At 38.6% G+C, this 288,358-nt stretch overlaps 1 protein-coding gene across 2 annotated transcripts; it reads left to right on the top strand.

Moving 5' to 3' along the window:
• The first annotated feature begins 4,236 nt into the window (after nt 1-4,236).
• Nucleotides 4,237-149,515, top strand: RPS6KA6 (ribosomal protein S6 kinase A6). Of its 2 annotated transcripts, none has more exons than XM_070066736.2 (22): nt 4,237-4,467; nt 34,093-34,152; nt 48,647-48,760; nt 56,411-56,492; nt 57,677-57,757; nt 59,263-59,342; nt 75,934-76,040; nt 76,297-76,334; nt 84,888-85,030; nt 87,511-87,581; nt 87,824-87,912; nt 90,122-90,180; nt 92,995-93,097; nt 93,707-93,837; nt 94,216-94,338; nt 94,846-94,935; nt 95,626-95,784; nt 100,865-101,026; nt 107,703-107,779; nt 109,798-109,915; nt 142,839-142,979; nt 143,907-149,515. In XM_070066736.2, exons 2-22 carry the CDS (start codon nt 34,108-34,110, stop codon nt 144,030-144,032), a joined length of 2,139 nt encoding a protein of 712 aa, XP_069922837.1. In that variant the 5' UTR covers nt 4,237-4,467; nt 34,093-34,107; the 3' UTR covers nt 144,033-149,515. The 2 variants fall into 2 exon arrangements, with proteins under 2 accessions (XP_069922837.1, XP_069922836.1); XM_070066735.2 differs by lacking the exon at nt 4,237-4,467 and adding an exon at nt 4,624-4,932.
• Nucleotides 149,516-288,358: the final 138,843 nt, after the last annotated feature.

Genomic DNA, 288,358 nt, shown 5'->3' on the forward strand with positions numbered 1-288,358 from the left:
AAGTTTCAAGATTTGCAAAGGACCCAAATGGAAAATTATGAGTTAGGAAGGCATCAAATAACTAGTCAAATTGGCTGACTTAAATTTGCTGAACAATGCTGTGAAGGATGTTGCAGCTAGATTACCTTCATATCTGATGTTATTTCTTTGACTTACACAGTTGTATCTATGTTTTTCAACTATGGCTGGTTATTACATTTTATACATCCTTGGAATTCACTTCCTGTTTGGCAGATTGATCTTTCTAACATTTTGGCAAACCCACCAGTAAAATCTACTGTTTTTCACACAGAAAATAGCATTATAACAAATATTTTGACCTGCTTTTGAAAGATTTAGAAATAGAAAAAAATTTTACTACTGATATTTTGCTTAAATATAATGCACCAGACCTCATTTGTAACAGGTGCCATTATTAGAATGAAATGAGGTCAACGTTTTAGCTAAATCATGAAATATAAGTCTTTCATAAAAGTGTTAGCAGTTATATACTACAAACAATGGTTACTGCTCCTTCCTCTTTTGACACTGTGTATTAGAGAATTTACTGTCCAAGGAGGAATCACTATTAGATTATGATCATATTTATCATTTATTTGTTTCTTAATCTCATTCTTTTCAACATACAGGCAACCTTGATCTTACATTTCAACAAGTCTGTTTTAATCCCTTGCCCTTTTGCAGTTGATTTGTAGGGGCCCAATGTTATTCAGTATTTTGAGGAAATGAAATTTTTTCCCGAAACTCCTAAGGTATTAAAGATAACGACTATTAATGAACACTTAAAAGTGCCACATTTCTGTAGATGAACCCCTTTTTGTATTTTTAATGAGAACATCTCTACAATGACATAGGTTAAATATTTTAGGAGTGTTTTATTCTTTGCCTTGGTTCACCATTTGTCATTTATTTGAATTATAACATTTAGAGAAATAGGGAAAGAATACAGAGAGATTATGTGGCTCTTTCTATAATTATACCCTCAATGTGCATTAGTTTGTATATGTCACAGTTTAAAAATCAGAGCCACTGTGTAAGAACTGTGGGTGGTCTGTGATCTGTTGATCAAAGGCCTTTGGTTCATATTTCACAACCCCTTAGTGGGGCCAGGATGGGTCAGTTAACTTTTTTCAGTTAAATTACATGACCAGTCATTCTCACCCCTGACCCTGGTCATCCAATGAGTACCATTTGTCATAGGGTAAAAAAATCAGGGTGATTGTTTAAGTGTGTCCTTTGCACAGCCTTGGAAATACTCAGAATACATGTTACTTTTTAATTTTAAAATTAAAAATACTTATTTTGATTTTTTTAGAAAGGCGGACAGATATACACCCACACACAGAGCTGGGGGAGGGGGAGAGAAAGAGAGAGAGAGAGAGAGAGAGAGAGAGAGAGAGAAATCTTCCATTAGCTGGTTCATGATTCACTCCTCAAATGTCCAAAATATTCAGAGATGGGCCAGGCCAAAGACAGGAGTCAGGAACTCAATCAGGGCCTCTCATGTGGGAGGTAGGGACCCAAGTACTTGAGCCATCACCTACTGCTTCCCAGAGTGAGCATTAGCAGGAAGCTAGGTTGGAAGTAGAGCCAGAACTCAAACTCTGGAACTCTTGGTACAGGACATGGTTGTCCTAAGCAATGTCTTAACTGCTATGTCCAACACCCACCACTAAATTCATCTTTTAATGATTTTTCATCAACTTTTTGAAGTACCCTTGTTGTACATTCCAGCTCCAGAACCACCAAAGTATTGCCGACCATTGTGTAATTTTTTTTTTTTTTGGATAGGCAGAGTGGACAGTGAAAGAGAGAGAGAAAGGTCTTCCTTTTTCCGTTGATTCACCCCCCAACGGCTGGCTCACTGTGGCCAGCGCATCACGCTGATCCGTAGCCAGGAGCCAGGTGCTTCTCCTGGTCTCCCATGCGGGTGCAGGGCCCAAGGACGTGGGCCATCCTCCACTGCACTCCCGGGCCAGAGCAGAAAGCTGGACTGGAAGAGGAGCAATCGGGACAGAATCCGGCGCCCCGACTGGACTATAACCCCGGGGAGCCGGCACCACAGGCGGAGGATTAGCCTATCGAGCCACGGCGCTGGCCACATTGTGTAATTTTTAACACTATGTTACAGTAATGAAAGATCCAGAGAAATATAGGCACACAGACAATTTTGTGCAAAAGTGTCCTAAAGACTGAAGAGAAAGTAACAACCTCTGCTATGTATAATTTGAAGAAGCCTAATAAACTCAGATCTTCACTAGTACTTGCTTTTGTGCTTACATAAAAAAAAAAAGTCTTCATGTTTTTCACCAACAGTCTTAAGGCCTTGTGAGCTAGAGTAGAAATTAGGTCTAAGACCCTTACTACTAACTTAAAATCTGACAACATGTTTCTGACACAGTCAGCACAGAAGAAGTATTACACTCCACAAAGTACCATCTTATTCAATCTTGTATCACTCCACAGCTTTAGCACAATGTCTAGCCAGAACGCTGAAGTGTTGTTTGTCCATCCAACACATTTATTGAACACTAAACATACGCTATACATACAGAGCTTAATAAGAAATTAATTTACTAATATGAGAAAGTTCAAAGTGTGCTAGTAAGAGAATATCAAGTGCTGAAATAGCACACAGAAATACATAGGAATGGCTAACTAATTTTCTGCAGGAAACAAGTGAGGGTAGAGTCCAGACATGGGAATGTCAAATCAGAGAGACTTCATAGAACATCACAGTGAAGTAGAAGATTTGAAATAATGAAGACCTGGTTTTAATTCTATATTTTTCCATTTAATAGCTGTGAGATATTGGAAAAAAATCACTGAGCCTTTTCCATGTTCCTTGACTGTGAAATACAGTAATATACATTTTTGCATTTTTTTATGAGAGCCAAATGAATTGATGAAGAGCATACACCTGTAGCACAGTGGGATCTCAATAAAGAGTAGTTGTTAGCAACTGCTTGCTAAGAAGAATAAATTGTGTAAGGAGGCCTGGGATAGAGAAGAGGCCATGTGCATAGATTTGACTAGCATATGAGGTGCCAGATAGCGAATATGAAGCTGGAAAGATATCCAAAGGCTAGATGGTGAAAACATTTGCATTCAGACCTAAGGAATATGGATCTTTTACTGGAGATGATGGAGAACCACCGAGGAATTTTGATCACTGGGTTGACAGTGGAGTGGATGGATTGGTGTGTGAGGAAGTATAAATTTGAAGTCAGACTGAGTGGGAGGGCACTATTAGTGATCCCTGCTTTTAATTCAGTGCCAGCCTCTGTGGCCTGCTTTGCTTCGTTAACTCTCCATGCCAGATGGTGAAATAAATGGAGGACATAGTTCAGTGTTCTCCGGAGCATACCACCACAGCCCTAGGTATGGAAGCTGGGACGGAAGCTGTGTGCATTTTATGAAGAACGTCAGAAACCTCTCCAAGGTACTGAGCCGCCAGCTTCGTCACTGTTCCAGCTAAGTTAAGTGTCAAAGATTGAGTAACTTTTAAATTTTGAGTTCTGAAGTGCTTTGATGAGACGGATCTTGATCATCCCTGTATCTGAGATTGGACTTGATCTCTGCTATGTCGCTACTGCCCAGTACTGTGCATAGGGTGGCAAGGCAGTAAAGCTTGCTTTGGAGAAGCTAGAAAAATCGTAACCATTGCCACTGCAGATTCAATATTCCCAGAGTAATGTGCAGGAGGGGTTAGCGCTTCAGATATTCTTTCTTCGTTTCCATAAGTTGAGTTCAGTAAGTGATGTGTGTGTGTGTGTGTGTACACTAGAAACATTGTGTGCCATTGGCAGCGTGAGGACAACCAGAGGCAGCATCATGAGGGGGGCAGGAGGGGTGGGTGGGTTGGGTAGGGAGCAAAAGATACTCATTTCTTTTTAAATGGATTTTTTCCCTGACTCTAGCCTCCAGGAGGCTAATGTAGTTGTATAAAGGACTGAAATCCCCGCCTGGGTATTTGTCGCTAAATACTGACTGGGCGTGGTTCGGCCTATAGGACACCTGCTTTTCTCGAGCGTTGTAATGTAAGCAGATACTCCAGTCGTCCTCTCCCAACACTGATTCCTCAAGCCCTCAGGAGGGTTCCCCGTTCCCGCATAGGTTTTTTTTTTTTCTTTCTTTCTTTCTTTCTTTTTTTTGGGAATCCTCCCGCCGGCGAAGCTGCTCCGTAGACTTGAGAGGGCCTGCTGAGCATGTGTAAAGAGCGCCGCGCATGCTCCGTGGAGTGGGCAGGTTTGCCGAGGCGCTAGCAGTGGCTTTTACTACTCTTCACCCGCCTCCCCCGCCCAGCACGCCCCCTCCCCTCCTTCCCACCCCCCACCACGCGGTCCCCCGCATCCACCCCGCCCCTCTTTCCCACCCTCCCTTCACCCCCAGCTGGGGAATCTCTGTTGACGTTCGGGTGACGCCGCTGTGCCGCCGCCGCCGTGGGGGGTTCCAGGCTCCGCACAGGTAAAGCCGCCGCTGCCGCCATATTGACAGAGTGGGGAGCGGGGAGCGGGGAGCGGGGAGGGGGCCCGAGGAAGCGGGGTTGGGGGGCGGGGGGAGTCGCCGCCGAGCTGCCGTCTCGGCGGCGGCTGTGGTGAGCAGGAGCCAAGCGGCAGCTCTGGGAGAGGCAGCACTGAGTTGTCTTCTCTATGGGAGCAGCAGTCTGCGGCGGAGGCGACCCTCCCCTGCTCCCAGCCTCTGAGGGACCCCGCGGCGAGGGCAGCGGCCGCTGAAGGCGGGGCTGGGGGTCACAGCGGCGGCGGCAGCAGCAGCGGGCCAGCTCCGTAGACGGGATGCGCGGCCGCCCCGGCGGTCAGCAGCTCCTGTTCGAGTGCTCCTGAAGGAGCGATGCTGCCGTTCGCTCCTCAGGACGAGCCCTGGGACCAAGAAATGGAGGTGTTCGGCGGCGGCAGCGCGTGCAGCGGCGAGGTTAGTGTGGTGGTCGAGACGGGGCTGGAACCAAACCCTCCTTTTCCTTCGGGACCCGGTCCGGGGACCGACAGCCCAAGAGAGCGGGGCCGGGGAGCAGGGCGCCAGGACAAGCCCCTTTGAGGCTGCTGGGCGGTAGAGCACGCGCTGTCCCAACTGTTTTCACTGGGGAGCGGGCGGGGAAGAGACGGCGGGCTCGGGCATGCGGAGCGAGGGCAGCCCGGGCCCGGGCTTGGCCTCGGGCGGAGACTCTGCCGTTCGTCCACACTGGAGTTGTTGGGACTAAGTTTCTTCACTTTGCGACCCGAAGTGGGACTGGGAGACGCGCGGGTTGCGCGTCCTTTTTTCTCCATTGCGCCAGGTTTGCTGGCTGGGAACACTTAGGGGGGACAAGCTCCGGACTCTGGGGCGTTTGTACGAACCCAGCGCAACAAACACGCACCAAGGTGATCCAGTAACTCTGGGGACATTTGCACATAGAGGCCAGTGTTCCCTGAGAACTTAGCTTTCTTTCTTTCTTTCTTTTTTTTTTTTTTTTTTTTTTTTTTTTTTTTTTTGTGTGTGGCTTGTTGTGGTTCTTTGTAACGAACCACGTTGAGATGAACTGGCGGCCAGGTTTCTTTTTCTACATTCCGGTGATGTTCTGCTGCCTCCTCTCCCGGTCCCCTTGATTCTCCTGTCCTTTTCCTCTGCCCCTCCTTCTTTCCCCAATCGCCGTCCCCGCCCCCGTTGGTCGGTAAAAGAAGGCGCAAAGTAAAGCCCAGCCCTTATAAGACGAATCTTTGGTAAGACGTCGTGGGGTTTGATCAGAGTATTTTGGTTTGCCTCTTCGCGCTCTTCTTACTTTTGAAATTGTTCTGTTTGGGCTTCGGTCAGCTGTGCACTGTGATCTCAGATGTGCACAGATTTTGTTTTTATGAGTGTTGCTATGAAAGCAGGCAGTGTTTAAACACAAAAACGTGTCTTTTATGATAGAAAGTCGGATCCTTTTCTGATAACTTAATCGCCAACATACTACTCCAGTAGAGGCCACCATACACCTCCTAAAAATAGTTGGTGAACACCAAATTGATTCACAGTAGGATATTTTGAGGTAAGACCGGCAATCCTCAACATCTCAAGGGTGCAACTTTGTCTTCGAGTACTTGCTCCATCTTAAAAAATACACTTTGGACTGTTGTATGATTACCGTATTCTTTTTTCTTCCTTTAAAAAAATTCAGCTAAACTGGGGTTAAGATTACATGCTAGATAGTATGTAACAAGACATGTTTGGACATAAATTCAGAGGTACCCTAAAATTGAACCCTCTATACTTAAATATCTTATCAGCTAAACAATTCCAAAGGAACAGGATAAATGAAGAGGAATTCATTTCTTCTCACAATGTGGGCATGGTGTTTTCTTGCATGAATTTCCTAGGCAGGCTGTTCAAGGGGAGAGGATTTTGTTTTATTCATGTATGTAATCTTTTGGCTTATAGTCAAAGGCATTTAGCTTATACAAATAGTTAAATGCTTTGATATAAAGATGGGATGGGAGGTGGGGAACCTTTCGCATGCCTACTATTTTATTATTTTTGTTAACTTTGAATGTAGTATGTTTTAAATTGTAATTACCACATATGGTTTTTTTTATTGTTTGCAGTATGTTTTAGGTATTGTAGAGATTTAACAATGGGTCTCTCTACTTCAGCAATTTGGAAAAATACTCGAATGGAAATTGTTAATCCCTATGAAGTAAAACGAAAGGTGAAGGTAATGTGGTGAAGATAGTATTTATGCCTTCTTTCTCTAAAACAATTATGATTGGTTACATTTAACCCTGCAAGTAACTTAATTAAAAATATTCTAAAAATAATCTAGGTGAAAATTAAATACTACATTTGAACAGACCCACCTAGTACTTGGAAGAGTTTTTTTAAATGTGTTTTTAATGATTTTTTTATAAGAAGGAAACAATTTTACTTCTTAGAATTTATTTTAATTACATGTTTGCTGATGTTGGCTTAGAAATGTTAACTTTAAGTATGAACTTTACAATCCTCAGTCCCACAATCATGATAGTTTTTAGGGCTAAGGTGTTTTCATTGTAGAGTATATTTATTATTCTAATTGTTCTGGCATTCTTAAAATGTAGCTAAGAATCTATTAACTTTGATGTCAAGAAAATGCCATCGATTTCTGTCCCTCCCTCCCTCCCTCCCTCCCTCTCTTCCTCTCTCTTTCTCTCTCTCTCTCTCTCTCTGTGTGTGTGTGTGCGTGTGTTTAATCCTGGTAAGAGTAAAGATTTAAGACACGACCATATATTTTTATATTGCACTCATTTTTGGTATCTTTTACCTGTGTTGTTTGCAGGGGCAGTTACTAACTTTTGATTGATTAGAAAGTGTGTACATCGGTTGTTTGAGACACTTCATGTGTTTTCCCACAGGAAAAACTTACTAAGAGTTAGTTATATTTTTAGACCAGTGCAAGGTATAATGATGAAGAGCCTAACCACTGTAAAATTATCCTTTGGTAAAATGTTTCAAGGTCTTAACCAAGAACTTGCTTGGTTCCAGTGAGAAGTAGAAAATAACCCTGTAAAAGGGAAATAAGAATTTTGTTAGTTCTTGGGAAGAGAATTCTTGGGAGAAGGGAAATAGGGTAAGCAAGAAGCTCTGGTTGTGAGGGATCTTAAATGGGACTGTCTCAATTAGGTCTACTGGGAATAGGCACTTCAAAGGGCATCACCCCTCAGGCAGCCACAATTAGCTCTCGCCTGGATTCTGTCAGGGTCAGGGAAGAGGTGTTGCTTGAAATGGGATGAGTATTGGTCATTCCTGGGCAAGGGTCATAAAGAACAGCCTGTTTGGGGAACGTGGACTTTTCATGAGTTAGTGCCTTGCACATTCAGTTTGTGTACTTAGTTGTGTATCTTTTGGTGAGGGAGTGCTTGCTTCATTGTGGAGGATTTGATTATGGAGTTTTCAATTTGCATATCATAATATATTAAAACTCTGGTACTTTTATATTATTTCTTTATACTACTTTTGTTTAAGGAAGGTAGTTTTGAGCATTGTACTGTTCACTGTGGTATAAAACAGTTGGGATTAAAGCCACAGACTTTAAAAATTTAACCAGGGTAACATATCACAGATTAGAAAAAATGGTAGTTTTGATTAATTTTCGTGAGACTCCGTAGTAGTAGAGGAATGAACGTGAACTTTGGAAGCAGAAAAATCGAAGTTCTAATCCCACCTCTACCTCATACTAGCTCTGTGACCCAGTGCATATTATCTAAGCTCTCTGAGCCTCAGTTTCTTCATCTGTAAATGGGAGAAAACATCTTCAAGAGTTACATAAAAAATGCTGTGCTGGGTTTAATATGCTTAGAAAGATGTTTTGTACACAGTGGATTGCCATACCCCATAGTTTTTTCTCTTCTCTCATAATCATCATTGTGCCCCTTTCCTTGCCCCTAAATTCTGAATTATTGTCATGTATGTGGAAACCCTGAGATTCAAACAGCCAAGAACATAGTCCTAGCATTCCCTATTAGCAGGTTTTCTGAAGACCTCTTTCCTGAATCTGATAATTTCATCTAGTTAGTGAAGTTCTCACTTTGCACATTTGTGATCACAGATAAGAGTTTTTCAGGAATGAAATATGAGGTTATATTTAGGAACACTTTGAGGGTTAAGAAGAAACAAGTAATTTCATTTACTATGACTGGCTAATGAGTTATTCCTTTGACTTTTTCCCCCCCTATTCTGAACTCTTGTCATGGAAGGAACTGGTTTAATTTATCAAGTATTTATTGAGTACAGGTAGTATAGTACATAGTGCTATTATGTGAAATGCTGAAAGATTTAACATTGAGTCCTGTCCTCTCTCCTCTTCCCTGCCATTTTACATTCAGGTGGGCAAGAGAAACAAGTATGGAAATTGATATTATAAAAAGTAAAAATCATAAACAGTGGAGTGGTAGTGGTGGTGGTGGTTTAGGGCTGGATCTGATAAAAACCTTGTGAAGGAGGTAGAATTTGAACAGGTTACTACAGACTGGTACTGTCTTCACAGAGGATGACTGGAACATATTTCAAGTGGATGGGGACAATATAAACGAAGTCATGAAAATGTTCTAGGAAGAACAAGGAATCTGATATTGCTAGGATATAAGTCTGTGGTATATGAGTATAAATGTGAGATAACGTAGGGAATATTAAAGTAGGCTAGGCCAAGATTGTAGGGGCTTCTAAAGCCAGTTTAAGGATTCAATTTTTTTTAAAGATTTATTTATTCGACAGGCAGAGTTATGGGGGGGGCATACACACAGACACACACACACATATATATATATGTGTGTGTGTGTATATGTATATATATATATATATATAGAGAGAGAGAGAGAGAGAGAGAGAAAGAGTGAGAGCAAGAGCGAGCGAGCGAGAGAGAGATATCTTCCATCTGCTGGTTGACTGCACAAATGGCCTCATGGTTAGGGCTGGGTCAGGCTAAAGCTAGGAGGCAGGAGCTTCTTCTGGGTCTCCTACATGGATGCAGGGGCCCAAAACTTGGGCCATCCTCTGCTACTTTCGCAGGCATATTAGCAGGGAGCTGGATCCAAGGTGGAGTAGCCAGGACTCTTAACTGGTGCCCCTATGGGATGCTAGCACTGCAGGTGGTAGCTTAACCTGCTATGCCACAACACTAGCCCCAAGGGTTCAATTTAAAAAAAAAAGATTTATTTATTTATCTATTTAAAAGGAAAAGTGACAGGGGGAAAGAGAGATTGATTCCCTCTGTTCACTTCTCTAATGGCTACAATAGCCAGATCTGATCCAGGGTGATGCTAGGCTCCAGAAACTCCATCCTGATCTCCTATTTGGGTGGCAGGGGCCCAAGTACTTGGATATGTTCCATCGCTTTCCGAGTCATATTAGCAGGAAGTTGGAGTGCAAGTGGAGCAGCTAGGACTTGAATTGGCACTCTGATATGGGATGCCTGCATCACAAGCTATAGCTTAACATACTGTGCCAGAATGCCAGCCCTATATTTTGTAAATGGTAGCCATTGATGATTTTTGAGGACATGGATGATGTTTTATTTTTTCAAAGATTTATTTATTTATTTGAAAGTCAGAGTCACACACACAGAGAGGAGAGGCAGAGGCAGAGGCAGAGGCAGAGGCAGAGGCAGAGAGAGGTCTTCCATCTGCTGGTTCACTCCCCAGTGGCCGCAATGGCGGGAGCTGCGCTGATCCAAAGCCAGGAGCCAGGAGCTTCTTCCGGGTCTCCCACGTGGGTTCAGCTTGAGCCATCTTCCACTGCTTTCCCATGCCATAGCAGGGAGCTGGATGGGAAGTGGAGCAACCAGGACTGGAACCGGCACCCATATGGGATGCTGGCACTGCAGGCAACAGCTTTAACCACTATGCCACAGTGCCGGCCCCATGGATGGTGTTTTAATTTCTGTACTTTGATAAATAACTGATGGATTGGAGTTGGGGAGATACCAGAGTTGGAGAATACAAGCTGAGGCTGTTGTGCTAGTGCAAATAGTAGTGAGATTTTTGAACTAGGAAAGATGGGGTAGAAGATGACTGATGGGAGAGGCCTGAAAGAGTTAGAATTTGGTAACTGGCTAGATGTTGGGGAATAAGAAGGAAGAATGAACAACTGAGATTAGGAATGTCATGGTAGAAATTAACTCAGCTTAATGTATATTTAACGCATGCTGCCAAGATAAGTCTTAGTGCTAGCCACAAAATTGATACAAAGATAAGTAGATTTTTACAGCATAAGAAGGTAGCTAAAATGAACCTATTCCTGGATAATATTGTCTTTTTTTTTTTTGATAGGCAGAGTTAAACAGTGAGAGAGAGAGAGAGAGAAAGGTCTTCCTTTTCCATTGATTCACCCCCAAAATGGCCGCTACGGCTGGCGCACTGTGCTGATCCAAAGCCAGGAACCAGGTGCTTCCTCCTGGTCTCCCATGTGGGTGCAGGGCCCAAGCACTTGGGCCATCCTCCACTGGCTTCTCAGGCCTCAGCAGAGAGCTGGACTGGAAGAGGAGCAGCCAGGACAGAATCCGGCGCCCCGACTGGGACTAGAACCCAGGGTGCTGGCGCCACAAGTGGAGAATTAGCCTAGTGAGCCACGGTGCCGGCCGATAATATTGTCTTTAACAGTAGCAGAACTCTAAAGATTTATGGTCATATGTGACATACTTAAAACTGAAGTTGAATACATTCATTGCTAGCTAAACTTTTTTCCATGTTTTTTAAATGGACCTTAGATCTATCCTTATTATTTCACCAGCATTCATTCTGCATGTCAATGAACCCTGGGTACAGAGCGCTGTTTTGAAAATAGTGATGGGTGCTCTTTACTGAATTGTAGAAAAGAGAACAGGGGCATCAGTATTATTTCTATGCTTTAACTAGGTTTAGTTGTAATAGATGAGGGGATGGATCAGAAGGGCACTGGCCTCTCCCTGGTACAGGTGTCTTCCTAACTCAGTTTGGAAATATTCAGGTCAGTTCCTTCAGGGCAGTGCCTCTTTATTTCCCTGCCTTGATTAGTTCATCAGGAAAGCTAATCATTAGGTTGCTGTCCATAATAAGGCCTACCAATGGTGCAGTTGCTTTCTTGGGCCATATTGTTTCAATACCATCCCCTCATTACTTTTGAGGAGGAAATACAGTAATTTTTCCCTTTCCTGTAATTTCCCTTGGTTAGTGCTATCATTGTACTTAGCAACAGTTCTGATGATTTGATAAGCACATGGTAATTTTCAGAATTTACTATATAATACTCCCATTACATTATCTTGAAGAGTTGTTTACTATTGCTACTAGCTTTTTTGTGTGTATTTTCTTTTTATTTTTAGGAGACAAAAGAGTTGGATAGGGGAAAGATTTAATTTTAATCTTTAATATAATAGAGGTATTTTCTGAATTTCCCTAAAGACATTCTGTATTATTGATTTTACTTTTATATTTTAACTTTTATCCATATATTTGACATAGCTTCTGTCTCCCGCCCCCCCCGTGTGTGTATGTGTATATGTGTATGTGTGTGTGAGAGAGAGAATGTATGTTACTTACGTCTTGCTTATTTCACGGAGCATTTGAGATGTTTACAGGAAATACAGTCTAAAAACAAGCTGTTTTGATGTTCAGGATAAGGGAAAACCTATAATAGATGTGGAAAAGGTAGAGGATGGGGGTTGTGTGAGGGTCTACTACACATTTAAAATAGTTGAATTGTAAATTTGACTTTGAGTTTTTTTGGACTTGTTGCATATTAGATTTTCCTGGGAATTAACAAACATTCACACTAGTGCCCCACTTTCAAAGATTCACAGCTAACTGATCTAGAGGGGGCCTGAGCATCATTCCCCAGATAATTATGATATACAGCCACTATAAAAAACCACAAATCTAGGGAAAAGTAAAAAAAAAAAGAAATAGTCACATTTTTTCACTATTGAGCAAGAAAAAAGCCTATCAGTTCCTAAACTAGAAATTAGGAAAATAAACTTTCTGTGAATTGTGATGTTTTACTATGTATTATATTTTGCTTTAGTTTTACAATATGACCAGGGGCAGAAGGGATTTCTGCATTGTCTTGTATGCTCTTGCTGTTCAGTTTTGAGGAATTTGCTGTTTTCATAACAGTAAAACAAGAGGTTACTGTCCTTATTTAGATACACTTTAACCGTGTAAGCAGGGGGTTAAATAACCTGTGCAGCTTATTACTAGCTAAGTAAGGGGATAGTGACTGTTTTGAGTAACAAATATTCCATTACAGCTCTAACAAAAATTTTGAAGGTCATGGATAATTATCATTATTATAGACCCTTCTGCCTCTCCTGTAAAATGACTGGGGACCATCTTTAAGAGGAACTACAGTGATTTTAACTTTCAGTGTAAACTTTTACCTGAAAAGACATGGGAATCCATTCTATCTTAAATGTATGTAAACTTAAGGGAGAAAAGGATATGATGCTCATTGAGTGTGCAGTATGAACCAGGCACTATTAGATGCTTCACATAGATTATCACATTGTTTTATTCATGCTTTAAAACAGCTTGTAAGACAGGTGTGCCTTGTTAACAGATGACAGAGAAACATGCAAATTACTGGGAGGTGCATCTAGAATTTGAACTTAGTTTTTTTTTTTTGGACAGGCAGAGTTAGACAGTGAGAGAGAGAGAGAGAGAGAGCTCTTCCTTCTGTTGGTTCACCCCCCAAATGGTCGCTACGGTTGGCGCGCTGCGCCGATCCGAAGCCGGGAGCCAGGTGCTTCCTCCTGGTATCCCATGCGGGTACAGGGCCCAAGCACTTGGGCCATCCTCCACTGCCTTCCCGGGCCACAGCAGAGAGCTAGACTGGAAGAGGAGCAACCAGGACAGAATCCGGTGCCCTGACTGGGACTAGAACCCGGGGTGCCGGCGCCACAGGTGGAGGATTAGCCTAGTGAGCCACGGTGCTGGCGAACTTAGGTTGTTTTAAATTCATGCTTTTTTTCTCTTTACATTACTGTTTTCCCCCATAAGGACAATATTAAAGATTTAAAAGTAGGATACAGACAAGTTGTTGGCAGCCACACCAGATCAGCAACTGAATTTTCTAATTCAATAGCCACACATGTCTACTCAGTGAACATGATCCCAATCCTGGACGTAGAAACTCTAAAAACAATTTTGAAAAAGAGGAATAAAATGTGAGGAATTGCTGTACTGGATGTTAAGGTTTATCATGTAACTGCAATAATTAAGATAGTGTGATATTGGTGGACAGAAAGACATATATATCACTGGAACAGAATAAAAAATCCAGAAATAGACCCACATAAATATGCTCAACTGAGTCTTGAGAAAAATGAAAAAATAAAATAAAGGTCAAGATCAGTTTTTTTTTTAAGATTTATTTATTTGAGAGGTAGAGTTATAGAGAGTGGGAAAGATAGAAAAAGGGTCTTGTGACTAGTGTGCTAATACTAGCTGATAGAATAAAAAAGGGAGAGAATGATCCAACATGGGAAGCGGGATACACAGCAGACTCATAGAATGGCAGATGTCCTAAACAGCACTCTGGCCTCAGAATCAGCCCTAAGGCATCTGGCTGAAGAGCCCATGAGAGTATTTTAGGCATGGAAAAACAAGACAATCTGGCAAAAAAAAAAAAAAAAAAAAAAAAAAAAAAAAAAAAAAAAAAGGACCTAAATGAAAGATCTATGCAAGTGAGATCCCAATAGAAAGAACAGGGCCATCAAAGAAGGAGGTACCTTTCTCTGAAGGGAGGAGAGAACTTCTACTTTGACTATGAAATTGTCTAAGTAAGATCGGAGTTGGCAAACTCAAGAGGCTTCCATAGCCATGGCAACTCATGACTAGAGCCTAGGGAGATTACTGACGCCATAAACAAGAGTGTCAAATTGTTAAGTCAACAGGAGTCACTGTGTACCTACTCCTTTTTTTTTTAAATTTTTTGACAGGCAGAGTGGACAGTGAGAGAGAGAGAGACAGAGAGAAAGGTCCTCCTTTGCCATTGATTGGTTCACCCTCCAATGGCTGCCGCTGCCGGCGCGCTGCGGCCAGCGCACTGCACTGATCCGATGGCAGGAGCCAGGTACTTATCCTGGTCTTCCATGGGGTGCAGGGCCCAAGTACGGGCTGTCCTCCACTGCACTCCCTGGCCACAGCAGAGAGCTGGCCTGGAAGAGGGGCAACCGGGACAGAATCCGGTGCCCCGACTGGGACTAGAACCTGGTGTGCCGGCGCCGCAAGGCGGAGGATTAGCCTAGTGAGCCGCGGCGCCGGCCGTACCTACTCCTCATGTGGGATCTCTGTCCTTAATGTGTTGTTCAATATGAATTAATGCTATAACTAGTACTGAAACAGTATTTTACACTTTGTGTTCTGTGTGGGTGCAAACTGATGAAATCTTTACTTAATATTATACTAAGTCGATCTTCTGTATATAAAGATATACAGAATCTTGATGTGAATGGAATGGGAGAGGGAGCAGGAGATGGGAGGGTTGTGGGTCAGGTTAATGACTGTTCTTAGCCCCCACCCCCTTTTTTCTCTTTTATTTGAAAGGAAGAGAAACAGAGAGACAGAGAAATATCTCTGTCTGTTGATTCACTCCCCAAATGCCTGCAACACCAAGGGCTGGGCCAGGCTGAAGCTAGGAGCCCAGAACTCCTCCTGATCTCTCTTGTGTGTTGCAGAGACCCAAATATTTGAGCCATCATTGGTTGCCTGCTAGGGTGAGCATTAGCAGGAAGCTGAATCAGAAGTGGAAGAGCCAGGACTAGGCATTCTGATGTGGGATGCCAGCATCCCAAGTGGTGACTTAACAGCTACATTAAGTACCTGCCCCATCTTAGCTCTTTTTAAAGATGAGGTAACCTACTGGTGCCATAGACTTTTATGTGAATCTTCTCACTCTGTAGTGACACTTTTCTTATTTCATTCCTCATATCTATTCATTATTCCTAACAATTCATTTTTTAATGTAGTGGTTGCTGGCATGTTGGTTTGTTAGTACTACATATGAAAGCCACAAAACTGAATAAGCTGTAGCTCATATTTTATAAATTATTTATTTTCCAAGAAAATGGGAGCCTGGAACACTTAAGTTCTGTTAATCACCATTAGCATAGATTTGTTTTTGCTGTTTTCTAAAAAATGCGCTTTATATTGACACAAAATTATATGTATTTTTTGTTCTTAAGAAGAAAATGGTATTAGTTATGTGAGAAAGATTTTATTACCTTCTTTAAGTCTGGTTAATGATAAGTGCCTCATGCCTTCCTATGGGAAAGAGGAAATATGAAAATGATGTAGGTTGGAATTATATTGAGAATTACTATACTAAGCTGATTGTTATTCTAAACCTTAAGGAAAAAACAAACAGTTGGTTAGCTACCTCAGATTCTTTAGAAACTCAAAACAGCATAGAGGATAAGGGCAAGTACTCTGGAGCTAGAATGCTTGAGTTCAAATCCTGGCTTCTCTGTTTATTTACAGTGTGATCTTGGGCAAGTTATCTAACTTCTCTGCCTTGCTTATTAGTTGCTCTTATCTATATAGCAGGGATAACAGTAGAACACAATACATGTAAAGCATTTAGTAGAGTGTCTAGTCCATTGTAAGCACTCAATAAACATGATTAGTTTTAAATGTATCATGTCTGTATCCAAATTATTAAAGATTAACAAGTTTCCATATTAAAAAAATCAGCTATTGAAGGATGTTTTTTAAACATCATGTATTATAATTATGCAGTGATTTGCATTTCTTCTTTAATGGTGTTTTGTTCACAAATATATAAAAACTTTTTCTTTTTGATCACTTGATTCTCCTTGTTGGTTGATATTTGAAATCTTTTTCTTTTTGATTAGTTACAGTAAGTCTGGTTATTTTTCCTTATTAATTTCTCAAGAGGATGGTGCTGCTTTTACTCAGGTGCTTCTGTTTTCTTTATTTACTGAGTTTCTGCTTTCTAAAATCAATTCATTTATGATTTCCTCAAGTGAGTCTGTTGACAATTATTAATAGAAAAGAAAACCCACATATCAGGTAGGATTTGACCTCAAGCTAATAGTTGTGTAGTTGCTGTCTATTTTTGATCTGTTTCCCTGTAGAAGCATAATTTATTTTTCAAAATTATTTTCTCTTTTGTTCTATGTTATTCCTGAAGTGACAAAGAAATAAAATAATATGGTGTTGGGTGTTTAGGAACTGAGACAGACAGGGACAAAGAAGTTGCTTTAACCCATCACTAGCTTCCTGTGTATTCCTAGGTAAATTTTATTTAATTCCTCTTTCTTCTTATATGAAATGGACATAAATGCGCTTATGATTATTTTGAAAAATAAATAAGCAAATGTAGTTTGTATGTAATATTTGACAATAGCAATGTTCTTGTTTTCAACAAAATAAAGATTTGGATGTCTTAGATAAAGTAGTTTTGTACAGTTAAATAATTCAATGGAAAATTTAAATTTATTTAACATTCCCAAGGTACTGTTTTAATAAAAATTCTGCGAACCTTTTATCTTTAAGAGGTCACTACAGTGACATGAATTACTACTGAAGAATGGCATCTGCTTATACATGTTGTGTACGTGTATGCATGCATCTGCAGTACACCTAATACATAAGATGGAACTTCAAAAAAACTTAGGGAAATGTAATTAAAAGATAATGTGAAATTTCCACGAACTTTCTGAAGTTTCCTTGTATATCCTTTGAATCTAAGTTTTCCAAATGCTCGTGTTATAGCCCTAATGAAACTTTTCTAATGGCCAGTGCCTTGGCATTGGGAATACTATGGAGCCATTCACAGCCATTAAAGTCATTAGCTCTCATTTCAACTAAGCTGAGTATACTAACTCCTGACTGAGTAGAAACTAGGGGAGCTGCTTTTCTGTCATTGAATTAAAGTTTTAAAAACTCAAATGTTCCACAAATGCTTAATAATGTATATTGTGTTGATAAGCTTAGTTCAAATAGTAATAATCTTGTACTATAAAAGTAATCTTTTTTTTTCAAAAAAAGCATGATGATACTTGGAATTGTTTTTTTTTTTTTTTTTTTTTTTTTTTTTTTTTTTTTTTGACAGGCAGAGTGGACAGTGAGAGAGAGAGAGAGAGAGAGAGAGAAAGGTCTTCCTTTGCCATTGGTTCACCCTCCAATGGCCGCCGCGGCCGGCGCGCTGCGGCCGGCGCACCGCGCTGATCCGATGGCAGGAGCCAGGAGCCAGGTGCTTTTCCTGGTCTCCCATGGGGTGCAGGGCCCAAGCACCTGGGCCATCCTCCACTGCACTCCCTGGCCACAGCAGAGAGCTGGCCTGGAAGAGGGGCAACCGGGACAGAATCCGGCGCCCCGACCGGGACTAGAACCCAGTGTGCCGGCGCCGCAAGGCGGAGGATTAGCCTAGTGAGCCGCGGCGCCGGCCTGGAATTGTTTTAATTGCTTATAAATATTATTTGTATCCATCCACTTAGCAAATAATTATTAAGTATCTATCATATGTAAGGTGTGTTATTTAGATATGGGTCATTTGATTATTGCTGTAGGTTACTTCCTTGGCAACTGAAAACAAATTATCAGTGCATCTACTCATTCTTCCAAAATAAGAAGGAAACATCTAAACAGCAGGGTAATATATCAGAAAATCGATGTATTTAGGCTTATAGGAAGCTTTTCTTTAAAAAAATCTTTTTCTGGTTGTGTTGATTTTTTTTTAAAGATTTTATTTATTTGAAAGTGAGAGTTGCACAGTGAGAGCAGAGGCAGAGAGAGAGAGAGAGAGAGAGAGAGAGAGAGAGAGATCTTTCATCTGATGGTTCACTCCCCAATTGACCGCAATAGCCAGAGCTGGGCCGATCTGAAACCAGGAGCCAGGAGCTTCTTCCAGGTCTCCCATGCGGGTGCAGGGGCCCAAGCACTTGGGCCGTTTTCTACTGCTTTCCCAGGCCATAGCAGAGAGCTGGATCGGAAGAGGAGCAGCTGGGACTAGAACCAGCGCCCATATGGGATGCTGGCGCTTCAGGCCAGGTTGTTAACCTGCTGCGCCACAGCTCTAGCCCTGGTGTTGGTATTTTAATTCCATACTCCTGTGGTGTTATAGATTTACTGATGGATCTTTCCCTTTCTTGCTTTTTAAAAATATTAATAGCTGATTTTTTCTATTAAGATAAGCTGTCAAGAAAGTAGAATCTTTTTTTTTTTTGACAGGCAGAGTTAGCCAGTGAGAGAGAGAGAGAGAGAGAGAGAGAAAGAAAGGTCTTCCTTTTCCATTGGTTCACCCCCAAATGGCTGCTACAGCTGGCACGCTGCGCCAATCTGAAGCCAGGAGCCAGGTGCTTCCTCCTGGTCTCCCATGCGGGTGCAGGGCCCAAGCACTTGGGCCATCCTCTACTGCCTTCCTGGGCCACAGCAGAGAGCTGGACTGGAAGAGGAGCAAGCAGGACAGAATCCAGTGCCCCAACCGGGACTAGAACCTGGGGTGCTGGCGCCATAGGCTGAGGATTAGTCAAGTGAGCCGCGGCACTGGCCAAGAAAGTAGAATCTTAAATATATGTATGGCAATTCAATTTTTGCCTTACTTTACATAGCTCCTCTTGTCATTAAATTGTAGAAGATTACTGTGTTTAGAATATGTCTGTATTGATTTTATTTAGTATTCTTTTTTAAAGATTTATTTATTTATTTGAAAGGCAGAGTTACAGAGATACAGAGAGGCCGAGGGAGACAGAGAAGGGTCTTCTATCCGCTGTTTTACTCTCCAAATGGCTGCAATGGTTGGAGCTGGGCTGATCCGAAGCCAGGAGCCAAGAGTTTCTTCTGTGTCTCCTATGCGGGTGCAAGGTCCCAAATGCTTGGGCCATCTTCTATTGCTTTCCCAGGCAACAGCAGAGAGCTGGATTGGAAGAGGTGCAGCTGGGACTAGAACTGGGACTAGAACTAGCCCATATGGGATGTTGGCACGCAGGCGGGAGATTAACCTACTCACCACAGTGCTAGCCCCTTATTTAGTATTATTCTATAATAGTTTTTGCCCCATGGGGAAAAAAAAACATTTACTTTTACTAATGAATTGCTTTCAAATTTGGGTTTCTTAGTGCTTTGGACTTGCTAGAGGTTTCTGGAGACTGCTTTTCTAGGTTATAAAGGCATCTTCAGGTTGCTGATGATAGTTCTTAATTCAGTGATGTTTGATTTTGGAAATTTCCACTTGAAATTTGCTGAAGTATATGAATATGCTGAAATTATGACAGAGAACATAAATGGCTATTATAATAATAGCAGTAGAAGTTTGAAATTATGCTTATTCTCATTTTCATAATGAAGTTCTTCAGAACCTGGATAACAAGCTGAACAAAGGCTTATGTGACTCATTTTAGCAGATACATATGAGAAGTTTCTGGGAAACATGGGCTTGATTAGACAACAATAAGGCTGACTTCAGCCCTTTTAATTTAAGCTATTAGACTCTATGTTGCAGAAATATTGTTAGGAGTACCAGGGCAGAAGGCTGACACTGTAGTATAGTGGGTAAAGCCACTGCCTGTGACACTGGCATCCCATGTGGGTGATGGTTCGAGTCCTGGCTATTCCAGTTCTGATCCACTGCATGCTAATGGCCTTGGAAAAGCAGTGAAAGATGGCCCAAGTGTTTGGGCCCCTGCCTCCTCTGTGGGAGACCTGGATAAAGCTCCTTGCTCCTGGCTTCAGCTTGGCTCCACCCTAACTGTTGTGGCCATCTGAGACATCTCTCTGTCTTTCTCTCCTTCTCTCTCTATCTCTCCCTCTCTATTTAACTCTGCCTTTCAAATAAATTAGAAATAAATAAGTAAATCTAAAAAAATCTCGACTACCAGGGAATGGTTATTTTTCTAGGAATAATAGCAAGATAGTGATGTTTAAATTAGGGTGGTGTTTTGAAAACTTGTAAAAATTAGATAAATCTTATGGATTGAGAGTCATTGTTTAATTAGTTTGAGAGAAATATAAGTATCATCATTACTTCAGTTTTACATCCTTAGATTCTACATTCTTTGAAAGTAGTATACTTTAAGTTATTTAAAATCCTTTTAACAATGAGTAAAAGTGATGTGAATATTATTACCCATTAATCTCTTATTAGAATTAACGGTTTCTAAAGTAATGTACTCACCCTTCTGCCTTCAGGGATGTGTATTTGCAAGTTTCTGCCAATAACATTCTGGTATCTTATAAGTATTCAAAATGCATGAAGAAAAGGGATCAATTTTGGTGACCTTTTTAAAAAGGTTACAAAGATACAAGGGAGAAATTTTTTTTAAAAGATTTTATTTATTTATTTGAGAGGTAGAGTTATAGACAGTGAGAGGGAGAGACAGAGAGAAAGATCTTCTGTCCGCTGGTTCACTCCCCAAATGGCCTCAACGGCTGGAGCTATGCCGATCCGAAGCCAGGAGCCAGGAGCCAGGAGCCAGGAGCCAGGAGCCAGGAGCTTCTTCCAGGTCTCCCACGCAGGTTCAGGGGCCCAAGCACTTGGGCCATCCTCCACTGTTTTCCCAGGCCATAGCAGAGAGCCAGATGGGAAGTGGAGCAGCCGGGACTAGAACCAGCGCCCATATGGGATGCCAGCGCTGCAGGCAGAGGCAGGCGTAAGATTAACCTACTGCGCCACAGCGCTGGCCCCAGGAGAAATTGTTAATTTTAAATTTATTTATTTACTTGAGAGGTAAAGTTACAGACACAGAGGTAGAGGTCTTCCATCAGCTGGTTCACTCCCCAAATTGCCGCAGTGGCTGGAGCTGGGCTGATCTGAAGCCAGTAGCCAGGAGCTTCCCCCGAGTGCTCCACGTGGGTACAGGGTCTCCCAAGTGGGTGCAGAGTCTCCCATGTGGGTGCAGGGGCCCAGGACTTGGGCCATCTTCTACTGCTTTCCCAGGCCATAGCAGAGAGCTGGATCAGAAGTGGAGCAGCTGGGACTTGAACTGGTGCCCATATGGGATGCTCGAGCTGCAGGTGGAGGCTTAGCTGACTATGCCACAGCGCCGGCTCCCTCCACAGCCTTTTAAATCCCCTTTAGAATGACATCGTCACTAATCTGAAATCTGAAATACTCCAAAGTCTGAACCTTTTTAAGTACCAACATGATTCCACCAAGTAGAAAATGCCACATCTAATCTCTTATGACAGGTCACAGTCAGAACACAGACACTCTAAAATTATTATACAAAATTACTTTCAGACCATGTGTATAAGGTGAATTTTGTTTTTAGACATGAGTCTGAAAGCCAAGGTAGCCTATTATGTATATGCAGATATTCAAAAATTCAAACATATCCATAATCTGGAATACTTTTGGGTATGGCATATACTTTAGGGTATGGGGTATTCAGCCTGTATTTATCTTTCTGTGTTTGGGTTATTTTATTTAACATAATGTTCTCCAGGCTTATTCATGACAAAATTTCATTCTTTTTATGGCTGAATAGTACTACATTGTATATATATGGTCACATTTTCTTTATTCACTCATCTTTTGATGGATGCTCAGATTGATTCCATATATTGGCTATTGTGAAAAGTGCTGCAATGAACACAGGAGTGCAGGTACTCTGACATACTGATTTTGTTTTCTTTGGATTTATAGTAATGGGCTGTGTAAGGATTTGGTTATGATGGACTGTATGGATGATGGAGGTCCCATAAGATTATATTGACTGGTGACGCTATAACCATTTAGTTTTTAAGTGCACTTTGTGATGTTCATACAATAATAAAATTTTATAACAACACACTTCTTGGACTGTATCCTATTGTTAATTGATTTTTGATTGTATACCTAGTAGTGGGAATGCTGGATCTTATGGTTGTGCTGTTTTTAAATTTGGGGGGAACTTCCTTATTGTTTGTTTTTTAAGATTTATTTATTTATTTGAAAGGCAGAGTTAGAGGAAGAGATAGGGAAATATTCGATTTGCTGGTTAACTCCCCAAATGGTGCCCTGGTCAAAGCCAGAAACCAGAGCTTCCTCTGGGTCTCCCACATGGGTCCGGGGGGCCCAAGTACTTGGGCCATCCTCTGCTGCTTTCCCAGGTGTATTAGCAGGAAATGGACTGGGAGTAGGGCAGCTGTGATTCAAACAGGCACCCATATGGGATGCTGGCATCACAGGCGATGGCTTAGCCTGCTTCACCAAAACACCAGTCCCTCTTTACTGTTTTTTTTTTTAATATTTATTTGTTTATTTGAAAGGCAGAATTACAGAATGAGAGAGGGAGAGAGAGAGAGAGAGAGGTAGGTCTTCCAACCATTGGTTCACTCCCCAGATGGCCACAGAGGCCGAAGCTACTCCGATTTGAAGCCAGGAGCTTCCTCCAGGTGTCCCACGAGGGCGCAGGGCCCAAGCACTTGGTCTATCTTCCACTGCTTTCCCAGGCCATAGCAGAGAGCTGTATTGGAAGTGGAGCAGCTGGGACTCAAACTGGTGCCCATATGGGATGCCGGCACTGCAGGTGGTGGCTTTACCTGCTATGCTACAGTGCCAGCCTCTCTTTACTGTTTTTAGTAATGGGTATACTCACCTTTGGTGAAGCATTAACAAAAATGTTTGATATACTTCAATGTGTATTCTGTGTTTTGACAGAGAAACATTCCTATATTAGGTTGGGCATTTATTAAGCTCATGCTGGACAGGTGCTTTGGGAACCCTATGTTAACCCTGACAACCCTAGGTTTCTTATTATTACAGTTGAAGAAACTGACACTAAGAAAGTTTAGGGAACTTTCCCAAAACAGTAGAAGTGGAGCTTTAGAATTGGATCAAGGTCTACTTGACACCAAAGCATTGCTCTTTTCATGATACTACTTACTACTTGTACCTCAAGAAAAAAAGCACAGTAACTGGCCTCAAGAATATTTAAATCTAGATGTACATGACAAGATATTTATATGATACAGTGAAATTATTATTTTAACATTAAAATTTTTATTGTTTTAAATGAACACAAATCTACCATCTTGTTTTCTCAAATTTACAGCTCAATAATGTTAAGTAGTTTCATATTGTTGTACCATTAATCTGCATATCTCTTCTTGAAAAACTGAAACTTTTTTTAAGATTTATTTTATTTATTTGAAAGGCACCATTACAGAGAGAGAGGGAGGGAGATCTCTTCCTTCCAGTGGTTCACTCTCCAGGTGGGCCAGACAAAAGCCAGGAGCCAGGAGCTTCTTCCACGTCTCCCACATGGATTCAGGGGTCCAAGCACTTGAACCATCTTCTGCTGCTTTCCCAGGCACAATAGCAGGGAGCTGGATGGGAAATGAGCAGCTGGGACTCAAACTGGAGCAGACTTTACCTGCTACGCCACAACACCGGCCCCCAAAACTCCTAATTTTTGCTTTTCCCCAGTCCTTAGCAATCACCATTCTACTTTTTATCTCTATAAATTTGATTACTCTAGCTGCATCATGTGAATAGAATCCTAAAATCTCTTTTGACTGAATTATTTCACTTAGCATAATGCCTTCAAGGCTCATCCATGTTGTGACACATGTCAGAATTTCTTTCTCTTTTAAGGCTGAATATTCCATTATGTGTACTATGTATGTACAATGTTTTATTTATTTATTTATTTATCTGTTGATAGACATTTGGGTTGCTTAAAATATTTTGACCACTGTGAATATGCTGCTGTGAACAGTATGTACAAAAGTTTTCAAATATCTCTTTGAGACCATGCTTTCAATTCATGTGGGTCTGCATACAGAAGTTAATTGCTGGATCATATGATAATTCTATTAAACATTTTTTGAGGAACAGCCATATTGTTTGTCATAGTGCAGTTGCCAACAACAATGTACAAAGGTTCCAGTTTCCCTACATCCTCACCTATGGTGGAATTATTTTGAAAAGTGAATTCCAGGGGCTGGCACTATGGTGTAATGGGTCTTTGCCTATGGCACCGGCATCCCATATGGGTGCTGGTTCAAGTCTCAGCTGTTCCTCTTCCAATCAAGCTCTCTGCTATGGCCTGGGAAAGCAGTAGAAGATGGCCCAAGTGCTTGGGCCCCTGCACCCACATGGGAGACCCAGAAGAACCCACATGGCTCCTGGCTTTGGATCGGTCCAGTTCTGGCCATTACAGCCATTTGGGGAGTGAACCAGTGGATGGAAGACCTTTCTCTCTATCTCACCTTCTCTCTGTCTGTAACTCTGCCTTTCAAATAAATAAGTAAAATCTTTTAAAAAAGAAAAGTAAATTCCAAGATATGTTATGGGTTTAATATACATTGCACTTTTATCTTCTGCATTTTTCATAGCAACAGAGCTGTGCCATTGATAATTCATATACAGAGGGTAACTCTTAAGACATTGAAATACCCCTGACTATTTAGAGGGTATGAAATTATATTCTCTAGGGTCTGGCATTGTGGCCCAACAGATAAAGCTACCACCTGTGATGCTGGCATCCCATATAGTCATTTGTTTCTTGCCCTGGTTGCTCCACCTGCAGTCCTGTTTCCTGCTAATGTGCCTGAGAAAGCAGTGGAAAATGGTCTGAGTGCTTGGGCCTCTGCCACCCATGTAGGAGACCTGGATTGAAACTCCTGGTTTTGGCCTTTCCCACCCCTGGCCGTTTCAGATATTTGGGGAGTGAACCAGGGAATGAAATCAGTCAATCTCTCTGTCTCTCTGTCTCTGTCTCTGTCTCTCTCTCTCCCCAACTCTGCCTTTCAAATAAATATGTAAGTCTTAAAAAAGAAGTTAGATTCTCTATAAAGTACTTATTAAGTTAGTAATAGATTTTTTCAGGAAGCAGGATGAAAGAAGAAAAACACAACTGCTCCATCTTATATTAATTAAAACAGAAATTAGGGGTTGGCATTGTGGTGTATTAAGTAAAGCCACTGACTGCAAAGCTGGCATGTCACATGGCTCTGGTTTGTGTCCTACTTGCTCCATTTCTCATCAACTCCCTGTTAATGCACCTGGAAAAGTAGTGGAAGATGATCCAAGTGCTTGGGCTCCTGCCACCTGTTTTGGAGATCCTGATGAAGCTCCTGGCTCCTGGCTTCATCCTGGTCCAGTCCTGGCTGTTGTGGCCATTTGGGGAGTGAAAAAGTAGATGGAAGATATCTCTTTCTCTGCCTCTCCATATCTCTCTCTGTCTCTGCCTTTCAAATAAATATTTTTTAAGATTTATTTATTTATTTGAAAGGCAGAGTTACAGAGAGGCAGAGGCAGAGAAAGAGAGAGAGAAAGAGGTCTTCCATCCACTGGTTCACTCCCCAGGTGGCCACAAAGGCTGGAGCTGTGCTAATTTGAAGCCAGGAGCCAGGAGCTTCTTCTGGGTCTCCCACGCGGGTGCAGGGGCCCAAGTACTTGGGCCATCTTCTACTGCTTTCACAGGCCATAGCAGAAAGCTGGATCGGAAGTGGAGCAGCCGGGACTCGAACTGGTGCCCATGTGGGATGCTGGCGCTGCAGGCTGGGTATAACCTGCTGTGCCACAGTGCCCACCCCAAATAAATAAACTTTTAAATATACTACCAAAATTAATTAGGTAGCCCTATTGGTCAAACATTTTGTTTAATAGAAATTTGGTTCTACTTGGCATTTTCCTAGCTCATTTACTAGCGTATGATTTACCATGTCCTGTGTACCAAATAAGAGCAAAGACATGAGTTTAATAAATAAATTTTAAAGGTATTAACTGTAAAATTTATTGCTAGAAAGTCTGTTTTAGGGTGGAATTTTATTTTGTTTACATTTTAATTATTATCATTGTGTTACATCAGTTTACAGTTTATTACAGAGAGTGTGTATGTGCTCCTTTCTGTTGTTTCACTACTCAAATGCCTGCAATGGCCCTGGGCTGGGAGCTGAAGCTAAAAGCTGGAAAACAGTCCAGGTTTCTCAGGTGGGTGGCAGCAACCCAGTCACTTGAGCCATCATCAGGTGCCTTCCAGGGTGTGCATTGGCAGGAAGCTGCAGTCAGGAGCCAGAGCTTGGAATGGAATCCATGCAGTATGGAAAGTGAGTGTCTTAACTGACATTTCAGGCACTAGGCTGAATAATTAATTGCCCCTATGGAGAACTTTAAACTACAGACACTACCAGTCATGTTGATTGTATTGTCTCTTGCTGTATAAAAAATTATCACAAATTCAACAGCCTAAACAATGGCACATTTATTATTTCACATTTTCTATGGTCAGGAATCTGGGCATGGCTAAACCAGGTCCTCTGGGGCCCACGAAAGCTATAATCAGGGCAAAGCTCAGTCTCAGAGCTTTGCCAAGGTTGGCTCTCCTTCGTTCTTATTTGGAGGCTGGACTGGAGAAGAATCAGCTTCATAATTCTCTCTGATTCTTGTCTGAATTCCATTCCTTGTGGTTATGGTACTGAAATCCCTAACTCCTTTTTGGGTGTTGACTGAAGACCACTTTTGTAGCTCCTCAGGGTTGCCTGTAGCTTCTAGAGACTTACAAGAGAATTTTGATAGACTTACAAGAGAATTTTGATATGTGGGTATCTTCTACATGACCACCTAATTCAATGAAGCCAATTCAGTCAGTGCTCAAGTTTCTAGTGTATTACATGCCATAATGTAGTCACAGAAGTGAAATCCCATCACCTTTACTATATTCTGTGTGGAATCCAGCCACAGGTAGTGTTCATACTGAAGGGGGCAGGGGATTTTCCAACAACAAGAAATGAGAATCAGAGAAGCCCATTTTATTTTCTGTCCACCACACTGAACAACTGGGAAGCTTCATTCTGTTTTATTTTGTCATGGGCTTCATTCATTCTACAAATATAGACCTTTATTCTAGGTAGACGTGGACTCACCTCTAAATTTAATTTGTTCTAGTTATTAAAATAAAGTAAAAAAATTGAACTCTTTACCAAAAGCTGTCAATGACTAACTTATAACATGAACCTTGAAAGATGAAGTTTTCTTTAAGAATGTCAACTTGTTAAATTTATTTTTGACATTAGGTATTGTACAAATATAGTGATTTAGTTTATTAAGTGGATTTTCCAGCGAGTCCTGGAAACTACTTGAAAACTTATAATACTGTCAAATTTGTTGTGAAAATTGGTGCCTTATGTATTTTTTAAAAAGATTTTACTTATTTATTTGAGAGGTAGAGTTACAGACAGTGAGAGGGAGAGACAGAGAGAAAGGTCTTCCTTCTGCTGGTTCATTCCCCAAATGGCTGCAATGGCCGGAGCTATGTCAATCTGAAGCCAGGAGCCAGGAGCTTCTTCTGGGTCTCCCACGTGGGTACAGGGGCCAAAGGACTTGGACCATCTTCTGCTGCTTTCTCAGGCCATAGCAGAGAGCTGGATTGGAAAAGGAGCAGCCGTGACTAGAACTGGTGGCCGGATGGGATGCCAGCACCCCAGGCAGAGGATTAACCTACTGCACCCCGGTGCTAGACCCTGCCTTGTGTATGTTTTGTTAATGATTTAAATAACTCATATTTCTTCTCACTTTCTCTCTAGTTCTTTCTTATTTGTGCAAACTCTACTCCCTTCTTCAGTATATTTTTCAGTGTCAAGCCATGTGCTCTATTAAATCACTCCTGTTTATAACACTGAGGAACAGGTGTATGTATCATAGAAGCATGACCAAATAACAGTAAGCCCTTTTATAAAACTGTATGTATTTATGTATTCACTTTCCCACATCACATCCAATTCTAAGCATCTGAAGGGGTAAAATATTTTCTTCTTTCTCATTTCAATTTTCCTTGATGAGCTGTTTTTGTCAGTAGTAAGAAAAGTGATAGATTTGAAGTGAACTATATGATTTTTCTGAGATCAAGTGAGTATAGCAATTCAATTTAGTATATCTCTCTAGAATATTTGGAAGTGACTTATTTAATTATTTTTAATATAGTCAAAATAATTTAAAAGCTTTCTTTACTAGGCTGTTGGTCAGAATCTATTCACTTGGGTTTTGGAGTATCTGAATAAGTTACCCCTACCTTTATACTTGTTGATAAGCTTTCCAGAATCTTCTACAGAAAATGATTTCAACCTTATTTGATACTTAATTTGGAAAAATAACATATTTGCTTATCTTTTCATACTATAAATTTTGTTTTTGAAATAAAATGTATTGAGAATTCTGAAAATAATTGTTTTCATATGGGTGAAAATGACTTAAAATTTTAGTATCATTGAATACCATGCTCATCCATAGGAATTAATATTTTATATTGAAAACTTGGTACCTTGAAAGTACTTGAGGTAGGAGTTAGTGGAGTGTTCTGTTTTTAAAGGCCGTTTCTGGTGACTGAAATGATTTCCAGGATAGTGTGATCTTTTTGACTCATTCAGATTCATTTTATTTCTAGTTCCTTCAGCCCCACAGCTTCATGATAAATTAGTCATAAGTGATATGAGTAGGACGTAACCAGTAACTAGGTAACAGAGGAAAGCAGTATTTTCTTTTTATATGGATAATTCTTTTTCTGTTCTTTTTATGCATAATCTTTTTTTCTGTGGATAATCCTGAGAGTCATTTTATAGTAAAATTTTAATTACAGAATTCTGTCTTCATGTTGGTTTCTGGACTGTTTTGGTGAATATTCTTTGTACATGTTAATGGTCAACCTGTTTTTTTTTTATCCCTTATAGTTTACCTGTTCTTTTGGGGTAAGATGGTATATGGTGGTGCCATTTATTGAAATTAATAACCATGGAGGAAGAGTAGACTTGGACAGAGGGTTACTAAATCCTTTCTGTGTTGGTTATTTTTGAGAGATTTTTGAGACATCTGAGATAAACAAGTGGAAATGTCAAGTGCGGAGTTGAATATATGGATCGGGAGCTTGAAAGAGTAGTCTCTGAGTAAATGGAATCATTTCAGTAAATTAACTGTCTGAGGAGACAACATGGGGTGAGATGAGAAGGTGACCCTAGTCCATTTTCTGATGAGTTACTGCTTTTCATGGATATCGAAAAAGAACTTCCAAAGAAATTGGAATAAAAGAAAATAAATGTCACAGAAGCCAAATACTCAAATAGAAAATAATGGATAATGGATAATGATTGATGGATTTGTTAGCAAAGTTGACATAATTGGTGACTTTATTTGGTGTTCGTTAGGCCTTTTTTTAGAAGAATAATTTTAGTTAAATAATGGTAATTTACTTTTTAATAAGTTGATTGAAAAATTTTCATACAGTTAAATTCAGTCTTTATCATGTACAGTTCTGAGATTATACAAAGAATTGTGTAAACATCATCTCAATCAAGAAGAATAGTTTCATCACCTTCAACACACACAGTTCCTATGAAGTGCCTTTTTGTAGTCAAGCTATTCCATGAGTCCTATCCCCCAACAACCACTAGTCTCTTCTTCATCCTTTAGAGTTTTACCTTTTCCATAATTCATATATATGGAATCATATAGTATGTAGCCTTGTGAATCTAGCTTATTTACAATTATATATTTGAAATCATCCGTGTTGTGTGTGTCAATAATTGTTTTTATTGCTGTGTAGTAATCCCCTTCTTCTACCCTACCCCAACCCTTCCCACTCTCCACCTTCACCCCCTGAAAACCAATGACTTGAATTTTTTTCATGTGGTTCTTCCTTTTTCAGAATGTCATGTAGATGGAGTCATGCAAAATTTAACCTCTTGTATTTGGCTTTCAGTTACTAAAATGCTTTTAAGATTCATCCATGTTGTTAGAAAAAGCAATAATTCTGTCATTTTTACTGATGAGTAGCCACTCACTAGGTGAATGAAATGGATCATTTCCACTTTATGACATTTATGAATAAAGCTGCTGTTAGCATTCATGTGCACAGTTATGTGTTAATATGTTTCCATTTATCCCAGAGAGGTGTTTTCCGCTGTTTTCTGGCCTCCATGATTTTTCAAGAGAAATCTGCAGTCATTCAATTTGATGTTCCCCTTTATGTAATGTGCTGTTTTTCTCTCATTCTCTTTAGGAATGTTCCCATTTTTCATTTGGTTAAAAATAGTTTAAGATATATTTTGAGGTGGCTTTCCTTAATTTTATCCTGCTTGGGGTTCACCGAGCTGCTTCGAGCTTCTTGAAACTGTAAATTTAAATCTCTCACTAAATTTGGCAGAAATTCAGCCATTTTTTTTAAAAAAAGATTTATTTTATTTATTTGAAAGACAGTTACAGAGAGAGGTAGAGCCAGAGAGAGAGAGAAAGATCTTCCATCTGCTGATTCACTCCCCAAATGACTGCAATGGCCAGAGCTGTGTTGATCCAAAGTCAAGAGACAGGAGGTTCTTCCAGGTCTCCCACATGGGTACAGGGGCCCAAGCACTTGGACCATCTTCTACTGTTTTCCCAGGCCATAACAAAGAAGGGGAGCAGCTGGGACTCGAACCAGCGCCTGCATGGGATGCCAGCCCTGCAGGCTGGGGCTTTAACCCACTGTGCCACAGTGCCAGCCCATTGTTTCTTTTCTAAAAACAGCTTTATTGAGATATAATTCACTTGACATATAAATATACCCATTCAAAATGTATGTTTTAGTGTTTTATCATATTTACAAGTATGTACAACCATTACCACAATTTTAGAAGTTTTTCAACACAGTAAAAAGGAGCCTGTACCCTTTATCAGTCAACCTCATCTCCCTATACTTTAGCCCTAAGAAACCACTAATGTTTATGTCTTTATAGATTTACCAGTTCTTGACCTTTCATCTGAGTGGAATTGCTTTATTTTTTTTTTAATTCTTGTTTCTAGGATTTCTTTTTCTTTTTCTTTCTTTATTTTTTTTAAAAATTTATTTGACAGAGTTATAGACAGTGAGAGAGAGACAGAAAGGTCTTCCTTCCGTTGGTTTACTCCCCAAATGGCTGCTACAACCGGTGCTGCGCCGATCCGAAGCCAGGAGCCAGGTGCCTCCTCCTGGTCTCCCGTGCGGGTGCAGGGGCCCAAGTACTTGGGCCATCCTCCACTGCCCTCCCAGGCCACAGCAGAGAGCTGGACTGGAAGAGGAGCAATCGGGACTAGAACCCGGCGCCCATATGGGATGCTGGTGCTGCAGGCGGAGGATTAACCAAGTGAGCCATGGCGCCAGCCTCTAGGATGTTAATGATAAGAATTTTAACTATCTGATATTTGCCCATGTCTCTGAGACTCTGTTTTTACTCATTTACACTATCTTCATATTAGGTGATTTCTATTTATCTGTGTTCTGTTTATTTCCCCTGCCATCTTCATTTTTTCATTGAATCTATCTAGTATTAAAATTTTCACATAATTTTTAGTTCTAGAATCTTTTACATTTTATTGTTTTTAGAGTTTCTGTTTCTTTGCTGATAATTTTTTTATTCTGTTCTAGTGTGTTTATTTTTTTTCTGAAGAGTGTATTTATAATAGCTGCTTTAAAGTGTTTGTCAGATCTTTCAACATTGGAGTCAGCCTGGAATTGATACTTGTTTTTGTTTGTTTGGTTCAATAGGCAATCTACTTGGTTAAGTTCAAACTTCCCTGTTCTGCCTTACCCTTTCTGCGTAATGTTTCCAATGTTAATTTAGTTTTCAGAGCATTTGGGTAAGCACTCTGGATGTGCCACTCAGAGCATGTGCTAATTTAGTAATTTAGTCTGAGACTTGAGTAGTGGTTGATACTGCATTCATGTCTCAAAGCCTTTGTTATGCTTCTTTAGTTCCCTACATGTGCAGTTTGTTGTTGAGACTAAGACTTTTGTGGATTCATTGATAAACTTAACAGATCCCCTTCTTTCATTTTATTCTGTTATTTCTTCCATATTCTCCAGTTCTCAGGGGCCACTTAGCTGTTCCTGTGATCAGAAATTAGTTTATTTCAGCGTCTTGGTCTTTCTTGATGTCATAGAGCTTTGCACTATTAGGGTTGCCCTCAGGATGAAGTGATGAAGTGAAGAAGAATTAAAAAAAAAAAAAACAGGGATTACCCTTGTACTTTTCTTATCATTGGAGACTGTTTTCCTGCTTCCACTGGCCAGAGATGGATTTTCCTCTGCATCGAGCTTTGCCTTAGAGTAGGACTGAGAGTTGAAAAGGAGAAAGTGAGATAGGAAGAGAAAATTTGGGTTCTCCTTAAGTACATCTTTTCTTGGTCCTCTGTAGAAACTGGGATTTCTTTCTTTTTTTTCCATAAAGATTTATTTATTTATTTGAGAGGCAGGGTTACAGACAGAGAAAGGGAGAGAGAGATAGGAAGGTCTTCCATTCGCTGGTTCAGTCCTCATATGGCAGCTACCCCTGGGGCTGGGTCAGGCTGAAGCCAGGAGCCAGGAGCTTCATGAGGGTCTTCCACATGGGTGCAGGGGCCCAAGCTCTTAGGCTTGTCCTCCACTGCTTTCCCAGGTACATCAGCGGGGAGCAGTATCAGAAGAGGAGTGGCCGGGACACAAACAGGAACCCATATGGGATGCTGGCGCCTCAGGCAGAGCCTTAAACTACTATGCCTCAGTACCAGCCCCGAAACTGGGATTTCTTGTGGAATTTTTATTCATGCCTACAGTGCAGTTCTGTGTTTCATTCTCTCCTCAGGTCAGATACAGGAGATAAAGGTCAGAAAAAAGCCCAGGAAACTCATCTGAGTTATTTTTCAATTTTTTTTTCTCTCTTTATTTAGTCCAGTTGGTACTGTTAAGTTTCTAGAATTCTCAGGTGGTGTTTTTAGTTTGATTGATTGTGTTCTACCTGGAATTTTTAGTTTGTAATCAGGGGAGAGATAGGCTTAGTGAGCTTATTCCATTTAGGCTGTTACTAGAAGCTCTTTATACTTTTCTGTGGATTCTTAAAAATGACCAATGACCATTTTGGTATTGATTTATTTTCAAACACCTTTAATCAGTGGTTGAAAAATTTTTCTGTAGAGGAACAAATAGTAAATATTTTAGGTTTTGAAAGCATAGGATCTCTGTCACACTGCCTAACTCTGCTGTTTTAGTGTGAAAGCAGCCATCAATAATATGAAAACAAGTGAGTATGGCTACATTCCAGAAACTTTTTATACAGAAATAGAGAGGCCAGATCTGTCCCATAGGCTGTGGTTTGTGGATCTTTGACTAAAGATACATTTTGTTTTTCTTGAAATAGTGATTGAAGTGTATTATGCTGTGTATGTTGAAATAATTTTATGTTCATGGCCATTTTAATCTCTTTCATGTGGTTTATTCTTTTTTCTGTATATTATCTCATGAAATTTAATTGAAATGAATGAGGGGAGAAATATTCACAACAGTGTAAAGTTCTTTCCATCCTAATTTGCTTTGACCATATTCCCATGGAAGATGTCTTCTGTGGCATTTTTTGTGTATGTGTCATAAATATTTGGTTGGAGACAAATTTAATGAAAGTACATAGATCATATACTCAGTATGTGGTTGTCTGCCATAGCAATGCTCTAAATAATATGCAATGAAAAATAAACTCTGAAAATCAAGGATTCTTAAGGAAGTCTGGGAACCATATTAATAGTGTTCTTTTTCTAAGTGCATTCTATATGTCCTTTGTTTTTTTTTTGTTTTTCAGTAAGTGTGGATCTTGTTAGATTGTGGAGATAAATGTCTGGAGTCATGTTTTTCTTAGCTATTACTGTTGTTTTAATATTCCTGTATTTCAACTGTTGAACAATGTTTTTCAGGTAAATGGTGTTAAAATGGTTGATGAGCCAATGGAAGAGGGAGAAGCAGATTCTTGCCAGGTAAGTATTCATGTTAATTTATTAAGCAACAGTTTTGTCATATAAGGAAAGTGAATAATAGGAAAAGAAGAAAATTCTTGTCATTTGAAGACACTCAGATAAGTTGGTAATAGGAAACAAATTTTTCAATTAAAATTTTTATTTATTTGAAAGGCAGAGTGACAGAGAGAGGGGGAGAGATAAAGAGAGAAAATTTTCCATCCACTGGTTCACTCTCCTAAATGGCTGCAACAGCTGGGGCTGGGTCAGGCTGAAGCCAGTAGCTAGGAACTCTATCCTAGTCCCTCACGTGTTTGACACAGGCACAAGTGTTTGGGACATTCTCCAGTGCCTTCCCAGGCTCATTAGCACTGAGCTGTATCAGAAGCAGAGCAGCTGGGACTCAAACTGGCACTTTATTATGGGATTTGGGCAATGTAAGTAGAAGCTTACCACAGTGCTGAGCCTCATACCCAGTTATTAATAAATCAACTACAATCCAAAATATAGGACAGGTTTTCCTATAAGAAATTGTTATGCATGAAGTTTTTTAAATAGCTTTATTGAGATAAAAATTACAAAATTTACCCATTTAAGTGTAATAAATAAAATATTTCATTTAGTTATTAGATTACTTAAATACAGAATCCACTGGATGTATGTAAATAAGATTTTCTTCAACTTCCGGGTAGAAATGGGATCAAATTTGGAAATACTGAGCTACATAAACTTATATACATAGGGTGATTGTCAAATGTTTACATTTTAGTGGTTTTTTTTTTTTTTTTGGACAGGCAGAGTGGACAGTGAGAGAGAGAGAGAGAGAGAGAGAAAGGTCTTCCTTTTCCGTTGGTTAACCCCCAATGGCCGCTACGGTGATCCGAAGCCAGGAGCCAGGTGCTTTTCCTGGTCTCCCATGCGAGTGCAGGGCCCAAAGACTTGGGCCATCCTCCACTGCCTTCCCGGGCCACAGCAGAGAGCTGGACTGGAAGAGGAGCAGCCGGGACAGAATCTGGCGCCCTGACCGGGACTAGAACCCAAGGTGCTGGCACTGCAGGCGGAGGATTAGCCTATTGAGCCGCAGTGCCGGCCTACATTTTAGTTTTAATAGAAAGTAAAGTACAGTTTCTAGTGGGAAGATAGTAGAAATATATCGTGATATATGCTGATGTGATTTACTTTAAGTATCAATTTCAGTGCTTAGAAGTGGAGTCTGAAGTTTTGGAGAATAAAGGACCTAGGGTAACTTTCAGGGATTTGATTTGGTTTGTGGCCTAGGTTATGTGGATTTAACACCATGCACTTTTAGTGTATGATAGGTAAGATATTTACTATGTATCAGTACACTATATGGATGATAAGAAACAAACCATTTGTGTGTGTGTGTGTATATATATACATTTAAATATATTGGGGTAGGCGTTGTGGTACAGTGGGTTATGCTTTCATTTAGGACACCTGCATGCCATATTGAGTGCCTGGGATTGAGTATTAGCTCTGCTTTGGATCTAGTTTTCTGCGAATCAATGTCCTGGGAGTTGGTGGATAATGGCTCAAGTGCTTGGTCTTTGCTACCCATGTGGGAGACTTGGGTGGAGTTCAAGACTCCTGGCTTCAGCCTGGCTGTTGGTGGGCATTTAGGGAGTAAACCAGTAGATGGAAGATCTTTGTGTGTTTCTCTGTCACTCTGCCGTTCAAATAAAAAAAGTAATTACATTTGAAAATATTTTTATATGAGAGGTCTTCAGAAACTTAATGGAAAATACATATTATGAAAAAAAACTATGCAAGGATTTCAATTTTTTTTCACCAAAATAAACCATTAATTCTATTTTCCACAAAATTCTGAAGTATTATTGTATGTAAGAATTTTTCTTATTGTGATTGTCTTTTTCATTGTTATGTTGGCACCTGTGTATTTTTTTGTGATTGGCTTTTTAGTTTTTTTAAAGTATGGTAGGATTGTAGAGACTGCTCTTTATGCAGAGATCTTTTAGTGTTGTTTAAATTTGATCTTTAGATATGCCTATGTGACATGGTGCTATTTTGTGATTGATTTAGTCTGCCAATATATCCTTCGTTATTCTTACTTTGGATTTTCATGGTCATTTGATCTCTTTTCTTTAGTTAAAGCAAGAAAGGTGAAACAAAAAGGTTTTAGACTCCATATACTTGTATATCCAGCATGACCAGCAAAGCTGGATTATAGGCAGTCTAATCTTAAAGATTTATTGATTTATTTATTTGAAAGGTAGAGTGACAGAGAGAGGGGCGCGTGCACACACACACACACACACACTGATCTATCATATGCTTTCTTGTCCACTCCTCAAATGACTGCAGCAGCTAGATCTGGAGCAGGCTGGAACAGGGATCCAGGGACTCTCCATCCTGGTCTACCACATGGGTGACAGGGGCCTAAGCACTTGAGACAATTTCTGTCGCCTTCCAAGGTGCAATAGCAGGTAGCTGGATTTGAAGCAGAGCAGCCAGGACTGCAGCTGGCACCCCAATATGGCATGACACAATGCCCACCCTTATAGTTGTTAGACTTTTTACTATGTCTAGATTTGTTTTGAAACATTGTTCCATTTCTCAAGATAACCTTCACATTTGGTATTTATTAAGTAATAGTTCCCTGATAAAAGATATCCGATACCCCATTTCACCATCTAATCCTCTACTTTTGGTAACAATATCAAAACTAAAAGAAGTATGATATTCTTCTTTAGTAGATGGCTGACATGAGTTTCTTTCTTATATGTTGTCAAAATAAGCATAGCTGTCTTATATTCGATAGTTGATTATTTCACTTATGTTTACTTTTGAAGTGTGTATAGAGTGAATTGTAGCACAGTGGATTAAGTTCCAGCTTATGATATTGGCATTCCAAATGAGTGCTGGTTGGAGTCCTGGCTGCTCCACTTCTGATCCATCTCCCTGCTAATGGACTTGGAAAAGCAGAAGAATATGGTCCAAGTACTTGGGCCCATGTCACCTACATGGGAGACCTGGATGAAGTTCCTGACTCCTGGTTTCATCCTGGCCCAACCCTGGTTGTTGCCATCAACTTGGAGAGTGAATCTGTGGATCTTCTCTATCTCTGGGTCTCCCTCTCTCTTTGATGCTCTGATTTTCAAATAACTAAAGAAATAAGTAAATAAATTAATTAATTTAAAATATCTCATATAGAGTATTATTTACTGAAATCAAATACCTCCTAGGGTGCACATTAGCATGAACTTGGAATCAGACACAGAGCTGGGACTTCAATCCAGGCACTCCAATATGGGATGCTGGTGGCCCCTTTGGCATCTTAGCCTCTGTGCCAAATGCCTGGCCCGAAAATACATATTTTTAATGCTTATAATATATTAGGAATTTCAAAGATGATTTAGTTTACAATTCTATTCTTCGTTGATTTCATAACACAAGGTTAGCAATATGTTTAGTCACTAAATTGATTTATATTTTTATTACCCAGAAACACAAATGTTGTATTCACCTGAAAATATATATTCAATAAAGCACTATTGATTTCTTGATATTTTAAGCCCTTAAATGTTTAATTAGAAATATCATTCTTGACATAGGTCTCTGTTTTTAAAGATTGATTTATTTATTTGAAAGGCAGAGTTACAGAGAGGCAGAGGCAGAGAAAGATAGAGAGAGAGAGATCTTCCATCTGCTGGTTCACTCCTCAAATGGCTGCAATGGCCGGAGCTGAGCCGATCCGAAGCCAGGACCCAGGAGCTTCTTCCAGGTCTCCATGCGGGTGGAGGGGCCCAAGGACTTGGGCCATCTTCTACTGCTTTCCCAGACCATAGCAGAGAGGTGGATCAGAGGTGGAGCAGCTGATACTTGAACCGGCACCCATATGGGATGCCAACACTGCAGGCAGTGGCTTTACCCACTACGCCACAGCGCTGGCCCCAAGAATTCTTTTTTGTTTGTTTGTTTTTGGTTTTTTTTTTTTTTTTTTTTTTTGACAGGCAAAATTAGTGCGAGAGACAGAGAGAAAGGTCTTCCTTCTGTTGGTTCACTCCTCAAATGGCTGCTGCAGCTGGTGCGCTGCGCCGATCCAAAGCCAGGAGCCAGGTGCTTCCTCCTGGTCTCCCATGCAGGTGCAGGGCCCAAAGACTTGGGCCATCCTCCACTGCCTTCCCAGGCCACAGCAGAGAGCTGGACTGGAAAAGGAGCAGCCGGGACAGAATCTGGCGCTCCAACCGGGACTAGAACCTGGGGTGCCAGCGCCGCAGGTGGAGGATTAGCCTAGTGAGCTGTGGCGCCGACCAAGAATTCTTTTCAAACTGCTTTTTCACAAGTGCGTTTTACTTTGTTAAACTCATGGAAACTTACATAGGGAGTATTTTAAGCTGGAGATCCCTTCTGGTATGTCAGATTTTTACTTCCTGTATTAGTCTTTTTACTGTGATGAATAGTTAACCTTGTTTTGCTTCAGTATTTTTCTTTCCTTAAAATGCTGTTGTTTACTTCTGCTTTTTATTCATTTTCCTTTTTAAAAAATTTGAAGCCATTGTACTATAGATATGTAAAACTCTCAGATGAATAATTTTTTGTCTAAACACTATTGTATGGCCACTATATGGTACATTTATGCTGCACTATGAAATATGCAAAGATAAATATTGTAAATTCAGTAACATCAATTTTTATGGATATTCTGTGGTTTTCAGAGTTTTCCATTATAACAGATCTGAGATAGAAAAAGAAGATATTATTACCATTTTTTGGTGGGAGAACTAAGGAGCTGATCCTAATAAATAGAATAAAACAACCCAAGTGGGAACTGCTTTGCCACCCTTCTGCAGTTTTTAGTCATCAATAAAAAACTTTGCAAACCTAAATATTCTGCAATTCCCTTTCAGTGTATACATTATTTTGATGTGTTTAATTCACTATGGTGACTTTATTTTATTTTGACATATTATTACTGTTAGCCCTCTCTCAAATTATACTGATAATTGACTTGGTTTTTAGTAATCTTGGATTACTACATGAGAAGTGCACATCAAGATGCTCTCCCAGGTCTCTGCATATTTATTTTAACAAATCCATAACCAAATGATTCTTGGAATTTCAGAGTGATCTTTCCACCAAACTGGCCTGGCTATTCTCAAATAAGACAAATGTTGAACAGATGGATGTTGCATTATTACATAAAACCCAAGAAATTTAGGCTTTAAAAATCCCTCTTCTGTTGTTTTGACTTGTTTTCTGGAAGATGGTCCCAACAGTCCTGTGAAACTTGTAATTATAGTATATTGCTAATAAATTGTCATCAGCTCTTTCTCTTTCCGGTTAATAGGTAATGTTTTCCTTCTGACCAAATCAGTTGTCAAATGAATACAGCTCTAGTGTATTTGCCAGTTCATTAGAATGTTTTTCCAATGTTACAGCATTGTTGGCCTCTTGAATTAAGAAGAAAATAATCAGAGTCAGACATTTAGCTTTGTGGTTAAGATTTTTGCATCACACATCATATATTTGGGTTTTATACATCTTTTTAGCTCCTGAATCTGGCTTCCTGCTAATGCAGACCCTGGGAGGCAGTGATAGTGGCTTAAGTGATTTGACTTCCTGGCTTCCACCCAGCCCAGTCCCAGCCAGTGCAGGCATTTGGGAAATGAACTGGCTGGCTCTCTCTCTGTTTCTGTTTTTCTGGCTCTCAGTTTGTTTGTTTATAAATAGGTGATCACAAATTACAGAGATCAGAACATAATATTTTGGGTGTGATTGAGCCTTCATAGTTTTCATGTTGATCATTGATTACTTTGAGGTTGTAAACAAAGTATAAAACAAAACAAAACAAAAACTTATAGCCATCCTTGCCTCACATTTATCATTTGATGTAGAAAGAATAGTTGTCCCTTTTAAATCTTCTCTTGATAGTAGCAACTTTCTTTTCATAAATCAACTAATGTTGGTTACTATGGCTACCCTGACCAGTTAGTACTGATTGGGTGGCTTAGACAACAGAAATTTATTTTCTCATGATTTTGGAGTCTGTTAAGTCTGGCATCAAGGTGCCAGCAGAGTTGTTTTTCTGAGATCTCCCTCTGTAGCTTGTAGATATCTCTCTCCTCCCGGTGCCTTCTCATGATATTTCCTGTGTGTGTATGTGTCATAGCTTCCTTATAAGGACACCTTATAAGGATACCTATCATTTTTGATTAGGACCCACCCATGTGACATCATTTTATGTTAATTACCACTTTAAAGGACCTATCCCCAAATACAGTCATATTCTGAGGTACTGTTAGGATTTTGTCATATCAGTTGTGAGGCGATGTGATTTAGTTCAAAGTGTATTTTTCTAAAAAAAAGTTTATTTTGAAAGGGGGGAATTGAGAGCAAGGGAGAAGGAGAGAGAACCTATCCTCTGTTTTGCTCTCCATTTGCCTGCATTTGCTGGCCAGGCTGGGCTAGGCTGGTCTGGGCACAAATTAGAAGTCTGAAATTCAGTACAGATCTCCCACATGGGTGGTAGAGACCTAACCTCTTGAGTCATCACTGTTTTCCAGGGTGTGCATTGGCAGAAAGCTGGACTTGGGGTCAGAGCCAAGTATTGAACCTAGGCACTCTGATATGGAATGGTGTCCCAAGCAGCAGCCGAACAGCTGCCCTACTTATATTTTTTTGTTTCTTTAATGATAAAATTATTTTGACAAAGTTCTCTATGTTCACATTTTATCTCTGTATTGCCAACGTATAGCACAGTATCTGATATGGAGGATGTGCTTAATGAATGTGATTGTTTTGTTGCGGAAGTGAACAATTAAAGAGTGAATATAGGGGAAAATAAGGTGATATATCACAACTTTATTGAATCATCATAAGGAAGTTTTTTTGAGTTACTCTTAGGAAAATACAAATGGATCTCTAATAAGTACATTAACACCTGTTTCAATCTAGATGGTTGCTACTCTCAGGTTTTTGGAATGGCACAGCACCTGATGAAAGTGAGGTAGAGGGAGGTGGCAAGGCTTGAGATGACTGAAACACATCTTAATAGTAGACATCACTGAACATAGTCCTGGTAAGTCTGAGAAATGTTAGGCAATAGACAAGAATGGGGTAGGGAGCAGAGGAAATACAAAAGCCCAGTTTTGGAAATGATGACACAGTAGAGTATCAAATACCTTGACAATAAAAAACAGCAAGTGACATACAAATGATAAGCAGCTCTGTAGCAAGCTGTGCAAACACACATATCTCTCTCTCACCCCCAAATCTTAGAAGCACCTAAATAGTGTTTTTCAATCTTGGCCATGTATCAGAATCATCTGAGGAGGTTTAAAAAACACACATGCCTGAGCCCCACCCTGAACCATAATGTCTGGGGGTGGAACCAAAACAAGTATATTAAATAAATATTTCTTCTACAAGTGATTGCTTTATTTAGTGAGAGCATTATAAACTGCTCTCTACTCAAAAGGAAGCTATCTGTAATTTTTAGTGATAAAATGTGTAGTAGTTGTTTGCTAAAACATGTCTTTATTAAACAGGCAGATGTGCAAACATTAATATCAGCATTTAAAAAAATACAAATTTTGAGACCATTATGCCCTTCATTTGTTTCAAGAACAATATGGCGTAATAAAAATACTGATGATGAATATTCTGCAAAAAAAATTTGTATTCCTCACATTCTAAGGGAAAATGCTTATTTTATTATAAGTATTATTATCACAAGGTTATATTCAAAATAGTTGATGCAATTCCATTAGGCAGAATGCATCTCCTGTTTTACTGTTTCCTTTGTAAATATGAAAAATAAATTCTGGAAATATATTTTTATGCTTTTTAAAATGTTTTGATCTACTTATTTTTAAAATATTTATTTTTATTTCTTTGAAGGGTAGAATAAGAGAGAGAGAGAATATATATATATATACATACATACATACACACACACACACACACACACTCTAACATCTCTCTCCCCAAATGTCTGCAACAGCTGGAGTTGGGTCAGGCTGAGCCGATAACTCCATTTGGGTCTCCCACATGGGTAGCAGGGATCCAAGTACTTGAGCCATCATCTGCTGCTTTCCAGGATGCATTAGCAGGAAACTAGATTGGAAACAGAGGCGCTAGAACATGAAGCTATACTCAGATGTGGCATGAGATGTGGCATGTGAGTGACTCAAGCAGTGACTTAACTGGCTGTGCTATAGCACCTTCCCCATTTTTTAAAAAGATTTATTTATTTGAAAGAGTTACACAGAGAGAGGAGAGGCAGGGAGAGTGAGAGAGAGGTCTTCCATCCGATGGTTCACTCCCCAGATGGCTGCAACGGCTAGAGCTGCGCTGATCCGAAGCCAGGAGCTAGGAGCTTCTTCCCGGTCTCCCACGTGGGTGCAAGGGCTCAAGGATTTTGGGCCATCTTCTACTGCTTTCTGAGGCCATAGCAGAGAGCTGGATCAGAAGTGGAGCAGCCTTGTCTTGAACCGGCGCCCATATGGGATGCAGGCCAGGGCGTTAACCCCCTGCGCCACAGCGCCGCCCCCCCCCCCCATTTTTTTTAAATGGATATTTTTTTTCATCTTTTTTTTTTTTTTGACAGGCAGGGTGGACAGTGAGAGAGAGAGACAGAGAGAAAGGTCTTCCTTTTGCCGTTGGTTCACCCTCCGGCCAACACACTGCGGCCGGCACACTGCGCTGATCCGATGGCAGGAGCCAGGTACTTATTCTGGTCTCCCATGGGGTGCAGGGCCCAAGTACTTGGGCCATCCTCCACTGCACTCCCTGGCCACAGCAGAGAGCTGGCCTGGAAGAGGGGCAACCGGGACAGAATCCGGCGCCCTGACTGGGAATAGAACCCAGTGTGCTGACGCCACAAGGCGGAGGATTAGCCTAGTGAGCCACGGCGCCGGCCCATTAAATGGATATTTAAAAATAAATTTGAAGGTACTTATAAAATTTACCTTTAAAATACTTAATTTTATTATATGTATTGGAGGTATATAATGTTTTGATATACATAGTGAAATTATTAGTATAGTCAAGCAGATTAACATATCCACCTCCTCACCTTTTTGTGGGTTCTTTAAGAGCTCTCTTTCCTTTAAGAAGTTTGTTTTTCTTCCTTCATGTTTTTAAAAATTGGCTTTCTGATCTCATAAGATCAAATATATATTTTCCTATGCATTAGGAGTACAGACATTAATGTGGTAATAATATCTGCATTCAAATGTTCACAGTTGGGGCAGGTATTGTGGTGCTGCCAGCTAAGTTGCTTTTGGGGATGCTCACATCCCATTATCAGAGTGCCAGTTGGATTCCCAGCTACCCTGCTTCTGATCCTGAAAGGCAGCAGATGATGACCTAAGTTCTTGGGCCCCTGCCAGCCACGTGGAGTCTTGGATGTGGTTTCAGGCTCCTGGCTTCTCTTTGGCCTAACCATGGCTATTACAGGCATTTCAGGAGTAAAGCAGCATGTGGAAACTCCCTCCCCCTCCTCCTGCCCCCCCTTCCTCTACTTCTCCCTTTCCCTCCCTCCCTCCCTCCCAAGTAGATGAAAATAGTAAATGTTTTTAAATAAAAGTTTGCAGTCCAGTGGGAAGGAAAGACAAATTGTTAAGATTCAGTGTAACAATATCATATGGTTGCAGTCTACTTGGAAAAAGTAGTCTTTCTCATCTAGTAGCATTTGTACATTGGCAGCTTTTTAGAAATTGCTGAAAATTGAGAGACATTGTCATTTTTTATTGGGGGGGGGGGGAGGAGCGAGGTTACATGGTTGAGTGCAGAGATTACACCTGGCCAGACCAGGTGGGCGACTCAGCAGAGAGGCAGAGAGCTGAGCGCCAAGACATTGTCATTTTAAGGGATGGATAGGAATGTATTTTAATAAAGGGAAGAAAGGATATTGGAAAGACATTTTCATTTGGAAGAATTAAGTTTGTAAAACTAATTGGAGTACAGCTGTTTCCTGGCTTTGGATATTTTGTTAAAAACTGATGGGGGTGGTTGTATTTGGTATAGCAGTTAAGATGCTACTTGGAGTGCCTACATCAAATATCAGAACACCTGGGTTTGAGTTCCCAATTCCAGCTACCTGCTATTGTGCTCCCTAGGTGGCAGTGGTAATGGCTCAAATACTAGGGTCCCTGCCACCCATGTGGAAGACTGAGATTGAGTTCCTGGCTGGTGGTTTTGTCCTGGCCCAACTCTGGCTTTTGTAGCCATCAGGTGGAAAATCTCACTCTGTCTCTCTGCCTTTCAATAAAATAATAAATAATTAAAAAGTGATGTCACACTCTGTGCTTATAATGGTCTTAAACATGTCAGAGACCTGAAGTGGCTTCTTTTTTCTTTTTCTTTTTTTTTTTTTTTTTTTGACAGGCAGAGTTAGACAGAGAGAGAGAGAGAGAGAGAAAGGTCTTCCTTCTGTTGGTTCACCTCCCAAATGGCCGCTACGGCCGGCGCGCTGCACCAATCCAAAGCCAGGAGCCAGGTGCTTCTTCCTGGTCTCCCATGCGGGTACAGGGCCCAAGCACTTGGGCCATCCTCCACTGCCTTCCCGGGCCACAGCAGAGAGCTAGACTGGAAGAGGAGCAACTGGGACAGAATCCAGCACCCCAACCGAGACTAGAACCTGGGGTGCCGGCGCCACAGGTGGAGGATTAGCCAAGTGAGCCGCGGCACCGGTCCTGAAGTGGCTTCTTAACCATAAAAATAGTGTACTATGTTTTTTTCTTCTTCAAACTATTTGTTGAACGCTTTTAGTGTAGGATTAATTTTTGATCATTAAGTAACTTGAAAATAGATCTTTGAAAAAATTAAGAGTAGGAATGGGAGAAGGAGGAGGAAGAAGGGTTGAAGCATGGTTGGGAGAGAGGATAGGGTGGAAAGTATCACTATTTTTTTAAATCTGTATATATGACATAGGTGAAACTTGTATAAAAATAATGTACTGTATTCAGTGTAGAATTTCAGGCCTGGAGGGACCCTTAGAGGCCTATCTCACAAACCCAGTTGTCATGTGAGAAAACTGAGGTAGAGAGTAGTTTGTAATTTGACTGAAGCTGCTTACCTTCTGCATGCTAGATCCAGGAGCAAAACTTAGTCTATTGACTTTTCCTCTAGTGTTCTTTATATTTGAGAAAATGTCAAAATGTTTTTTCTAAAAACATTTCATGCCTTGAAAAGCAGTGATATATTCAACTATGTGGTGAAAACTTAGTTAACCATAATATTAGTACCAGTATGCCATCTGTTGTTGTGATATATATATACACATATATATGTATATATATATGAAAGGTATGTACCAATATGGCATACTTTAATATAATCTCCAAATGTTAACTACAAAGCGTAGATGTGTGTATGTGTGTACGTGTATGTGTGATTTACAGTAAAATAGGTTCTTGACTTTAAGATAAGGCCACTTCCAAATTTGGAAACAGCCTCACAGCAGATTAATTTATTTTTATTTTATTTTATTATATATATTACTTTTTAAAATGTTTATATTTTATTTCTTTTTTTAAGATTTTCATTTATTTGAAAGGCAGAGTTATGGTGGGGAGGAGAGGTCTTCCATCTGCTAGTTCACTCCCCGAATGGCTGCAATGATGGGGCTGGGCCAAACCAAAGTCAGGCGTTTCATCCGGGTCTCCCACATGGGTGGAAGAGGCCCAGCTACTTGGGCCATCTTCCCTTACTTTCCCAAGTGCATAAGCAAGGAGGTGGATTGAAAATAGAGCAGCTAGGACTCAAACTGGTGCTTATATGGGATGCTGGTGTTGCAAGCAGTGGGTTAACTCACTGTACCAAAATGCTGACCTCTATTTTATATATTACTTTAAAATATATTTGCAAATCATTGACTACTTAAAACTGTCTGGTAACATAGTATTTTGAAATATGAGAACCACCCATGGATATCTCTTTAGAGCTGATTATTCTTTGTTTCTGTTTGATTTAGTAATATTTCCCAATACGTAAACTTAAAATACCTCTGCCTGGATACCTCTTTTGAGAGAGTAAATGTCTGACTACCTATGTGACATGGAAACTATTTTAGTTCCATACTTTTTGAACCATACTTTGTCTACTTTGGCCACAGTTACCCATTGACTAATCAGTTAATTGAAGGGTGAAAGGATTGAGAACATTTTTAGCATACAGACCTGAATAAATATGGTATAATAGAAAACTGTCAAGACTTCTAGACACCGTGATTAACTAATCATGGGAACTTAAATTCTGTAGATCTCTTTTGTCTTTTATATAGTCAGAGTATTTGATAAGATCTCCCTTTTAGCTCTGTTATTTTGTGATATGTAATATAGCTAAGGTTTTTCTTTTCATCTCACTGCTGTGCTTCTCTAAGGACTTGAATCACACCTCATTTGAGTTTAGTTTTCACAGTTGAGAGAAGTCTGGTATCAAGGGACAGAAATGCTCCTTGGGTAGCTTCTTTTCTGCTTGACCCAGGTGGTAGGAAATTGTATAATTTCTTTTTTTTAAAGATTTATTTATTTATTTGAAAGTCAGAGTTACAGAGAGGTGTAGAGAAAGAGCGGGTGTGCGTCCATCCACTAGTTCACTCCCCCAGATGGCCACAGTGGTCAGTGCTGGGCCAGGCTGAAGCCAGGAGCTTCATCCAGGTCGCCCACGTGGGTGATGGAGACCCAAATACTTGGGCCATCTTCCCCAGGCCATCAGCAGGGAGCTGGATCGGAAGTGAGCAGCTGGGTCTCGAACCCCGGTGATATGGGATGCCAGCTCTGCAGGCGGCAGCTTTACCCGCTACGCCACAGTGCTGGCCCCGGAAATTGTATAATTTCTATACAAAATTTCAACTAAAGTAGAGCTATAAATTATTTTTTTTGACAAGCAGAGTTAGAGAGAGAGAGAGAGAGAGAGAGAGAGAGAAATGTCTTCCTTTTCTGTTGGTTCACCCCCCAAATGGCTGCTACGGCTGGTGTGCTGCAGCTGGCGCGCTGTGCTGATCTGTAGCCAGGAGCCAGGTGCTGCTTCTTCCTGGTCTCCCATGCGGGTACAGGGCCCAAGCACTTGGGCCATCCTCCACTGCCTTCCCGGGCCACAGCAGAGAACTGGACTGGAAGAGGGGCAACCAGGACTAGAACCTGGGGTGTCGGCGCCACAGGCGGAGGATTAGCCTAGTGAGCCACGATTCTGGCCGTAGCTGTAAATTATTTTTAATCTATGCCAGTTTTTCTATAAATTATTTTAAATCTATGCTAGTTTCTCCCTCTCTGGTTAGTCGCACATTTAAATATTTAAAAGATATAGTGAAATACTATTTAAAAGAGCTCTTGAAATTTTTTACCAAGATGGTGCCAAATGTGAAGAAGGAAGCTACTGCTCCTCCCAAAGCCAAAACCAAAGCCAAAGCAGTCTTTGAAGGTTATGAAGACAGTGCTGGAGCTGGTGCTGTGGCGCAGCGGGTTAAAGCCCTGGCCTAAAGTGCCGGCATCCCATATGGGTGCCAGTTCTAGTCCTGGCTGCTTCTCTTCCAATCCAGCTCTCTGCTATGGCCTGGGAAAGCAGTAGAAGGTGGCCCAAGTCTTTGGGCCCCTGCACCCACGTGGGAGACCTGGGGGAAGCTCCTGGCTTCGGATTGGCTCAGCTCCGGCTGCTGTGGCCATCTGGGGAGTGAGCCAGCGGATGGAAGACCTCTCTCTCTGTCTCTATCTCTCTCAATAACTCTGTCTTTCAAATAAATAAAATAAATCTTTTTTTTTTTTTTTTTAAAGTGCTGAAAGGTATCCACAGCCACACACACACGAAGATCTTCATGGTCACCCTCATTCTGGTGGCCCAAGACATTGTGTCTCTTCTGGCAGCCCAATTATCCTCAGAAGAGCACCCCCAGGAGAAGCAAGCTTGACTGCTATGCCATTGTCAAATTCCCCCTGACCACTGAGCAGGCGATGGAGAAGATAGAACACAACAACACATTGGTGTTCATTGTGAATGTCAGGGCCAGCAAGCACCACATCAAACAGGCTGTGAAGAAACACTGTGACATTGATGTGGCCAATGTCAACATCCTGATCAGACCGATGGAATGAAGAAGGCCTATGTTTGGCTGGCTCCTGATTATGATGCTTTGGATGTTGCTAACAAAATTGAGATCATCTGAACGGCTATATATATGCTTTACCATCATAAAAAAGAGCTCTTGAGGGTTACACTTTTTGCCATTACCCACATTAATTCACAAGTTTTTATCTTAGCATTCTGTGCCTCTACTTCAATGGTGAGGGTCTTCAGCTCTTAGTTGTTAACAATTTTATATGGTTACCTAGTTGAGATAGCTGAAGCATAGATTTTATTTTACATGCTTCTAGGAAAAGTTGGTGGTAGTATCTCTGCATATGTTAGAAAACAGGCATGGGAGTACTAGGAGGAGGCCATAAAACTGTGTGCTAGATTGAGGGAGTTGGATATTTCAGGATTTCTGGTTTTGAGTGGAAAAAGATTTGAGTATTGTTTGGATTTCTTTTTACAGGATGAAGATGTTAAAGAAATCCCTATTACTCATCACGTTAAAGAAGGATATGAGAAAGCAGATCCTGCACAGTTTGAGCTGCTCAAGGTGCTTGGTCAGGGATCATTTGGAAAGGTAATGGATAATTTCCTCCACATTTGCATCTCTTCTGAACATTTAACAAAAAAGAATACCTGTACATAGAAATCTGATAAATGTGCCATCTCTAAACTTCTCAAAGGATGCACACAAAGGTAACTCTTTAATTTTATTCATTTTTGCTGTACTTTTATTCTCATTTCTTTATACTTCCCTATAACAGCCAAGGTTTTTTTCAATCCCCTGGGCTTACCAGTTTCTCTAGGAAAAATATAGCATGCTCTTCATAAGCTACCTAAATCTAAGTATGATTTTTGTAAAAAGTACTCTCCCTGTTCACATGCTGCTATGAATATAACTTGTTCTGGTGATTTCATCTACATTTCTTAGCTCTAGCCAAGAAGTCAAAATTTGTGTCTTAATTCATGAACTAATCTATTATCTGTGAAAGCTAAGTAGGAAAAGGGTGTATAAAGTAGCACAAGTGTAGGTACTAGGTACGCTGTGGATTATGTGAAACTGCTGCCTTCAAGGAGAGAAAATTTCAAGGGAAAAAGCAAAATTGAAAAAGGTTAACTCATACTCTTTATCAGAGTAGTTTATTAATTGCTTAATAGTTCTTGGAAAAGAAGTATGTAAGTTTGATTGCTGACCTTTTATAACTTACATCTAAGATATGAAAATTATTGAATATACATGTTAAGTAATGATCTTTAGGAAAACAGCAATTTAAGGGGAGAACGTTAAGGAAAAGCTGCTTATTTCAGTATAGCCAAGGTCTAGTTTCAAAAGAGAAAAATAAGGCAACTGAGCAGTGATTATTTATGGTGCTATGGAACATTTTTAAATAAAGACGTATATGGAGGACTCAGGGTGTGCACAACAGGTTGTGTAAGCAGTATTGCTGAATATAAAATAGAAATTGTCTTAAGGTAATATGATATTTGTGTGATTTAGAACACACATAAACTATAAAAACATTTTAAGGACACAAAAAGACAAACTCAGATGAGCTATGACTTGGCAATGAATTGGTACAAGATGTAGGACTAAAACAGTATGCTGGGACAGAAAAACTAGAATAACTTAATAAATTGGTAGTGGTGGTGGTGGTAGGTATTTATAAATGTTAACAGGAAAGTGGCATACGGATGCTTTTCACCTTTATTTTATATAGTTTCTAAAGGTACAATATTCTAATTATTTTATACTATATAGCTGTTTTATAGTATTAGGTTTAGAAGGACAGAGATGAAGGTCTTTTATACCCCAAATGTATACATGCTTAAATATTTTACCTAAGTAATGTCTCACCAGGAGAACATTTCAGCCTTTAAAATTAATTTTTGTCACTTGATGTATATATTCATATATATACTTATTTATTTATATCTTTGTTTCAGAAAGGATTTAAGGCTTTCATAGATGAATACTAAATAAAATAAAATCAAGTGGCAAAGATCAGAATATTACAGCAAGAAAGATTAGATAAAGCCAGGCTTACACCTGTTTTTCACAAATGCATGACATAAAGACCTAAAAGTCTTCCAGAAATGGGCCAAAAATGAATACTTAAGTTTTCTGGCAGCTGTTATAAAGAAGCAGATATATTTAGGTGTATGATTGTTGGCAGTATCTGTAAGGTGGAAACAGATCAAGCAGATCAGAGAAATTTCTGTCATTGGTCTTTTTTTTTTTTTTTAAGATTTCTTTATTTTAAAAGGCATAGTTACAAGGTAGGAGGGAGATCTTTCATCTACTGGTTCACTCTCCAAATGGTCACAATGGCTGGGACTGGGCCAGGCCAAAGCCAGGAGCCACAAATTGCTTCCAGGTCTCCCACATGGATGCAGGGAGGCCCATGCACTTGGGTTGTCCTCTGCTGCTTTCCCAGGCACATTAGTAGAGAGCTGGATAGGAAGTGGAGCAGATGGGACCTGAACCAGCACTCATATGTGATGCTGGCATTGCAGGCAATGGCTTAACCCACTATGCCACAATGCCAGATTGTCATTGGTCTTTATAAAGGGACTATTTGTATTATATATAGCATAATGAAAAATTGTTTTCTGTAGGATCTTTACATTAAAGGTAGCAACATGCTGACCAGTTGTCACTTTAGTGCTTAAATTCAGGAAACACACAGCTTTGTTTATGCATGGACTTTGGATTAGCAAGGATATCCCTGAAATCTTTTTTGAGAATTTTTAATAATAAAATGCAGAATATAATAATATGCATATCTTTATGCAGCTCATCAACCAAATATTAAGGAGGTGTCTTTGTTTCTTTTTTGGGGGGGATTTTTTTTTTTTTGCTCCCTAGGATGTGAATATACTTGCTTGTCAGTATTACATCATTTGTGTAGGCATTGTGTAGGTGTGACTTGTTATATGCTGAACCTATTCAGGAATTTGGCCAAGGCTATGAATCAGATAAGTGTAGGAGCCATTCCAAGAAACTTGGGCTGCAGAGTCTTTAAGTTTTTCTGCAAAGGTTCCATTGTTAAAATTCAAAAAATGGGATTTTAGCTCATAAAACCTTGTTACATTAAGTACCTTTGTAGTCTTTATTAGATGGGGAGAGAGACTCTACTAAAGTATATTAAAATTATATTTTAAAGAGCATACATTATCATCATGAAAGATGTATATAAAATTCTCTACTAAACACACCAAGAATAATGCTATTAGTGATCACTAATGTATGGGTTGAAAAGTGGTATAGCAAACAACTTATGTTAATTGTTTTAAGACATAGTCAAGTAAAATACATGAAAACGTGTTTTAAATTGTCAGAGTAGCCTTCCTTATATATCATATGCCAAATCATTTTTATATAAGGCATGTACTTCAACATTCATGGATTATTACAAAAGACTATGTTTTACTTTTGTGATAGTAAAGTTATAGGACTTAAAAATGAGTTTTTGAAAATATTGAACCTTTGTGCAGATAATTGATCAACTACCAAGTAATAGTTTTAAAAATATGTGCTTGTATTTTAAAATTTCAAATTGATCCTTTCTTTTCAATCAGCAGTTTAAGGTATGTGATCTTCCAGTTCACTTCAACACATGCTTATTGCATACTTTTAATAAGAAAATATAAAGATCCATCTGATTGAGAGAAAAGTGTATTGTTATAACCCATTCACTTCTCTTCTAGACAGTTTCCCTTATGGGAAACTATCAGGATAGAAAAGAAGCCTCTTCTATTAGGATAGATATGATTTTAGGTGTAGTAGTTTGAAGCTATGCAGCTACTTGTTTAGTTGATTTAGGGAAGAGGGTAGAGAGAGGTGATGTTTTCTTGTGCTAGAAAAGTTAGACCTGGGGAAAAATCATAATCACATGATGAGCAAATAAATGATTATTTCTGTAGACTATGAGTGATGGCTTCATTTAGATGCCTTATTGGGAACTGGTGAGTGTTAGGACTTGGAAAAAATGGCTGCTTTTGCAAGAGTGTCTTCCTGAAAGCCTGTCCCTTTCTTCCTTGATTGCCTCCTTTTGTCCTTTTTTTTTTTCCTCATACCCACTAAGGATTGTGTTTTTCAAGTGGTTTTTCATGTGTGATCTGAATATATTATGATATACCCCCTTTTAAGGAGTCATCAGGTCATATATGTTTCATAGTAATCCTAAGACATTGTTTGTTCAACTGCTGGCTGCTTAGCACAGTGAAAAGGCAATGACTCCAAATAGTACCAGTAATCATTGTATTCTTCCTTGCCTCACACTTACAATGTCTTTGATAAGGTATTAACAGTTACTGAGTTTACTAAATCTCAGCTCTCAGATATACTTATTTTTAATATTCAAGTACACATAAAGCAATTTAGCTTTAAAACAAAATAAAATGATTTTTTCAAGTCAGAAAACTTGTGTGCTTTAAGTGTTGAGCTGAAATAGTCACTTTTATCATGTATCACCATTTTTACTTAAATTACTAAAACTACAGTTACTTAGACTTGGGTACTTTATATATGTTTTATGAAAAATGAATAAAGTGAACCTGTTACTTCATAAAAAAATGAAAGATTTAAAGCAAAAAAATAAATTTTGGAAAATTTTAATTTGGTACCTTGAATATGACATCTTCTTAATAAAGACTTTTCTGATGATATGGTTGTTTTATCATTTGGAATATCTGCATAACTAAGTGAATCAGTTTTTTTAAGTTGACCAATGCATGATATGTATCTGATCCTCCCTGGGAATAAAAGCCATTCAAAGTACAGGGTAGATCAACAGATTTTTGAATTACAGCAGATGGACAAGTTAATTGGTAAGTTTCAGATTCTCTATTGTGATGAACTTTTGTCCAGTTGTGATGTTATATAAAAGAGTATCCACAGTTGTATGAAAAACTCTTAAAATACTCCTTCTGTTTTTCAAATCATACCCTATCAGGCCTGATTTTCTACTTATACTTCAGAAGCAAAACAACTTAATTGCAACTTAATTGCAACAGATTGAATGTAGAGGCAGAGATGAGAATCCAGTTGTATTCCGTTAAACCAGATACTTGAAATTTGCAAGAATGTACATCAGTGTCATTCGTTTCATTAATTTTTTTAAACTTTAGAAAATAAAATTATCTTCATAAAAACATTAGATTATTTTTAATTCTTAAATTAGATTTATTTTTACTTCTTAATTTTTCTGTTTTAGTTCTAATATGGTAAATATCCATAGATGTAAGTCTTCAGTAATTTTTAAGATTATGAAAGATTTCTGAGACAAGAAAGGTTTAGAATTGCTTTCCTGAGAGAAACAAGGTAGATCTCTTACTTGTTTATTATCATTGTGATTATGAGAAAAACTGTAAGGTAGGTTAGTAGGTTATCTGCATTAATTTGACCTTATCAGTAAAATTGAGGAAAAACTGAGCTGGTACTTAGTGTTAATGCCATTTGCTTAGCTTTTTTTTTTTTTTTTTTTTTTTTTTTTTTTTTTTTTTTTTTGACAGGCAGAGTGGATAGTGAGAAAGAGAGACAGAGAGAAAGGTCTTCCTTTTGCCATTGGTTCACCCTCCAATGGTCGCCACGGCTGGCGCGCTGCGGCCGGCGCAACGCGCTGATCCAAAGGCAGGAGCCAGGTGCTTCTCCTGGTCTCCCATGGGGTGCAAGGCCCAAGCACTTGGGCCATCCTCCACTGCCTTCCCGGGCCACAGCAGAGAGCTGGCCTGGAAGAGGGGCAACCAGGAAAAATCCGGAGCCCCAACTGGGACTAGAACCCGGTGTGCCGGCGCCGCAGGCAGAGGATTAGCCTATTGAGCCGCGGCGCCGGCCCCATTTGCTTAGTTTTGAAGATTTTTTTTGTGGTGAGGCAGCTCGTTTAATCTACTGCTAATCTACTGCCTCTTAAATAATCTATACAAACATGTACCAGTCTGCCAATAAATGAAAACTTGTAAAAATAGATGAATAAATATGTATCTCGGGTTGTAGCTTCTGTAGCTTAATCAATATGTATTATATGATATTTAGTGTCCCATGGTAATCTGGTTTGTATATATATTCTATCTAATTCAGTTCATATGGTATACTTCTGTGATTAAAAAGCCAGATTTAGCACTGTTAATTTATAAGACCTTTATTTTCTAATGCCTCCATTCTAAAGGACACTGAGGGTAGGCTATGGGTATGTTAAATTTGAACCTTTGATTAGTGAAAAACTTTGTGCTTTTAGGAATATCCTTTCCAAATTTAAGTGTAGTAAAAATAACACCATGGATTAAAGCCATTGAAATCTTCTATGGTAAAGACCCACATTATTTCAGGGTTCTAAATTATTTAGGGACATTTGCTTGGAGTTCAGACTAGATCTATGACAAGTAAGGGACAAAAGATGGTAGTTTTAATCTGTTAATCCTTTTAGTACAGAATTATTTGTGTTGAATGCAAAATGTATGATTTGGTTCAAACCTTGAACTCATCTTTTCTTCAAAGATAGCTTTATATTGCAAAAAGCAACTACTTGTTAATGTGTGAACTCTTGATTAGTCTACTCCAAGTATAGTATGAACTGTTACTGGTTCACTGGGAGAAATGTTCAAAACTAAGAGTAAGCCTTTAGAAAATTTTGTAGCAGTTTGACGGAGTAATTTTATGTTTGTGGAATCTCTTAGTTTAAAAATACTGTATTTTATGTGACTTTAATTTTGTTTTTTTAATTATGTTTTATGAAAGTATGACCTACAGTACATTGAGAGAAAGAAAAAAAGTACTCATTTTTCCTCACAGAACATGTGAGAAGTACTGCCCACTGGGGAAAACTCTAAGTTAGTTTAGGTCTGATCTAAAGATTCACTTTCAGGAAAGAAGAAAGCAGAGGTTGCATGAAGTATAGGATATAGATAGGTGAGTCATTGATCATTTAATAGGTGAATATGTTAAATGATGCAAAAATTATGTTAGAGATTTTGGATCAACTCCTCTGTTCCCCAGTTTGCTGATGCATAATTATCACATGGAAGATGTGGAATAAAAGATTTTGAGCTATACCTTGAAAAAGCAGCAGCAATTACTTAACAGTCCCCCCATTTGCAGTTTTATGTGAATAACTTAGTTACTTAGTTCCTTTTTTTTTTTTTTTTTGACAGGCAGAGTAGACAGTGAGAGAGAGAGCCAGAGGGAGAGGTCTTCCTTTTCCATTGGTTCACCCCTCAATGGCCTCTGCGGCTGGCGTGCTGTGGCTGGCATACCACGCTGATCCGAAGCCAGGTGCCAGGTGCTTTTCCTGCTCTCCCATGCGGGTACAGGGCCCAAAGACTTGGGCCATCCTCCACTGCCTTCCCAGGCCGCAGCAGAGAGCTGGACTGGAAGAGGAGCAACTGGGACAGAATCTGGTGCCCTGACCAGGACTAGAACCCGGTGTGCCTGCACCGCAGGCGAAGGATTAGCCTATTGAGCCACGGCGCCAGCCACTTAGTTCCTTTTTGAATTGAAGCAACATTTCATTAGAACTTGTTAGGATCGGGGGTAACAGATTGAGGCAGAGAACAGTATTACTAATTAAAGAATGAAATGGCTCTTTCCTAATGAATAGATCTTGTAAAACTATATTCATAGATTCTTCATAACTGAGGCCTTGTAAAGACTTTTTAGCTTTTCATAAGCCACTATCGCAGGTTGAAAAATGACATATTACTTAATGCTCACTTAGTAACTTTAGATAGAATTCAACCTTTTAAAATTAAAATAATTTGCCACTTGTTTTACATGGTAGAGAACTGAAGTATCTTATTGGGAAATCAAAATGCCTGATAACTTCCTAAATGAACTAGTAAGATAGAAATGAACACGTCAAATTCATAGTTATAACATTTGTTTCCTATTCATTAAGATAACAAAAATGGATTTGGGTCTTAAAAGGAGATCTTTAGCTCAAATTAATCTTTCATTAAGTTATTTACCTCTCATACCACAAGCTTTGTAGAGTTCAGGACTTTGTCATCTATTTTTACACATTTTCTTCTCTAAAATGCTATGTATATGTAGAGTGATTTACTGAACGAATGAGAAAGTGAGAAAATATTAACTACAGCTATGAATTATAGTATAATTTATGGAGGAAGATATATCTTTATAGCATGCGAGGGCATAGGTGTCTGCTAGTGTGCTTGGCTTGAGCAAGAATGACTTGAAATGTGATTTTTATTATTTTCATTTCCCTATTAGGTTTTTCTTGTTAGAAAGAAGACTGGTCCTGATGCTGGGCAGCTCTATGCAATGAAGGTGTTAAAAAAGGCTTCTTTAAAAGGTAGAAAATTAGAAGAGTTTATTAAAATAGAATTTGGGAAAGCTTATTATATAAAAAAATGCTGTGGGGCCAGTATTGTGGCTGCGTGAGTTAAGCTGCCACCAGCAACACTGGCATCCCATACAGGCGCTGGTTTGAGTCCTAGCTGCTCCACTTCTGATCCAGTTCCCTGCTAATGTGCCTGGGAAAGCATCAGAAGATGGCCCAAGTCCATGGGTCCCTGTATCCATCTGGGAGACCTGAAAAAAGCTCCTGGCTCCTGGCTTTGGCCTGGCCCAGCCCCGGCTGTTGTGGCCATTTGGGGAGTGAACTAATGCATGTAAGATCTCTTTCTCTGTATCTTTTTTCTCTCTCTCTGTAACTCTGCTTTTCAAATAAAATAAAAATAAATCTTTAAAAAATATGCTGTGTATTGCTTATATAAAGTAAATAGAGATTTTGTTAGCATCAACAGTTGTTAGAGTTTTCTAGCCAGTAAGTGATATATCTAGGTCTGATATTGGCATACGCCTTAATTTTTTTTAAAGATTTATTTATTTGAAAGGCAGAGGTAGAGAGAGGGAGACACACACACACACACACACACACACACAGAGTGGGGGTGGTCTTCCATCTGCTAGTTTACTTCCCAAATTATCAGGGAGCTTCTTGCAGGTCTTGCACATGGATGGTAGGGACTCAAGCACTTGGGCCATCTGTGTCTGCTTTCCCAGGTGCATTAGCAGGGAGATGGAACAGAAGTGGAGCAGCCAGGACAGACACTAGTGCCCAAATGGGATGCTGGCATTGCAGACAGTTTCTTAACCCGCTACACCACAACACTGATTCTTCCATATGCCTAATTTAATGAGAATGTACCCTGGTAAAAATTTAATGCTAGAAAAAAATGACATATTTCATTTATTTTAAACTGAACTTAAAATTGTAATAAACTATACTCATTTGTGCATTTGAACTATTAAAAACTAGAATTGTTATTAACCAAATACCTGTTTATGTCACTTTAACCCATCTCTAGATCTAAACTGAATTTGCTGACTTTTTGAGAATGTAATTATTGTCCAAGAATATGTAGACTATAAGTTTAGGCGCTTTTGAGGTTGCGTTTTATATTTTATTGGTATATTATTAATGAGATCTTTACTGCAATTAGGTACTACAGTAATATATTATGTAATTTTTAGTTCGAGACAGAGTTCGGACAAAGATGGAAAGAGATATACTTGTGGAAGTAAATCATCCATTTATTGTCAAATTGCACTATGGTATGTAATCTTTTATTTATGGGATTAGAGAATTAACGTTTCTTTTCAAAGAAAATTCTTGCAATAAATAAGTAAAGCTCTCTTAATATATTAAGCTGTATAAAATGTCTTTGAAGTAAGTATCAATACCTAGCTTTTAGTTTTATTTCCTTCATTTGTCTAAATTAATTAACTTCTCTAAGGAAACAAGATAGTATCTTAGTTATCTGGTAGTATTTCTTTACTCCGCTAGGCTGTACTTCAGTGATCTTAGGCTAAAAACAACTGTTATACACAATTGGGTGTTTTTTCATAATGACCATATTGATCTTATTTCCTGATTCTGTTTAAGAGGACCATGTAGTTATATTAGTCTGTTTGAATTTTTTTTTTAGAATTAAGTGGAGAGGAATAGCAGTTAAGCAGTAGGTATAATAGAAAGAGCGTGAACTTTGGCCTCAGACATTTTGAATTTGAATCATGCTTGTGTTGTTAATTTAATATATGGATGAAATTATGCAGTAATCCTTCCCTGGGAACTAAAATCACACACTCAACATTTACTTTTCTCTCTCCGTATACGTGTGTTTGGGATGTGTGTGTGTGTGTGTGTGTGTGTGTATGGAGAGACTATACAGAATAATGATATATTATCTATCTAGATATATACAGTCTTCTATATCACTTTAAATTTTCTAGATTTAAAAAAGCAACTATTGATTTTATTTAGTGTAATTTTGACCAATAGTATGCAAAAATATGTACCCAGTTATATCTTTAACACCTGTAAAGAAATTCCCACCCATTTTTTAACTCCTTGTTACCCTAATGGAGTAAAAGTAGTAGTCTGTAAAGACATATTTGAATCTCCAGTATGTCATCAATTGGTAAACACCTGTCATGTACAAAATACTGTATTAAATGCAGTGGGCTATAGAAGTAGAATAATTTCTGACCTCAAGAAATTTATAATCAGTAAGAACAATTAATTCATTTGTAAATGAATTAATTATATGAATCAATATGGCATAGCAATAAGAAAGGCATAAGTAAAGTACAACAAAATCAAAATAGTAGCATGTAATTTAGATGGGGAAAGAGGTAATGATGCTGTAAGGAAATGTGCAAAGAAAGAAATCCTGAAAAACTTAATAGAGGAGGTGGCATTATTATTGAGCTGTATAAAATTACAAGACTTTCAATAGGTGGTTGTGAAGTAAAGTTCAGACAACTGTGGTAGGACAAGCTACTTCATAAATCAGAAACTTTGTGGTGGCTGAGGTTTCTGTGTACAGCCACATGCAAGGTTGATTATGTTCTGGGACGGGGTTTACATTTATTCCAACACTGGATTAGACAATTTAATTTTGAGATAATGTTAACCAATAATGAATCAAGTGAGTAAATGCTTAATTGCTTTATAGTATTTAGTGATAAAATCCTAAACAGATACAGTAATTAAAATGTATACTAAGCTTTTTAAGCCTTTAATATTGTTCTGTTACTACATTCTAATTTCTAATTAGCCTTTCAGACTGAAGGGAAGCTGTATTTAATACTGGATTTTCTCAGGGGAGGAGATGTCTTCACAAGATTATCCAAAGAAGTGAGTATTTGTAAATTTTTACTTTGTTTTACTGAAGCAAAGCTAAGAAAAAATCATTTTTTGGCTAATTACATTTTTCCTATAGAAATTTTAAATAATTATTCTGCTTATTTCATTGCATGGAATTTAATGATGTACCAAATTAATGGCATTTTCTGTCTACTTGTTATTGAGATTAACTCAGTGTGCTTCTCATTATTCTCTTAGACACAATAATAATATGAATAACTGGATGAAGTAGATATGGACAAGCCTAGGACTTTGGCTACTCAAGCTACTTAAATGCCTCTGAGAAGAGTATTTAATTTAGTCATTTAAAATATAGCTTTATAGAGTTAAAATTGACATACAGTAAACACATATTTTAAAATACACAATTTGATATATTTTGGCATTTTTATATAACTGAAACCATCATTACAATAAAAATAATTAGTGTAAAAGTTTTCTTGTGTCCCTTTGTAATGCTGCCTTCTGCTCTAACCCCACTGAATCTGCTTTTTGTTACTGTTTGGTTTGCATTTTGTAGAAGTTTATATAGAAAAGTATATATTCATTTTTTTGCTTGGCTTATTTAACTCAGCATAATTATTTTGAGATTCATCCATGTTGTTGTATTTATCAGTGTAGTTCATTCATTTTTATTACTTTGTAGTATTATCAGTTGTATGGTTTTACCATAATTTGTTATGGATTCACCTGTTGATAGATGTTTGAATGGTTGCAGTTTTTAGATATTACCAGTAAAGCTGCTGTACACATTTATGTTCAAGTGATTGTATGGACAAATGTTTTCATTTTTCATGGGAAAATACCTAGGAGAATAGTAACTGTGTATGTCATATGGTAGGTGTACGTTTTAACGTTTAAAGACACTGCTAAGCTCTTTTCCAAAGTGGTTTTGTAAGTTTTACATTCCCACTAGCAGCGATGAGAGTTTGAGTTGCTCCACACCCTTACCAACACTTGGTATGGTCATCCTATTTAAAATTTTGGACATCTGATTAAGTGTGTAGTTGTATCTTAATGTGGTTTTGGATTGCATCACACCAGTGATTAATGATATTGAGCATCTCTTCATGCATTTATTTGTCATCCATCTTCTTTTGTAAACTGTTTCAATCTTTTGCTCATTTTTATTGGATTGTTTATTTTCTTATTGAGTTTTGAGATTGCTTATATATATTGACTGTGAGTCCTTGATCATATATGATGTCTACAAATATTTTCTTCTGGTATATGGTTTGTCTTTTCATTTGCTTAACAGTATCTTCTGAAAAGTTGCAGTTCTTTATTTTGATGTAATATGATTCTTAGGTTTTTCTTCTATTTATTAATTGTGATTTTAGTATCCTATTTAAGGAATATTTGCCAAATCCTAGGTAAATAGTTGCTCCCATGTATTCTAGAGGTTTTGTGATTTAGGTTTTACATTGAGGTTTCTGATTCATTTTGAGTTCATTTCAGTACATGGTTATAGATGTATATTGACACTCATTTTTTTACATATAAATATCCAGTTGCTCTAGTATCATCATGGGAAAAAACTATCCTTTCTACTCTGAATAACCTTGCATTTTTGTTGAAAGTCAATTGCCTGTATATGTGAAGGTCTATTTCTGGATATTTGTTCATTGATCCATTTGTCTGTCTTTATGACAATACCACACTTTCTTGATCACCATACCCTTATAATGTGTCTTGTAGTCACGTAGTAAAACTCCTTGAGTTTTGTTTCTCTGAAAGTTATTTTTCTTTTAGGTCATATGCATTTGTATATTAATTTTAAAATCAAATATTCATTTTCTATAGAAAGACCTGCTGAGATTTTGATTGAGATTACATCAAATATATAGGTTAGTTTACTGATATCTGACATTTTAGCAACATTGAGTCTTTAAATCCATTTATATCTTCTTTAATTTCACTCATTTTTTTTGTTTCCAGTGTATATATCTTGCACATCTTTTGTCAGAGTTAGCTTTAACTAGTTTTTAATGCTATTGTAAATAGAATTGATTTCATAATATCAATTTCAAATTGGGGAGAAAAATAGTCATTCATGTGTAGAGCTTGTGTCATATTCTAGCTAAATTTACTTTTTATTTCTAGCATCTTTTGTTCAGATTTCAAAGGCTTTTCTACTTATCTGTGAATAAGGAGTTTTACTTCTTTCTGGTTATGGATATCTTTTATTTCTTTTATTTTTTCACACTAGCTGGAACTTCCAGTCCAATGTTGACTAGAATTGGTGGGAGCATTCTTGCCTTGTTTCTGATCTTAGGGGGAAGCATAATTTCACCATAAATTATAAAGGTAATATAGGCATTTTTAAATGTCCTTTCTTGAGTTGACAATGTTCCTTTCTGTTACATTTTAAAAGTCAAATATGGGTGTTAGATTTTGTCAAATGCTTTTTCTGTGTTTACTAAGATAGTCATATAAGGGGGCTTCAAAAAATTCTTGGAAAGTAGAATTAAAAGGTTACTTTAGGGACAGGTGTTTGGCCTAGTGGTTAAGATGCCAGTTGGGATGCCTGCTGTGTCTAGATCTAGTCCTGATGCATACATATCCTGGGAGGTAGCAGGTTGGTCCCTGCCATCCACATGAGAGACCTGAATTGAGTTCCCACATCCCAACTTTGGTCTGGCAAAGCTCTGGCCCTTGCAAGAATTTGAGAAGTGAGCCAGCAGATGGAGGTGAGTGTGCTCTCTGCTCACATCTTGTCTCTTTATCTCTCAAATAAATAAAATTGAAAAAAAAAACCCATATTTATTTATTTACTTGAGACAGGCAGAAAGAGATCTCTTCCATAAAATAATTGACTCCCTAAATGCCCACAACAGCTAGAGCTGGGCCAGTCTGAAGCCACAAGCCTAGTACTCAATTTGGGTCTCTTACACGGGTGACAGGGGCCCAAGTACTTGAGGCAGACCCTACTGCTTCCCAAGGGTGTGCATTAGCCCAAAGCTGGAAGTTAAGCCAGAACTTGAAACCAGGCACTCCAGAATGGCATGCAGGCATTCCAGAGTCCTCTTAAACACTGCCAAATGCCTGCCTCTAAATTTTTTTAAAGTTTATTTTGGTGGAAAAATTTTTTGAAAATCATGTGTAAGAGAGTCTTTACAAAGTTCATGAAAAATGCATATTGTGAGAAAAACCTGGATTTCATAATTTTTGTGCCACAGTCAACTTATGTTTTAATCCTGTTTTCCATGAACTTTTTGAAGTACTCAATTTGTATTTTCTTCTTAATTCTTTTAATAAGGTGAATGGCATCAATTGATCATCAGTGTTAAATTAACCTCACACTTGTGGATAAACTCCATTAATCATGATATGCTATTTCATATACTGTTGGATGAAGTTTACACAAAGTTTGTTAGGAAATTTTGCATCAATTGAAATAAGGAGTATTTGACTATAGCTTTCTTGTATTTTTATCTATTTTGGTATTAATTCTGGCATCACAAAATGAATTGGGTAGAGCTTTTTCCTCTTCAGTTTTCTGGAAGTTTGTATAGAGTCAGTGTAAATTATCCTAAATGATTCGTAGAATTCACCAGTGAAGCCATCTGAGTCTGAAATTTTCTTTTTGGTAGCATATTTAAATACAAATTTAATTTATGTAATGCTTATAAAACTAAGGCTTTTGTAATATCTTTTTTTTTAAAGATTTATTTATTTACTTGAAAGAGTTAACACAGATAGAGGAGAGGCAGAGAGAGAGAGAGAGAGAGGTCTTCATCTGCTTGTTCACTCCCCAATTGGCTGCAATGGCTGGAACTGTGCCGATCTGAAGGCAGAAGCCAGGAGCCTACTCCAGGTCTCCCATGCAGGGGCAGGGGCCCAAGCACTTGGGCCATCTTCTACTGTTTTCCCAGGCCATAGCAGAGAGCTGGATTGGAAGTGGAGCAGCTGGGACTCAAACTGGCGCCCATATGGGATGCCGGCACTACAGTCAGCGGCTTTACCCGCTGCACCACAGTGCCCCAGTATCTTTGTTTTTGAATGAGCTTTGTCAGCTTGTGTCTTTTAATGGTTATTGAATGTATAGGCATAAAATTATTCATATTTGCTTGTTATCTTCTTTATAGCTGTGGAATCATTAGTGATGTTGTAACTCTCATTCCTATTTTGGTTATTTACGTCTTCTCTTTTTAGCCTACTTATTGTCCCTAGAGATTTATCAGTTTTGCTGTTCTCAAAGAAACAACATTTGGTTTCATTCATTTTTCTCTATTACATTTTTTTCCTTATTCACTGTTCTCTACTTTAATATTTCATACTGCTTATTTTGTGTTTTATTGGCTTTTTTCCTTCTGGTTTTGAAGAAAGAAGATGCGGTTATTGGTTTGAGGCCTTTCTCTTTTTAATGTGGGTGTATAGTGTTATAAATTCTTCCCTAACTTTAGTGTCATCCTACAAGTTTTGGTATGTGGTATTTTTTTTCTGTCAGTTACATATACTTTTTAATTTCTTTTATTTCTTTGACTCCATTGGGTGTTTAGAGGTATGTTGTTTAATTTACAGATATTTGAGTATTTTCTGGATATTTTTATATTATTTATTTCTACTTGATGTCATTGCGGTCATATAGCATACTTTGTGTATCTTGAATAATCTTAAAGTTACTTATACTTTGTGATTCAGAATATGATGAATCTTGGTAAATGTTATAGGCACACTTGTATATTATGTTGTTGGATGGTAGAAGGTTTTGTCAAGATCGATTAGATACGATTGATTGGTAATGGTATTCAGGCTGCTATTTTCTTTCTAATTTTCTCCCTACTTGTTCTATCAAGTTTTTAGACAGAAATCAAAACATTTGGCTTTAATTAAGGTTTTCTAAATTTCTTTTAGAATTTCAGTCATTCCATTTTTGCTTCATGTATTTCAGAACTTCTGTTATTAGATTATATATATACTTTTAAGGATTATTATTATCGCTTGTTGAATTGACTCTTATCATTCTGAGATGACTATCTCTTCATTGTTTTGAAATCTACTTTGATTTTAATATGTTAATTCCAGTTTTTTAATTTAAAAATTAGTATTTGAAATATCCTTTTTCTGGATTTTAACTTTAATATATTTGTGTCGTTATTTTTAATGTGTGTTAATTGTGTCAATATGCAGTTTCCTTACCTTTTAAATTTTTGAAAAAATACTTATTTATTTGAAATGGAGAATTACAGAGCAAGAGGGAGATACAGAGAGGGAGAGGGAGAGATCTTTCATCCACTGGTTCACTCTCCAAATGGCCCTGACTGCCAGGCCCAAGCCAGGAGCCTGGAACTCTGTTCAGAACTTCTGTGTGGGAACAGGGGGCCAAGTACTTGGGGCCATCTTCTGCTGCTTTCCCAAGCACATTAGCAGGAAGCCAGATTGGAAGTAGAACACCAGGACTAGAATTGGTGCTCATATGGAATGTTGGTGTTGCAGGCAGTGGCTTAAACCACTGCCTCGACATCAACCCCTAATTTCCTTACCTTTTATTCAATCTGAAAATTTGTATCTTTTTGGTTGGCATAGATTTTATATAATTCAATTGTTATTTTGATTTTGTTTAAATTTACCATCTTGCTTTTTTTTGGTCTCTCCGTGTTTTGTTCTTTTTTTACCTTCTTTTTAATTATTTTTTCACAATTTCATTTTCATGTTTGCTGTTGTTAGTATTATTTGTAATACTTTTTTGTGTGATTTTAGTTGTTTCTTTAGGGTTTATGGTACCAGTCTTTTAACTTGAGATCATGAAAGTATGATCTTTATGCCAAATTTGATCAGTGGCTTTTCTTTATAACTAAATTTTTATTTTATTTTTTAAAATTTTATTTAAGGTATACAAATGTCATACATTTCTTTTTTTATTGGAAGGTTCCTTTTTTGTTTATTTGTTTTTTTTTTTAACCCAGAAAGCTTTTATTCAAGGTATACAAACTCAAGTATTTCATAAATACAATTTTAGGAACATACTCTATTAGTTACCACAGATCAGTGGAAACATATTGCATTTGTATTTTTGGGACTGGCTTATTTCACTAGCTATAATGGTTTCCAGTTGCATCCATTTTGTTGCAGAAGACAGGATTTCATTTTTTTATCCACTTAGTAGCATTCCATAGTTTATACATGCCATAATTTATTTATCCAGTCATCAGCTGACAGGCATTTGGGTTGATTCCATATCTTAGCTATTGTGAATTGAACTGTAATAAACATGGGGGTGCAGATAACCCTTTCATATGATGATTTCATTTCCTTTGGGTAGATTCCAAGGAGTGGAATGGCTGGGTCATATGGTACATCCATACTGTGTTCCACAGTGACTACACCAGTTTACATTCCCTCCAACAGTGGATTAGGGTACTTGTTCCCCTATGTCCTCACCAGCATTTATTGTTTGTTGATTTCTGTATGAGAGCCATTCTAATTGGGGTGATGTTAAACTTCATTCTGGTTTTGTTTTGCATTTCCCTGATGGCTAGTCATCTGGAGCATTTTTTCATATATCTGTTGGTCATTTGAATTTCCTCTCTTGAAAAATGCCTGTCCAAGTCATTTGCCCATTTCTTAACTGGATTGTTTTCTTTGTTGTTGTGTTCCTTGAGCTTTTTATAGATTTTGGATATTAATCCTTTATCAGTTGCATAGTTTGTAAATATTTTCTTTCATCCTATCGGTTGCCTCTTCACGTTGCTGAGTGTTTCTTTTGTAGTGCAGAGACTTCTCAGCTTGCTGTAATCCAATTTGTCAATTTTGACTTTGATTGAGTGTGCTTCTGGGATCTCTTCCAAGAAGTCTTTGCTATGCCAATGTCTTGTAGAATTTCTCCAATGTTTTCTAGTAATTTTTTGGTATCTGGTCATAGATTTAGGTCTTTGATCCATTTTGAGTGGATTTTTGTTTAAGGTGTAAGGTAGTGGTCTTGTTTCATACTTCTGTACATGGAGATCCAGTTTTCCTAGCACCATTTGTTGAAGAGACTGTCCTTGCTCCAGAGGTTGATTTTAGCTCCTTTGTCACAGATAAGTTGGTGGTAGATATATTTATTTCTGGAGTTTATATTCTGTTACATTGGGTCTATGTGTCTGTTATTATATCAGTATCAGGCTGTTTTGATTATAACTACCCCTTAGTAGTATGTCTTGGAATTAGGTATTGTGATACCTCTGGCTTTGTTTTTGCTGTAGAAGATTGCTTTAGCTATTCAGACTCTCTTGTGTTTCCATAATTTTTAGCATTATTTTCTCTAAATTGGTGAATAATGTCATTGGTATTTTGATTGGGATCACATAGAATCTATAAATTGCTTTTGGTAGTATGGATATTTTGATGATATTAAATCTTCCAATCCACAAACCTAAAAGATTTTTCTATTTTTTTGTGCCCTCTTCTATTTCCTTCTTTAATGTTTTATAATTTTCATCCTCAAGATCATTCACATGCTTGGTTAAATTTATTCTGAGGTATTTAATTTTTTTTAGCTATTGTGAATGGGATTGATCTTAGAAGTTCTTTCTCAGCCATGGCATTGTCTGTGTAAACAAAGGTTATTGATTTTTGTGTGTTAATTTTATAAGTAAATCTGTATTAAAACCCAGTCATACCTATTTGCTTAAGTGTTGTCCATGAATGTCTTCTTTTGTGCTTCACTGGAAGCATATTTGCATGCTCATTTGTTGGATGATAAATCTTAAGTATTTATTTTTCTTGCACTCTAGATACTTTTGTTTTCTTATAGTTTTTGACATTTTTCTGGAATGCAGTTAATTTTATTGTAACTACTCTGATCACTTTGAGTCTTTTTTATTATTTTAGTTATTTGAAAGGCAGAATTATAGACAGGCAGAGAGAGAGAGAGAGACAGAGAGAATTGACAACTTCCATCCTTTGGTTCACTCTGCAAATGGCTGCAAAGGGCGGAGCTGGGCCAATCCAAAGCCAGGTTCCAGGAGATTCCTCTGGTCTCCCATGTGGGTGAAGGGACCAAGGACATGAACCATCTTCCACTGCTTTCCCAGGTGCATTAGCAGGGGTCTGGATCAGAAGTGGAGCAGCCAGGATTTGTTTTTTTTTTTTAACTTTTATTTAATGAATATAAATTTCCAAAGTACAGAATATTGATTACAATTGCTTCCCCCCATAACGTCCCTCCAACCCGCAACCCTCCCCTTATCCACTCCCTCTCCCCTTCCATTCACATCAAGATTCATTTTCGATTCTCTTTATATACAGAAGATCAGTTTAGCATACATTAAGTAAAGATTTCAACAGTTTGCTCCCACACAGAAACATAAAGTGAAAAATATTGTTTGAGTACTAGTTATAGCATTAAATCTCAATGTACAGCACACTAAGGACAAAGATCCTACATGAGGAGTAAGTGCACAGTGACTCCTGTTATTGACTTAACAAATTGCCACTCTTGTTTATGGCCTCAGTAATCACCCTAGGCTCTTGTCATGAGCTGCCAAGGCTATGGAAGCCCCCTGAGTTCACTGACTCTGATCATATTTAGACAAGGCCGTGGTCAAAGTGGAAGTTCTCTCGTCTCTTCAGAGAAAGGTACCTCCTTCTTTGATGACCCATTCTTTCCACTGGGATCTCACTCGTGGAGATCTTTCATTTAGTTTTTTTTTTTTCCCCCAGAGTGTCTTGGCAGCCAGGATTTGAACTCATGCCCATATGGGATGCTAGTCCTGCAGGTGGTGGCTTTACCTGCTACAGCACATTGTTGGCCTCCGAGTCTTATTTTTAAAATTTTGTCATATGGGTCCAACGAAGCCTTAATTTAGGGTTAACTTTGCCCAAGTTTTGAAGGGTGACCCCTATTTAATACTTAACATGATTTGAATTATGAGATTTTTCGCTATTACTGACCATTATGAACAGGAATTATCATAGTCTTTTGTGAGCTCAGTGGATTCTTTCTTTTAATCCTTTACGGTTCTTCTTTTCCTGGGTACAAGTAGTTTTCTCAGATCTGTGACTGCAGATTTTTTATAGGAAGATAGACATTGTGAAATTTACCTTATTAGGTGGTAACTATTTTAATATTTTTGTAAATATGAGCTTTGTTCTTAGATGTGGAATAAGGTTGATCTTTTCTGGTCTTACTTTCAAGGTACGCTAGACTAGACCAGAAAAGCATTTAGTTAGTGGTCAGTTTTGCTCTGCTATGAACTAAAACCCTTCTGATTACTCTATTTAATGCCTTGTGTCTTAGCTTTTGTGCTCACACTAGATGTAACAACAGCTATTCCAGTTGTGAGTTCCATGGATTAGTCCCTACTGTCCTTGTTTTTTCTTTTGTGCTTCAGGGCAGTGTCCTCATTCACGTGTGTTAAGCATTTGTCTGCTGAATACTTAAGGCAGTTTATCTCTAGAATTCACTCTGGGTAATTCCCTCTTTTCCAGAACTCTATCCTGTGAATGCTGTTTTCCTTCTTCTCACAGACTCTTGGCTGCCACTTATGAACTCAGGCAGTTTTCCAGCCTTCCCTGTATTACCACTTGGAAATTCTTTCCAGGTAGTAATCTAAGGCAATATTAGGACATACCTCATTTGTTCCTCATTTCCCAATATTCACTGTTGTTTGTTGCCTGATGTCTAAACATTTCATATATTTTGTCCTATGTTTCAGATATTTCAGGCAGAAGAATAAATTCTGTCCTTGTCAACTTCATTTTGTCTTGAAGTGGGAGTATGGGAGTAGCATTTTAATTGGGTGATAGTAGTTCAAAATTTTGCTTCCAGAATTGACTTTATTTAGTGTGGAAGAATTCCTGTTGATCCCCAGAGCTCTGGAAGTTGCTCTGGAAAGGGAACAGTATGCTTTGTGCTGTTAGCCAGTGCTTAAGTGGCTAAGGTCTCTGGCTTATATCTGTCTACGTCCAGTGCAGAACATGCCATGCATGAGCATAATGTATTGTTCATTACAGAACAGAATTAAGTATATGTTAGGATCTGTCTAAGGACCCCCTTGCAAGGAGGGTCTTCAAAGGACCTTGTTAAAAGCTGGTCCCAAGACATAGAGGGACAACAGTATAATCAGGCGTCAGTATTCATGACATCTTGTGTTAGATTTTAGAAGTGTCACAAATATGTTTGAAAAATTATTACTTGTAGTCATTTCTAATTTTCTTTTAAACTCTTCAGACCTCCATTCTCGATGTGGGACTATCTAAACTCATACTAGCACAGAGATGCAGTCAGTAAGTTTTGATTCCTAAGTCTGGAATATTAGGTAAGAGCAAGCATTTTAAATGCATTTCCCAAAAGAAAATAATTCAATATATTCATTGAACAGAAACATTTTAGAAAATGACTCGATATCTCTCTAGGTAGCTGATTAATAAGTAGTGTTTTTTGGTTATAATTCACTTGTATGTGCAAAAATTTGTTAAATAATTCAGAAAACTTTAGTTTTTAGAAAAAAACTTTTTAAAAAAGTACATGTTTGTATGTGTTAAAGAATTTTAAAATGTATGTCATTTATATTTTTAAAAGGTACTTCCCCAAATTTTTCTCTACTAAAATGTATGTACACATGTACACACACAGACACACACAAATACATAAACGTGCAAAACTGTTATTCCATGCTCTACTTTACTAATATCAAGGAAATAGTGGGAGGTTGGATAACTGGTACCCAAACACAATGAGATACAAGTAACAAATTTTAGTGTTCCATAGGCCAGTGGGGTGACTGTAGTTTACAACAATAGATTATAAACTGGAAAGAAGAGCTGATAGGTTCCAAACACAGGAAAAGATAAGGAAATAAAAGGCTCATTGCCTGACTTGATTGGTTTATGCTGTGTCTATGTTAAAATATTACACTGTACCCTATACAGATATACAAGTTTTACATACAAATTTTTTAAAAGAACATATAGTACAATGAGTAGCTGATTATTTTATTTGATTTATTATTTTTTTAAAGATGTATTTATTTATTTGAAAGAGTTACACAGAGAGAAGGAGAGTCAGAGAGAGAGAGAGGTCTTCCATCTGCTGGTTCACTCCCCAATTGGCTGCAAGGGTCGGATCTGTGCTGATCCAAAGCCAGGAGCCAGGAGCTTCTTCCAGGTCTCCCAAGGGGGTACAGGGGCCCAAGGACTTGAGTCGCCTTTTACTGCTTTCCCAGGCCCTAACAGAGAGCTGGATCAGAAGTGAGCAGCGGGGACTCAAAGTGGCGCCCATATGGGATGCCGGCACTGCAGGCAATGGTTTTACCTGCTATATCACAGCGCAGGCCCCTGATTATTTTAACGCTGTCTGTTCTTCCAAGGTGAATTCATTGGCTTAAGCAAAACTTAGAATGAGGCTTTTAAAGGAATTGATTTGTTTGAAATGGACAGTTATTTTACAGTTTATCTAGAAAAACAAACAAATGAGAGATAAAATTTTTTTAAAAAATTCTTCCCTTTCTTTAGTTCCTTCTTAAAACTTTGTAGAGATTCTCTGAAACAGAATAGTATCAATGCAAGATTTGAGACATACTATATAGCCCAAGAATGTCCTGTTATATGACTTACTGTGTACTATTATGATAAAGAAAGAATCACAAAATAGTAGCAAAAAGATTGGTGGTCCATTACATAGTATTTGAGAAATTGCTTAGGTATTTGAAAATGCCATCTCTATCATATAAAAATAAATTTGAATTATGTTATAGAACTCAGTCTAGATCATTTCTTGGCCTTTTGGCTAAGATTAAGTGTAGAATTCAGTGTGGAAAAACAATTACTGTAACCCCAAAAATGCAGCTGAATATTTATTTGATCATTTAATGAAGAAGTTCTCATTAAGCATTAAAGTAATGAGGAAAATCATACAGAAATGATATATGAATTTATCTACATAAAATCAAGAATTACTGAACAGCAAAACCAGCACAAAGTTGGAAAATATTTGCAACTAACATGTTGGAGAACTGATGTTTTTAATATTGAAAGGGCTTGTACCAATAGAGAAAACATAAGTTAATAATGGAATATAGGCAAAAATATTATTGTTAATTCATGAAAAAACAGGCCACTCACTAAACTTTAAAAAATATCCAGCCTAAGAATCAAAATTTAAATTAAAATAAAAATAATGCTGGTTTTGTATATCCAATTTGAAAAGATTTTTAAAAGGATGTATTCAGCACTGTTTTGGATGTGCTAAGACAAATGCTTTCGTAAACTGCTTATGGCAGTGAAAATTATTATAACCATTCTGAAAAGTAATTTTGTTGTATATGTCAGGAATCTTGGACTACTTGTGTTCCTTGACCCAAAATTTCCTGTTTGATTTCTTAAGAATCCATTTTGCAGAAATATAAATATTAATCAAGACATGTTCATATTATAGAGTTTTTTTTTAAATAGTGAAGATCTAGTAATAACCTGAATGTCCAAAAAGGGGAATGTTTAGGTAAATCATAATAAATTGAAATGATTGATACTGTGCATATTAGAAACTGTTTGTAAGTAAAGTTTAAAAATATGGGAGAGTGCTTATTATATAGCATTATGTGGTGACAGAAGAGGCCACTAACTAGTATGTATAATGATTTCAACTATGTTAAAACATACATTCACACAAATATTCATGTTGTACATGCACAAATGATTTGAAGAGAAGGTAACAAAATTTGTAGATGCTTTTCTCAGGGTGCTGGAGTTTTGGATGATTTTCATTATTTTTAAAGCTTAATAGCAATTTTTAGTAACAATTCATTGTTATTGTTAAGCTATTGTTATTTGTATATATGTATGTTTATTTGAGAGGTAGAGAGAGACACAAACACAAAGAAAGATACAAAGAGCCAGACAGAGAGAGAATTCCCATCCACTGGTTCACTCCCCAAATGCCCACAGTGGCTGGGCTGGGCTGAACTCAATCCAGGTATACCACCACAGGTGGCAGGGACTCAGTTACTTGAGCCATCACTACTTCCCCAGTTTTGCATTAGCAGGAAACTGGAATCAGTAACTGGAGCTGGATTTCAAACTCAGGCATTCTGATAAGGGATGTGGGCATCTTAACTGTTTTCTTACCTGCTGGACTAAACAAATGCCTGCCCCTAAAAGGTTATTCTTAGGGAAAAATATCCCTGAGTTCAAATCTTGGATCTCCTTCTTACTAGTTGTGTTTTTTGGGCAGGTTACTTAATCATTCCAAGTTTTTCTCCATGCGTAAGATGTTGATAAACCTACTTCATAAAGTTGTTTGAAGATTGTAACATTGTAGGTCCAGTGCTTCGTACACAGTTAATTGATCCTGGCACATAATTGCTACATAGCAAGTTTATTTTTTTAAGATTTATTTTATTTTATTTATTTTTTTCATGTTTACGAAACTTTTTTTTTTTTTTTTTTTTTTTTTGACAGGCAGAGCGGACAGTGAGAGAGAGAGACAGAGAGAAAGGTCTTCCTTTGCCGTTGGTTCACCCTCCAATGGCCGCCGCGGCCGGTGCGCTGCGGCCGGTGCACCGCGCTGATCCAATGGCAGGAGCCAGGAGCCAGGAGCCAGGTGCTTTTCCTGGTCTCCCATGGGGTGCAGGGCCCAAGCACCTGGGCCATCCTCCACTGCACTCCCTGGCCACAGCAGAGAGCTGGCCTGGAAGAGGGGCAACCGGGACAGAATCTGGCGCCCCGACCGGGACTAGAACCCGGTGTGCTGGCGCCGCTAGGCGGAGGATTAGCCTAGTGAGCCACGGTGCCGGCCCTATTTTATTTTATTTTAAAGACTGAGTTACAGAGAGAGTGTGAGACAAAAAGAGAGATAACTTCCATCCACTGGTTTACTCCCAAAATGATTGCCATGGCTGGGGCTGAGCTAGTCCAAAGCCAAGAGTCAGGAGTTTCTTTTGGGTTGCCCACATGGGAGGCAGGGGCCCAAGTATTTGGGTATTTGGGCCATCCTCTGCTGCTTTCAGAGGCACAGTAGCAGAGAACTGGATCAGAAATGGAACAGCTGGGACTTGAACCGGCACATATATAGATGTTGGCATTGCAGGCGATGGCTTAACTTGCTGTACCACATTGCCAACCCTGTTAGTAAGTTTCTTCTCATCCATCATGACAGTTTCATCAAGACAACTTTATAACAAGATGATAGATTTGCCATAAGCTCTAACCTAGGCAACAGTTTTTTTCTTTTCTTTTTTTTAAAGTTGTATTTATTTTACTTGAAAGAGTTACACAGAGAGAGAAGGAGAGGCAGAGAGAGAGAGAGAGAGAGAGAGAGAGAGAGAAGGAGAGGGAGAGGAAGGGGGAGGGGTAGAGGTCTTCCATCTGATGGTTCACTCCCCAGTTGGCCGCAATGGTCGGCACTGCACTGATCCAATGCCAGGAACCAGGAGCTTCTTCCGGGTCTCCCGTGCCGGTGCAGGGGCCCAAGGGCTTGGGGTATCTTCTGCTGCTTTCCCAGGCCATAGCAGAGTGCTGGATCAGAAGTGAGCAGCCGGATCTTGAACTGGCACCCATATGGGATGCTGGCACTGCAGGCAGTGGCTTTACCCGCCAAGCCACAGCACCGGCCCCTCTTTTTTTTTTTTTTAAGATTTTTATTTATTATTTATTTATTTGAGAGGTAGAGTTACACACTGTGAGAGGGAGAGACAGAGAAAGGTTTTCCATCTGCTGGTTCACTCCCCAAATGGCCACAACGGCTGGAGCTGAGCTGAGCTGAGCTGAGCCAGGAGCTTCTTCTTGGTCTCCCACACAGGTGCAAGGGTCTAAGCACTTGGGCCATCTTCTGCTGCTTTCCCTGGCTGTACCAGAGAGCCAGATGGGAAAAGAAGTAGCCAGGACTCAAACTGGTGCCCATATGGGATGCCGGCACCACAGGCGGAGGCTTTGCATACTACGCCACAGTGCTGGCCCCAACTTTTTAAAAATTTTTTTCAATTTAGAGTTTTGGAAGATTTTTATTTAGTGTTTTAAAAAGGTTATTTATTTGGAAGGTACACACGCATACACACACACAGCCCTTATATCTGCTGGTTCACTCCCCAGATACCTGCAACTGCTTGAACTGGACCAGGCCTAAGCCAGGACCTGAACTCTTGCTGGGTCTGTGATATGGGTAGCAGGGATACAAGTACTTGAGCAATGACCTGTTGCTTCCCAGAGTATGCATTAGCAGAAAGCTGGAAGCAGAAATGGAGCTGGGACTCAAACCCACACACTTCCCTATAGGATGTGGACATCTCAAGTGGGATCTTAACCAGTACATGAAATGTCTGCCCCTATGTAAGGTTTTCTCATGTGTTAGGTTTCAGTAAAGTTTTTGATTATCCTTGCCTGGAAGTTAAATAAGTAAAGTGTACTTCTATTCCTAAGAAAGAGTAAAGTGAAAATTATGTTCTTAGACTTTACCACTATAACATTCAAATTAATGCCCCTAAAAGTTAGTTAATAATCTTTGTTTTTCTGTTAATCATTTGTAAAGTAGATGGGGACTCAAAAGTTATCTTTAACTGCTCATTCTCTGCAATTTTACTAGTGGCCCAAATCTGCCATAATTCTAAATGGGGAGGCTGTTGATAAGATTTTATGAGATTTTATTCAAATTTTGAGCCTTCCTAGTAATCCAGAGTTTGCTTTCATGAAAATAACTCATTTCTAGAAAAATATGTGATTTGGCAAATATGAGACCCTTGATAAACCATAAATATTACATTGAATGGTTGACTAATGTTCATTTTGTGTAAATTAACATTTACTTGTTGATTTGTATAGGCATAAACCTGTAATAATACCTAGGATTGCACACCCAGCATTTTACAATTAACACAACTTCTTTTCCCCACAGAACCTAATTTAATTCTTACAACAACCTTGTTAAGTAGATAGAGCAATTATCATCCTTATTTTACAGATTTAGAAACTGAGGCTCGAGAGCTAAGTGGCATGTGTGATATTACAGTGCTGATTTGGATTTCAAGTCCATTACAGCTGTATACCCCAGCAGAAAAAGATTGAGGAATACTATGCCAGTGTGCTCATTTACTTTATTAATGGAAGAGGCTTATACTTTAAGCTAGAGATGAGTTTAGAATTAATATGTAATAAAAGGGTTACTAATTAAAAACTTGATATTCTATTAGAGGTTTTGGATTAGCAGAGCTGCTAAAAATTATATTCCTGATACTTGAAAGGGTAGAAATAGTGATATGAACATTGTTAAAACAAGATATCCTGTATATTTCAAATACCACAAGGATATCACTGTTAAATCAGAATACTGAAATTAATAATTGGTATTTTGACATCAAGTCATTTAAAAAAGGTAAATCTGGTGCTATTCATTCTGTGTAAGAACTTACACAAACAACATAATATGTTCAGGAAAATTTACATAAAAATGGTCAATACCGAAGAGAAAGATTCCTAAAGAGATTAGTTTCATCTGTCTAAAAATCTTAAATCTGTGGCATTCCTGATAATTATGCCAACTATATGATAATTGAGTATGCTTATTTTCTTATTACTTGTCTATATTTTTCTGTCTACTGGCTTTTAAAGAAACTTTAAAAATCAATATTGGAACAAAAGTCAAATGGAAATTATTATTTTATTCTAGGTTCTGTTTACAGAGGAAGATGTGAAATTCTACCTTGCTGAATTGGCCCTTGCTTTGGATCATCTGCATCGATTAGGGATTGTATATAGAGACCTGAAGCCAGAAAAGTAAAGCTTTATTCTTATGTATCCCTGTTAATTTCTAGAACTATGTTTTGACATACTCCATAATTCTACATTTTATGTAATTATATGAAACTTATTTGTAAAAAGTAATCTTCATAAAGAAGGCATTTATTTATTTTAAACTAATATTTTAAAATTATTTAATATATAAAAAGAAATGCTAATTTTACATTTGTGATTTTATGTAAATATTTTATATTAGATATTTCATCTTGTTGAATATGAATTTTATTTACAGCATTTTGCTTGATGAAATAGGACATATCAAGTTAACAGGTATGCACATTTTCTTATACACTAATATTTTATACTTTTTATTTTAATGTGTATTTGTCTAAGTGTATTTTCTTTTATCCTCTTTCTTGATTTGCTTTGAATTTTATTCATTCTTTCATGAACTACTGTTTAAGAATTAGTTTTCAATATGTTCTAATTAAAATATTAAAATTATATAATGGAAGCAGTATGCTAATTAAGAAATGACTTGATTTTCTATGTAAAAATATTTCATTTTAGTTTCAGTGTAGACTGACTTATTGTAAATAGTTATCACATTTGAAATATAGTAGGGGCCGGCATTCTGGCATTGTGGGTAAAGCTGCCGCCTGTAGTGCTGGCATCCTATATAGGTGCTGGTTCGAATCCCTGCTGCACCACTTCCAAAAAGTCTCTCTGCTATGGCCTGGGAAAGCAGTAGAAGATGTCCCAAGTCCTTGGGCCCCTGTACCCGCTTGAGAGACCCAGAAGAAGCTCCTGGCACCTGGCTTCGGATTGGCACAGCACCAGCTGTTGGCGGCCAATTGAGGAGTGATCCAGTGGATGGAAGACCTCTTTTCTCTTCTCTACCTTTCCTCTCTCTGTGTAACTCTGACGTTCAAGTAAATAAATAAAATCTTAAAAAAAAAAGAAATATAGTGATACTCTTCCACCCCCTTCAGTAGCTTTTGGCAACCACCTGTCTGTTCTATAGCTCTATAATTTAATTATTTTGAAAGCGTTATATAAGCCAGTGTTATACAACCATACAGTAGTCACACTCTTGAATATATATCCTGGAGAAATAAAAGCTTAATATCACATGAAATTACATACATGAATGTTTATAGCAACTCTGTTGTAATAGTCCAGGACTGGAAATGACCCAAATGTCTTTGAAAAGGTGAGTGAATAAATAAACTATAAGACATCCATAAAATGGAACACTATTCAGCAATAAAAAAGAAAGAATGTTCTACTCATGTAACAACTTGGATGGATCCCAGGAGCATTATACTTAGGCACCATCAAAAGGTTACATGTGTTTTCAATAGGCAGTAAATTCTGTATTTATCAGAATGTTAGAACAGAAATAATATGAAGACGTGATCTTTACAGATAATTTTGAACTGGTACAGTTTAAAGATAAGTTGTTCTGAATTCCTGAAAGTATACTACATTATTATGAACATAAAGTAAAATTTAAAGATAAATTACCTTGCAAGCCAAAGTAAATGTGACAAATAAAATTTAATGAATCTTCCTGATTCGTAGTCTGATTCTCTATCAGTTAAAATTTAATTAAAAAGCTAATTAGCATTTAATTCCTTCTTTTGTTTTTTTTTTCTTTTTTAAAAGAAATTATTTATTTATTTTGAAAGGTAGAGTTATATATAGAGAGAGGGAGAGACAGAGATATCTTCCATCCTCTGGTTCACTCCCCAAATGGCCAAGGTAGCCAGGAGCTCCTCAAATGGTCAGGTATCCAGGAGCTTCTTCCAGGTCTCCCACGTCAGTGAAGAGGCCCAATTACTTGAGCCATCCTCTGCTGCTTTCCCAGGCACATTAGCAGAGGGCTGGATCAGAAGTGGAGCAGCCTGGACTTGAACTGGTGTTCATATGGGATGCCGACACTGAAGGTGGTGGTTTTACCCACCATGCCACAGCATCAGCCCCTCATTTTTTTCTTAATAAATTATATTTATATTATCAGAGGTGAGAAAGGTGAGAAAAGAATAGAATAAATTCCACTTAAATGTCTACTACAATAGGGATATTTGGGCAAATAATGATGCCTAAGATATTTTATATGTAGGCTTTTAATTTGAATTCTATTTTTTGATAATTTTTAGAGTCTTAAACTGGCTGAACAGAGAATAATAGGATTAGTATTAATTTATAAACAAAGGATACAAGATGTTTAATGGGAAGAAAGTGTGTTTCATAATTTGTAAAACAATTCAATTACAATGACACTGACATTTCTTCTAAATAATATATACAATAATAAGTATTATCCAGTTTATGGTTTTATGATTATAACCTAAATTCAGTGTTTTGTGATGAGTAGGATACTTCATAGTATTCCAGTGAGGTATGTTAAGTGTAAACATTGACAGCAGGTTTTTTAAAGGCTATTTTCCTTTTCATACGTTTAATTTCTTTTCTTTGTATGTTCCTTTTTTATTTATCTTTTTCTTGTCTTTCCTCTGTGTGTCTTTCTCCCTTCTTATCCTTCTCTTCCCATTGCCTTCCGTCTTTCCTTTTTGAACACTATAGTCAAAAGAAACATACTGATTGTTATTTGACATTGATACTAGTGGGGTGTTTGTGGGCTGTGGTGAAGTAGAAATGTCTCATCCAGGCTGGGTCTTCACCCACAATCTAAGTTTCCACAGAGTAATCTTAGGATATCTGCCAAACATTTTTTTAACTTGTTGACTTTAAAATTTTGGCAGATTTAAGTAGTGGACCTAATGTTTAGCAGTCTACTCTGTAGTGGCAATAGACCATAGAAAAGTTAACTGTGTTTTCTTATTGGCCTCATACTAGGATGGTTATAAAGCAGAAGATTAATAGAATGAGAGAAATATTCCCAAATATCTGTATACTTGTTAATACATTATTTATATTTTCATTGTAACTGAATTTTTTCCTGAAATCTTCCCTTTCTCCCATGGTCTGTATAAAAACTAACTATATGACATGACTTGCCTATTTAGAAAATCATGCTTAATCATAATATCCCACTAAAAATGATAATAATTGAAACATAGAATTGATTTGAATTGTTACTGCTATATTTTCTGAGGGATACAATTCAGGGATCATTTCCATAAAGGAAGAAAAAATGTACAGCATCAGAAATTCAAAATCATATGTACTTGAAATGAATATTTTCTGACAAAAATGTATATCTGAGAAAATAATTTTAAATGGTTTTCATAATTACTTGCAAATAAATCTGAATTTACGTACAGTAAATACCCACTAAATTATCGTGTTCTGAATTTGCTTTTTTATATAATAAAGTTACCTTATAAAGGAGTCATGTAAGGTTACAAGGATGTGGAATACTGCCCCACACTCCCCAAAATACTTTCTTGATATAGATGATTTCTATGTTTTATTTTCAAATTGGTGGTTTGGAAACATATATCTGGGTAACATATATCTTACTTGATCATGTAGCTATTTTTATAATTGTAAAATTTTTGTCAATTGCTGAGAAAATTCTAGTATTACATATCAGTTTTGTCACAAACACAGCATAACAGAAAGTATATGGATTGTTATAACTTTCTGAAACATAAAAGAAGGATAAAAAATGCTCCTCGTTCCCCACTTCTCTCTGAAATGGCCAACGAAGCCAGTGTTCTCTATAAAATGGGTAGTATAAGAACCATGAGATCATTTGGACTGGCCCTGGCAGTGCAACCACAGGTGGGACTCAAAATTCAGTAGATGTATAGCAGCCTAACTTTTAAAAGTTGATCATTTTGCATGGCCCAAATTTCCAAATGGCCCTTGGCAGAAAAAAGGTTCCCTGTCCCTGCTTAAAGGTATGTTATATTTGCCTGAACTAAATTTGAATCTTAGCTTGCACTACATTTAATTTTCCAAATGGAATTTTCAAAGTTTAAAAGTCCTGAAATATAGAGAAACAACATAACAGTTTGTTAAAAATATTTTAGAAACTATACTTAAAATTATAATGCATGAAGTTATTGTACAAGGATAAGTGTATTTTTAAATGAGAATATTTGAGCATGGTTAGAAGTCCGTTTGCAGAAACCTTAATATTGTTAATACTGGAATTTTATTGAAAAAGAGCAACATAGGTCTGATAGCTGTTAAGTGTTTTTTTTTTTTTTTCATTTTTAAAATTAGAGTGTAATTTCCTACAGTTAAACTCATCCTTCTGATCTTTGTGAGATGGAAGGAGCTGTTCTGTATCTTGAATGCATCAGTGTTAACGTCCTGGCTGTTATTGTATCATAGTTACACAAGATGTTTCACTAGGGGAAACTGAGTAAAGGGCATATAGGATTTCTCTGGTATTTTATGTAGCTACATATATATCTGCAGTTATCTCAAAATACAAAGTTTACTTTAAAAATCACTTCCTTAGGTAGTTCTATAAGTTTTGATAGATGTAAAAGGTCTTTTAACCACCAAAATAAAAACATAAAACAGTTCTATAAGCACCAGATTCCCTTGTTGTAAGTCACTCCTCCCTTATTTCAAACCAACTACCAACTTGTTCTCTGTCCCTATAGTTTTTCCCTTTCCACAATATAATATAAACATAGGCACGCAATATGCCTTTTGAGTTTGGCTACATTTACTTAGCATAGTGCATTTGAGACTCATCCACATTTTTGCATATATCGGTGGTCTAAATTGCTGAGTAGTGTTTGCATTTTATGGTTACTACCATGGTTTGTTTATTCATTCCCTCATAAGGGTTATTTGGGTTATTTCTTTATATTGGCAAAGACAAGTAAAACCACTCTATGAAGGTTTTTTTTTTATTTAGTAAATATAAATTTCCAAAGTACAGTTTATGGATTACAATGGCTCCCCCCGCCCATAATTTCCCTCCCACTCACACCCCTCCCATCTCCCATTCCCTCTCCCATTCCATTCACATCAAGATTCATTTTCAATTATCTTTATGTACAGAAGATTGATTTAGTATATATTAAGTAAAGATTTCATCAGTTTGCACCCACACAGAAACACAAAGTGTAAAATACTGTTTCAGTACTAGTTATAGCAATTACTTCGCATTGGAAAACACACTAAGGACAGATCCCACATGAGAAGTAAGTACACAGGGACTCCTGTTGTTGACTTAACAATTTGACACTCTTGTTTATGGCATCAGTAATCTCCCCAGGCTCTAGTCATGAGTTGCCAAGGCTATGGAAGCTTTTGAGTTTGCCGACTTCAATCTTATTCCGACAGGGTCATAGTCAAAGTGGAAGTTCTCTCCTCCCTTCAGAGAAAGGTACCTCCTTCTTTGATGGCCCCATTCTTTCCACTGGGATCTCACTCGCAGAGATCTTTCATTTAGGTCCTTTTTTTTCCCCCAGAGTGTCTGAAGGTTCTTTTTTTTAATGTGAATATAAATTTTTATTTCATTTGAGTATATTTCTAAGAAGTGAGATGACTTGGTCATATAGTAAGTGTTCATTTAATTTATTGAGAAACTTCCAGACTCTTTGCCAAAGCGGTTACACTGTTTTACATACCCATCAACAATGTGCAAGAGCTCCTATTGTTCTCAATCCTTATCAATACTTGGTATTGTTAGTATTTTTATATTTCCCTATTCTAGTGGGGATGAAGCTGTATCTCATAATAGTTTAAATTTGTGTTTCCATCATAATTAATGGCACTGAGCATCCTTCCATGTATTTATTTATTTGGAGAAGTGTCCATTAACATCTTTTGCCCATTTTAGAAATTGAATTGTTTATTTTCTTTGAATTTTGAATTTTTGATAGACTGACTACAAGTCCTTTATATTTGCAAATATTTTCTCCAAGTCTATAGTTTCTTTTTCATTTTCTTAATTGATGAACAGTTTTTAACTTTGATTAAATCCTGTGTATCAACTTTTTTTCTTTCATAGATTATCCTTTTGTTGTTGTATCTAAGCAGCTTATGTCTAATCCAGGATCACAAATATTTCTCCTATGTTTTCTTTTGGAAAATTTTAGTTTTGTGTGTTGTGTTTAGATCCATGATCTGTTTTGAGTTAATGTTTGTTTATGGTTTGTGGATGGATTTTCCTGTATTGATGTCTGACTTGTTCTGGCACCAGTTGTTGATAAGTTGCCCCTTATCCATGGAATTGTGTTTGCACTTTTGTCAGAAATCAAATGGTAATATAAAGCCAGTTCTTTTATACTACAACATATATTATCTTAAAGTACTATACTATGAAAAGTTGCCTAGTAAAAATACAGGACTTAGGGGAAAATCAGGTTTAATGTAGCACTAAAAATATTTGGTCAGTGACACACTAAAAAAAGAAAGTAAGCACTGTTTAACATCTTCTAAGTGATTGATACATAAGAAATATAATAATTATGGTAAAATTACTTTATGGAAATAAATATCAGAAAGTTTATATTTTGTCAATTATAATGGGGTGGTAGAAGGTAGACTATCTGCAATTGGAAGGAAATTTGTAACACTGGAGGTAGACAAGAGTGGCTTTATGGTAGATGTTTGAGGTGTGCACCTTTGTGCATTTTATGTATTTCCACTTGACTAAACTCAACTAGGTGTAGTTTTTTTATGTTCATCTAGTGTTTCTTGCAGACAAAATCACACATAAACCAATGCAGAATTTGAGTTATACTCAAATTGTTTCCTGATATATCAAATGCATTGCAACAAATTATAGTTCAAAACAGAGGTTGTAGTCTATTAGGTAAGTATGTTATTAGACACCCTTCTGTTCCATTGATATGTATGTCTAGTCTTTCTCCATTGCCTATCTTGATTAACTTTATTATAAATCTTGAAGTTAGATAGTATAGACCCTTTTTTGTCTCCTTTTTTCAAAATTATTTTGGCTATTTCCTTTGCCTTTTTAGATATATTTTATTTTTTTAGCTTTTTGTTCTTTTTTATCTAATAAATGTGAATTTACAAAGTGCAACTTTTGTATTGTTGTGGCTTCCCCCCCCCCAACCTCCCTGCCTCCCGCGGCCCTCCCCTCTTCCATTCTCTCTCCCATCCCGCCCTTCATCGAGTTTCATTTTCAATTACCTTCATATACTGAAGATCAACACAGTATATACTAAGCAAGGATTTCAACAGGCTGCCCTCACACAACCGCACAAGGTATAGGGTATTGTTCGACTAGGAGTGTTGTTTTTAAGTTTCATAGTAAAACACGTTAAGGACAGAGATCCTAGGTGGGGAGCATGTACCCAGTGACTCCCGTTGTTGTTTTAACAATTGGCACTCTTATGCATGACGTCAGCAATCATCCGAGGCTCTTGCCATGAGCTGTCTAGGCTATGGAAGCCCCTTGAGTTCACCAACTCTGAACTTGTTTAGTCAAGGCCGTATCACAGTGGAGGTTCCTTCCTCCCTTTGGAGAAAGGCGCCTCCCTCCTTGATGGCCTGTTCCTTCTGCTGGGGTCTTGTTTACGAGGATCTTTCATTTAGATTGTTTTTGCCACCGTGTCGTGGCTTTCCATTTCTGTGAGACTCTCATGGGCCTTTTAGCCAGATCCAAATGCCCCAAGGGTTGATTCTGAGGCCGGAGTGCTGTTTTGGGCATTTGCCATTCTATGAGTCTGCTGTATGTCCTGCCTACCCCGCAGGATCATTCTTTCCCTTTTAATTCAATCCTTCATTATTTGCCTACACTGGTCTTGTTTAGAGTCAGCTTATTAATTTCACCAAAAGAGGTCTTGCTGGAATTTTTGTTGAAGTTATTTTTTTTTTACTCTCCATATAAATTTTAGGAGAGTTGATGTCTTAACATTGAATCTTCCAATCCACAGACATAGTCTTGCTCTCTACATAGGTCTACTTCTGTTTCCTTCTTCAGTGTTTCCAGTTTTTAGCATAAAAGTATTTCATTTATTTTAGATATTTCTACATATGTATTGTGTGATCTTTCTGAAGGTGTTATAAATGAAGTTTTTTATATTTCAACTTCCAGCTGTTCCTTAGTAGTACATAAAAGACTGATATATTTATTTATTTATTTGCTAAAGATTTATTTATTTATTTGAAAGTGTTACAGAGAGGTAGAGGCAGAGGCAAAGAGAGAGGTCTTCCATCTGCTGGTTTACTCCCCAAATGGTTGCAACAGCCATGGCTAGGCCAGACCAAAGCCAGGAGCCAGGAACTTCATCCTGGTCTCCCACGTGGGTATAGAGGCCCAAACACTTGGGCCATCTTCACTGCTTTCCCAGGTGTATTAGAAGGGAGTTGGTCAGAAATAGAGCTGCCGGAACTTGAACTGGTGCCCATTTGGGATGCCAGTGCTGCAGGCTACACCACATTTGTATACTTGCTATACCACAGTGCTGGCCCTAAGATTGATTTTTATATATTTCTATCTTTAGCTATTTGAGATCTTTAAAGAAAAAGCAGACTCACCAAAGCCAAAGCAAAATTTACTATTTTATTTTAAAATGTAAAAGTTACTCCGTTTTGTCTTACTTTAAATTTTAAAATTCAGAATATGCATCTTTAATTTACTTGCTGTTTTGTCTTACTCTAAATTTTAAAATTTAGAACAATATGCATCTTTAATTTAGTTCCTATTCCCTTAGAACTGTTGCATAATATTCTGTTACCATTCTGAAAGCATGAATTTTGAGGATGAGATTTAACTGAATAGTTTTTCAATGCTTATAGAATATCATATCGTTATGAAATGCAGGCCCTTGTCTTTTATTGGTGTTACAGGAACTTTCTTAGGCTATCCATAAGTCATTTTAATGTTTAATGCATTATTTTGTCTGTTTTGGTGTTTTCTATTTTCTGAAGTTTTTCAGATTTTTTTTTTTTTTTTTTGCAAAACCATTACAGATTTTGGACTCAGCAAAGAGTCAGTAGATCAAGAAAAGAAGGCTTACTCATTTTGTGGTACAGTAGAGTATATGGCTCCTGAAGTAGTAAATAGGAGAGGCCATTCCCAGAGTGCTGATTGGTGGTCATATGGTGTACTTATGGTAAGCAGCATTGTAGCAATACGTGCTTAATATTATTTAGAATTTTATTTTAATTAATTTTGGGGATATGTCAGATAGAAGGATTTCTGATAATTCATGATTAAAATTGAAAAATTAAGGTTTTGGTGTTCAAATTTTATTCAAAGTTGTTAGTAAAAGGGTAAATGATAGAAGTTCTATAAAAAGAACTATTCATATAAGAAATAAGTCTGCCAGAATCTAGATTTCAGAATACTGTTTGGTAGTTATATGATATTGTAGGTGTCTCAGAATTTAGCACCTAAGCATATACTGTCTTATTGACAAATTGTTTCAAGCATGTCCTAGAAAGATTGTAAACCTCTTGAGGAAAGGGATCATGTCTTCTACTGTATTTTTAATCTCAACAGTACCTAGCATAGTGAACAGTTAGTAGATTCTTAATAAGTATAGACTAATTTGGTGTGAGATTAAGCATAGAATTTTCTGTATTAAGTAGGATGATAGATGAAAAATACTGAATCCGATATAATTTGTTTATCAAGTCTTATAATCCATTTTGCCCATTTGTTACTGAATGACACATTGTATGACACATAAGTGCTTATTATAAACCAGGCATTTGGGGAAGGTGCTTGTGTGAGGACCATTTCAAATACAGGATTTGGCATTTTCTGTGACCCAAGAAGGTATACAATCTGGTTGGGAAAACAATTGGAATTGCTAAAAACAAAACAAAACAAAAAACTGACTAGAGGTACCATTAGAAGTAAAGGGGAGACTAGATAAGTTGATGTAGGAAAAATGGAGGAGGTAGAATTTAAAGTAAGGCATGAAAGATAGATAAAATTTAAATAGTTGTATGACAAGAAGGAGAGTATTGCAGTCATATTAACAAAGGCTTGGAGAACCAGTTTAACCAGAGTAGTGGAGAGAGAAAGAGAATGTGGAGGAAGTGAAGCTGTAAAACTATGAGTTTATGCTTGTGATTTTTTTTTGGTAGTAGTATATTATAGATTCTTAAATACAATGGTACTTAGAGAAAAATTGTATTTTGGGAAGATTAGCATTGATAGCATAACAAAAATGGATTGAAAATGGAAGAAACCAGAAACCAGGATATCAAAAAGGTCTTGCAAACATTGACATTATAGAATATAAAAGAGGCAGTGTTAAAGATATTGAAAAGGAAGTAGTGACCAACCTTAGTAGATTAAATGATACAGATGAAACAGAGGGTAACGGTCAAAGGTAATGCCTCTAAAGTTTATGAACTTCAGGGGATTAAAAGAATGAGCGATGAATAGAAAAGAGATAAATAACTAGGACAACTGGTTTTGGAAGTAAGGAGAGAATTTAGTTTTAACCTGAGCTATAAGTTACTTTAGGTTATTAACTCGTGTATGATGATAAATTAGGAGGGACAGTGGAGAGGAAAATCAGAATAATTTGGACTTATTTAATATACATGCTTAGATATATACATGTTCTTTGTTATGTGTGTACATGTGTACACACACACACATTCACTCAGCTATACCACCTATACCTAGGGGGAAGATATGATTTCCATATTCTGTCCTTCTGCTCTTCTTTCTCTCCCTTCTTACACTACTAGCCATCTAGTTCCCAAGGGTGAACCGTTACTGTAGATTTGGGAGGAAACAGTGGAGTTTGAGAGAGATTGAGGCTGGATTGGAATATTTGAGATTCATGAGGGTATGGAAGAATTGGAAGGATAAGGTATCTGAGATTGGGATTTCATGTAAATGAGCAGAAAACTAAAGCAAAAACTACTTTTTTGAGGCTTTCTGAGATTTAAATATTAGAGATGTAAAAACTTTTCAGTGAACTATAATGATCTTTATTTTTAAACCTAGTCTTTTTATATCATCGCTTAATGTTCTAGTTAGATGCATTACAATTAAGTCTCTTTGGGAAAATCTTTTCCTTATGCTATGTACACCTGTCTTAATGTGTGTATGTGTGCGTGTATGTATGTGTGCTGCCTCTTGTCCTACCTGTCTTATTGGTTCCTGTTTTGGCAGGGGGGAGTGGGAAGAGTGAGAGGAATGAGATGGATTAAATCTTTCTTGGGCATGTATGAATTGAAATGGTTTGGCACGTATTTTTCTTTTCTCTTTATTGTTTAATGCTTGCTTTTGAAACATATCTTTGTTTTCAAAGAAAATTCCTTGTGTGTATTTTCAAATTGCTTTGACTTTGGGAACGTAGCCAAATCAGAAAAGAAAAAGGTAATGGTTGGTTTTTGTCTGTTACATTTCCCCTATCAGTGCAGCTGGTGTGTGTGTGTGTGTGTGTGTGTGTGTCTTTCTTTGTGTAAGTCACCTAGTTTTTTGGTTCTGTTTTGATCCCCTATCATTTGAATCCTTCATGTTTGATGATCATGTAGTACAAGTCTCAGTTTTTTTCTGAACAATTTCATTATATTCTAACTTGTGCTAAATTGACTGTAGGCTTTTTTTTTTTTTTTTTTTTAGTTTGAAATGCTTACTGGTACTCTGCCATTTCAAGGTAAAGACAGAAACGAGACCATGAATATGATATTAAAGTAAGTGTAAATACTATCTTTTACTTTTTGGAGAAAATCCCTTGCTTTCAGTTTTGAGAAACATAATGTGGTTTTAAATTTACACAAATGAACATAGTTTTTAACACTGTATTTTTCCTTCTCCTGCCATATAGGGGACATTATTTGCTGTTATAAAAGCACTTTATTTTTTTTTTTTTAGATTTGTCAACTTTGAAATGCACCTAGATTTAAGAGAAATTTTTCTAAAATCTCTTTTCCAGAGCAAAACTTGGAATGCCTCAGTTTCTTAGTGCTGAAGCACAGAGTCTTCTAAGGATGCTATTCAAAAGGAATCCAGCAAATAGATTGGGTATTTTTATTTTCTTAGCCTTTGTAAAAATATACAGTGTATTTTTGGAGGATAATTACATTTTTATATTTTCTGTTTCATTTAAATTCATTTACTACTATGTATAGTTATACTTAAAATTTTACATTTTGTATGTACACTCCTGAAACAGTGAATTCTATTATATCTGTGATTGAAAAATTGAATGGTCTACTTAATCAAAAATTTTCCTTAATATATATCATTATGTATATAATCTGGAGTACATGTTTTGAAATGATTCATGGAATTCTACTTTGTAGAGATTATTCTTTCAGATATTTGAAGATAATTATTTTGTTCTTTCAAATATTCTTAAAAGTAAATACTCATATTATATTTATTAACTGCTTATTGTTTGACCACTTTCTTGTAGTCTTACCCTGGTTTTAGATGTGATTCTACTATCCTATTTATCCACTTGTATTAAAATTTCAGTCAGTTTATTCCTTTGTACTTTTTGATATGGCATATAAATACAAGGTCATAAGTTGAATTATTAAGAAAATTCACTTACATTTTAATATCGGGGCTGCTGAGGCATAGTGGTTTAAGCTGCTGCTTTGTAATGCTGGTATCCCACACTGGAGTGCCATTTTGAGTCCTGGCTATTCTGCTTCTGATCCAGCTTCCTGCTATTGTGCCTGGGAAGGAAGGCAGCACAAGATAGCCCAAGTACTTGGGCCCCTGCTACTCATATGGGAGATCCAATGGAGTCCCTGGCTCCTGGCTTTGGCCCAAACTAAACCTGGCTGTTGTGGCCACTTGAGGAATGAACCAACAAATGGAAGATTTCTCTCTCTCCCCCACTGTCTTTTTGTGTGTGTGTGTGTGTGTGTGTGTATGTGTGTTGCTCTGCTTTTCAAATAAAGAACTAAATGAATCTTTAAAAAGATTTGACATGGGAGACACTATAGTATTTTATGATATCCTGAGTAGTTCAATATGAACATCAGCTTTTCATGTTTCCATAGGAATTTTAGGGTCATTTTTTCTAGATCTGAGAAGAATGTCCTTGGTATTTTGATTCGGATCACATTGAATATGTAAATTGCTTTCCAAAGTATGGACATTTTGATAATATTAATTCTTCCAATCCAAGAACATGGAAGTTTTTTTCTATTTTTAGTGTCTTCTTATACTTCTTTCTTTAATGTTTTATAATTTTCATCATAGTAATCATTGACTTCTTTGGTTAAATTTATTCCGAGGTATTTAATTTTTTTGTAGCTATTGTGAATGGGATTGATCTTAGAAGTTCTTTCTCAGCCATGGAATTGTCTGTGTATACAGAGGCTATTGATTTTTGTGTATAAATTTTATGTCCTGCCTCTTTACCAAACTCTTTTATGAGTTCAAATAATCTCTTAGTGGAGTCTTTAGGATCTCCTATATATGGAATTATGTCATCTGTGAATAGGGATAGTTTGACTTCTTCCTTTCCAATTTTATGCCTTTGATTTATTTTCTTGCCTAATGGCTCTGGCTAAACTTCTAGGATTATATTAAATAGTAAGAGAGAGTGGGCATCCTTGTCTGTTTCCGGATCTTAGAAGGGGATGCTTCCAACTTTCCCGCATTGAGAAAGATGCTGGCTCTGGGTTTGTCATAAATTGCCTTGATTGTGTTGAGGAATGCTCCTGGTATACTCAATTTGCTTAAGGTTTTCATCATGAAAGGATGTTGTATTTTATCAAATGTTTTCTCTATATCTGTTAAAATAATCATATGATTTTTATTCTTCAGTTTGTTAATGTAATGTATCACATTTATTGATGTGAATGTTGAACCATCCCTGCATACCAGGGATAAAACCCACTGGGTCCAAATGAATGATCTTTCTGTGTGTTGTTGGATTCGATTGCCTATTATTTTGTTGAGGATTTTTGTGTCTATGTTCATCAGGGGTATTGGTCTATAGTTCTCTTTCTCTATTTTATCTTTTTCTGGTTTAGGAAGTAAGATGATGCTGGCTTTATAGAAGGAATTTGAGAGAATTCCTTCTCTTTAATTCTTTTTCAAATTCTAAAGCTAAAGGACCAATTAACAAAGTGCCAAACAAGAAATCATAGACTTTTCACTTGGAGGAACCTATAGGATGTGTGCATTCCTGTTTATAGATGGCAGCCTGGAAGCCAGGTAGCAAGATGAAACAAAATTATACCAATAAAATATTATTTCCATTTTTTAGGTTCAGAAGGAGTTGAAGAAATAAAAAGACACCTTTTTTTTGCAAATATTGACTGGAATGTAAGTTGAGTAGAAAATTTGTTATTGAATATATTAAAATGAGCAGAAACCTGAAGAGTAAATGGTAATATATGGATTTTTCTGCTAAATTTAATCCATTTGTTTTATATTAAGTGCGAAATTTTTATTTATAAGTGCAGCATATCATGTCAGTTACCTTGTACCACAAAATATGTAGAAAACTAATAATTATTATTCTCGTTTTTTACCTGTTAAGTATGGTTAATATTATGACCCATTCTAGGTTGAGCAGTGAAGAGCAAGAAGAGAATGAGGAAAGCATATGAGTGATAAGCATATTCTTATAGGAAATTAATTGTAAAGAGTCTAAGATGTTATTTAATTTCAATGTTGTTATGTGTTAGAATAAACTAAATTTATTAAGAAGTGGGTATCTTTCTGTGTAGTTCAGTAAATGTTGAGAGTACATGAAAACTGAAACATTGCAAAATTCTACCAAGTCTTGTATAGGATTTTCTTAGTTGCTATTCTCAGACTAATGGGCTTTTCTTAATAGAGCTTATCTTTTTGTTGTTTGTTTTATATTACAGCTTTATATATTTTGTGTGTTCATCATCATAGTTAAACATTTTCAGTTACCTAGTTCTGATTGGTATTGAAATTTTTTTCAACAGTATAAAATTCTATTTTGATTTTGAGGGCACAGCAGAGAACTGCTATTTACTGATCAAATTTTTTTACCTGGCTTGTGTACTTATCAAATTATTTTATCTGGCTTGTATAACGAGTTTTAGTAGACAGTATTTTATTTTTTATGATTATAAAACTGTAATATGGCTTAAACCATTACTCAATACCCTAAAAAGGTGGGCATGACACATAGGAGCCTCCCCTTTGTCAAATCTGTGTACAACTCTCTTTGTGTCCTTGTATCCTTTTTTCATTTTTTCCAAATGCTTTGCTTTTCTTCCTTTCCCCTTATCTAGATAAATGAGAAATAATTTTTCCATCATTGCTATATCTAAACCACTTATGGTCATTGTTTTATTTAAAATAACAAATTATATACTTATTTAACTTATTAATTTATTGCACTTATTTAAATAAATTAAAATTTTTAAATTAATTCCCTCTTAATTTTTCCCTGCTATGGGGAGATTTAAAAATGTAGGTTTCTACAAAAAGCATGTTTTTGTATATTTTCTGTGTCTTTCAAAAATGCAGATATTAGTGAGTTAGATTTTTAAACAAACTAAATTTTTGATGCCATGATAGGAGCCCAAAGCAATATATTTATGTTTTTATTCAAAAATATTTTAAAATGAAATATGAGATACTTTAAAAAGTTCATGGTTTAGCATGGTTGTTAAGATGCCCACATCCTATATTGGGGTACCTGAGGTCTACTGTTCCCTACTTCTATTCCTTTCTCTGACTTCCTGATAATGCATACGTTGGGAGGGAGTAGTGATGCTCAAGCAATGTAACTCCTGCCACCCAAGTGGGAAGCCTGAATTATCTTCCCATCTTTAGGCTTTAACCCAGCCCTGGACATTGTGGGCATTTGGAGAGTAAAGCAGCATATAGGACCTTTCTCTCTCTCTGCCTTTCAAATAAATAAGAAAATAAGTAAATCAAGTATATCAAAATTTCTCCCTTTTTCTCTCTGCTTTCAAATAAAATTTAATTTAAAAATCTTGAAAATTGGAATTTAAAGACAGGTTTATTTTGGTGCAAAAATATTTTGAAATCCATTCACATTTTTTTTTGACAGGCAGAGTGGACAGTGAGAGAGAGAGAGACAGAGAGAAAGGTCTTCCTTTTTGCCGTTGGTTCACCCTCCAATAGCCACCGCGGCTGGCACGCTACGGCCAGCGCATCGCGCTGATCCAAAGCCAGGATCCAGGTGTTTCTCCTGGTCTCCCATGGGGTGCAGGGCCCAAGGACTTGGGCCATCCTCCACTGCCTTCCCGTGCCACAGCAGAGAGCTGGCCTGGAAGAGGGGCAACCGGGACAGAATCTGGCGCCCTGACCGGGACTAGAACCCAAGGTGCTGGCACTGCAGGCGGAGGATTAGCCTATTGAGCCGCGGCGCCGGCCCCACAATTTTTTTTTATAATGCATTATTGTCTTTGAAAAATCTTCTTTGAAGATTCCTTTGTATACTCCTTAAGATCAGTCTATTGGTTTTTAAACTCTTGAACATCATTTTTGCATGGGAACATTGTGATATAATTTATATGGTTATAATACCAGTTAGAATTCAGATCAGTTTTTGGTAGCCAAAATTGAACATCATTATTTCTTATGAATGCAGTTTGTATCATTGCTGTGTTTCCTGGCCTCATTAGAATTTGGACATTGTCTCAGATTTTTAGAATTTGGATAACAGATATCTGAAGCATATTGAAATTTCTTTTATGAGATTGTGAGTCTTCTTAAAGATTGCATGTTATATTCTGCTTTCCCTTAAAAATTACTCATTGAATATTTTATCTGAAAAGCTTAGGACCCACAAGTGCTTTGGCTTTTGGATATTGGAATATTTGTATATATCAAATGAGATATGTTGGGAAGGCACCCAGGTCAAAACAAAATTAATTGGTTTCATATATACCTTGCATATATAGCCTGAAGTTAATTTTATACCATATTTATAGTGTACCTGTGTTTTGACTGCAGCCCATCACATGCCATCAGGTGTGGAATTTTCCACTTTGGATATCTTGTCAATGTTCAAAAAGTTTCATATTTTGGAGCACTTTGAATTTTGAATTTTTGGATTATGGATGCTCAGTATGTTTAATAGTTTTTCAGTCATTAATATCTTTTGGTGTTCCCTGTTGCTTCTAGAAATTATATAAAAGAGAAGTTCAACCTCCTTTCAAACCTGCTTCTGGAAAACCAGATGATACTTTTTGTTTTGATCCTGAATTTACTGCAAAAACACCTAAAGGTAATGTGTGTTTATGTTTAAAATCAGGGCTCTTATTCCAGTAGGTGGTTAAAACAAGTAACTTTTTTCCTAAGAGAAAACTAAAAGAATGGCAGGTTTGCAGAGGATTGGTTTGCTTTTTCTGGAATTGTGGATCCTATGTATAGTATTGCCTGAGCATCTGTCAAGTGGAGGCTTTAAATGTGAACTGTTTATCAGAGAAGCAGGAACTAGGATAAAGAGTAGTTAGATTATTTTTTTCCTGTTTTATATGTTCGTTGACATTCTAATGATTTTCAGGGCAGGGGACAAAATATGAAAGTTATTACTCTGACACTTATGGTTTCGAATTTAATGTGGTTTTACTTCTAGTGGCATCAGTTTTATACAGTCATTCAGCAGATGGTGAATGACTGCTATGTACTGAATAATAAGGATGCAGTAGTGGACAGAACAGAAAGAAATTACTTAGCATATGGATCATGGATACTAGTGGTGGGAGACAGTGTATAATAAATCAAATATATATTATATGGTGACATTTAATGATTTATTCTATATTTGAATTCTGACATTGTATATCATAGATTTTTGTGTAGTTCTAATTAAATATAATTATTTTGAAATTAGATTCTCCTGGTTTACCAGCCAGTGCAAATGCTCATCAACTCTTCAAAGGATTCAGCTTTGTTGCAACGTCTATTGCAGAAGAATATAAAATAACTCCTATCACAAGTGCAAATGTATTACCAATTGTTCAGGTAAATTCCACTTAAGCACGTTTGGGGATAATTATTTCTTCCAGTTATTTCTAATAAATTTTCAGTAGCTTTTTAAAAAGTGATTGTTACTTTATATGTTTTGGAAAAAAGGAGTAGTAACTTTAATTATATTTATGTGGTCTGTTTTGGCAAGAAAATATTTGGCCAGTTTATACGCTATCAATTTATTATACTGACTTTGGAGATCCAGAAAGCCTACAGTTTAGGATTGGCTCATAATTGCCATAAACCATTTATAAATATTAACAAAAATTTAGAATGGTTTTTTTAAGATTCAAGAGAAATATATATTTAGGATAAAATAGAAAATGTGAAATGTCATTATCTTTAGTATTTTATTTTTATAAAAAATACCAGATAAATGGAAATGCTGCACAATTTGGTGAAGTGTATGAATTGAAAGAGGATATCGGTGTTGGCTCCTATTCCGTTTGCAAGCGATGTGTACATAAAACTACCAACATGGAATTTGCAGTGAAGGTATTGTCTCTAAGACTAATTTTAATTTGCTTTTTATGTATTTAATTTAAAGTGCAGGTAAATATATTTACAGTGGAGATGGGAAAGATATGATGGGGAAGAACTCTAAGACTTAATATTTTCATTTTAAGACTTAATATTTTCATTTCGAGTTTCTTTTCAAGGCTTTGTTTTAGAGGATCAGTGTATTAAATGAATTTTTTGCTTTTGAATGGTTTCTCTTTAATGTAATATGTTAAGATTGACCAATTGTGAGAATTATAATCACATTTGGATCACATTATCATGTAGTACAATTTTAGTGATATGGAACATAATGTTAAAGTACTCTTGTTTATTTTTTCTATTAAGTTTCAGTTATAAGAAATTGTTAAACATTAAAATAATGAGGTAAGCATTGTTTTTTGGGTTTTTAAGTATTTGTTTAATGTATAACCATATTTAAATCCTTTATAGATAAAGAAAATAATTTTTTGTTGTCTGAGACTTTTCTCTTCTTGGTCTTAGATCATTGACAAAAGTAAACGAGACCCATCAGAAGAAATTGAGATTCTGATGCGCTATGGACAGCATCCAAACATTATTACTTTAAAGGATGTAGGTATTTTTAAATCTGGGTGTCAGTTAACCTGCTGAAGTTATGACTTGGAACTTTATCTTATTTGTTGCATTTGATTCTGTGGTATTTTTAATTTCATGCCACAAAATCTCAACATCCTAAAATTTGCCAATGCAGCTTTTTCTTGCAATTCTGTGTGTATATATGTGTGAGTGTATGTGTATATGTGATAAATATATAATCTCATATATCCTGACCCTGCATGAAAAGGGTGTAAATATTTCTCTTATTTAATCTCCTTCCTATACATATTAATTAACAAACATTTCAGATACTATATCAGATAATGGACTTAGAGGAGGTATTAATTAACAAATAATATATTTATTTCAGAAAGAAGGTAACTGTTAGAGAAATAAAGTAACTATAATACAGTAAAAATGATACTGATGTCATTTGAGAGGCACAGCATTCTATTCTTTTATTCATGTCTTTTGATAGACTATAACCTATATCTTTGAAATTTAATAAAAATGTATGTTGAGCATGATCTTCGAGGACATGTAGGAGATTAACTGATTCAACCTTCAGTATAGCCTTACTACATTAGTAGGAAAGGAGCAGTGTCTTCTTTTAAATATGAGATGTTGACTGGAAAGGCAAAGTATTTTGAACATTTTAGAATTGTAAATTTTTAAATAATTATGTTTTGAAAATATCTTTTTTAGGTCTTTGATGATGGTAGATACATATACCTTGTTACAGATTTGATGAAAGGAGGAGAACTCCTGGATCGTATTCTCAAACAAAAAAGTTTCTCAGAACAGGAAGCTAGTGATGTACTGTATGTAATAACTAAGACAGTTGACTATCTTCATTGTCAAGGAGTAAGTTGTAATTGTATTATTTCTTTTGCTTCTGGGACTTACATCTTAATAAAATTATATATAGGAGATGATGCCATCTGCAATGAATTGCTTTTTCTTTCATTTATGTATTTTCTTAGGGAATATCCTAATAAAGCTATTAATATAGTAAAAGCTATGGATTCAGGAAATTGGCTAATGCTTTATTAATTCCCTCTGCCTGGTGGCCCTGGCCTAGTGGCGTATTAGTTTTACTACACTTGATCTTAGATAAAAGCCAAGAAGCGATTGTGGCATATTAGTTTTAAAAGTGGTTTGAATTATTTTAATGTATCTAACCTTGAGTTGGAAGCTACTAAACCTAATCAAACTTGAGAATGAAGCATAAAAGTATTATCTAAGGACATATTGTGGGTATTATTCAAACTATATATAAAGACTGTAAATCTTTTTAAAACATTCTTCATTTAAAAAATTTAACACAGGTTTTATTCCTGTGTAGCAATAGCCTAGATCCTGTCAATCAGCCTTTCCCAGTCCCTCCTGCACTGCTTCCCTCCTCAGTCTCTGGTAACTACAATTGTATTTTTAGCTTCCATGAGATCACCCATAGTTTTGGTCAGATTCCTCATAGGAGTGAGATCATGTAATATTTGTATTTTTGAGCTTAACATATTTCACTTAACATAATAACCTCCAGTTCCATTGTGTTGTTGCAAATGACAAGATTTCATCCCTTTTTATGGCTGAGGAATATTTCATTACTTATATGTACTACATTTTTTTTATCCATTCATTGGTTGATAATGCACTTAGATCGTTTCTGCTTCCTGGCTATTGTGGATAGTGCTAATAATAATGGGAGTACAGATGTCTCTTTGACAGCTGGATTTCATTTCTCTTGGGTATATACACAGAAGTGAGATGGCTATATCATATGGTAGTTATGTTCATGGTTTCTTGAGAAACCTCTATATCATTGCATTTTTCACAATGAGTATACTATTTTACATTCCCACCAAGAGTATGCAAGGTTTCCTTTTTCTCCACATCCTTTTCAACACTTGTTGTTTTTTGTCTTTTTACAAAATATTTATTTGAAAGGTAGAGATTCAGAGAGAGAGAGAGGCATCTTCCATCTGCTGGTTGGCTCTCTTGATGGTTGCAACAGCTAGCTGTGGGCCAGGCTGAAGCCAGGAACCAGGAACTCTATCCAGGTCTCTCACACATGTGCCAGCAGCCCAAGTGCTGGGGCCATCATACACTGCCTTCCCAGGTGCATTAGCAGGAAGCTGGGTCAGTAGTAGAGCAGCCAGAACTTGAGCTGGTTACTCATATGGGATGTTGGCATTACCAGCTCAGTGCGTGTCTTTTTTTTTTTTTTTTGTCTTTTCAATAATGGCCAGTCTTACTAGAGTGTGGTGGTATCACAGTGTAGTTTTAATTTGCGTTTCCCTGATGATTATTGATACTGAACATTTTTTCATGTACCTGTTAACCATTCATATGTCTTGCTTTTGTTTTGATAATTGTCTGTTTAGACCTATTGTCCATTTTCTAATGAGCTTGTTTGAGGACTATAAATCTTGACTCTTGGCAACCCCCCTCCCTCAATTATAGTAAGAAAATTTTTTTTGTTTTTTATTTAGTAAATATAAATTTCCAAAGTACAGTTTATGGATTACAATGGCTCCCCCCGCCCATAATTTCCCTCCCACTCACACCCCTCCCATCTCCCATTCCCTCTCCCATTCCATTCACATCAAGATTCATTTTCAATTATCTTTATGTACAGAAGATTGATTTAGTATATATTAAGTAAAGATTTCATCAGTTTGCACCCACACAGAAACACAAAGTGTAAAATACTGTTTCAGTACTAGTTATAGCAATTACTTCGCATTGGAAAACACACTAAGGACAGATCCCACATGAGAAGTAAGTACACAGGGACTCCTGTTGTTGACTTAACAATTTGACACTCTTGTTTATGGCATCAGTAATCTCCCCAGGCTCTAGTCATGAGTTGCCAAGGCTATGGAAGCTTTTGAGTTTGCCGACTTCAATCTTATTCCGACAGGGTCATAGTCAAAGTGGAAGTTCTCTCCTCCCTTCAGAGAAAGGTACCTCCTTCTTTGATGGCCCCATTCTTTCCACTGGGATCTCACTCACAGAGATCTTCCATTTAGATCTTCCAATTTTTTTTTTCCAGGGTGTCTTGGCTTTCCATGCCTAAAATACTCTCATGGGCTCTTCAGCCATATCCGAATGCCTTAAGGGCTGATTCTGAGGCCAGAGTGCTATTTAGGACATCTGCCATTCTATGAGTCTGCTGTGTATCCCGCTTCCCATGAGGGATTGTTCTCTCCTTTTTTGATTCTATCAGCTAGTATTAGCAGACACTAGACTTGTTTGTGTGATCCCTTTGACTCTTAGACCTATCAATGTGATGAATTGTGAACTGAAATTGATCACTTGGACTAGTGAGATGGCATTGGTACATGCCACCTTGATGGGATTGTATTGGGATCCCCTGGCATGATTCTAACTCCACCATTTGGGCAAGTCCGATTGAGCATGTCCCAAATTGTACATCTCCTCCCTCTCTTATTCCCACTCTTATATTTAACAGGGATCATTTTTCAGTTAAAATTTAAACACCTAAGAATAATTGTGTGTTAATCACAGAGTTCAACCAATAGTACTAGAACAAAACAAAGAGAAAATACTAAAAGGGATAAAGTATTACATTGTACATCAACAGTCAGGACAAGAGTTTAATTCTAAAAATATAAATTATTGGCAGGTGCCACAGCTCACTTGGCTAATCCTCGGCCTGCGGCACCAGCACCCCGGGTTCTAGTCCCGGTCGGGGCACCGGATTCTGTCCTGGTTGCTCCTCTTCCAGTCCAGCTCTCTGCTGTGGCCCGGGAAGGCAGTGGAGGATGGCCCAAGTGCTTGGCCCCTGCACCTGCATGGGAGACCAGGAGGAAGCACCTGGCTCCTGGCTTCGGATCAGTGTGGCACGCCGGCCGTAGCGGCCACTTTGGGGGGTGAACCAACGGAAAAGGAAGACCTTTCTCTCTTTCTCTCTCTCTCTCTGTCTCACTGTCTAACTCTGCCTGTCCAAAAAAAAATGTGAATTATTAATATAATATATTTTGTGGTAGAGGGGCAGGCTTGTTATTTCACTTACTTCAAAATGAAGGCAAATTAAATGAGTTTCAAAAGTCAGTTTTATGTATAGTTTTAGAAGGAAACAGAGTAGCAATTTTAAAAATTTAAGTTTGAATCAGTTGTAGTAGTGCAGACATACCCTCTTAACTACAAATATTTAAAAAAAACAACAGTTCAGATTTGACACAATGAAAATTCTGTGGTCCCTTCTTAAAATTAATAGAAATTAACTTAATTTTTGTTGTGATATAATAGAATACATTCTCAGTTTTTTCAAATAAATTTTACAGTAACAAAATAATAGTTTTATGATGATTTAGTTCCTTAATTATCTTTGTCAGTTTTTTTAAAGTAAAGGATAACTAGATTTTTTGAGCAAAGAATAAGCATTCTTCCTTTTTTAAAATAATTATTTATTTTATTTCAAAGAGTTAGAGAGAGAGAGAGAATCTTCCATCCACTGATTCACTCCCCAATTGGCTGCAACAGCCGGAGCTATGCCGATTTGAAGCCAGGAGCCAGGAGCTTCTTCCAGGTCTCCCATGCGGGTGCAGGGCCCAAGGACTTGCACCACCTTCTACTGCTTTCTCAAGCCAGAGCAGAGAGCTATGGAAGTGGAGCAGCCAGGACTCAAATCAGCACCCATATAGGATGCTGGCATTGCAGGCAATGGCTTTACCGGCTACGCCACAGCGGCGGCCCCAGCATTTCTTCTTGATTTACTTTATAAAGCTTCAGGTTTTATCAGTTAAATAAATTGATAACAGAGGCATAATGACCGTTTCTACATGCCAGGCATTGTAAAAGGTGTTGGAGATTCATACATGAGTTAAAACGTGATCCTTGTCCTTAAAAAAACTTTCAGTGTAATAAACTGCTTATAATGGTAAAGCTAGATGAAATAAAGTGGACAGTAGTAACAGGAAAATCATCATAGAAGAAATTTCAGAATTCTGTTGGTTCTTCTTCATTCTTTCTGTTTTTCTGCTGAGAGTTCTGATTTTTCTGCTAAGAGGTTCATGTATTGAAAGCATGTTTTTTTTTACTTCATTGATGATAGTTCCAATAGCCACTTTAAAATCCTTGTTAGTTCCAGTGTGATTCATCTCAGTCAGAATTAATTGGTTTTCTTTTTCCTTGAGACTGTTTCTTTTTTTAGGTTCTTTTTATAAAAATCAGATAATTTTGGATTATATCATAGTCTGGCATTAAGTTATGGTAATTTTTATTCTGGTACTTTTCTCCAGTGGTGATTATTATTTCCTTTGAAACTGAAAGCTGTTGTTCAGACAGCTGTCTGGTCTCTGTTAATGTTTTTGTCTATATCAACTGTTTTGACTCCTTCAACACACTTCTGATTCAGGGGTCAGTTTTTGCTCTTTATGTTTAGTATGCCCCCTCTTAGCATTCACAGTTTCCCAAAATCTCTTTTCTGGTAATCCAAGGCCAGGAAAATACAGATTGTTCCACATGTGTTTTCACTATCACTATGCACCATAGTGACTATACAACTGGAACTAAAAGCCACAGATGTGGGAACCTACTTGTATAGATCACTGTGTTCCTTCAGCTCAATGTCGTGTTCCTCACCAGTTTATCTGTTTCTGTTCATTCTCCTGTACCTTCAGGTTTTTAAATTATGTCCATGTTTTACAGTTGTTTACCTTGGGATGAATTGTTTAGTAGAGTCTTAGTGTACAAAAGTGGAACTGAGAGTTGGGTTTGGATATTTAAAACAGGAGCATCTATCTGATAGAAATATAATTTCTGGTGTATACTTCAGACTGTTAAGGTTGGAGAAAAAAACATTTTTAGGTTTTTGTAATTGAAGAAGTTTCTTTTGCTGGAAATAGTATTAAGATGTTTTACTCCACAGATATTTAGTTAACTGTAGAAATGTGATACTTTTTATTTTGTGTTCAAGGTTGTTCATCGTGATCTTAAACCTAGTAATATTTTATACATGGATGAATCAGCCAATGCAGATTCAATTAGGATCTGTGATTTTGGGTTTGCAAAACAGCTTCGAGGAGAAAATGGACTTCTCTTAACTCCATGCTACACTGCAAACTTTGTAGCACCTGAGGTATTTTTTTAACTTCAGTATTTGTCTTTAATTCTTCTTCTTCAGTTGGGTGTATATGATGTCGTGTATATACTATGGTAGACAGGTAAAAGCTGATTTATCTTGTCTTCTCGCAACTATAAATCAATGAATTCTGATAAACCCTAATATTAATTTTGAATTAGTAACTATCATCTAAAACTAACCTGAATGTAATAATCAGACTATTATGTTACATTAAGCCATATTATAATTTCAGCATCATACCAGTTTAGAACTAGAAGGTATGGTAAAGCTAACCACAAAGCTTGAACATATTATTGCATATTCTAAATGAGGAAACTGAAGTGCAAAGTACTTACGTGACTTATTCAAAAGCCAGTATTCACTTAGTAAAAAAGTAAGATACATTTTCAGATAAATTAGTTTGTACTGAATACGAGATAATTTATATCATTATGCATAGCATGCATATATGGCTGTGGCATCCTTCTTTTTAGGATATTTTGGCTCTTCGGAAAATAGCCTTACAGGTGTTTTTGTAAACAGAGAGGGTTTTTTTAATGGCAAATAACATTGTACATAGATCTTAGGGGGAAGAGTCAGGAAATGTGAGGCCAGAGAGGCTCTGGAGTGAAGATGACACATTTGGGAAATTCCAATAATCAGTTCTGGCTATGGGAAAGAAGGTTTGACAGTACCTACTTTCATAGCTATGAAAGTTAACTTGTTGAAAAATCAATCAGGGATGTCATTGACCATTGTAAATTCTTTATAAGTTTTGTTTTCAAGTTAGGAACTGTGCTTATATGAGAGTACTTCAAAAAAGTGCATGGAAAATGCATATTATGAAAAAAATCTATGCATGGATTTAAAATTTTGTGCATCAAAATAAACTTAGCTTTTTTATTTGAGAAGTAGAAAGAGAGAGTAGAGAAACAATCTCCCATTTGCCATATATTATCCAAATGCCTGCAATGGCCAGCATTGGGCCAAGTCAATGCTGGGAACCAGGAACCCATTCAAGGTCTCTTGGCTGGTGGCAGGAAAAACTGCTTGAGCCATCACCACTGCCTCCAGTGAAGAGGCAGGGTAAAATAATTTGAAGGTTTTTATCACATATGCATATTTTAAATTTTATGTTTATATGAAATACTGGCCCTTTCATGGTAATATTAAACATTAGATGTAACACAAGCTGTTTGTATGTTATGATCAATAAAACTTTATTTATTTGAAAGGTCAAGGGGTTGGGACAGACAGAAGTCTGTCTGTTCCCTAAAAGACCACAATATTTGGGGCTGGGCCAAGCCAAAGTCAGGAACCAGGAACTCAATCCACATCTCCCATGTGGGTGGCAGGGGCCCAGCCCCTTGAACCATCATCCATTGCCTCCCAGTGCATGAATCAGTAGGAAGCTAGAATTGGGAGCAGAGCCAGGACTTTTACCCAGGCACTCTGACATGGGATGTGGGTATCTCAAGTGGTGGCCCAACTGCTGTGCCAAATGCCTGTTTCCTGAATCTATGTTTTAAAGTAAGTTGTAGAAAATTTTTCTAAAGAAAATAAACATAGAAAGTGACTTTCTAATAATAATAAATTCTTACTTTAAAATTTACTAAATTTTGCTCTAAGAGAGTGATCCTGAGGAAAAAATGACAACTGATTTTTCAAAAAGATTTATTTATTTATTTGAAAGTCAGAGTTATACAGACAGAGGAGGAGAGACAGAGAGGGGCGGGGTCTTCCATCTGCTGGTTCACTCCCCAGTTGGCCGCAGTGGCCGGAGCTGTGCCAATCCGAAGCCAGGAGCCAGGAGCTTCTTCTGGGTCTCCCACACGGGTGCAGGGGCGCAAGGACTTGAGCCATCTTCTATTGCTTTCCCAGGCTATAGCAGAGAGCTGGATTGGAAGTGGAGCAGCCGGGATTTGAACTGGCACCCATATGGGATGGCGGCACTGCAGGTGGCAGCTTTACGTGCTACGTCACTGTGCCGGCCCCTGGCATATGCTTTATACCTGTCTTATGGGCCTTTTATATATATATATATATATATATATATATATATATAAATATTTTCCCTTTCAAAAAGTATGCACTGGGGCCTGCACTGTGGCTTAGTAAGCTAAGTCTCTGCCTGCAGTGGCGGCATCCCATGTGGGCGCTGGTTCGAGTCCCAGCTGCTTGTCTTCCAATCAAACTCTCTGCTCATGGCCTGGGAAAGCAGTGGAAGATGGCCCAAGTGATTGGGCCCCTGCACTCACATGGGGGACCTGGAAGAAACTACTGACTCCTGGCTTCGGATTGGCCCAGATCCGGCTGTTAGGGCCATTTGGGGAGTGAACCAGTGGATGGAAAACCTTTCTCACTGTCCCTCTCTCTCTATGTAACGTTGCCTCTCAAATAAATATTTTTAAAAGAAATTATGCATTTATCTAGTCTGTATTTTAATGAAATTCACAGAGTAGTGAATCTACATGTTTTTGTGTTGTAACATGCAGTACTGTATTTCCCATAATAAAAATTGAGACATATCATCCAATAAGAAGTTATTGTACTGCTTCCCAAGAGTGTGATAACAGTTTGGACATAAAAATATTAGCCTTTCTAGGAGACTTCAGTGGTTTTATAGGATAGGAGGACAGAATAGTTGAGATTAGGGCTCTTCTGTTAAGCATACAATATGTGCTCATCTTAAATATTCTAACAGGTTTATGCAGTATACATCACAACAGAGCATAGAATAACTATTTTTATGGGCAATTTCTTACTACTGACTTACTCTTCTGGACCAAGACCCATTGGTATTATGGAATCTTCTCACTGTAAACAAGTTAGGGGTGAATGCGTCCCAAATGAACAACTCAAAACACACATTAAAATGAAAAATATACAGTGTGTCAGTACTTAGATTAATGGCTAGGTAAATATTTTTAGGTTAATCATTATGTAAACATCTTTGAATGAATGCAGATACAGAGAGTAGAATACAAGCCATTAATTTTTTTTGTCCTAACAGACTTCCATTGTAGTCAGACACTTTGACCATTGTAATAGTGAAGGTTTTCAGGTGGGAATGTGGAGACCACTTCTTCATAATTAGAACCTAGACTAACGTTAGCTAGTACTTGTATTTTCAAATGCTTAGAAAATTTTTATTATCAAATTCTTAAGCCCCTGCTAATAATCAGTGTGTGTGTGTGTGTGTGTGTGTGTGTATATATATATATATATATATAAATTGTTGTGAATGAAACACAGAAGACATTTTTGGTAAAGGTTCTAAAATTTCAGATCCTGTCAAAAGATATTAATGAAGTATATAAAATGTATTCTGTTTAAAACTAGGATCAGAAAGATTCTAGAATCCATGTAGACACTTCAGTAGATAATAGCATTTGTGGGACTATCCATTCATTATTTCATCACAGTGCATAAAGAATCCTTGTTGGCTAAAAGATCTGCTGAGGCCGGCTCAATAGGCTAATCCTCTGCCTACGGCGCCGGCACACAGGGCACCGGATTCTGTCCTGGTTGCTCCTCTTCCATTCCAGCTCTCTGCTATGGCCCAGGAGTGCAGTGGAGGATGGCCCAAGTGCTTGGGCCCTGCACCTGCATGGGAGACCAGAATAAGTACCTGGCTCCTGCCATCGGATCAGCGCAACCTTCCCGTTGGTTCACCTCCCAAATGGCCGCTACGGCCGGCACGTTGCACCAATCCAAAGCCAGGAGCCAGGTGCTTCCTCCTGGTCTCCCACACGGATGCAGGGGCCCAAGCACTTGGGCCATCCTCCACTGCCCTCCCGGGCCACAGCAGAGAGCTGGACTGGAAGAGGAGCAGATGGGACCAGAACCCGGTACCCATATGGGATGCTGGCGCCGCAGACAGAGGATTAACCAAGTGAGCCACGGCACCAGCCCCCAGAGATCTGCTGATTATTTATAATTTTAGCTAAACAAAAAGAGGGAATATTCACTGACATTTTAGGATATGCATCATTTTGATCAACCTGTTAAGATTTACTCAGTAGATATGCTTTTCTACTAATGTTGCAAAAGTTAATATATCTCTAAATCTATCTTATACTTTTATAAAGGCAAATACATTGTTATATTATTCAACTAATACTTAATGTCTATTGAGGTATAAGAATGTTCCTGAATTAATGGCATTTACAATAAAGTTGAAAGATCTTTTGCCTGCAGCTCTTGATGAAGTAATTTTCAAGTTATCCTGCTTTGTCTGGGTTTGAGCTGTCATATGTTTTGCCCTAAATATGAATTAATTTGAACTTCAGATCAAAGATAATGGGAATCTCTGTGTATTTTACTTTTTGCTGATTTGGGATGCCAAATTAGAAGGTTAGGTCATTGACTAATTTAATTGTGACTTCTGTCTTATTTGTAAATAACCTGATGCAAGTAAAAAAATTTGTAAGATGGCCTCTGTTCTATACTCTTTCATTTATCCCATCGCTCTGCCTTTTTTGTGTGTGTTTGTATGTGGCTTTATGTTCTCACTGTTATAGGGGAGTGAGAACTAGCTCTAGAACAAAAGTGGACAACCTCCTCTTTATCCATGTAAAATATGTTTAAGTGTAAGGTAAATCTAAAACAAGTTTTTCATGATTGCCGCTAATTAAGCAATGTGATACCTCCTGTGCAACTCTGTTATCATAACTAATAAGGTTATGGAAATGTGAAATACTCATATCTGACTCACTCACTAACTCTTACCTGTCCAACTATTTCGTAAGCAGTGGCCCTAAATGTGCATGTGTCAGGGAACCAGGGAAAACATGGCTATACCCAGAAATGAAAGAGGTAATGAGAAAAGGAAAGAAGAGGGGAATAAAACAGTAAGGTTTATATTTTACTAGAGTATACCAGCTTAGGTTTACTGTACTATGCATAGAACAGCTGTACCTCATTTATTAGGGCCATTGTATTCTCTGCTTGTGTTGATTGTATAAGCCAGTTATATGTATTTTTCAACATTTATTTTAGTTTATTTGTAAGTCAGAATTACAGAGAGAGGGAGAAAAAGAGAGAGATCTTCCATCTGCTGGTTCACTTCCCAGATAGGAGTGAGGAACTTCTTTCAGTTATCCCAGGTGGGTTGCAGGTACCCAAACACTTGGACCATCTTCTGCTGCTTTTCCGCATTAGTGCGGAGCTGGATTGGAAATGGAACAACAGGGACATGAATTGGTGCTGATGTAAGATGCTGGCATTGCAGACAATGGCTTTACATGCTATGCCACAATCTTGGACCCTACATGTGGTTTTTGATATCCTCTTTAGCGTCTCAATTCTACACATGTGTGTCTTAATAAATATACTTTGACTAGGAAGAAAATTGTACCTTGAATTTTAAGTTAGTATATAGTCATTATTCATTTGTGGCAGTTGTGAAAGTCAAATATTAATATTTTTAGCCTTCTATAAATGAAATGGCCATGCCGGTGGTTATGCAATACCCAATGTTAATGCATTAATAATGTTTCTACTTTGTTCCTATGCCTAGAGGTTTTAAGTGGGTTTGTTTTTCCAAATGAAAAAAATGGCCTCATTTCATCTCTTTATTTTTTCAAGCAAACTCTATTAACTCATAGAGAAATCTCACATGAATATATAATAAAGATATTTGATTGTTATTAACATTGGCTCTAAGAGCAAAAAACAAGCTACCTGCATTGTTATATGAAAAATTCATGAGGCTATTCAGAATTTATTAAATGTGCCTTTGTGATCCGGAAATATACTGCTGTTTTCAAGATATCAGCCTTGTATGTAAAATATAAATTTGTTTTGCTTTCTTGAGATCATACATTATCCTACCGTTGCGTGTATAGTAAGCAAGCAGTTATAGATATTAAAAGTACAGGGTTCGCGGCTCACTAGGCTAATCCTCCGCCTTGCGGCGCCGGCACACCGGGTTCTAGTCCCGGTCAGGGCGCCGGATTCTGTCCCGGTTGCCCCTCTTCCAGGCCAGCTCTCTGCTGTGGCCAGGGAGTGCAGTGGAGGATGGCCCAAGTGCTTGGGCCCTGCAGCCCATGGGAGACCAGGAGAAGCACCTGGCTCCTGGCTTCGGATCAGCGCAATGCGCCGGCCATAGCGCGCTGGTCGTGGAGGCCATTGGAGGGTGAACCAACGGCAAAAAGGAAGACCTTTCTCTCTGTCTCTCTCTCTCACTGTCCACTCTCCCTGTAAAAAAGAAAAAAGAAAAAAGAAAAAAAAAGTACAGGGTTCAGTGTAATGCTTGCTGTACTACTTAACTAGTGTTGTGATGTTGGGCAAGTTACTTAATATTCACCTCAATTTCCTCTTATTTAAAATTGAAATATAATAATATAAACTTTATAGAGTCAGTATCAGAATTAAAAGCCTTAGTATTTTTTATAGTATATATTAAATACTCTGTACATGTTAATCTGGTTTCCTCAGAGGGCTAGTGAAAGTTGATTGAGGTAAAGAATCATGTTAACAAAATTTTTTTGCATTGTCCATGTTACTTAATCATCATATAATAATACCTGTTTATTCAGTGCATGCTAATTGCAGAAGACATAATCTTTAAATGACAAAAATGAGGTAAGTTTTTTTATTGTGAACATTTGAAAGAATATTAGAATCAAAACAGTTTTATTTTAGATGAGAAAATTGAGTTTAGACTGACATTGTATTTCTTTCTTAGGTTCTTATGCAACAGGGATATGATGCTGCTTGTGATATTTGGAGTTTAGGAGTCCTTTTTTACACGATGTTGGCTGGGTAAGAAACATATATTCTCAAAAGTACTCACATCATTTTTTTTTAATTTCACTAACATTTCTTCATCTAGAAAGAGGACAGAGGAAAATAAACTTAAGGAAGATGCTATTAACATTTCCAAATATTATATATTTTTGCTTATCAAATGAAAAAATAAAGTAAGGTATGAAATGAGATAGTATTAAGTTATAGTAGTTAAAAGATAGTTTTCAACTGATACTACTTTAAAATATACATTTTTATTTTTTTTTACATTGAGTGAAGTACTTTTTGAAAATGTTTACTTGATCATACCTTAATTTTATGTTTCAGCAGGAATTTGCCCACTGACCTTGTTGGTATTAACTTTTTTAACTTGAATTTTGGCTGTCTTAGCAATGGAAATTTAGTAACATTGTACTTTAGAACAAATTTAAGTGGTAACAATACTAAACTACAGTAACATAATTTCCTTCCTCTAGAAAGATAAAGATACATTCAAAACAAATGTATAACAATTGGACTATGTTAATATCAGTAATTTACAAATAATGCAAGTGCTATTTTACTTTTAATAATTAGTAGCACTTCTAGTTAGAAATGAAAATTTATGGTAGAAATTATTCTAACAGACTTATGACAGAGAAAAAGGCCAGATTTAGCAAGTAATTATAATATACCTGGGTGTGATTTTTGTGTGTGTGTGTGTGTGTGATTATTTATTTGCAAGGCAGAGTTAGAGAGAGAGGGAGAGAAAGAGGTCTTGCATCAGCTGGTTCATTCCCCAAAATGGCCATAATAGCCAGGTCTGGGCCAGGTTGAAACCAGGAGCCAGGAACTTCATGCGGGTCTCCCACATGGGTGGCAAGGGCCCAAGCACTTGGGCCATTTCCCACTTCTTTCCCAGGCACATTAGCAGGGAGCTGGATTGGAAGTGGAGCAGCTGGGACTCAAACCGGCACTTATATGGGATGCCAGCATTGCAAGTGGCAACTTAACCCACTTTGCCACAACGCCAGCCCCAGGTGTGATGTTTTAAGAGTATATTTAGTATAATTCAAATATATTTGACATATCAACTTGTTATAAAAATGGTGACACATTGTTTACTGACTTCATGGTAATTATATATGTTAGTATATTTTCCTGTGCATTACAAGACAATTACAAACTATTGCAGACTAGTTATAAACTGCAATTACTACTGAACTTAAAGGTAAAATTCACATATTAAATGCAGTTCGTGTAATACAATTTCTAGCTTGTTACTTTCAAGTATTTTTGACAAAAAAAGTAATTGTGAGTGTATTTGTGTTTTAGTGTTATCTTAATTTACTTGTTACATGAGGGAATTAAGACATTAACACAATAATGTATCTTCATACTTTGAACCATAAGTTGCTCTTCCCATTCCAAAATTTAAATAGCAATTTCAGTTCCATCTATAAAAATGGTACAAAATTGATCCCCTTTTGTCATTCCATAACTAATTTTGAAAAACTTTGAACTCTATATATTTGTCTTTCTATGAGTATTGATCTACATAATAATTTCAGTGACTATGGAGTTTCTTATTGCATTAATATAACTATTTAACCAATCAATTTTTGTGAATATTAATTAAAGTATTAACTTTATTTGGATGATAATACTGATAAAGTATTAATAAAATGAACCAATACACTAAAATATATTATAATTTTGTAAGGTCAACATTTTCTTCATAGTAGATATATTTGTTTGCTAACTTAAGGCTGAAAGAAAATGTATTTTATTGTGCTCTGGTTTTAAGACCATAGATTTACTTCATTGATTAACTGGTTAAGATAAAAGAAAAGGGTATCCATTTTATTAAATAATATACTAGGATTAAGTCTGTTGTTTGTAATATGAAATTTGATGTTAATGGTGAAGGGAAATATTGGATATTCTTAAGTAGTATGGTAAATATTGGCATGTAATCTGCTATTCTTTGGTTTCAGTTGTATTTAATATGTATGTTAGCCTCTGATGTATATTAAAATCTATTTTATTAATAGCTACACTCCATTTGCTAATGGCCCCAATGATACTCCTGAAGAGATACTACTGCGTATAGGCAATGGAAAGTTCTCCTTGAGTGGTGGAAACTGGGATGGTATTTCAGATGGAGCAAAGGTATAAATTATAAATATATTTTGTTTTGTTGTATGCATGTTAAATTCCTAAAAATCTTTGAGTTTTAATCTGGTGTATATTTGTAGAGATCTCATGGTGTCATATGCCAACATTTGTTTTTAATTAAGTAAGCTTACATTGATGTGTTGTTTTTTTTAAAGAATTTTTAAAATTTATTTATTTGAAAGGCAGAAACAGAGACAGATAGAGATCTTCCATCTGCTGCTTCACTTCCCAAATGTCCTTAACAAGTAGGAAGATGGGCCAGGCTGAAGCCAGGAGGTGGTCTCCTGTGTAGATGGCAGGAACAAAACTACTGGAGCCATCATCTGCTGCCTCACAGGGTGCACATTAACAGGAAGCTAGAATCAGGAGCAAAACCGAGACTTGAACCCAGATACTCCAATATAGGAGGCAAGCATCCCAACCTGCATTTGAACTGCTACACCAAATGCCTGCCTCTCTCATTAACCAAGGTGCAAAAGTGACGTTTTTTTCCTGACGTGCTTCTCAACCTCCTTCCTTTCTTGTAAGTTTATGTGTGTGCAACAGATATAAAACCAGTTACTATTTTAAAACAAAACCAAAAGTTCAAATCCGGGGAAAAATACATAATTAAAGTTTATTTCTAGATTTAGTATAATTGTTTGCATGTTTTTAAGCCCAGAAATTGAGTATTAATTATGTAGACAATTTTTACAATGTAACTTGCTTTTAGTGTATTGGCTTCTGATTACTACAAGATACCTATGACAAGCTACTTACAAGGAAGTAAGTTTATTTTGACTCATTGTTTTAGAACATCATAGTTCTAGATCAGGTGTGCACCATTTGTTCAAATATATGTGGCCAGAGGATGGCCGTGTCAGAAAAAGTGTGGAAGAATGATTGTATGGTGAGCCAGAAAGCAGAGGAGGAGAGTGTTAGCTTGGCTCAGGGTTTTATAATCAGACCTCTCACAAGAAGTGCCCTCTAAGGGCACATCCCTAATGACCTGCCTGTAAGCCCACATGCTAAATACCATAACCAGATTGTGTTTCCACTCTTTTAGTACCATTAACATAAGACTCTGGTCTTTAAACCTTAAATGCCTCCATGAGTTTGAAGGCCAAATCTTGTTCAAACCATAACACTTAAGAGAATATGTAGCCCAGTATTAGCACCTTAGATTTTTTTTTAATTTGAAAGGCAGTGATACAGGGACAGAGGGAGTGATCTTCCATCTGTTTGTTCATTCTCCAAATGTCCCAACAGTTGGGGTGGACTAGGCTGAAATCAAGAGCCTAGAATTCAATCCAGGTCTCCCAAGCAGTTGATGGGGACCCAGGTCCTTGAGCCATCACTTGCTGCTTCCCAGTGTGTGGATTAGCAGGAAGAAGAATCAGAAGCAGAGCCTGGCCTGAAACACTGGCACTGTGATAGAGGATACAGGCATCCCAAGTAATATCTTAAGCTATGTGGCAAATGATTGCCCCTAGATATTTATTATTGGTTTCTTAGAGCTATCCAAGATAAATATAATACAAGCTAGACAATGTATTTAAAAATTTTCTGGGACTGGCTCTGTGGAGTAATGGGTGAAGCCACTGCCTGCAGTGCCAGTATCCCACGTGGGCACTGGTTTGAGTCCCGGCTGTTCCACTTCCTATCCAGCTCTCTGCTGTAGCCTGGGAAAGCAGAGGAAGATGGCCCAAGTCCTTGGGCCTGTGCACCCACATGGGAGACCCAGAGGAAGTTCCTGTCTGCTGGCTTTGGATCAGTACAGCTCCGGCCATTGTGGCCATCTGGAGAGTGAATCAGTGGATGGAAGACCTCTCTCTCTCTCTCTCTGCCTCTGCTTCTCTGTAACTCTGCCTTTCAAATAAATAAATCTTTAAAAATGTTTTTTTCAGTAGCCAAATTTAAAAAAGAAAAGTAAAATTATTTTAATATATTTTGTTTGCCCCAGTATATGCAAAATATTATCACATCAACATTTAATAAAAATAAAAATGTTAATGAGACACATTCTTTTTTAATACTTTTAAAAATTCTTTTAATTTTGGCTCCCCAAATTTTAAGTTTTAAACTGAAAAAAAGTTGTCAGTTTTAAGCTACAATTTGATGTACAACAAATTTTAAATCAAAAAGGAGTTCCTTATAATTAATGTCTGCTATTGTTAAAACCTAATTATCTCAAGAATACTAGCCAGTTCTAGAGAAGTATATTGCGTAGTAAGTCTAATATGATTATAATAGAATACAAATAAGGAATTTATCATTACCTTTTAAACATTATTAAAATGAAGAAATGCTTATATTGGATTTTAGCCCCAACACAGGTAGGCTATGTGCTGTGGTAGAAGGAACACTTATTTGGAAGCCAGGAGAACTGAGTGCTGATGCTTGATCTTCTACTAACTAGCTTCCTCAGTTTTTTCATCTATAAAATATAAGGACTGAATTCTGCCTTTTGTTCCCTCTAACTCCAAAATTCTGCTTCTTTGCAATTTGGTTTGTATATAATTTGGCAAACATCTCCATGTAAAGTGGTTGAAACTACTTTTATTAATTAAACACATTTTTTTAATTCATCCTGTTTGTGCTTCAGAAAATACATTGTGCCAAGTATTAGTTACAGTGTTTGAAGCCATGCAGATGAGCCTCTTGAATTTCTTTACAAAAAATAACTGTTGATACTGTTTTAATCTCTACTTTTATGATATCAGTGTATTTAGATTCCACATGATTACAAACATGTAGTGTCCTCTCAAAAGTCAACAAGCAAAATACCTTGAGTATCCCAAAAAGCTGTTGCCATGATTTTTGGTTTTGACTGGTCCATTTCTGCTTTAATTGGAACACTTCTGCTTTTTGGTAGCCATTGTTTTGATTGTACTTTGTTTTCAGGATCATATTGGTAAAGTCATATTCCATCTCCTGTTGGAATTCTTTGAAGAAATGCTTCAGGATCATGATTCTATTAAAATTTCCATTTAGAGTTCTGCTGTTGTTTTCAGCTGCTCTGGACACAGTAGTTTTGGCACCCATCAAACAGAAAGCTCCACTTAAAATTTTTAGTCAGAATTTTTCAAACGGATTGAAGCTGACACCAATTGAGATGTCTGTGGTGTTGGCTGTTTTTTCTGCTATTAATTGTCAGTCCGCTTCAATTTGGGCACAAACAAGATTTCTTCTCTCTTCACAAATTCGTGTGATGGTCCCTTCTTTTATTTTTATTTATTTGAAAGGCAGAGAGAGAGAGTGAGATCATTCATCCACTTGTTCACTTCCCACATGCCTGCAATAGCTGGTACTGGGCCAGGCTGAAGTCAGGAACCTAGAACTCAGTCTCAGTCTCCCACATGGGTGGCATAGCACCAACTATTTAAGCTGTCATCTGCTGCTTCCCAGGGTGTGAATTAGCAGGAAACTGAAATTGAAAGCAAATCCAGGATTCAAACCCAGGCATTCCAATATGAGATGTAGTGTCCCAAGTGGTATCTTAATTACTGTGACCAACACCTACCCCTAGATGATCCGTTCTTAAAATTAGTTATCCATTTAACTACTGATTTACTTGAGGCATTGTCCCCATGAACTTCTGTAAAACATCAGTGATTTCAAAATTATTCAATCCAAGGTTCACCATCTATTTAACATTTGCTCTTGCTTCACTTTTAGCAGAATTTTTCTTGCTCTGATAAAGACTGTTTTCAAATTGATGTCTTAACCTTATTACCTCAGATTAGATACTGTTCAGAAATGTTGTAACAAGTTAACATGAGCTTATTTTGGTGCAAGAAAATTTTGAAATCTATGTGTAGTTTTTCTGTCAACCTTTTGATGATTCTTCATATATCACATTTTCTTTATCCATTCATCTGTTATTGGGCACCTGGGTTGACTCTGCATCTTGACTATTGTGAATAGTGCTGAAATAAACATAGAAATACAGATATTTCCTTAACATATTGATTTTATTTCTTTTGGATCTATACTCAATAGTGGGGTTGCTGGATTATATTGAGGGTAGGAATAGGGATGGGGAGAGGTTCGTCAAGGAATACAGTTACAGTTAGCTAGGAGGAATAAATAATGGTAAACAATCACAATAGAGTGAGTATAGTTTTTTTTAAAAGATTTTATTTATTTATTTGAGAGGTAGAGTTGCAACAGTGAGAGGGAGAGACAGAAAGAAAGGTCTTCCTTCCATTGGTTCACTCCCCAGATGGCCGCAATGTCTGGAGCTGCATGATCCAAAGCCAGGAGCCAGGAGCTTCTTCCCATCTCCTAGGGGGTGCAGGGTGCTGCTTTCCCAGGCCACAGCAGAGAGCTGGATTGGAAGAGGGGAGGCCGGGACTAGAACTGGTGCCCATATGGGATGCCAGCACTGCAGGTGGAGGATTAACCTACTGCGCCATGGCGCCGGCTCCATAGAATGATTATAGTTAACAATAATGTTTTGTGTATTTTATTTTATTTATTTGAAAGTCAGAGTTACAGAGAGGTAAAGAGAGGCAGAGAGAGAGAGAGAGCGAGAGAGAGGTCTTCAATCCATTGGTTCGCTCCTCAATTGGTCACAACAGCCGGAGTTGTTCCAATCTGAAGCCAGAAGCCAGGAGCTTCTTCCAGGTCTCCCACGTGGGTGCAGGGGCCCAAGGACTTGGGCCATCTTCCACTGCTTTCCCAGGCCGTAGCAGAGAGCTGGATCAGAAGTGGAGCAGCCGGGACTTGAACCGGTGCCCATGTGGAATGCTGGTACTGCAGGTGGTGGCTTTTACCTGCTATGCCACAGCTGTTTTAAAACAGCTAGCAGAGTAAATGTTTAATGTTCTTGCCACAAAGAAGTGATTAATGTTTGAGGGTGTAGATATATTAATTATCCTGATTTGATCACCACACATTATATACATGCATCAAAAACCACATTGAATCTCATAGTGTGTACCATTATTGTATATCAATTAAAATTTTTTTAATGAAGAGTTAAGCATTACAGTTTTTTAAAGATTGATTTATTTATTTGGAAGGCAGAGTTATGGAGTGGCAGAGGCAGAGAGAAAATTTTCCCATCTGCTGTGTTACTCCTCAAATCACTGCAACAGCTGGAGCTGGGCTGATCCAAAGCCAAGAGCCTGGAGCTTCTTCTGGGTCTCCCATGTGGGTGCAGGGGCCCAAGGACCTGAGCCATCTTCTGCTGCTTTCCCAGGCACTTTAGCAGGGAGCTGGATCAGAAGTGGAGCAGCTGGGACTCGAACCGGTGCTCGTATGAGATGCTGGCTTTACCTGCTACAGCACTGCGCTGGCTCCCAATTAAAATTATTTTTTAAATAAGTGAATAAAATGCTAAAACAGGCTGGGGTTTTTGCCGATTGTGGCTAAATTTTCAATTGTTCATGTATTATATGTTTTATATCCAAGTCTGTCTAGTGCTCAAGGAATAGTACATACTAAAGTTCAATTTTATGTATTTATTTATTTTAAAGATTTATTTATTTATTTATTTCAAAGAGTTACACAGAGGAGAAGCAGAGAGAGGTTTTCCACCCGCTGGTTCACTCCCCAATTGGCCACAACTGCCAGGGCTGTGCCTATCCGAAGCCAGGAGCCAGGAACTTCTTCTGGGTCTCCCACACGGGTACAGGGGCCCAAGGACTTGCACCATCTGCTGTTTCCCAGGCCATAGCAGAGAGCTGGATAGGAAGAGGAGCAGCCTGGACTAGAATTGGCACCCATAAGGGATGACGACGCTTCAGGCCAGGGCGTTAACCTGCTGTGCCACAGTGCTGGCCCCTCATTTTATTTTTATATCCTCTTTAGTCTCATTAATTTGGAGAAACTCACATTGGAAAAGCTATTGGGTATTGTTCAAATACTCCCTCCTATAGATTAAGTGACAATGATTCTGTCTTTGAAACTTTTGAGGAGCAATTACTACCTTTTAAGAAACCATCTATTGTACATTTTAACAGTTTTATTTTTGGTCTGTTTTAAATAAGCCATGAAAATAATCTGCTGTTCATTTGTCCATAGTCCCTTACACTTACTGCCCTTTAGGTATGTGAACTGTAGCATTGGTTGTCACTTTAGGATAATTGCTTTACTTAATTATTAACAACATATGAGCTACTTTTCACTTTTGATTACTTCTTTTCTATTGGTGAATTACACCAGCAGAAGCATATAGAATATGATTCTATTTGCCTTATATCCATGCAGAGCTCTTAGACGTTGTTCATTTCAGTTGTGGGGTGGGGATAGTAATGGAAATCACATTAGTTTTTTATGTCTTTTTTTTAAAGATTTTATTTATTTATCTTAGAGGCAGAGTTACAGAGAAAGGGAGAGACAGAGAGAAAGGTTTTCTCTCCGCTGGTTCACTCCCCAGTGATCACACCCATTCTGGGCAGATCCAAAGCCAGGAACCAGGAGCTTTCTCCAGGTCTCCCATGTGGATGCAGGGGCCCAAGGACTTGGGCCATCCTCCACTGCCTTCCTAGGCCATAGCAAGGAACTGGATTGGAAGAGGAGCAGCAGGGACTCGAACCGGCACTTATATGGGATGCTGGCAATGTAGGTGGAGGCTTAGCTCACTATGCCACATTGCCAGCCCCAGTGTTTTATGTCATACTGCTACAATAGTTCTGCTAAATCCTCATTTCCAAACTCTAGGCTTTAAGAATATTGCCATTCCTGTGTCTCAGGAGAAAAGGAAAAGAATCATAAACAAAGCAAAAATTAAAGAAACCAGAAAGTTATGAAAATTCCATGGTTCCACTCTGTATTTGAAAAAAATAAAGCCCAACTATCTATTTAAATATGTTACCCTTGGCCAGCAAATTATTGTCCAGTAGATGTTCTTATTGGAAAACTATGACCTTTCCCCTTGTTTCCTTCAAAAAGAACAACTTTATTTTCTTGGCTGCATTTGTTTCTGTTACTATTTTGTATATACTTTATAAGAGCACTTATCACTTTCTGTCTTGTCATATATTCATTTATGTACATTTTCGTTTTTCCCACTCACATTCATTTTTTTTTTGCATTTCCTATCATACCTAGCATAATGGACATTGAATTGAATATCGTTTCATGAACTAATCTTTGCTTCAGGTTTACCTTGCATACTTAACTTTCACAAGTCTTTCTCATTTATTATATTAAAACAAATATAGTCTTGTTGTGAATGACTAAATTTTAAATATGCAGTGAGATTTTATATATTTCCTTCCCATTTTGGATTGAAGTTGCTTTTAATAGAATATGCTTTTGTTCACGTATTTATAAGTTATAGATTTCTAAAACTAGAAAAGATCTCGTCCATTACTGTTCATTTTGCAGATAAACTTATCCATGGCCATATATTGAGTGACAGAGAGAGGAGAGAGATCTTCCATTTTCTGGTTTACTCTCCAAATGGCCACAATGTCAGGGCTGGGTCAGACTGGAGCCAGGAGCCAGGAATCAGGAGGTTTTTCTGGATCTCCTGTACGGGTGCAGGGGCCCAAGCACATGAGTCATCTTCCGCTGCTTTCCCAGGCATGTTATCAGGGACCCGGAATGGAAGTGGAGCAGCTGGAACTTGAACTGGCACCCGCATGAGATGCTGGAGTCATAGGTGGCAGCTTTACCTGCTACGCCCCAACACCGGCCCCAATTCCAATACTTTCTTCAATCCACCACACATGTTAGGGAAAATTTTGCAGAAGAATAAAGTTTATTAGCCTGTTTCATAGATGGAATGGAGGAGAAAGATCCATAAACCCTTGCTAAAAGAAGACTCAAAAGAAAGTTATTGGCCGGCGCCGCGGCTCAATAGGCTAACCCTCCACCTGTGGCACCGGCACACCGGGTTCTAGTCCTGGTCGGGGCGCCGGATTCTGTCCCGGTTGCTCCTCTTTCTGTCCAGCTCTCTGCTGTGGCCCGGGAAGGCAGTGGAGGATGGCCCAACTGCTTGGGCCCTGCACCCCATGGGAGACCAGGGTAAGTACCTGGCTCCTGGCTTCGGATCAGTGTGGTGCGCCGGCTGCAGCACACCGGCCACAGTGGCCATTGGAGGGTGAACCAACGGTAAAGGAAGACCTTTCTCTCTGTCTCTCTCTCTCTCACTGTCCACTCTGCCTGTCAAAAAAAAAAAAAGAAAGTTATTATTGACCCAGTTTGTTCCTATAGTAATAAAAATTAAAAATTCTGAATTTTGTTACCCCTTTCATGACCTATACTGTAGAGCAGTTTTACAGTTAAAACATTATATTGAAATTCATCTAGAACTGCTAATACTATAGCATTCAGGTACCTTTTGCCAAGTTGTACTAGATAAAGAGTACACTGTATAAACAATGCTAGGAAGATACAGTATCATATTCAATGAGAATTCTACTCTTGGTTTTACTGTGAAAGAATATTTGTTGTTATCTGTAATCAAGGCAAAAGGTATTGTTTAAGCATTTTGGAATGTCATCTTATATAATGAGGAAATATGAATTTTAACACATTTTATCAAAGTGCTTATAATGAATAATGAGTAATAACTGATGAAAATGTTTAATCTGAGTCTTATGATCAGAGTGATGAATTACTAATCAGTAAGATTCCAAACTTTAATGAATTTGCTATCTGATTACTGTAAGAATAGGAACATTTTTGTTCCCATCTTTGTTTCAAAATATTCTGAATTTTGGTAGCTTTTCCTTAAAATGGATATAAAAAGATCAGAAATCTTTGAGGAACAGTATAGATTAGGTTAGTCATTTTTCATTAGTAATGGTTTTCTTCCAATTAGATTATCTAACTACTCATCTGATTATACATAAGTGATCATTCTTGTTATATCTCAATATCTTTCTTTAAAAAATTGGCCATCACTACCAGTACCCACTTCAAAAAATGAAAAAAATTATTCATATGGAAGTGACAGATTTCTGTGAACTGTGGTGAGCTCATTTTCCTCTTATCCTAGCTATCAAGAAAATTCAGTGAATATTACTTAAAATAATTACACCTGTGCTCTTTCATGTGTCATCCATCCTCTGCTTGTCATTCTGTCAAAAAGAGCTTGCTACTTATTTCTAAGGGAGGTTAAATGAAGTAAGATAAATTAAGTCCCATTAAAACTACTTCAGTTTCCTTGAAAGAAAGTAGCAAAATGTTGATACATCTGCTATGAAGCCATTTGATAGTATAAACTATTTTTGAAAGATTTGTTTATTTATTTGAAAGAGTTACAGAAAGAGGGAGGAGAAATAGAGAAATCTTCCATTCACTGGTTCACTTCCCAAATGGCCCCGATGTCTGGGCCTGGGCCAGACAGAAGCCAGAATCCAGGAGGCTCTTCCAGGTCTCCCATGTTGGTGCAGGGACCCAAGCACTTGGGCCATTTCCCATTGCTTTCCCAGGCACATTAACAGGGAGGTGGATCAGAAATGGAGCAGCTGGGACTCGAACTGATGTCCACATGGAATGCATGCCTGCACTGTAGACGGCAGCTTAATCCACTGCACCAAAGTGCTGGTCCCATATTTTTCATTTTTATAGTTATAATAAAAATCATATTTTTGGGTTACTGTGTAATGTTTCAATCCCTGTATATATTATGTAATATTCAAGTCAGGGTAGACATATCTGTTGCCTCAAACATTTGACATTGTAGTGAAAACATTCAAAATATTTCAAGCTTATTTTGAAAAAGCATACCTAGTACATTATCATCTGTAGTCAGCCTCCTGTACAGAAGAGCACCAGAACTTTTTTTTTTTTTGCCAAGCAGAGTTAGACAGTGTGAGAGAGAGACAGAGAGAGTTATAGACAATGAGAGAGAGACAGAGAGAAAGGTCTTCCTTTCCGTTGGTTCACTCCCCTAATAGCCACTACGGCCAGTGCTGCACCGATCCGAAGCCAGGAGCCGGGTACTTCCTCCTGGTCTCCCATGCGGGTGCAGGGACCCAAGCACTTGGGCCATCCTCCACTGCCCTCCCGGGCCACAGCAGAGAGCTGGACTGGAAAAGGAGCAACTGGGACTAGTACCCGGCACCCCAACTGGGACTACAACCCAGGGTGTTGGCGCTGCAGGCAGAGGATTAGCCATGTGAGCCACAGCACTGGCCGCACCAGAACTTTTTTGTCCTAACTGTAACTTAGTACTCATGGATGAACCTTTCCCATGCTTCCCATGCCACTACACTCCCCAGCCTCTGGTAACCATCGTTCTACTCTTCTAAGAGATTAGCTTTTTGGATTTTGCTTATGAGATCATGTGGCATTGGTGTTTCTGTGCTTGGCTTAGCTCAGTTAACATAGATACTCTGGTTCTATTTATATTATTGCAAATGAAAGGTCTTTGTCCTTTTTTAACCAGATACTATTCCATTGTGTATACCATATTTTTTTAATCCATAATCAATATTCTGTTAATATTTTCCCCAGGAAGTCATGAGTATAATACTTTTAATACATTTTTTATGGCTGCATTTGCTGTGTTTTCATTTTGAGTGGTACATCAAGAGAATACTCTGCTTTTGGAAATCAGTTTTTATCTCAAAAAATAAATTGACCAATTTGTATGTTAAGGCACGAGTAGGGCATTTATGAAAGTACCTTAATTTTATATATCCTAGCTGATTTTTATATCAAAAGTAATTATAGCCCTTTTGCTTTGACTAGATCAACCATATATCACAGTTTCCCTGGCATAGTTCTAGCTCACGTTTTCCCGGTTTCATGACAAAGTAAATGGCCATATAATTTAGTTTTAACTGTACTTAATTTCAGTTACATATGTTCAGTGAATATGCAACAAAACTTTATGTTATGTTTCATGACGAAGATGGATTTTTTTGAACAGTGTTTTCTTTGATACTTATATTTTCTATGAACTTGTTGACTTTATGCTGTAAACATTGAGAACTAATTGTGTCTGCGTAATAGTTATTACCTTAAAAATGAAAGCAATATGGCCTGGGAAATAAGCTGAAGATGGCCCAAGTCCTTGGTCCCCTGCACCTTTGTGGGAGACACGGAAGAAGCTCCTGGCTCTTGGCTTCAGATCGGCAAAGCTACGGCTATTGCAGCCATTTAGGGAGTGAACCAGCAGATGGAAGACCTCCCTCCCTCTCTCTGCCTCTGCCTCTCTGTAACTCTGTCTTTCAAATAAATGATAAATCTTTTAAAAATAATAAACAAAACTTAAAAAAAATAAAAAAGAAAGCAATAATATTTATATAAAGTTCAGGCATTAATATTGAGTTTAATAAGGAAAAAATGAAAGGTAATATAGTTTAGTACTGAAGCACATGACTCTAGATTACCTTGATGTATAACGTCGCTGTGTTACTTAATTATGTGACCTTAAGAATGTTGCTTAACCACTTTGGCCTCAGTTTCTACTGTAAAGTAAAGTATATTAATACCTCAGGTTTATTATAAAGATTAAACACCTTGTGTGTGTGTGTGTATGTGTATGTGTGTTGGTGTGTATAAAAACAGGTTATATATGTGGTACCTAGTAACTGTTCAATAAGTATTAGATGACATTAAGAATTTATAAATCACTCTGAAAGATAATCAAATGTTAATTTTTTGAACTTCCTATTAGCAATAAAGACCGCCCCCCCACGAGTAAAATTTAAGGAATTGCAGTATTTTTCAAACTTGCAGAGGCTCATGTCCTAAAATTTTTTATTCTCTAACTTTTATCACTACCTGTACCTTTCAGTAATACCTATGAATTCTTGGGCAAGTAGAAAAGGTCATGTAAGGTTTAATGATGAGTAGAGTAGGATTTTTTTCTCATTATTTAGTTTAATCTATTTAGGTGACATATGTTGAAATATACTTTTTTGTTTATGTTTTAAGGAATACAAATTTCATAAGTACAGTTTTAGGATATAGTTTTTCTTCCCATCCTGCCCACCCTCCCACCCACACTCTCACCCCTCCTCCTCCTCTATTTCTGCTTCTCAGTACCATTCTCCATTAAGATTCGTTTTCAGTTAACTTTGTACACAGAAGACCAACTCTATACTAAGTCAAGATTTCAACAATTTGCACACTCATGCACACACACAAAAATAACTGAGAACTAGTTTTACAGTTAGCTTTCGTAATACAACTCATTTAGAATAGAAGTCCTGCATGGGGAGTTAGTATACAGTGACTCCTGTTATTAATTTAACAAGTAACACTCTTTTTTTTTTAATCTTTTATTTAATGAATATAAATTTCCAAAGTACGACTCATGTGTTACAATGGCTTCCCCCCCATACCGTCCCTCCCACCCACAACCCTCCCCTTTCCCACTCCCTCTCCCCTTTCATTCACATCAAGATTCATTTTCGATTATCTTAATGTACAGAAGATCAGCTTAGTATACCTTAAGTAAGGATTTCAACAGTTTGCTCCCACACAGAAACATAAAGTGAAAAATAATAGATGATTTTTTTTAAATGATGATGAAATCAGATCAGACCTATTGTCATGTTTAATCCCAGTGAGAGTCAAGTTGGGAATTGATAATTTCTTTTTTTTTTTTTTTTACAGAAGATCAGTTTAGTGTACATTAAGTAAAGATTTCAATCGTTTGCACCCCCATAGAAACACAAAGTGAAATATACTGTTTGAGTACTCGTTATAGCATTAAGCCTCAGTGTACAGCACGTTAAGGACAGAGATCCTACATGATGAGTAAGTGCACAGTGACTCCTGTTGTTGACTTTACCAATTGACACTCCTGTTTATGGCATCAGTAATCTCCCTATGCACCAGTTATGAGTTTCCAAGGCTATGGAAGCCCCTTGAGTTCTCCGACTCTTATCTTGTTTAGACACGGTCATAGTCAAAGTGGAGGTTCTCTCCTCCCTTCAGAGAAAGGCACCTCCCTCTTTGAAGACCTGTTCTTTCCACTGGGATCTCACTCACAGAGATCTTTTTGCCAGAGTGTCTTGGCTTTCCATGCCTGAAATACTCTCATGGGCTTTTCAGCCAGATCCGAGTGCCTTTAGGGCTGATTCTGAGGCCAGAGTGCTATTTAGGACATCCGCCATTCTATGAGTCTGCTGAGTGTCTCACTTCCCATGTTGGATCACTCTCCCCTTTATTTAATTCTATCGGTTAGTGTTAGCAGATACTAGACTTGTTTATGTGCTCCCTTTGACTCTTAGTCCTTTCATTATGATCAATTGTGAACTGAAATTGATCACTTGGAATAGTGAGATGGCATTGGTACATGCCACCTTGATGGGATTGAATTGGAATCCCCTGGTATGTTTCCAACTCTACCATTTGGGGCAAGTCAGCCCGAGCATGCCCCAAATTATACATCTCTTCCCTCTCTTATTCCCACTCTTATGTTTAACAGGGATCACATTTCAGTTAATTTTCAACACTTAAGAATAACTGTGTGATAATTACAGAATTAAACCAGTCATATTAAGTAGAACAGACAAAAAAAACTACTAAGAGGGATAATGTATTAAGTTGTCCATTAGCAGTCAGGGCTATGCTGATCAAGTCACCATTTCTCATAGTGTCCATTTCACTTCAGGAGGTTTCCTTTTTGGTGTTCAGTCAGTTGTCACCGATCAGGGAGAACATATGGTATTTGTCCCTTTGGGACTGGCTTACTTCACTCAGCATGGTGTGTTCCAGATTCCTCCATTTTGTTGCAAATGACTGGATTTCGTTGTTTCTTACTGCGGTATAGTACTCTAAAGAATACATATCCCATAATTTCTTTATCCAGTCTACCATTGATGGGCATTTAGGTTGGTTCCAGGTCTTGGCTATTGTGAATTGTGCTGCAATAAACATTAGGGTGCAGACCGCTTTTTTGTTTATCAATTTAAACTCCTTTGGGTAAATTCCAAGGAGTGGGATGGCTGGGTCGAACGGTAGGGTTATATTCAGGTTTCTGAGGAATCTCCAGACTGATTTCCATAGTGGCTTGACCAGTTTGCATTCCCACCAACAGTGGGTTAGTGTCCCTTTTTCCCCACATCCTCGCCAGCATCTGTTGTTGGTAGATTTCTGTATGTGAGCCATTCTAACCGGGGTGAGGTGAAACCTCATTGTGCTTTTGATTTGCATTTCCCTGATTGCTAGTGACCTTGAACATTTTTTCATGTGCCTGTTGGCCATTTGGATTTCCTCTTTTGAAAAATGTCTATTGAGGTCCTTGGCCCATCTCTTAAGTGGGTTGTTGGTTTTGTTTTTGTGGAGTTTCTTGATCTCTTTGTAGATTCTGGTTATTAACCCTTTATCTGTTGCATAGTTTGCAAATATTTTTTCCCATTCTGTCGGTTGTCTCTTCACTCTCCTGACTGTTTCTTTTGCAGTACAAAAACTTCTCAATTTGATGCAATCCCAATAGTTGATTTTGGCTTTGACTGTCTGTGCCTCCCGGGTCTTTTCCAGAAATTCTTTGCCTGTGCCAATATCTTGAAGGGTTTCTCCAATGTTCTCTAATAACTTAATGGTGTCAGGACGTAGATTTAGGTCTTTAATCCACGTTGAGTGGATTTTTGTGTAAGGTGTAAGGTAGGGGTACAAGTAACACTCTTATATATGACACCAGTGATCAACCTAGGCTCTTGACATGAGCTGCCTAGGCTATGGAAGCCTTTTGAATCCATAACATCAGTATTTAGACAAGGCCATGAGCAAAGTGGAAGTTCTCTCCTCCCTTCAGAGAAAAGTACATCCTCCTTTGATGGCCTCTTCTTTCTGCTGGGGTCCTTCATGTAGAACATGAGATCCTTCATGTAGAACATTTTTTGCCATGGTGTCTTGGATTTCCATGCCTGAAATGCTCTTGTGGGCCTTTCAGCTAGACCAGGAAGGCTTAAAGGCTGATTCTGAGGTCAGAGGGTTACCTGAAGCAGTTGTCATTCTATGAGTCTGCTGTGTGGACTGCTTCCCATGTTGGAACATTCTCTCCTTTTTCATTCTATTATTATTACCAGACACTTGTTCCTATTTATATGATCTCTTTAACAATCTTATCTATATGTTCATTTTAATACTTAATATGATCATGTTAACATTTCCATCTTAGTGGGATTTGGTGTTCCACAAGTTTTTAAACTGTACTCTTAGAAGTAAGTCCATAGGAATGTGTGCGGAACTGTACAGCTTTACAGTTACAAACTTCCTCCTCCCTGTCTTATTCCCATTCTTATTTTTTACTGTGGTCCATCCTCAATAGACTTCATACACATATGATTAGCTATGTTAAGTAAAGTGTTAAACAAATAGTATGAAGAAAAAAAATGAAAAAAAAAACAAAACTGTTACAACTATTCCTTGACAGTCAAGACAAGGGCAACTCAAGTCATCCCTTCTCAAAGTATCAATTTCACTTCTACAGATTTTAAGTGTTCTATTAGCTCTCACATATCAGGGAGAACATATAGTATTTGTCCTTTTGGGACTAGCTTACTTCACTAAGTTTGATGTTCTCTAGATTCATTGATTTTGTTCCAAATGACCATATTTCGTTTTTTACCTCCGTGTAGTATTCCATACTGTACATACCCCATAATTCCTTTATCCAGTCTTTAGTTGATGGGCATTTAGGTTGATTCCATGTCTTAGCTGTTGTGAATTGAGCTGTGATAAACATGAGGGTGCATATATCTTTTATTTACTGATATCATTTCCCTTTGGTAAATTCCATATGGTAGGTTTATATTCAGATTTCTGAGGTATCTGTATACTGTCTTCCATAGTAGCTTTACCAGTTTACATTCTCATCAACAGTGGATTAGGGTACCTTTTTCCCACATCCTCACTAGCATTTATTGTTTGTTGATTTCTGAATGAAAGCCATTCTGACTTGGATGAGGTGAAACCTCATTGTGGTTTTGATTTGTATTTCCCTGATGGCTAGTTATCCTGAACATTTTTTCATGTGTCTGTCGGCCATTTGAATTTCTTCTTTTGAAAAATGTCTACATCCTTTGTCCATCTCTTAACTGGATTGTTTGTTTTGTTGTTGTAGAGTTTCTTGACCTCTTTGTATTTTTGTTATTAATCCTTTATCAGTTGCATAGTTTGCAGATAATTTCTCCCATTCTATTGGTTGCCCCTTCACTTTTCTAAGTATTTCTTTTGCAGTACAGAAACTTCTCAATTTGATACAATCCCATTTGTTAATTTTGGCTTTGACTGCCTGTGCCTCTGCGGTCTTTTCCAAGAATTCTTTGTGCCGATTTCTTGTAGTGTTTCCCCAATGTTCCCTAATAAAATTTGATGGTATCTGGACATAGATTTAGGTCTTCAGTCCATTTTGAGTGGATTTTAGTGAAAGGTGTCCGGTAAGAGTCCTGCTTCATGCTTCTACATGAAATCCAGTTTTCCCAGTACCATTTGTTGAAGATACTGTCCTTGCTCCAGGGATTGGTTTTAGCTCCTTGGATGAATATACGTTGGTTGTAGATGCTTGGATTGATTTCTGGCATTTCTATTCTGTTCCATTGATCTATACCATCAGTTTTTGTACCAGTACCAGGCTGTTTTGGTTATTACTACCTTGTAGTATGTCTTGAAATCTGGTAGTGTGATGCCTCCAGCTTTGTTTTTGTTATATAAGATTGCTTTAGCTATTCATGGTCTCCTGTGTTTCCATATGAATTTCAACATCATTTTTTCTATATCTGAGAAGAATATCTTTGGTATTTTGATTGGTATTGCAAAGAATCTGTAAATTGCTTGTAGAAGAATGGACATTTGATAATATTGATTATTCCAATCCATGAACATGGAAAATTTTTTCTATTTTTTTGTATCTTCTATTTTTTTCTTTAATGTTTCATATTTCTCACCATAGAGATCTTTGCCATCCTTGGTTAAATATATTCCAAGATATTTTTTGTAGCTGTTATGAATGGGGTTGATCTTAGAAGTTCTTTCTCAGCTGTGGCATTGTCTGGGTATACAAAGGCTGTATGTTTTTGTGTATTGATTTTATATCATGCTTATTTACCAAACTCTTCTATGAGTTCCAATAGTCTCTTAGTGAAGTCTTTTGGATCCCCTATGTATAGAATCATGTCATCTGCAAATAGGGATAGTTTGACTTCCTCCTTCCCAATTTGTATCCCTAAGGTTTCTTTTTCTTGCCCAATGGCTCTGGCTAAAACTTCCAGGATATATTGAATATCAATGGTGAGAGTGGTTATCCTTGTCTTGTACCAGATCTCAGTGGGAATGCTTCCAAATTTTCCCCATTCAATGGGATGCTGGCCTTGTGTTTGTCACAAATTGCCTTGAATATGTTGAGAAATGTTCTTTTTATACCGAATTTGCTTAGGGTTTTCATCATGAAAGGGTGTTGTATTTTATCAAATGCTTTCTCTGTGTCTATTGAGATAATCACACGGTTTTTCTTCAGCAGTTTGTTAATGTCATGTATCACATTGATTGATTTGCAAATGTTGAACCATCCCTGCATATCAGGGATAAATCCCACTTGATCTGGGTGGATGATCTTTCTGATGTGTTGCTGAATTCAATTGACCAGAATTTTGTTGAGGGGTTTTGCATCTATGTTCATCAGGGATATTGGTCTGTAATTCTCTTTCTCTGTTGTATCTTTTTCAGGTTTAGGAATTAAGGAGATGCTGGCTTCATAGAAAGATTTGGGGAGGATTCCCTCCCTTTTAATTGTTTTGAAGAACTTGAGAAGAATTGGAATTAGTTCTTTAAATGTCTGGTAGAATTCAGCAGTGAAGCTATCCAGTCCTGGGCTTTTCTTTGTTGGGAGAGTCTTTACTACTGATTCAATTTCTGTCTTGGTTATGGGTTTGTTTAGCTTTTCTGTGTCTTTACTGCTCAATTTAGGTAGGTTGTATATTTCCAGAAATCTGTCCATTTCATCTAGGTTTCCCAGTTTGTTGGCATATAGCTCTTTGTAGAAATTTCTGATGATTCTTTTATTTCTGTGGTGTTTGTTGTTACATTTCCTTTTTCATCTCTAATTATATTGATTTCATCTCTAATTTTATTGATCTCTCCTTTTTTTGGTTAGTTGGGCCAATAGTGTGTCAATTTTGTTTAATTTTTTTTTAAAAAAACAGCTCTTTCTTTTGCTGATATATTGTATTTTTTATTCAGTTTTTTTAAATTCTTCTCTAATTATTTCTTTTCTCCTACTAGTTTTGGGTTTGATTTGCTGTTGTTTTTCTAGATCCTTGAGATGCATGATAGCTCATTTATTTGGTGCCTTTCCAATTTCTTGATGTAGGCACCAGTTGCTATAAACTTTCCTCTTAACACTGCTTTTGCAGTATCCCATAAGTTTTGATATATTGTGTTGTCTTCATTTGTTTCCAGAACTTTTTTTGATTTCTATTTTGATTTTTTTCCATGACCCACTGTTCATTCAAGAGCATGTTGTTCAGTCTCCATGTGTTTGCCTATACTCTAGAGATTCTCTAGTTGCTGATTTCCACCTTCATTGCATTGTGGTCCAAGATGATGCATGGTATAATTTTGAATTTTTTGAATTTGCTGAGACTTGATTTATGGCATAGAATGTGGTCTGTCCTGGAGAGAGTTCCATATACTGCTGAGAAGAATGTATATTCTGTAACTGTATGATGAAAAGTTTTTAGATATCTGTTAGGTCCATTTGGTTTATAGTGTCAATTAACGCTGCTTGCTAATTTCTATTTGGTTGATCTCTCCATTGCTCAAAGTGAGGTATCGAAGTCTCTCATTACTTTTGTATTGTAGTCTGTGTCTCTCTTTAGATCCCATAAAATTTCTTTTAAATAGCCAGTTGCCCTGTAATTAGGTGCATATATGCTTACATCTTCATGTTGAATTTACCCCTTAATCATTACTTAGTGCCCTTCTTTGTCTCTTTTAACAGTTTTTGTGTTAAAGTCTATTTTTTCTGATATTAGGATGGCCACACCAGCTCCTTTTTGTTTTCTGCTCACATGGAATATCTTTTTCCATCCTTTCACTTTTAGTCTGCGTGCATCTATGGTGGTGAGATGTGTTTCTTGTAGGCAGCAAAGAGATGGGTTTTGTTTTTTAATCCATTCAGCCAGTCTTTGTCTTTTAACTGGAGAGTTGAGGCCATTTACATTCATGGTGACTTGATAAGTAATGACTTTGCACTGCCATTTTTCCAAAAAATATTCCTATTTTTTACTTTGAATTTCCTTTGTACTTTTATTGGGAGATTTTCAGACTTCACCTTGTTTTGTAGTGATGACCATGTTTCTATGTGCAACACATCTTTAAGCATCTTTTGTAGGGCTGGACAGGTGGTGACAAGTTATTTCAATTTCTATTTGTTATGAAAGGTCTTTATTTCACTTTTATTCATAAATGAGAGCTTTGAAGGGTATAGTATTCTGGGTTGACAGATGTTTTCTCTTGAGACTTGGAATATATCTTGCCATTCTCTCCTAGTGTGTAGGGTTTCTGATGAGAAGTATGCCATGAGTCTTAATTGGAGATCCTCTGAAAGTAGTCTGGCATTTCTCTCATGCATATTTTAGAATCTTTTTCTTTATGTTTTACTGTGGAGAGTTTGATTACAATGTGTCATGGTGATGATATTTTCTGGTCATGTCTATTAAAGAGTTCTGTGTGCTCCCTGTACTTGGATGTCCCTTTCTTCCTCCAAATTGGGAAAAAATTTCTGTTATTATTTCACCAAAAAGGCCTGCTAATCCTTTCTCTTTCTACACCTTCAGGAACTCCTGTAACCCGTATGTTGGGTCATGTGATAGTATTCTATAGATTCCCAACAGTGTTTTCTAGTTTTCTAATTTCCTCTTCTTGTTTTTGGTCTGACTGTGCTTTGTCTTCTACATCAGATATTCTTTCTTCTGTTTCACCAATTCTGTTTTTAAGGCTTTCCACTGCATTTTTATATTTGTTCTATTGAATTTTTCATTTCATTTTGATTTCTTTTTAAGATCTCAGTTTCATGGTAGAAAGTTTCTTTCATGTCATGTACAGATTTCATTATTTCATGCATTTCCTTCTGATTACTTCTGTGTAATCTTATGATCCATTTTTTGAGTTCCATTTCTGGCATTTCTTCAGTCTCATCATCTTTACAATCTAGTATTGAAGTGTTCTTTTTGGGGGCATCATGTTGTCTTCCTTATTATTGTTTCTTGAATTGGTGCGTTTGTCATTTGGCATTTGTGGAGATACTCAATGGTTTCTTTTTTTTTTTTCCACTGTGGCAGCTTTTTTCTTTGTACTATGCCACTGTAGATAAGTGGAGTGTCCTCTTTCAGTGAATATCTACAGGTGAGTGGCAGGTGTGGCTAGTGAGCTCTGTTCAGTTCTCCAGGGTGAAGGGCATGTCTTAGGTGACATACCCAGGTTTGGTGTGGTAGATCTCCTTTTTTTTCAGAAGGGAGGTTTATTCTGCTCAGCTGAGCTCCTCTCCTCAAAGGTGACCAGTGCCTGAGTGCTAGCCCCAATGGGCATAATTTTTGTCTGTACTGCCCCAAGGACCACACAAAGGATCTGTGCAGTCCTCAGTGTAAGCTCAGATTCCCCAGCAATGTCCCCCTCACCAGGTAACCAGGGAGCCCTGAGCGTGTAGAGTCTTCCACAGTGACTGCCCAAAGTCCCAGCTACACTGTGAGTCCTCCCTCACAGCCTTAGTTTTTTTCTGCAGTACCAGCACAGAAGCCTCCCACAGTCATGAGCACCCAGCCGTCTGTTAGTTCTCTCCACCAGAGTCAGGAGTCTCCACTTGGCTGGTTTCTGGGTCCAGACACAAGCTGGCACAGCTGTTACATATGTCCAAAATGTTTCCCGCTCTATTGGCTCGTTACAGGATGCTACTGTAAGGTAATAGGGGAGAGAGAAACATGTCCCTTATATTTTTTATTCTCTAGTTTTTCAGCCCACGGGGCTCCAAACTGGGTTCCTTCTAGGCTTTTCCTGCAGCTTTGTCACCAGTGGCTTGGGCTGCTGCAGTCTGGTCTCGCCTTACTCTCCAACGCTGGTGCATAGGCTCTTAGCTAATGAGGTCCAGAGTTGTAAAGTGTCCATGCCCTCCATGTAGGTCTACTGTGTCCCTCTAATTTGTGTAGAGTTTCCTCTGCCATTTTCTCCCTAACTCTTCCCTGAGACTGCACTCTCCACATTTTGTTAAAGATTTATTTATTTTTATTTGAAAGAATTATGAAGAGAGAGAGAGAGAGAAGTCTTCCATCCGATGGTTCACTCCCCAACTGTCTACAGCAGCCGGAACTGCGCCGATCAGGAGTCAGGAGCCAGGAGCTTCTTCCAGGTCTCCCTTGCGGGTGCAGGGGCCCAAGGACTTGGGTCATCCTCTACTGTTTTCCCAGGCCATAGCAGAGAGCTGGATTGGAAGTGGAGCAGCCATGTCTCAAACCAGCACCCATATGGGATGCCGGCGCTTCAGGCCAGGGTGTTAACCCACTGTGCCACAGCGCCGGCCCCATCCACATTTTTAAAACTATATTCTAGACTATAGCAATAAGCTCCCTCCCTATTCCACCATCTTGGAAGCTCTCCTGAAATATACTTTGATGAGTCAGTATAGAGGGATTTGTTCTTTTGGCTGGGTCATTATATTTTTTAAAAAAGCAACTGTAGTATGGTATAATTGATACATAATCAAATGCATATATTTAAAATATAAAATTTAAAGTCTGACATGCATACACACAGGAAATCATCACAAAAATCAAAATAATGGGTATATCCATCATCCTTAAATATTTCCTCATGCTCATTTGTATTCCTTCCTTTCTTCCATCTTTGATTCTTAAAATTCCATCCCTCTTATTCCCTAGCAACAATAGTATAGCCCCACTGCAAGTTTATATTTTCTAGAAATATTTATAAATGGAATAATAAATCTATACTCTTGTTTTTGTTTCTTTCATATATCATAATTATTTTGAGATTCACCATGTTACTGGAGTATATCAATAGTCTATTCCTTTTTTTTTTCCTGACAGGCAGAGTGGACAGTGAGAGAGAGAGACAGAGAGAAAGGTCTTCCTTTGCCGTTGTTTCACCCTCCAATGGCCGCCGTGGCTAGTGCACTGCGGCTGGCGCACCGCGCTGATCCGATGGCAGGAGCCAGGTACTTATCCTGGTCTCCCATGGGGTGCGGGGCCCAAGCACTTGGGCCATCCTCCACTGCACTCCCTGGCCACAGCAGAGAGCTGGCCTGGAAGAGGGGCAACCGGGACAGAATCCGGCGCCCTGACCGGGACTAGAACCCGGTGTGCCAGCGCCACAAGGCGGAGGATTAGCCTAGTGAGCCGCGGCGCCGTCCCAATAGTCTATTCCTTTTTTTAAAAAGTTCTTTCTTTATCATTCACATGTTACTTGTTTTGAATAGGACAAGTCTGTATTTTTTTACTTAAGATTTATTTGCTTGAAAGACAGAATTAGAGAGTGAGCAAGATCTTCCATCTACTGGTTCATTCCTCAAATGACTGCAATAGCTAAAACTTGGCTGATCTAAAGCCAGGAGCTTCATCTGGGTCTCCTATGTGGGTGTGGGGTCCCCAAGCACTTGGGGCATCTGCTGCTGCTTTTCCAGGCACATGAGCCAGGAGCTGGATCTGAAGTGGAGCAGCTAGGTCTCCAGCTAGCACCCATATGGGATGCCAGCACCACAGAAGGGGGCATCTTTACTTGCTATGCTAACAGCACCAGCCCCAGTCTGTTCCTTTTTATGAAATTAGTCCTTTTTATGGATACTCCACAGTTCATTCATTTATATGCAGATGGACATTTTGAGATTGCATATTGTTTTATGATATTGCCAGTAAAGCTATTATGAATGTCTGTGTATAAGTGTTTGTGTCAGTACTTAGAAGCAGAATGATTGGATCATATGAGTATTTTCAATTGTGTAAGAAACAATCACATTCATATCAATAGTGTTTGAGAGTTTGGGTTCTTCCGTATCTGCCAACAGTAGATATGGTCATTCTATTTTAATTTTTTAAAGGTTATTTATTTTTATTTATCTGAAAGGTAGAGAGAGAGAGAGATCTTCCACCTGCTGGTTCACTCCGTGAATGCTGTGACAACAAGGGCTGAGCCTGGCTGAAGTCAAGAGTCTGGAATTTCTCTCCCATGTGGGTGCCAGGGACCCAAGCACTTGAGGCATCACCTGCTGCCTGCCAGGATGTACATTAGCAGGAAACTAGATTTGAAAACAGATCCAGGACTCAAACCCTGGCACTCCAATGTGGGGAATGCAGGCATCCTAATAGACATTTTAACTGCCGCACCAAATGCCCACTCTTGCTTTAATTTTAGCTTTTTAAAAATGTCTGTAATTATGGCCGGCGCCACGGCTCAATAGGCTAATCCTCCACCTAGCAGCGCCAGCACACCGGGTTCTAGTCCCGGTCGGGGCACCGGATTCTGTCCCGGTTGCCCCTCTTCCAGGCCAGCTCTCTGCTGTGGCCCGGGAAGGCAGTGGAGGATGGCCCAAGTGCTTGGGCCCTGCACCTCACGGGAGACCAGGAGAAGCACCTGGCTCCTGGCTTCAGATCAGTGCGGTGCGCTGGCCGTAGCGCGCCAGCCGTGGTGGCCATTAGAGGGTGAACCAATGGCAAAAGGAAGACCTTTCTCTGTCTCTCTCTCTCACCATCCACTCTGCCTGTCAAAAAAAAAAAATGTCTGTAATTTGGGCCCACGCTGTGGGGTAATGGGCTATGCCTCTGCCTGCAGTATTGGCATCCCATATGGGCACTGGTTCGTGTCCCCACTGCTTCTCTTCTGATCAAGCTCTCTGCTATGGCCTGGGAAAACAGTAGAGGATGGCCTGAGTGCTTGTGCCCCTGCACCCACGTGGGACACCCTGGCTCTCGGCTGCGGATTGGCCCAACACCAGCCGACTGTTGCAGCTATTTGGGGAGTGAACCAGCTGATGGAAGACCTTTCTCTCTGTAACTCTGCTTCTCAAATAAGTAAATAAAATCTTAAAAAAGTATAATGATATTTCATAGTGGTTTTAATTTGTATTTCCCTAGTTATTAATGTTCATCATTTTCCACATGCCTATTTGCCATCATTTCTCTTTTATATTCCTCATTTTTATGTTTTTGTTATTATTTGCTTATTATTGAGTTTTGAGAGTTTCTAAAATATTTTGGATTTAGGCCTTATGACAGGCAGATCTATGCTTTGCAAATGTTTTCTGTCAGTCTGTGGATAGCCCTTTAAAAGGGCAGAGGTTTCTAATTCGATGAAGAACAACATTTCATAATTTTTCCTCTATTGTGGTTTTGATGTTATAGTAAGAAATTTTTTCTTACCCAAGATTTCAAACATTTTCTTGTATATTTTCTTTTAGAAGTTTTATAGTTTGGAGTTTTACCTTTAGGTCTGTGATACATTTTGATTTAATATTTGCATATGTTACAAAGTATAGGCAAAGCTCATTTTTCCATGTGGATATCCAGTTGTTCCAGTACCACTTGTTGAAAATACTGTTTTTTCCACTGAATTGCATCTGTACCTTTATGAAAAATCAGCCATCCAAATTATGCATGGTTCTTTTTCTGTTCTCTCTTTCTGTTTCATTGACCTTTTTTGTCTATCTTTACATCATTACCACATTGTCCTCATTAGTGGTGATTTATAATTAAGTTTTGAAATTAGGTACAGTAGTCTCCTCCTATCTGTAGTCTGAAAATATTAAATGGAAAATTTCACAAATAAATAATTCATAAGTTTTAAATTGTACATTGTTCAGAGTATTATGATATCTCATCATCTTATATTGTAGGCTTTGATTGTATATCACATCATCATCACAAGAAAAAGAAAGATTAGTGTTTCGCCATAAGATATTTTGAGCCAACATTGTGGCCCAGCAGGTTAAGCCACTATTTGCAACACTGGCATCCCATAGCAGAGAGCTGGTTCTAGTCCTAGCTACTCTGCTACTGCTCAGCTCCCTGCTAATATGCTTGCAAAAACAGTGGAAGATGGAGCAAGTATTTGGGCCCCTCCCACCCACATGAGAGACCTGAATGGAGTTTTAGGCTCCTAGTTTCTGCCTGATTCAGCCCTGGCTGTTGTGACCAAATGGGGAGTGAACCAGTGGATGGAAGATATCTATGTCTCTCCCTCCTTCATTCTGCCTTTCCAATAAATCATAAATAAATCTTTAAAATTATTTTGGAGAGAGACTACATTCACATAATTGTATTGTACTCTACTGTTATAATTTTTCTGTTTTATTATTAGTTGCTAGTCTTTCCAAAATTATTTTTTAAATATTTATTTATTTATTTGAATGAGTGACAGAGAGAGAGGGAGAGGCAGACAGATCTTGCATCCACTGGCTCACTCCCCAAATGGCCACAATGGCCACAATGGCCAGGGCTGGGCCAAGTTGAAGCCAGGAGCCAGGGATCTCCATCTTTGTCTGCACATGGGAGGCAGGGCCCCAAGTACTTGGGCCACCTTCTGCTTTCCCATGCATGTTAGCAGGGAGCTGGATCAGAAGTGGAGCAGCCAGGACTCAAACCAGAACTCTGAAAGGGGAAGCCCTTGCTATGCCATCATATTCCCTGTTGTGCATAATTTATAAATTAAGCTTTATCATAGGTATGTATGTATAAGAAAAAATATAGTGTAACTATGTATTGTTTAGCATTGTCTACAGTTTTCAGCCATCCACTGGGGGTCTTGAAATATATCCCTTGTGGATAATGGGGATTATTATACTGTTAGTCTTCCAGCTGTTTACTTTTTTCCCAGAAATGTTTTACTTATACTTCAAACTTATATTCAAACTTCATGCATTTCATAAATACAAATTTAGGAACATTATGCTTCTTCCCACCCTCCCTCTCCTATTCCCATTCTTTCTTTTTCCTAAGACCTATTTTCAGTTAACTTTATATACATAAGATTAACCGTATAGTAAGTACAGAGTTCAGAAAATCATGTTAAAAAAATGTTCCTCAACAGCCAAGATAAAGGCTGTTTAAAAAGTCTTTTTTTCAGTTCCTTTTTTTTAGCATAAAATATTTAATTCATATTATTTGTTTAAAAGGCAGAGTGACAGGGAGAGAGGGTGATCATCCATCAGCTGGTTCACTCCTTTAAAGGCCATAGCTAAGCTGGGCTAGGTTGAAACCAGGAGCCAGCAACTCTATTTGGTTTTCCACTTGGGTGGCAAGAACTCAAGTACATGAGCTAGCACCTACTGCTTCCCAGGTGCATTAGCAGGAAGCTAGATTGCAAGAGAAGTAGCTGGAAGTAGAACTGGCACTACAGTATAGGATTTTGGGCATTGCAAGTAGCCACTTAACCCACTGTACCACAATGCCAGCCCCAGAGGATTTTTGCTTGTTTGTTTGGCTTTTATTTTTTTCTATAGTAGTTCCTTTGTATTTCCATATGAATTTCAGAATCAACTTCTCAATTTCCACTGAAGAAAAGAAAGCCTACTAGGATTTTTGAATGAAATGCTGTTGGAACTATTGTCACATTTTAACAGGACTGAGATTACTGTCCAATTGTTTAGATATTTAATTTTTTCAATAATGTTTTGTAGTTTTCAGTATACAAGTCTTGAATATCTTTTGTATATTTTCTCCAAGTATTCTCTATTTTAATATTAACAATAGATAGCATTGTCACTATATTTTCTTTTCTATTCTTTGTTTCCAGTATGTAAAAATATAATTATTTTGTTTTTTAAAAAAATATTTATTTATTTATTTATTTGAAAGTCAGAGTTACACAGAGAGAGAAGGAGAGGCAGAGAGGCAGAGAGAGAGAGGTCTTCCATCCACTGGTTCACTCTCCAATGGGCCGCAATGGCCAGAGCTGCACCTATCTGAAGCCAGGAGCCAGGAGCTGCCTCCGGGTCTCCCATGCAGGTGCAGGGGCCCAAGCACTTGGGCTCTCTTGTTCTGCTTTCCCAGGCCACAGCAGACAGCTGGGTCGGAAGTAGAGCAGCCAGGTTTCGAACCAGCGCCCATATGGGATGCCGGCACCGCAAGCGGCAGCTTTACCTGATAAGCCACAGCGCTGGCCCCAAAATATAATTATTTTGGATATTGGTTTTGTGTAGTACAATTTTGTTAAACTCATTAATTAATTCTAGTAAGTTTTTATAGATTCTATTAGTTTTTCAACATAGATATCATTAGTGATAGTTATAATTCATTCTTTCTTATATGGATGTCTTTTCTTTTTATTAAGATTTATTTTTATTTATTTTGAAGGCAGAATGACAGGGAGAGACACAGAAAGACATCTATCCATGGTTTACTCCCTCAAATAGTTGCAGTGGCTAAAGCTGGGCCAGGCCAAAGCCAGGAGCCTGAAACTCCATCCCAGTCTCCCACATGGGTGACCAGTGCCCAAGCACTTTGACCTTCCTCCATTGCTTTCCCAGGTGCATTAGCTGGAGGTTGGATGGGCAATGGAACAGCCAGGACTCGAACTATTACTCTGATATGGGATGCTTGTGTCCCAGGCAGTGACTGAGTGTGCTACACCACAACGCCTGGCTTATATTTCTTTATTTGAGTGTCTAGAACTTCCACTATTGTGTTATAGAAGTGAACAAGCAGATTTTATTGTTTTGTTGCTAATCTTGAGTAAGAATCATTATTCTGCTTTAAGGATAATATTAGCTGTAGGTTTTACGTAGATACTTTTAAGTAGATGAAGATTCATTCTGTTGCTAGTTTGATGAAAATTTTTAAGACAAATTGATACTGAATTTTGTCAAAGGCTTTATCTTTGTATTGAAGTAATCACATGGATTTTTTTTCTTTGGATTATATTGATACATACTGGAATCAGATTAGTTTTCAAATGTTAAAGCAATTTTATGTGTTCAGGATAAATGCAACTTGATCATGATAGATTATATGTTATTAAAATTTTCCATCTATGTACAAAGGGGATATTGATCTGTTGTTTCTATTCTTATAATGTCTTTGTTTGGTTTTGGAACCATAGTAATACTGACTTCATTAAATGAATTGGGAAATATTCCTTCCTCTTTAAATTTCTGGAAGAGTTATTTATAATTAGTTACTCATTTTACATGTTTATTAAAATTTAGCAATAAAGCCATTTATAACTGGATTTTTATTTGTTAGAGATTTTTAACCATAAATTAAATTTGTTGAATAGGTATGTGGCTGTTTAGGTTATCTGTTTCTTAAATGAGCATTGACATTGTATATAAGTTTGTCCTCTTGATTTATTATTCCATTTACCATTATAAAATTACCTTCTTTGTATCTGGTAACATTGACTTTTGTTTTTGAAAGATATGTTTATTCAACATAAAATTCTAGGTTGACATTTTTTCTTTCAATACTTTAAAGTCTTGAAAGCTCGAAAGTCTTTTCACTTTTTTTCCCCCTACAAGGAGTCTGCTGTTATTTTTCTCTTTGTTTCACTATGTGTAACATATCTCTTTACTCCTGTGGCTGCTTTTATCAATTTCTCTGCATCTTGGATTTTGATAATTTGGTTTTGATGTGAGTTTATATAATTTCCTCTTTTTTTCTACTTGGGCATCATTGAACTTCTTGAATTGGTTGGCTTCTGATTTTCATCAAATATGGAAATTTGGAAGGGCATTATTTCTTCAGTCTTTTTTCTCCCCCTCTTTCCTTTGAAATTCCAATTGTATTTATAGTTTAGGTGATTTGAAGTTGTCCGAGAGCTCACTGTTACTGTGCTCTTCTGCTTGTTTGTTTTATACTTTGTGTTATTTTGTGTAGTGTCTATTGCTGGATTTTCACCAGTATTTTTTTTCTGACAAATTTACACATTTATCTCACATTATAGTTTTTAATCTCTAAAAGTTTGATTTGAATCTTTTTATAACGTCTCTGTCTTACTTTTAAAATTTGGAATAGAATTTTAAAACAGTTTTAATGCCTTGGTCTGCTAATTCTTTTTGTTTAAGACTATTTATTTGAAAAGCAGAATTACAGAGAGAGAAGGAGAGACACACAGAAAAAGAGAGATCTTCCATCTGCTGGTTCACTCCCCAAATTGCCGCAATGACTAGGGCTGGGCCAAGCCAAAGCAAGGAGCCAGGGACTTCATCCTGGTTTCCCACATGGGTGACAGAAGCCCAGATATTTGGGCCATCTTTCACTGCTTTCCCAGGTGCATTTTAGATCAGAAGTGGAGCAGCCAGGACTCGAACCTGTACTCATTTGGGATGCTGGAATTGCAGATGGCAGCTTAACATGCTGCCCCAAAATGCTGTGCCCCCCCTTTTCTGTTAATTCTAACATTTGTCAGTTCTGGATCAGTTTTGATTATGTTTTTCTCCTCATTATATTTTCCTGTCTTTTGTATGCCTGCTATTTTATATAATTTTATTTTTAACATCCTATAAATATTTTATTGATATGTAATAATTGTACAAATTTATAGTGTCCAGTGTGATATTTTAAGACATTTATACAATGTGTGCTGATCAAGTCTTGATAATTAGTATTCCCACCTTCATGTGGAGTGTTTGAGTGTCTTTTAGTTCTTCATAAAATGTGTAATAGGTTATTATGAACTGTATTCACACCACTATGCTGTGAAATGCTAAGACTTATTCCTTCCATCTAAATGTGTTTTGTGTTTTGGTACCCGTTGTCTAGCCTCCCTGTATCCTGCATCCCCTTTCCAACCTCTAGTAGTCACTATTTTACATTCAGATCCACTTGTTTTTTTCTTTTCTTTTCTTTTTTTTTTTTTTTGCTTCCACATGTGAGAGAAAACATGCGTTGTCTTACTGTTCTGTAAATTTGCTGCAAAAAAAAAAAAAATAGGCAGTATTCTCAACCTTGCATAAGTACTTTTTTTCCTGGTAGCATCTTGATTCATTGTTTTTGTAAAGCATGCAAATAAATTATGTCTAAACAAGAGGCAAAGGCATTTTTTAAGACTCTTATCTAAAAGAGCATAAAAATGAATTTTCTCTAAATATGAACCTCTAATCATGAGAAAAATAAAGAAAAATTTTAAATGACATATAATTATATAGATTTATGGGTCCCACTTGTATAAGTTATGATTTCCCTCCAATCTTTTCAGGTAGTTTTCAAGGCCTTCAATTGTTTCCTCAAACATGCTTATGAGTAATCCAATGAACGCTTGAAAAAGACCCTCTTCATCTCTAATTCGGTTTTTCTCTGATCCTGTTATTTCTCTTGTACTCAGTCCTCTTACTTTCTCAGGCTTATTCTCCTCTGATTCTGAGTTGTTTCTTAACTTAAATCTGCAGGCTGTTCCTGGATTTTCTTTATTTGCATAGCAGTGTATAAACTCTCTCAAGGTGGAAAGCTCACCTGATTTGTTTACCATTGCTGATCTGAAAGCTTTTGTGTCATATGTTTTATATTTTTTTGAGGGATGTTTCAAGTGGTTGGGTAAATCCTGACCCTGCTATTTCATCTTGGCCAGAAGTCCAAGGGGACTGTGGAAATTTTATCATTTTTGTGATTACTTGCTTAAGTCTGTTTTATTGAAATAATTCATTGTTAGCTTATTTCTGGTATCAGTTTTCCACTTATTTCTGCATGTGTTCTTTTCCCAGTATACTTTATGAAAAAACAATTTTATTTATTAAAGCAATAGTTTTTCAATTTATTTCAGCTTTAAGCAAATGCATTAGAAAATTTATTTTAATAATATGTGGGAAATACTGGTTTCCCAGTTTCCACTTAGATGACTATATTTTCATATTAAGATTGGTAAATGGTGTAAACTTTAATTCAATGCAAGATTGTGTTGTATGGGATTTACCACATAAATTTACTACCTAATTTTTAAAAAAAATTTTCAGTTTTATTTTCATATGAGTTTAACTTAAACTTTGAGGTACAGTGTAACAGAGGCTTAACTTACTTATTATCAATAAGTATTTATTAAATGTCTACTGTTTACCAGGAATGCTCTTAGGTGCTGGAAACACAGTAATTGAAGATTAGGCTCTTCATTTAAAGATCTTAGTGGGGTAAGACTGCGGATTTAAAAGGGCATTTTAAGAATGTGGTCAGTGCAGTCACAGAGGTAGGAAGAGTGAGAGGTGCCATACCTAGGCATAGGTATCAAGGAAGGCTTATTGAAGGCAGTTACATCTAAGCAGGGGCCTCCCAACTGTGCTTTACCATTGGCTACCAAGAAGGACACTTAGAACAGATATTTTTATCTATTTTGAATAGGTCATACTTCCTGTTGATCCTTGGCAGGGACCATAATAGGAATATCTATTTGATTTCTTTTAGAAGTAAAAGGTGACTTTGATGGAAGGAATTCCATTACTGGAGGCCAGAAATTTACCACTAGTTTTGGGGGGCAGGTATTTATCTCTCATCTGTAGAAAGGAAATTTTTGGAGTATGGGAAGTAGGTTACTTGGCTAGGTCATCATATTCATGCTAAGGATTGTGTAAAGACTGAAGGGATAGGTTAGTGAAGAGTCGAGAAGGGTACTGAAAGCAAGAGGAGGAACTTAAACTTCGTTAGTTCTAATATTTATTGAGAATACATTGTAGGCTAGCAAGGGGGAGACAAAAGCTTACAACTAACTTAACAGTAGTGCCTTAAGGTACTGCTACAGTAAAACTATTTTCAGAATATCTTAACACAGAAAAAGAACACCCAGGTGTACCTGTGGAAATCAGAGAAGATTGGTCCAGCCATGTGCCTGGGATTAGGATTGTAGCTCAGGCAGAGTGAGTGGCTGGTGGACCTTTAGTGCTTTCTTGGCTGGAGTAACCCATAGGGCTGGTACCAGGGCCCAGACCACCACTAGGAGAGTAGGTTGGCTTTTTCTACTGGGGCAGCTACCACAAATGCAGAGCTTACCCTTAACCTTGATCTTCCAAGTGTAAGGTCAGAAACAAACCCATCTGTTTGCCATTCTCAGGACTTACTTGGAGAACACTTTCTCCTTAGTTTTGGAAGTAGCCCCCTCATTATTTACGAGGTTAGTCTGAATCCTAACTACTGCTGCCTTCGAGTTTCTGAATTTTCTCAAACAAAAGGGGAAAAAAAAGCTCTTGTTCCTTTGCCAAGCAAAGGCTAACTTACAGGGATTGGCAGCCTGATCTGGGAAGCACTTGGAAGCAATTCAGAATTTTCCCAGTGTTTTTTGATTGGCTGCCCTATTTATTTAAATAGTTTCAAGCTATCACCTTAATCTTCAGAATCTGGTATTACTACTTAAGAGTACTTAGTTTTCACTGCTTCTGCTATTGATGAGAAGTTCACTAATGTTAATTTTGTTTCTATATTAGAAAATGTTTTTACAGAGTGCTTACTTTCCTTTCTCTAAATGATGTTTGGTAGAAATAGTTTATTTAAAAGTATTACATAATTTAACATGTTTAAAACTGTTTCACTATAACAACTTTATTTTTACTGAATTAGATGTAAAATAAACATTCAGAGATTAAAAGCTTATGATGTTCTGATCACTACTATGCAAGCAGCCAGTTGCTGATTTAGACTTTATGTTACTGCTTTCTATAATATGTTGCACAGTAAGTTCACAGTTTTTGAGTGGATTTATAACACGAGGCTCTCTGCTATTTATGTTTGAATACACATACCCTTATACCTTGGGACCCAGGTTACCAGCAGTTCAATAGCTCCTTTTTTTCATGACCATTTAGCACATTCCAGGATAACTCCTGCCACTTTGCATTTTCCCCCTTCCTCACTAACCACATTCCAGGTCCACAGATTTGGCATCCTCTGAATTCAAAATAATAAATAAGGATTTACTGTATATTCAACAATCTATTTCAGAATGCTTTTAAAAGTTAACTCTGCAGAGTATAAGTTGTTTTTCCCAAGTATAGGTCAAATATTACAGATTTAAAAGCTAGTAATCCGTTGATAGTTTTGAAAAATGTATATGGAATGACATATATATATATTATATATATATGCTTTTTTAAATTTAGGATTTGCTTTCCCATATGCTTCATGTGGACCCTCATCAACGGTACACTACTGAGCAAATATTAAAGCACTCATGGATAACTCACAGTGATCAGTTGCGGAATGATCAGCCAAAGAGAAGTGATGCATCACATGCTGTTAAGGTAAAACAAATATACTTTTTTAAAAAAGATTTTGAGAGTTAGAGTTACAGACAGTGAGAGGCAGAGACAGAGAGAGAGGTCTTCCATCCGTTGGTTTGTTACCCAGATGGCCACAATGGCTGGAGCTATGCCAATCCGAAGCCAGGACCAGGAGCTTCTTCCAGGTCTCCCATGTGGGTACAGGGGCCCAAGGAATTGGGTCATTTTCTACTGCTTTCCCAGGCCGTAGCAGAGAGCTGGACTGGAAGAGGGGCATCCGGGACTAGAACTGGCGTCCATATGGGATGCTGGTGCCACAGGTGGAGGATTAACCTACTGCGCCATGGCGCCAGCCCCAACAAACATACTTTAATGTGCCTTCTAAATACTTGATAAATAATAAAGCCATTGGATGCCATTCACTGATGACACAGGTAATTCCTTAAAGTATCTTCATTTTTTTAAAGCTAGATTGTTTGATTTTGGTTTATTTAAATAACAACCATGTACTATCCTTCTTAACTTTTCTTTACTACTGCCTATCTGATGATAAAATGTAAATTTCTTAATTGTAATTGCCTTGATTTTGAAAGAGGCTAGGAGTGGACTAAATACAAATTTTATATGAAAACAAAAGAATATCTGTTAGTTCCTAAATTACAACCATTTGTAACAGTCACTGTATTCCTAAACATTGAGCCTAGAGTTTATATATTAGTGTTTTAAGAGTTTTTTTCTGTGAAGCATAGCTGTTGAAATGAAAAGTGCAGAAGTAATCAGGTACTAATTCATCAAGGGAACACTGATGCATATATCAAGTATACTCAATTATATTTCTGAGGATAAATTTTGTTCTACTTAAATGTCTCATGATGTAATGTGGAAATTTTTTCTTTTTTTACTTCTAAAGATTATTACTCAATTTGTAATGACTTGTCATTATTTTAGGGAGCAGTGGTTGCCACATTTTCTGCCCTGACTCACAAGACCTTTCAACCAGTTCTTGAGCCTGTTGCTGCTTCAAGCTTAGCTCAGAGACGGAGCATGAAAAAGCGAACATCAACTGGCCTGTAAGATTGGTAGTGTTCCTCGGCCAAAACTGATTGAAGAGAAAATTAATTGTGTGGCTTTTTGCCTAATCTTATATCAAAGGCATTGTTTTCTGCTACATTACTTGAATATTTTAAAAATCCCCTGTTAGGAGGAGTGAGATTTTAAAAAATATATATACAGGTCCACAATATTCATACTGTGTTATTTTACAGTAGTGTTCAAATATTTATTTAAATCTACAGTTGGTGTCCAAAAAGTCCTAACAACTTCTCTACTAAACTACTAAAATTAGTAGTTAGCACACTAACTACTAAAATTCCTTTCAAATAAAGTTACTGTAATAATTTTTCTGTTTTCATAAAATCATGGTTTGGGGAATCATTACCAACCATCACGATACATATATAATAGTATAATGCCAAGCAATGTCAGTATTTTTTAATATCAGATTCTGAAGGATAGCCTTTTTTAAAAAAAGAAAAACAAATTTAAAATTATTATCGAAGCTTGTTATTGTGTACAACCAAAGGATTCCATTCATTTGATTTTGTGAAGTTACTAAATGTAGACATAGTAGTTTGGTGGTAGAACAGAATACAGTTGTGATAATATATGAATTTCTGATATGGTTGGTGCCAACATTTTTACAGAAGAATCAAATCATGGATAATATGTGCAGAAAGACCTGTATATTATCCATAAATGGCCTCATCTAGAAATAAAGATTTCCATAATGCTTTTGTACATTTTACATCTAATGGAATTGTAGTACAAGTAAAGAATTTTTTAGCCAATATTATATTGGTGTTGTAATCTTCTAAATAGGTCATAGCTAAGCCTTTGAAAATGAATTACATGGTGTTGACACTGTCTTGGTGTTACGTAAACTGACTTTCAAGTTAACCAATTGGATTTAATCATCATTTGTCCCCCTTTATAAATGAGCTACACTGTTGTTTTTCTGACTTCCATGTGTTTTGAACTACAGTGTAGTATATTAATCTACCTTGAATCCTATGGTAATATAGTTGGAATTTTACTGTAGTGGACTTGTGTGCTTAGCACACATGATATAATGTAATGTATTTCATTAAACTTTAGACAATGCTACATAATAGTTATACTTCAAGAAGATAAAATGCCGTTTTAAATAGGAAGTAATATTACTGATCTACATAAAATTTGAACACATTTAAAAATCATATTTATTTTAAAAGATCTGGCCAAACTGGTCTTATTATTAAATTTATGATTCAGAACCACTATGTAGTATGTATTGATTTTCTAAATGATGAAAGAATTGTTTTGTGTTGTTGAACAAAATGCCATTACTACTACTACTACTACTGACAGAAAGAATTCATGAATGTAAACTGGAGGATATCACAGTTTTGTTTAGTGAATATAAATGAACTACTTGTGAGTGCTAGGTGTACTGTTTGCTGTGTATTTTATTTTGTTTAGTTCAGAGAGAGAGTTGATTACTGAGTATACAATTTAGGCTAGGAGACTTGTAACTTTGGTATTTAATAAAAGAAGCTATACATATTCTCTTTTTAATGTAAGTGATCTATATACATGCACAGAAGATCTGTTTCCTGGGTGCGATGTATAAAAGTATGTATTCTTATTTTGAGGTGTCATTTTGAAATAATTGAAATACATTAAAGAACATCTAATTCCACATGGAAGCATTACTAAAAATATATTGGTATCATATTTTATAACGTTTAGTTCTGATTTGCCGTTTCTTTCCTCATTTTGCTTTATTACTGTAAGCACTTGCATGTAACAATTTATGTGCATATATTCTGAATTATTTTCTTCTTGTCACCTAGTTTATGCTATTAGGCTTTCTTTCTGTCAGATTTGAAACATCATATTCAGAGGTGTGATTTTTTGGTGTTGAATTTTTCAGGACAGAGATACTATTTCAGGACAGAGATACTATCTCTATGTTTGCTTTTCTATTGATAAAATTCGGGGAAGTGAAAATAGAAAATGAAAAAAAAATCATAAAGAAATAAACCTTCAGGCTTTCCATAATCAATGGTTTTAAAAAGCAGGTGATCTTAGTTAATTTTCAATTAGCTTGCTCAGAAGGGTCATGTCATCTATCCCTACTTGAAGGGGATACTATAAGAATGAAACAATGAAAAGCATGATTCTTCATCACTTACTGAGGGTTAACATTATGTAAAAGACACAAGTATGCTAGTGGATGTGCCCAATAGTTGTGAGTTTTCTGCTGAAAAATTCAAGCTTGCTAACTTAACAACAGTAGTAGGAGGAAACCTTTTTGTAAGGGAAAGCTTTAAACTATACCCTCATTTTGTAGAAGGAGCCCAGATAAGGATGCCTAGTCATTTCCATTTTGGCTGAAACTCTGCAGCCACAAATGCAGATTTGAATGGGGCATTTTTTGATGGAATTTCTATAGCTTAATCAGTAAAAGCCAACCCTTTTCTATAGGACTTCAGGATACTGTGGTTTCTCATGGATTTGCAAACAATTATTTTGCATTGTTTTTCTTTCTAGCTCATAGTTACTGGTAGTATTTAAAGATAGCACAATTTGAGGGTTTTTATTGTTGTTCTAGACGGGAGAGTATGTCAAACTAATTTTTTATCAAAGGGAAAACACCATGTTTGTTCAGATAGACTAACAATCTATTCTCCTAAAGCACATAGTACCATGAATAAATTCAGGAAACAATTTGTAAAAAAATGAGAATGCAGTGCTGGTGACAGTAATTTTGTGGGGAAAAAATTACTTCAGCCCTTTCATGAAGATTAAGCTTAAGCCTATTTTGCTAGATCCAGTAATGCCTAAATATTGCTTTTTTTGTAATTTATTGCCATTGATAATTAAGCATAGTAAAACATTTTTGAATGCACCTCTGGTTAGCTTGAAAGGATTCCATATGTTCAGGTATTCCACAAACTGAAGAACAGATGCTTGATGTTTGTAAGTTCTCTCCATTGAATAAATGTTAAAATAGTAGTATCAACAGAACTTATTCATACACGTTGAATAGTATTTTCTTGACAGTAAGAGGCCCTTCATATATGAAGAAGGAAAATAACTACTTACCTTGGCCCCAAGACCCTCTGCAAAACTTAAGCTTTAAAGTAAGCAAAGTTTGCCTTTGGCATTCTCCACATTCGCTTTCTCCTGATCTTCAAGCCCCCGAATGCTCTCCTACTTGAGCACTCCTTCATTATGGGTTGCCATGTACTATAGAAGAACTCTGTGCTCCAAAAGGACCACTCTCTCTTCCATTTGCCCAAACCAGGAAAGCTATCTCATTAAATTAATTCACATTTTCTGTTAGTGGCTGGTGGCTAATTAGTACTTTTCAAGAAAGATACCCATTAATCAAACAAGTTTCTGGTTGCTGGAGTTGCAGGCAATCTAACCAGATGAGAATAATTTTAATTTCAGTTATTATCAGGGAAGATTTTGGGGGCAAAGAACTTACATAGTATGTCCCAGGGTCAGATTATCTAATGGCTTCTTCCTTTTTTTGCATATTTCCTTCCTTTCTACCTATTATTTTACATTTTCTCTTAAAAATATCTAAGCTTTTTAATCACAATGACCTCTTGTGGCACCATGATGTGGAAGAAGGCAGGGATGGCAGTCATTTCTGTGTATGTTGTTTAGCCCATATTTGTCTATATTCTTATTTCTCTGAGTACATGACCTATTGCGAGTTTTGTCCCTCCCCCATTCCTATTATATTGATAAACAAAAGCACAGAACGGTTGAATGAAAACTATCCCTAGTCTTAAGTTTCTGGATTCTTTGTTTAGATTTGAGGACCTAGAGATTATATTTATCACAATGTTATTCATCAGCAAGAATGCAAGCAGGCCATTTTAAGAGTATCTTGACCAAGGGCAGTTAAAATTTGCAATAATATTTTATATTTCAAAGCCTATTCAGGTGTTTTTTGTGTGTATCACAAGATCAGTGATTGCTGGAATTAGCAGAATAAATCAGTAATGTGCTGCCTTCCTATACAGGAGCGTAGTGGCATTGCTAGTGACTTTTCAAAACATACATTATACTCATGAATGCATGGTTTCTGGCTTTTAGTCTTACAGTATAGTGAAGTTCATCATATAATTTGAATGAAATGATAATGCTTAATCACTTAAAATTCAATTTGGTTGCTAATTCATGGGGGAATTATATTTGAAGTGTTAGTACTAAATTATAGACCTACATTTCTTTGAAATCTGAAAAAAAAACATAGAGGAAAAGTGCTTTTGGAATATAGAAATTCAATCCAGTCATATTAACCAATTATATGCCTTTCAATTATTAACTAGCAAGAAATTTTTAGCTTAGTGCTTGCAAATAAATACATATGTAATTGGCAACTTAGGTTTTTTTTCTGTATTCATATTTCTGAGCCCCAAAAAATAGAGCTTCTTTGGATGACCGTTTTGCTTTCCTTCTAGTTGTCTTCTTATGGAATCTAATTTATTCTTCAAAAGGTCGTTTTTTAAGCATCTAACTTTGGCAGGTTTGTAACATATACAGTAGTTTCTTAATTTTCATAATATGAGTGATTACATTATTTGCTTTTTTCTTTTAACTGAAATTACTCAGGTCACATTTGATTTATTTTTTAAAATTTATCTCTCTGACATTGATACCACTTACAGCAAAGAAACTGTTTTTTAGTATAGTAAAATTACTTTAAAAACAAAAAAGCAGTGTAGTAAGAAACAGCCATTTTTAGGGTTATACATAAAATCTTAACTAAATGTCCAAATGCCAGCATGATTTGGAAATGAAAATTTATTTTGCATTAAATTCCTTAAACAAAAAAAGGTCGAATGTGGTTTTTCTGTGTTTTTGTTGTTGTTGCTGTTAAACGGGAAATAATGTTGGTTGTAAGTTACATAGGCTTTATTCAGAGAAAGCATAGTTTGCTATAGCTACATTAAAAGTTTGCCACCACTTCTCAAGCATTTTTGAATTTCTAAGCTTGTTTTCCAATATAGAAATACCATAGTTACTGGGATTTCATTGCACTTCTCAAGACAGAAAAGGCATTAATTAGAAGGCATGTGTACGTTTTATTTATATATACTTAAAACCTTAAAAAATACGATTGAAGAAATGGTCCCCAGTGTTCAGATAACTGTCTTTTATTTTTCAGACTATGTTATGGAATTTATACCATCATTTATTTATAAATATTTTCTCTAAAGCACTGTTCTTTTGACATTAAAGTTTTCATTCTTTGTACTGCACTTTTCATCATGTAAGACCAAATCTAGTAGTGCATTTTACAATGTTTTTTTCCCTCACAGTGCTGCTAAAGACATGGCTATCATTTTGAATTTAAAACATGCCAAAGATGACATAGAAATTATATTTATTTTTGTTCTTGTTAAAAACTCTGTGAGCAACAATTATCAAGATACCATGTTAAATTACTGGCATTCTCTGAGTACTAAATAAAAAGGCTGCAACTTTCTAACATTTTACATTTGACCATGCTTGATCATTTATGGATATAAGACTCTGTCTGCTTTCGTTAAACATGTAGAGCTAATTGCAGAATTCACTGGAAGTCATACACATTTTTTAAAAAAGTTTTATTTATTTGAAAGGCAGAATGATAGAAAAGGAGAAACAGAAAGAGATCTTCCATCCCATCCACTGGTTCACTCCCCAAATGACCCCAAGTCCAGGGGTGCACCAGGCAAGAAGCCTGGAACTCCATCTGAGTCTCCCATGTGGATGGCAGGGGCCAAGTGCTTGGGCCAGTATCTTCTGCTTTCTCATGTGCCTTAGCAGATCTGAAGCTGAGCCGGTGGGATGGTAAACTGCCAGCAGCACTCCAATATGGGATGCCAGGCTGCAGGCAGAGCTTAACCTGCTGTGCCACAATGCTGGCCCTGTAATACACATTATTCAGGAGCCAATTGTAGCAAGTGTTTAAGAATATCACTTGTTTATGAATATGCCTTGATATATCCTGAACTGTAATATTTTCTCCACTTTCAGGTTACTTTTCTAAGGTTCTTATAAGGTAAGAGAGTTCAAGATAATGAGCATGAAGACTTGGAATATTCTAGGACTTATCAGGAAAATGCATTTGTCTGCAGTGAGGACAAATTAAAATTTTATTTTCTGAGTACTGGCAAAATTCTTTTAACTTTGGAAACAAGTTGAATAACAGAAATTTAGCTAAAACTGTCACACATATGTAGACCGTGCTAATTTTTAACACGTTTACATACAGACATGGAATCTTGATTTCAGTGCCAGCTTTGTGGCATAGCAGGTAAAGCTGCTGCCTATGAAGCTAGCATCCCATATAGGTGCTGTTTTGAGTCCCAGCTGCTCCACTTCTCATCCAGCTCTCTGCTAATGTCCCTGGGAAAGCTGTGAAAGATGGCCCAAGTTCTTGGACCCCTGTACTCACATAAGAGACCTGGAAGAAGCTCTTGGCTCCTCGCTTCAGCCTGGTCCAGCCCAGGCTGTTGTGGCCGTTTGGGGAGTGAACCAACAGATGGAAGATCTATCTCCTGTGTCTGTGAACTCTGCCTTCCAAATAAATAAATAAATATTTAAAAAATGAAACTTGGTTTCATATGTGGTTCAGAAATGCATTTGGAGCCTGGTGACCAAAATCTCCACGTAACCTTTTATGTTTTCCTCAACTTTCTAAAGGTGAACAGGACAGACCCCAGGCCAACTTTGGGAAGTCTACAAAAGTTGCTTCCCACCTGACCACCTCTTTTGCTTCTTTCATGCCGCCTCTCTCCCAACCCCTTACTAAAATATCTAATTATCATTTATACTTCTTCAATGAGGACAAATTATACTTGAATATATAAATATAAATTTTACATAGAATTTATACTCGAAGACATGCATTCCCATGAAAGTATTACTCCATTCTGTCATTTTCTGTTAAGCATTACCTATCAAGATCTGGGATGTACTTTCTGGTCTGTTGGGCCCTGGAATGATTTAGCTCTATGAAGCTACACATGATTTACTCTTCTTGTGTTGACAAGGAACATAGGGTGAAGAATAGAAGAAGCAGACCATCATTTGTTTATTCCGTGATTCCTCCAGTGTCCTCTTTACTTGAAGAAATAAACTGAATGGGAATGGAGCTGACTTATTTTTGATATTATGTTCTTTTATTATTGGTTGTTTCTAGCTCTCCAAGGTAGAACCTGTTCTACCCAAGCACAGGGTAACCTCCCATTCTCTGTCTTTCCCTCATCTCTCTGCCCCAAGTCCATGCTTAAGCATAGATTAGGACCCAGGTCTTCCCTTTTTCCTGCTTCAAGACTCTTGGGTACATTCGATATATTTTCTGAATGTGGGTATTTTAGGTTTTTTTGTTTGTCTTTAAAAGTATTTTAAAGTAAGTCACCTTATTTAATATCCTGTAATCACTTAGTTTCTGACAAAAACACGATCTCTTTATTAATAGATGCCTTTTTTTTTCTCAACAAATGTGTCAATTATGTTTCTGTGACCGAAACTTATTATTTATCCTTGCTAAAGAGATTCAAGGTTGTTTATGGTAGCACACATGTATACAGTAATGCTGTTAAAATTGTAACACACACACACACACACACACACTCACAGTCACACACTCACACAACCCAGGAAAATATATCCCAATAGCCAGGGCTAACAGGTAATTTATTTCCACATTGAAATTAGCTATAGGCTTCCTTACAGGAAAGGCCAACAAGAGAAGTGGGTTGCATAAAAATTAGCTGACAAGAAACAAGCAAATTCTTCAAAAGATGCTTTTTGCTAGTATTAGAGTTTTTAAAGTATTTAACATGGGGGAGCCTTATACCAGGACCATTGAACTGGATAATGTCTTTAACTATAGTAATCCAGCAAATTCATTAGGCCATTTTTGGTTGCAAGTGCTAATACTTAACCTGGCTGAAATAAGCAAAGGGGACTTACTGGCTGGGACACTGATGGAGACATTTTCTTCTCCATCACTTAAATGGCAACAGGACAAACAATAGGTCTGTACCTTACCTCCTCTCTTATGTTTGGTTCCTGGGGTAAAGTCAACTCTATAAAAAATAATTGAAAATGGGAAGAGGAGTGTTAACTTCTAATAGAAAGCGCTACATTGTAGCCGGAGTAAGGACAAATAAATGGTGGGTAGCAAACCATGTTTGCTATTTTCCTTCTGGGTACCCAAAATCCTTCCCATATTTACACTTTTAAAAATCTCTATCTATATAAAATGGGTATAATGTACTACTCTTTCCCCAACAAAGAATACCCAATGTCGCCTGTACTTCTCAAGTGTATCTTCAGAGCCAAGGCTTCTAGGTAATGTATAGTTCTGTCAGGTAGGGTGATGAATGACTTATAACTAAGTTTTTATTGTTTCAGTGTCCATTTTAAATCAGTTGGATTTATTTGTTTCAGTTTTAGTCCACCCTCCTATTCTTAACGGATTTATTTTTGAATATATAGCACAATAATATGTTTCTAAATCAAAAGTATATAGAACAATGTATTTGAGAGCCTTCACTCCTTCAGTATTCCCTCTACCCACTTTTCTAACATCCCTTGAAGGTAACCAGCTTCACAAGTTTCTGGTTTACTCTTTCTGCGTTTTTTAATGAAAAGATAAATGGATATGTATGCTTTCTTATTTTCCCTTTGTTCTTTTCCAAAGATGGCACAATCTATGTGTTCTCTTGGACTTTACTTTTTTACCTAATATATTTTCAAAATCCATATTAGCACATAGCTATTCTTTTTACAGCTGCATAATACTTCATTGTGTATAAGTGTTATAAGTTACTGTTGTGCTTTCACAGACAGTTTCCAATATTTTAACAATTACAGGTAATGCTGCAATAACCTTATGTGTATACATTTTATATTGTTGGTGTATCTTAAGGATAAATTTCAGAAAGTGGGATTGCTCAGTTGAAGGATAAATACATATGTAATTTTGTTAGTGCCAAAATCCCCTCCATAGGCATTATGCCGTTTTGCATTCTTCCCAACAGTGCATGAGAGCACCTGTTTTTCTCTAGCTTCAACAAATAGAATGCACTGAGAGGTTTTGGTATGCTTGCCAAGTTTTAGTTTCTATTTAGCCTTAATATGAGTACAGTTGAATTTATTTTCATATATTTGATCTGTAAGATTTCCGTCTCTGTTCTTGAACTTTAAAAATTCTTTTATATATACATTAGGGCTGCTAACTCTTTATCTGTGCTATATGTTGCACATATTTTCTCTCAGTTTGTCATTTGATTTTTGGTCATGATGTTTTGTATATGCAAATGTAAAAATTTGTTCAGTCAAAATTACCATATTTTCCTTTTATTGTTTCAGGAGTTTACTGAGTACCCAATACTCAGGTTATAAAGTAATATATATTTTCTTATAGGATTTGCATAGTTTTATATTTTACATTTAGCTATCTGATCCATTTAGATTATATTTTTGTGTATAGTATTAAAAATGTGTCTAATGTTATCCTTTTTCCAAATGGCTATCAAGTTTTCTCAGCACCAGTTGTAAAACCACTAACTTTGTGAAAGTAACTTAAGAAATACCACCTTTGTCATATGCTGTCCATTTATGTATAGTTGGGTGTGTTTCTGGACTATGTCGTACAGATTTATGTATTCAATACTCCAGTGCCACATTGTTTGAGCTTATGGAAGCTTTCTAATAAGAATGTTTAAATATTTGTTGGGTCTGCTCTTTGGGTCTGGTTCTCCACTTCTCAATATCTTCCTTTTCATTGTTTTCCTAACTTTCCTATATGTTTATTTTTCTGTAAGAACTTCAGGGTCACCTTGAATAAACCTGCTAAAAATGTAGCTAAATTATAACAACATGTACATACAGTAGTAAAGAACAAGATTATTACAGTAAAAATTCTCATTTGAATTATGGAATGGTAGGAAATAACATGCTGTGTTCCTTAGTCCATAGAATATAAGAGACTTCTAGAATGGAATAAGGTTTCCTGTGCTAGCAATGGGGTGAGGCCCTTTTAGTCACCTGACCCATGAGCTCCTGGCTTGGCTTCCTTGATGTACGTTCATTGTTCTCAGTGAACACATCTGAGCTAGGCATTTAAATGACTTTAATGAAGTTGCTCTCCTTAGCGGCGTGCTTTCTCTCAGTGTTCCTAGGTACCAGAGATTGATTCAGACCAGTGCTTCTCAAAACGTGGCCCTTGGAGCAGCAGCATCAATATCATCTGAGAACTTAGGAGTAATGCAGATTCCTGGGCCTACCTCAGATCTATTGAATCAGAAACTCTTGGGCTGAGAACCAGAAATCTGTGATTCAACAAGATGACTCTTCAGGTGGTATTGATGTGTGCTCAAGTTTGATTACTACTGGTTTAGGGATTGAATAAGCACAAGTTATTTACCAGATTTAAGTATTCTCTAATATGGCACCTTTAAAAGTATAACATACTGAGGGCTGACGTTGATGCACAACGAGTTGGGCCACCACTTGTGATGCCAGCATCCCAAATTCAAGTGCCCCCATTTTGAGTCTCAGCTGCTTTGCTTTGAATCCAGCTCCTTGCAGACATGCCTGGGAGGGCAGGCTCCAGTACTTGAGTCCCTGCCTCGTACTTGGGATACCCAAATGGAATTCCTGGCTCCTGGCTTCAGCCTGGCCCAGACTCACTCACTCTCTCTTTCTCTCTCTCTCTCTCTTTCTCTCGCTCTGCCTTTCAAATAAATAAACCTTTAAAAAATAAAGGTATAACATGCTTTTCATTATTTTCATTTGTCCAACACTATGAGTTACTAACCAAATCCAGAAGAATTTGCTAAATCACAGGTTTTAATGTAGAATATAGCCTGAGTATTACTATATTTTACTTTTATTTTCCTATGCCCTTAACTAAATTAAGTTCAGTTTTCCAATATGAAGCTTATTCTTTTTGGTGGATAAGATGTAAGCAAGGTGTGATTTAAACAATTCCATTTTCTCATCTTCATTTCTTAAAATCACATAAACTTTCTTAAGTAATATCTCTCCTCCCTGTTTTTCTTTTAATTTGTACTGAAAATCCAAAATAAAGGAAGACCTCCTTTCTTGTCATTAATATTTTTGTGAATTTTGGTTTATTCCAACCCGGCTAGACACTGTCTCTACAAATTTGTACCACTCAAAAATTCATCATTGATTATTTTCTGTAATTTTTGACCATGTTATTTTGTTTATATTTAAGCTCATCAGCAAGATCCCTCTCAGCAAAGCAATCAAACCCCTTTTTATTTTGGATTATTTTAGATGGCTCGCCCCCTGTATTATTTATTGCATTGTCTGTTTCACATTTTTTTCCTTTCATAGTCTGAATTTCAGCTATCCTATTTGTGAATGTTCCTAAGTTGACTCTTTTTTAAGTTTTTAAGCCTTTATTTAGTGAGAGAAATGCCTAGGAAAGTGAGGACTCTATTTAAAAAAGAAAGGGAAATCTGGGTTCATACTGAGTACTAGGAGCCAGCCATGTGGAGGAGCATGTAGGCCAGGAAGCATGGGGCAGGTGGCCCAAAGGCCATGCGCCCCAAAGGTGCAGGGGCAGCAAGCGCCTGCAGTGGCAAAAGGCCAACAAAAAGCCTTTAATCTACTTCCAAAGGGGAGTGGTTAATTAACCTGATTGGCCAGCAGGCACACAGGTGTGGTCAGGTAGGGGCATGAAGTCACACAGGGGTGTGGTGAAGGTGTGGACTTCCAGCTCACAAACCTAATCAATTTTATCCTATATGCCTGCCTACAGCATTCCCCTCTCAGAGATTCCATTCCATTCATCCTAAGGGATGTCTAATGTGACTCTTATGTCTGGGATATGTGCATTAGTATCCCCACTATTATTTGCATTCACTATCACAAATGTCAACATGATATGATACATTCTTCTCAAGGCTCCTGTTACTAGGTAGTTTTTTTCATGTTGATCATATTTTTCTGTCTTCTGAAAGAGAATTTTCAACAGGGTAAATAAAGAATTTTAGAAGCACTGTTCTTATCAAAATGAGGAGTGGGCATTTGGCCCAGTGGTTAAGATGCAGAATCAGGACACCACATCCTATATTAGAGTACCTCAGTCCCAGTGCTGGCTTTGTTCCTGGTCCCATCTTCCTTCTAATGCATATCCTGGGAGGCAACAAATGATGACTGAGGTACTTGGGACCCTGCTATCCATGTGGGAGACCAAGGTTGACTTCTCTGGTTTTGGCCCCTCGAATAAGTAAATAATTTTTTGCAAAAAAAAAAATTGAGCCTTCATATTTGAAGTATTCATGAAAGGTGACATTCTATCAAGATTATGTCTTTCCTTTTTGTCTATTGTGTAATGTTAGGAAAGCAAAACTAATGCCTATCTGTAGTTTGGCTATTCTCTAGTATATTTCTTTTTTTTTTTTTAAAGAAATTACTTTTTTGAAGACAGAGTGCAGGAGATAGAGCAAGAGAGTAAGCTTCCATCTGCTGGTTCATTCCCCAAATGGTCTCAACAACCAGGGTTGGGCCAGGCTGAAGCCAGGAGCCTGGAACTCCATTCAGGGCTCCCATATGAGCATCAGAGGTCCAAGCACTTGGGTCATCTTTTGCTGCCTTCCCAGGTATGTTATGCTCTGATATGGGATGCTGACTTTACAGACAGCGGCTTAACCTCTATGCCACAAAGCTGGTCCCTCTAGTGTATTTCTGAAACTTCCTTTAGGATTATCCTTTGAAATCACCCACATATTTAATCACATAACTCTCCTCAACTTTTTTTTTCCTTTTTAAATAACTTATATCTGCCAAAATATGTAACAGAAATTCCTCCTGAAATGAATTTTCCGTTATATTAGAGGTACTCAAGACAAAGCTGATTACCATTTATGTTTCAGATTTTAAAGAATTCAGATTTTTTTTGACAGGCAGAGTGGACAGTGAGAGAGAGAGAGAAAGGTAAGAATTCAGATTTTAAAGAGAAGGTCAAGCATTGGATAGGAATTTAGAGGAATTCTTAAGGTGTTTTCCAAAACTAAGCATATAATGCTGAGAATAAATATAGTACTGGTACCATTATGTCTTCTAATTAGAGCTATTTTAGTAGGATATAATGTTATAATTCTGAGGTCATTTGTTATATAACTTATCAATATAATTTATAATATATATAAAATATATAGAATTACTTCATTATAAAAACTCTCAAGTTTACATGATTCATTTCCTATATTATAGTGGATTATAAACATATCTAAGACTAGTTCCAAATCCTGTAATCTTCAACGTAAACTAAAGGAAAAAGTCAGAAAAAAATGAATGCATTTCCCTAACAGCTATTGAAAATACAAATTTCAAAAAAAACTATGTGTTAATTTATTTTTATTAACATCAGAGTTTTGATAGATTAAAATATTCCACTATAGGTTTTAGAGGAGTTAAAAGATTTTCTGGGAATAATGCTACAAAATAGAAATCTGAAAAGTAAATCAACATTTTCCCTGACCAAGTTTTTTTAAGGAAGACATAATGATACTCCCCCCGCCCCACCTCATAAAAGAGACAAACTAAATATGAAAAGTGTATTGAGGAGTTAAGTACAACTAAAAATACTGGACATCACATGTAAAGCAAATACAAGAGGACTCCGAAAGATTGGAGAGAAGACAGATCAGGTAGGGATCGTGAAACCTGAAGGAAAAGACAGTGGTGAGTTCTCTAGATTTTCTTTTTGCCTTATTTATCCCAGGCTGAGTGCTAGGGAAACAACCCCAAAATGCCCAAGTTTGTAGCCCCTTCCCCCACATAAAAGATATGCTACAAAAGTCTGCTTTCTATCACCAAAGTGCTGTGAAAGGGGCAGTTTACAGTGTAGAAAAATTTTAGATGACAACTACTTTATTAAAGCCAAACATTATATGTGTAACTGCAGACCCTCCCTCATCCCTGCCAACAAAAGCCAGGTGGAGATTCTAAACTTCCTACTTCACCAGGTTAGAGACTCCCAAGACCCCACCAGGATAGTTTCAGAGCAGAGAGAATGGAGAGATACCACTTCTTCTGCCCTACCAGTGTCAGTGGAAACCACACAGGGAAGTGGAGAGATTCAACTTCTACCCACATTGGGAATAATGAGTCATCCCTCGCTTTGCACACTCAACTAATGCCCAGCAGTAATGGGGCAATTCCACCTTCTTTTTGGTGTCAGTGAAGGCCACATGGGGAGCAGTAACAAGGCACTCCTGTAACCAGCAAAATAGGTATGTGTGGAGGCCTAGTGAGGGAGCTGTAATTCTTACTCTCACTTTTAGTAATAAGGATTGCCCTCCCTTGTGTGTCAACAGAAGATGAGTGGGAAAGCTGGATTTGCAACTCCACCTGGTAATAATGAGGTGGCACTTCTCTGAACCCACTATAGTGATGTCAGAAAGGCAGCTGAAATAAAAGATTTAAATAAAATTCAAAGTTTCATAACACACTAGCCGAAATGCTCTCCAGCTTCACTTAAAAAAACATACCACGAACCAGAAAGGTCACTAACTACATGAAAAAAGACAATAGATGCTAACACCAAGGTGACAGAGCTATTACAATTACAATTGTCTGACAAAAATTGTAAGGCAGTCATGGTGAAAAAAATAATGTTTCAACCAGCAAGCATGAACATACTTGAAACAAAAGGGAAATAAGTCTCAGCAAAGAAGTAGAAGACCAGAGGAACTAAGTCGAAATTTTAGAATTGGAAAACAGAGTATTTAAAATAAACCCTCAATGGATGCATTCAGCAGCAGAATGGAGGGAACAAAGGAAAAAAAAAGTCTATAAACGTGAAAATAGAAAAAAAGAAATCTCCCAATTTCAACAACAAAGAGAAAGTATACTGAAAAAAATGAGCAGAACCCCAGGCATTTGTGAGACTATAGTAATGCATGTTCCATTTGTATTGGAGTCAGGGGAGGAAAAGAGTGGAGTGGAAAAAGTACTCAAGTACTGGCTGAAAAGTGTCTAGATCTGGCAAGAGATATGAGCCTATAGATTTAAGAAGCTGAGTGAAACTCACACAGAATAAAATAAATTCACATCAAGACAAATCATGCGGCTGGGGCCGTGGCTCACTTGGCTAATCCTTCGCCTGCGGCTCCAGCACACCGGGTTCTAGTCCCGGTCAGGGTGCCAGATTCTGTCCCGGTTGCCCCTCTTCCATGCCAGCTCTCTGCTGTGGCCAGGGAGTGCAGTGGAGGATGGCCCAAGTGCTTGGGCCCTGCACCCCATGGGAGACCAGGAGAAGCACCTGGCTCCTGCCATCAGATCAGTGCGGTGTGCCAGCCACAGCGCACCGGCCGTGGCGGCCATTGGAGGGTGAACCAATGGCAAAGGAAGACCTTTCTCTCTCTGTCTCTCTCACACTGTCCACTCTGCCTGTCAAAAAAAAAAAAAAAAAGACAAATCATGGTTAAACTTCTGTAAGTAAACAGAAGGAAAAGTTCTTGAAAGCAATCAGAGAAAAATGACAGCTTGCCTATGGGGGAAAACAATTCAAATGACAAGGATAGCTCATCAGAAAGCATGGATGCCCAAAGCAAATGTCATTTTTTTCAGTGCTGAAAGAACACAGAATCCTATACCCAGAGAAATATACTTCAGCAATGAGGGAGAAATCAAGATTTCCTTCATTCTCAGAAGAAGGAAAAATAGAATTTTATTTATTTGAAAGAGTTACAGAGAGAGAGAGGTCTTCCATCCGCTGGTCCACTCCCCAGATGGCACAATGGCCGGAGCTGTGCCGATCCGAAGCCAGGAGCCAGGAGCTTCTTCTGAGTCTTCCACGTGGGTGCAGGGGCCCAAGGACTTGGGCCATCTTCTACTGCTATCTCAGGCCACAGCAGAGAGCTGGATCTGAATAGGAGCAGTTGGGACTAGAACCGGCACCCATATGTGATGCCGGCGCTTCAGGCCAGGGCATTAACCCGCTGTGCCACAGCGCCGGCCCCCAAAAATAAGAGAATTTGTTTCCAGCAGATCTCCCCTAAAACAATGACTAAAGGAAGTTCACAAACAGAAAGGTAAACCTATCAGAAGGAATCTTTGAACATTAGCACGAAAGAAACAACAGTAAGCAAGAATACGAGTAGATACAATAGACATCCTTTTCCTCTTGTTTTCTAAATTGTGTTTGATAGTTGGGACAAAAAGTATATAACACTGTCAGATATGTTTCTAAATTGAGGTACAGTAATACTTAAGAAATTTATAAATGAGACAGCATAAAGGGACTTAGAACAAGGTTAGTTTTCTATATAGTTCTTGAGAACCACCAAAATTGCAACATCACTAATTTGTCATAAATTGCGTATATACACAATAATACCTAGAGAAACCACCCAAAGTGCCATACAAGGATATATTCATCACAATATAGGTAAATTAAAATGGAATTATAAAGAAAAATACCAAGGAATGTAGGAAAATGAAGACAGAAAGAAAAAACAGCAAGCAGAAAATTAACAAACTGTCAGTCTTGAGCCCTAATAAGAACACTAATAATCTTACGTGTAAATGGTCTAAATATAGCTATTATAAAACAGAGCTTGGCAAAAAGGATTTAAAAACATGACCCAACCATAAATGAAATAAGTTCAAAAAGTTCATGGAAAGCTGAATAAAAGGCAAGATTTTTTAAATTCGTGCATCATTATTTTCATAACATGCAATTTCCATCAACTTTTTGAAGAACACCCTGTGTTGTCTTGTAGGAACTCACTTCAAATATGGTGTACGTAGGTAAAAATTAAAATATAGAGCCCAGCACTGTTGCATAGCATGGTAAGCCACAATCTGTGAAGTCCACACCCTGTATGGGCACCAGTTCAAGACCCGGCTGCTCCACTTCTGATCCAGCTCCTTGATAATATTCTTGGGAATGCAACAGAACATGGCCCAAGTGCTTGGGTCCCTGCCACCCACATGGGAGACCCAGAGAGAGTTCCAGGCTCCTGATTTCAGCCTGGCCCAGCCCCAGTCATTGTGGCCATTTGGGTAGTGAATGAGCAGATGGAAAGTCAGTCAGTCTCTCTCTCCCTCTCTCTCTCTCTCTCTCTTCCTCTCCCTCTCTCCCTCTCTCCATCTCTCCCTCCAACCCTCTCTCTGTCACAGTGCCTTTCAAAGAAACAAATAAATCTTAAAGTAAAGGAAAATATATGTCCTGTAAACAGGAAAGCTGCGAGTGGCTATGTTAATATTAGATAATGTAGATTAGAAATGACATTATATCATGATAAAAGATGTCATCCACCAAGAGGACATAGCAATCCTGAACGTGTACGCACTGAACCAAAAAGATGTAAAATATGTGAAGTAGAAACTAATAGAACAATTATAGTTGGAGAGTTCATATTTCTTTCAATAATTAATAGAACTTAAGAAAAAATAGAAAAGACATAGAACTCAATGACATCATCAGCCAACAAGATGTAATCCACATTTATACAACACTACATTCAGAAAACAGAATACACATTTTTTTCAATTCTTCACAGAACATCTGCCAAAATAGGCCATATTTTAATCTATAAAATAAAGCTCAATATAATGAAATCAAATTAGAAATCAATTAGAGAAAGATAGAAGGAAATCCTCTTAATATTTGTAAACAAAACTTTTATAGGTAATTCATAACCAAACAAGTAATCTCAAGAGAAATTAAAAAAATCAAACTAAGTGAAAATAAATATACAACATGTCAGAGTTTGTGGGATACAGCTAAAACAGCAAAGAAGTGAATAGCACTGAATGCTTACACTAGTTAAGAGAAAAAGTGCAAGTGTTTGGCTTACCAGTTAAGATGCTGCTTGGGAAGCCTGCATTTCATATTAGATTGCCTGTTTTCTAGTCCTGGCTCCGCTCTTGATTCCAGCTTCCTGCTAACGTGCATCCTCAGAAGCATCAGGGGATGGCTCAAGTAGTTGAGTCCCTACCGCACATGAGGGAGCTCTGGACTGAGTTCCTAGCTACCAGTTTCAGCCTGCCCAGTCCCAGCTGTTGTAAGAAGTTGAGGAATGAGCCAGCAGAGGAGCACTCTATCTCTGTCTTTCTGCCTCTCAAATAAATACATTTTTTAAAATAAAAAAGGTAAGATGAAGAGGCTCAAATCTATAGTTTAAGCTCATCCAATAAGCTGTAGAAAGAGAATAATAAATCCAAACCAAGAAGAAGAAAGGAAATAATAAATATGAATAGAAATCATTGAAATGGGAACAGAAAATCAATTATTTTTTTCTCTGAAAAAGTCAGTAGGGCGTGGCGTTTTGACATTGCAAGTAAAGCCACCACCTGCAATGCCCGCACCCATGTGGACACCAGTTCCTGTACTAGCTTCACCATTTTCGATCCAGCTCCCTGCTAATGGCCTGGGAAAAGCAGCAAAGGATGGCCCAAGTGTTTGGGCCCCTGCCACCCACGTGGGAGACCCAGAAGAAGCCCCTGGCTCCTGGTTTTGGCCTGGACCAGCCCAGCTGTTGTAGCAGTTTGGGGAATGAATGAGTGGATGGGAGATTCTCTCTCTCTCTCTCTCTCTCTCTATCTCTGTATCTCTCCCTCTCTCTGACACTCTGCCTGTCAAATAAATAAACACATCTTTAAAATATTAGCATATATATTAGCATACAAAATTAGGCATCATATAAAAAAGTATCACCAAGTAGCCTTTATTTCAGGAATGTGAGGCTGGTTCAATATTTGAAAAATCAATCAATGTATCCCACCATGTTGACAAGCAAAAGAAGAAAAATCACATGATTATAAACGTTGATGCAGAGAAGGGATCTGACAGATTTCAGTTCCTATTCATGACAAAATTTCTCAGAAAAATAGGAGCAGGGGAACTTTATTAATCTGATAAAGAGTATCTACAAAATCTCTAACACTTATCGTGAATGACTTATACCTTCCTTTTAAGATTCAGAACTAGACAAAGAGGCTTACATGGAAATTCTACTTGGTGGAATGAAAAAAGAAAAAGAAAAAAAATCACTGTTTGTCAACATAGGAAATATCAAAAAATATACCAAAAAAGCCTCCTAGAACTAATAAGTAAGTTTAAAACTGTGGGAGGATACATTATTAATGTGAAAATCTTTTGCATTTCTGTATACTAGTGATAGATATGTGGACATCGCAATTAAAATATAATACCACTTACAGTCTCTCAAAAAATGAAATACTTATATGGAATTCTAACAACATGTACAAGACTTGAATGTGGAAAACTACAAAAGGTCAATAAAAGAAATAAAAAATTTCTAAATAAGCAAAGAGAAATACTATGTTCATGGATTGGAAGACTCAACATAGTAAAGAGGTCCATTCTCTCCAAGTTTATATACAAGTTTAATGATGCTTATCAAATTCCTAGCAGGATCTTTCATAATATAGAAAAAATTATTCTAAAATCTATATACAAAAAAACCTACAATAACTAAAACAAATTGAGAAGGAACAATAAGTGGGAAATATTTATTTAACTTATTTCAAGATTTATTTTATAGCTAAGTAATCAAGACTGTGTGATAGTGGTGAAGGGACAGACACACAGAGCAATAAGATAAAGAGTCAGGAAATAGATCAACACACATATGTCAAGCTGAGTTTTAACAAAGGTGGAAAAGCAATTCTATGGGGAATGATAGACTTTTCAACAAATGATGCAGGGACAACTTCACATTCATAGAAAAAAACAAGAGAGAGAGAACCTGAACCTTAGCCTTATGCATTATACAAAATAAACTCAAAGAAACTCAAAATAGATCATTGACTTAAAAGTAAAATATAAAACTGTCATTTTTTGAAAGCTAAGTTTGACAAAATCTTCATATTCTAAGATTAGGCCAAGGGCTCTTAGATTTTTCATGATCCATAAAGGAAAAATAAATCTGTAAACTGGACTTCATTGAAATAAAAAAAGAAATGCTTGCTTTACAAAATAGCAAGTAGGATGAAAGACAAGCTATAGGTTGTAAACAAATATTTATAAACCACATGTCTGATAAAGATCTAGTATTTAGAACACATAAAGGACTCTTTCTAAACTCAACAAAAATAATCTAATAAAAGAAAGGGCAAAGGACATGGAGAACCATCTCACTTAAGAGGATATCCACTCTCTCACTATCCACTCTGCCTGTCAAAAAAAAAAAAAAAAAAAAAGAAAGAAAGAAAAGAGGATATCCAGATAACAGATAAACACATGAAAAGGTATTCAACACAATTAGCCATCAGGGAAATGCAAATTACAATCACAACAACATATGCCCATTTATGAGAACAGCTACAATCAAAGGGTGTCATGCAGAGAAGCTGGATCTTTCATATATTGCTGGTAGGAATGTAAAAAGACACAGGCACTCTTTTCTTTTAAAGATTTATTACATTTATTTGAGAGGCAGAGTTACGGAGAAAGAGGTAGAGACAGAGACAGACATATACAGAGAGAGAGAGAGAGAGAGAGAGAGAGAGAGATACAGAGATACAGAGATACACTGGTTCACTCCTCAGATGGCTGCAACTGCTGGGGCAGGGCCAGGCTGAAGCAAAGAGCCAGGAGCTTCTTCCAGCTCTCCCACATGGCTGGCAGGATGCTTTTCCCAGGCACATTAGCAAGGTGCTGGATCATAAGTGGGGCAGTCAGGACTTGAACTGGCACTCAAATGGGATGCTGGCGTTACAGGCAGTTTAACACACTGTGTCACACCGCCAGCGCCGACCAGGCACTCTTAAAAAATTAAGCACATGACAATATGCCCCCTTTTCACCATTTTATGATCACATTTTGTGATATTAGTATCCCTGTTTTCAAGAAAAATAGTATATATTGCTTGTATAAAATATCTATATATGAAGTAAATATGATGTTGAAAAGTGTTAAATCTTTTTAAAAAAGATTTATTTATTTATTTGAAAGAGTTACACAGAGAGAGGAGAGGCGGAGACAGAGAGCTCGTCCACCCGCTGGATCACTCTCCAACTGGCCGCAATGGCCAGAGCTGCGCCAACCTGAAGCCAGGAACCAGAAGCTTCTTCCGGGTCTCCCACGCCGGTGCAGGGGCCCAAGGACTTGGGCCACCTTCTACTGCTTTCCAAGGCCATAGCAGAGAGCTGGATCGGAAGTGGAGCAGCCAGGTCTTGAACCAGCGCCCATATGGGATACTGGCATTGCAGGCAGAGGCTTTACCCGCTATGCCACAGCGCCAGCCCTGAAAACTGTTAAATCTTAAAAATTAAAAAAATAAATTTAAAAAGAATGCAATTAACATGAGACTCAACAATTTTACAACCTAGGGACATATCCCAGAGACATGAAACTTAAATTCAGATAAAAATCTATACAAAATATTTACAGCAGCTTTATTCATCATAACCAAAACTTTGAAGCAATTTCAATGTCCTTCAATGGTTGAATAAACAAACTGTGGTACATCCATGCTATCAAATACTACTCAGTGATAAAAAGGAATGCAATGACCTATACAACCTGGTCGAACTCCCAGAGAACTGTGCTGAGTGAAAAAATTCCCAAAAGTTACATATTGTATGTTTCCATTCACATTCCATTTTTGAAAGGACAAAATTATCGAGATAGGGAATGTGTTAGTGGTTTCCAGCCTTTAGAGATGGGGTATGAGTGGGAATGCAGAAGAGAAGTGGATGTGGCCATTAGAAAGCAACATGAATGATGAATGATCCTGTGATGGGGGAAGTGTTCTGTATCTCCACTTTAGTAATGTTAACATCCTGATTGTGATATCACAAGCCCTAATTTTGCAAGATATTACTGTTAGGGGAAGGTGGTATAAGTCCATCAAAGAATCCATAATTATTTGAAAAGAAAAAGTTTAATTTCAAAAATTGGCCTGACACTGTTATGGAGATGTACATCTTTTAAAATGAAAATCATAGATTACTTTTAGAGGTGGCTCGATCCTTGGAGAGTTAACCCTTGGGTAAGTTTTCCATTGAGAACTTAAAGTGTGTAGCAATTAACAAAGAAGGAAAAAACTGGATGTTTCCATAAGACTATGCACCAGATACTTCCATTGTGCCCAAGGTGCTGTAGACACAGAAGGATTAGTTTAACATAATTGTTAATGCAAAGAGATCCTGATCTTTCTCCTTCCTAAACAATACCCCCACAGTTCACTAGAATACCTAATGGTCAGTATTGAAGAAAGATTCATGTTTGTAGTCCTCTTTTTCTTTCTTTTTTTTTTTTTTTGTTTGAAAGGCAAAGCATCAGAGAGGGACATACACACACACACACACACACAAATACACAGAGATAGAGAGAGAGAGACCTTCCATCAGATGGTTCACTCCCCAAATGGCCGCAACAGCCAGGGCAGGGCTAGGCTGAAGACAGGAGGCTGGGACTCCATCCTGGCCTCCCAAGTGTGTGGCTGGGACCCAAGCACCTGGGCCATCTTTTGCTGCCTTCTCAGGCATATTGGTAGGGAGCTGGACCAGAAGCCAGTATCACAAGAGGCAGTATAATCTGTTGCTCCACAATGTTGGCCCCCTAGTCATGTTATCTTGACTTCACACCTCTTTGCTTCTCAATGCAGGAAAATCAAAACAATAAAAAAGAAAAAAATTCAAGAAATTAGGTAAAGAAATCAATATGGCACAAAAGTCTTTAAAGCAGTGCCAGTGTTGTGGCATAGCAGGTTAAGCCACTGCATGAAATACTGGCATCGCATATGGGCACCAGTTCGAGACTCGGCTGCTCCACTTTTGATCCAGCTCCCTGCTAATGCCCCTGGAAAAGTAGAAGCACATGGCCCAAGTGCGTGGATCCCTATACCCACATGGGAGACTTGGAAGAAGCTCCAGGCTCCCAGCTGCGACTGGCCCTGGCCTGGCCCCCTGCTGTTGTGGCCATTTGGAGAGTGAACCAGTGGATGGAAGTTCTCTCTGTCTCTCTCCTCCTCTCTCTGTAACTCTGCCTTTCAAACAAATAAAATATAAATCCTAAAAAAGTCTTTAAAGCAAATAAAAATGTTTTAAATTTTGGGAATGGAGTAGTACATTTAGCCTTGGTTGAGAGCAAAATTCTTCATTCTTACAGTGAAACGGATATGGTGTAACAAGACAGTTAAATTCCAGGTGATCTGGAATTCTTAAAATCTTGCAATGTAACCCTGTCTCTTTAAGTGTTAGCTTGATACACCCACCTTCCCAGAATGTACCTGTCTCATCCAGGACATCTCATGCCAAGACCCCACCCTGTTTTTTTTTTTTTTTTTTATCTGATTAAGGTACTACCTGCTGTCTCATTAAGGAGTGTCTGAGGAGGAGAGAAATGTTTCACTTTTCACCATGGATCTTGCTTAGAGGCACTACTCTCATTTCTTTCTCTGTCTCTGTCTGTGTGTCTCTCTCTCTGTCTCTCTCTTTCTCATGGACAATCCCCTGGCTCACACATGACTGGGATTTCTCATGCATAAATATATGTTTATTCCTTCACTGTTAGATAAAGCCTGCTCCTATTTGCCTAGGTTAGTAGTCTCTGCTTAGAATTCTTATCTATGTGTGAGGCAATAATTTATAGCAAAATTAAGATACTAATGCCCACATCATTTCCAGTAAGAGGCTTAATATCAGATCAAAGTAAGTGTCCCTAAATATAAATCATAGACATTAAAATAAGATAAAGTTACTAAAAATATTTTATTCTGTACCATCAGAAAAGGGTACCACGTAACTTTCAAAATCAGCTGTAGTCACCATCAGTTTTGTTTGCCATACCTAGCTATTATACATAAATCAAGGACATAATTCCATAAGTCCCTATTCATTACTTTTCACTGCGCAGATCAATGTCGAGTCCTTGCTTTAAAATTTGAAAATGCTGTATTTATTTTTACAAAAGAATTCATGCTTGTTGGAACAAACTCAATTCTGAAATATTTAAGACAATCCCTTCCTGCTCTGTTTTTCTCCATCTCTCAGAGGTAATCTGTGTTAAATAGTGTAGAGTTTAGTTGGTCAAATATTTGTATTAGGCAAATAAAAATAAGTTCATGTACTTTTTTCTTTTGCAAATATAGAATGATTCTATGCTTACTTAATATCTTTCTTTTCAAATACGATAAATTTTATTTATTTAATATTTCTTTCCCTGACAGTACTTACCTAATTCTCTTCCAGGGCCACCTAATGTTCCATTGCCTGGATGTACAACAATGTATTTAAATAATTAGTCTGTTACTGATAGCCTTTGAGGTGTATCTAATTTTCCCATGTCAGAAACAATACTAGAAAGAATACCTATGTAAATCTATAAGAGGGTTCACATATGATAAGCTCCTAGAAGTGAAATTTGTGGGACATAGAGTCATTAAGATTAAAAATCTGGAGGCACGCATTTGACTAGTGGTTGAGGCACAGGTTGGGATGCCTGCATCCCATAGTGGAGTGCCTGGGTTTGAGTCCCAGCTCTGTTCCTGATTCCAGATTCCTACCAGTGCACACCCCGAGATGCAGCAGGTGATGAGTCAAATACTTGTGTCCCTGCCACACTTATGGGAGAACTGAATTAAGTTCTCAGCTACCAGTTTGAGTGTGGACCAGCCCAGGTCCTGGGCATTTGGGGAGTGAACCATCATTAGGAGCTCTCTCTGTTTATCTCCATCTGTACTTTTCTCTCTGTGTTTTTCTGCTGCTGAAATAAATTTTTAAACAGTTTAAATGCACAGTACTGCTAGTTTGTCCTGCAGGAAGTTAATTTTTACCCTCACCAATAGTATGTGTGACTGCCAAGTATTTAATGTTGAAGAATTTGAACTATATATTCAAAACGCCAGTTGCTATGATATTGAATTTCTGAGAATGTGGGGCCTAATGTGCATTTTTATGCTTGCTCAGGACTTTCAGTATGTTCTGCACCCTAGGGACCAGAGTGACAAATGAGGTTATTTTTAATAGCCCAGAGTAAAAAAAAGCATAAATCTAGGTGCTATTTATTGAATACGCTATTGAAATGTTAAGTCCTGAGATCTAGGCTTCATGGGAGTGAAAACAAGACCAGAAAGGAAACAATTTAGTAGGAAAATAGGGAGTGTACAAGGCACTGATATAAATCTGAGAGTGGAGTAAAAGAGGGCATTGTTCAGGAAGGATAGGATACAGTGGGCAGAGTATGAAAATCACAAGTTGGATATCATAGAAGATACATTAATTTCAGATTTTGTGCCAAAATAAACTTATCTATTACAACTAAAAATTATCTTAAAGGTAAAGTTACAGAGAGAGAGGGAGAGACAGAAAAAAGATATCTTTATCTGCTGATTTACACCCCAAATGGCCGCAACAGCCAGGGACGGGCCCTGGTGAAGCCAGGAGCCTGAAACTCCATCCAAATCTCCCACGTGGGTGCAGGGGCCCAAGCACTTGGGCCATCTTCCACTGCTTTCCCAGGCACATTAACAGGGAGCTGTGGAACAGCTCAGGTCTCAAACCGGCGCTCATACAGAATGCCAGTGTCACAGGTGGCAGTTTAACCTGCTGTGCCACAATGCTGGCCCCTGAACTTATCTTTTAATTCTATTTTCCCAAAAATGTTTTGAATTATCTTTAAAAGTCTCTTCACATGGTAGATGGAGATTAACTCAATATTCTGACTTGATATTTTTGTGATATTCAATAATGTTTTTTATACTAGGCAAGTGAGTGGTGAGATTTTTAAGAGTGACAAGTTTTGGACAAGATCATGAAGGCCAACCCTTGGTAAAATTATGAAAGGTTTATTTTCAGTGTTAGTACTGGATTATGCCTCTTACCTTGAAAGGCTCCTATCCCTTCAAACCCAGTGCCCTTAGCAACTAGGATCGTCTTCCTAGAGTTTCCATTCAAGTTACCTAACTTCTTAAGTCAGGCATAGACAAATCTTCCTCTAATCCTCCAACTAAACCACCAGTTCCATATTCTAGTCCCATTAAACAATTGATCAACCTGATAAACACACCACTGCAATTTGTTTCTCTCCAGCATTCACTTCTACTTCAAATTTAATAACATTTACATTTCAATTACCTGGTCTGGCCAATGGAAGAATCATTTTTTCATTAAGTTACAACTGTTTCCTTTTCCCTCCATCAGCCCATTACACCACTTAGGCAGCAATTGCTTGTGGATAGGCTATCTTGAAAATCATTATCTGAGGCTTCAAGGGATCATAAAAAGTAGCAAAAATGTTTACCTGACCCTTAAGCACACTCCAGTATTCAGTGAGTATACTACATTATTCTTCAGGCCTTCTCCTGCTGCTGCTCCTCTCCCTAGGAGGTTTGCCAAGTGTGAGCTGCTCGAGCCTTAATGAGGTAAGAGCATCTGGCAGGTGAATGCATTCTTTTAACTTCAAGACCAGATATACACATGAAGACATCACATCCATCGCCCAAGCCATTGCCCTGGCGGTATTGTATCTTCTCTTTGTTCAGCGTCTATAAAAGTTTATTCCTGGGCATTCTTTGGTGAAGGCCTTAAGAACAGTGGGTTTCTGCCTGGCCAGAAGACATGCGTGTATCACTTATTTCTATTGTTTTCCACTAGAGGATTTCACATGGAAAGATAGATGTCACATAAACAAAACTTGTTCTTTGGATGTAGGCTGCAATACCAATTTGTACTTTCCTGAATGTATCAGAACTAAAGGCTCTAGTAAAACTTCATTGTGTGTGTGTGTGTTTGTACATATAGTATATATATATATATATAGAGAGAGAGAGAGAGAGAGAGAAGCTATTTATATTGGATATATATCATAGAAACAAATATATAGGTATACATATAGATATAAGATACATATGTATACATATATATAAGATATAAATGTATATATACATGTACATATATCATAGAAAACAGAAGATGATATAAAAGATTAACAAAATATTTGAGGGTGTACTTCTAGCCTAAGCTAAGTTGCCAGTTAAGATACCCACATCCCACAACAGAATACCTGGGTTCAATACCTGACTCTGGCTCCTGACTCCAACATCCTGCTAATGCAGTACCTGGGAGGCAACAGTGATGGCTCAAACAAGTTGGTTCCTGCCACCCACGTGGCAGACCTGGATTGAGTCTGGCTCCTGGCTTCTGAGACACAGCCCCAGTTGTTGTGGGTATTTGGAGAGTGAACCAGCTCTTCCCCTCCCCTTCCTTCCTTCCTTCCTTCCTTCCTTCCTTCCTTCCTTCCTTCCTCTCTCTCTCTCTCTCTCCTTCTGCTTCTCAAATACATAAAAATAAACATGCACAGTTGGTGTTCATCACCTTGTTTAAACTACATCACAACCCTACAAAGTAGATACTGTTATCCCTATTTTTTTAAATAAAGAAATTAAATCTCAGAAAATTCAAGCAAATTACCTTGGCTCACAAAGTTAATGACAGACTGAGCTGATGTTTATTTGTTATATATGGAGAGAGAGAGAGAGAGAGAGAGAGAGAGAGAGAGAGAGAGTTCCTATCTACTGGTTCACTACCCAAATGCCCACAACAGCTAGGGTTGAGCTGGGGCCAAAGCTGGGGCTGGGAAGAGTAATCCAGGTGTCCTATGCAGGTAGCAGAAACTCAATTCCTTGAGCCATCACCCTGATTCCTGAGTTCTGTGTTAGCAGGAAGCCAAAGTCAGGAACTGAACTGAGTATCAAACCCAGGTACTCTGATGTGGAATGCGGGAGTCCTAACTGGCTTCTTAAGCACTAGGCCAAACACCTGTCCCTGAGTTAATATTTGAACTCAGCTTTCTCTGATATCAATGCCTTTCTGTCTAACCGTTTTACCTTTATGTTGGTGTATCCTGGGATGAAAAAGACAGAGAAAGGTTTTCCAGAGAGAACATAAACAATTTTCAAAGGTATAAAGGAACACTGTGTGTGTGTGTGTGTGTGTGTGTATTTAATGACGGAGGGGTGAAATAACACAGCTTGAGGGGCATGATTGTGGGTGCCAGTTTCCTTTGGTAAGACAATTCTCAGAGACTCCACAGGAGGCTTTGCAAAAAGCTTTCTTTTCTTTTTGTTTTTCAAAAGCAGTGAGTCAGGCTACTGTTTAAGTTTATACTAGGAAAGCGGTAAAGCTAATAAACTTGTAGATCTTGATTTTTAGACTGAGGTTTTATGGTTAAAAGAAACTCTAGGTTCTCACTATGTCAGGATTCTGGTACATTAAAAGACAAGTAGAATGTACAGAGTCAAAACTTGAATTCATCTATTCAATTTCAGCTGATTTGAAAAATGCAAATTCAGAGCAAAAGAAAAAAATGATATAAAGTGGTCTATGGTTTTATTTTTTCTAATTAACTTATAGCCAACTCTCAACTCTCTTATTCATGGTTTGTTCATAGCTAGGTTTTTTTTTTAAAGAAGGCAGTTTTCATTTATGTTTCCAGGAATCTGTAATAAATCATATTGGGCCCTGTTTCTTCCATATACTCTATTCGTTGTTGTCATTTTAAAGATAGTCCATTTAGAATTCCAGTTTAATAAATGTCTTTTTGCTCACTAAGTTGCATGAGAACCACAAAGTTAGGAAGGTCCTTTACCTGGGTTTCAAAATAGCCAGCCCTGATAGCAGGTGAGACCACTGCTTACAACACCAGCATCCCATGGGTGCCAGTTCTGGTGCTGGCTGCTCCCCTTCTGATCCAGCTCTCTGCTATGGCCTGGGAAAGCAACAGAGGATGGCCCAAGTGGCTGGGGCCCAGCACCCAAGTAGGAGACCCGAAGGAAGTTCCTGGCTCCTGGCTTCAGCCTGGCCCAACCCCAGGCTGTTGCAGCCATTTGGGGAGTGAATCAGCACATGGAAGAGCTCTTTCTATCTCTGTCTCTCTGTCTCTGTCTCTCTCTTTCTCTAACTCTTCCTTTCAAATAAATACTAAATAAATCTTGAAAAAAAAAAAAGCTGAAGCCAGGACTGCCTTCCACAGAGTCATTCCAGGCTATAGTAGTCTTGCAGGAATTCAGCCAGCACAGAGTAACGGTTCTTTCCAGAGCACTTGTCGTCCTTGGGATCACAATGAGTTTAATTTCCAAAGCCAATGCAGACATTTCTGGCCACACCCATTTCTTTTTTTTAAATTTTTAAACTTTTTTTTATTTTTTGCCAGGCAGAGTTAGACAGTGAGAGAGAGAGAGACAGAGAGAGAGTTATAGACAGTGAGAGAGAGACAGAGAGAAAGGTCTTCCTTCCATTGGTTCACTCCCTTAATGGCCGCTGTGGCCCGCGCTACGCTGATCCAAAGCCAGGAGCCGGGTACTTCTTCCCGGTCTCCCATGTGGGTGCAGGGTCCCAAGCACTTGGGCCATCCTCCACTGCACTCCTGGGCCACAGCAGAGAGCTGGACTGGAAGAGGAGCAACCGGAACAGAACCCGGTGCCCCGACCTGGACTAGAACCCCGGGGTGCTGGCGCCGCAGGCGGAGGATTAGCCTAGTGAGCCTCAGTGCCGGCAGGCCACACCCATTTCTACCTAGGTCTTCTTGGATCTTCAGTTCTGGAATCCAGTCAACCCGGCGTGTGTTTCTGGGGCAGGAAGAATCAAAGAAGCTGATGTGGTGGAGCCATGTGATAATGGGCTATTTGAAAAGGAGGAGGCCAATGTGGAGGTGAAGCATCATGAAGAGAGGAGGCCAGTGTGCTGTGAGGCCAACTGTAAAGGAGGAGTCGCATGCAGAGAGAGATCGACCTGAGGAGGGGGAGTTGAAAATGGAGGAGGCTGGTACAGAGGCAGAAGCATCTGGCGAGAAGAGCTTGTGTATCTGGAGGAGGGATCCCTACAAGAGACAGCAGGGGATTTAGAATCTGTGCCACAGAAACCTGGGTGGGCCATCTGGGGAAGTTCCTATCACCAGCCAGATGTATCCAAATGGCAGTTTTTTCAGCTCCTCCAAGAGGTGCTTAGCAAAACCAAAATGAATGTATGTGTGCAGTGAGTTGAAAGAATACATTTGTACCTGTCCTGATTCTCAGTCTCAGGATGAGGATTCCGAGGAGGAGGAGCCTTTTGTGGACAGGTGTTTTAGAGAAGCGGGGGGGGGGGGGGGGGGGAGTAGGTGGGAGGGTAAGGGAGGGGGAGGAGGAGGCAAGGGAGGAAGAGGGACGAAGAGGAAGAGGGAGGGAGGGAGTGGGAGGAGAGAGGGAGGGGGAGGGAGGGGAAGGGGGAAGAGGAGGTAGGGGAGGAGGTGGAAGTGGGGAAGGGAGGGAGAAGGACTTGGGTCATCTTCTACTGCTTTCCCAGGCCATAGCAGAGAGCTGGATTGGAAGTGGAGCAGCCAGGACTTGAAGTTGTTAGAATTTGCTTTCACTTTAAATGATCTGAAAGCATTTTCTAATTTCCATTGTAATGTACTTTTTGCCTCTCTCAGTGTCCATACGGGATGCCAGAGCCGTGGGTGGTGGCTTTACCTGCTACACCACAGCACTGGCCCTAGGATGTGGGCATTTTAACTAAGCGTCTCGGTCACTAAATTGAATGCTTGTCCCTTATTGTTTTTCCCCTAAATTTGTATTTATTTATTTGAGAGGCAGAGATACAGATGCAGAGAATCAGAGACCTCTTACCTGCTGGTTCACTCCTCAAAAGCTGAGGAACTAGGAACTCAACCCTGGTCTCCAGCATGGACAGTAGGGACCTAGCTACTTGAGCCATCGCCTGCTACTCCTAGGGCACACAACAAATGGGAGCTGGAGTTGAGAGCAGAGCCAGGTCTCAGAGCAAGGTACTCCACTGGAGGATTCCAAGTGACATCTTAGCTGGCACACCAAATGCTGCCCGGCCTCTAGCTTCTTGAGGATCCCCCATACTATTTTCCACAATGGCTGTTTTAATTCACATTCCCCCAGTGGTGGGTTTTAGTCATATGTGATATTGATTCTGATTTACAATAAAAAGGCTTTTGTCCTAGAGTGGGATCCAATCCTGCTGCCAAACCTAAATTAAGCAGATCTTCTGTTATCAATTAAGGGCAAAACCATCTGCTTGATCAGCAACTAAGCTGAAGATAAGGTTGAAGCCCATTACCAAGTTTTAGAATACATACACATGTAAAAGTAATTTATACCAATGTTGATTAATGCAAGAAGTAATAAGAGGAAATGTAAATAATTGGAGGAGGATAAGTAAAAATTTTAATGAGAAATTCTATTTAAAAAGTGAATATTGGAGATTTGAACAACACTATAACCAACTAAGCCTAAGAAACATCTACAGAACACTCTAACCAACACCATAAGATACTTTTGTTAAAAGTTCACATGCATTATTTCTCTGGTAGACCATGTATTAGGCTGTAAAATAAATGTTAGTAGATATTTCTCCAAAGAAAACACACAAACAGCCTAAAGGTATACTAAAAGGTGCTCAAACTCACTAATTATTAGAGAAATGCAACTCAAAGCACCCCACACCTATTAGAGTGGCTATCATATATATATATTTGTGTATATATATGTGCATGAATTTTATATGTATGTATGTATCTATCTATCTATATATATATACAGAGAGAGAGAGAGAGAGAGAGAGAGAGAGAGATGAATGGCAGTGGCAAGGATGTGGAGGTAGTAGAACTCTTGTGCACTGTTCAGAAGAATGTAAAATGGTATATCCACTCTTGGAAACAGTATTCAGTATGATGGTTTTTCAAAAAATTAAAAATAGGCACAGACATTTGGCCTAGAGGTTTAGACTCCAGTTAGGATACCCATGTCCCGTATTGGAATGCCTGGGTTCAGTACCTGGCTCCGGCTCCTGATTCCAGATTCCTGCTGATGGGCACTCCAGAAGGAAGCAAGTGATGGCTCAAGTATTTGGATTCCTGCCACGCACATAGGAGACTTGATTTGAGTTCCTGGCTCCTAGCTTCAGTCACTGGGTCTTTTCTGGCATTTGTACAGTGAACCAGTTGATGGGACTCTACCTCTCTCTCAGTGTCTCTTTGACTATCAAACAAATAAAATAGAAATAACATTTGATCATTAGAGCCTACTTCTTGGTATTTATTTAAAAGAATTGAAGGGGCCGGCACTCTGGCATAGCAGATAAAGCCACCGCCTGCAGTGCCAGCATCCCATATGGGAGCCAGTTCGAGTCCCGGCTGCTCCACTTCTGATCCAGCTCTCTGCTGTGGCCTGGGAAAGCAGTAGAAGATGGCTCAAGTCCTTGGGCCCCTGCCCCCACGTGGGAGACCTGGAAGAAGCTCCTGACTCCTGGCTTCAGATCTGCCCAGCTCTGGCCATCACAGCCAACTGGGGAGTGAGCCAACAGATGGAAGATCTCTTTCTGCCTCTCCTTCTCTCTGTGCATAACTCTGACTTTCAAATAAATGAATAAACCTTAAAAAAAGAATTTAAATCAGGATCTCAAATAAATATTTGCTCTCCAATGTTCATTTCTATATTACTCACAACAGCCAAGATGTGGAACACAATCCAAATGCCCACCAATTGATAAATGGATAATGAGAATATGGTATATACATAAAGTAGAATGCTACTTATCCTTAAAATGAAGGCAATCCTGACATTTACAATAACATACTCAGTGAAAAGGCCAGTCATAGAAATACAAGTACTGCATGATTACACTTATAATGAGGTATTAAAAATTGTTAAACTCAGGGCCGGCACTGTGGTGCAGTAGGTTAAGCCTCCACCTGTTTCGCCAGCATCCCATATAGGCAACAATTTGTATCCTGGCTGCTTCCCTTCCGATCCAGCTCTCTGCCATGGCCTGGAAAAGCAGTAGAAGATGGCCCAAGCCCTTGGGCCCCTGCAAACATGAAGAAACTCTTGGAAGAGACCTTTCTCTCTGTCTCTCCCTCTCTCTGTCTATAACTCTTCTTCTCAAATAAATAAATGAAATCTTTAAAAATTGTTAAATTCATAGGAAAACAGAGTACCATGGTTGTTGTCAGGTATTGTGGGGAGAAAGAATCAGCAATTATTGCTCAAGGCATATACATTTAAGTTATCCATGATGAATGAGTTCTAGAGACCTACTGTACAATAAACTGCCTGTAGTTAACAATATTGTATTGTGCACTTCGATATTTGTTAAGAGAGTAGATCATATGTTGAATGTTCTTTTGACAATAAAAAATAAGATATATAAATCAATAAATTTCAAATGATTCAAACCATTCTTGGACCAAAAAAAGATGAAATTAAAGATCAATAGTAGAAGGAGAGTTGGAGAATTAACAAATACATGGAAGTTAATTTATACCTAAATAATCAATGAAGCAAAAGTAAATTAAAATAGAAATTAGAAAATGCTTTGAGATCAATTAAATTGAAAGCAAATTCTAACAACTTAAAGTCCTGGCTACTCCACTTCCATTCCAGCTTCCTACCAAGATGCCTGGGAATGCAGTAGAAGATGGCTTGACTACTTGGGCCCCTGCTACCTGTGTGAAAGACCCAGATGGAGTTCCTGGCTCCTGGATTCTGGCTGGCCCAGCCCCAGCTGTTGCAGCTATCTCTCCTCAGTCTCTCACTCTGTAATTAATTAATTAATTAAAAATATCTTAAATCAGTAACCTAATCCTCATCTTAAGTCACTAGAAAAATAAGACCAAACTACTAATTCCAAAGCAATCACAAATAAGGAAATAAAGATGAGAGCAGAAATAAATGAAATTTGTTTTTGAAATTAGAACTTAAATAGAAAATATAATCAATGAGTCCAAAAGTTATTTCTTATGAAGTATTTTTTAAACTGTTAAAACTTCAGTTAGATTGACCAATGAAAAAGAAAGAAAAATTAAGTTAGTAGTATCAAGAATGAAAGAGAGCCTATTAACTCTAATCATAAAGCAAAAAGGATTATAAGGGAATATTTGAACTATTTGCATGCTGAAAAATTAGATAATTAAGATCAAATGGAGAAATAAACTTTTTTTTTAACTTTCCTCCCACCCGCAACCCTCCCCTCTCCCACTCCCTCTCCCCTTTCATTCACATCAAAATTCATTTTCAATTCTTTTTATATACAGAAGATCAATTTAGTATATATTAAGTAAAGATTTCAACAGTTTGCTCCCACACAGAAACACAAAGTGTAAAATACTGTTTGAGTACTAGTTATAGCATTAAATCACAATGTACAGCACATTAAGGACAGAGATCCTACATGAGGAGTAAGTGCACAGTGACTCCTGTTGTTGACTTAACAAATTGACACTCTTGTTATGGCGTCAGTAATCACCCTAGGCTCTTGTCATGAGTTGCCAAGGCTATGGAAGCTTTCTGAGTTCGCCGACTCTGATCATATTTAGACAAGGTCATAGTCAAAGTGGAAGTTCTCTCCTCCCTTCAGAGAAAAGTACCTCCTTCCTTGATGACCTGTTCTTTCCACTGGGATCTCACTCGCAGAGATCTTTCATTTAGGTCATTTTTTTTTTTTTTTGCCAGAGTGTCTTGGCTTTCCATGCCTGAAATATTCTCATGGGCTTTTCAGCCGGATCCAAATGCCTTAAGGGCTGATTCTGAGGCCGGAGTGCTGAGAGAAACAAACTATTGAAACTGACTCAAGAAGAAATATAAAATACAAATACAATTGTAAGAAGTATAGACATTGAATTAGTAATTTTAAAATCTGCCCATGGGGCTGGCATTGTGGTGCAGCAGATCTAGCTGCTGCTTGCAACACCAGCATCCCATAGGAGCCTTTGGTGCTCTACTAGTGATCCAGCTCCCTGCAAATGCACCTGGGAGAGCAGTGGAAAATGTCCAAGTACTTGGGCCCCTGCACCCATATGGGAGACTCTGATGCAATTTTTTAAAGATTTATTTATTTATTTATTTGAAAGTTAGAGTTACACAGAGAGAGAAGGAGAAGCAGAGACAGAGAGAGACAGAGAGAGACAGAGAGAGAGAGAGAGAGAGAGAGAGAGGTCTTCTATCCGCTGATTCACTCCCCAATTGGTCGCAACAGTCAGAACTGCGGCAATCCGAAGCCAGAAGCCAGGAGTTTCTTCCACACGGGTGCAGGGGCCCAAGAACTTGGTCCATCCTCTACTGCTTTTCTAGGCCATAGCAGAGAGCTGGATCAGAAGTGGAGCAGCCGGGACTCGAAGTGGAGCAGCCAGGACTTGAACTGCCGCCCATATGGGATGCCAGCACTGCAGATGGTGGTTTCACCTTCTATGCCACAGCGCCGGCCCCATGATGCATTTTCTGACCCCTGGCTTCCATCTGGCCCAGCCCTGGATGTTGTGGCCTTCTCACTCTCCCTCGCCCTCGCCCACGCCCTCGCCCTCTTTCTCCCCTTCCCCTGTCTCTCAGTAGCTCTGCCTTTCAAATAAACAAATCTTTAAAAATAAATCAATAGAAACTACCCACAAAGAAAATCCTAGGTAAGATGGCTTCATTGCTGAGTTCTACTAAACATTTTAAGAAGAATCAGTATCAGTTTTTTTCCACACTATTTCAAAAATTGAAACAGGAGTGAACACTACTTGACTCATTCAATATTATCCTTACATCAAAACCTGATGGGGAGTAATGGAAAACTGCAAACCAATATCCCTTATAATTAAAGACAGAAAAACCATAAACAAAATGCTAGCAAACCAAATCCAGGAACATATAAAAAAGGAATAAATACATGACCAAGTAGAATTTATTCTTGGATTGCAAGATTGGCTCAATATATGAAAATAATTTAATATATCATGTTATAATAAAGGGAAAAACCATATGTTCATCTTAGTCAACAGAAACAGTTATTGACAAAAGTCAGCATTATTTAATGGTTAAAAACAAAAACTGCACATCAGAAATAGAAAACAGCTTCTTCAACTTAATAGCATGTTCAAAAAACTCAAAGCTAGCAGTTATCATATTTACTAGTGAAAGTCTGATGGGGCTGGCACTGTGGCGTAGCAGGTAAAGCCACCACCTGCCATGTTGACATCCCATATGGGCGCTGGTTCGAGTCCCGGCTGCTCCACTTCCGATCCAGCTCTCTGCTATGACCTGGGAAAGCAATAGAAGATGGCCTAAGTGCTTGGGCCCCTGCACCCACGTGGGAAACCCGGAGGAAGCTCCTGGCTCCTGGCTTCAGATTGGTGCAGCTCCGGCTGTTGTGGCCAATTGGGGAGTGAACCAGCAGATGGAAGACTCTCTCTGCCTCTCCTTCTCTCTCCGTGTAACTCTTTCAAATAAATAAATAAATATTTTAAAATATAGTGAAAACCTGAATGATTTCCAAATAAGACCACGAATAGGATATGGATGTGCATTCTCATAACTTTTATTAAACATTATAATAGGGAATTTAGCTTTAGAAATTAAGTAAGAAAGCAGAGTAAAACTAATCTAGGTTTGGATATGAAGAAGTAGAACTACCTCTATTTGCAGATTATTTGATAGTGTATGTAGAAAAGTTATTAAGTATCAACTAAAAAACTATTACAGATTGTAAGCAAGTTCATCAAAGTGCCTGGATAAAAGATCCAGATAAAAAGTCAATTTTGGTTCTACATATTAGCAATGAACAATCCAAAAATGAACTTAAGAAAACAATTCCATTTACAATAGCATCACAAAGGATAAAATATTTAAAAATAAATTTAACTAAACCAGTGCCAGATGTATAAACCCAAAAGTACAAATATTATTGAAATAATTAAGAAGACCTATAAAATGGATAAACAATCCATATTCATGTAGTGGGAGAGTTAATGTTGTTAAGATGGTGACACTTCTCCCAAGCTGATCTACAAATTCAACACAATGCCTATGAAATGCCCAGCTGACGTTTTTCCCCCAGAAATTGAAAAGCCGATTCTAAAACTCATATGAAAATGCAAAAAAACCATAATAGCCATAACAATTCTGAAAAATAAAAAATAAATTTCAAGGACTCACATCATACTTCTTGGTTCCAAAACTTACATTAAAGCATTTTGGCTTAGTGAGTTGGGCTCCTCTTGCAATGCCAATATTCCACATGGGCATTGGTTCAAGTCCTGGCTGCTCCACTTCTGATCGAGCTGCCTGTTAATGCTCCTGAGAAAGAAGCAGAGGATGGCCTAGGTCCTTAGGCCTCTGAACCCATGTGGGAGACCCAGAAGAAGCTCCTGGCTCCTGGATTCGGCCTGGCCTATCTTGTGCTGTTACAGTCATCTGGGGAGTGAACCAGAGGATGGAAAATCTCTCTGTATTTCCATCTTTCTGTGACTCTGTGTTTCAAACAAAATAAAATAAACCTTTAAAAAATAAAACTAGTGTAATAAAGACAGTGTGGTGCTAACATATGAATAGACTTACAGATTGATGGAATAGAGTTCAGCATCCAAAAATGAACGGTCAATTGACTTTTAATGAGAGTGACCAAATGTTTCAGTGGATGAAAGAGTAGACTATCAACAAACGGTGCCAGGGCAAGTGGATATAATGTACTGGCACATGACACAATGAGAATGAACCTTGAAAACATGCTAAGTAAACACAGAGTATGTGAAACATCCAGAATAGCCGAATACAAAGAGGCAGAAAGGATGCTACCGATGGTTGCCAGGAGCAAGGTGGGGGGTAGGAATGGGGAGTGATTGACAGTGGTCTGAGCTGTCTTTTGGGAGTGGGGAAAATGTCCTCCAACTAGATAGTCGTGGATGTTGTACAACATTGAGAATATACTAAAAATCCGCAAGTTTTACACTTTAAATTGGAAAATCGCATGATACCAGAATGCTACATCAATGAAGAAAATCTTTCTGGACAGCTGCTCTATGACAGGCACTATAGTAAATGTGCCTTTGATTGACTAACTGAAGTGTGTAGCAAATTGCCTAGGGAGTTACTGAAATTCAGATTGTCAAGACCAAGACCTTCTGCTTCAGTAGGCTTCAGTAAGAATCAAGATGGAGAATGTATTCATTTTAAGATTATCTCTGATAATTCTCATGCAGTTGGGTCTTGTGAGAGAATTTGAGGAAAAACTTCCTTTATGCTTTGGAGCTACAGTATGCAATAACAACAAGGAGTGATATCTTACCTGAATAAATATCTTCCTATATATACATTTATACATGCTCACATATGCCAAAACGGCTCTACAAGGATATTTACAAAATGAGCGATGCTGGTAGTATCTGGAGAGTGGAGCGAGAATAATATGATCCAGAAAGATATGGAAGGTTTAGCTTTCACTGTATGCTTTTTCTTTTTTTTTTAAGATTTATTTTATTTATTTGAAAGAGAGTTACAGAGAGAGGTAGAGACAGAGAGAGAGGTCTTCCATCTGCTGGTTCACTCCCCAGATGGCCACAATGGCCGGAGCTGCGCAGATCCGAAGCCAGGAGCCAGGAGCTTCTTCTAAGTCTCCCACGCGGGTGCAGGGGCGATTGGGCCATCTTCGGAGCAGCTGGTACTAGAACCGGCGCCCATATGGGATGCCGGCACTTCAGGCCAGGGTGTCAACTCACTGCACCACAGTGCCGGCCCCATACTGTATGCTTTTCAAATGGCTTGTTTTTGTACTCTGTGTATTTTTTTTTTTTTTTTGGACAGGCAGAGTGGACAGTGAGAGAGTGAGAGAGAGAAAGGTCTTCCTTTTGCCGTTGGTTCACCCTCCAATGGCTGCCGCGGCCAGCGTGCCACGCTGATCCAATGGCAGGAGCCAGGTGCTTCTCCTGGTCTCCCATGGGGTGCAGGGCCCAAGCACTTGGGCCATTCTCCACTGCACTCCCGGGCCACAGCAGAGAGCTGGACTGGAAGAGGGGCAACCGGGACAGAATCCGGCGCCCCAACTGGGACTAGAACCCGGTGTGCCGGCGCTGCAAGGCGGAGGATTAGCCTAGTGAGCCGCAGCGCTGGCCTGTACTCTGTGTTTTTTTAAAAAGACTTTCTGTTGAATTAGTTTGTGGCATTAAACAGTGTTAGTAGGACTAGAATCAGCTGGGGAAGTTGGAAAATATGCAGTAATGATGGCGCTTCCATTCAAGGTTCTGATTCAGTAGGTATGGGGTGGAGTTGGTGGCACTGTCTTTTCAACATGCTCTTAGGTGATTTAGATGCAGGTGATCCCAAGACCACACTCAGAGACACATTTTTGTAAGAAATGTCCAGAACATAAGGGAGGCTTTGGCTTGGGATCAGGGGCCAGAATGACAAGGCACAGAAAGATTTCTAATGGCTGTTAGTTTAAGGGAAATCTGCTTTTTAATGAGCTATACATTATGCTTTCCTTTGGATTTTCTTTCCATCTTCACAAACAAGAAAAACACTTGGCAAAAAGCATTTGAAATGCCAAAAGTTTAACAGTGAGTATGCCAGGGAACTGGGCTATTTTATTCTTTTCTTTAGTTTCCAATATGTGGTACTGTTGTTTTTGCAATAAAAATACATTTATAAGAAAAAGAAACACACAGGCATGCATGCACACACACACACACACACACACCACTGGAGAAAACAAATCTAATTAGTTTACCCTGAGCCTTACTGAAAAAAAAAATAGCCTGAAATTCAAACTGTTCCAAGAAATAAAGTGTTTAAAACAGTGGATTGACCTTCCAGCCACCCACACATACCCCTCAATCACCGCCCCCACACACACATACCCAGGGCAGCTGATATGTTCATTCAGCTATAAGAGCATTTTAATTAGCAACAGCAGCAGGTTTGACTCATTCTATTAAGAAATAAATGTAGTAGGGAGAAGGCTGAATGAAGGCAGTTTCGGAGAGTGGCAATAACCAGATAGCTTCTTCATGATCCTAGAAGCGCTGCTTGGCATATAAATAAAAGGACTTTACATTTCCATTGCGTACTATAGTTTTGCAGAGTGCTTTTATATTTTCATCCATTTTGCCCTGGAATCTTCCCAACAATTGTGTAAATAAAATGAGAAAACTGAGGGCTGAACAGGTTTGATGGCGTGATTGAGTCACATAACTTCTGTTTCCGAAGTCACATAACTTCTTCTGTCTCCGACGTGCTGCGTTATTTGAATCTTATAAAGAATCATAAGAAAGACAACTCACGAGTGTTGGGTATACGAGTTTCCATGCTCTTTGAATTCAAAATGTCATCGGATTTTCAGCACAATCTCATGAGGCAGGTACAATTGCTATCTCCGTTTTGCAAATTGAGAGAGGGACAGTGAATCACCCAAGGCCATAAGAGCTTGTAAGTGACAGAGCCAAATTCAAATCTTCATCAGTTTGATTCCAAAACACAGGTGTTTCCTTTATTCTGTCTTCTAGAAGCAAAAAGTAAGGGATGGAAACCATTTGACCCCAAAATTTGGAAAGGAGCAGATTAATATCACTGGATGGTATCTCTGATGCAATAAAGAATTTGAGGATGAGACGTAGGTAAAGATTAGCAGAGGAATAAGATTAATTGTTAGCAAGGTGAAAGCATGCACTCCAGAGGGAGTGTAGGCGTTTTTGAGAGTGTGCTGCACCCAACATGGTTGAGGGTCCCATAGGGTGGTGGTGTCTGGTTGGAGTTTAGTTGAATATTCATAGGGGGTGATGTTTGGGGGGTGGGGTTTGACTACTTTCTGGTTTCTTGCCTTTTTTTGGAAGTGTCAGATGTGCCATGGCATCAGGTATATGACGGCAGAAGGAATGTTAGTCATGGTAATTTTATTATAATGATATTATAATAAGCTATTGTGGAAATGCAGTCAGCAGCCATGTTGGTTATTTTTGGTGGTACTGGTTCTGGGATTTTCAGAAGCAGTGGTTCTGCAGCACCAAATTGGGGAGGGAGGCTTGGGTGGAGTAAATGGGGTTGTAGGGAGGGGTCAGTGACCTCAGCTCCTCCTCTTTGCCTTTTAATTTCTTGCCTATATCACACCCAACAGTGATCTGTGATCAGCCTCATAGTCCAATTAGCTTGATCTAACTTGTTTTGCCTTTTTCCTAAATCTTTGTCCTAAATCTACTTCAACAGTTTCTGCAGGGGCTGGCACTATGGTGTAGCGGGTAAAGCCACCGCCCACAGTGCCGGCATCCCATATGGGCGCCATTTCGAGTCCCAGCTGCTACACTTCCAATCCAGCTCTCTGCTATGGCCTGGGAAAGCAGTAGAAGATGGCCCAAGTCCTTGGGAGACCTGGAAGAAGAGACCTGGAAGAAGATCCTGGCTCCTGGCTTCAGCATAGCTCTGGCACTTGCAGCCCTCTGGGGAGTGATCCAGCAGATGGAAGACCTCTCTCTCTCTCTCTCTCTCTCTCTCTCTCTCTACCTCTCCTCTCTTTGTAACTCTGACTTTCAAGTAAATAAATAAATCTTTAAAAGAAAGTTGCTGAAAGTGCTTGCCACATTGTTAGTCACCATGTAGCTGTCCAAAAGTGCTACCAACAGAAAATTCCTGGAAATGAAACACCTTTTTAGAAAAAAATTGTCAAAAAGTGTATTTGGTAACAATAAGCCAGACAATCACATGTATTGGAAAACTGGTCAGTTAGGCTTTTATATAATAATAAGGCTTCCATAATAGTGTCAGAAACACTGATAAAAAGTGAAATGATATGCAGTATATGGAACTGTAATTTTTCTACTGATTCTCATTTAAAATTGGGGTGATCACATTCAAAGAAGGAGGGAAAACACGGGCAGCAAATATTACGGATTCAAATTTATGAAAGGAAACAGCAACAACAGCAGAAAGAACTAAAATGCTAAAATGCCACCATCAACTCTTTCTGCACCACTTTGGGGGAAAATTGACAGGAAAATATGTGGTCAAAGGGATTGGAAAGTGCATAAATGCCACTCAGAGGCGCTCCTAATGGGTCTGGGAGCTGTCATAGTGAGCTGTGTTGCAGCAGGAAGGCACTTCATGGTTTGCTTTGCTCTGTGAGTTAGCTCCAGCCCAATGACCCCTGCTTCTCTTGACCTTGCATAATACACAGTCTTTATGCTGTCTGCCTTGTATGGTTGTTATTTATGTAGCTACCTCAGCTCCCAGACTATGAGCTCCCTGTCTCCCCTACAAGCCAAGCATGGTTCTCTGTATAATAGTTACTCAGAAAATGTTGAATAGAACAAATGAATGAATAAAAAAGATGAATGAGTGATTCAGGCTAGGCTTCTCTGGTGGGAAGAACAGGGAAACTTTGTGGTTTTCTCTGTATCTGGGCATCTCAATCAAGGTTTTGTTTTATGTTTGTTTTACTCGGGCTAACTCTATTGCATCTTTGTAAAACTTTTGGCAAGTTTTTTTTAAACCCATTCTTGTCTGCTTACTTGCTTTCTTTCCTTTTCTCTCCTGCCAGTTAAATGAGCATAACCATGCTAGTCTGAGAAGCTTTAAGTTATCCCAGCACCAACCAGCATGCTTATGATAGAATCACCTTGCATATACATGGTAGATTCTTCTTAAATGTTTTTGATATAAGAAATGCATTTCTAAAAATGTTTTCAGTCAGCTGTTTATCTTCTTCCTACAATGTACTTAACACTCCCCTGTCTCCTTGCCAAAGCAATCTAATGTTGGAAGTTTCAAAAACAAGCCTAAGAGTTAGCATTTGTTCTAGTATTTTAGTTGTAAATACCAGAACTTCAATTTAACAAGTTGATATCAAGTGCCTATTAGGCAGTTAGCCCTGGAAGATAAAGAAGACAGGTTCCTATTTAAGCAACTTAGCGTCACATGAGGGATAGTACAAGCATACGAAATGCTGCAATTTGGCTTCAGAGGAGGCACTAAGCACATATATTCAGGGAATTCAAAAACCTTGCTTGGAACAGATGACATTTAAGCCAAACGTGCATGAATTTTGCTAGGTGGAGATGGAGTGAAAGGCATTTCAAGTGGACAAAGAATAGCTGAAGTGTGCGGAGGAGGAAAAAAATTACTAGTAAACTAAAAAAGTAGCAAAGAGTTCTCACTGGGGGAAAGGCTGGGGAGGTAATTTGGAATTGTGGAGTGGAAAGCCTTAACATACTGGGCTGGCGGCCAGCCCTGTGGCATAGTGGGTAAAGCCAAGGACCAGTCTCCTGCAGTGCTGGGATCCCATCTGGGCTCTGGTTTGAGTCATGGCTTCTCCATTTCAGTTACAGCCCCTACTGATGTGCCTGGGAAGGCAGCAGAGGATAGCCCAGCTCCAGATATTGTGGCCATTTGGGGAGTGAATCAGTGATGGAAGATATTTCTCTTTCTTTGTAACTCTGCTTTTCAAATAAATAAGTGAATAAATAAATATTTTTTAAGAAAAGACTGCATTTAAAAACAATAATAATGGATAAAGCTGCCACCTGAGACACTAGCATCCCAAATGAATGCCAATTCATGTCCCAGCTGTTCCACTTCTGATCCAATGCCCTGTTAATGGCCTGGGAAAAGGAGCAGAAGATGGCTCGAGTGTTGTGGTCCTTGACACATGTGGGGAAATCTGGATAAATCTTCTGGCTCCTGGTTTGGCATGGCCCAACTCTGGCTGTTGCAGCCATTTGGGGAGTGAACCAGCCGATGAAACATTTCTCTCTCTGTCTCTCCCTCTTTATATATAACTCTGACTTGCAAATTAAATAAATAAATCTTTAAAAGATGTTGGGTTGAGTTTCCAGTTAACTTAGTACGTGATAGAGAGACAGGGATGATTTTACAGTAGGGAGGAGAAGCAGCAGGAGCAAAGATGTCCTTTGGAAGATGGAATCCAGAAGGAGAGTGATGATTGGGAGACAAGAAGAGTCACAGTTGTCTTGGCATGAAAAGGGAAAACTAAGTTTATTGAACCATTACTATATCTTTGTAGCTTTTAAAAATGCTTTGTAGATATAAGTCATTTAGAATCCTCTCGCTCTTAAATCTGCCTCTCAAATAAATAAATAAATGAATCTTTAAAAAGATACGCCACTTAATTATTACAAAGACCTTTTGAGGTAGACATTCTTATTATCGTCATGATATGGATGATATAAAGATCTATCAATCCTCTTACCATGACCTCATGAACTCATCCACTTTTTAGATAAGTAAATAAATCTTTAAAAAAATTATGAAAAAGAATATAGTGGTTTCACATGCAAGACAAATTTCTACCTGAAAAAATTTTACAGTCTCAGAATATGATACAACCTTCTAATGAGATATTTGGCAATTTATATATGAGCCTTAAAATTATCATGTTCTCTAACTTGGTAATTCTATTTATAAATATCAGTATTGGAAAAATACTGAGAAATGGCAGATACAGATTTATTTCAAAGGCTTTATGTTGCAGCAATATTAATAATAGCTTGCATTTATGCTTCATGAAGATCACATGTGTGCACATGCACACATACACAGGAACATATATGCATGTATAGACATGTATCTGCTCTATTCACAGTGACATGTACAATGACTGGCATATGATAAGTACTCAATGAATATTTATTGAAAAAATAAATGAATGAATAGCAAATATTAAATAAAATACTCATGAGACAGCTTGGTTAAGTATTATATTTATACTGAAGACAACTATTAAATTAACTGTTAAAAGTTGGAAATATGAGGGAAACCATTTATAATATGAAATTTTAAAAAGTTGTTTATAAATTGCATGTATGATGCAATCTCAACTACAATACATTAAAAGGAACAAAAGGCAAGGTGCCAGTATTGTGGCACAGTGGGTTAAGTTACTACTTGCAATGCCAGCATCCCATATTGGAGTGCTGGTTCAAGTCCCAGGTGACCTGCTTCTGATCCAGCTCCCTGCTAATGTGGCTGGGAAAGCAGCAGATGATGACCCAAGTACTTTAGCCTTTGCTACCCATGTGGGAGACCAGATGGAGTTCCAGGCTCCTGGCTTTTGCCTGGCCCAGTCTAGTTGTGACGTTTTTGGGAGTGAATCAGTAGATTGAATATCAATTTTTTTAAATATTTATTTATTTATTTGAAAGAGTTACACAGAAAAAGAAGGAGAGGCAGAGAGAGAGAGAAAGAGAGGTCTTCTATCTGTTGATGGCTGCAATGGCTGGAGATGCGCCAATCCGAAGCCTGGAGCCAGGAGCTTCTTCTGGGTCTCCCACGTAGGGGCAGGGACCCAAGGACTTGGGGTCACCTTCTACTGCTTTCCCAAGCCACAGCAGAGAGCTGCATAGGAAGTGGAACAGCCAGGACTCGAAAAGGCGCCCATATAGGATGTTGGCACTTGCAGGAGGCAGCTTAACCTGCTACACCACAGCACCAGCCCCTGAATATCAACTGATATTCTCCCTCCCTCTCTCTCTGTGTGTGTGTGTCATTTTGCATCTCAGATAAATAAATCTTAAAAAAATGACAAACTAGATATAACTTTGATGACTTGAACAAATAATCAGACAAAAATGCCAAGTTCAATGGATAAAGTAGAGAAGAAGAAAAAGTAGAAGTTCAAAATGCAATTTGAATAAAATATAAATCATAAGAGTAACAAACCAATAATAGTAAAGCTGAATAATGTATAATTTACTTATTTTTTTCTCTTAAAGTGTTTCCTTTTTTTCACTATGGTAAAATATACATAGTATAAAGTTTACCATCTTACTCATTTTTTTGTATAGTTCAGTGGTATTAAATACTTCCATAATGTTATGCAAGCATCACCATGATCCTTCTCCCTAACTCCTTTCACCTTATAAAACTGAAACTTGATACTCATTACATGATAACTTTCCATTCTCTCTTTCCCTCAGCCCCTCGCAACCACCATTGGAGTTGTTTTTGGCTCTATGACTTCGACGACTCTAAGTATCTTATATGAGCGGCATTAAGCACACTTCTATGTTTTGTGGCTGACTTACTTCACTTAACATACTGTACTCACACTCCATCCATAATCTTTCGTGTGTCTGAATTTCCTTCCCTTTTAAAACTCAGCATACTAATGGTTTCATTACATCTATGAGTATGTACCACAACTAAAAGGGAAGCATTTGTAAAGGTGAAAAACCAGGGCTCAAACTCACTGACAGATGTAAACCTGATCACAGACTATATACCATTTTCTCTCCCATGCACCTTTCCATCATATCAATATAGTCCCCATATGCTTACAGAGGATTGCAAGTAAAAGAATTGCAAGGCTCAGATGCCTTTTAAGAAGAGGTCTGAGGTAAGTCAGCTTGAGCATGTCCCGAATTGCACATCTCTTCCCTCTCTTATTCCCACTCTTATATTTAACAGTGATCACTTTTCATTTAAGCTGACTTACCTCAAACGGTAGAGTTAGAAACATACCAGGGGATTCCAAGTCAATCCCATCAAAGTGGCATGTACCAATGCCATATCACTAGTCCCAGTGATCAATTTCCATTCACAATTGATCATAATGATAGGACTAAGAACCAAAGGGATGTCCTAAACAGCACTCTGGCCTCAGAACCAACCCTTAAGGCATGCAGATCCGGCTGAAAAGCCCATGAGAGTATTTCAGGCATGGAAAGCCAAGACACTCTGGAAGAAAAAAAAAATAACCTAAATGAAAGATCTCTGCGAGTGAGATCCCAGTGGAAAGAACGGGTCATCAAAGAAGGAGGTACCTTTCTCTGAAGGGAGGAAAGAACTTCCACTTTGACCATGGCCTTGTCTAAAAATTATGAGTCAGTGAACTCAGGAGGCTTCCATAGCCTTGGCAGCTCATGACAAGAGCCTAGGGTGATTACTGATGCCATAAACAAGAGTGTCAATTTGTTAAGTCAACAATAGGAGTCACTGTGCACTTACTCCTCATGTAGGATCTCTGTCCTTAATGTGCTGTACATTGAGATTTAATGCTATAACTAGTACTCAAACAGTATTTTTCACTTTATGTTTCTGTGTGGGAGCAAACTGTTGAAATCTTTACTTAATGTATGCTAAACTGATCTTCTGTATATAAAGAGAAACGAAAATGAATCTTGATGTGAATGGAAGGGGGGAGGGAGAGGGAAAGGGGAGGGTTGCGAGTGGGAGGGAAGTTATGGGTGGGGGGGGGGAACCATTGTAATCCATAAGCTGTACTTTGGAAATTTATATTCATTAAATAAAAGTTAAAAAAAAAAAGAAGAGGTCTGTCTCCTGCAGTTTCTGAAATAGCTCAGTTAGGAGAGCGCTAGACTGAAGAGGTCTCCAGAAGAAGCTCCTGGCTCCTGGCTTCTGATGGGCCCAGCTCCTGTTGTTGCGGCCATTTGGGGAGTGAACCAGCAGATGGAAGACCTCTCTCGCTCTGTCACTACCTCTGCCTCTCTGTAACCCTGCCTTTCAAATAAACAAATAAATCTTAAAAAAAGGAGAAGTCTCTAGGAAAGCCCGAAGACAAAGGAGGAGGCATGACCAAGAACACCAGAGAAAATTTTAGCCTCTTCTACTTCCAACTATAGCAAATAAATTAAAAGCCTATTTTCTTCAGTTCCTTTAACCCAAAACATCATGTCTAGCTACCAACAAAAATATTGCAAGCCATGCTTTAGCAGGGAAAAAACTCCACAATTTGAAGGCACAAGCAAGCGTCAGAACCAGACTCTGATGTGGCAGAGATTTTGGAATTAACAGACCTAAAATTTCAAGCAATTGTCATTAACATACACTAAAGGCTCTAATGGAAAAAGTGGATAACATACAAGAATAGATGGGTAATGTAACTGGACAGACGAAAACTCTCAGAAAGAATTAGAAAATATTTGCAAAAGACATTTCTGACAAAAGACCATTATCCAAAAAATACAAAGAATTCTTTAAATCCATGATAAGAAAATGAACAGCTCAATGAAAAAAAATAAGCAAAAATATGGAATGAACCTCACCAAAGAAAATATAGCTGGCAAATGAGTATAAGAAAAGATGCTGAGCACCATATATCATTATAGACTTAGAAATGAAAACAACTGAGATATTGAGATAGCACTGCATACCAATTAGAATGGCCAAAGTAAAAAACACTGACAACACCAAATGCTAGCAAGGATGTGGAGCAATTAATAACAGGCATGCAAAATAATATAGACACTTTGAAACACTGGTCGTTTCCTACAAAACTAAACACATTCTTCCTGTAAAATCCGGCCATTATACTCCCTGGTATTTATGCCAAGAATTGAAACTTTATGTCCACACAAAAACCTGCTAGCAGATATTTATAGCAGCTTTAATTCATAATTGTCAAAACTTGGAAGCAACCAAGATATTATTCAGTAGGTGAACGGGTAAATAGACTCTGTTAAGTCCAGGCAATGCAATATTGTTCAACACTGAAAGAAATTGGTTACGAAGCCTGAAAAGGCATTGCAAACTTAAAATCATTTTATTAAGGAAAAAAGCCAATCTGAAAAGGCCACACTCTCTATGATTTCAACTTCATGATGCTCTGGAAAAGGCAACTTTGTTGAAACAATCAGTGGTTTCCAGGAATCTGAAGAGAGGGAGGAATGAGTAGGTGGAACACAGGAGACTTTAAGGACAGTGAAAGTATTCTGTATGGTATGATAATGATAGGTAAATGTCATCATATATTTGCCCAAACCTATGGAACTGTAACACCAATAGGGAACCCAATTTAAACTCTGGGTTTTGGTTGATAATATGTTAATGTTGGCTTCTTTGTTGGAACAAGGGTACCACTCCAGTGGGGGGACTCTGCATATGTAGGTAAAGGGAACATCTGGGAACCCTGTACTTTCTGATCAACCTCACTGTGGGCCAAAGACTATTCTAATAAACAAGCAAATAAACAAAGAGCAAGTGCTAGAAATAAAAAACACTGTAACACAAATGTTGAATAACTCTGAGGGGTTCATCAATAAGCTGGACATACCCAAGGAAAGGGACCGTGAACTTGAGGATATGGTGATAGAAGCGTCCCAATCTAAATAACAAAGAGAAAGAAGAATGAAGAAAAATCAGAACAGGATATCTAAGAACTATGGGGAAATTAAAAATGATGCAACATACAGGCGATGGGGGTCTTAGAAAGAGAAGACAGAGAAAGAAAAGGAAGAAAAATTTGAAGTACTTATAATGGCAAGATTTCCAAAATGAAACACAAGCACAAAATCACAGATCTATAAGATTAAAAGATACCGACAAGAATCCATACCCAAAACAGCATCTAGGCATATCATATGCAAGCTGTAGAAGATAAAAGAGAAAGAAAATCTTGAATGAAGCCAATAGAGGGAAATTCCGTACCTATAGAGGAGCTAGGATGAGAATTACATTGGATCCATTTTAAATTTAATTAATTTTTAAATCGTGGGTTACCATGTAATAGTTGTACATTTTATGTGATACAGTGTAATATTTCAGCACACTTAATGAGTGTAAAGCTTTCAAACCAGGCAATTAACTTTCTATTTCTCTCTTCGTACATACATTGACATACTTTTCAGAAACCATTAAGCAAGAAGCAAGTGGAATGAAATATTTTAAAGTGATGTAAGAAAAGCTAATGCTTGGAAAAGAAAAATTGAGAGAATTTGTTGCAAGTGGATTTAATAGAACTATTAAAGGAATCTCTTTAGAGAAAGAAGGAAAATTTTATGAGACAGAAAGTCAGATCTACATACAGAAAGTAGGAGTATTAAAGAAGGAATAAGTGCAGGTATAATACAATATTTTTCCTCACTTTTTGAAAAGATTTATTTATTTCATTTGAAAGGCAGAGTTAGAGAGAGGCTGAAGCAGAGAGAGAGAGAGAGAGAGAGAGAGAGAGAGAGAATCTTCCATCACTCTCCAGATGGCCTCAAGGGTCGGAGCTGCACTGATCCGAAGCCAGGAGCTGGGAGCTTCTTCTGGGTCTCCCACGTGGGTGCATGGGCCCAAGGACTTGGGCCATCTTCCACTGCTTTCCCTGGCCATAGTAGAGAGCTGGATCAGAAGAGGAGCGGCTGGGACTCGAACTGGTGCCCATATGGGATGCCTGCACTGCAGGTGGCGGTTTTACCCGTACACCACAGCTGAGGCCCCTTTCCTCACTCTTAACTAATCCAACAGATAACAGTTTGTTCAGAATAATAGTAGCAGAAATATACAAGCGTACTTCAAGAAGCTTGTGGAAATGAAATTAATAGTTAAGTTTATTTTTGGTGCAAAACATTTTTTAATCGATGCCTAGCTTTTTGTATAATATGAATTTTCCATGAATTTTTGAAGACCTTTAATATTGTGTGATTTTAGGTTATGGATAAGTGAAAGGAAAGTAGCATTTTTATATAGGAATGCCAGGAAGCAACTGGGAACAATCCATTTTTTTCCATTTTCAATTTAACTTTTATTTAATGAATATAAATTTCCAAAGTACAGCTTATGGATTACAATGGCTTCCCCCCCCATAACGTCCCTCCCACCCGCAACCCTCCCCTTTCCCACTCCCTCTCCCCTTCCATTCACATCAAGATTCATTTTCGTTTCTCTTTATATACAGAAGATCAGTTTAGCATACATTAAGTAAAGATTTCAACAGTTTGCTCCCACACAGAAACATAAAGTGAAAAATACTGTTTGAGTACTAGTTATAGCATTAAATCTCAATGTACAGCACACTAAGGACAGAGATCCTACATGAGGAGTAAGTGCACAGTGACTCCTATTGTTGACTTAACAAATTGACACTCCTGTTATGGCGTCAGTAATCACCCTAGGCTCTTGTCATGAGCTGCCAAGGCTATGGAAGCCCCCTGAGTTCACTGACTCTGATCATATTTAGACAAGGCCATGGTCAAAGTGGAAGTTCTCTCCTCCCTTCAGAGAAAGGTACCTCCTTCTTTGATGACCCGTTCTTTCCACTGGGATCTCACTCGCAGAGATCTTTCATTTAGGTTCCCCCCCACCCCCAGAGTGTCTTGGCTTTCCATGCCTGAAATACTCTCATGGGCTTTTCAGCCGGATCCGCATGCCTTAAGGGCTGGGGAACAATCCATTTTTCAGATAAAGTACTGCACTCCCCATGAAGCAATGCAGTAGTATTTGAAAGTGGACTTGGGTTGGGTCCTTTATTTTTTATTAAAAAAATGGTTAAATATGCATAACCTATAATTTAGAATTTTCCTCATTTTTATGTGTACAGTTCAGTGATAGTAAGTACATTCATGATGTTGCGACCATCACCACTATGAATTTTCAAAACTTTTAAAACTTTCTAAGTAGAAACTCTGTGCCCATTAAACAACTCCCCACATGGGTTGTTTTTAAAAACTGGGAGGGGCGAAACCACGAACCTTGCTCCTAGAACTCCAAAATCCAGTTGCTGATGCGCATTTCCTATCAGAAGCGGTTCATTTCCTTGCCTCCCTCTGTGATTCTCACGATTACATCTGCTGTTCAGTTGCTTCTTGTAGGCTTCATTCGCTTGTCAGATTTTGTCAGCCTGCAAGACCTAGCCTCTGTTCTCTGCAGGAGACTGTGTCACCATTAATTCCTTGACAATATGTCCATCTTGTGGCCAGATCTGGAAATGCTACTGTGTCTGTAGCGGCAGTTTTGAGTTTATTAGTGACAGCTTTTATTTGCTTAAATAATACTAGGTGCCAGGTGCTGTTAGGCAAGTTACATAATAATGCTATTTAATTTAGCCTTTTGTTGTAAACTTTCTTATGGGACCACAATGTCCTAGGTTTGAGAATGGCAACAGTTGTAAAACATATCACCGTCCGTGATACTATGTGGGGGGGGGGGCACTGTGATAAAAGAAGATGAAATTCCAGAGATACCAGCTTTGAAATATTCTCCTTGGCCATTAGCTTGAAGGTAGGGTACAGAGGTCAAGTAGATGCAGGACTGGAGAATATTGAATAGTACCCTCCAAAACGGGGAGAGAAAATAAGCTTTCACAGTTGGTAATCAAATAGGCATGCCAGCTGATGAAGGGGTTAATCTTCCCTTCCTTTCTTGCTTCCTTCCTCCCTTCCTTCTTCCTTCCCTCTCTCCTCCCCTCCATCCCTTCCTGCTCACTCACTTGCTTCCTTTCTTTTCTCTCTTTCTTTTCTTTCTTCTTTCTTCCCTCTATTTCTTCATTTAAACAATAGACTTTTATTTTCTCACAGTTGTGGAGACTAGAAGTTTAAGGTCAAGGTTTAGTTTCAGGTTCCAAATAGTCGACTACTTCCTCACTTCGTTCTCGAGTAGTCTTTTCTCTGTATGCATCCACATTGTCTTTTTTTGTATCCAAATTCCCTCTTTGTAAAACAACTAGTCATATTGGATTAGAGCTCATCCTAATGGTTTCTTGTTAACTTAATCACATCTTTGTAGTCTCTACCTCTAACAAGAATCACATTCTTTTTAAAAAATTACTTATTTGAGGGCCAGCACAATGGTATAGCGGGTAAAGCTGCAGTACTGGCATCCTATATGGGTGCCAGTTCAAGTCCCGGCTGCTCCACTTCCCATCCAGCTCTCTGCTGTGGCCTGGGAAAGCAGTGGAAGATGGCCCAAGTCCTTGGGCACCTGCACCCATATGTGAGACCTGGAAGAAGCTCTTGGCTCCTGGCTTTGGATTGATGCATCTCTGGCCATTGCGGCCATTCGGGGAGTGAACCAGCGGATGGAAGATCTCTCTCTCTCTCTCTCTCTCTCTCTCTCTCTCTCTGCCTCTCCTCTCTCTGTGTAACTCTGACTTTCAAGTAAATAAATCTTTAAAAATTATTTATTTGAGAGTCAAAGTTACAGAGAAGGAGGCGCGCACACACACACACACACACACAGAGAGAGAGAGAGAGAGAGAATCTTCCATGTGCTGGTTCACTCTTCAGTTAGCCACAATGACCAGGACTGGGCCAGGCCGAAGCCAGGAGCTTCATCCAAGTCTGCCACACATGTAGCAGGAACCCGAACACTTGGGCCATTTTCTGCTGTTTATCCCAGGCCAGTAGCAGGGAGATGGATTGGGAAGCAGAGCAGCTGGAACACAAACCAATGTCCACATGAGATGCCAGCATTGCAGGCAGCAGCTTTACCCACTTTGCCACAATGCTGGCCCCAACAGTCACATTCTGAATACTGAGTTCAAAATAATAATGCAGTGCCAGCATCCCATATGGGCGCCAGTTCAAGTCCCGGCTGCTCCACTTCTCATCCAGCTCTCTGCTGTGGCCTGGGAAAGCAGTATATGATGGCCCAAGTCCTTGGGCCCCTGTGTGGGAGATCCGGAGGAAGCTCCTGGCTCCTAGCTTCGGATAGGCGCAGATCTGGTGTTGTGGCCAATTGGGAAGTAAACCAGTGAATGGAAGACCTCTCTCTCTCTCTCTCTCTCTCTCTCTCTCTCTGCCTCTCATTCTCTGTGTAACTCTGCCTTTCAAATAAATAAATAAATAAATCTTTAAAAATAATTTATAAATTTTCAATTGACATCTAAAATTTATGGGGTCTATGTGATGTTCTTGCTACATGTAAAGACTGTGTAATTGTAAACATTTATGGAATATAATTTGATAATTTGATACATGTTTACAACGTATAATGATCAAGTCAGAGGAATTAAGATTTTTCTCTCCTTAAATATTTACCATGTCCTCATGTTGGGAAACCTTGAACTCTTCTGCTGTAGTCTTTTATAAAATATTTAATAAATTGGTATGAATTGTAGTCACTCCTGAGAGGTTAATCTTAATGATAAACATGATGGTAGTGGCTGATAGGACTTGCTTAGGTGATATGGGAAGACTTGTTGGCCAAAAGGTTATCAGCAAAGCTATTTCTCCAGTATGGAGGAGGCTAATGAGTGAATGGAGGAGTGGATGGGGTTGCATTGGAGTGGAACTAATTGGAGACAGCCTGAATACCAAGAACACTGAGAGACCAGCTGATGGAGTGGCTGACCTCTAGAGCCCCAGTCTGGCTCACGAGGGCTTTGTATGGGTTGTGGATCTAAGGAATGTATTCAGTTTTCCTTTGGCTAGGGTGACATTGTGGTAAAGGTTATACTCCTCCGCCTCCTTTCCTATTGACATTCCGGGGCCATTTCAGATTGCTGGAGTCTCAGTGAAGTATTGTTATATAAAGGCAAGCACTGTGCATACATGTCATTAGTCTTTTGGAAACCTTACTTCCATTGGCCACATAAAATTCCTTAAGAAATTTCCTGTTGTTATGGCCGGTGCAGTGACCAGGTAAAGCTGCTGCCTGCAGTGCCGGCATCCCATGTGGGCACCAGTTTGTGTCTCAGCTGCCCTACTTCAAACCAGTTCTCTGCTAATGCACCTGGGGAAGCAGAGGAAGATGGCCTAAGTGCTTGGGCCCCTGTACTCACATGGAGTTCTTGGCTCCTGGCTTTTGCATGGAGTTCTTGGCTCCGTGGCTATTGCAGCCATTTGAGGAGTGAACCAGGGAATGGAAGATCTCTCTCTCCCTCTCTTTCTTAACTCTCTTTTTAAATAAACAAATAATTTTTAAAGATATATTTATTTATTTGAAATGCAGTTACGAAGAGGCAAAGGCAGGGAGAGAGACAAAGGTCTTCCATCCACTGGTTCACTCCCCAAACAGCCACAACAGCTAGAACTGCACTGATCTGAGGCCAGGAGCTAGGAGCTTCTTCCAGGTCTCCCACACACGAATGCAGATGCCCAAGGACTTGGGATCTTCTACCGCTTTTCCAGGACATAGTAGAGAGCTGGATTGGAAGTGGAGCAGCTGGGAATCAAACCGGCATCCATAAGGGATGTCAGTGCTGCAGGTGGCAGCTTTACCTGCTATGCCACAGCACCAGCCCCAGTGAATAAATTTTTAAAAAAGAAATTGCCTGTTGTTGCATGTTTTGTTGTTTTTAATTATTGGTGATTATATTTAATAAGAGGATTCCTGACTTCAAATGAGATCATTGCTCTATAAGCCCATAATAAGTAACTCTAAAATGCATTTAATAGACTTAACCCACAGAACATCATAGCTCAGCAACGCAGTACACTGTAAGAGAATTATTCACTTCCTTTTGTGATCACATGGCTGGTTGGGAACTCAGGCTCACTGCCACTGCTCAGGGAAGAACAAAATTCAGAAGTTGAAATACGGTTTTAGTGATTGCATATTGCTTCTGTATCATCATAAATTAAAACAAATTATAAGTCAAATCATTGTTAAGTGAAGGCCAATCTATATTTGGATTAATATCTATTACTAAGGCCTATTTCTAATTTATTGATTTATTTTTAAAGATTTATTTACTTATTTGAAAGTCAGAGTTACACAGAGAGAGGAGAGAGGAGAGGAAGAGAGAGAGAGAGAAACATCTTCCATCCACTGTTTCACTCCCCAAATGGCTGTAGCAGCTGAGGGTAGGCCAGAAGGCTGGAATTCCATGTGGGTCTCCCATAGGTGGGGGAGGGGCAAGCAATTGACCATCTTCTGCTGCTTTCCTAGACATTAGCAAGGAGCTGGATCAGAAGCATATTTGGGGCCGGCGCCGCGGCTCACTAGGCTAATCCTCCGCCTTGCGGCGCTGGCACACCGGGTTCTAGTCCCGGTCGGGGCACTGGATTCTGTCCCGGTTGCCCCTCTTCCATGCCAGCTCTCTGCTGTGGCCAGGGAGTGCAGTGGAGGATGGCCCAAGTGCTTGGGCCCTGAACTCCATGGGAGACCAGGATAAGTACCTGGCTCCTGCCATCGGATCAGTGCTGTGCACCGGTCGCAGCGCGCTGGCTGCGGTGGCCATTGGAGGGTGAAGCAACGGCAAAGGAAGACCTTTCTCTCTGTCTCTCTCTCTCACTGTCCACTCTGCCTGTCAAAAAAAAAAAAAAAAGAAAAGAAAAAAAAAGAAGCATATTTGGGATCGCTGGTGTGGCAGGCTGTGGTTTAACCCTTGTGCCCAACGCCGGCCTCATGATGTTTTATTCTTAACGAATATTGTTGCTATTTTAAGTAAACCTTTGCAAATATGGTTAGACAAAGGATAATATTTTGCTTTATTTGTTTCTTTGGGATTATTCTACTATTGGAAATGTTTTAAATATATATTTTAATTCATTTGTGCCTCCTATTTTCTCTCCTTGGAATGATCTGTAATCTTTGTTTATATTTTTATCAGAAGTCTTGATGTTATTACTATTAGTTTCTATGAGTTATTCAACTATTTTCCAAATTTATAATTGGCCTTTGAAGAACTTTATATGTTTTTCAAAATAAAATTGATAATTTAAATTTTAGTTGTTGATATTGCATAAATCATTTGCATATTAGAATTTCCAGAAGATCAAAAGCCTGTATGCTGATAAATCTCCCCTCCAAACCTCTCTCAAACCATCGAGTTCCTCTTACCACAGGCATCCAATGCTAACAATTTCTTAAGATTCCTTTTATATGCATTGTACATACATAGATGTACTCATATATACACATTCCCCTTGCCTATTTTTTTATGCAAGTTCTCTGTACCTTAAAATTTTTCACTTAGCAATATGCTTTAGAGATCATTTCTTGTCAATATACAAAGAACTTCCTTATTCATTTTTATGGATGCTCAGTATTTCACTGTGTGGATGTGCCATAATTTATTTTTCAATTGAATTTTTCAATTGATATATAATTCACATATCATAAAATTCACCCCACAAAAGGGTATAATTCAGTGCTTCGGTATATTCGCAGAGTTGTGCAACCATCACCACTAATTCTAGAACATTTCATCACCCCAGAAAGAACTTCCAGCTTCATCCGCATTCATTCCCGATGCTTGCTCCCCACAGTCCTACCTATTCTGGATGTTTCATAGAAATAGAATCATACAATATATGGATGCTCTGGTTTTGTTCACATACATAGTATTTTCGAGATTCATCCATGTTGCAATCTGTGTAAGTACTTCATTTTTACTGCTAAATATCATTCACTTATGTAGATACACTACGTGCAGATTACCCACTTATCAGTGGTTCAACATTTGGGGTGTTTCCTTTTTTGGGAGCTATTAAAACTAATGTAATAAGCATCAGTGTGCATGTATATGTTTTTTAAAAGATTTATTTATTTTATTTGAAAAGCAGTATTACAGAAAGAGAGACAGAGAGAGAAGGAGAGAGGGGGAGAGAGAGAGAGAGAGAAAGAGAGAGATCAATCCTACAGCCATTGGTTTACTTCACCAATGGCCACAATAGCCAGGGCTAGGCCAGGCTGAAGCCAGGAGCCAGGAATGTCTTCTGGGTCTCCCATGTAGATGCAGGGGACCAAGCACTTGGGCCATCCTCCTCTGCTTTCCTAGGTGCATCAACAAGGAGCTGAATGGGAAGTGGGGCAGTAAGGACACGAATGAGCACCCATATGGGATGCCTGCATCATGGGCAGTGACTTTACTCACTACGCCACAATGCTGGCCCCCATATGTTTCTTTTTGGATATATGTGTTTTGTTATTTTGAATATATACCTAAGTGTGGAATTATTCTGTGTTAAATAGTTTAGGAGCTACCAAAGGGTTTTCAAAAGTGGCTATACCATTTATGTTTCTACCAGCAATATATGATGGTTCCAACTTTTTTTTTTCCATTTCTGTAGTTGGTATTTAGATATTGTGTTGAATCTGAGGAGTTAATTTGAGGATTATTGCCATTTTTACCTAATTCTATAGTTTCCTTTAATTTTTTGAAGATATCTAAAATAACTGTTTTCAAGTCTTTTTTGAATAAATAGTTCTGAGATCAATGTAATCCTCTGGTTGATTTCCAGAATTCTGAAATAGTTGATTCTATTAATTGTTGCCAGGTTTTTCATTCCTTTAATGAAATGGAGAATTTTTGGAGTCCTTTACTCCATTAATGTTACTGACATCATAATATCAACTACTTCCCTATTCATGATCAATTAGGTTGTCTTTAATTTTGACATTAAAGACAATGCTACAATGAATAATTCTTCTAAGTCTATCATTTATAGTATACCAGTGAATCCATAGGATATATTTTTTGAGGTTGGATTGGTCAAAGGACATGCTAATTTGCAATTCTGTTAAAAATTGTCAGTTATATTGAATATTAATTTCTCTTGGGGTCTGATAGGTAAACTTTCCCACAACCCTTTTATATGTTCTCTGTTTCTTGGATTAGGTCATTTCCTAGGTTCTTACAGGTACAATTTGAGATAGACATATTGTGAACTTTATATATCTATTGCCCAGCACAGTGCTTGATATTTAATATGTTCACATGAATGAATGGGTGAATGAATGAATGAAGCACCTATGCCCTCTTTCTTGACACAATTTATAACCACATCTGATTGCTCATTTGATATTGACATGTAATGGAGAAGTGGATTTCTACCGGCAAATGCCTTAAGCAAGGTAAGTGAAAATTAAGATATATTTTGGATCTTATTTTAGTCTTTTTCTGCTGTAACTGAAATCACATGAACTGATTTAGCTCATAATTTTGGAAGCTGGGAAGTCCAAATTCAAGGGACCTCATCTGGTGAGGGCCTTCTTACCACATCATAACATGGCAGGAGGCATCATATGGTGAGAGAGTGAATTTTTTTTTAAAATTGCTTTTTTTAAATTAATTTTTTCCAAAAATTAAATTTATTTATTTATTTATTGATTTTTATCTATAAACCTTTTATTTAGTGTATATAAGTTTCATTCATTTCATATATACAAATTTAGGAACATAGTGATACTTCCCACCCTACCTTCCCTCCTGCCTGCACTCCCACACTTCTAACAAACCCAGTATCTTGATAATGAACTCACTCCTGGGATAACAGCATCGATCCACTCCGGAGGGTTGCACATTGATGTCTTAACCCCTTCTTAAAGGTCCCTATCAACCTTGTTGTATTGGTGATTAAGTTTCCAACACACGTACTTAGGAGTATGCATTTATGCCAAAGAAAATCTCCAGGATCAAGTCTTTATAGTTGGTCAGCTTGTGAAGCTCAAAGGCATCAGATATAAGTCAGACTATTCATGCATAAATGAAGGTGATCAAGCACAGATTAAGTTATCTTGCACAGGATGTCCACAAAACTGAAGATAGTTTCATTACTGTGTTAACAGACAAGATCTGTAGTCAAATATAAGCATCAAGTGCATCCTCTACTGCTTGACATCTTCGTGACGTTAGACACGTTACTAACTTTTAGTGAATCTTAGTTGCTGTGTTTATAAAATGGAGATAACAGCAATGCATCCTATTGGATCATTTTTCAGTATTAAATGAGATGAGGCATGTCAAAAATGAATATATTCATTTTAGACTGCAAAGTGGTGATCTACATTCTGAGAACTGCCTCCAGACAGGTTTCTTTTTTTTAAAAAAAATTATTTAATTGAAAGGCAGAGTTACAGAGAGAGAGAGGGAGAGACACAGAGAGTCTTCCATCCACTGGTTCACTCCCCAAGTGGCCACAATGATCAGGGCTGAGCCAGGCTGATGCCAGGAGCCGGGAGCTTCATCCAGGTCTCCCACATGGGTGGCAGTGGTCCAAGCACTTAAGTCATTTTCCACTGTTTTCCCAGGCCATTAGCAGAGAGCTGGGTTAGAAGTGGAGCAGATGGGATGCCTATATGGGATGCCAGCATTGCAGGCTACAGCTTTACCTGCTATGCCACAATGCAGGCTCAGACAGGTTTCTTTTTGACACACAGAAGATTTTCTTCTCCCACATGTAGATATTGGAAGATTCAACATATCCAGGTATTTTTTGAAGTTTTTCTTGGGAAAAAACTGCCATATGAAATCATTTAATTTCCAGGAGTGGAATGTGATATGTATAAGGAATTTCTTCCTGAAGGTCCAGTCTTCAGAGATTGTCTTCACTGTGTTTTATTTGTCAAGGTTTGGGTTCTTTGTTGGGAACAATTGGGAGAAGTAACTTTGAAGATGTCTTACCTGGATTTGAGAATTTCTCTTTAGATCAACAAGTTACATTAGGTCACTAGTGGTTCCAATCTATATGATGAATAGATGCTGTAACAGTGCAGGTAGGCTTCCTAGTACCATGATTCAAAATGTAGGTTTTGAAGTTAGACTGTCAAGTTTCAAAGTCTGACTCTGTCATTTGCTAGCTCTGTGACCTTATCAAGTTACTAAAATTTACCAAACCTTAGTTTCTTTTTTCAACTTTTATTTAATAACTATAAATTTCCAAAGTACAACTTTTGGATTATAGCAGCTTCCCCCCTCATAACCTCCCTCCTACCCACAACCATCCCATCTCCCACTCCCCCCCCCATTCTTCATCAAGATTCATTTTCAATGATCTTTATATACAGAAGATCAACTTGGTATATACTAAGCAATAACCCACTTTATGTGGTGGTTTGTGGGGTTACACGAGGCCATGCATATTAGGCATGGACCATATAATTTGGTGTAAAGAAAATGTCCAGTGGATGCCAGTTATTATACAAATTGCTATTGAGGACTATTAGCTTCAACATTTCAACATTTCAAATACCTCAGCCATAACTAAATCCAGAGAGTTAATAAATGTGCTTTCAAGATGGTGTGAATTGGTGAACTTCAAGCACTAAATAACTGAAAATTTTTGATGATTATTGTGCTGCTGAAAGGAAGGTGTCACCTTACCATGATCAACCAGATGTGCATGCAAGTTATACCCATGGAAATCTGACCAAATACCCACTTCGCTGGATTTGCAAGGACATGGCTATTCTATTTGCTTACAATTGTCTTATTAGAAGTTTATGTAAGACCAAGTATATGTATGAAGCATAGTACTAAATTATCCAGATACAAAGCTACTTTGTAACCTAGGAGGCCAAATGAGATGTTGGTCATAGCAGAGGCTAAAAAGCATGAGTCAATATTTAAACAGGCATCATCCAAGTTTGAAGTCAACTGTCCATCCAACTTGAAATTTCACCTGAGAAACCTGGTTTGTGAAACCCAGAGGCCCATGCAGGTAGATACAATGGTCAGGATAATGATCAATGGGAATTTGTACCGCGTTATCATCATAGACTGCCAGGATGAAGGTGGCAGATGCTTTTGCTTGTGCAGCACCATGCAGGGCATCTTAAGGGATGTAGTGGAAGATGGATACTATTGATAACGAGTTTCCAGAAGCTCCAGGTAGAAGTTCCAGGAGGGACTGTGCTTACTTGGATGGAATCTTGAGCCCAAGCAATTGTCTACTCACATGGTTCAGGAAAACAGCATCTCAAATTAGTTTTTGGGAAGTCCTCTCTAAGGGCTGTGTACGTTTTTGTATAAAGGAGGATAAAATGACTGTCTACCTTGCCCACAGTGATACTGGCAGTAAACCCAGGTGAAAAGCACTGTTTGGGAATTTCAAATCATAATAGAGTCTGGGGTCATAATTCAGATTGGATACAGAACCAATACCTAACAAAGCAAAGGGATGGCTACCAAAATGGAAAATCCAATTAAATCCTCAAATAGATTTTCAGTGGCAGAGGTAATTATGTTTACATGTTTCCCTCATCAACTCACATACCTTGTATTTTATTACCAATAAAATAATTTTAAACTGCCTTCACTTTACTCTCCAACTGTTTCAGTTTCAGCCAAGACTGGATCCTGACTCTAGATTCCTGTATTCTTTATACTACTGTGGTTGTTGTTGAAGTTGTGGATTGATTTTTATTTATATGACCTGTCCCTGATGCATAAGCAGTGAACTGAATGCTGCCCACACAGCATGGCACTTAGCCAAGATCCAGAGGAAGCCAAGAGTTCCTAATGGGGCTAAATATCAGGAAGTGCAAACAATAAGAAACATGGCCCAAGAAACCTGCTCACTTATTCCGTGTCTCTTCCCTTATACTACCTTGACACACAATTATGACTTATTGAATGCATTTTGTATGGCCTCCTGGAACTTCTGGAGGAACACAATCAAAAAGTAGGCCTTGGAGCATACCACCGATCATGAAAGACTGCGCATCCAGGCCAATGATATGCACTCTAGTCCAATCGTGTTATCACACCCACTTGGACTCATTATTCTTGTGAAACCTGACTGGATTTCAAAAGAGACATTGCTCCTCGCTAGAGAAAAACAGTGATGTTAATGATGGCACATTTCGTTCTATATTTCGACTTCCTTCTCTAGTTTCTGGTCCTAGGGTCCTGAACCCATCATTGACCCACTTGGTTGACAACCTCATACTATTGGCCATGTTAAACCCAGAGGTGACTGTTTAGCTCTTTGAAAGGTGTAAGAAATGCAAAAAAAAAAAACCTCAGCAGAACATCCTGTATCCACTGAAGACCTTGGAAACGCATGTAACCACATAGGTGCAAAATATTTAATAACAGAAGTCGAGATTGATGTGCTAGTTTTCCAAAGAATGCTTCCTAGGTTTATTTAACTGAATTCATCTTATGTTCTGTCATTCTCTATTTCTATTTCCTAAGTCTCCAATATTCATTTTATATCCTCATGTCTAACCCCTAAAGTTCTAATCTTCAGCTGAGCACATAGTGGACTGAACACCAAACTCTTACTTGCAAAACAACCTATTCTAATAACTGTTGGATTAAGATATAGGTCAGAAGATCAGATGCAGAAATACATTTTTCACCTTGAAAATATTTCAGAATGGTAATGATAATTGTTTGAATACATGTCTTTTATTGACTTTCTGTTATATGTTATATTCTCACTTAGTTCTCATAGTATACCTTTGTGTATCCTATGTGTGTAGACTTTGTATATACTATGTATACTTTGTGTATACTCTGTATACTAGTATACAGCTACTTGCAAATGAAGAATTTTCACTCAGTGCTTGAGCAGTTCTCACTGCCACTAACTGAAGTGGGAATCACTGGAGGAAGATGATTAGCTTTGTTTTGTTTTAGGTAATTAGAAATTAAGGCCTCCATTTGGACACGTTACATTTTACATGTCTATTAGAATACAGCAGGAGTTGTTTAGTAGCCATTGGGATATATGTAATGAATTCTTATAGTTTTATGTTGCCATGACATTCGTGTTGAATATAAGTTTGACTTTCTTATGCCAGAATCTGGGCATAGTCACCCTTAGCACTGTTAAAAGTTCTCTGCCTCTTTCCTGTTCAACAAGGTAGATGATCCAGATGTTTGCCTTATGCAACTACTTCCTGGTGACCAACCCCATAAATAGACAGCTTGACACAGTCTGCTAGATTGGCCTCACATACTCGCAACACCCCATGAAATGTGTAGCTATGGCAGGTACAGTGTGCCTCAACAGAACTCATGCCTGCTTGTTCTAAATCCACCAATTAGGATGCCTCACAGGAACCCTGCTTGGATCCCTGGGCCCCAGTAAGGGCTTTGGCTCAGAAGCTCCTTTGTCTCTTCCTCCCCACCTATATCTTGAGCCTGTATGACCTAGACAAATTTGTCTTTTGCCTTGGGCCTGTGAGTCATGCTGCTCACTTCTCACTGGGATTTGTAAGTAATATACTGCGACTATGATTTCATGGGTTTTGCTGTGCTACCTGCTTTGGGTATCATCTGACCGACACACCCTAACTCATCTCTACTTCTGGTCAAGTCTCTGCTAGGGAGTGGCTATTCTGGCAAAAATAAATTTGACACAGGTCAGACAAGAGCCACAAAGGGTGTCTGCCGCAGTAAACAGGTTTCCTGTAATAGGAACACCTGGTCACAGTTTATACACTTAGGCACTAGGCCATGCACTGGAGTAAAGAAATATCCAGTAAAATGGCACACTGTGAACATCCTCATATTCCTCTGGAGATTTGCCAGGACAGGGCTAGAGTTTATTGCCACTCTCCAGGGAGAAACCTCAAGAACAAACTAAAGGAAAGTACAATAATTATAAACTGGTGATCCATGAAATATACTTTATGAAAATTACAAAGTACTGTAAAACACATAGTCTGGAGTAAATGCACCTTTCCTGTAGTTTGTAAGGTATACAGCAATGGAAATAGTAGTCTTCTAGAGTATCATTGATTTTCTTAACCACATTATTGGCTTATTTCTTTGGGGTGCCATTGAGGCAAACCAGAATGTGAAGGATTAGAGTGGGCTTCTCAAGAAATGAGATGTACTGGAGCGCATTGTCAGGGATCAATGACTTTTGTAGTCCATATTGCTGAAAGAGGCCTTTGATGGATTAGTGATAGGTTGATGTGAAAAGTGAACCAAAGAATAAGAATTGTGCGTATTGCATCCACTACCATGAGGTTGGAATTATGACTATGGGAAAGGACAAGATCCATAATCAGATATAGAATGAAGGTGTCCAAAGGAATTTTGGAATTAGGAGTCAGGAATTTCACCCTTTAGGACATTTGAGGCTGTCCTTGAACAAAGTGGTTGGTTACAAGGGCTTATAATATGGAAAACACTGAATTTTACCTTCCAGTGGTGCAATTTGGCACGCCAGGGTGATATCCTGATATAGCTTAAGCATCAATCCATGACTTCCCTTGAGATATATGATAGATTTTGTTATAGAAAGATTATGCCAGTTCCTTAACACAGAGAAATATGTCTCTGTACTAATGGGTACACTATAATTTTATTTCCAATAATTGTCCTGTTATCAGCAAAACAAGAGGGATATAGTGACATTCTAGTGGACGGGGGCGGGGCTTATGATGATGTGTAACAGGAGAGGAAAGGACACACTCTGTGGCAAACTTTAATATAGCTCTTTAAGGCACCAGCTTTTTTGTAGCAGTTAAGATGCCTGCATTTCACATTAGAGTGCTTGGATTCCAGTCCTAGTTCCATTTCCAATTCCAGTTTCTTGATAATGTACACTCTAGGAGGCAGCAGGTGATGGCTCAAGTACTTGAGTCCCTGTCATCTACATTGGAGACCTAGACTGAGTTCCAGGCTCCTGGCTTTAGTCTGGCCCAGTCCTGGCTGTTGTGGGCAACTGGAAAGTGAACCAGTTGTTGGGAGATTTCTGTCTGTCTGTCTCTGTCTGTATCTCTGCCTTTTCAAATAAATAACATACTTTTAAGAAAATAAGACTCTGTGAAGAGGATGAATATATATCTCTCTATACATATATATTATTTATGTATTCAAAATATTTGAAAGGCAGGGAGAGGGAGATGAGGAGAGAAAGGGAGGGCAGGAGGAAGGGTGGGAGGGAAGAAAGGAGGGAAGGAGGGAGAGAGAGAGAGATTTTACATCCACTGGTTCACTCTCCAAATGGCCACAACAGCTGGAATTGAGCTAAGCTGAAGCCAGGAGCCAGGAACTCCAACTGGATCTCCCACACGAATGGCAGGAACTCAAGTATTTGAACCATCATTTTCTGATTCCCAGGTACATTAGCAGGGAGCTGGAATGGAAACAAAACAGCCAGGACTGGAACCAAAACTCTGACATGGGATGCTGGCGTACCAAGCACCAGCATAAACTGCTATGCCACAACGATTGCACTGATAATATGTATTTGAAGAGAATCGTAATGTTTGATTAATAACACACCAAGTTTATGTTTTTAACTAAAATATTTCACACTAAGTTTCTATTATTTTGCTGATAATAGTTTTCTTTACTAATACATAGTGCTGTTTCATCAGGGAGGGGTTGATTTCATCAGCAGCATCCAGTTAAAAAGATAATAATTAGGAATCATGACTAAATCCCTACAAAAATAGATAGAAAAAAAAAAGATGTTAAAAATTTAACCAAATTAATTATATAATGAAAAAGAAGATATTTGATTTATGGGTTGTGATAAATATTTTCATTATGTAAAATATGCCTAATATTTCAATATATAATATGAGAATGTGTAATTGCTACTAAAATGAACTATGAAGGGACTGGAATTTTAAAATATTCATTTATTTGTTATTTGAAAGGAAGAGTGACAGAGAGAGAAAGAGAGACAGGCAAACAGAGATATCTCTCATTTGCTATTTCCGTACCCAGATGCTCACAATAGCCAGGGCTAGGCAAAGCCAAAGCCATGGGCTAGGAACTTCATCCAGGTCTTCCTTGTTGTGGGTGGCAGGCACTTGAGTACTTGGGGCCATCTTCTGCTGCCTCCTTAGCACATTAGTAGGAAGCTGGATCAGAAGCAGGACTAATTTCAGGCACTCCAATATGGGATGCAGGGATCTCAAATGGCTGCTTAGCCCACTGCAACACAATGCCCACCTGAAACTGGCATTTTAATAAGTATTTAAGTCTTTTTTAAGGATTTGTTGTTTTATTATTTAATTGTACATCTTGATGGAGTACAGTGTGGTGATTTGATACATGTATTTGATACATGTATTCAATATGTGATGATCAAATCAAGGTTGTTGCATTTCCATCTCTTTAAACATTTAAAAACATTAAAAAACTACATATTTCTAGGGTTCACTATGATATTTCAATAAATTCATATAATATGTGCTGATGAAATTAGTCTAATTAAAGGAAATTTTTGAAACGAAATAGAATATCAGTAAGATTGGGAGTTTTAGGGCGAAGAATAATGTGAAGGCCGGTGCCGCAGCTCAATAGGCTAATCCTCCGCCTGTGGCTTCGGCACACGGGTTCTAGTCCCGGTCGGGGTGCCGGATTCTGTCCCGGTTGCCCCTCTTCCAGGCCAGCTCTCTGCTGTGGCCAGGGAGTGCAGTGGAGGATGGCCCAAGTGCTTGGGCCCTGCACCCCATGGGAGACCAGGAGAAGCACCTGGCTCCTGCCTTCAGATCAGCGCGGTGTGCCGGCCGCAGCGCGCCAGCCGCGGCGGCCATTGGAGGGTGAACCAATGGCAAAGGAAGACCTTTCTCTCTGTCTCTCTCTCTCACTGTCCACTCTGTCAAAAAAAAAAAAAAAAAGAATAATGTGAAGTTTTGAAAAGTTTCCTGTGAACTCGCTAAGTGTGATTGCTGAATGGAACATGTTAAATTATGATGACTTTATCAGTGAGCCCCAATAATCCTTGTACAGCTTAAAACTACACAAGGCTACTCAATATATTTGTGTATAAAAGTGTAACGATTGTATTGAAACCACAGTTGTTTAAAAAAATTTAGGCTTGTAGTGCCCCCTGGTGGATAAATGGAACAATGTCACATAGTCCCTCTAAAGAAAGTGGAAGTAGGACTTACTAAAATGTACAGACTACTGAAAAGAAAGCTCACAGATGTGCAATTGTGTTTTTTTAAAAAATATCTTTTTTAAAAGATTTATTTATTTGAAAGGTGGAGTTACAGAGAGGTAGAGGCAGAGGCAGAGAGAGAGAGTGAGAGAGAGAGAGAGATCTTCCATCCCCTGGTTCAATCCCCAGATGGCCACACAATTGGAGCTGGGCCAATCTGAAGCCAGTGTCCAGGAGCCCACCAAGAGCTTCTTCTGGGTCTCCCACATGGGTGCAGGGGCTCAAGCACTTGGACCATCTTCTACTGCTTTCCCAGGCCATAGCAGAGAGCTAGATCGGACGTGGAGCAGCCAGGACTTGAACTAATACCCATTTGGGATGCTTGCACTGCAGGCAGTGGCTTTACCCACAATGCCACAGTGCCAGCCCCTGTGTTTTGCAAGAGCTTAGTGCAGGCACTAATTTACAGATAGTTCTTGGATGCTCCACTTCTGATCCAGATCTCTGCTATGGCCTGATAAAGCAGTGGAAGATGGCCCAAGTGCTTGAGCCCCTGCCAGCCGTGTGGGAGATCCAGATGAAGTTTCTGACTCCTGGATTTATCCTGGCCCAGTGCTGTCCATTGCAGCCATCTGGGGAGTGAATCAGCAGATGGAAGATTCTCTCTCTCTCTCTCTCTCCCTCTCTCCCTCTCTCCCTCTCTCCCTCTCTTTCTTTCTCCATCTCTTTGTGTAACTCTGACATTCAAAATAAATGAATCTTTTTAAAAAATAAGGAAAAAATTGGAAAAGAACCCTTGGTTTCCTTTGTATGGTCCTCTATGTAAAAGATGTAAAAGAGCCATGGAAATATTGACAAATAGACTAAAAACTTAGGATAGACGAAAAGAACACTCAATTTGATCATTGCAAGGAGAATGTTTTTTGTTTTTTTTTTTTTTTTTTTTTTTTTTTTTGACAGGCAGAGTGGACAGTGAGAGAGAGAGACAGAGAGAGAAAGGTCTTCCTTTGCCGTTGGTTCACCCTCCAATGGCCGCCGCTGCAGCGGGCGCACCGCGCTGATCCTGGCAGGAGCCAGGAGCCAGGTGCTTTTTCCTGGTCTCCCATGGGGTGCAGGGCCCAAGCACCTGGGCCATCCTCCACTGCACTCCCTGGCCATAGCAGAGAGCTGGCCTGGAAGAGGGGCAACCGGGACAGAATCCGGCGCCCCAACCGGGACTAGAACCCGGTGTGCCGGCGCCGCAAGGTGGAGGATTAGCCTATTGAGCCACGGCGCCGGCAGGAGAATGTTTTTTGTAATAAAAATACCTGATCCTTTGGATATCCATATAAGAAAAAAAAGCAAATCTTGACCATTCTTTCATATATACACAGAAGTTCATTCCAGGGGCTGTCGCTGTGCTTGCAGTGCCAGCATCCCATATGGGCACTGGTTCCAGTCCTGGCTACTCCACTTCCAATGCAGCTCTCTGCTATGGCCTGGGAAAGCAGTAGAAGACAGCTCAAGTGCTTGGGCCCCTGCACCCACGTAGGAGACCTGGAATAAGCTTTTGGCTCTTGGCTTCAGATAGGTACAGCTCTACCTGTTGTGGCCAACTGGGTAGGTTGTGGCCAAACATGTAGGAGTCCAGGATTGAGTTCCTTGCTCCCAGCTATAGCCTGGAGCAGCCCTAGATGTTGGCATTTGGGGAACAAATCATTTCCTTCCGTTGGTTCACCCCCAAAGTGGCTGCTACGGCCGGAGCTATGCCGATCCAAAGCCAGGAGCCAGGTGCCTCTTCCTGGTCTCCCATGCAGGTGCAGGGCCCAAGCACTTGGGCCATCCTCCACTGCCTTCCCGGGCCACAGCAGAGAGCTGGACTGGGAGAGGAGCAACCGGGACAGAATCCGGCACCCCAACCGGGACTAGAACCTGGGGTGCTGGCGCTGCAGGTGGAGGATTAGCCTAGTGAGCCGTGACACTGGCCTGGAATGAACTTTTTAAAAGTTTTATTTATTTGGAAGGCAAAGTTACAAAGAGGCAGAGGCAGAGAGAGAGAGAGAGAAAGAAAGAGAGAGAGAGAGAGAGAGAGAGAGAGAGAGAATGAATCATAGTCACACAGAAAGAGAAGGAGAGGCAGAGAGAGTGAACCATCCGCTGGTTCACTCCCCAATTGGCCACAATGCTGGAGCTGCACCAATCTGAAGCCAGGAGCCAGGGGCTTCTTCTGGGTCTCCCACGTGGATGCAGGGGCCCAAGGTCCTGGGCGATCTTCCACTGCTTTCCCAGGCCAAAGCAGAGAGCTGGATCGGAAGTAGAGCAGCTGAGACTTGAACCAGTGCTGATATGGAATGTTGGCACTGGAGGCGGTGGCTTTACCAGCTGTGCCACAGCGCTGGCCCCTGTGGGTGTAACTACTAGATCAAATGACCACTTCATTCCTGCTATTTTTTTTTTTACTGGATGCCAGAAATTGTGAATTTTACGTTTAGACCCTGGATTTGTGTCCAAGGACCAAGCTTAAAAAATCCAGGGTAAATGGAAAAGTAACGTAAGTGTTGACCTGTGAGGGAGAAAGCAAGAGAGGACAGGATGCATTGTACAGGAATAGAGGCCGAAATCTTTTGTGAATGTACCCTGTTATATAGATTTGACTTTGGCAACATGGAGTTTTTTTTCACATAATTAAAAGTAAAATAAAAAATATAAGAAATCCTTATAAATTAAAAATCAAATGAGACTCATAATCTAAACTCTATATTAACTGGATAACTACATGGAGAAAAGAATTAATTGTACTGAATTTTTTAGTTTAAAAATTTTATTAAAGTAAGACATAAATAAACATATACCAAGATCAAGAAATGAAACTTTATTGGGGTGCCTTTAATTATATATCCCTGATGATGAATGAGGTTGAGCATTTTTCTGTTTCCTTATTGGAAATTTGTGTATCCTGTTTTATGAAGTGTAAGGACAAATATTTTGCCCATTTTTTTGGTTGAGTTCCAGTCATGTTTTAGAGATCTAGGGGGATCCTTTATATATTCTAGATCTGATCCTTTCACATTACCTGAATAGTGAATATATCCTTGCAGACTTTGGCTTATCCTCTAATATTTTAATGAAGTCTTTTGATGAAGGATGTTCTTTATCTAAATTGAACCAATTTACCAAGTTTTAAAATTTATGGCTAACAGGTCTTTTCTGTTGTCTAAGAAATCTTTGCCCACTCAGTGCTATGAAATATGCTCTCATTTCTCTTAACTTTATTGTTTTACCTTTCATATATAGCTCCATATAAAATTTATCTTATAAATATAGTCCATATAAAATTTATTTTGCACATTATACAAGTGTATCATTGGGATTAATTTTTGAAATATGGATATCCAGAGGTGACATTTAGCCTAGTGTTTAAAATGCTCACAGCCCATGTTGGAGTGCCTGGACTAAATTCCTGGCTCTTGTTTCTGACTCTACTTGCCAATGTAGAACCTAGGAAGCAGCAGTGATGGCTTAAGTAACTGGGTTCTTGCCACCCATGGGGGAGACTCAGATGGACTTCCTGGCTCCCAGCTTGAGCCAGGCCTAGGCTCTACCAGCCATTGTGGGCATTTGGGGAGTGAACTGGTGGATGAGAGCTGTCTCTCTGTATCTGTCTCTGTATCTCTATTTCTCTCAAATAAATAAATACATAAATAGGTATTCAACTGAAGCAGTAATACTTATTGACCATAGGAGTTGTGCCATATTTAATTGTTGGCTCCAATTATTCATTTGTTCAGTATCCATTCCTTTTGCTTTGTAATTTTTTGATTTTTTCTATAATGGAGACATTTATTTCTCTAATTTGTCTTTTGGCTTGCTTTAGTCAATGGGATGTTAGCAGATAAGGTGCAAGACAAAGCTTGACATATCCTTGTGTAATGTGCTTTGCCTTGCTTGAACTTGGACTATGGCCATGAGACCATGCCCTGTGTAGCACATGGGAGAAGGAAGAAAATTATAGGGCTGAAAAATACTAGTTCACCTCCAGGGTTTCCCCAGTTACTAAAGCATGGAGCAGAACTCCACCAAGGTAAATAATTCATGTAGGTAAGAAATACATACTTATTTTTGCATGCTTCTGCGATTTTAAGTTTTTCTTGTTTTCCTCAAGAATGTGGTATATGATTTGAATCTACAGTTTTTACTTAGCTTTGAGTTTCCAATTGTTCCATTATATGGGTTCAATAATTGAGGAGCAGAAAAGGAAATAGTGTGTTTTGCCATTACTTCCAATGACGGAACAGTGAATTTCTGCTTTGTATTACTGAAAGTCTAGGTTCTGCTTCATTAGAAATACTGATCCCTGAAAAGGAAGGGAAGATGCTCACAGCAGGAATTTGGCAAGGTTTACACTGACTCTGGGGCAGCTTCCTGTAACTCTGAACTTTTTCATTTGGATGCGTCAGCAGGAACATATAGAGTTTTTGTGATGTATGGTTTATTGGCTCTGAATGCCATGATGAGCTATAGCTCCTTTTGGTTTGGTTTCTTTGGAGAATTTGGTACCAAGAGTGACTTGAGAAGAACAGAGTTCCTGTTTAAAAGATGTGTTCATTTGTTTGAAAGGCAGAGTTACAGAAAGAAAGAAGGAGAGTGAGAGCGAGAGCGAGAGCGAGAGAGAGCACTATCTTCCATTAGTTTGTAGTTTGTTCACTTCCCAAATGGCTGCAACAACTTTGGCTGGGTTAGGCAGAAGCCAGGAGCCAGGAGCTTCCTCTGGGTCTCCCACATGAATACAGAGGCCTAAGCACTTAGGCCATCCTCTGCTGCCTTCACAGGAGCATTTAGCAGAGAGCTGGATTGGAAGTGGAGCAGCTGGGTCTCAAACTGGCCTCCATATGGGATGCTGGTGCTGCAGGCCATGGGTTTAATGCACTACTTCACAGCACCAGCCCTTAGAAAAACAGTCTTAAGAAGGAGTTTTCTGAATCGTTTTTGGGGCTTCTGGAGTTGGTTATCTAATCCGATTAGATATAAAGGTATTAATGCCCCTATTTCCAATACAAAAAGAGCACTAGTAGTCAATAGTGTGACGTAGCAGTAAAAATATGAAAAATAGTACCATTGCATAGAGACCTAACCAAATATTTGTACAAGACAAAGTTCTGGGAGTCCATATGTATGATACTCCCAAACATTCTTGTCAAACATCTATAATGAGAGCGACTGGTTGTTCCTAATTTTGTTAGCCAAACTAGGGAAAGAAAGGATAAGTTCAGTGATTCAAATTTTGAGTTTAAGCACTGCACAAACAACCTGCAAGGTTCTGTGTCTGTCCTGAAACAGGCTTTTGTCTCCTCTAGCCACAGAGCTGAGATAGCTGCAAACCAGACACAGAAACTCATCCTGGGGGTGACTGAATAACAATGCAAATTGAATTACCAACTTTGCAAGGTCTCTAGTAATAAAGTGAAGATATTGACTGGGAAGGGGTGACATTTGATTAAGGCAGAAGAACCTGATTAAGCTAGATGCAGCAAACCTAAAAGTTCTTAGCAGTCTTCTTTGCTGGTAGAAGTAGCTGCTTTATCTCTGCCTGAGATAACCCTGTTTGCCCGAGGAAACTGCAATGGATGTCCTTAGTTTAACTTGCAAGACGCAGCTGATTTTCCTCACAATCCAAGCGAACCACCCTCTTTGCTTCTAGACAAAAAATAGACTACAGCAGACTACACAAAGGGAGGTAAAGTGTAGACCATGAGTAGGTGAATTACACTCGAAAAACTATACTTTTTTCCTAGTGTATACATACATAAATGTGGGAAATATGCAAGGGAGGTGGGAGGGACGTTATGGGGGGGAGGCCATTGTAATCCATAAGCCGTACTTTGGAAATTTATATTCATTAAATAAAAGTTAAAAAAAAAGAAATATGCAAGGGAATGGGTAATAAAGGTGTGGGATAAGAGTGGAAGGAGCAAAGACTGGAGCAAATATAAACTTATTGATGGGTCCATTAAGCTGACACAGGAATTTCATTGAACTGAGGTTAAGACTGTGAATCAGGCACTTTGAGCACCTCATGCTTCTGAATCAACAGGCCAGGGAGGGAATTACTCTGCTGTCTGGGTGTTTGATCCTGATTACAAAGGTAAAGTTGGACTACTTGACCATAGAGATAAGGAAGATATGTCTAGAATATAGGAAATCCCGTAGGGTGTCTCTTAGTATCCCCATGCTCTGTGATAAAGTCAATGGAAAATTTACAACAACCCAACTCAGCCAGGACTATTGATGGTCCAAGCCTTTCAGAAGTGAAGGTCTTATTCATTCCAGTAGCTAAAGGGCCACGGACAGTAGAGGGTCTTGCTAAGCAAAAAGAGAATATAGAATGTTTAGTGGAAGCAGGTAATTATAAGGAAAACTTATGACCATGTTATTAGTTATAGAAAGGAAAATTTACTTGTCTTGAGTGTTTCATCTTGAATTTACTGGATTCATTTGAAAAGAAGAGAAAGGAGAGGAGAGGAGAAGAGAGAAGAGGAGAGGAGAGGCGAAGCGAGGCGAGAGAAATAATATGAATCTCCTATTCACTGGTTCACTCTCCAAATGCCTGCAACAGTTGTGGCTGGGCCAGGACATAACCAGGAGGCAGGAGGTACTTAATTGAGGCTTTCCACATGGATGTCAAGGACCCAAGTACTTCAGCCATCAGTTGCTGCATCCCTGGGTGTGCCTTAGCAGGATGACTGAATCATGAGTGGAGCCAGCATTGGATTCCAGGCATTCCAATATGGCATCACACAGGCATCCCAAGCGGTTTCTCTCTCTCTTTTTTGTTTTTTAAAGATTCGTTTATTTATTTGAAAGGTAGAGTTACAGAGATGGAGAGGTACAGGCAGAGACAGAGAGAGAGAGAGAGATTGAGATCTTTCATCTGCTGGTTCACTTCCCAAATGGCCACAATGGCCAGGACTGGGCCAGACTGAAGCCAGGAGCCAGATGCTTCTTCCAGGTCTCCCATGTGGCTATAGGAGCCCAAGCACTTGGGCCATTCTCCGTCCCTCCCTAGGTGCACCAGCAGGGAGCTGGATCAGAAATGGAGCAGCCAGGACTTGAACTGGTGCCCATATGAGATGCTGGCGCTGCAGGCAAAGGCTTAACCCGCTATGCCACAGTGTACCCCCCAGCAGTATCAACCACTATGCCAAACATCTGCCCCTTCTTTAATGTGCTGTATTTGTGTGTATGTGTGTGTGTATATATCCCAAATATCTTTGTTTTTTTCCTTTTCAATCTTCTATCATACAACATTAATATTGTTATAATATATTGAATTTATATAATAGTATAATGGCACATCAAAAAGTTCATTGAAAAATGTAATTAAGAGTTTTATTTTAGGGACTGGCATGGCATAGCAGGTAAAGCTGCTACCTAGGTGCCCTCATCCCATATGGGTGCCAGTTCGTGTCCTGGCTGCTCCACTTCCAATCCAGCTTCCTGCTAATGCACCTGGGAAAGCAGTAGAAGATGGCCCAAATGCCTGGGCTCCTGCACCCATGTGGGAGACTTGGAAGAAGCTCTTGGCCCCTGGCTTCCGCCTGGCCGAGCTCCAGCCATTGTAGCCATTTTGGGGATGAACCAGTGGATGGAAGATCCCTCTCCCTCCCTTGCTCTCTCTCTCTTTCTAACTCTGCCTTTCAAATAAATAAAATGTTACTGGTTGAAGAGGGGAGGGTGGTTGCTGGAGCAAGTTTCATGGGTTCTTTTCCTCTGCTTAGTATAGAAATAAAAAGCCGGGAAAAAATTGCAAAGAGGCAGAAACTTTGATTTGACAGAAAAGCGTCTGGTCCGAGAGGAGACCAGGTGGAATGTCCATATGGGACACGGGGTTTCAGGAAGTGCCCAGGGGTTTTAAAACATTCTATGCGGGTGCCCATTGCATGGGAGGTTTCACATACTGTATGGTGATTGGCTTGGGTCTCATGGAGATAGCAGGTGTCTCTTGGAGACAGCCTGATTCTCCTTAGTGGCTCAGTCCCCAGCTCTGCCAGCTCTGGGCAGAAGATTGCAACCAACCTGAAGGTGTGATTAATACCACAAGGTCACGCAGGATAGCCGGGATCTTCTGAAGACAGCCCGACTCTCCCCAGGGCCTCAGCCCCCTCCTCTGCTAGCTCTGGGTGGGAAATTGCAACTAACTTGAAGAAGTGATTTAAAACTGCACAAGAAGCTACTAGTAGGGGAGATGCCGGCTGGTCTGGAAACAAGCTTTCCAACCACAGCTGACAGCCTGCTTGTGAAGGACATTCTGCCTACCTCCGAGGGGCCCGCGTGCCCGCAGCCTCACTGAATGGCCTCATAAAATAAATTTTTAAAATGTGCAAAACTTTTGAAATCCATCTACACTTTTAAAAATATACATTTTCCATTTTTCTTTTGAAGATCCCCCCTTGAATGCATGGAGTTCAATTTTTTTTTTGCACCAAAATAGACTTACCTTTTAATTCTAGCTTTCCACAAACTTTTTGAAGACCTCTCATATTTAAGTGTTGTTAGTTTTACATCATAATATTTAAGTAATAGGCTACTGAGGGACTTTGCATCTTATCTTGGGGGAAAGGGTTAGTGTATTTTCAGTTGTACGTGTTCTAGTTGTACATATTAGGTAGTAATATAACCTTGCTATTATCACTAATTAGTGTTAGGTATCACTTAAGAAGGTACGCACGGGTGCCAAATTGACAAAGGGTGGACTTTTGATAATTGATTGAATGTGTCCATTTGTTTAGGCAACAGTATCCAGATATTGGTTCAAAAACATCTGTATGTTGTTGATGTTCAAACACATCTGGATATATTTTTCTTTATTATTTTCGTTTTTCTTGTATATACTTAAGGTGTACAAAGTGAGTTTTGATATGTATAGCAAAATTATTACAGCCAAACAAATTAACATATTTATCATCTCACATTATTATTTCTTTTTGTGTTTGTGCTAAGACCACCTGAAATCTACATTGTTGGCAGATTTCCAGTGTACAATATTATTAATTATAGTCTTTATGCTGTACCTTAAATCTCTAAGCTTATTGATGTTACATAACTGCAACTTTGTACCCTGTAAACTATGTCTTTAAAATTACCTACACAGTGAAAATGGTAAATTTTATGTAACATATGTTTAAACACAATTAAAATAATTGAAGAAACAAATAATCCATATAAATTGCTCAGAAGTGTTCCTAACACATACTAAGTCTTAATAAAGTTTAGCTTTTTAACATAATAATAGTGAATAGTGGGGACTGGAGTTGTGGCACAGGGTGTTAAGCCACTACTTGCAATGCCTGCATCCAGTATTGTATGGGAGTGCTGTTGGCGTCCTCATTAAATAGCAACATTATTATTTCTTCTTCTTTTTTTAAAAGAAATTGTTTTTTGACAGGCAGAGTGGACAGTGAGAGAGAGAGAGAGAGAGAGAGAGAGAGAAAGGTCTTCCTTTTTGCCTTTGGTTCACCCTCCAATGGCCGCCAAAACCTGTGCGCTGTGGCCGGCACATCGCGCTGATCCGAAGCCAGGAGCCAGGTGCTTCTCCTGGTCTCCCATGGGGTACAGGGCCCAAGCACTTGGGCCATCCTCCACTGCATTCCCGGGCCACAGCAGAGAGCTGGCCTGGAAGAGGGGCAACCGGGACAGAATCCGGTGCCCCGACCGGAACTAGAACCCCGTGTGCCAGTGCCGCAAGGCGGAGGATTAGCCTAGTGAGCTGCAACGCCGGCAGTAACATTATTATTTCATCCTGAGAATCTGCAAGATGTATCTATAAGGGTATCTGTTGTGTATAGATACATGTTTCTACAAGGACATCTACCCTGCTTGTTTTGAACACAAAGTTGCAGGTATCTTCTCAGTTTTGGTAAAAATGTTTGGATCCATGGAATTGATTAGAGATGAACAGGAAAAGGTAGTGATCCTAAAAATTCTAAAGTGCCTGGATTTAATCCACAGTAGTAACAATGCAGGTTCCCAGGGCCCCTAAGGGAAAATGGGGAGCCACAAAATGAGCAGGCTGATGAATCAGGTTGTATTGTGCTTGTATTCATAGAACTTTGGCAGATTTAGCTTTGGACTTGTGATGTGTACCTTTGGTAGTTGCAAAGGTCCTGTTGCAAAGTTCACTGTATATTCACACTCATGACATGGGGTAATGCCTATCTTTCCTGGTGTGAAACAACACTATATGATAGGTGGCATATTTTTTCAGAATTTAAACAATGAAAAGGGAAAGGAAAGAACTAAAAAGTAAAATGAAAGTTTGTTTGGGTCTGTGTACTTTGAAGTATAAGGTGGGCTTATTCAAAAAAGTGAAGTTTACTTATATTACAGTCTCAAAGTTGTGAGATTCAAGTGTAAGATCAGGCAGCCCCATTTGTTTGGCCTCTGATGAAGACGGTTGATGGCAATGGTGGGGTTCATACCAGAAAAGAGAGAGAGGCGGGGGGGGGGGGAGGATGGGCCTAACTCAGATTTTTATAATAACCTTCTCATGAAAATCACCTTCTCAAGACATGCTACCAGTGATCTAAGGTCTTCCATTAGGCCCACTTCTTAAATACCATAATTGGATAAGTTCCCATCCTTTTAAAATCATTATCAGGATTTAAAGTCTTGCATGAGTTTGGGACCCAAGTCATAGTCTTTTTTTTAAGATTTATTTATTTATTTGAGAGGCAGAGTTACATATATAGAGAGAGGTCTTCCATCCACTGATTCACTCCCCAAATGGCTGCAACGGCAGGAGCTGGCCTGATCCAAAGCCAGGAGCCAGGAGCCAGGAGCCAGGAGCCAGGAGCCAGAAACTTCTTCCGGGTCTCCCACATGGGTTCAGGTTCCCAAGGACTTCTGCCATCTTCCACTGCTTTCCCAGGCCATAGCAGAGAGCTGGATCTGAAGAGGAGTAGCCGGGACATAAACTGATGCCCATATGGGATGCCGTCCCCACAGGTGGCAGCTTAACCTACTATGTCACACCACCAGCCCCCCCAACAGTAGCATTACTGTAATTCTATTTTAATTTTTTAAGTCTTAGTACATTTGTTACTTAGAAAAAGCTATTTAGCATTTTGTTTTACATTATATACTGGTCATAAAAGGTCATAGCAGTTTGTTAACATATGAACCTATTTTTAATTTTTTGAAGAACCCCCATACAGTTCTCCAAAATGACCATATCAATTTATATTCCCATCAATAATGTAAAAGGGTTGTTTTACTCCACATCAATGCCAATACTTACTATCTTTAACCTTTTTGGAAATAACCCTTAAAAGATTTATTTTATTTATTTGAAAGTCAGAGTTACACAGAGAGGGGAGAGAGAGAGAGAGAGAGAGAGAGAAAGAGAGAGAGAGTGAGAGAGGTCTTCCATCCGTTGGTTCACTCCCCAGATGGCTGCAACGGCCGGAGCTGCTAACTGCGTCGATCCGAAGCCAGAAGCCAGCTGTTTCTTCCGGGTCTCCCACTCGAGTGCAGGGGCCCAATGACTTGAGCCATCTTCTACTGCTTTCCCCAGTCATAGCAGAGAGTCGGATTGGAAGAGGAGCAGCCAGGACTTGAGCTGGTGCCCATATGGGGTGCCGGTGCTGTAGGCCAGGGCTTTAACTCACTGCGCCACAGCGTCAGCCCTGGAAATAACCCTTCGAATAGATGTGAAGTGGTATCTTATTATGGTTTATATCCTTGATGATTTCTGATGTTGATTATTTTTATAATATCCATAGTACATTAGTATGTTTTCTTTTGAGTAATGTATATTCAGATTCTGTGCCATTTTTGGATCAGATCATTTTTTTACTATTGAGTCACATCCCTTATTAATTTTGTGGATTAACCTCTTACCATATGTATGATTTATAAATATATTTTCCTAATATAAACGTTTATTTTTATTTTGATAACTGTTTCCTTTGCTATGCAGAATATTTCAGATTGATGTAATTTTATTTGTCTACTTACATTTTTGTTGCCTACACATTTGGGGTCATATCCAAACAACTGTCACCCAAGACAAAAGTCAAGGAGCTTTTCACTTATATTTTTATATTATTTGTACAGTTTCATGTCTTTAATCCATATGAGTCTATTTTCATTCTCAAATGGATGTTCAGTTTTCCAAGCCCTGTTCATTGAAGAGACTATTCTTTCTGCATTGTGTGTTCTTAGCATCATTGTTGTGGATCAATTGATTGTACATGTGTGGATTTGTTTCTGGGCTCTATATTCTGTTCCATTGGTCTGTGCATCTGTATTATTCCAGTGCAAACTTGTTTTTGTTAGTATAGCTTTGTAGTAGATTTTGAAAGCAGGTGGTGATATGCCTCAAGCTTTGCTTAGAATTACTTTGTTTTTCTTAGGGTGTCTTTTGGTTACAAACAAATTTTAGATTTTTGTTTTCTTTTTTATGGAAATTATCATTGGAATATTGATAGGGATTGCACTGAAATATGCATATTTCTGTGAATGTTATAGATATTTTAATACCAATTCTTCTAATCCAATTATATATGTTGTATTTTCTTTCATCATGTTTTATAGTTTTCAGTATATAGACCTTTCATCTCCTTAGTTTAATTTATTTTGAAGTTTTTTACTTGTTTGCTGCTACTGTATATGATTGTATTTTTGATTTCTTTTTTGGACAATTTGTTGTTAGTGGATAGAACTGATACTGATATGTTGATTTGTGTCTGTCAAAGTCACCACCAGATTTTTGGTGGAGTCTTTAGGGTTTTCTATATATAAGGTAATGTTGTTTGCAAAAAGAGGATCATTTAAAATCTTCCTTGCTTATCTGGATTCCTTGTGTTTATTTCTTCTGCCTTATAATTGCTCTGGTTAGGACTTCCAGTGCTGTGTGGAATACAGTGATAAAAGTAAGCATCCTTATTCAGCTTTTTAAGTTTTCACTGTTGGAGATATGAGGATAATGTTAAATATGGGCTTTTAATTACCTTTATTGTGTGGAGGTATATTCCTTCTGCAATGAATTTGTTGAGAGTTTTTTTTTTTCTTTATCATGAAAGGATGTTGAATTCTGTCAAGTGTTTTATCTGCATTTAAAGATGGACATATGACTTTTGTTCTTTAGCCTCTGGTGTACCATGTTAATTGATTTGCACATGTTGAGCTATTTTGTTTCCCAGGGATAAATTCTACTTGATCATGAAGAATGGTCATTCTAATGTTCTATTGAATTTTGTCTGCCCATATTTTTTGAGAGTTTTGCATATGCGCACCGCACTGATCCGAAGGCAGGAGCCAGGTGCTTCTCCTGGTCTCCCATGGGGTGCAGGGCCCAAGGACCTGGGCCATCCTCCACTGCACTCCCGGGCTATAGCAGAGAGCTGGCCTGGAAGAGGGGCAACTGGGACAGAATCCGGCGCCCCGACTGGGACTAGAACCTGGTGTGCCGGCGCCGCAAGGTGGAAGATTAGCCTGTTGAGCCATGGCGCTGGCCTAATTTCATAAGTTTTTATTATTAATCAACAGCTTTTTGTTTAGCTTAAATAGAATGAAATCCTGTCTTTTGCAACAAAATGGATGCAACTAGAGACCATTCTGCTTAGTGAAATAAGCCAGACTCAAAAATACAAAAATCAGATTTTCTTTGATTTGTGGTAGATAATATATAGAGTACCAACAATTGTAATGTATATGAGCGAAATTGACATCTTGAGATTTGATTATTGTTTATAGCCTTTGTCTATATTCCTAATTCCTGGAACAGTGGTCTTTCTACTTTCTACTTTATTTAGTGGAGGGTTAAGCCTGTGACTGTAACAAATTCAATGTATGTTACCACAAAAATTAAAAGGGGAAAAAAAGGAAGGAGGAGGGAGGGTGGGGAGTATCATTATGTCCTTAAAACTGCATATATTAAATACATGAAATCTGTTAATATAACTTTATAAAAAATGGAATGAAGAAGAACTTTCTTCAGCAATTCTAGCAAAGCTTATTTAGTGGTAATGAACTCTCTTGGCTTTTGTTTGTCTGCAAAACATTTTATTTCTCCCTGTTGCATTATGGGAACCCAAAATCCAAGAAGGCTAACATAACTTACAATAGTTTAAAACAAACCACTCAAAGTTCTATTGGGAGAAACATTTGCTTTATTTATGGGAGGGTCCAATGGTAGCTGATTGGTCAGTAAGCCATGCCGCTTTGCCAGACTGCGCAGCAGTAAGTAGTATAAGAGTAAACAAGCACAATTGGTTCATGGTCAGAACAGCTGGGTGTGTTCCTTGCTGTCATACAAGTTGCAGCTGTGTTAGGCTTACATAGCCCTCCCCACCAGATTCTACTTAAGATATTATAGGTTAGGGGGAGAGTTAACCCAGAGGCCACCCATAGGGTGTAGAATGATCATGGTCAGTGGGAAAGGAAAGTGTTATGAGCCTTCTCTACACTCACCCATTTCTGAAGACCGGCTTTTCCAAGTGAGGTATTCTTGGTTACTAGGTATTTTTCTTTCCTCCTGCACATTGAATATAGCATCTCATTCAAACCTGGCCTGCAAGGTTTCTGCTGAGAAATCTCATGAAGTCCATGTTGGAGCTCACTTGAATACAATGTTTCCTGTTTCATGCTGCTTTCAGTATTGTTTCTTTGTCATTGCTTTTTGATAATTTGATTGTGATGTGTCTTGGTGAACTCTTCCTTGGACTGAACTTTATTGGCAATCTCTAAACCTTGTGTGTGTGGAAGCTATCATTTTTTTCCCCAAGATTTTGGAAATTCTCAACCATTATTTACATAAACATGATTTCTAGGCCTTTTTCTCAGTCTTTTGAAGGTTCTATTATGCAAAGATTATTTCACTTGGTACTTTCCTAAAATTTTTATTAATCTTTTTCTTCTTTGATTGGAAATTTCATAGGCCCTATCTTTGAGCTCACTGATTATTTGTTCTGGTTGACCAAATCTGTTAGTGTTCTATTGACCATTTCAACTCAATTATTGTATTGTTTATCTGTGATATTTCTATTTTTTTTTTAAAAATGTTTATTTCTTTCTCAAGCTTCTTGTTTTATTCATGGATTGTTTTCCAAATTTAATTTTATCTCTAATTCCTTGGGGGACCCTGAACTCCCTTAATATTTTGAATTCATTTTCTTTTTTTAAAAAAGATTTATTTATTTATTTGAAAGTCAGTTACACAGAGAGGGGAGAGGGGAAAGGGGAGAGGGGAGAGGGGTCTTCCATTCAATGGTTCACTCCCCAATTGGCCTCAATGGCCGGAGCTGTGCCAATCCGGAGCCAGGAGCTTCTTCCGGGTCTCCCATGCAGGTGCAGGGGTCCAAGGATTTGGGCCATCTTCTGTTTTCGCAGGCCATAGCAGAGAGCTGGATTGGAAGAGGAGCAGCCGGGTCTTGAACGGACACCCATTTGGGATGCTGGCACTTCAACCAGGGCGTTAACTCGCTGCACCACAGTGCCAGCCCCTAAATTAATTTTCAATCTTTTCACACATAGAGCTGTATTTCTTCTGTGTCCATTTTTGCACCTTTATTAGTTTCTTTTAGTGTTGTCATATCTCCCTCATTTTTCTGAGTCTTGTATGCTTACATTGATGCTCAAGCATTTGAGGAGATGGCCACCTCAACCAGGCTTTGCAGGTGCTCTTTGGTGGTGATAGTCTTTTACTATTTAGTTTAGCCTGGGGTTCTAGATGGGCTAGATTAAAACAATTTTAGACAGACACTCCCTCAGGTTGGATTCTCTAGTTGCTTTGGGATTCTTTCTGTGCTCTGAAGTTTTCTGGCACTGCTGGCTGTTCTCTGTGACCTGGCAAGATCACTGGCTGGGCTGTGTTACTAGGTAGAGCTGTGGGATGGGCTCTGCAATCATCTATGATCAGGCAGAATTGCAGGTTGTGTTCCCTGGCCAGGAGGCATTGCTGTTTATAATCTATTGTTAGCCGGTGCCACGTTCTGGGTTCTGAGGCTGTATGACACCTCTGCGATTGCTGCTCAGCCACACAGGGTAGGCAGGGCCATAGGCTATACTCCACAGCTATGTGTAGACTTGGTCTTGCCTCCTGGCCCAAGGCTTGTTGGAATTGCCACTTGGCCCCTGGGGTTGGATGGGACCAAGATATTCCCTCTCTGTGTAACTGCTGACCTACAATGGTCTCCTGGCCTGTGGGATATTTATCAATAGCACCTAGGGTTAGTTGAAACACCTCTCAGCTGCTGGAATTGGGCAAAGCCAGATTCTCCTTCTGTGGGTAATCAGAAGTCTGGAGTCGCCCCTTAACCTGTGGAAGGCTTGAGAGCACCTGGATTACTTCACATTCATTAGGACTCATTAGGACCAGATGCACCCTCCACAGTTAATTCTTGATTTACAATTGCCTTTTTTTTTTTTTTTGACAGGCAGAGTGGACAGTGAGAGAGAGAGAGAGAGAGAGAGAAAGGTCTTCCTTTGCCGTTGGTTCACCCTCCAATGGCCGCCACAGCCAGAGCTACACTGATCCGAAGCCAGGAGCCAGGTGCTTCCTCCTGGTCTCCCATGTGGGTGCAGGGCCCATGCACTTGGGCCATCCTCCACTGCACTCCTGGGCCACAGCAGAGAGCTGGACAGGAAGAGGGGCAACCGGGACAGAATCCGGCACCCCAACTGGACTAGAACCTGGTGTGCCGGTGCCGCAAGGCGGAGGATTAGCCTAGTGAGCCGCGGCGCCTGCCACAATTGCCTCTTGAGAGGGAGAATACTTAATAAGAGATTTGGGTCTGTGTGGAGAACATAACTAGGAATTCAAGATTGGTAGACCTACGGATTGTGCTTCCTACATTGCATTGCTATTGGCTATTTTCTCTGGTGCAGTGCCTCTGGTAATCAGAATATAGAACAAAAACCAAGGTCTGTGAGCTGGTTTCTGTGAGTTTCACCCCCATTGTTATTGTTTGTTTCTATCTAATCATAGATTGTGTCATTTTTCTTTCAATGTTTCCCTTGGGACAAAACAAAAATGGGCCACAGTCCACACAGCAGACTCATAGAATAACAATTGCTTTAAGTAATACTCTGATTTCAGAATCAGCCCTTAAGGCATCCTTGTCTGGCTGAAAAGCCCATGAGAGCATTTCAGGCATGGAAAGCCAAGACACTGGCAAAAAATGTTCTACACCAAAGATCTCTATGAGACCCCAGCAGAAAGAAGTGGTCATCAAAGAAGGATGTACCTCTCTCTGAAGGGAGGAGAGAACTTCCACTTCAACTATGGCCTTGTCTAAAGACAGAGCTGGTGAATTCAAAAGGCTCCCTTATCGTAGGCCACTCATGTCAAGAGCCTCGGGTTGTCACTAACATACATAAGAGTGTTAATTGTTAAATTAACAATAGGAGTAACTGTAACTTCCCCTGCAGGACCTCTGTCCTCAATGAGTTGTATTATGAGAGTTAACTATAAAGCTTGTTCTCAGTTTTTTTTTTTTGTGTGTGTGTAGATTGTTGAAATCTTTACTTACTATAGAGTTGGTCTTCCATGTATAAAGTTAATTGAAAATGAATCTTAATGGAGAATGAAACTGGGAATGGGAGAGGGAGGAGGAGGAGAATTAGGAGTGTGAATGGGAGGGTGGGTATGGTGGGAAGAATCCTAAAGTTGTACTTATGAAATTTGTATTCCTTAAGTAAAAGGTTTCTTTGGGAAGAACAAAACAAAACAAAACAAGTGGGCTTCCTGTGAAAGATTCCAGAATAGTTGGGAAGTTGTCTATGTGCTTCCAGCTCACTTTCCATGCTATGGAAGGAAACCTTGGGTTCAAGAGAATCCTTTGTTTGTGGTGCTGTGAAAGTTTGGGGGAGGGCTGCTGGGCAGTGAGAACCATTCCTCTTACTCTTCAGAGGCAGTTTTTCTCATTTTGTGGTACAAGGGAGTGTTTCACCCCCACGCATGAGTTCTGGAATATTCCCAAAGGCCTCTGTATAATTGATAGTTAGATTTCTATGAGCAGAACTGTGGCCAAGGAATTCCTATTCTGCCTGTCACTCTGGGTTATCATCTTTAATAAGTATTGTGTTTACAGGTCCAGTGTTGTGGCACAGCAGGTTAAGCCACCATCCACAATGCCTGAATTCCTTATCAGAGTGCTGGTTCGAGTCCCTGCTGCTCCACTTCCAATCCAGTTCTCTGCTAATGTGCTTGGGAAAGCAGCAGAAGATGGCTTAAATGCTTCGGCCCCTGCTGTCCATGTGGGAAATCAGGATGGAGTTTCAGGCTCCTGCCCAGCCCTGGTCTTTGTGGCCATTTCGGAAGTGAGCCAGCACATGGAAGATCTCTCTATCTCTGTCTCTCTGTTACTCTGCCTATCAAGTAAATAAAATACACCTTTTTCAAAAATTGTATTGTTTCTTAACCTCCACATTAAAGACATAAGTGATTTTTTTCAAATTCCCATTATAATATTATAATATTCTGAATTTGACTTAGTCCTTATTTTTACTCATAAGTTTTATACTTCCATGTATTTGTATGTCACTAATTAGCATACTTTTATTTCAACTTAAAGAACTTCCTTCATCTTTTTTTAATTTTTTTTATTTTTTATTTATTTTTGACAGGCAGAGTGGATAGTGAGAGAGAGAGAGAGAGAGAGAGAGAAAGGTCTTCCTTTGCCGTTGGTTCACCCTCCAATGGCCGCCGCGGCTGGCGCACCGTGCTGATCCGATGGCAGGAGCCAGGTACTTATCCTGGTCTCCCATGGGGTGCAGGGCCCAAGCACCTGGGCCATCCTCCACTGCACTCCCTGGCCACAGTAGAGAGCTGGCCTGGAAGAGAAACAACCGGGACAGAATCCGGCACCCCGACCGGGACTAGAACCCTGTGTGCCGGCGCCGCAAGGCGGAGGATTAGCCTAGTGAGCCGCGGCGCCGGCCTCATCTTTTTTTTTTTTTAATAAGACAAACCTGGTGGTGATGAGCTCTGTCAACTTTTGATTACATGGAATGTTCCTTAATAGATTCTCATTTCTGAAGAATAGTTTTGCTGAGTAAATTATATTCATTGGCTGTTATTTTCCTTTTGCACTTTGAATATATGAAGATTATACTTTGTATTATTCCACTTTCTTCTGATCTTCCAGATTTATCAGAATTCCCACATGTGATTTGATCCTCTCCTTTTGCTGCTTTCAGGATCCACTTTTTGTATTCGTTTTTTTAAAGATTTATTTATTTATTTGAATGGGGGAGGGGGAAGAGGAGGGGGAGGTCTTTCATCCGCCAGTTCACTTCCCAGATGGCTGCAATGGCCAGGACTGCACCAAACTCGAGCCGGGAGCTTCCTCTGTATCTCCCACATAGGTGCAGGGGCCCAAGAACTTGGACCATCTTTTACTGCTTTCCCAGGTCATAGCAGAGAGCTAGATTGGAAGTAGAGCAGCTGGGACCCAAACTGGTGCCCACATCACATGGTGGCATGGCAGGTGGTAGCCTTACTTGCCACAGTGCTGGCCCCTGTATTTAAGTTTTTTTTTTTTTTGCTTTGATTTTTTTAACTTTTATTTAATGAATATAAATTTCCAAAGTACAGCTTATGGGTTACAATGGCTTTGACAGTTTGATTATAATATATCTTGGTGTAATCATGTTTGGATTGAATCAGTTTGGAAACATTTGACTTTATTACCTGGATCATTATATCTTTCCTAAGACTTGAAAGTTTTTCTTTTATTTATTTAAATAATTTTTTTGCTCCTTTGTATCATCTCTTTTATGAGTAACTTGAGTTTTGCTATTTTGATGCTCTTGCTTACAAGGGTACTTCTAAAAAGTTAATGGAAAATGGAGTTGAAAGATAAGCTTCTTTTGGTGCAAAACATTTGGAAATCTATGCAAGGAAGAGATTTCAAAAATTTCATGAAATATGCATTATGAAAAACTGCATGGGTTTAAAAAATGTCTTGCAGCATACAAAATCTGATTTTTAAATTCAATTTTCCATAAACTTTGTGACATGCTATCATAAATCCCATAATTGTCATTCATTTTCATTCCTTTTTTCTCTGACTGTATATTTTCAAATGACCTGTGTTTGATGCCTCAGATTCTTTATTCTCCTTGATTAATTCTGCTGTACAGTCTCTGCATTTTTCATTTTTTTCATCTCTAGAATAGGCTTTTTTTATAATTTCAATCTCTGCTAATTTTCTCATTTTGTTAATTCATTATTTACTGACTTCATTGAATTTTCTCTATATTTTCTTTATTTTTTAAAGATTATTTATTTATTTATTTGAGAGAGAGAGTTACAGACAGTGAGGGGGGGAGACAGAAAGGTCTTCCGTCCACTAGTTCACTGCCCAAATGGCCGCAATGGCCGCAGCTGCGCCAATCTAAAGCCAGGAGCTTCCTCCAGGTCTCCCAAGTGTATGCAGGGGCCCAAGGACTTGGGCCATCTTCTACCACTTTCCCAGGCCATAGCAGAGAGCTGGAAGGGAAGAAGAGCAGCCGGCACTAGAACCAACACCCATAAAGACCCATAAAGGATGCCAGCATTGCTGGCGGAGGATTAACCTACTGCACCACAGCGCCGGCCCCCTCTGTATTTTCTTGATGTTTAATGAACTTTCTTAAAATCATTGTTATTTTTTTTATTTGACAGGTAGAGTTATAGACAGTGAGAGGGAGAGAGACAGAGAAAGGTCTTCCTTCTGCTGGTTCATTCCCCAAATGGCTGCCATCGCTGGCGCTGCGCTGATCTGAAGCCAGGAGTCAGGTGCTTCTTCCTGGTCTCCCATGCGGGTGTAGGGGCCCAAGGACTTGGGCCATCCTCCACTGCTCTCCCGGACCACAGCAGAGAGCTGGACTGAAAGAGGAGCAACCTGGACTAGAACCGGTGCCCACGTGGGATGCCGGCGCTGCAGGTGGAGGATTAGCCTAGTGAGCCACAGCGCCAGCCCCAAAATCATTTTTTTTTAAAATTTTGTTTAAGGTATACAAGTTTCAAGTATTTGATATATACAGATTTATGAACAAAGTCATACTTCCCACCCTACCCTCCATCCTTCCCACACTCCAACCCTTCTTCCTCCTTCCTCTCCCATTCCCACTCTTAATTTTTACAAAGATCTATTTTCAGTTTACTTAGTATAGGTTTAATGTTATGAGTATAAAGTAAAGAGTTCAACCAATAGTATGAACAAAAAAACACTGGTCCTCAACAGAAGAGACAAGGACTGTAAACAATCATTGAATTTCAAGATATCCATTTTACTCCAATACATTACATTTTAGGTAGTCTATTAGTTACCTCAGATCAGGGAAAACATGTGGTATCTGTCTTTTGGGGCCATTATTTTTGAATTCTTTGTCAAGAATCTCTTGTATCTCCATTTCTTTGGCATCAGCTTCTGGGAAATTGTGATTTTTGGTATTGTCATATTGCTTCTGCTTCTTATGCTTCTTGCTCCATAAAATGTACATGTATCTATGTAAGGGAATAGTCAGTTCTTGCATGCTTTCTGGGCTAATTTCATTGTCAAAAGAATTTCCCAAGTGGAATGTTGTGTGTGGTGCATTGATTCTGACATGAGTAAAGGTATAGCTATATAGTCACAGTGCAGCTTTGTCAAATGAGGTCAGCATTCATAATGATTCCAGTGATCCTTAGTAACTAGTGTTGTGGATGTCCACAGTGACAGTATAAGGACTATTGGGGTCTTTGTTCACTAAGGCTGCTAAGGTCCTCCTATTGTCTTATTCTCCAGCTGGGGGAGTTGCGGGCAAGGGAATTCCTCTTGGCATCCACACTCATAGTGAAGGTGGCACAATTGTCATTGGCACCAAGATGCCCATGGTGCAGCTATGGAAGTGAGTCCTGAACATGGACTTGTGTAGAAAAATTTGGCTCTTGTATGTAGGGCAGTAATGGCAGTGGTACCACGGTGCACACATGGTAATAATTCAAAAGGTACATATGTTTGTGAAGTAGCCAGAACACCAAGAATAGGAACATAAGCATGGAAAGAGTTGAAGTGTTTCTAAGGTTGATTAGAGATCTAGCTCTACACTACTGGTCTCCAGAGTGTAGACACGTGAAGCAAGAGTTTGGATCCAGAAACAGGTGTGTGAACTAGCTGTCTATGGTGATGGCACTCATGTCTGAGACATGGGTGGGCACAGTAAAGCCACTGAAGGATGGGCCTTCTCCGGAGCATGGGCAGAGTTTGAAGAAGTTGTGACTTTTTCCCAAAAGCATCTCAACAGCAGCAACTTGAGTAGGTAAAGGGTGTGGAGCCACATCTCCCTTTCTGGGCTTTTCTGACAGGAATGACTGTCAGGGCCTCGTTGGCAAAAACTCAGTGACAAAAAATGTTCTTTGTAGAACAAACCACTGGAGACTTTGTTGATTTTTATCTCATGACTGGCACTTATAGCCTCTGCCTTTTTTCCTCTTAGCTCTTCACTGTTATTTCAGGTATGTCAATTTCATAAGCAAATCCTTTCTGTGTGAATGCTGTCTGAATTTTGCTCCACCATATAGCTACAGATTCTATATGGGTCCTTGAGCCTTTCTTGAGATATTTTGGCTGTGGATAGCTGTCCATATTCGTTTCTTTGTGGGATTGAAGGCTGCTGCAACCTTCTCTACCATCTTGTAGATGTCAAATATCAGTACCACTTAGTTTTGCTTTTGTTGCTTATACTTTTGGCTTCAAATCCAAAAATTCATTACTAAGACCAATGTCAGGGAGATCTTTCTCTTGTGCTTTTCCCCCCCTAGAAATTAAAAGGTTTCAGATCTTTTTATCCCATTTTGACTTAATATTTGATTGGATCAAATTTTATTCTTTTGCAAGTGGATATGCAGTTTCTCCAACATCATTTATTGAAGAGACTATCCTTTCCCAATTGTATGATCTTGGTGCCTTTGACCAATATTACTTACTCCTATATACATGGGTAAAAACTAACTGATCCAAGTAGTTCAGCTAGTTTGTTTTGATGACACATGTCATAGAATAGTGATTTTTTTTTAAGCTGGGGAAAAGGAAAAGCGAAACACAACAAGAAAATACAAAGAGCTCTTTTTTTCCTGAATCTTATTTACTATGAAAATAAGAGTCAAATAAGCTGCTCAGTTAAATTATTTTCAATAGTTATAACCCCCTATTAACTGAAGAATCTTCAGTAGTTTATTTCTTGCAACCTGAAATACCTCAGTAGGGGTAAAAAATGATGCCAAATAGTTAAGGCTACAGGTCATTCCATATTTCATTATGAAGACAATACTATTTTTCTAATTTATACTCTATAACTTGCATAGGATTCTCTATAATTTTTTCCTAAACAATTTGATTCTAGCCTACAGAAATTAAAACCATTGTCCTAGATAGCTGGATTCATTTTTCCTAACTAGATATTATAGTCAATGACTTTTCCAAAATAGGCACTTGAGAATTACTTATTTCTTTTGACTCATCTCCAGTGGATTCTAGCGACATCTATGAAGGAGGCAGCAGTTATGCTGACAGAGAAGAATTACGGAGAATGAGATTCAATAGATGCCAACATTTCTTCTCTAAGGAAGCATGGTTCAATTGCTTGCCATTTCATGAATGTCTGCTGTAAGCAGATGCTGAGGCATGAGGTTATGAATGAATACCTGTTACCTACTTAACGGGTCTCTGAGTAGCTGGGACCCATTCTCAATTTGACCATAACAATTCTTTTTAATTTGTATTCACTGTACTTGACCTTGGAACTTGACAAAGTTGGTAGACTTGGGTTTGAATTGATGGCTTTTATACCCTACATCCCTAGTTTTTAATTGACTTCTCCTTCCTTCCATCTGGTCTGTTGTCAAGGAATTTCCTTTTCTTGGACTTCCACTCTTGGCCATAAGATGGTAGCATTCGCTATTATATTGCACTGTAGTTCTACTATTGTATTGCCCTCTACAGTTAAATAATAATAAAAAAGATATTTTGTAACCTATTACTCAAGTTGTGTTTCAGCCCCTTTGTTAAACTAGGAAGGTACAGACCTTTGGGATTTGTTTAAACTAGCAGTCTCTCTGAGGCCACCCAAAGTTCTCATTAAAATTTTAAGTCCAGCCCAAGGTTTTCCTTAAGGGAAAGCTCATCCCTCCACCTCAACTCCTGTACTTCTCCCTACCAGAAGTAAATAAATCTGTGTATTTTAGGATCCAGGCCTCTTTAGTAACATATAAGCTCAACTTATGATTTACTGTGGATGTTTCATGTGATAAATGAACCAAAGTGAGTTAATGTTAATGTTAACTAGACTTAATGTCTAGTTTCAAGACTGTGATTAGAGCAGGTAATGCAACTTTTTACACATATACTAGAAACAATGGAATCATTGAAAAATGTATTAACTCCCTTATTTCCAGGAGAGGTATCTTATGTAGATAAAATAAAGTTCTGCTAATTACTCATGATTTACTGAAAATATACTCTTAAAATAATTCATTTGAGGGGTAACAATGTTTTTCTTTTTTATAATGGTTGCATTATAAAATAATGCATGCTTATTATGAAAAATAAAGCAAAACAATGTATAAATTATAAGGACAAAATGTAAATATTCTGTCCTGAAATTCCATACTCTAGAAATATTGTATTAATAACTTGACATATATTCTGAGCAATAAACTTATGCACACATTTATTCTTTATAAAATTAAAATAATACACCCTATTGTGTCTTATGGTGTATATTTATATAAAATATATAAATTTATCACTTAAAGTTTTGCTTTTTAAAAAAGATTTATTTATTTGAAAGAGTTAGAGAGAGAGAGAGAGAAAGATCTTCCATCCACTGGTTCACTTCCCAAATGGCCACATTGGCCAGGGCTGTGCCAGGCTGAAACCAGGAACCAGGAGATTCTTCCAGGTCTCCCACATGGGTGCAGGTGCCCAGGTACATGTGCCATCTTTCACTGATTTCCTGGGTGCATTAACAGGGTGCTGGATGGGAAGTGGAACATCCGGGAATCAAACCAGTACCCTTATGGGATGCCAACACTGCAGGCTGCTGCTTAACCAACTGCACTACAGCGCCAGCCCTGTGGTTTTGCTTTATATGGCAAAAAATCATTTATTTAGGTCCTAATTTGAGTTGAACACTGTTATACTGAATGTAGTGAAGAACATATACAAAAATATATATCCTTAGTTTAATAAACAGGTCCACCTCCTAGTACTAATTTTGTGTGAAATTTCAGACAATCTTTTGCAGTTGGTCTTTTCAGTCTTCACCTCTATTTTCCCTAAGTGACATTGGCTTGCTTCATCCTCCTTGCCCTTCCTACTTTGGGTTTCCTTTGGCTTCCTATCAGCCTCTTTAGAATCTCAATATTTATCCTGTCTTTTTGACTAGTACCTTGGCCATGCTAGGCATATTGCTTTATGAAAAGAGAAGTTATACACTTTGGTGAATCACTGATTCTGTGATTCCTTATAGGAAATAAGAGAGTAGGAGAACATAAAACTCAACTTTAGTTGTGCATATATGCTCAATTAGCAGATGCAATGGTGAAACTTACCTGTTATTCAGAAGTATAACTTACCCAACCCTTCCTCACTACTCATGAAGAAACTTAGAGGTAAATAAACAGCAGAGTTTATGTAATTGCAGCTAAAATTATTTTTAGTGAAAATATTTATTAATTATAACAACCATGAAATTTTTTACAATTAAAAATAGTACCTATTCAAGGTTTTTCCCATGATAGATATTCAATAAATAATGTGGATTTATTTATTTGACATCTTCTTTTACATTTTATTTAAGGTACACAAATTTCATGTGTTTCATGTGTACAGATATAGGAACACAGTGATACTTTCCACTCTACCCAACCATGCTCTCACCCTTCATCCTTTCTCTCCTAGTCCCTCTTTACAATTAACTTTTACAATGATCTACTTTCAGTTTACTTTTGCTCATAAGATTAACCCTACACTATGTAAACAGTTCAACAAAGAGTAAGAAGAAAAAACCCTGTTCCTCAACAGTAGAGACAAGTGCTGTAAACAATCACTGAAGCTCAAAATGTCAATTTCACCACAGTACATTACATTTTTGATACTCTACTAGTTATAGCTATACAGTTTGTCATTTTCTAAGCAGACAGGGAAAGGGCAATATTTTATTCACTAGGGAGAAATGGTATGCATAACTTCTTAACTCAGTAGCTCTAGAAAAGCTATTACGCTTTACTATTACCATTTTAGGTATCGGAAGGATACTGGAGTTTTTTCTGATTGAAAGAGTGAGGTGTTAAGGTACGTTTGTGATGCCTGCATCCTATATTGGAGTACCTGGTTTGAGAACTGGCTCCTCTTCTGATCTATCTGCTCGCTAATGAATATCATGGGAGGCAGCAGACGATGGATCACATACTTGGGTCCTTGCTACCCATGTACATGAGAGACCTGGATGGGGTTCCAGTATCTAAATTTTGCTTGTCCCAGTCCTGGCTATTGCAGACATTTGGAGAATGAATCATAGATAGAAGCTCTCTCTTTGTGTCTGTTTTTTTTTTTTTCCCTCTGCCTTTCAAATAAAAAATGAAAATTAAAAAAATGAAAAGGATAGGTAGCTTGGTTCATGTTTTTTAAAATTTTTAAAATTTTAATTTTAAATAGTTTTAACAGATTAATGTGATCTGTAGATACAATTCTAAGAACATAATGGTATCCCCTTCCTCCTTTTATCCTTCCCTTTCTCCTTTCTACTCTTTCCTTCTTCCTTTCTGTCTTTTTTTTTTTTTTAGTTTTTGAGATAACATGTTTTAAATTTACATTACAGTAAAGAGGCTTAACATAAAGATTGCTTTGGCAGCAGTGAGGAGTATGAATCAGATGGAAGCAAGACTGAAGGCAGGGAAATGTTGAGGTAGCTTTTGAAATAGAATCTGAAGGATATCAGAGACCTTATGGTGTTAAGATCAAGGAAGGAGTGTCACTGCCATCTATACTGTTTTCAAAATATTTTTATTAACAATAATTTTACATATTTATGGGTTTAAGTGTGACATTTCAATATGTATAGAAAGTGTACTGATCAAATCAGAATAATCAACATTTCTGCTTTACATTATTTTATTATTGGAGCCTTGGAGCTCCTTATATTTGCACATAAAATATAAAATGATTTACTATGAACTATATTCTACCCACCACGATGAGTAACACTAGAAACTTATTCCTTCAATCTTACTCTGATTTGGCACTCATTGTCGAAACTCCCTTTACATAACCTTCCCAATCCTCTTTCTCTAGTAATCATCATTCTATGTTCAATTTTTTTTAAGCTTGTGTGTATGATGGAGAAGGTGCAGTAGATATATTTCTTTGTCTAGTTTATCTCACTTAATAGGATTTTCCTCTTACTACATTTATTTTGCTGCAAATGACAAAGTTCCATTCTTTTAAATGTTTGTACCACTGTGTATCTATACACCATATTTTATTCATTCTTTCATCTGATAAACTCCTATCCTGGCTATTAGAAATACTGATGCAATTAATATGGTGGAACAGGTATCTCTTTGACAGACTGTCCTTTGGATATATCCCTAGTAGTGGGATTGCTAGATCATATGGTGGCTCTATTGCTAGTTTTAAAAGAAATTTTCATACTGTTTTCCATAGTGGCTATACTAATAAACATTCCCACCAACAGTATATAAGAGTTTCCATTTTCTTCACTCTCACTAGCATTGGTTACTTATGTCTTTTTGATAATAGTTATCCGAACAGGAGTGTGGTGATATTTGATTTGTGGTTTTGATTTGCATTTCCCAAATGGCTACTGATATTGAACACTTTTTCATACACAGGTTGATAATTTGTATTGCGTCTTTTGAATAAGTAGCTTGTGAATATTTTCTCCCATTCCATCAGTTCTCTCTCAACTTTATTGATTGTTTCCTTTGTTGTGCAGAAACTTTTGATTTTAATACAATCCAATTTGTCTAGTTTTTCTTTTGTTGCCTGTGCTTTTGGGGTCTTATTCAAAAATCCTACACCAATGTCTTGAAATGTTTCTCCTATGTTTCCCTCCAGCATTTAATAGTTTCAAGACTTACACTGAGGTCTTTGATTAATCTTGAGTTGATTTTTGTATATGATAAGTGGTAGAGAACTAATTTCATTTTTTTTCAACTAACAACTACAATTTTTAATAATGGAAACAATTTCGCCATTCCAGAAACAATTTTAGGGGAGAAAAATCTTCCCTATAAAAATAAACTCCTCAAAATTATAAATATTATAACTTTTTTACTTCTGCAATTTCAATGCTGCCCTGCAACACCACCCCTGCATGTAACATCTTTCCTGTACCATCACCTACTGAAGAGAAAACAGCATCACAGCAAAGCTTGGAAATGCTAATGATGATCTGCATGTATAATCCAGTTTTTGCCCGAACCATTTATTGAAAAGACTATCTGTTCTCCAATGTATATTCTTGGAAACTTTGTCAAAAAAATCAATTGGTTGTATGTACATGGTTTAATTCCTGGGTTCTCTAGTCTGTTCCATTGATCTATGTGTCAGGTGTCGTGATGGCTACAGTTTTTTGTTTCTTTCAGGATTTCTTGGGCTATTCTGGATCTTTTGTTTTTCCATATAAGTTTTAGGATTTTTTTTTTTCTAATTCTGTAAAAGAAAGTCAATGGTATTTTGATGGGGATTACATTCAATATCTGGATTGATTTAGGCAGTATGACCTTTTTAATTATATGGTCCATGAACATGGAATATCTTTTCTTTGTGTCTCCTATGATTTCTTTCATTGTTATTTTACAATTTTAAAGTAGAGATCTTTCACTCCTTTGATTAAATTTACTCCTGAATTTTTTATTTTTATAGCTACTGTGGATGAATTTTTCTTCTTGATATCCCTTTTAGAAAGCTCATTATTGGTATATGAAAATGCTACTGGTTTTTGTATGTTGATTTCATTGTACTGAATTAGCTTATCAGTTCTAACAGCTATTAGTCAAATGTTGACGTTTTTCCACATATAAAATTATATCATCTGCAAATATGGATATTTTGAGTTGCTACTTTCCAATTTCAGTGCACTTTATTTTATTCTCTTTCCTGGTTGTTCTTGTTCAGGCTTCTAATACTGTATGGGTTAAGAGGGGTAAAATTGGACATCCTTGTCTTATTCCAGATCTGAGGGGGAAATTATTTCAACATTTCCACCATTCAGTATGACATTTGCTGTGGATTTGTCACACATAGTCTTTGAGGTATATTTCTTCTATACCTAATTTGTTGAGAGTTTTTATCATGAATGAATGTTAAGTCTTATCAAATGCTTTCTTTGCATCTACTGGCTTTTATTATTCATTCTGTTGATGTGATTTATAATGCTTAATGATTTATGAATGCCAAATTACCTTTCATACCAGGGATAAATCCCATTTAATTCTAGTGTGTGACATTTTAATGTAGCATTGTATTTGGTTTGTTGATATTTTGTTGAATATTTAAATCTACATTCATATGGTTTTATTTTGTGTTCTTCATTTGGTTTTTTATCAGAACAATGCTCACCTCATAAAATAGGTTGACAGAGTTCCATTCTTTCCAATTTTTTAGATTAGTTTGATTAGTATTAGAATTATTTTTTGATAGAATTAAATAAAGCCATCAGGTCCTGGATTTTTCTTTGATGGGACACTCTTAATTACTGCTTCAATTTCATTACTTTTTCTATATCCATTTAGATTTTATAATCTTCTTGATTTGATCTTGGTAAGTTGTGTGTATCCAGCCATTAATCTTTTTTTTCAAGGTTTTCCAATTTGTTAGCATACAGTTGTCTGTGGTATTTTCTTATGATCTTTTGTATTTCTGTGGTATCAGTCTTTTTTTAAAATTTTGTTTAAGTTATACAAGTTTCATGTATTACATATATACAGATTTATGAACATAGTGATACTTCCCCTCCTTCTACCCATGCTCCAACCATTCTTCCTCCTCCCTCTCCCATTCCCACTCTTAATTTTTATAGAGATATACTTTTAGTTTACTTAATGATTGTAAGGTTAGGCCTACACTAAATAAGCTTGACAAATAGTATGAAGAAAAAAAACCCCACACTGTTCCTCAACAGAAGAAACAAGATTTGTAAACAATCATCGAATCTCAAAATATCTATTTCATTCCAATACATTACATTTTAGGTACTCTACTACTTATGCTTGATCAGGGAAAAATATATGATATGTCTTTTTGGGATTGGCTTATTTCACTAAGTATAATGCTTAGCAGTGCATCTATTTTGTTGCAAATGACAAGATTTCATTTTTTACCACTGTATAGTATTCCATGGTGTACATATCCTATATCCTATGATTTCTTTATCCAGTCTTCAGTTGACAGGTATATTGGTTGATTCCATGTCTTAGTTATTGTGACTTGAGCTACAATAAACATGGGGGTACAAATAATACTTTCAGGGCCGGCGCCGTGGCTCAATAGGCTAATCCTCCACCTTGCGGCGCCGGCACACCGGGTTCTAGTCCCGGTTGGGGCGCCGGATTCTGTCCCGGTTGCCCCTCTTCCAGGCCAGCTCTCTGCTATGGCCAGGGAGTGCAGTGGAGGATGGCCCAGGTGCTTGGGCCCTGCACCCCATGGGAGACCAGGAAAAGCACCTGGCTCCTGGCTCCTGCCAGGATCAGCGCGGTGCGCCGGCTGCAGCGGCGGCCATTGGAGGGTGAACCAACGGCAAAGGAAGACCTTTCTCTCTCTGTCTCTCTCTCTCACTGTCCACTCTGCCTGTCAAAAAAAAAAAAAAAAAAAAACAAAACAAAACAAATAATACTTTCATATGCTGATTTCATTTCCCCTGGGCAAATTCCCAGGAGTGGGGGGGGGGCTGGGTCATATGGTAGGTCTATATTAACACTTCTGAGGTATCTCCATACTATCTTCCAAAGTGGCTGGACCAGTTTGTGTTCCCACCAACAGTGGATTAGGGTAACTTTTTCCTGTGGTATCAGTCTTAATGTATCCTTTTTCATCTCTAATTGTACAATTTTGAGGTTTTTTTTCCTGTTTTTTTTTTTTTTTTGTTCGTCTGTCTAAAGGTCTGTCTATTTTGTTCTTTTTGAAAAAATAATGTCTTTTGCTGATTTTTTTAAATTTATTTTTATTTATTTGATAGAGTTAGACAGTGAAAGAGAGACAGAGACAAAGGTCTTCCTTCCATTGGTTCACTCCCCAAATGGCTGCAATGGTCAGAGCTGCGCCAATCCGAAGCCAGGAGCCAGGTGCTTCCTCCTGGTCTCCCATGTGGGTGCAGGGGCCCAATCACCAGGCCTATCCTCCACTGCTTTCCTGGGCCACAGCAGAGAGCTGGACTGGAAGAGGAGCAGTCTGGACTAGAACCTGGAGCCCATATGGGATGTCGACGCCACAGGCGGAGGATTAACCAAGTGAGCCATGGTGCTGGCCCCTCTTTTGTTAGTTTTTTGTTTTTGTTTTTAAATTTCAATTTCTTTTATTTATGCCTTGAGCTTTATTTCTTTCCTCCTACTAATTTTGGGTATGAGTTCTTCTCACTTTTTTAAGCCCTTCAGGTGAGTAGGCTGTTTATTTGAGAGATTTCTATTTTCTTATGTGTACACTTATTGCTATAAACTTACTTCTTAATATTGCTTTTGCTGTATCCCTCAGTCTTTGGTATATGTTATTTTCTTTTTGATTTGTTTCACAAATTTCTTCAGGAACATGTTCAATTGCCATGTATCTGCAAATTGTTTATTGTTCTTGTTGCTTATTTCTAGTTTTATTCATTTGTGATATGAGAAGATGCATGATATGCATTCCAGTTCTAAAAATTTACTGAGACACAAATTATGGTAGAGTTAATGACCTATACTGGAAGATATTTTATGTGCTGATGAAAAGAATGCATATTCTGTTGTATTCTGTTGCTACTAGATGAAATGTTCTGTAAAGGTTAGTTTCATTTGATCCATAGTATGGTTCATCTCTGATGTGACTTTGTTAAATTTTTTACAAAAGGTTTTTATTTACTTATGTGAGATGTAAAGTTATAGACAGTGAGAGGGAGAGACAGAGAAAGGTCTTCTTTCTGTTGGTTTACTTCCCAAATGGCCACAACAGTTGGAGCTGTGCCATGGGGGTACAGGGGCCCAAGGACTTGGACCATCTTCTACTGCTTTCCCAAGCCACAGCAGATAGCTGGATTGGAAGTGCGGCAGCCTGGACTAGAACCAGTGCTCATATGGGATACTGGTGCCTCAAGTGGAGTATTAGCCTACTGCGCCACGGTGCCGGCCCCACATTGTTGATCTTCTACCTGGATGATCTTTCCATTAATGACAGTAGGGTGTTGAGATCCCAATTATTACTGTGTTGCAGTTTATCTTCAGATCTGATACTGTTTACTTTTTATATTTTGGTAGTGTGGTGTTGGGTGCATATATATTTACAATTGTTCTATCTTCTTGTTGAGTCAGTCCTCTTATGTGTATATATGATTATCTTTTTTGTCTCTCTTCTTAAAAAATCTACTCATTTTGTTTGAAAGGGAGAGAGGGAGAAGGAGATGGAGGGGACCAAAGTCCAGGGCTTGGTGTTGTGGCACAGTGGATTAAGCACAGTGGAAGCCAGTTCATATTCCAGGTGCTCCACTTCCAACCCAGCTCCCTGCTATGGTGCCTGTGAAAGCAATGAAGGTGGCCCAAGTACTTTGGCCATGCACCCATGTCGGTGACCCAGATGAAACTCTGGCTTTGGCCTGGCCTAGCACTGGATATGCAGCCATTTGAGAAGTGGACCAGATGGAAACTCTCTCACGTGCTCTCTCGCTCTCACTCTCTTTCCCTGTCTCTCTCTCTCTCTCTGATCTCCCATGTAGGTGCAGAGGCCCAAGCATCTGGGCCATCCTCCACTGCCTTCCCGGGCCACAGCAGAGAGCTAAATCAGAGGTGGAGCAGCCGGGACTTGAACTGGTGCCCATAGGGGATGCCAGCAATGGCTTCACCTACTACCCCACAGCGCCGGCCCCTTTATGTACTTTATTTTATTTTATTTTTTTTTCAAGATTTATTTTATTTATTTGAAGGAAAGTGTTACAGAGAGAGATAGATACAGAGAGAGAGGTCTTCCATCTGCTGGTTCACTCTCCAGATGGCCACAACGACCAGAGCTGTGCCGATCTGAAGACAGGAGCCAGGAGATTCTTCTGGGTCTCCCATGTGGGTGCAGGAGCCCAAGGACTTGGGCCATCTTCTACCGCTATCCCAGGCCGTAGCAGAGAGCTGGATTGGAAGAGGAGCAGCTGGGATTAGAACCAGCACCCATATGGGATGCTGACACTTCAGGCCAGGGCTTTAACCTGCTGTGCCACAGTGCCAGTCCCTTATGTGCTTTTTTAAAAAATCAACTTTTACCATCACCTTACATACATCAAGTGTAAAAAAAGATCTCACAACTCAAAACAAATAAAGCAATAGAAATGGACCAAATAATTAAATAGACATTCAAACACACAACAGATGCAAATGAACAATAGGAAAATTAAAATAATATCCACCATCATTAGTACTGAGGAAAATGTGAACTAAAACTACAATTGAGATATCATTACAAATCTATTAAAATATGTACATTTTGGAAGGAAAATAACCCAAAAATACCAAATTCTAATAAGCATGCAAAACAGGAACCTTCATGGAGTCCTTGCAGGAATGCAAAATGTTACAACCACTTTAGGAACTAATTCATTAGTTTCTTATAAAAGAAACCAAACGCTTGCTTACTACAAGCTGAGCATCTGTAATCTGAAAATCTGCAATCTGAAATATTCCAAAATCCAATACTTTTGAATGCCAATGTAATGCTACAAGTACCAAATTCCACACCTGGCTTCATGTGAAAAATCAGTCAAAACACAGGCGTACTTAAAATTGAGTAAAATTACCTTAAGGTGCATGAAGTTTATGTGAATCATAAATTAATTTTGTGTTTGGGCTTGGTTCCTATCTGCAGCACGTGTCATTACATATATGAAAATATTCCAAAATCTGAAAAAATTTGGTCCAAAGCATTTCTGATAAGGGATACTCAACTTGTATGTGGCCTAGCAATCCTGCTCCTGGATATGTCGGAAAAAAATGAAACCATGTTTTGCAAATGTTTTTAGGAGCTTACCTTAAGAAAAAAAATATGTATTTCAGTAGGAAAACAATAAGCCATATATAAAGACATTGTATTCCCATACAATTGGGAAGTACAAATGGTAAAAAGGAATGAATTACCAATACAGTCAACAACATGGATATCAAAAGCTTTATAAAAAATCAAATAGTTCACCTTCAAAAAGCCACTACTGGGTATTCCAAATATGAATCCTTTTGGAACAGGGCAAACCTTAAGATCAAAAATCGTGTTAGTGGGGTCTTGCATCTAGAAGTGGGCTAGAAAGAGGTTTAATGCTATGGAGGTACCAATTTAACTTTTTTGAGTGAAAGAAAAACTAAATCTTGATTGTGAGGTGGTTTCATATATACTTTAAAGGAAGGAATTTTACTGTATGTAAATTATAGCATGTCCAGTAAAGAGTTAACATAAGTAGGCCCAATATTGCTATCTTTAGAAAGGCCTGCTTGCACAGCAAGCCTGTAGTGTGTCTTAGTAGATAAAGCTATCACCTGTGGTGCCAGCATCCCATATGGGCCTTGGTTCAAGTCCAGCTGCTCCACTTCTGATACAGCTCCCTGCTAATGTACCTGGGAAAGCCGTGGAGGATGGCTCAAGTGCTTGGGCCCCTGCACCCATGTGGGGGACCTAGAGGAAGCTCCTGGCTCCTGGCTTTGTCCTAGTCCAGCCCTAGCCATTGTGGCCATTTGTGGAGTGAACCAGTGGGTGGAAGAACTGTATCTCTCCTTGTCGCTGTTTAACGCTGCCTTTCAAATAAATAAATAGATTTTCAAAAAAATTAAAACAGAAAGGCCTGCTTGCAAGGTTGGCTTGGTTCTTGGCTGACATCTGGGAACTTGGATTTGATGAATATTCCCATTATTCCATAAATGATTTGAGTAGCCCTCTGTGCCTAACTTGTACAAAAAGGTTGTTTATTTGGAACATCTGGTTTCCTTCTGAGAGTCTGATATCAGCATATGCTAGGCAGAGCAAGCCTATTTGACCCCTCTCCAATAAAATCCTTAGGCACCAAGTCTTTAATGAGTTTCTCTGGTAGACAACACTTGTCACAGTTTGATGCAGGAAGAATTAAGCACATCCTGTTAGACTCCATGGGGAGAGCCATGGGGAGAAGACTCCTGGAAACTTGCACCTGGTTTCATCTTAACTTTGCTTCATCTGCTTTTTCTCTTCATTGATTTTGCTCTATGTCCTTTTACTGCAATACATCATAGTCACTAATGCAACTACATGCTGAGTCCTGTGAGTTATCCTAGCAAATCACTGAACCTGGATCACTTTGGAACCCTTTACATATACCTCAATAAAACTGATTTAAATTAGGAAAAAAAAGATAAAAATCTAAAATATTGAAGGGTGGATAGTGAAGATAGGGAAAATGTGATATATTCAATATTAGATAATTCAGCATTATTAGGGATAAAGGAGATTATTACATAATGATTAAAAATAAAACCAGTGACTTTTTAATCCCTTCATCTATATTGTCAAGGTAGTCACATCACACATAGAATAAAATTTTACTGCATAATAAAGAGAAGTGACGAATTCACAATCATAGTAAGAACTTAAGGCAACTCTGAGAAACTGATGAATCATGCAAAGATTTAATAAAAATATGGAATATGTGAACAGCATATTTGGAAAATTGATCTAATAAACAAAAATTCTGTGGCCATTCTCCACTGCCTTCCTGGGCCACAGCAGAGAGCTGGACTGGAAAAAGTAGCTGGGACTAGGACTAGAACTGGCACCCATATGGGATGCTAGCGCTGCAGGCAGAGGATTAACCTATTGCACTATGGCGTTGGCCCAAGATTATAGCCTTTTAAAGTACATATTGTGAATTCACAAAAATTGATCAAATGGACTATATTAATTTGATCACAATGCAAGCAGATTAGAAATAATTTATAGAAGATGAACAAAAATTATAATTGGAATATTCAGAATGTACTAAAATTTTATGGATTGGCAGGAATATTATATTGGAAATTAGAATGAAGTAAAATTTGCTTAAAAATGGAACTTTAACATAAAATTGGTGTATAAGGTGATTAAAATGGTATTTAGAGAAATGTTTATGTCCAGAAATATTTCCACTTTTAAAACCATAAAGATTGATAAGAAATGGTTAATTAAGTATCCATAAAATAGAAAAAAGTCAAAATTAAGGAAATTAGAGAGGAACAGTGGTTCTTCTACTTACTAGTTGTAGTATATTCATGTAGAGTTAAGCTTGTGATTATAAAATAAAGTATGTCATTGTAAAAATTAAAATATGAAAGGAAGTTTGGAGGGAGGGTAAGGTGTGAAGTATCTTTATGTCCTTAAATCTGTAAGTATGAAATACATGGAACTTGTTCACTTTATGTACATAAATAAGAATGAAAGAAATAATGAAGATAAAAGCTGATATTATCATTATTGAGAAAAAAAATAGAAAATTGACAAAACAATCTGATTTATTGAAAAGCAATACCAAAATAAAGACTAAAGTATGACAGTATATTTAAGTAAAAAAACTTTAGTAATATTAGTAACAAACACTGACAAATACAAATAGAGTAGATTTAAAAAAACTGATAAAGAATATGAAGATAAAAACAGTTGTTACATATTGGAAGTGACTAAAGAAACATGAGAAGTAAATTCAGTTGCAATGAGGAATGTAGGACAGGATCCTGGGTGGAAAAAGGATATTAGTCAGAAAATGGTGAAATTTAAATATGGTCTCTGGTTTAACTAATAATGTTACTCACATGGGAGACCTTGATTGAATTCCTGGCTCCTGGCTTCAGGCTGACCCAGCTCTGACCGTTGCAGGTATTTGTGGGCAGTGTTTTGCTACTGCCAATGGACATCAGACTCCAGGTTCTTAAGCCTTTGGAGTGTGAAACTTATACCAGTGGCCCTTAGGGAGTCATCTTGACTCGGGACTGCGTCGTCTACTTCCCTGACTTCCCTGTGTCTCCAGCTTGCAGATGGCAGTGATGGAACCTTTCAATTTCTGTGATCATTTGAGACAAATGAATCTCCCCTTTCATACATATTTGTTATATATTCTATTGGTTCTTTTTCTCTGGAGAACTGTAATATACCAATAAATATATTGTCACTTACAGAAACAGACACAAAAATTGTCTATAAATGAGAGATTCCACAGTTTTATGGTGCTTAGTACTATATCATGACTTTATTAAAATTATTGTGTATACTTGTATGTCAAAGAATATGGTAAACATTCTCAGGCGAGTGTTGGATTTATACTTTCTGAAATCTACATTGTGCACATCATTGTTCTATTAGGTTAGGGCATTAGTAAATAAAAAATGATTTGGATATAGATCTAAAAGTTTCCTAAATGCATTGCCCAACTACAGAATTTGACTAGAAATAAAGAAGTCAACATATTTCACTAATAAGTAGCAGTATTCACAAATGATTTTAAAGTGTGAATTGTGTTCTAATGTTCTTAAGGATTGAAATTTAAAATTATTTTAAATTTTGGATTAACATGCAATATTTGTACATTTTGAAGGGGTATAGTGCAATATTTCAAAACATTTACATAGCACAAAGTGACCATACCAGCCAATTAGCCTTTGCATTTTCCAATCTTTTTGCTTCTCTATCTTTTCTTTGTGTTTAGGGCCTATCAGCTCCTTTGTTCCAGGTCTTATACAGAATGTTGTACATTATTGTGAGTTGTAATCAGCTCACTGTGCTGCAAAACACTGAGGTCTATTACATTCACTCTACTGGATTTTTGTAGATATTATCTAACCTTCCATCCCTCCCTGATCCTTTGCATAGTAATGGCTATTGTAAATTAGTTTATACATACATATACACACGCACTCACACACATACACACCGACATATAATCTCCAGTTCCATCCATTTTGCTACAAATTTCAGAATTTTACTCTATTTAATGGCAGAATAATATGCCATTATGTCTATATACTATATTTTCTTTATCCAATCATCCATCAAAGTATGCCTAGGTTGATTCTCTCTCTTGCCTCCTATAGCTGTTCCTGTTTTTTTCCCTCTATAAATGTTCTCCTAGCTTTTTTTCTTTTCCAAGTTGATATTTCAGTCTTGTCTCTAGATTATATAAAAAGGTGTATAAAGTAAAAAAGTGAGAAACATCTGATAAAGATCAGCAGATCCTAGATTCTGAGCCAGTGTCATGATTAGATGGGGATCTTGTTGTGTTCTGGGGAGAGAATGAATATACTCTGTATGTGAGAAGAAAATGAGTAATTATGCTGGCCATGGTAGATAGACTGTTAGTATTACTGTTAAATAATCTTTTAAAAATGATATCACCAGCACACTTCTGGTGTTGTGAATTTTGCCATGTGAACTTGTGGAACCTCCAGTAGAGTATATGGGGCATACTTCCCTATGCCATTGATTTCAAGCTTGGCCATATGAGTTAATTTGATCAACGGATCCCTAATAGTTAGGATTGTGCAAAGGTTTTGAATATATCTGTGTGGTTTGGTTTAATGCTTTTGCATTTCTGCCACCTGCCATGAGAAGAAACATGCCTTGGATTTCAGCTGGTTCTGAAATGAACGTGAAAACAGACCCAAACCTGAATTGAAACCTTAAACCTTTAATAGAACTACTCCAAGCTTATTGACATATTTGTAAGGAAGAAGAGTAACTATTCATGACCATAATCCACTCTGATTTATTTTTCAAATGCAACATTATCACAAAATAACTAATATGCTTGCAATTGCACATGTAGATGGAGAAGGCTTTAGACAACTTCAACAATTTGTCAGTAGCCTCAGAGTAGAATGGGTGAGTAGCCAAAGTTTTCCCAAAATGGGATACAGAGTAGCTGAGGCAGAAGTGGATTTGGAGAATCCCTATTTACGTGAAGGACGACATGGCTGTGAGTTATATGGATAAATAAGAACCAGATGGGTAAATGGACATTATAAAAAATATCAGTTGGGTTTCAATGTTCACAGAAAATGAGACACTTTAAACTTCCTTAAGATTCTGTGACTTAATATAACCCGTTTCCCAGAACTTAGACATAACCCTGGGACAAAGTGGAGCAATGGGATGAGTGAGGACATGAATTAATAAAAATACACATAATTAGTTAAGATTAAAGTTCTGACAACTAGAAGAGATATTTGAATTATAAATACAATTTAATTATAAAAATACATAAATTAAGAAGTCAAAATTTTCATTTACCTGTGTTGATGTCCTGGGGCTCATAACATATAGCTATACTAAATTAAATTTAATAAGGGAGTTAAAACAATAAGGACACTTAACAGAAGTTCCCACAAAATGGACAACAGTGTGAAAAGAAGTGCCAAGCTTCACGTGGAAATGAAACTGGTAACATCACTTTTATGTGAAGCCACATAAAAAAAAGCATTGTTTAATGAAAGAAAGTACAATCATCCATGGATTCATGACTATTCATTCCCTTATATGAAATGATGTCATATTTACATATAACCTATGAACATCTTCCTGTATAACTCAACTCTAGATTAATTATGATACCTAGTACAATGTAATTTCTATGTAAATAACTTATGTTTTATTGTTTAGGGAGTCATGGCATGAAAAAAGTATATACATGTTCAGTATAAATTAAACTGCTTTTTAAAATTTAATTTCAAAATAGTTTGAAATTTACAAAGCAAAAATTATGAAGTAGTGCAGAATTTCCATATACTCCACAACAGCTTCCCTACTTGTTAGCATCTTATTTTAGTATGATATACTTGTCACAATCTATAAACCACACCCCACTTTCCCTATTAACATTCCAAATTAGTATAATATACTTCTTACAATTAATGAGCCACACCTAACTTCCCCTATTTTCTTTTTATTTGAACTCTCTATCCTCTATCCCTCTAATCCCTCTCAGACTCTAGAAATCGACATTCTTTGTTTAGGTTGATTTTTTTTTTCAATTAAGCTCCTGCACATGAGGGAGAATGTGTAATATTTGTCTGAGTTGTTTATTTCACTTAAAATAATGTGATCCAATTTCATCATCCATTTTGCTGAAAATGACAGGTTTCTATTTTTATGGATGAATAATATTCATATATATATATATAAACATTTTCTTTATTCATCTGATGACAAACTCCTTCATTGATTCTGCATCTTGGCTATTGTGAACAGTTCAGCAGTAAAATGATGGTGCAGTTATCTCTTTGATAAAGCATGCTTTTGGGTTTATATCCAGTAATGGGATTCTTAGATTGTATGGCAGTTCTATTTATAGGTTATTTCTTTCTTTATTTGAAAGTCTAAGTTACACAGAGAGAGAAGGAGAGACAGAGGGAGAGGTCTTCCATCATGTGCTGGTTCACTCCCCAGTTGGCTGCAATGGCTGGAGCTGCGCAGATCCGAAGCCAGGAGCCAGGAGCTTCTTCCAGGTCTCCTATGCGGGTGCAAGGGCCCAAGGACTATGGGCCATCCTCTACTGCTTTCCCAGGCCATAGCCAAGATCTGGATCGGAAGTGGAGCAGCTGGGACTCGAACTGGCGTCCATATGGGATGCCGGCACTGCAGGCAGCAGCTTTACCTGTTGTGCCACAGTGCCGGCCCCATATAGTTGTTTCTTTTTAAAGAAATTTCTACACTGTTTTCCATAGTGGCTCTACTAATTGGTATTCCAACCAGCAGGATATGAGTTCTCCTTCTCCGAGTTCTGTCTTTTGATAATAGCCATTCTTTTTTTTTTTTAAAGATTTATTTATTTTATTTGAAAGTCAGATTTACAGAGAGAGAAGGAGAGGTAGACAGAGAGGTCTTCCATATAATAGTTCACTCCCCAGTTGGCTGCAACAGCTGGAGCTGCGCCAATCTGAAGCCAGGAGCCTCCTCGGGGTCTCCCACGTGGGTGCAGGGGCCCAAGGGCTTGGGCCATCTTCTGATGCTTTCCCAGGCCACAGCAGAGAGCTGGATCAGAAGTGGAGAAGATGGGACTTGAACCGGCACCCATATGGGCCAGGGCATTAACCTGCTATACCACAGTGCCGGCAATAATAGCCATTCTAACAGGAGTCAGGTGATATCTCATTGTTGTTTTGGTTTGTGTTTCTCTGATGGTTAGTAATACTGAGCATGGTTTCCTGTATTTGTTAGCCACTTGTGTTCTTTTGAGAACTGTCTATTCAGGTCCTTTGCCCATTTTTTTTTTTTTTTTACTGGGTTGGTTGCTTTTTATTGTTGGGCTTTTTGAGTTCCTAATATATTCTGGATATTAATCCTTTGTCAGATAAGTAGCTTGCAAATATTTACTCCTATTCCTTTGGTGATCTTTTCATGGTATTTATTGTTTTCTTTGCTGTGCAGAAACTTCCGAGTTTCACATAATCCCATTTGTCCAGTTTTACTCTTGTTGCTGCACTTTGGGGGCCTTATCCAAGAAATCATTGCCTTCATCAATGTCTTTAAGTGTGTTCCCTATATTTTCTTCTAGCACTTTTATATTTTCAAGTTTTACAGTTAGGTCTTTGATTCATCTTGACTTGAATTTTGTGTATGGTGAGAGGTAGGGCTCCCGTTTCAGTTTTCTACATATGTATGTCCAGATTTGTCAGCACAGGAGAAGACTGGTATTGAAAAGTCTGTTTGCAAGGTACATTCTTAGCACCTTTGTCTAAAAGCAATTGAATGATTTCTGTGCTCTCTATTCTGTTTCATTTTTATGTGTTGGTTTTTATGCCAGTACTATGCTATTTTAATTACTATAGCTTTGTTGTATTCCTTTAAATCAGGTATTGTGATGCCTGTGGCTTGATTTTTTTTCCCCTCTGGATTGCTTTGGCTATTTGATGTCTTTGGTGGCTCCATATCAGTTTTAGGGTTTTTTTTTTCTAATTTTATGGAGAATGTGATTGATATTTTGATAGGAATTGTGTTAAATCTGTATATTGCCTTAGGTAGTTTGGACGTTTTAATGATATTAATTCTTATAATCCATGAACAGGAAATATATTTCTATTTTTATATCCTTGATGATACAAATCTCAAATATTTCACCAATGTTTTATAATAATCACTGTAGAGATCTTTCATTATTTGATTACATATACCTAAATGTTTACATTTTTACAGCTGTTGTGAATGGGATTATTTTCTTGATTTGTCTTTCAGCAAGATTATTCTTGTATAAAAATGCTTCAGTTTTTTGTATGCTGATTTTGTATTCTGAGACTTTACTGAATTAGTGGAGTGTTTAGATTTTTTTTTTCACATATAAAGTCATGGCATCTACAAACATGGATAATTTGCTTCCCTCTTTTAAAATTTTGATATCTTTTTTCTCTTCTTTAATTGCTCTTACTGATACCTCCAATTATATATTGACTAAGGGTGGTGAAATTGATCTTGTTTCAGATATGAGGGTAATACTTTCAGGTTTTACACATTCAATATGATATTGGCTGTTGGTTTGTCATATATAGCCTTTATCATTTTGAGGTACATTTCTTCTATATGGAATTTGTTGAGTTTTTTTTTAATCATAAAAAGATGTTGAATCTTTAAAACAATTTTATTAATATAAAGAGAACAGATTTCATTTATTTCATAGCTACATTCTTAGAAGATAATCATATTTCCCTCCTTCTCACTTTCCCTCCCTCAATCCGCCTCTTCCTTTCTTTTTTTTCTTTAATTTTTGCAAAAACATAATTTCAATCCATTCTATCATCACAGGCTTACTGCACCACCAACTGTAATATTCAATAAGTTAAAAACTGGAAAGATCACAGTTCCACAAGAGCTAAAGGCTAAAAACACAAGGGCTAAAAGCAACAATTAAATATCAAGATGTCCATTAGGATATTGAATCTTATTAAATGCTTTCTCTGCATCTATTGATATGATCATATGGTTTTTTCTTCATTCTATTGATATGATTTATAATATTTATTTGTGAATGTTGAGCTGTCCTTGTATGTCTGGGTTAATTTGTATTTGATAGTAATGTATTGTCTTTTTGTTATAATGTTGAATTTGTTAATATTTTGTTGAGAATTTTTCTATCTGTGTTAATCAAGGATATTGATCTTTAGTTTTATTTTTGTATGTGTCTATATGTCTTTGCTTAGTTTTATTGTGAGAGTAAGGTTCTCCTCACAAAAATAAGTTCGTGTCCTTTGTGTAAATTCCCAGGAGTGGGGTGGCTGGGTTATATATTAGATGTATATTCTGATTTCTGAGGTATCTCCATTCTGTCTTCCACAGTGGCTTCAACAGTTTACATCCCCACCAATAGTGGGTCAGGGTACCCTTTTCCCCACATCCTTGCCAGCATTTGTTGTTTGCTGATTTCTGTATGAAAGCCATTGTAACTGGGGTGAGGTGAAACTTCATTGTGGTTTTGATTTGCATTTCCCTGATGGTTAGTGATACTGAGAATTTTTTCATGTGTCTGTTGGCCATTTGAATTTCCTCTCTTGAAAAATGCCTGTTCAAGTCCTTTACCCATTTCTTAACTGGATTGTTTTAATGTCATTGAGTTTCTTGAGCTCTTTACAGATTCTGGGCATTAATCCTTTATCAGTTGCATAGTTGCAAGTAGTTTCTCACATTCTGTCAGTTGTCTCTGATTTTATTGATTTGGGTCTTCTACTTTTTTTTTTTTTTGGTTAGTTGGACCAATGGTGTGTCAATTTTGTTTGCTTTTTCAAAAAACCAGCTCTTCATTTCACTAATCTTTTTTTTATTTTTTATTTTTATTTATTTTATTTATTTATTTTTGACAGGCAGAGTGGACAGTGAGAGAGAGACAGAGAGAAAGGTCTTCCTTTGCCGTTGGTTCACCCTCCAATGGCCGCCACGGCCAGCATGCTGCGGCCGGTGCACCATGCTGATCCGAAGGCAGGAGCCAGGTGCTTATGGCCTAGTACATAGTCTTTACTAGAAAAAGTTCCATGAACTGGTGAGAAAAATGTGTATTCTGCAACTGTGGAGTGAAAAGTCTATAGATACTGGTTAGGTTCATTTGGTCTATAGTGCCAATTAGCTTTGTTGTTTCCTTGCTGATTTTCTGTCAGGTTGATCGGTCCATTGCTGAAAGTGGGGTGTTGAAGTCTCCCATTACTGTTTTTTAAAGTTTTATTTATTTATTTGAAAGAGTTACACAGAGAGAGAAGGAGAGGCAGAGAGAGAGAGAGAGAGAGAGAGAGAGAGAGGTCTTCTGCTGGTTCACTCCCCATTTGGCTGCAACAGCCGGAGCTGCACTGATCCAAAGCTAGGAGCCAGGAGCTTTCTCTGGGTCTTCTATGTGGGTGCAGGTGCCCAAGGACCTGGGCCATCTTCTACTGCTTTCCCAGGCCATAGCAGAGAGCTGGGTCAGAAGTGGAGCAGCTGGGACTCGAACCAGTGCCCATATGGGATGCCGGCACTGCAGGGGACGGCTTTACCTGCTATGCCACAGCGCTGGCCCCCTCCCATTAGTATTGTATTGGAGTCTATGTCTCCATTTAAATTCATTAACATTTCTTTTAAATAGCCAGGCACCCTGTACTTTGGTGCATATACATTTATTATAGTCACATCTTCTTGTTGAATTAATCCCTTAATTACTCTTAGTACCTTTCTATGTCTCTTAAGAGTTTTTGTGTGAAAGTCTGTTTTGTCTGATATTAAGACAGCTACACCAGCACTTTTTGCTTTCTGTTAGCGTTGAATATCCTTTCATATTCTTTCACTTTCACTCTGCATGTATATTTGTTGGTGAGGTATTTTCTTATAGGCAGAAAATAGATGAGTCTTGTTTTTTAAACCATTCAGCCAACCTGTTTCTTTTAACTGGAGAGCTGAGGCCATTTACATTCACAGTTACTATTGATAAGTGATGACTCAGCCCTGCCATTTTTCCACAAACATTCCTATTGTTTACTTTGGATTTCCTTTGTACTTTTACTAGGAGTTTTTCTGCCTTCACCTTCTTTCATAGCAATGATTATCTTTTTGTGTTTCTGCGTGTATCACATCCTTAAGCATCTTTTGTAAGGCTGGATGAGTGGTAACAAATTCTTTCAAAATGTTTGTTATACAATGATTACTCAGAAGCAATCAAAGGATCCACTCCGCACTGCTAGACTGTCCCATCCACAGGGCATGGAGGCTGGGTAGATTCCAGTGACTCTGAGGAATCTAATACTGATAGTCATAATTGAGCTGCACAATGCAGTGGAGTCCTCTCCAGGTCTCACAGGGTGAGTGCCAGAAGTGCTGGGGATGTGAACTGACAGATGTAAACATGAAGCAGAGGAATTCAGATAGATTTCTCTAGATAGCACATGCAACAGTGAGTTCCTACAAGGTTACAGCACCAATAGTGACAGTTATAGAGCTGTAGGTAACAGAAGGAACATCTCCCTGTTCCCAAAGGACCTGAAAATGTGATTCTGGTGCTTGTGTTCTGGGAATCCAGCCCTATGAGCTAGTAGATGTTGAGGGTCTTGTCCTCCAGGACTTTTTAATGGACAGCTGTTAGTTCTAAGCCAAGCTGAAGTGAACTTCCCTAGATTATACATGAGAGCATGGCTCTGGTTTTTTGAAGAGAGACTCTGCAGCTACAGCTCTCTGCCATGAAAAGCAGTCTGACTACAAATCTGGGGTCTTTTGGTGGTGAAGAGGCTTCTTCTTGTTCCCAAATGCAGAATAGAGTTAGCTAGGACTCTACCACAGCTCAGGTTTGGTGCTTTGTGTATAGAGTTAGGCAATGTTGATTCTGTTTTTTGACCAAAGGAGTTCCTTGGCTCTCAGTCAGCTTTCTGGACTGGATTTAAAGTCAGTGAGGACAGTGGAATTCTCCTCTGGTTAAGGATTCTGGTTTGCAGCAATGGTAGGGGACATAGAGCTTTCTGCTTACCTTTTTTTTTTTAGCAAGATCACATCTGTCTCCATGCTGCCCCACCTTAGCCAGGGTGCTAGTGGTGTAGGAGCTGCTAGCTTTTGGAGTCTGCTATTTTCAGTTCTCATCACTTTTTCACTGAAGTTTTCCCTCAGTTAGTCTCCTGCAAATGTGGGCCTTCTTTTTTTTTCAGGTATTTTTCTGTGGCTAAGATGAGTAAAGTTGCTCTCTGTTCAGCCATCTTGATCTGTCCCCTCAAAATTGTTTTAGGAATTGTTTTTCTCTGCATTTGATTGAATCTACAGATGTGGAGCCTGTGCATACAGAGAAATGAATGTGTTTTGCAATTATATGGAGGGGAAGTTTAGCTTTATACTGAAAAAAAAAAAAAAACAACACATGTGATTGTGCCAAGCATATGACAGTAAAATAGACTTGAGTATAGTAGTAATACTTACTGGATTTTTGACTCCATGCTGTTTCATTTATTGTTATCATTGTATTCTCAGTCTTTCATTTGAACCATCTCCAAGTTGGAGAGACCTGGATATGTGGATTATATATCTCTTCCATTCCATTCCCACTCCCGCTGCTCTAGTTCAGATCTTCATAAACTTAACTACATTACTTTCTACATCTTACTTCTTTTGGAGTCACCAGAACTAACTTTCTTATCAATTTCTTTTCTTTTTAAAAATGATTTATTTATTTATTTATTTATTTATGTGAAAAGCAAAGTTACAGAGAGAGGGAGGCACGCACACACACAGATCTTCCATCCACTTGTACACTCCCCAAATGGCCTCAATGTCTGCGACTGCATGAGGCCAAAAGCCAGGAGCCTGGAACACAATCCACTCCATCCAGATCTCTCATGCTGGGAGCGGGGATCCAAGTGCTTGCTCCATTTTCTACTACTCTCCTTGGTGTATTTTCAGGGAGCTGTATCAGAAGTGGAGCAGCTGGAACATGAACAAGCAACCAAAATGGGATTCCAGCATTGCAGGCAGCAGTTTAATCCACTGTGCTACAATGCTGGACCCCATTTTTTTAAAAATCACTTCTTTATTCATTTGAAAGGTAGAGAGAGCGAGAGAGAGAGAGCAAGAGAGACAAAGAGAGCCTTCTTATCAATTCCACCAGAAACTTAATTTAATATGTGATGTTTTCTAAGATAAGAAACCAAACTCTTTTGGCAACCTTATTCCAAGTTTTTTTTTTTCCCAAAAGTCCATATTTTTAAGCCACAGCACATACCAGGAACACCTGGAAATGTGTCCACTAGTTGAAAATATAAAGATGATTTAGAACCATTAGATTTATAGTTGGTACTTTCTTCATAAGATGTCAAAGACATGATTAATTCTGTTTCCAATTAATGAATTCAAATAAATATATTTGCTGCTACAGGCCAAATGAAAATTTCCCAATACTTTAACATTTAGTACTAAACTTAATTTTCTAACAGAAACACATTGTAAGCCTTAGGGAGAGAAAATAATTAAGTTTTCAAAGGTACTTTAATGAATTATAAAATGTGTTTTAAGCAGAAATGAATAACCAATGAGTATCATAAATGATTTACTTTCTAAAATATATAGTTTTCTTTGATCCATTTTGTTAAAAACATGGTACTAAATCATTTTGGATGTAATAACAAAATGACTCAACTAAGGATTTGATTAAGTCTTATTAAATCATTAATGGGTTTATGACTTCATTGAAGTCTGTGGACTAGCATCAGGCAGACAATGAGCTCTCCTTTCTTGTAAAGAAAAGCTGTCTAGGCTAAAAGAAACAGACTTCTATGAATTTCAAGGCATATCATGCTGAATTCGCCCTTTCTTTCTGTCTCCTCCCTCCCTTTCCTTCTTCTTCCTCCTATTTCTTCCTCTCCTCCTCATCTCCCTCTGCCACTCTTTTCCTTCTTCCTGCCACCTTTTCCTTTCTTTCTTCTCAAGACTATGCCTTGGGTCAAAATGGTTAGTACCCAGTGATGCTGATCGAAACAGTAGTTCACAAAATTCTGAATAACTCACTGCAGTTATTCTTACTGTTGATCATGGACAGCTTCATGAAGGTGAGAATTTATTGGGGCCCCTCTGATACAGCTCCTTCATAATACACCAAGGAAACTAGTGGAAAATGGAGCAAGTAGTTGTATCCCTACTCTCAGCATTGGAGACCTGGATGGAGTGGATGGAGTACTATTCCATCTTCTATTTTTCACATAGTGAAAGATGATAAGAAAAAATACTCCACAAACTGTACTTCAGAGGCTGAGATTCCTTGTAGTTTTTGTCTTCCTACAAATATACTTTTTGACATCTGAGACTGTGTTATATTAATTTCATTTAATTCATGTTTCACACTTTCTACCCCACCCCATAATTGATTAACTGCTTCTCTACACTTACATTGTATCACACACTTACACTACTATATCATAAATAGTTTCAAATAAACTTTACTTCTACTACAAGCCTGTCAACTCTTTGTTTTTAAAGATTTATTTTGTTTATTTGAAAGGCAGTGTTGGGAGAGAGAGAGAGAGGGAGAGAGGGAGGGAGAGGGAGAGAGAGAGAGGGAGGGAGAGTGGGAAAGAGAGGGAGGGAGAGAGAGAGGGAGGGAGAGGGAGAGAGAGAGGGAAGGAGAGTGGGAAAGAGAGGGAGGGAGAGGGAGAGAGGGAGGGAGAGGGAGGTAGGGAGAGAGGGAGAGAGAGGGAGGGAGGGAGAGAGGGAGAGGGAGAGAGGGAGAGGGAAGGAGGGAGGGAGGGAAAGAGGGAGGTAGGGAGGGAGAGGGAGAGAGGGAGGGAGAGAGGAAGGTAGGGAGAGAGGGAGGGAGGGAGGGAGAGGGAGAGAGAAAAAGAGAGAATCTCTCCCATCTGCTGGTTCACTCCCCAAATGACTGCAATGGCCAAGGCTGAGCCAGGCTAAAGTCCTACTTCTTCCTAGTCTCCCATGTTGAGTGTAGAGGCCCAAGCACTTGGAAACCCTCTGCTACTTTTTCCAGGCCTATTAGCAGAGCGATGGATCAGAGGTGGTGCAGCAGGGACTGAAACTGGTACCTGTATGGAATCTGTGCATTATAGGTAGCGTCTTAACCTGCAACATCACAATGCTGTCCCCGCCTGTCAACTCTTTGAAGTCATAGATTTTGTTTCATTGATCTCTGTGTCTATAGCAGCAAACATAGTTCTTGAGATATTATTGGAATATAGGAAATGTTTGTTAAAAGAATGAATTCAGAAAACTGTATGTAGAACATGATCTTTTTCATTGATTCATTAATTCACTCATTCATTTTACAAAGTATTGATTAAACACATAACTATTGATTATCCACTATACACTAAGTATATAGTGTATATGTGATGTTAAAATAAGGATGAATAGGGGCCAGCACTGTGGCATATCAGGTAAAGCCTCTGTCTGCAGTCCTGGCATCTGATATGGGTGCCAGTTCGAGTCTTGACTGCTTCACTTCTGATGCAGCTCCATGATGATGTCCCTGGGAAAGCAGCAGAGGATGGCCCAAGTCTTTGGGACCCTGCACTGGCATGGGAGACCTGGAAGAAGCTCCTTGCTCCTGGTTTTAGATTGGCCCAGCTCTGGACATTGCAACCATTTGGGGAGTGAACCTGCGGATGGAAGATCTCTCTCTTTCTGCCTCCCCCTCTGACTCTCTGTAACTCTGCCTTTCATGTAAATAAATAAATCTATAAAAAATAAAGAAAATAAGGATTAATAAAACACCTTTTCCTTCAAAAACCCTAAGTGTATGGTACATATGTTGAATAATAGAGAATAACATAATGAGACTATATAGGAGGTATCACAAAACTAAGCTATTGGTATATGTCATGGATGCTGAGAAACCTCATCAGAGAACACTGTGCTCTGTTGGTCATGGACAGCTTCATGAAGATGAGAATTTATGGAAGTCCTGAAGTATGATCTGGGTAGGTTTTCTAGGTACCAGAACAATGTTATGAGCAAAGTTGAAGAGAATAGGATGAACATTAAATGGAGATAGAAAGCAAAAAAGGTGTATGACAAATTGAATAATGGGCCCATGATGTATCCATGTTCTAATTCCCAGAATCTGTGAATATTACTTTATTGGCAAATAGAACTTTATAGATATGATTAAGGATCTTGAGATGGGGTTACCCTGGTTTACCTGGGTGAGCCTAATATAATCACCAAGGTTCCTTGATGATACAGGGATGTATCTAACATGATGTCTTCTAATGTGAAATATTTTGACATAATAAGTTTGTATTCTTTTAAACCTTAAATATAAGAAAACTAGATACTTCACTAGTGAATTACAACAAACATTTAATGAATAAACAATACTAACTCTATGGAAAATGTTCCAGAAAATAATAGAAAAGCATTTCCTCTTCAGTCTGTGAGTCTGGCATAATATTGACACCAAAAGCCAAGTAAAGGCATTATAAGAAAACTACAAATAGCTTTAACTTGTGTATATACTTCCTAAGATTATTAAAATACATTATAAAGTCATATAGCAGTACATAAAAAGTGAGGAGGGGCTGGTGCTGTGGTGCACTAGGTTAATCCTCCACCTGCAGCACTGGCATCCCATGTGGGCGATAGTTCTAGTCCCAGCCGCTCCTCTTCCAGGCCAGCTCTCTGCTGTGGCCTGGGATAGCAGTGAAGAATGGCCCAAGTGCTTGGGCCCTGCACCCCATGGAATACCGGGAGGAGGCTCCTGGCTCCTGGCTTCGGATAGGTGTAGCTTCGGCTATTGTGGCTGTTTGGAGAGTGAACCAACGGAAAGAAGACCTTTCTCTCTCTCTCTCTCTCTCTCTCTCTCTCTCACTGTCTGTAACTCATCCTGTGAAATAAATAAATGAAATCTTTTTTTAAAAATGAGGAAATTGGAGGAGGCAAGATGGCGGAATAGGAAGGGAGCACACTGATAGTCCGGGGAGAGATAGTTTAATAAAAGTGGAGATACTGCAGGTTCAAGGAAGAGTAGGGGAGGAAACAGCAGAAGAAACTCTTCCGGAATGCATGATTCACAGCGGACCTGCCTGGAGAGCGTGGGAGCCCACAGTTCGGGACACCAGCGGCAGACTCAACACACCAGCGCTGGAACGCGAGGTGAGCCGAACCTCAATAGCCTGAGACACCGGCAGGCAAGCGGAGAGAGGAGACTAGAGGGAACGACCCCCGGGGGGGGGGGGAAGTTCACCAGGCTAACTGGAAGAGAGAGAGAGAGAGAGAGAGAGAGAAAAGGTGACTGGTACGGACACGGGTTTCTCTCTCTCTGCTCACCTCTCAAGGGCGAGCAAGACAAAGAGCAGGCGCCATCTTGGACATACGTCATAAGCAGAGCGACCTCAGGTCTGCACCGGCCCTGAGCCTAGCAGAAAAACCTGACTCTGGGTGGGGCGAATTAACAGGAGATTAGGACCTAGTAAATTTGTGGTGCTACTGAACTGAGACTGTGAAAAAAGAGATGGTGGGGGAGAGAACTCACGGAATTCACGTGAGCACTCTCCAGAGACGCTACAATTCCGTAACTTTGGCAACCCAGTGGGAGACTGAAGGAGAATTTGAGCCCACTCTGAGGGCCGAACAGATTCCCTGTGTGGTCCTTGGGAAAGAGCTTCCGATCTCTGGCTCCTGTGGATATATCATTTGCCTGCTAACTACCTCCAACTTCATTCAGCTGTGCGGAATTACTTCCCTTTTGAATCAAAAAAAAAAGAAAGAAAGAGAGAGAGAGAGATTTACCACACCTAACCTGGGAGTGTCACCTTTGGCACACCAAACAGAGCTCTCAGGGCACACCCATCTCAAGCCCTAAGGCTCCATCAAAAACAGATAGTCCACTTAATCTAGAGTCATAGTATAACAAGAAAAAGCACCACAGTGAAGAAACCAAATATCTCCAATATGCCAAATAACAAATGCAAAAACCGAGGTAATAAAAACAAGGAAGTCACCATGACACCCTCAAATGAAAAAGACACCCCAATTCAAGATTATGAAGATGATGACACAGAAGAAATGCAAGAAGCAGATCTCAAAAAATTGATAAGAACATCAAGAAGTTCTCAAAAACAATTTCTTGAACTACAGAAATCCTTAATGGACAAGATGGAAAATCTCTCTCGTGAAAATGAAATATTAAGGAGGAATCAAAATGAAACGAAACAACTAGTACAACAGGAAACTGTGATAGTGACTGAAGTGAAGAATTCAATAGATCAAATGAAAAACACAATAGAGAGCCTTACAAACAGAATGGGTGAAGCAGAAGAGAGAATATCAGACTTAGAAGACAAAGAACAGGAAAGGATACAGTCAGACCAAAGAAAAGAAGAGGAAATTAGAAATCTAAAACATATTGTCAGGAATCTTCAGGATACTATTAAAAAACCCAACATTCGGGTTCTAGGAGTTCCTGAAGGCATGGAGAGGGAGAAAGGATTCGAAGGCCTTTTTAGTGAGATATTAGCAGAAAATTTCCCAGGTTTGGAGAAGGACAGAGAAATCCTAGTACAGGAAGCTCACAGAACCCCTAATAAACACGACCAAAAGAGATCCTCACCATGACACGTTGTAATTAAACTCTCCACAGTGAAACATAAAGAAAAGATCCTAAAATGTGCAAGAGAGAAACGTCAGATTACTCTCAGAGGATCTCCAATCAGACTCACAGCTGACTTCTCATCAGAAACCCTACAAGCTAGGAGGGAATGGCGAGATATAGCCCAGGTACTAAGAGAGAAAAACTGCCAGCCCAGAATATTATATCCTGCAAAGCTATCATTTGTGAATGAAGGTGAAATAAAGACTTTTCATAGCAAACAGAAATTGAAAGAATTTGTTGCCACTCGTCCAGCCCTGCAAAAGATGCTTAAAGATGTGTTACACACAGAAACACAGAAACACGGTCATCAATATGAAAGAAGGTAAAGGAAGGAAACCAAGGAAGGAAACCTCACAGCAAAAGATCACAGGGAATTCAAAGCATATATCAGAACTTATCTTTGGCAAATGGCAGGGCAAAGTTACCACTTTTCATTGGTCACATTGAACATGAATGGCCTGAACTGTCCAGTTAAAAGACACCGATTGGCTGATTGGGTTAAGAAACAAAACCCATCTATTTGCTGCTTACAAGAAACACATCTTTCCAACAAAGATCCATACAGACTGAAAGTGAAAGGCTGGAAAAAGATATACCATGCCAACAGAAATGAAAAAAGAGTGGGCGTAGCCATCTTAATATCGGACAACATAAACTTTACCACAAAAACTGTTAAGAGAGACAAAGAGGGGCACTATATAATGATTAAGGGATCAATACAACAAGAAGATATAACAATTATCAATGTATATGCACCTAACTACAGGGCACCAGTTTATCTAAAAGATTTATTAACGGACTTAAAGGGAGACTCAGACCCCAATACAATAGTACTGGGGGACTTCAATACTCCACTCTCAGAAATAGACAGATCAATAGGACAGAAGATCAACAAGGATACAGTAGATTTAAACGACACTATAGCCCAAATGGATCTAACAGATATATACAGAACTTTCAATCCTACAGCTAAAGATTTTACATTCTTCTCAGCAGTACATGGAACCTTCTCTAGGATTGACCACATACTAGGCCATAAAGCAAGTCTCAGCAAATTCAAAAGAATTAGAATCATACCATGCAGCTTCTCAGACCATAAAGGAATGAAGTTGGAAATTAGCAACTCAGGAATCCCTAGAGCTTCCGCAAACACATGGAGATTGAACAACATGCTCCTGAATGAACAATGGGTCATAGAAGAAATCAAAAGAGAAATCAAAAACTTTCTGGAAGTAAATGAGGATAACAGAACAACATACCAAAACTTATGGGACACAGCAAAAGCAGTGTTAAGAGGAAAGTTTATATCAATAGGTGCCTACATCAAGAAATTGGAAAGGCACCAAATAGATGACCTTTCAATTCCCCTCAAGGATCTAGAAAACCTACAGCAAACCAGACCCAAATCTAGTAGGAGAAGAGAAATAATTAAAATCAGAGAAGAAATCAACAGGATTGAATCAAGAAAAACATTACAAAAAATCAGCCAAACGAGGAGCTGGTTTTTTGAAAAAATAAACAAAATTGACACCCTATTGGCCCAACTAACTAAAAAAAGAAGAGAAAAGACCCAAATCAATAAAATCAGAAATGAAAAAGGAAATGTAACAATAGACACCACAGAAATAAAAAGAATCATCAGAAATTACTACAAGGACTTGTATGCCAGCAAACAGGGAAACCTATCAGAAATGGATAGATTCCTGGACACATGCAACCTGCCTAAATTGAACCAGGAAGACATTGAAAACCTAAACAGACCCATAACTGAGACAGAAATTGAAACAGTAATAAAGGCCCTCCCAACAAAGAAAAGCCCAGGACCAGATGGATTCATTGCTGAATTCTAACAGACATTTAAAGAAGAACTAACTCCAATTCTTCTCAAACTATTCAGAACAATCGAAGAAGAGGGAATCCTCCCAAATTCTTTCTATGAAGCCAGCATCACCTTAATTCCTAAGCCGGAAAAAGATGCAGCACTGACAGAGAATTACAGACCAATATCCCTGATGAACATAGATGCAAAAATCCTCAATAAAATTCTGGCCAATAGAATGCAACAACACATCAGAAAGATCATCCACCCAGACCAAGTGGGATTTATCCCTGGTATGCAGGGATGGTTTAATGTGCGCAAGACAATCAATGTGATACCACATTAACAGAATGCAGAAGAAAAACCATATGATTATCTCAATAGATGCCGAGAAAGCATTTGATAAAATACAACACCCGTTCATGGTGAAAACTGTAAGCAAACTGGGTATGGAAGGAACATTCCTCAATACAATCAAAGCAATCTATGAAAAACCCACAGCCAACATCCTATTGAATGGGGAAAAGTTGGAAGCATTTCCACTGAGATCTGGTACCAGACAGGGATGTCCACTCTCACCACTGCTATTCAATATAGTTCTGGAGGTTCTAACCAGAACTATTAGGCAAGAAAAAGAAATTAAAGGGCTACAAATTGGGAAGGAAGAACTCAAACTATCCCTCTTTGCAGATGATATGATTCTTTATTTAGGGGACCCAAAGAACTCTACTAAGAGACTATTGGAACTCATAGAAGAGTTTGGCAAAGTAGCAGGGTATAAAATCAATGCACAAAAATCAACAGCCTTTGTATACACAGACAATGCCATGGCTGAGGAAGAACTTCTAAGATCAATCCCATTCACAATAGCTACAAAAACAATCAAATACCTTGGAATAAACTTAACCAAGGACGTTAAAGATCTCTACGATGAAAATTACAAAATCTTAAAGAAAGAAATAGAAGAGGATAGCAAAAAATGGAAAAATCTTCCATGCTCATGGATTGGAAGAATCAATATCATCAAAATGTCCATTCTCCCAAAAGCAATTTACAGATTTAATGCAATACCAATCAAGATACCGAAGACCTTTTTCTCAGATCTGGAAAAAATGGTGCTGAAATTTATATGGAGGTACAAGAGACCTCGAATAGCTAAAGCAATCTTGTACAACAAAAACAAAGCCTGAGGCATCACAATACCAGATTTCAGGACATACTACAGGGCAGTTGTAATCAAAACAGCATGGTACTGGTACAGAAACAGATGGATAGACCAATGGAACAGAATTGAAACACCAGAAATCAACCCAAACATCTACAGCCAACTTATATTTGATCAAGGATCTAAAACTAATTCCTGGAGCAAGTACAGTCTATTCAATAAATGGTGCTGGGAAAATTGGATTTCCACGTGCAGAATCATGAAGCAAGACCCCTCCCTTACACCTTACACAAAAATCCACTCAACATGGATTAAAGACCTAAATCTACGAGCTGACACCATGAAGTTACTAGAGAACATTGGAGAAACCCTTCAAGATATTGGCACAGGCAAAGAATTTCTGGAAAAGACCCGGGAGGCACAGGCAGTCAAAGCCAAAATCAACTATTGGGATTGCATCAAATTGAGAAGTTTCTGTACTGCAAAAGAAACAGTCAGGAGAGTGAAGAGACAACCGACAGAATGGGAAAAAATATTTGCAAACTATGCAACAGATAAAGGGTTAATAACCAGAATCTACAAAGAGATCAAGAAACTCCACAAAAACAAAACCAACAACCCACTTAAGAGATGGGCCAAGGACCTCAATAGACATTTTTCAAAAGAGGAAATCCAAATGGCCAACAGGCACATGAAAAAATGTTCAGGATCACTAGCAATCAGGGAAATGCAAATCAAAACCACAATGAGGTTTACCTCACCCCTGTTAGAATGGCCCACATTCAGGAATCTATCAACAACAGATGCTGGCGAGGATGTGGGGAAAAAGGGTACACTAACCCACTGTTGGTGGGAATGCAAACTGGTCAAGCCACTATGGAAATCAGTCTGGAGATTCCTCAGAAACCTGAAGATAAACCTACCATACAACCCAGCCATCCCACTCCTTGGAATTTACCCAAAGGAATTTAAATTGGCAAACAAAAAAGCGGTCTGCAGCCTAATGTTTATTGCAGCTCAATTCACAATAGCTAAGACCTGGAACCAACCTAAATGCCCATCAACGGTAGACTGGATAAAGAAATTATGGGATATGTACTCTTTAGAATACTATACCGCAGTAAGAAACAATGAAATCCAGTCATTTGCAACAAAATGGAGGAATCTGGAACAAATCATGCTGAGTGAAATAAGCCAGTCCCAAAGGGACAAATACCATATGTTCTCCCTGATCGGTGACAACTGACTGAACACCAAAAAGGAAACCTGTTGAAGTGAAATGGACACTATGGAAAACGGTGACTTGATCAGCATAGCCCTGACTGTTAATGAACAACTTAATATATTATCCCTCTTAGTAGTTTTTTTGTCTGTTCTAATTAATATGACTGGTTTAATTCTGTAATTAATACACAGTTATTCTTAAGTGTTGAAAATTAACTGAAATGTGATCCCTGTTAAACATAAGAGTGGGAATAAGAGAGGGAAGAGATGTATAATTTGGGACATGCTCAAGCTGACTTGCCCCAAATGGTAGCGTTAGAAACATACCAGGGGATTCCAATTCAATCCCATCAAGGTGGCATGTACCAATGCCATCTCACTATTCCAAGTGATCAATTTCAGTTCACAATTGATCATAATGAAAGGACTAAGAGTCAAAGGGAGCACATAAACAAGTCTAGTACCTGCTAACACTAACCGATAGAATAAATAAAGGGGAGAGTGATCCAACATGGGAAGTGAGATACTCAGCAGACTCATAGAATGGCAGATGTCCTAAATAGCACTCTGGCCTCAGAATCAGCCCTAAAGGCATTCAGATCTGGCTGAAAAGCCCATGAGAGTATTTCAGGCATGGAAAGCCATGACACTCTGGCAATAGATCTCTGTGAGTGAGATCCCAGTGGAAAGAACAGGTCTTCAAAGAAGGAGGTACCTTTCTCTGAAGGGAGGAGAGAACCTCCACTTTGACTATGACCTTGTCTAAACAAGATAAGAGTCGGAGAACTCAGAGGGCTTCCATAGCCTTGGAAACTCATGACTGGAGCATAGGGAGATTACTGATGCCATAGACAGGAGTGTCAATTGGTAAAGTCAACAACAGGAGTCACTGTGCACTTACTCCTCATGTAGGATCTCTGTCCTTAATGTGCTGTGCATTGAGATTTAATGCTATAACGAGCACTCAAACAATATATTTCACTTTGTGTTTCTATGGGGGTACAAACTGTTGAAATCTTTACTTAATGTATACTAAACTGATCTTCTGTAAAAAAAAAAAAAAGAAATTATCAACTCCCAACTTGACTCTCACTGGGATTAAACATGACAATAGGTCTGATCTGATTTCATCATCATTTTTAAAAATCATCTATTATTTTTCACTTTATGTTTCTGTGTGGGAGCAAACTGTTGAAATCCTTACTTTATGTATACTAAGCTGATCTTCTGTATATTAAGATAATCGAAAATGAATCTTGATGTGAATGGAAGGGGAGAGGGAGTGGGAAAGGGGAGGGTTGTGGGTGGGAGGGACGGTATGGGGGGGACGCCATTGTAATCCATAAGTCGTACTTTGGAAATTTATATTCATTAAATAAAAGTTAAAAAAAAAGAAAATCAGTTAACATCATTAAAATAGAATATGTATACACTTTTTTAAAAAAAGATCCTATTTATTTACTTGAGAGGTAGAGTTACAGACTGAGAGAGAGAGAGACAGAGAGGAATGTCTTCCATTCACTGATTCACTCCCCAAATGGCTGTAACGGCTGGAGCTGAGCTGATTCGAAGTCAGGAGCCAGGGGCATCTTCTGGGTCAGCCACATGAGTCTAGGGGCCCAAGCACTTGGGCCATCTTGCAGTGCTTTCCCAGACCATAGCAGAGAGCTAGATCAAAAGAGGAGTAGCCAGGACTAGAACTGGCACCGATATGGTATGCCAGTGCCACGGGCAAAGGCTTAGAACACTATGCCACAGCTCCAGCCCCCAGAAATAAGAAATTATTAAACTTAATTGTAATATCTAAAATCAGTAAACAATTGACTTTGTAAAGATAGAATATAATTTAAAAGCCTATATGCAATTATATGATATCCTTGATGATAAGGAAAATTAAGTTGCTGCAAATATAAACTGGAAAGTATTATTAATATACTCTTTGAACCTTTTGTTCTCCACCAAATAAATATATGCAATCTTCTAAAAAAATGAGGAAATTGATAGAAGTAGAGTGAAATTTCTGAAAAATGGATTCAGAGAGGTAAATCCAGAAAAGTAAATTATTTCACATTTTGGAATCATTGAATAACAAATTAAGGATGTTGGATATTTCTGTGTGGCAATTTCACCAACTTTAAAACTTATTTATTTGAGAGAGAGAGAGAGAGAGAGAGAGAGAGAGAGAGAATGATAGACAGAGATCTACCATTCATTATTTTACACCCTAATTCCTGCAATAGCCAGGGCTGGAGCAGGCTGAGAATTCAAACTTGGTCCCCTATGTGGTGTCAGGAACCCAAATATTTGTATCATCATCTGCTGACTTCCAGGGTTCACATTAGCAAGAAGTTGAAATTGGCAGCAGAACCAGGACTCAAACCCAGATACTCGATATGGAATTCAGGCATCCCACGTGGTGTCTAACTGCTAGGCCAAATGCCTGTCCTGACACTATATTTTTACAAGGCATTCTCATATACACATCTGTTCTTCCATATACTTACAAGCCAATTATGGAGTTTCTTTAACTGTGAGTACAAATATTTTTTTGGAATTTATTTTACAAATGAAACCAAGATTTCCAACTCTTGCCAAAATGTTGTAACAGGGTTTCAAATTATTCAAAACACTGGAATAAGACAACAAAGAGGAATGATTCCCAAGAGATAAGAAACAAATGAGGTGAGTGCTACAGTTGCCCAAACTTAATGCCTTGAGAGAATTTCCAGGCTGTGGTTCATGGAGGAGAAACTCATGGAGTGTAGCAGTTTCCCTGATTTCCCTGGCTCTCTGTTTGAGAGTCTAGACATACCAAAGCAAGAATAATCCACGGAATGAAGTACCAGAGAAGAGAAGACTATGCTGACAGAACTCTATAGAATGAGAGTTCTCCTTGAAAATTTAGTTGCATACTCATCCAAAAAATATTTGAGGAAACTACCCACAGTTGGGAAGATGATCAGAGTGAAGAATAATTGAGGCTAATACAGGGTTAGGAATAGGGCCTGTTCTCACCAGCTAGAGTGGAAAACTTCAGAGTTTATGGGTCATGAGAAACAATACTCAGAGGGTATTCTCAATATTTATAAAATGATCCCAAAATTAAATACTTCTCTGATTATAACTAAAAATATGAAAGGAAAAAACCAAAAGGGAACAAATTTTGGATAATCCCTCTGCATTCCAGAACAAAGCTAAAACGTGTCTATAGGAATTCAGAAATATCCAGCACCCAAAAAGGTGAAACCACAGTAGTTGATATCCAATAAAATATTCAGGCTTATAGAAAATAGGAAAAATCATATTCATAATTAAATAATTAATAGAACCTGACCTAGACTTGATACAGATAATGGAATGTTGATCACGCTATTGAAACCATAATTATAATTGTATTCTGCATGTTGAAGAAGGTTAAAAAAAGGTATAGCATATCAAGCAGTGACATGGAAAGGGAGGCAGAACAAATTTTGGAGAAATTATAGCCAAAATTTTTGTGAAAATCATAATCCAACAGATGCAGTAATGTCAACAAATCCAAGCAAAGAAACCATGTAAAAAATTCTTCAACAAATCCAAATGGCCAACAGACACATGAAAAAATGTTCATGAGCACTAGCCATCAGGGAAATGCAAATCAAAACCAAAATGTTTCACCTCACCCCAGTTAGAATGGCCCACATTCAGGAATCTACCAACAACAGATGCTGGAGAGGATGTGGGGAAAAAGGGACACTAACCCACTGTTGGTGGGAATGAAAACTGGTCAAGCCACTATGGAAGTCAGTCTGGAGATTCCTCAGAAACCTGAATATAACCCTACCATTCAACCCAGCCATCCCACTCCTTGGAATTTACCCAGAGGAAATTAAATCGGCAAATAAAAGAACTGTCTGCACCTCAGTGTTTATTGCAGCTCAATTCACAATAGCTAAGACCTGGAACCAACCTAAATGACCATCAACAGTAGACTGGATAAAGAAATTATGGGACATGTACTCTATAGAATACTATACAGCAGTCAAAAACAATGAAATCCGGTCATTTGTAACAAAATGGAGGAATCTGTAAAACATCATGCTGAGTGAAATAAGCCAGTCCCAAAGGGACAAATATCATATGTTCTCCCTGATCTGTGACAACTAACTGAGCACCTAAAAGGAAACCTGTTGAAGTGAAATGGACACTATGAGAAACAGTGACTTGATCAGCCCTTGTCCTGATTGTCAAGGAACAACTTACTCTTTTATTCCTTTTAGTGTTTTTTGAGCTCTTTAATTAACATACAATTAGTCTTAGTCATTTAAATTTAACTGAAAAGTGATCCCTGTTAAATATAAGAGTGGGAATAAGAGAGGGAGGAGATGTACAGTTCGGCACATGCTCACTCAGACTTACCCCTAATGGTAGAGCTAGAAATGTACCAATGGATTCCAATTCAATCCCATCAAGGTGGCGTGTACCAATGCCATCCCATCTTACTTGTTAAAGTTATCAGTTTAAGTTCATAATTTTTCATAAATATAGGATTAAGTGCCAAAGGGATTACATAAATAAGACCAGTGTCTGCAAATAATTGATAGAATTAAAAAGGAGAGAATGATCCTACATGGGAAGCAGGATACACAGCAGACCCATAGAATGGCCAAAGCCCTAAACAGCACTCTGGCTGTAGAATAAGCCTTTAAGGCATTTGGATCTGGCTAAAAAGCCCATGAGAGTATTTCAGGCATGGAAAGCCAAGACGTTGTGGCAAAAAAAAATTACCTAAATGAAAGATCTCTGTGAGTGAGATCCCAGGGAAAGAACAGACCATCAAAGAAGGCAGTACCTTTCTATGAAGGGAGGAGAGAATTTCCATTTTGACTTTGGCCTTGTCTAAACAAGATCGGAGCTGGCGAACTCAAGAGGCTTCCATAGCCTTGGCAGCTCATGACAAGAGCCTCGGGTGATTACTGACTTCATAAATAAGAGTGTCAATTGTTAAATCAACAATGGGAGTCACTGTGCACCTGCTCCCCAAGTAGGACCTCTGCCCTTAGTGTGTTGTAATATGAGACTTAATGGTAAAACTACTACTCAAATGGTACTCTATATTTTGTGTCTTTGTGGGTGTGGTCTGTTGAAATCTTTACTTAGTATATACTAAGTTGATCTTCTATATATAAAGATAATTGAAAATGAATCATGATGAAGAATGGGATGGGAGAGGGAGTGGGAGATGGGATGGTTGCAGGTGGGAGGGAGGTTATGGGGGGAAAAGCTGTTATAATTCAGAAGTACTTTGGAAATTTATATTTATTAAATGTTGAAAAGAAAAAAAATGAAAAAAGTTCCAAAAAATTTCACAATAGTGAAATTTTAACACTAGAGAGAGAGAAATGTTAAAAGTTGTCAGAGAAAAGACACACTACATACAGAGAAAAAAAACTAAGCATGAGTACAGATTTGTTATCACTAAGTTAGAATATATTGGAGTACTATAGTCAAGTTTTGAAGGAAAAAAATGTCTGTTAACCTAGAATTCTTTCTCCCCCAGTTTTATTAACATATAATTGACAAATAAAAATTGCATATATGTAGGATGTAGAACTTGGATGATTTGATATATCTATATGTTGTAAAATGATTACTATAACTAAGCCCAGTAATACATCCATTAGCTCATCTTTAGTAACCTTTCTATATGTGTGAGTTTGGGGGGGGGGTGAAAACACTGAAGATCTATTCTCTAAGTAAATTCTAAGTATACAATAGAGTAGTATTAGCTATAGTCATAATTCTCTGTGTTGTGTTCCTATCAATTTTTAATTTTAAAACTGAAAATTGGTACATTTTGATCCACATCTCCCATTCCTGCTTCACCCCTACCCAGCACCTGACAATCACCCTTCTACTTTTTGCTTCAATGAATTCAATATTTTAAGATCACCTCTACAAATGGTAGTTGTCCTACTGTGTCTGGCTTATTTCATTTAGCATAATGTTCTCCAGATTCATCCATATTGTTGCAAATTGCAGGATATCTTTTTTATGGCAGAATAGCATTTATTTATATATTTTACTTTTTAAATCCATATCATTGATCATGGACACTTAGATCACTTCCGTGTTTTGTTTTATATAATTATGCAATGAATATGGGAGTGCAGATACTGTTTTGAGACACTGATTTCCATTCCTTTGGGTACATACCCAGAAATGAGATTGATGGATCATATGGCAGTACCAACAGTTAACAAGTTTCCTTTTCTCTACATCTTTGCTTACACTTGCTATTTCTGTCTTTTTCATAATAGTCATCTGTATTTAGCTATTTCCTGTTGCTGTAACAAAATACCTGTCACTATGCACTTCTATGTAAAGAAATTTTACTTAGCTTACGGTTTTGTGGGCTTTAAGACCAAGATCAGGCAGCCCAATCTGGCCTTTGGTGAGGACTCTTGATTACATTGCAACATGACAATGAAGCAGGAAGAGAAACAACCACATGTCAAAGAGGCTAAGCACATGTATGGTTTTGATTTGCAACAACTCCCTCATGAGAGAACTGACTCACTATGTGAGACCAGTTTTAATCTCTTCCAAGGGTGATGCCCACAATGACTTAGTTGACTTTTAGTAGGTCTCACCTATTAAAATTCCACCACTGCTGAATGTCATCACAGTGGGGACCAAGTTCCTAGCACATGAAACTTTGGTGGACACACTCCAGCCACATCCACATCAGAGCACCATCCTAATGTGAGGTGATACTTCTCTTTGGTTTTGATTAGCATTTCCCTGATCATTAGTTGTATTAAGCACTCTTTCATTTACATGTTGGCCATTTGTAAGTCTTCACTGAAAAAAAAAAAACCTGCCTATTCAGATCCTTTTTCTAGATACGAAATAATATTTTTCGTATTGAATTATACAAATTCCTTATTTTTTCCAATATGAAGCCCTTATCTGATTTATGGTTTGTAAATATTTTCTACCATTATGATGTATTCAGGCCTGCATCCATGGGTATGGATAGATGTACCTCCTGCCAGGCCTTTGGGTAGGCAGGACTGCCCCTGGATCATGACTGGATGGGGCTGGAACTGGGACAGAGGACTGTTTCAGGATTTCAGCTGGACTGAGGTTGGTTAGCCTTCCTCTGAGGACATGGACAGGTGTGTCTCATTACAGGTCCCTGGGTGGTCAGCATTTCTCTCAGAGCATGGGTTAGAGGGGCAGGCACTTCAGCGTTCGTACTTGGGAATAATTGCCATATTTGTTACCTGAGGTACAAGTGGGCATGGCTTCTCCTGGGTCATGTGGCAAATGGTGCTGGTGTCAGGGTCAAGGCCAAATTGAGATTGTAGCTAAGTCCACAGGTAGATATTTCTGCCTTTGTAATTGGGACCATCATCAGCAAGCTTGCCATCTGGGCATGAGCCTGCCTTCTTAAGAGACTGATCCTTGATTTGGGCTCCACTGGGCTTTCACAGCTTCTTACATGGATCCCAAAGCTCCTACAAAGCCATTTTTGTAAACTTTTATTTAATAAATATAAATCTCCAAAGTACAGCTTTTGGATTACAGTGGCCTTTCCCCCACCCCCATAACTTCCTTCCCACCCGCAACCCTCCCATCTCTGGCTCCCTCTCCCATTCCATTCACATCGAGATTCATTTTCAATTATCTTTATATACAGAAGATCAATTTAGTATATATTAAGTAAAGATTTCAACAGTTTGCACCCACACAGACACTCGAAGTGTAAAGTACTGTTTGAGTACTAGCTATAGCATTAATTCACATTGTACAACACATTAAGGACAGAGATCCTACATGAGGAGTAAGTGCACAGTGACTCCTGTTGTTGACTTAACAAATTGACACTCTTGGCCGGCGCCGCGGCTCACTAGGCTAATCCTCCACCTTGCGGCGCCGGCACACTGGGTTCTAGTCCCGGTCGGGGCGCCGGATACTGTCCTGGTTGCCCCTCTTCCAGGCCAGCTCTCTGCTGTGGCCAGGGAGTGCAGTGGAGGATGGCCCAGGTGCTTGGGCCCTGCACCCCATGGGAGACCAGGATAAGTACCTGGCTCCTGCCATCGGATCAGCGCGGTACGACAGCTGCAGCGGCCATTGGAGGGTGAAGCAACGGCAAAGGAAGACCTTTCTCTCTGTCTCTCTCTCTCACTGTCGACTCTGCCTGTCAAAAAAATAAAATAAATAAATAAAAAAAAAACCCAACAAATTGACACTCTTGTTTATGGCATCAGTAATCACCGTAGGCTCTTGTCATGAGTTGCCAAGGCTATGGAAGCCTTTTGAGTTTGCCGACTCCGATCTTATTTAGACAATGTCATAGTCAAAGTGGAAGTTCTCTCCTCCCTTCAGAGAAAGGTACCTCCTTCTTTGACAGCTCGTTCACAAAGTCATTTTTTATTTAGTGGATGAATACCATTTTATTTTTTTTGAAGGGGGATATGGGTTTGAAACGTGGGCCTTCTATTCCAATATCTTGCTGATGTCACTCTCTAGAATTCTTTATGCCATAAAATATCTTTCAAAAATAAAAGGAAAAGTAGAATATTTTAGTGAAACATGAAAAGCTGAAAGAACAAATTACCAGCAAGTTATACTATTAGAAATATAAAAAGTCTTTCAAACAGAACGAAGTTGACTTCACTGATATCTCAGGGAAATATGGACCTACACAAAAGGATATTAGTGTCTTCCACAATGGCTGTACTAGTTTGCATTCCCACCAACAGTTTATTACTGTACCTTTTCCCCCACATCCTTGCCAGCATTTATCATTTCTATTTTTATCCATTTTAACTGGGTGAAGGTGAAACCTCTTTGTGGTTTTTAGTGATCCTGAGCATTCTAGAAGACTTAAAATTTCACTGTGGTCCACCAATTAAGTAGGAGCTCCTGGAGATCATGTGATCAGTAGAATTTTATCCTCTGTTCATCTCCCAGTTGTTCCAGTAGCCAGATTCATCATGCAGTTATTTCTGCAGTTCTAGCATGCACGATTGGCATGGACACATGCAGTACCTGGCAGAATCCCCACATTGGTTCTCTGACTGTGGAGTGAGGGCTATTATGTTTGGAAAAACCAAGTGAAAGCCATTTGAACTATCTCTTCCAAGACAAATAGTAAGATAAAAGCAATACTGTGCTATTGGAGGGATTTTAGAGGTCAGTGCCACTACCAGCATTTGAACCTCTCGTGAGGTTGTTGGGTTGAAGCAGTTTCTGCAAGTTGGCACTGCATTCCCCCACCTGCTGCTGAAATGCTGTCTTGACTGCTACTCTGCTCCTACTCAGCCTGAAGCAGCCAGCGTGGTCATTGTTACATACTCCCTAACAGAAGTTAGGGTTCATTCTTCTGGGGGATGGAATGTGGGAGTCAGATGAGTTAGTGGGCAGTCATGGTGGTCCCAATAAAGGTTTAAGGTGCAAAATGCTTGCTTTCCCCAGAAATTGTCTTTAGCAAGCTCAAAAGTGCCTGCCTGCCCACTCCTTGGAAGCTTCCAGTCTTATCATGAGACTAGCAAGGGAGTGGTGATTCCATCTGAGCTCCCAGTTCACTCTAAAACAAATTAGGTATCCTGCCCTTCTGATGGCTCTTTTTATCATGAGCAAGCCAGACAGGATAAAAGACTGTAAATCAGGTCTTTAGATGGGTTTTGCCCCCACCTTGTAACTGAATGTCAAGTTTTTTTCTTCCCCAAAATTGTGCTTAAACCCCCACTACCACCAGCCCCTTTGGGTTTTGCCTCTCTTGGAGCCCCCCCTCCATGCTGCTCTGGCTGGAGTTCTTTACTCTAATAAATCTTACTCTTAAATCTCTCTGCTTATCTATTTGGAAATTCTTCCAAATGAGACAAAGAACCGAGGTAATAATATTTTCTCTGCCGCCGTTTCACCCATAACACCTCTTTCTCTCCCTGTATCTGTAACTGACTTTCAAATAAATAATAAATATTTTTAAAAAAGAAAAAGGAAGATGTGAGGTTGATGATTGCTCTCACAGCCCCTTTCAACTTTTCTTTTTGGTATTTACAGAAAACATATGTATCTTAGAGAATGACAGTGGATTATCAGAGGCTTAACCAGATAGTTACACCAATTGCAGTGGTTGCATCAGATGCTTCATTGCTAGAGAAAATCAGCCCATCTCCTGGTACTGAGTTTGCAGCTATTAATTTGTCATATGCCTTTTACTCCATGCCTACTTAGAGGCACTTTTCTTTTAGCTTGCAAGGCTAGAAATACACCTTTACTCTCCTACCTCAGGAGTCTATCAACTCTCCAGGCCAATTTCATAATTTAGTTTGTAGGCATCTTTCCCTTTCATAAGGTAGCACACTGTTCATTGCATTGAAACTATTATGCTGATTGGATCTCATGAGCAAGAAGTACAACAACTCTTAACTTATTGGTATGAAATTTAAGTATAAGAAAGTAGAAAATGAATTTGACTAGGATTCAGGAGCCTCTGGACTTCTCAGTGAAGTTTCTAGGGGATCCAGTGGTTCTGAACATGTGGAGATATCCCCCCTGAGGTGAAGGATGAGTTGTTGTATCTGGCTATTCCTGCTCCCAAGAAGAAGCACAATGTCTTGATTTTGGAGGCAACATGTTACTTATTTACTGGCTCATTTTACCAAATGATTAAAGAAACTCCTGCTTAAAAGTATGGGCTCTGAACAAAAGAAAGTTACACAATAGTTGAACCTGCTGGGCAAGATTCTCTGCCACATGGACAATATGATCAAGCAGATCTAATGGCAATTGAAATGTCAGTGGTAGATGGGGATGCTGCCGGACAGCACTCCCATCACCAGCTACCTTTGGCAGGTGTCTCTTGATGAATTATAGCACAGGCCTTTAGGATTGTGAAGCGAGACCCTAGTATCATTCACAGATAACTGCTCTGTTTGAGAAACAGCTGTTGGCCTGCTACTAGGCCTTAGTAGTGACTGAGTTCCTAATCATAGACTATGATGTTACCAAGGGATCTGAACTAAAATCATGAACTTGGTTATCTTACTCACAAGGTCATTAAGATGCCTGTGCACAAGAAAACTCCATCATCAAATGAACATGGTATATACAAGCATGTAGCCTTGGCGTTGGGGGTAGAGTGAACTCCCTTGACACCAGTGGACCATTTGCTCTGTGGGGAGTGGCTCTCTCCTGGCATGCTCTCTACAAGCACAGCAGAACACAGTGGACACAGGAACTAGTCTCAGGAACACCACCCATTGCAACTGGTAGAAACCCAGGTTTGATTGTTTTGGAGTACCTGCCATGAATGGCAGAAGGGGAGCCTGATCAGCTCCCAGAGTTGCCCAAGTAATCTTGTAAAACACTGGAATGGAGCACCAAGATGAAACCGCAACTCTCGGATACTGGGCAGTGGGCTGGAGACGTGGTCTGAATGTGTGTGGATGGTGGTTGAATGAGGTGGTGTTCTGGAGAGCTGAGCCTCACCTAAAAGGCTGAAACAAGTGTGGTGTCTCAAACAGCAGTTCTGTGTTCTCTGCGAGGACAGCGGCTGGTGATAGATGAAGTGGGTGTGTGACCCCTCCATTGATACCCATCCCTCCACTTCTCTCTGTGTGTGAATGTTATTTTTTTAGAGGGAGGGAATGGGTGGCAAACAGAGCACATGTACTCCTTTAGAATGCATGGTAAACATTTTTAAAAAGAGATATTCAGGGAACTACAGTATTGACTCCTGGAAAACGTTGAACTTTCTTTGAGGTAAATTGGCCCTCCTTCGTGGTGGGATGGCCATCTGAGGGCTCCCTAGATAAGTTGATAGTCAGCAAGGTATACCAGGTCATTCTTGAAAAGCCAGGCCACCCCGAACAGTTCCCACATATTGATTGCTCGCAGGACTTAGTTCTGTCTTGGCCACCTTGGCTAAAGACTTGTCTGGAAAAAAAACGTAAAATCATAATGGCCCAAATGATGGCCATTTCAAAATGCCAGCCAGAAGCCAAGAAGCCCATTGTATTGGAGGAGTCAGAAGAAGTTCCTCTGCCTTATGTGCCACTGTACCCTCCACTCTAGCTGCACCCCCTGCACTTGTGCCAGAGGCCACCTCCTCCCCTGAAGCTAGAACCTCAGCAGGGGTTGCTCACTCTCCTGAAGCTGCCCCTCCCATGAGGCCACTAGAGACACCTCAAACTGTAGTCATCATAGAGTCACCGGTCATAACACAACATACTCCAGCTGAAAGGTTCCAAGAGGAACTGGCTGGCAGTCCCCTTTTAATAAATGCCAAAGCACCCTACAGATGCCATTAAGAGAGACCCAGGGGCCTGTTTATTATGAAAACTATGTCAGATGCAAGGTAAACAGCACAGCTTCATATGTCATCCTTTTAGCTTCTGATTTAAAAGCTTTCCCAGCAAACCAGCATGGATGGCTGCACGCTGCTTTCAGTATGTGGATGATCTCCTGCTAGCAGAGCAAACAGGGGAGGATTGCATGGAGGGCACACAACTGCTTCTCACCCTTCTGTGGGAGGCTGCCTACAAGGTCTCTGTGAAAAAGGCTAAATTATGCCAAGAAAAGGTGAAATACCTTGGCTTTCATTTGTCCCAAGGACAGCGTCAGCTCAGTCCTGTGAGAAAACAGTTTGCACAATCGACCCCCTTGACCCGGCACCAGGTCTGAGAGTTCCTAGGGGCTGCTGGCTTCTGTAGAATCTGGATACCTAACTTCTCTATTTTGGCAAAGTCACTCTATGAAGCCACAGAGGCGGGAGAGAAGGAGCCTCTGTTATGGGAACAGATACAAGAAAGAGCCTTCAGGCAAATTAAAAGAGCACTCACCATACCCCAGCCCTGGGGCTCTTGGGCATAACTAAGTCATTCTTTCCATACGTGAATGAACATGTTGGCATGGCACTTGGAGTACTGACCCAAATGTTGGAGTCTTAGTTGGGGTCCAGTGGCATATGTCTAAACACCTTGGCCTTGTTTCTCAAGGCTGGCCACCCTGGTATCGGAGGTAGATAAACTTACTATGGGGCAAGAGTTAACAGTCCAGGTGCCTCACTCAGTCATCACTCTGATGGAATATAAAGGGCCGTACTTGTTGACAAATACAGGATGGCCAAATATCAGGGAATGCTGTGTGAAAATCCACCCATTACCTCAAGGAGGTGAAGACTTTGAATCCCGCAACTCTATTGCCTGTTGGGTTAGGTGTGTCAGACCATGACTGCATACATGGAAGAAACCATACAGACCTAACAGATCAGCCCCTTAGGGACCCTTCACTGGTGGCAGCAGTTTTATTAAAGGAAAGCACCTGGCAGGATACTCCGTAGTAACCTAACACTCTGTTATTGAGGCTAAGCCTCTGCAAGTGGGGACTTCAGCACAGAAGGCAGAGCTCACTGACCTGAGCTCTCCTGCTAGCAGCAGGCATCAATGTCAACATATATACAGACTCTAAGTATGCTTTTACCACTCTCCATGTGCACGGGGCTTTATATAAGAAAGTGGGCTAATCAATTCAGGGGGAAAGGACATTAAACATGGGAGAGAAGTTCTTGAACTTCTGGACGCTGTGTGGGCACCTACAAGAGTGGCTGTTATGCACTGCTGGGGGCCACCAGATGGGAAAAGCTTTCAAAGTGCAAGGAAACAGAAGGGGTCACAGAGAAGCCAAGCTCATGGCCACCAGAGAAACATTAGGATTGTCACTCTGACTGCCGCCTTGTTTCCCAGGCCTCTAGCAGAGTGGGACCCAAACTACTCCCAGCATGAGCTAATCTGGTTCAAAACTGAACGTGGAGACTTTATCCCTGGGGGTTGGTGGAAATTTAAGGATGATCGGGTTAACATCCCCAAATCACTTGCTCCAGCCTTTGTCAGAGGGTTCCGTCAAGGAACGCACACTGGCCGAAAGGCCCTGGAATCTACACGGAGTTAGCACTTCTACATCCCGAGGCTTTCCGTTATAGCTTGGGCAGTATGTGCGCAAAGTGAAGTATGTGCTGGGAGCAACCACCATCAAGGATCTAAGGTACAGAGCATAGGGGGAACTCTATTTGAAAATTTAATTGTGGACTTTGCTGAACTTCCTCGTGTTCAGGGCTGCCAATATTTCTTGGTCTTTGTGTGCACTTTCTCCAGTTGGGTAGAGGCTTTCCCGACCCATACTAGAAAGGCTTGCGAGGTAGCTTGGCTTTTGCTATGAGAAATCATTCCACGCTTTGGAATTCCAGTTGCTATCGGGTCTGATAATGGGCCAGCATTTGTACCGGAGGTGGTACAGATGGTGGCAAAGGGACGTGAAATCACCTGGAAGTTGCCTCAAAGCTCTGGAAAAGTGGAAGGCACTAAAAAATAAATTGTGCCAGGAGACTTACATTGGGACCAGCTGTTACTGATAGCATTGTTAAGGATTAGATGTAACCCTACTAAACAGACAGGTTCTCTCCTTTTGAAATTGTTTGTGGGCGCCCTCCCCCTATAGACAAGTAAGTAGCAGGGATTTAAAGGAAATAGGCAGTCTTACCCTGAGACAACAGATGAAGGCTCTTGGTTCAGCCCTGACTTCCATCAGTCACTGGGTTAGGGAGCAACCAGGGCCTATGGTATGGCTGAAAGAGTGGAATGTGCAGCCCCTAAAGCCACTTTGGAGAGGTCCATTTATTGTTGTTCTGTCCATCCCTTCCATAGTCAGAGTGGCCGAAATAGCTCCCGGGATCCACCACAGCAAAATGAAGCTGGCAGCCTGAGACTTGGAGTGCATCTTCAATCCAGTGACACCATGCAAGCTGACCATCCGAAACAAGCAAGCCAGCCCTAAAGAGGTCACGAGGGATGGCAGCAGCAGAGAAATTCCAGCAGACAGCAGCCCTGTTGCAATCACTCTGGGGGCTGACTGATCTATGTCTTATGTACGGCTGAAGCTTGAGGAATCCCCTGCCTGATAAATTCAATGGACTGAGTATTATTAATTATTATTATTATTGCCTCTGGATGTTGGTTTTCTCTTGAAATGCACTGTAACCCCTTTTTCTCTCTTGATTGCAGTCTTAGACTTTGTTTTAGCAACAGTACTGGTGGCCACTGCTCCAGCTGATTGTGACTATGCTAAGTTTCTCTTAGCAGTTTTTACCTCTTGTGGACAGAAAGCCTTGTTGCCATTGGTTGTTTCTAATTTGGCTTCTTTTTATTCTGAGCCCCTCATCTCATGACTCGTGTATATACACAGGACCTGATCAGGCCAAGGTGTCACCACAACTCCACCATACCCATTTCTCCTGCAAGGGAATGATCTCAGGAACCTGTAAATATAATGATATTCTATCTGCCAACATGGAATCTGTCCACTTTTTTTGACCAGCAGTATTCCTCAAGTGAGGTGTGGCTAGAGGTCAGAAGTTGCAACAATAAAAGGCAGGGTGCAGGCAAAACTGCACTCCCTTCGAAAGGGCATTGCTACCTCAGAATGTCATTTGGGGTCCTGTAACCCAGTTAATTTCACCATCCTCAACCTGCGTGGGGAGATAATTGGCAAGTTGGGATGTATATTAATGGATAAGGCCAAGATCCTGGGGTCTTACTAGACTTCTAAGAGTTAAGGCCACTCACCAGGCCTCCTTCTCATGAGGTTTTTTGTTCCTTCTATGAAGAAATGAAAAAAAGATATCCCTCCCATAGCTGTCACCACAAAAAACCTGCTTCTGGCTCAATCACTAAATATCTCTTCTTGTTATGTCTTTTAGGGGACAAATATGGGAGACCAATCTCCCTGGGAAGCTAGAGAGCTAAACCCCCTCAAACTCTACTATGAGACAAAGTTTGCCTGCTCATCAAATGGTGTTTGGCTTCTAAAAAATCTCAATTATTGGAAGATACTGTCTTGCCTGATTAGGAGAATAGCTTAAAGTTCCAGTTGGAAATTTGGCATGTCTGGGGCAAAAGTTCTACGATGAAAGCTCTAGAGAGACTCAGTGGTGGAGGTCGCCAAATCACACAAAGCCTAAGCCCCACCCCTTGTCAAGCTTTCCCCATCTCCATCAAGCCTGAAATGATGTCACTGTTAACACTGAGTGGTGGGCCCCAGAAGGATTATAATGGATATGTGAGAGGACTCCTTAAATAAAACTGCTCCCACATTGGACCAGATCTTGTGTACTAGGGACTATTTGCCCCTGCTTTGTCCTACTCTCACTAGCTAAGAGAGAGCATTTGGGTGTCCTGGTATATGAGGACCAGGGAGACCAGAGAAAAAGACAAGCTGTACCCCTACAGATTGGTGACTGGAGTGATGATCAATGGTCCCCTGAAAGAATAATCCATTATTTTTTAAAAAAGATTTACTTAAAAAAGAAAATTACAGACCAAGAGGGGGAGAGACAGAGAGGTCTTCCATCTGTTGGTTCACTCCCCAACTGGCCACAATTCCTAGAGCTGAGCTGATCAGGAACCAGGAGCCAGGAGCTTCTTTTGGGTCTTCCATGTGGGTGCAGGGTCAAAGCAATTGGGCCATCTTCTACCGCTTTCCCAGGGCACAGTAGAGAGCTGGATCAGAAATGGAGCAGCTGGGACATGAACCAGTGCCCATATGGATGCTGGCACTGCAGGCGGCAGCTTTACCTGCCATAGCATTGGTCCCAAATAATCCATTATTATGGTCCTTCCATCTAGGCAGAATATGGGTCCTGGGGATATCGTGCTCCTATTTACATGTTAAATCATACCATTAGATTACAAGGTCTTGTTGAGATTATAACTAATAGAACTGCAAGGGCTCTCAGTATATCGGCCAAACAATATACTCAAATGTGCCATGCTATCTACCAAAACCATCTGGCCCTAGATTATTTACTTGCTTCAGAGGGTGGAGTTTGTAGAAAATTCAATCTAAGTAACTGTTGTTTACAAATAGATGATAAAGGAAAGGTCGTACATAAGATTACTGATCAAATGAAAAAGGTGACCCTTGTTCCAGTCCGAACCTGGAGAGGCTGGGAACCCAGAGATTTGTTTGGAGGATAGTTTTCAACTTTCGGTGGATTCAAATCCTTCATAGGTGTGGTGCTTGTAATGTTAGGGGAATGATTTTATCTTGTCTTTTGTCATTGTTTATAAAAACTATCTCTAGCCACATACAGACCCTACATGAGAGAAAAATTGCTGCCCATGTCATGATGCTGTGTAAATATAAGTTCTTAGACCAGGATGATGCTCTCTGATCCAGAGGGGTTCCAAGAATCAAAGCCAGGAAATGTGGCAGAGGCCTTTGTCTTGTAATTAAACTTGTTTCTACCTGATATGTGGTAGAAACCTTCTTAACGTTAGAAGAAAAAGGGTGGCATCTGTCCTGGGAATGATATGTGGCTGTTATCTGCTTGTCTATGAATGCTTCAACTGTAGTCCCTAACTACTTGTTAGTACAGAGCAATGATGTTAACCCTTGTCAGACAGGATACAGCTCAGTATATGTGTGGAGAAAAACATCATTAACAACTATGTACCCTTGTATAGTACTGTACTAATTCCTGCAGCTGCCATGTAACATTAGAGTATCTAATCAAATGTATGCATGTGACCATATAAGGGAGACAAAGAGGCTAAAGCCATATATAAGGGAAAGCCCTTCTTTGTTTGGGGCTCAGGATTTTGGATAAGAAATTCAGCCTGGGCCTTATGCCAGTATAATAAAAGACTACCTCCTGTTAAAAGGCCTTGGTGTCTTATCTCAGTACATGAATCCTGCTACAGGTTCACTCCCAAAATGGCTTCAACAATGAGGTCTGGTCTAGGCTGAAGCTAGAAGAGAGGAACTCCCTCTTTGTCACCAACATGAGTGGCAAAGGCCTAAGTACTTGGGTGATCTTGTGCTGCCTTCCCAGTCACATTCGTAGGAAGCTGGATGGGAAGCAAAACAGATGGGACTTGAGCCTATACTCCTATGTAGGATGCTGTCATTGTAAAGAGTGGCTTAGCAGGCGCTGTGGCTCAGTAGGCTAATCCTCTGCCTGCAGCACCGGCACCCCGGGGGTTCTAGTCCTGGTCGGGTCGCCGGATTCTGTCCCGGTTGCTCCTCTTCCAGTCCAGCTCTCTGCTATGGCCTGGGAGTGCAGTGGAGGATGGCCCAAGTCCTTGGGCTCTGCACCCGCATGGGAGACCAGGAGAGGCACCTGGCTCCTGGCTTCGGATCAGCGCGGTGCGCCGGCCGCAGTGTGTTGGCCGCAGTGGCCACTGGGGGGTGAACCAACTGTAAAGGAAGACCTTTCTCACTGTCTCTCTCTCTCACTGTCCACTCTGCCTGTAAAAAAAAAAATAAATAAAAAAATAGAGTGGCTTAACTTGCTGTGCCACAACACCAGCACCTGTATCATAATTTTTAAATAAGTCTTCTATTGGTGGTTATTTGGACTGTTTCTGATAATGTTTGACCTAATAAACTTTTTCTATTTTTCATATTGCCTGTGAATATATTTGTAGGATAAATCGCAGCAGTAAGCTTGCTGATTCCAAGGATGTAAGCATCTGTAATTTTAATAGGCATTGCTGAAGCGTCCTTTTTTGTAGATATACCAATTCCTATTCCCACCAACAGTGTATGAAAATGCCTGTACCCCAACAACTAACAATTTTTTGTGCTTTCAAACTTGGGATTTTTGTCAAAATTATTCTTTTTTTAAAATGGCATTTTGATGTAATTATAATTTGTACTTGTTTAATGAGTTACATCTTTCCATGTGTTACAAGGACATTCATATATTATTTTTGCAAACCATCTTTCCATATATTATGCTTATTTTCATTGTTATTGCCCTTCAGAAATCCATGCTTCAGAGCTCTTTCCTAGGTTGGCTTTTTAATTTTAATGTGTTGAATAATAATGATCTTTTCACAGTTTGGCAATTGTGATTTGACTCTACCACGTTTGAGAAGTATTTTTGCTTTACTTATTATATAATAATAATAAGTAAGCATATAAATTCCCAGAAAGCTTAAAAAATAGTACAGATATCTCATGTGACCTTCTCCTAGGTTTACCTAATGGTTACATCTTACTTAACTATGTTACAATATCAAAACTAGGAAACTTACATTGACACAATGTGTGTGGATAGTTCTGTGCAATTTTGTCACATTGTGTGGATTTATAAAATGGTGCCTCATTAATTCTGGTCAAGGGTGGTAGTTCATTCTCCCTATTAGACCTCCTCCCAACATTTTTATTTCTTTTTTCAAGCTGTATTGTTTGGGCTGTGTTATTGTCACTTTGCTAGGCAACCCTAGAAAACTCATAAAGGTTGACAGGGAGTAAGAGTACTGGTTATAGTTCAGCTTACAGTGGGTCTAATGGGTCTGCAAACCTACCTGGAGGCCATTTTATCAATCTCTGATATATAATTTCAAATCACATGCAGATGCTGTCCTGCTTATGATAGGATTATATTCTGATAAATCTACCATATACTAAAAACATGATAAACACAAAATGATGTGGGATAAACAAGCAGGCATCTATTTGGATCTGCAGAGCCAGACGTCATAAGCCATTACCCCCCTTACCCCATGTACCCCATTTATCAATCAAAAACATCCACCTTCTCACAATGTATCTGTTACTTCCGGGATGTGAGGGCATAGATGATAAAAGGAATTGGAACCTGGGAGAGTGCCCCCCTTTTTTCCATTGTGGACCGTGCTTGAAGGTACTGCACCCATCTTTTCAGTGATTGCACTGAGCATTTCCACTCTCTTGTCCTCCTCTTGTTAGACAGATCTTCCCTATCCCAGCCACCATTTTTGATTTCCCTTACCTCCTTAGTTTATGGGCTACTCTGACCCACTCATGTTGTGTATTTCTCTGTGAGGGGGACCCACACTTGCATGTGGATGTGTGTTTATTCTCCCACTGCCAAATAAACTGTTTCTATTTGTGCAGGATACCAATCTCTGCTTAGTATTTCTATCTCTGCAGGAGACAAGAGCCTGGATTAAAAATTAATAAATTCATTGCCCTCATCACAAATGCATTCAATATATCTGCAGGACATTATAGCTTAGCAACACAGTACACTGTAGAGTATTGGTTATTTACCCTTGTGACCACATGGTTGACTGGAAGAAGCAGCTAATTGCCAATGCCACTGCCTAACATCATGAGAGAGCATTCTACTGTATACCACTAGTCTGAAATAAGAACAACATTTAACATTTGAGACATGGGTTCTTATTGAGTATTGCTTTTGTACTATCCTAAAGTCAAATTACTGTGCAGTCCTTTGGACTTTACAGACTTTTCAGAGTCCAGAAACCCCTGAAACTTCCTCTCTCCCTTCTAGGAGAGAAACAAAAATATAATATAGCAGCCCTCGAGGTAGATGATGATTGTTTGTACCACCCTGAAAGATCTGAAGGATGTGGCGC

The sequence above is a fragment of the Oryctolagus cuniculus genome, chromosome X, assembly GCF_051225735.1.
Source record: "Oryctolagus cuniculus isolate XC-2025 breed Fujian yellow rabbit chromosome X, ASM5122573v1, whole genome shotgun sequence".
Classification (NCBI taxonomy): domain Eukaryota; kingdom Metazoa; phylum Chordata; class Mammalia; order Lagomorpha; family Leporidae; genus Oryctolagus; species Oryctolagus cuniculus.

Coding starts and splice junctions, on each gene's coding strand:
- RPS6KA6 (XM_070066735.2), top strand. CDS start 4,852: ATGCTGCCGTTCGCTCCTCAGGACGAGCCCTGGGACCAAGAAATGGAG. Junction 93,098..93,706: donor TACTGCAAAAACACCTAAAG/GTAATGTGTGTT, acceptor TTTTGAAATTAG/ATTCTCCTGGTTTACCAGCC. Junction 109,916..142,838: donor GTATTTCAGATGGAGCAAAG/GTATAAATTATA, acceptor TTTTAAATTTAG/GATTTGCTTTCCCATATGCT.